At 38.4% G+C, this 265,445-nt stretch overlaps 2 protein-coding genes and 1 long non-coding RNA gene across 9 annotated transcripts; 2 read left to right on the forward strand and 1 right to left on the reverse strand.

Annotated features, from left to right (window-relative positions):
- Window positions 1–209: 209 nt before the first annotated feature.
- Window positions 210–139,033, reverse strand: SIPA1L2 (signal induced proliferation associated 1 like 2). 6 transcript variants are annotated; one of them, XM_054061470.1, is made up of 24 exons: window positions 138,779–139,033; window positions 106,759–106,830; window positions 83,371–85,073; window positions 77,755–77,888; window positions 76,221–76,409; window positions 71,847–72,021; window positions 67,579–67,682; window positions 64,548–64,625; window positions 60,727–60,884; window positions 58,662–59,238; window positions 54,184–54,458; window positions 39,148–39,405; window positions 35,841–35,924; window positions 34,270–34,373; window positions 33,755–33,858; window positions 30,802–31,190; window positions 27,082–27,306; window positions 24,416–24,569; window positions 21,435–21,654; window positions 14,857–14,988; window positions 8,384–8,437; window positions 7,323–7,446; window positions 5,651–5,732; window positions 211–4,773 (listed from the first exon to the last, which is right to left on the reverse strand). In XM_054061470.1, exons 3-24 carry the CDS (start codon window positions 84,833–84,835, stop codon window positions 4,627–4,629), a joined length of 5,232 nt encoding a protein of 1,743 aa, XP_053917445.1. In that variant the 5' UTR covers window positions 84,836–85,073; window positions 106,759–106,830; window positions 138,779–139,033; the 3' UTR covers window positions 211–4,626. The 6 variants fall into 6 exon arrangements, with proteins under 6 accessions (XP_053917450.1, XP_053917445.1, XP_053917446.1 ...); XM_054061471.1 differs by lacking the exons at window positions 106,759–106,830; window positions 138,779–139,033 and adding an exon at window positions 102,369–102,385; XM_054061472.1 differs by lacking the exon at window positions 8,384–8,437 and having other exon boundaries at window positions 213–4,773.
- Window positions 139,034–139,681: 648 nt separating this feature from the next.
- LOC128851634 (uncharacterized) lies at window positions 139,682–161,069 on the forward strand. 2 transcript variants are annotated; one of them, XR_008448993.1, is made up of 5 exons: window positions 139,682–139,890; window positions 150,127–150,234; window positions 151,795–151,890; window positions 153,021–154,980; window positions 155,178–161,069. It is a non-coding gene; the product is annotated as an uncharacterized LOC128851634 (long non-coding RNA). The 2 variants fall into 2 exon arrangements; XR_008448992.1 differs by lacking the exon at window positions 139,682–139,890 and having other exon boundaries at window positions 148,657–150,234.
- Window positions 161,070–211,960: 50,891 nt separating this feature from the next.
- Window positions 211,961–219,745, forward strand: MAP10 (microtubule associated protein 10). Its single transcript, XM_054063872.1, has one exon. The coding sequence runs from the start codon at window positions 212,058–212,060 to the stop codon at window positions 214,488–214,490; it is 2,433 nt and encodes an 810-aa protein (XP_053919847.1). The 5' UTR covers window positions 211,961–212,057; the 3' UTR covers window positions 214,491–219,745.
- Window positions 219,746–265,445: the final 45,700 nt, after the last annotated feature.

The following is a 265,445-nucleotide window of genomic DNA, read 5'->3' on the forward strand; positions in this document are numbered from 1 at the left end:
AACAGACAAACACAGGGTCACGTGTATGTTTATTCTATTATTAACACCTCTAGTCATTCAAACAGTCATACACTTTCATCAGTTTTGAAATTGGAATCAAAAGATGAAAAGGAGTGAGCTTCTAACACTTTAAATCTGGGATCGGGATAACCAAGTCCCATCACTTAGACAGTAAGTTGTAACTATACTGCAGACCTTCTACGAGATTTCTGGGCAGCGGTAACTCCTGGCAAAGGTTTTTCCAGAAGTATTATCACAATTGCTTTCTGGGTCCCAAACAGTGGATTTACAGAATATAAAAAAGTTTCATGAAAAAAAATCTATTTTATTAAAGTTGTAGTCTTTGGACATACAGCAATTTGTCATAAATAAAAGCACAGCTCACACTGCTCATGATTACTACTGGTGCACTTCGCACATTCCACTTTCTGACATGGTACATTTCTGTCTCCTTACTTTCTGTCGTCTCCCCTCAGATTTATTTTAAACATCTCCAGCTAATATGTAGGCGCAAGGACACCTAAACTGGTGTGAACAGCATATTCAACAATTTTTTTTCTAATGACATTGCTGAGAAAATGCACATCTACTGTTTTTCAGCCTTTGGGATTTAATGATCTGCTATCGCATAGCAGGAACACAGGAAAACCTGAAATAGACTTCTAGCCTTTCTGAAAAACTCTCACATCTGTATTTTTCATCCATCAGCCCCAATTTGTTCCAATGAGGACAAGGTCAATACAACTACTACTTCGCTACAGCAAAGAAGCTTCTAAATATTAAGGGTTAGCAAAGGAAAAAAGCTCATCTTAAAAGAATGGAACAAACGACATAAAATAAGTTCCCTAGAAAAGTCCATAAAATTAGTAAGATTCAACACTGATATACATGAAACCTCCAAGTGATTTCTAAAATGGAAGGCCATAAGCTATTCAGCCTCTTCAATCCGTTCTCTGGACCTACCCCGTCCTCATAAGTTGGTGCAACAGACAGCAACATTGGTTGGTTATCTGAAAGGAGAGTCAAAATAAAACCGAAGAAAATGCCCTATCGCTAATCCTTCCCTGGTTTTGGAAATCTGGTAAATACATTTATTTTTGAAATACGCATTCTAGCTTGGTTGTGCTACTCATGACTCAAAAACTGATTCAGAAAGCTAGTACCATGGTAAGAGAGAGAGAGTGACTCAAAGTCTGTAAAAAAAGCAAAGATTTATATCGGCAAGTCTGGATGAAACTGTACCTGCCTCACTTTCTGTTCTGCAGGCACTGTGGAGAACAATGTAGGAACAAAAACTGCAAAATGTTTAGGTCCTGCCTCCCTATGGCTTTGTCTGAAGCACACAAACATCTCCTTGGCTGTCCAGACCAGGGATCTATTGCAGTTTTCCTTCTGGCTCACACGCCATTAGATTCGACTTGAGAGAAAAGCAAGGGAACATGGTGGGGGAGTCAAATAAAGGATGTGTGAAGAATCAAATGAAAATTACAACATGTGTGCATGGAGAAAGGAGCTGAAATTAATATTTATATTCCTGGCAAATTTATTTCCAGGATTGCTAAAATATACTTTCCCCTCTTAGTTTGCATAATCTGCTCCCAAAAATGAAGAAACAAGCTTTTGTTTGCTTTTGAGTTGAAAGACGTTCTTTTTCTTCCAGGCTTTGCTGTAAAAAAGAGCAGTTGAAGTGAAGAATAACTTGTTTTAGCAATAACTAATGGTCCTGATGATTTCAAATCATTTAACCTCTCTAGAGTGCCTTCTCAACCCTACCATTCTGTGAACACCAGTTCCTGAGTTTCACTGCATTTATTAGAACCAGTTGGCACAGAGAGCTCAAGAAAAGCTGCAACTTCAATATAACACACATAGCAACTCTCCTTTCCAGACTGAAAATTGCTCTTCTAAGTAACTGCCCTACAATAAGTTACTTTACATCACAAGTATTTTAAACATTTTTTTTACTTAAGGAAAAACCACCTGCCTCTGACACAACTGCTTTTGTGAGGAAGTAGTCAGCAAAACTGGACATCAGGAAAAAATTCCCTGGACATCAGGAAAAAAATTTTCATGGAAAGGGTCATTGGGCACTGGCAGAGGCTGCCCACGGAGGTGGTTGAGTCACCTTCCCTGGAAGTGTTTGAGAGACGGGTGGATGAGGTGCTGAGGGGCATGGTTTAGGGATTGATAGGAATGGTTGGACTCGATGATCCAGTAGGTCCTTTCCAGCCTAGTGATTCTATGAGAAGGAGAGAGAGGGTAGGCAAAGTTTTCCTGTCACTTGTGGAAACAAAGTATTTTCACGTTGATAGGAAAACAAGAAAAGTTTTCAGAATCCTTTTTGCACAGGTAGTTACAATAATGCTTGTTTTTAGTAAGTGAGAGATAAAGGCCTAGAAATTAATGTTGGATTATAAACTCTTATTAAACCTAACAGCATCCCTTCAGAACAAGCTTGTTCTCAAGTTCATTACAGTTAGTGCAGCTTTCCAAAGCGTACAAACCAACGCTCACAGGAACATGTTCACAGACAAATTGTGCAAGTTGTTCAACACTGTTACTTGGCAAGGTCTCCAGCCAGATGGGTTTGCTAATGACTCATGTAAGGTATTCAAATTGGAATCTAGTGTAACACATGACTGCCATGTTTAATTACTCCAAGTTAATACATCTTAATGGATATTGTTTGGTATGTAAGAGTCAGTTTTTAATGAAAAATACAAAAACATTCTATTTCATTTGAATAAGAGAATACCATAGCCTTGGTTGCCTGCCCATGTATAACCTTTCCCAAGAGCAGTCATTCAGAACAGTTATAGCAGAGGTAGACATTTGTTCAATATATGAAACATTTCTTAGCCAGTATGCACTAACAATGGATGCAGAATTTCACCTACATCTATTAAATACATATTGAATATATATTTTAACATTTCAACAATTTTCTGTAGGTCTGCCTGAACGCATTCAGCTACTGGAAGGAAACTGGGATACAACCATGATCTTGAATTATTTGCTTTTTCTCTCAGAAGGATCACACCAAATGTACTCATTAGCTTCATTTCATTTTGTAAAATTGTACTTTTTTTGAGCGGACTTTAAGCTCTGTACTATACACAAAACATCTCACATATGCTAACACTGCAATCAAATCCTCAATTGCAGACACGAGAAGATGGCAAGCTATTTGCTGCTACAACTAATATAAAGTAACATAAGAAAAACAGACACCTTTTGAATGCTTTTTGGGTAAAGCAGTTTTTTTCCTCTATGTCACTAATCAATGAGGGTCAACAGTCAAAACAGCTTTTGTTCCTTGATCTGTGAAGCCGTCTCCTCATTTATAGGATAGGACAGGATACACCAAAGAGATTAACTTTGATAATGTTGACAGTCCCTCATTGGTAACAAGGGATCATGAGAGCAAGGGGGAATTAGGCTGTGCCTGGATTGAGAATGTAGAGACTGGGCTGAAGAGAAACTTGAGCTATTACTGATCATGGTGGTTACAGATAATACAAGATAAAGTATTTTTTCAGGTTTAGATTTTTAACATTTATTAAAAAAGCAGGATGTATGTTCATTTCAAATTAAACAGTTAAAAATGTTAAAGCATACAAACAAATCCATTGTGTACTAGCAGCATCCAATTGTTAGAATTTTCTAGAACTCCTCAGTACAGTCTTGGCAAGCTAAAAATATTACAACTTGCAACCAACTGACCTCACCATAGTGCAGATAAAACAAACTTTATAAAAACAACAATTTAAGGTTAAATAAGCTTAAATAAAGGTGTTAAATACAAGACACTTGATCAAAGCTTCTGTACAAAGATAAACAAATTTGGCATTGTACAATTGATTGGCTGGCTCACACCATACATGATTTCAATAGTCAAGCAGTGTAACTGTTTAGCTGAACATTAACTATACAAAAGTAACTGAAGTCAGGAGTGGGCTAATCCAGTGAGCCATTTACAAGGCATGTGTATTTTTAGAAAATCAGAACACTGTTTATATTCAGGCACCGTTTGTTCCTGCAAATAAATAATCCCTAATGTATCTGCATCCAAACTAGTGTTAAACACATCAGTGCTAACATTTTATAAACACAGCTTTGATACTATTCACTATACCTCCATTCTTATTGCTATGACAATGTGGACTGTGGAAATAAAACTACTGTACATACAAAAAAATAGAGCACCTTTTAAACATTAAAGTATATGTCTGGTTATTCTTTTTATCTTACAATACTGAAGCCCAAGCTAATGTAAATTGCTTTAACATCTTCACCAGTGCAGCTGAAATGCAGGAACTAAAACCCCAAATATTCCTCTTCAGGCAAGCCCCAGCCAGAGCATCTTCTAAAAATGTCTAAAATGACACTAAGGATTTTTTACATTCATCTGCACACAAACAAATATCTGCTATTCTCTGCTTTCTTCATGTGAATTTAAAGACGGATTACCACAGTTCTCTCTCCTTTTCAAATGAATAAAGCTGGATAGAGAATGTAGCAGAAACACCTAAAATGGATTGTGAACACAGTGGAATTATTACCCCGCTAATCCAAAAAATACAGCTGTTACATTGTTCAAATACATATTTTAGAGTGGCCCAGCCATTAGGATTTTTTGTCTATTGTATTGAAAAACCATTCTGTAAATTTCCTTAGTTGAGCAGCTGCTGTTTGAGACTCCTCCTGAAGTCTCATGTTATCTTGTCTCAGATGCTGCACCTCTGCTTGGAGAACTGCCTTGTCCTGTTTTTCCTGGTTAACAAAGATACAAGTTGAATAAAGTCAGTGGTCGCAATGACAGCATTTATTTTTGTTGTTAATGTTTCTGTGCAAATCATACAACTATGTTTTGTTGAACTCCCTAATCCATTCTGACAACTACTAAGTTAATTCCTAAAATCTGTCCCATCTACCTCATTCACTCTGCAAAAATATGGAGCTGAAATCTAGATGCTACTTAAACACAAAAATTGTAGGCGTTTATTCCACTAACAAAAAAATTAAGAGTACTAATAAGGTAGGAAGCTTTCAGCTATTACAAATCACACGTGAGAGCCCAAATAATAAGGATGTCATTTCAAGCATACCTTAAGGAAAAAAAACATCTAATTTCAAAATTTTCCCTTACATGATTATTTTCTTAGCAAAAGCAGTCTTATTTCTACAAGTCCTGACATTGTCTCCAGCTCAGAAATTAGACAGCAAATGTGACACACACCAAGTCATTGGTACATGACCAAGATATCACAAGGCAACAAGGATGACAAAACTGGAGTGTTTACTTAGCAATATAGTGCCTGTGTCCATATCCCTACCCTTTGTTAAATACAAGGTAGCATAAATGGAGATAAAGTGCTTCATTTTTTTGGGGGTATGACTGTACATAGGAGAGTTATACTGGAGTAAAGACTGATAAACTAGTTAGCTTTGGGGCAGCTTGTTCACATGACCATTCCCACAGGACCTTCTGCATCTCGCTGTTCTGATCAACCAATGGGGTCTACCATTCATTAATCATCATTACTTTATCTACTCTAATTGATGTACGTTTTTCGAGACCTTGACAAACTCTGCCTAAAAGCATGTCTGTGAAAACTGGAGAGCAATAATATCACTAATGATCTCTCACCTTTCTCAGGTCAGTTTGTAGTTGCCGGAGGATGATTTCTAGCTGATTTACTTTTCCAGTCAGAGTACTTGGAGCATGTTCCCTGTAAAGTAAACCATGACTTTCACTTTGGGTTAGTTAAAAACATTTTCTCCCACAGCTTTTGCAAAGTAACATTTTCCGTGATAACAAGGGAAATAAATCAGTTCAGGCATAGCTAGGGAAACACAGCCCAAACCAGCATCAGCAAAAGACTACTAGTGGAATATAAACCCATTGTTGCAATATCAGAAATATGACACTGCCTCTTACGCAAATCATGCAGAAAAGACAATCCTTTTAAGAAGGAATGCTTTAGGTATTATTTGCATATACCTTCATAGTGCAAGTCAAACTTGCTGCCAAACAGTGTGCTGAGCACATTTGTTAGGAAGTCGCTTTCTGATAAGGACTGTACTAATCTGAAGCAAGCTGCAGCAGCAATTACTGTAAATGAAGATAACTGTTAAGAGTTCTTTTGTCTGTTCTGCATTTGTGTCATTTCCAGTAAAGGATAAACCTATGGCTTTATGGAGACAAACATTTTGTTTAAAGATTGAAATGTATGAAATATCATCACAGGTTAATCAAACGCATGACTGAAGGAAAATACTGAGAATAGTTTCAGTTTCCAGTGTGACCATGTGCACTGTAGGAGACAGTTTCATATATGTTACAGATGAAATTAGTCATAATGTGACTATTGTGTCCAGAATAGAGAAGTTGAAGAGAACCTTTATATATAAAGCTGAATTAAATGCTTCATGCAAATGCACAAATCTGATAGGTATGACAATCCTAAAAGTGTAACATCTTTAACAGTCTTTTGCAATCATTATGGATCACTAGGCTAGGGAAAGATGTGGGCATAGAGCTCATTACAACAAACACACTTTACCTTGTAAGTTAATTTGTGTAAAATTGGTTCAAATTAAAATGTAGTAGTCTAACAAGCAAGAAGACTTTTCCCTCCATTTCCTGATCTCCCTGCACCTGAAGAGCAAAACTAATCAAAGATGTGTTTTACTTTTTTCTTTTAAAGTGTGCTAGTGGGCAGAGTATAGAGCTAAAATCTGTTTTTAACAAGTATACTCCCCACATGAAGGAAGATGGGGAGAAGGAAAAAAAAAAATAAAGGAAAAAAAGAGAATAATCTCTTCCAGAGTACATAAAAATTTCTTGCAGTCCTCACCTACAGATTCTCTTTATTCATTTACCTCCGTATAAATAAAATGTTATAGATGTTATGTACAAAACAGATAGGTAGGAACATCTGCTCCAGATCAAGCTATTGCATACTACAGTTATCGGTTCTATTGAAAAGAAATAAACGTAACAAAAATTATCATTGAATAGGAGGAATAAGTGAAAAATTTGATTAGCTGAAACCCTGCATCTAACCGTACTCTGCATTAGAGACTTGTTGTAGTGAGAGAGCTTTATCTCGCTACTCTACAAATTTTCAAGACGGAATTCCTCAGAAGCCGACTCCTAGAAACAAAATTTTTCAGAATCAAAGACAAGACATGACCAGTCAAGGCAACAGTCCTGCCATCAAACAGCAATGAAATATGCAGAGAAGCAGCATTAAGACAAAAAAATCAGGTTTTTCTTCTATTTTTTTTTTAACAAATATGTTTTAGTTCTGACATACCCAGTAGCTTCAAGGAAATCTTTTCCATCTGTGGGACTCTCATCCAAAGGTAATTCTTGAGCTCCTTCCAAGCCTTCAGCTTGTTGAATATCATTCAAGGTGCAAAAAGATGCTACTCTCTGATCTGCAAAAAAGTAACAAGTTTATATTTAAAGCTGGACATATACAGAAAATGAGAGGCTATATTACAGCAATTATCCTGGTTAGAGAAATTGATGTAGGTTTCTACAGCACAACTTTGAATATAATTAGCAGATGTAAAACAAATTCCAACTAGTTGGCTTCCCCACATCTGCATCCAAAGGCAACCTCAAAGCAAGGTTTTGTATCTATCAGCAGAGTAAGACATATTTTTTTTGATCAGCAAATGCTGATGTGAACAGTAAATTAGTCTTGATGAAATCCACAGAAAACCATTTGAAAATTGAGGGCCACAACCAGTGACAATAATAACTGAGTGAAAAAGCTTGCATTTTCCATGGACTTAAAGCCATCAGATTACCCAGAAATCTGCACTGTTCATTTTGTACTGTTCTACTGTCTCAAGTATTTCAGAACCTAATGGTAATCTGCATACTTGAAAAACAACAAATTCACACTATCTTTATCAATTGAGATTTTGTTATATATATTACTAAGTCATGCTACCTACAATGGATTCCACCAGAACATAATCTAACAAGCACAGATATAATTACCTATGGATATACAGTGTGGTTGCCAAAATACATCAGTCACCACATAATAGTAGTATGCCATGCAGATCATCATTGCACAGAACAAGAGAAAACGATGCATCCATTAGCATTTAATATGTCTTCTTTTTAAAAAATCCAAACAACTCCATATTCTGTGGAGATTGATTTAATTTATATCTGTCAAATAAAATCCATGTCCATATGCTTGTATAAATTCTGGTGACAACATGCCTGCCTTGCCCTTTCTCCCCTTGCTCTACCACCCCACAAGCTCAAAGATTGCATTATCATGCAAACGTGCAAACATAGGAAATATTAAAGAAAGTTTACAAAAGGCAAAACTCATCAATCCCAAACCATCACCTAGAAACGGCGTGTGATGACAGAACGGCCCAAATTCTTCATCTGAGTCAAAACCTGGAATAAGATTTAGAATGTTCCTATAAACAAGACAGTCCCACCTCCACTGGAGATGTTGTGACCCTCATGTGCAGCTCACACAGTGGAAAACTCCCTGTCCAACTCATGCTGCCTCTCACTCTCAGCCTTGCAATGCCATTTTTACTCAACACCAACATCACAGTAAGGCAAGAGGTGTCATGCTCAGTGTCTCTAGCAGGGACACAGCATGACAGCTTGGAACGATACATAGAAAGACAGCTCTCCAAACTCTACGCACCCAGATAGTGAATATAATAGTTTTAATTAGGAAGTAAACTTTGGTTTAAAAGTTCTACGAAACAAAACCAGGAAATCACTAAAAAGCTTTTAAAACTATTCATTAAAAATATATTTTTAAGGAATTGCAAAGATTGATGATTCATTTTATAATATAATTAAGAAAAGCTGCGTGCCATTTTTCATCCAATTTTAAAGACCGCAGCTCATTTCCTTGCTTTTATCCTTGTTTTTGAATACTGACAGATCCCAGTAAATATAAACACAACTTTTTCATATATGCTGACAATAAGGTAAGCATATCATTTTTAAAACGTTAGTATTTTCAACTTATTAAGTTGCAAAGATTTAATTAGTACAGATAAACCAAAACTAGTTTCCCAGATCAAATGCTGTATGTAGGCCAGAAACAAGACTGCAAACATTTGGTTTGAAGTACATATCTAATTATTGATTTCACCTTTAAGCTCTTTACACTTTCATTACCACTTGAGAGAAGAAAACAAAGCCACTAACAAATGTTATGCTGTTGCTATTTTTTCTGTGGCCAACAATATGTAACAGTGTGTCTCAGGGGCAACTCTACTGTAATATAAAAAAATGTGCATTTTTCTCCCACTGCTGAGTAAGCTTAATTAAAGAGAATGGCCATTGTCAAGTTTATTTTGTCAGCTGAGAAAATGTTTTGTCAGTTTGATCTTCCTAGCAGTATTTGAAAGCATCTTTTTCTTGATAGAAAAGCAGGTGTGAAAACAGGTACTCACAGCTGTTAATGAATTCACATGATGCCATTTTTAAACACAGTATTTAAAAAAAATTTCATATTATTTCAACACACAACAAAAAAAATTTAAAAATGAGTGCTTGCAGTGAGGTATAAAGTGTGGATTAACTACTTCTCCCTTGTGCAATCCCTAATGAATTTCAACTTCACATAATTTTAAAATAATATTAACACTTAGTGTAGGAAGTTAATTGTTCAACCTTTTGTATTTTCCTAGTGTAACTTAAACATATTTTTCTGATATTGATATCTTTATAAAATATAAAACCATATTCTCATATTCACCAGGTAAGGAATAAAGTCACTTCATGGTCTCCAATCATACCACATACTATATAAACACCCATGTTGCTCTTCAAAGAGTAGTTCCTTAATTTTCAAAAGCCAGGTTAGTGTCAAAATCATTCTCTGAACAAGTTAGTAAACACAATAAGCCTTTGTGATAACTACGACATCAACAATATCCTAGACTTGCAAAATATTTTACTTTTGAATACTTTTCAAGACTCATTTTTATTTTCAGTAACTATATAAAACCTCACTGATCTCCATATAAGTACTCATGTGTACTGATAGTTTCACCAGTTTACTATTTAAATCAGAACTGGTTTTAAACATGAATTGTGGTGAAGGTTGAAATTGTGCTTCAATAAGCAAAATCTTCCGAGCGATTTTTGGTTTATTTGTTCTTAACAGAATTGCCTTGACTCTATATTCATGAAAAGAAAACCAAAGCTACCCTCACCAACAGCTCATTTTTCGAAAGAAAAAGCAAGTGTGTTTCTGACTACGATGCTGTAGACAAGTTCTGCTTCCTCCAGACTTCAGGGACACTTCCTATTCAAGTGATATGTGCATACTAAACAGAAGAAAATACATTTAAATATCAGAGCTCATGGTTTTATCTGGGACATTCTTGCCAAACCTCACAGAGGACCCATGCACAGAAAACTATTTGCAAAAAATATATTGGTGTATATATCAAAAGTTTAAGCAACAGTTGACTTAGCAGGACAAAATTCATTTCTCATTTTAAAGTAATAGATCTGTACAGTTGTAAATGCTAAGAACTTGAGTCTGGATTTCTACTGTTCCTGCTCACTAACAGAGGCCAGAAAAAAACTGCAGACAATTTTGATGTACTGGAGAGCAGAAAAGGCTAAAATGAGCATAGTGCATAAAGTCGTGCTCTCATTATTCCAGCAAAATCAACCCACAAACATACACTGACATAAGCACTGAAGCAAAAAGACAAATGCATGCACTAGAAATGACCAAATATTAATATTTTCATTTTTTCTTTTTCTAGCAGTTTAACATACTAATTTGTTTAAAATAATTATCTCTCATGCTGAATGCTTCGCTTCTTTCTCATTACGTTATGTGTAGCATTACTTGCATTACAGTATAAAGATTTAAAATGGAAGTATTAAAATAATATTTATTATAGTAGCACAGATGTTTCTGCAAAGATAAATTTGCATTAAGAAACACTGCATTCTGACTGGCACAGCTAGATGTTCATAAAAATAACCTGGAAAAAAATTAGAAGTTGAAACCACCTATTCTAATGAACTACAGGGACAGGGGGATTTTCTTAGGTTGTTAATTCCCACAGTATGACTTACCAAAAACTAAACAGGCTTTTTTTTTTAAGCACAATAAACCTAGTTTAAAGTACCACAAAGAGTAGAAAGATCTATTTATATTAATAATAATCCATATTTATGTTTGTGCCCATTCTCTTCTATAATGACTGTAACAAATATGGAAATCTGGAAAGGCTTCTCCTCTTGCTCTCCACGACATCAAAAACACACATTGAAAGCCAGTCCTTCTTCCTTAATTTGGAGATCTATTGTAAGGGTAACACAACAAGAATTAAAAAATACATTCCCTCCTTTTTCCTTATTCTTTTGTAAGCTTTCTTTGCTTTCCTTTTTCTAATTCAGCTTTCCAATTTATTCTTTAAACCCCTGTATCTCTATTTTTATTCAGTTTAATACGTTGCTTGCTTTCTTTTTGTTTCTTTAAATTCTCCTTTTTCACCCCAACTGCACTCCCTAAAACCCTACCTCTTTTGCTGTACAGCCACATCCAGTTCTATCATTCTTTTATTATTTGCATGAGGATACAAAAATACTATAACCTCTACCTCTAGCATCAACTGCTCCCTGGTTACTGTCTCTCTGCAGCTCCCATGAAAACAAAAGAAGGGAAAAGGAAGTAGCCTAAGCACGTGTGACAAATGGAAGGATACCCTTTGATGTTGACTGCATGCATGCGTGCTAAAGATTATCTCCAGATAAATATAAGAGTCAAATCCATGTCCTGCACAGAAAGGCAGTACAAAGACTTAAAATAATGTTGCGTTTATCTCCAGCTTATGAACATTGACTCTGAATAGACACAGCTCAAGCAAAATCTCTTATTGATGGAACTTGTGGAGTCTGTGGAGTTAACCTCCGCACAGCTCTCCATCACCCTGTGAAGATCTGTCTTACAAATAACAGGATGCAACTTCCCACAAAAGTTCTGGCTGCGGAAAACCAGGGCAAATTAAATCCTCACAAAGTGAAAAGCATGATCATGATATTTCTAATTACAAAAGAAGATCATGACTTACTCCACAATCATGGGCCACAGTTTAAAAACTACTGTTCTGTGAAAGACCAAGGCTTCAGTTAGATAAAAGCTAATATTAATTAACAAACAAGCCAGTCCATTGTTCATCTTTGGGGAAGAAGGGAAGCTAAAAATGAGACTGCTGTTCTTGTTACATGAGTAAACAGAATACAGATGATGGTATCTTGCAACTGTGTTTAATTCTTAATCCAATTAACGCCGACATTATAAGCCTCTAAAAAGTCCATTTTAACATTAATTGAGATACAATTGCATTTAAGATAGACAAGTGAAGGATTGTGAGGCCCACATTATGGATATTTAATTGATCAAAGTACGTAAGTTGTCAACATACAATCTAGAGAAATCACAGGGGAAAACCCCTGACCTTGCAATCAGATTGACAATTCTAATAAATCAATATTAAGAAGAAACATTGTACAAATAAAAAACCTAAAAGTAAGTCTCATATCTACATTCTAGAACAGAACATAACTTTGAAAAATCAGGCTGACAAAGCCAAACTAGAGAACTCTAATACTGATATCTTAAATCTGTTTCACTGCTCTTATCTGCTTTGTGATATTTCTCATCGAAGGCTGGGAGGGCAGTGTTGTTTGTTTGGGTTTTTTTGAGACAGTCCTATATAAAATGTGATCACACTATTACCTAGTTTATTAAAAAGATCAATGCAGTTTTATATTCAGAAGTGGAAAAGCTTTAGAATCATCCACTCTTTTTCACACTGATAAAAAGCAGAACAGTAGTTCCAAGCTATTTTTAAATAACAAGTTGAAGCAACTCCTATTAAAATACATAAGGAAACAGCATCTGCTAACTTGTATCCAACACATTCCCTTCGAGTGATATTTTTTTATGACATGATTATCAATCACTCTTTTTACAATGACTTTCAAATTGCAAGACATAGGATAGAGAAAGTAGAACAAGGTCTTAAAAATTCCATTAGTTGTAAAAAATTTTGAATTGCAGTACTATGAATTTAATCAAAACATTTTATAAACCATCTAACCTATACGAAGAGGTGTCTATTGCAGAGGAATAAACAGAAAAGAATTACATTTCTCCACTCAAAGCCAGATTATTATTTAGTACTCAAATTCTTAAAATAATTAAAAAAAAACACACTAAACCAGTTTCTGTCTTGCACTTCAGACCATCAGGTTCTTCAGCGTTATCTACAGACATAGCTAAGATTTTTGCAAGTAAATCCCAAAATGTGAAAACTTCTCCTCCCTAGGATAAAGCACACTGGATAGCTATGTTGATCTACCTCTCTCTCAAATTCAAATGTTAATTACACTCACATAAATTACCAAAATAAAATTTTTTTCATCACAATATTAAGTAGTAAAAATAATGAAAATCTATTGAAGTTTCCAAAGAAAGCTAAAAATACAGAAGCATAACTGGTTCAGAATGACCTTCTAGTCAGCTATACTAAAAAAATCTTACTTGGAGTTAAAGGCATTCTTCAAGTACAAAGTTACAGAGCTAGTAGTTTACTGATCCAAATTATTTTCTGCTGTTTGAGATGTCAATAACAAGCAGCAGGCTGTTCCCCGAGCAATCAAATATAGAAATGCTTGGGAACAGTTGTCAGATTCTCAGCATCACAACACTTCTGTCAGCTACAACAGGCATGTTTAAGTAGTATTGAATAGTAATGAATGCACATACAAGTTAATCAGGTTGAGAAACAATTCAGTACTTTACATTGCTAATCGTCACCGTTGGTTTGGGTTTTTAACAATGCCATTTAAATTAGAATAGTAAGCAGTTCTGAAGAGCTTTTGATCCAATTGAAATTTAGTAACTTCATACTTAGGAAAGGAATCACGTACAAGAAAACTGATTCTCATGGCTGCTTTTAGTTAAAAACACAGAGGAAATCTCATTGCTAACTTCATAATTAGTTCTCCTCAAAGTTAAGCCCTATGTCTTATATAATGACGACAGTAGTAATGCTATCCTTGCACAGAAACCTTTGAATTCCCATACATTCACTAATGAGATGAACATCAGTTAAAAAACGTTGGAAATTTTAGGACAGCACAGTGTCCCAACCAGAACATACCTCAGAAAGAAATAAACAACGAATATTCAACTGTGTATATTCACATATGCACTCAAGACAACACCCATTTTTCTGTGTTTATACATTATGTGTTGGTTTAGCTCTCAGTAAAGTGAATGAGGGCTTCTTCTTGGTTAACCTGGTCTTAAATTAATAATGCAAATCTGATCTATATTCTGCACCTCAAGTTTTGCTACTGGAAAATACAGCATACGTTTTAGCTGTTTTTCAAGGGTTTATTATGAAAACAGAAGGACTACAACATCATTTGGACTACACATACGAGTTTATAAACACAACACAAAAAATTCAGGGCAGTGTTAGTCCCAGTTTCACTTTAAACATCAAACTTAAATGTTTTGAAACTCTCCTTCAAAGCACCTGATTTTTCCAACTGATTTCAGAAAGAACTTAGGCCCCTAAGTGGATGAATTATATTTAAGATAGATTCGGAAAATATCATGAATACCCCCAAATTTTCCGTGACAATCTTTTGCGCTGAGAAGTGATATTGCCAAAAGAAATAAAGGACTACAGAGGCAAACACCGGATTTTTGTAATTCAAAATGTGGCTATACAATATATATTTTTAAAAACATGTGTGTTTAAAAAAGTTTGTGTACTCAACATTGATTTAAATTTTCCTGTTACCTTCAAACGCTCGTGCAGCATCTACCAGGTGGGACCAGTCTAGCCCTGTGGCAGTGTCTGGCAGGGGCATCAGGCCAGGGTCATTGAATTTGGCTTTATCAGATAAGGACCCATCTGAGAACCAGAATTCATCTAAACAATAAACACAATAATTAGTCTTCCTATAACAATGATGTACAATTAATTTTGAAGCTACTATAATAAACTGTAAAAAAAAGTAGAAGCAAAGAATGCTCATTGTAATTTGTCTTTTCTGTCTTTTCTTGTTCAATACTCAGTATGGGTGGGGCAATTTTTGAACTCTGGTGGAATAAGAAGGGTAATTTGTGCCACTTTACACGTGATGTGTTCTTTGCATTTTCATGTGAATGCTGTGCGACTAGGCAGCATCCATTCTTAAAGCATAGCATATTAAACCTGAGCACTGAGCAGAAAAGTTTGTAGATACACAAAGTTATATTTTTAACAACGCTGTGAAACAACACATGAGATATTTACACGGAGAGTTTTCTTTTGAAGCTTAAATACTTCTGTTCCAGAGGAATGTTTAAAATATCACCTGCTTTCCTTTTAACGCATTTGTAAATTCTAGCTTATACCCAAAATTCACTCACAGACTGAAAATACTATGCTGTTAGTTTAATATTTGTAGTTGTAGTTGTATATCCAAGGATGTAAGATTTGTGTGCTGATCTCTAAGCTCCAGAGTGAGCTGTAACACATAGTACACTTTAGATATAGAGTATACATTTCAATTAATATATAATTTGGTTGAAACACAGCTTTCAGTTATGCCATCTTTCAGAAAGGTACCGCGAACATACATCTTAGCAGAGAAGATGCTAATTTTCATAATCATCTTAAGTTCACATTTTTCTTGTCTATCCATAGCAATCTTCACTCTGATCAATGTGAACTTATTAAAATGAATACTGCTGAACAGGCATAGGTTTCTTAAAACTGAACATAAACCAAATACGTTATTTATAATAACATTCCATCTTAACCACAAAACTAGTGATATAATATTGTACTTCTATTATACAGTAGAACAGGAAAAAAAGAAATTTTGCTTCACGGGTACTATTTCTATTAAATAAAAAGGTGGAAGTAGTAATTTTTCCTCAAATATTTCAGAAAGAGATTTCCATCTACTTATTCCAGTGATTCAGACTATAGTATTTATGAGGAATATTTTTTCCAGGAAAACACCAAGCACAAAAATCAAAAAAGGAAAAAAGCAACACAAGTGGAAAATACATTATGGTTTAAGAAAATGGCACGTTTTTCACTGTCCTGATACCAATAAAAGAGAATACCAAAGTCCATTTGAATTAAAGATTTCTGACCTAAAAACCCAAGAGCTGTAGACTGTTACAGAGCATTCTACTACACAGAGAAATGATTAGAGCATATCAGAATCTTTGCAGAAAGCTTGTTTTAAAAAAAAAATCAGGAAGAGGAACAGGAAAGCAAAGGACGTTTGCAATCCTGTGTCAAAAATTAGGATTCCCACAAAGCAAAAACAATGCAAAAGAGGTATAAAACCTGTTTGCCGTGGAATTCATTTTATTCTACATCTTATATGAAAGATGCAGTATTTTTATATTACAATTGGAAATGGCTGACAAGCCTCTGTAGAAACTACTTTCTCAATACTGACTCAGTATACAGAAGTGGATGTTGCATGAAACGGAAAATGTACTATACAAATGTATTAAGATTTTATTTTACAGTTCCTTATAAACAGATAAAATCTTATCTAAGGTTACACTAGGGTACAAAGACATTGGAAGTTCAACATTAGAGCAGCGTCTGAACTCTTGTACATGACCCGAGAGTTATAAGAATCTTATTTACTCAAGTATGAATGTTTAATAGATGCCTGTTGTGGAAAATAGACAGAATGCCTTATTTGAAAGGCAGTTTTTTGTTCTAGACCAGCAGGCAGGCCCTAAGGGACAGTCCTTGCTTCTGTGTGATCAGTCTACAGAGGCTGATTGTGAAACCTGTCAGGAAGATGCCTGTTCCCAGTGTGATTCTGCTGGCTTTCCAAATTAAAGCGTAGGAGTGATATATTCACCAGTAGTCATCCTTCGTTATGCATTGTCTTTGTGAGAACCTCAGTTCACCTAGGGTAGTTCCTATACAGTCCTGCATAAGCTCTGACAGAGCAATTCAAATGCAGAAAGCCTGCCAGAGTAAAGATTTCAATATTGATAGATCTGAAAATGCAAGCGCTCGTGCTGATGGATGAAATTATAAGCAGAATAACTGAACAAGCATGAATATGCTACTACGGAATAATTCATTTTCAAGAATTAAATTATGTGTTCTCCTACAAGGCTGGTGTGGGGGGAGATGGAGGAAGGAGCTCTAATGATGTAGGCTTCTCTGTGCTTTTGAATTTCAGAGAATATTGTTTTATTTCAGGAATTCTCTGGGCAAGATAAATTATTTCTAGACTCCTGTATTTGCATTTCCTCCCTGCTCCTCTTACCTTGCTGTTGCCTCCATTTTTTCCTTATATAACTGCCACATCAGCAGCTGCAGGCTGCCTGTGTTCTTCCTTTTTGATTTGTGGAAAGCTTTTATTTGTGCTTGAGCACGTCCACCTCTGCACGTGCAGGACGATATGCCTAATAGGTCACTATCTTCATTGTCAACAAGATTGGGTTTTGAAGCAACACAGACTTATCTCTTATCTATTTTGAGGAAACAATCTAAGTGTTATTTTTCAGTTTTAAGTTTATTTTATTTGCTGTACTCCTTTTGGCACTAAATCACTGATCTTCTGGTCTCTAGTCTTCTCAGTTATGACACTCTCTTTCTACTCTTAGGAATTTTCTCTATTTTTATTATTGAAACATAAAAGTATAAACCATTTTGAAGAGTCCTTATTTTCACCAAAATTATCAGTTTCCAACATCATCTCAGTTTCCAACAGAGCTTCCAAAATTAACTGTCATTGGTCTCACATACCTCTGTATTCAAAGAATAACCAGTTAAAGAGAGAGTAAAGATTCACCTTACTTAACCTTTTCTACTTCTAAGAAAAGTATCCTGCTTCAGTTAGAGCTGCTACTTTGATGTAGATTGTAGATCATGAAAAAATTTCTGGTAAATACTCCTTATTTACTGTGCTCAAACCAGATATGTCATTTAACAAGTGGATATCTCAAAAGATGCTTCAGCTGAAGGAATGTATGAAGTCTTATGCAGACATAAATCCTAGAGTCTGCTTCCTATTCCTCTTTCCTGGATTCAGCAATTATACCTTGATGCTACTTTTAAACAGTTTTTTCTGCCCCAATCCTTCCTTTATTCAGTATTACTTAGGATTGCCCAAAATCCCCCTTCAAAGATGCCAGCCCGCTAGTAGGCTCTCTTATGGGCGTGTTCACATTACTGCAGACATGCTCCCAATAACTACTTTCTCCTTCACTTTTGTTATTGAAGATAGTCTCATGTTCTGCTATGGTGGATTATTCACTGCGTGAAAGTAACAGATAACAACTGATTTCCAAATTGTTTACGTTAAACATCATCAATACACAGTTATACATTTCCATTTTAATACTGTTTATTATCAATGAGGTTAGCTTTGGATTGAAGTTAACACTGGTAGTAAAACAGTTCTAAGACAGACTTTCATCTAATAACACAGTTGCAGATACATCAGCTGCACTTCCAACAGTCTTTTCCCTTTGGCATTCATAATCTGAGAATTTTCAGAATTTGTTAGTGTATCATCAGAAAATATTCCCTTCCCTATGGAAGGGATACTCTTCATTGCAAGTATCGTGCATCTTGCTCCTTTCCTCACAGCACTAGAATGTCATGCCAGTGTATCACTTACAGCACTTCTACTTTTCTTTCCCTTTTCTTAGTGTTTCATAATATGAGTGGACCACAGTGTCTGCAATGTCACTCAGACTGCCACTTGTGTTTCTGACTTGTGTTAGTACACTAGTTCCGTACTACTGCTCCTCATTGTTTTCATTTTTCCTCTGCTAGTTCAGCTGCCATGAATTTCCAAGACAGGCATAGATTTGTATCTGCAATGAAGTACAGCATGCTAGAATCACTCAACGTGAACAGCACTGTCTCAAGGAATCTTTAACGTCCCCAAGGTAAAATCCTAGAGTTCTCTGCTACATGAGTTCTGCTTTCTAGTTTAAGTTAGAAATAAGATAAAATTAAATAAATCTTTCTACGTTTGTGTAGTGCATGCAATCAGCAGCACTCAAATATCACAGCTTGCAGAACTTCTTTTTTACTTCACTTTCCCCAGTGATAAAATAATTTAGAAAAAATCTGTAGCTTCCTCATCTCCTTCTCACAGGCAACATCACACACAGTTGAAGTTCCTATATATGTATTTGCATGGTCATTCTGCCTGATAATTTTGATTTCCCAGTAAACTGAAACCCTTCAGTATGTCTATTACGCTTTGGTTTTGGTGCTGCCTTGCTTACCTATTAATCACACTCATTTCCTTGCTAGAGGGGTCTCACAAGACGTGGTGGTGCCACAATATTTCATGTACCATATGCTGGGTAATGACATGCAAAAAATATCTTTCTAAAATTAATTCCAGCCAAACCCACACTATTTTCATTTATTTCTGTAAACAAATATCTGTAAAATTGAAATGTTTGAAGATCAAAAACATATGTATTTTACGAAAGACATTACTATGACAGCTAAGAATCCTGGTATCTGAAACTACAAGCTCACACTAAAATTACAAATCAAAGAAATTTCTCACATCACCACTGCCACAGACTGTACAGGCCTGCTAAGCACCGATTACAAAAACCTCCCTAGCAAGATCCCAAATTAGTTTCTTAAGTGGAGATACTGAATAATGTAATTTTTGAAAGCAAAGATGGGCAAGTAATTATGTGTTTGTTTTCAGAGTGTAATTACAGATAACCAATCAAATCTTCTTCGAAAAAGCCATGCTGAAGGATTTTATACTGCTGGCATTGAAAGGCACTTTTATAATACAAAAATAAGCCAAAAAAGAAAGAAAATAGCATGAACTACCTTGGATATCAACAATCAGCTTAATTTTGACTGACAGAATACCAGTTTCATGTTTTTTCCCAGCTATGCGTACAAATAACTTTCTGTACCTAAGAAGCAGCAAGAATGGAGAATAAAGTGTCTAAGACATAACTAACACATAAAACTCTGAAATTCCACTACTGGAGGAGCAGTAGCTTTTTTCACTGAATCTATAGTAAAGAATTTCACTCTCACAGAAGAATATTTTTAGAATAGGAAAAGGTACATCAAGCACTGAAGCAGGAATTTAGCACTCATTTGTGATACCAGTTTAAAACTAACCAGTGGTTAGTGACTAAAACTCAGTCTCATAGCTGAGGCCACTGTAACCAGAAACGTGTTTTGTCATATAAAGCTTACTTCTGCAAGTACAGCAAGTAACTGCTTGCTCCTGAAGGACATGAAGAATGACAGAGCCATTTTTATTACTATTTCTTTTAAGTCATCTGCCTGCATTCTCACTGGACATGACCCTACAGAAGCCCTCAACAATTTCAAGAAATTCACCCACAGCTTTGTAACTATGGATTTTTAAGGCCACAATTGCTCCACTGTTTTTTAAAATTGCAGTTAGCTGTGATGCAATGCTAAAATATCTAACTAAAGTGATTTTTTTTTTTTCCTAATTCCCTTACAGGCCACTAAAATTACCGAGAAGTTTAGAGATCCAGCATTTTTGAAAAAACAATTCACTTTTATTAAGTATCTATATATGGGTATATAGCCTAAATATATGTATTTGGCTATGCAGATTTTAGCTACAGTATATAAGCATGTATGTTTTTTGCAATTTCCTTTTATAAAAATAATTTTCATTCCATTCTTTTAATAAACTTACTACAAACTTTATAGCTCATCACTCCATATTGGAATTATTGCAAGATAAGCATACAATAAAGATCTCCTTTATGAAGATCTCAGAAGCCAACGACATCTTCCTAAAATAGTTGTAGCTTATCATCCCAGAGTACTCTTTTTCTGCCATTAAAAATGAAGTGTTATTTGCAAAGGTTTTACTAACGTGCTGAAAAAGAGTATCAGAAAATTCAGTTTTGAAATTGAAGATGGCAACAGCCACTATCCCTTAAGAAGTTACCAAAAGCTTCATCTAAGTAGAAGCTGTTTCATTTAGCTGTTAGACTGCACTTAAAAATAAACAAATAAAAATATTAAAATAAATCCATCCAGTTTGGCTTAATTGGGTCACCACTGGAAAAGAAAATGATAACAAGAAATATCTTCAGCAAATATTTGTTGCCTATCACCAGTCTCATAAGAATGTTTTGGGGAGTGAAACAAACTCTGTCTCCAAACGTAAGTCTGAATTGATCACTAAGGCAACCATAAGCATGTACTGCTGACCAAGTATGCTTTTACTAGGATATGTAGAACACTGATTTGACATTTCATAACTTCACTTTAGAAGTATAATCTAACTTAACACTTTGTGGTTTGAGTTTATTACAAATATTCCAAACTCAGCAATGACAGCAACAATCACTTACTTCTCAGATTTCCCATTCCAGGAGTCAGGCTCATTCTGGGAGGCAATGTGCTGTGATACGGTGGAGTAGTGCTGAATAAGATATCATTTGGCAAGGCCTGGTCTAGCATTGAACTTCGAGAGCTAGCATATGAAGACCCTCTTCGATTGCTACATATACTTTCATCAGATAGGGTACGATAGAGGGTCCTCCGTGGAGAAAGGTTTCCATAAAATGAAAACTAAACGTAAAAATAGGAAGACAGAAGAACATATATTACTGGTTAAAATAATTCACACAATCATATCCCATCATCGGTTCTTGGGAGCATTTTTCTGGGCAGGCACTCTGGAATTCTTGAGCTAATACAGAATATCAGTTATTTGTTCTACCATATCAGATCTACTGGGGCCTCAAATGAGTTACCAAACTGGATTTTTATACTTCCTCTCAGTATTTTTTTTAATGAATTAATCAGATACTGTGTAGTTGTATTAACTCTGAAATGTTAAATGAAACCTCCACAGCCTTATGACAGCAATGTTTTCCAGAAATTTATCTATGAAACCTCCACAGCCTTATGACAGCAATGTTTCCCAGAAATTTATCTAGCATTACCAACTCCGGCAAAATTTATTCAAGACTACACATAGAACTGTTTGATTTTAATTTGGAATTACTATGCTTTAATATTAAAACATTCTAAACTGACACATGGTGCAATATAATTCACTTGACAATAAAAGTGCCTGGAGACACTGCATCTCTTCAGATTTCATGAAACAGGATTAGAAAAGAGGATAAGAGTTCAGTGAAAACTATTCACACATTTCAAATTTATTTATTATTGCATTCAACTTCGTAAGTCACTCTTCAGCACTGTAAATCCAGTTATTCTTTGCATCTACAAAGGCCAATTAAGTATTATAACTCGCTTGTCCTGCACATTTAATGTCCTGTCCTGTTTTCCTTCTAATTGTGAGTTGCACATTAATTATACAGAATGTATGGTTAAGAGTAGTAGTTTTTTAAAACAATGAATATAGCACAGGATTAAAGATATCTACATTGTTATAGCTCTGACAAAGTTTGCTCACTGATGAATACTTCTAAAAGGAATACACAGAAACAATCATGCCACAAGTCATAGTTTTTAGAAGAGACACTTCATACTGCTAATGCAGGAAAGCATCCATCTGGATAACGATACAGAACATACTCAATTGTTAGAATGCATCTCAGAGAAATCTGAGGGAGATATTCAGATTCTAATGTAGCAAAGCATCAAAATAATAGCGCAGTTCTAGAAATTTGCCTGAAACAGATCTGGGCCATGGGAATAAACATAATTCAGAATTTGATTTTAACACATATGTAAAACAATCACAACAACATGTGTAAGTACTATCCCTAAATGAATTGACAGAGGACAGATAGAGCACACTTAAATGAATGGATATATGGTATCCTTCTATAAGCAGCTGTTAAAGAGCATCAAAGACTGAGCCTGTTTAGGGACCACCTTGGGCAAAGGCTTAAAAGCCTTCACTCTTCAGAACTGAAGGGTCTCTGATCCTCTTTCCTGCACTGAAGATTCCCAGCAAGGATCCCGCTGCAATTCTTGGCTCCTATTCAGGTCTCCTCAATCTTAAACTGCATTTTCTATCTATACAGGTTGTCCACTAGCTATCCAAACATGCTGAATGTTAGTTATTGCAACTTAACAAAGTTTCCTTTCAGACTGTGACAAAAAATAAACATTATCTAAAGGTTCATTATTCCCTGATCAATGAAGAAGGTAAAACCAAACCAAAAATGTTATTTGATTTTGTGGAGTCTTATAAATTCAGAAAATGCCTTTGCTGTGAAGAACAACTGACTCGCCTATATCAAGGTTACCACCCTCTATAAAGGCATAATCAAAGACTGCATACTGCCGAGTCCAACAGCTAGGGAGAAGCCCTGTGGGTCAGGGCCTACAGTCTCTCCCACTTAGTGAGCTTTTGTTTTGGTGTCTTGGAAGGCGAAGGGGACATGAGCAATTTATTTCAGGGTGGCCACACCTCCTCATTCCTTGTTGTTACTTTTTTACATAGCCAGAAACATTGGCAGCTCTTGAAATCATCACTAAAAACCAATTATTGTATCAACTTTAAATCATAAAACCCTCTTGGACGTTATGCATAAGAATTCAAACATACAATGCATACTTAACATATTGCACGTTAAAAGATATATGATCTGAATTTTAAATTAAACTGTGCACTTAGAGGATTCCCATGTGTTACTTTTGTTCAGACACGATGATTATGCTATTTAGCATGCTGTATAAACATAGTAGGTTAAGAGAGCATTGAGTTAATATCAAAGTGTGACAGTTATCTCAAGTAACTTGATTGCTTTGTGCTTTTTTCCACATTAAGCATAGAATTCAGAATAATGTGTACTTCAGGGAGTAGTAAATTCTAAGTTCCTTATCCACTTTCTGTGAACTTTTAAATCATCTTCACACTATACAAACCAGATGTATGTGCTCTCCATTGGCAGTGACAATTATGCCTTTTGAGCAGCTGCCACTGATACCTATATGAAATTGTGATTCAGACGTGAGAAGTGTTTGCATTAAGTATCACAGGACAAGGGAAAGTGAGCTACTTTCATTCATGTGCCTTTGTATCACAAAGTGCATAAATTCAGGCATCTGATCTTCAAAATGTTACTATTAATCTTTCAAATTATAATTAGGAAGCCCAAACTGCACTGGTGTCTGCTCAAGCTAAGCAAAGACATACTCTATTTCATACACAACCATCACACTAGATATAATTTTTATATTGTGGGAAATGATATTTCGGGACTGACAGTCAGTATTCATAGCATCCCCACTGAATATGCTTAGCTTATACAAAATGATATTGCCTTCTCTACAGCACTTTTGGGAGTATCAGAAATCCATTTCTAAGATAACTGTGTCTAAAATAACCCCCCAAAAAGTAGCTAACCTTTCTTCTCCCCTCCTCCATAGAGAGGCTGTCTGGCAGCATCAACTTCAAAAAATCTTCTTTGGACAAAACTTGCTGGCTTTCAACAATGGCATTTCTCACAGAAGTTTGGAGCGGACTCGATGCAGACACAGCATCAATATCATCATACACTCTGTTGAGACAATTGGTGTTTTTTAGCAAAAGAAGCAATAGTGCTCTCGGATTTGAAAGACTGCATTCATTTTCTGTCACAAAGTAAAGGTTATTAGAATGATCTCCGGACATGGCACACTTACTTAGAACATTTTTCAATCTTTTTACATTTATGAAACTGTTTATGGGTCCAAAATGAAATTCTTAAACCACTGAAAAATCAATTTTAGGAATTCTGAAAACAATTTAAAAAGCTTAATGCTTGTTTCTCTTAGCTTTCCTTTTTTTCCCTTTTTTTCCCACACACCACACTTCTCTATTGTTAAAGTTGCTTTTCTATCAAGATTTCCAATAGCTCATTACAAAATAGTTTACTTTTACTTCCTTAGCAAATCAGAAAATTAATATTTTATAGTGTGATATTGTATCCAGCTTCACAACGTGGCAAAATTACTACGGTCATCAATGGCAATGTTTGAAGTAGGTTTGTTATCAATTGTGCCATGTGCCAAGTGTGTTTTATTATCAACAATTTCATAAAGCTCTTTAGATAAATAAAACAGCTGTCTTCCTTAATTATCAGCATATAAAAATGCATTTACAGTCAACAAAAGACTGTCAAGCTGAATTATTATCTTTCAGCTTCCTTTCAGTGAGAAAGGAGAGAGAGAATTTCAAAAGGTTTACTCTGGAAATGGAATTGAAGAAACCAGAGATACCCAATCACACAGAACATATATTTGAAGCCATTACTTACTGCCAAATGCAGCATAATCAGCGACTCTGTCTTCAGCAGAGAGGAAACAAGCTTTGCTACAGTAAAGTGTAATTCCCAGTGAATTATATCCTAGAGTGGCACAACATTCAGCAATTGACCTGATTTTCACCATCATTGCTAATTAGAGATGTTATTTTATTTCTGCATAATTATCTTCTGAGAGATATTTCCTCTCCGTGATGTATAGAAAGCTTTCCTAGAAACAAAGAGGTGAAGAAATGCACTACGCTATGAAAAAATCTGAAAATATTTTCTGATATATGAAGTGCTGCAATATTCAATTAATATTTCTTATATAGAAATAAGTCTTGAAGATAGTTTTCGAAATTGCAGTGGTTTCGGTCTAAATCACCAGACTTATTATGCAATTTTGTTTTAAAGGTTCCATTCAAAATAAAGAGAAATTATTTCAGGAGCACATCAACCTGAAAATGCAAAAATCTTTGGGAATCAATGAAGTTACCACTTTTTAAGTGCAACTACTACCATGACTGAACAATGTAAGCAATTAAAGCTAACCAGGATAGGAAGGTAGTAACATGATTTTCAGGATCATATTTCATAGTACATATGTTTTAGCTTATATTTTAAAAGATGAATCTTGCCATAAATATGCACAGATATGCAATATGAGATATTAGATGCAAAGAACCCATTTCCAATAAATAAAAAGAAATTCCATATTAGATATTTGAAAATCAAGTACTGCATTTCATCTTCCCTATTTATAGAGGTAGAGAGGGCTGCGCGATTTATTGAGATGGAACTGAATAGCTTATGCACAAAAGAAAGCAAGGAGGTTATCTGAGAAGATTATTTTGAAGATGACAGGAATGTAAAAGTTAGTTTTAAAAAGCAGATTCAAACATTACTTATTAATGCTGCAGCACTGGGAAATTATCATCTCTTTCTATATTTGAGATAATGTATCTTTTCCTTTGAGTGGAAGACTTTCTTCCACCCAAGAACACATTTCTCATGAGTTATTCCTGTGTTAAGCTGCACATATAGCTAGCTGTTCATCAGATCTGCTCTGAATATTTTTGGCTAAATAGCACTTGATAGAAAAGTACATAGTTTAATTGAAGCCTGCACATTTTCTAGAGTCTCGTGAAGAGAGGGTCAGATATATCCACACTTTTTCTTGTGGGGTTCTAACCATCAGCTTGTACCTTTCCATTAAAAGAAAAGTCAGAAAAAGATACTAAAGAATCACTAAACCCCAACTGACACTTTTTTATTAAATATATTACCTACCATAGATCACTGACACATATATGGTCCTCTCTCTCATCTGTAATGTATTATCTGATGTAATAGGCAACAAGGTAGTGAGGTTTAATACAAAAACATCAGAAAGTAAGCTTAGTTCAACTAACTAAAATTCATGAAGTCTTGTAGAACAGGCCTTTAAGACTTCAATAAAATTGTACCTTTCCAATTCTTTACTAGAGATTCAAATTTGAAATTTAGAATGTATGACACAGCCATGCATTTTTCCCAATATGCTTTCAGAAATTTCTGTCAGCTTGTTGTATTTGACATATGGGGAAGATGAAGCTGGATAGAACAGAGGAGAAAACAGTATCCCATGCTGTTATTGCCTTTTTTCCTTTCTTTGATACACAAAGGCACAGAAAAAACCAAACATTTCAAATCAAAACAGAATTTGCAATTTTTCATTTTTCTATCCCATTTTAAAATGTATTTTCATTAATCTTCTTCCCCCAATAAAATTAAACAAAGTTCTTACTCATGGCATTCAGCAACTTCAGATTCTTCAGGTGTAGGACTTCCTTCCGACTTTTTCCACCCGATGACATATTTACTCACTGCTCCTTGCCTGCGGTATGGTTTTGAAACTGACCCAGAAATCTGTTGACTACTGTTCTGTGACACTATATAGACTTTGGAGGTATCTAGTGAGCCACTCTTTTTAGAGCAATGTGTTGATGGACTTCCTGAATGATGTGACCCACTGAAAAAATAAAGAAAACACAGAAAAGCAAAAAATGAAATCTACTATAAAACAACAAATCAGAAATGCTTTGCCTGGCACACAGCTATAATGCTTAAGGTCAAGTTTTTCTCAAGGTTAAAATCACGATAACAACATTGGTACACTAATTTTCTATGTACCAGCAGTGTATACATTAAAGTTCTTCAAGAACAGAATTGTGATAAGTTTCTAAAACAGGTAACATATATAATTCAACTTGCTGAAACGTAAATGCAAACTGATATGAACTGAAATTAAAAGACTATGTTCAAGACATATATACAGAATTTGTGCATACATTTTTAAGTAATACATATACACATTTTGTTAATTATATAATTCAATTTCATCAAGAACTACATGGGGAATCGCAAATATGTCTCTAATTATAAAACCTATGTGCTTTTCCACTTCATGTTAATTTTGCCAGTTCACGCCAGTTTAAGATGTGTCTTTCATTCAGCACTGTTAAGAATTTGGTATTAAGAGAAGTAAATTTCAATTCAACAAAACCAGTCCTCTGGATAATTTTAAGACCCTCTTTTATTAAGATTAATAGTGTTAGTAAGGACTAATGAGACCTTTTATTAAAGGCTCTCAAAATTATTTAAAATTAACCAAAGCAAACGCTTCCTTGAAGAAAATTTCTTATTTTCATTATGGAAGTGAAGCAAGCAATGCATTCAGAAACCAAATGCCTTGCTTAAAATCAGGCTGGAACCTGACACAGCAGCTCCTAACTTCCATTGTTGGTTTATGAATCCAAACACAGTGCTATCCTCTGTTCCCAAGAGCATTGGATTAATTTACAGAAGACCAGGTGTTGCTGAAAGTGTAACAGACATAGCTCCTTTGCTGACCACACAGCATCAAATACAAGTAATACACATGTACAGAAGTCATGAAAGTAAATTAAAATGCCTACCACAGAAGAAAGCTGAATCATTAACGAAATGGATTCATAGTTTTGAAAACAGTTAGTAAGTGCATCTAATCTTAAAACTTGTTTATTCACTCTCTTCTCTTCCATCTTTCTCTCCCAAAAGCAGAAACGAGATTATGAGTTTTTCAGGGAAGAAAATAACATGGGTGATGTCAAAGGTTTTTTGCTTGCTATCCTTGCAAATACGGAAAGAATTTACATAAAGATGTGGTGAAGGAGATAATGCAGTTATGAAAACTCAAAATCTAAAGATGAAGCAAATATTGAAGCACTATGTAAAATACCATGTAAAATAAATTTAATAAAATTGAGCATCCAACATAATTCTGTAGGTTTTAAATAAGGCAATATTTTTTGAAGTAAAGAATTAAAGTTCCTATAAAAGCATGGTTTTAGATAAGAGTTCAGTGCAATGGTTGGAACATACAGTATATATTTTTAAGATCCAAAGGATGGTCTATGTAAGAGACAAAGCAAAAACTGAAGGCAGTGAAGTTAAGCTGTTTCAGCTATAGTAACACGAAGGTATTTGATAATTCTCATTCAACATAAACATTAACAACAGAACCATGAGACAATGCTGTTCATAGTTCAAGTCAGTCTTGTAGTTTGAGATACTATTTCACACGCTAAGTTTAAATCTAAATCTTATTCAGACACTACAGTATTAGGGTTTTTTCAGGGGCTTCTTCATCTGCCGATATTAGAGAATCAGGCCAGTATCTTTCAACCAGCATCTTTCCTGTGGATTGCAATATCTATTCAGTAAACAGAATTCAATTTTAATAAAGAAATTTTGCATTTAGACTTTCAACCAGTCTGTTGGCTTGTTTCTTTAAGTTTCATGCTGCTTTGCTACTTCAGAACAAGTTTACTATTTAACATTCATAAAATAATTGTGAATGAATGCTTCAATAATGTTAGAATTTCATTGTCATAGATTATGAAGAAATACAAACTCAATGCCTAACTAGTTGGAAAATATATATATAGGATTCAGCGGTAGATATCGCATGCTTATGTGTTAACTTTTATTTGAGCGTGTCAGTGTTGCAGCATCAGAGTTACGAAATAAGATATTTTTTAATAATGTACGCCTGTGGGTGCTGTATAGATGATGTCAGCTTTTAAACCCAACTGCAAAATTATTTCTCTCTCCAACATAATTTGAAGAACATGTAAGCAAAGTTTAAATAAAGCAGTTGTAAAATGTAACAATTTTATCATTTTCTTATAGCAAAAGGATTTGGCACACAGATTAGCAGGTGATCTTTGAAAACATTTATATTATTGAAGTGCAACTGGGCAATCCTAATGTGAGTCATTATCTCAACAATAATTACTACTTTGGAAAAGTCTGAGTAAATCACTTAAAATCCAAATGCTTTTTTAAAAAAAATTAATTATTCCATAAAATGTTTATAGTGTAGAAGTGAGCAGCACATTAGTTAATGGCTGCCTGGCACTTTAGGTATGACAGGTGCTGAAAATACTTATTCTAGCCATTAGAAATCTATTTTAGTTCATAATGACGAAGTCTTAGAAACGCAGAGCTTATTTCTAGCACTTTAGAAGACTCGATATATAAAATTACATCTCAAGGCATACAAAGCAGAGTAAATTTGGAGCTACATTATCAAAAGGGTAGTGAAAACTTCATGTGAAAGCATTTACCTTGTTTTCACAGTATTCTATACAATAGTCTATACTATCTTCTATATCCTGTGAAGAAAAATCTGCAAGTCAGAGTAAGGATACAAGACATTTACTCATGTCAAGCACATAAAGAAATAAGGATACAGGGTATTATTTGGTTATTTTCCTGTACTGATTGACAGTGAAAACAGAAAAATCAGAGGAGACGAAGAACAATTTCTTTCCATCCTTTGCAGAGTAAAAGCCTTAACACATAGACTAAAGCTTCCACTTCAAAGCCACCATAAAATGGGAACTGGGAGATAAAGGCAAGCAGCTGTAAAACTGTACTTTCAGACTTTCAGACTTTCCTTTACAATAGATGTACCATACACACATTCCATTGGTAACAGTTCAAACAAAATGGTAAAGCACACATCGCTATAATGTAAATTAGGGGGGATGGTATGCACTGGTGTTTCACTATATGTAAACATTGTTCATCCCAACTTCTCTAGTTTCGCTCAGCCTAAACAGGTAATTTGTTGCAGTGTACTGAAAAGAAGTATGTGAAATAAGGTTTCGTTGCAAACTTCACTTATACTCAAGGATGTTTCCCAATTTTAAAAAGCTAAGCAATGTGCACAAGATCACATGTAAAGTCTCCATCAGACCCAGAAGCACGGCTAGCTACGCTTTTTGGGCAGACTCATCAAGAATTGCCTGAACAATGCTACAGTATCTTACGTAGGCATTTAAATATAACAACACCAAAAAAAAATCAGAATCATTTAAGTGCACTTCCAAAGAAAGGTAAACAGAACAATAACAATGAAAAAGAGTTCTCTGCATGTTAATCTATAATCTATAATCCCTAATTTGTAAGAAACACATACCTGGAATGAGAGGAGATTTCACTTAGGTCTCCCATGCTGCCTTCAGCTGTATGACTGGTAGAAATAGCAGAGGCATAGCTATGAACCCCGTAGATTTTAGCTGGATCATCGTCTGGCCCAGGAGTTTCAGAAGGCTCAGTCCACTGCTCAGTGTGACAATGTACTCCAGACCTGCTGCCAGCAAGGTGCAAAGGAGCCAGAAGAGGAGCAGGCATGCAGGGAGCTGTATCAATTCCACTGTCAGTAGAAGCACCCTTTATATATGTCAATCCAAGCAGCTCAGGATCCATCAGATCTCCAGAACCAAAATGTTTTTCATCACTGTTGCTGGATGTATTACTGGACAGGGTGTTGCTGCTTGAGTGGCTTGAACAGCTTTTGTCTCCGATCTTAACAGCAGAAAAACAAACAGAAAAAACCCTCAAGTTAAATAGTAAATTATTTATTTTCATATAAATTACTGAATTTTTGCCATTCAAAGACCATTTTATTATTTTTTTACAGTATAATAAAACCGCAAAGTATGAAAAGAGCTAATTATACCACCAGTTTCTACGAAATTAATTGCACAACTGCCTAGACACATTAAAGGATATCACTACATACAGAAACCTCTAGTTCCATATCTTCTATGGCAAATCTTAAGATCACATTTGAATTTTCAGATTATAGGACCTGCTTAACATCCATAAAATTGCCTTTCTGAACAGCTGAAACAAGCATCTGTTAAAGTTAGATGTACTGGTAATTATTTGTTTAAACAGGTTCCACTGCAAATCTGAAGAACATCGAAGACTAAAGTATCATCCTTAGCTGGTTCTCAGTGTGGGTGCAGCTTATTGGATCAAATCCAATTGGCTGTGTGGCTGGCTAAATTGAAGCCAAATGTGATATATGTGGACCAGATGAAAGTAACTTAAATCACAGGGCTGTAAGCTAAACAATAGCTATTGTAGTGGAATAATTATGTCAGGCATTTGTGTCAATGAAGGTGGAGTTGTTTGTTTGTTTGTTTTTAAAGAGATTAGAGAGTTGGAATAATTTATCTATGTGATAGAATAGCCAGAATAATGGCAGATAGGCTTCTATTAGGGCAGATGGACTTACATTAGGTAGAATATAAGTAGGAAGGGTGACTAACTTTTTTACAACATCCCTCTCCTAGTAGACGCATATAAATGCAGCTGTTCCTCACACATTAAAGGTAGTTAGAGAAGGCAGCCTTTCCAGAAATGATATTTCTATTCCATATGGAAATTAACAGGCCTCAAAATTTGAGATAATTATTTTAGGAAAAAAGGAAGGATTACATTTGCATTCATTGTAACATTTATAAGATGTGTCACCTTAAAAACAATGGAACAATTGATAAAAGAACAATGAGCAGTTTTTCCAACAAGAGGGACTTGGAGAAAGGTGTCTGGAGAAAAGGCATGTCACTTCTTACTGTAAAATGGAACCAAAATGGAATAGAAAAAGGTTGGGGATGGGAAAGCTCATAAGCATACATTTAGGCTCAGAAGACATATTGCATGTACAATACAGACTTGAACTGCTTGAAGTTCAGTATGGCCATAGCACAGGATCATCTTATGCATTTCATGTGCTAAAAAAATTACTGTATGAAAGCTCAGCATAACCCTAATTGTTACACATTGTTAAAGATTGTGTCATGGGGCAAGATTTAAGAATAAAAAAAAAAAAAAAAAAAAAGGAAAAAAAATCAGCACAAATATATTTATTCCATGTTATTCCATGAGAACAAACAGAGCCGGGAGACAGCTAGTGAAATTCCGCACACACACACACCCCTCCACCCATTTCCTAAAGTTCACGCTAATAAAAAGACCTCTTTTTTTAAAGGTTAGATATTTTATATTGTTCTTGTACATTTGCTGTAGCCCTCAGCATGAATTTCATTGGCTGGAAGAGTCATACGGGCAAACTGACCTGAACAAAAAATTATGCACAAGAGAGCATTACAAGGTCCTTTACGAGGAGATGACCATTTTTTCCTGTTTTACAGCATCCAAGAACAAAACAGCTTCATTTTATGAGTATTGCCTTTATAATACTGCTGGTTCTTACTCTGTATAATGAAGTTTTGCGTAATAATTTAACTTTGGTATCAGTGCTCTGTTTAATACTGATTGTTAAGTATACTGATTCTAGCTTCCTGTCAACTTCAGCTTAAGGTAAAAGAAATTATTTTTGTCTTCATGTACATAATTCTAGAGTGTGATTCTATTTATGATAGTACTTTTTTTTTTTTTTGAGAAGTATCAAGCTAGATTCTCATAAGGTACCACTATTCATAAGATGAGAAACTGTTCTCATATTCTTACCATAAAAGTCTACAAATAGATTTTGTAGTACAGATTTGTACTACAGATAGCAGGTTTTTCCACGTAACACACGCAAAATGTGTATATCATTACTGTACTTTCTATCTCTAAGTCATTGAGGATTTTGTCATTACTGAAGACACTAAACTAGGTAAACTATAAATCTGTTCAGCATTCCCAACATACAAACTACATTTTTGTAGTGCTGATTGATAACTATACAACATAGTATCTCACATAACATGACAAGTGGTACGGTGAATATAATTTTTTTTAAAAGGATACGAAATACTTCACAGATTAAGCAAGCCAGTATAAATCAAGCTGTAAATACACAGCTGAGCGCTGACTATACAACTTTTATCCCTTCAATACCCCAGCCACATGCCCTCATAAACACAGATTAAGCATACATAATTGACCCCACATCTAGGTGCACATACTCTTTGCCTCTTAAAACAGGGACGTGGTCTTCATAAATCACTAAAACGAAATACATCTTAAAAGTATGTTAAGTCCCAGTATGGTTGGTTTTTTTATTTTTGTGATGGTGGTGGGTTGTTTTTAAATTTTTAGAGTTCTGAATGACATCTAAGTAAAAGACTTACATGTGAAAGTTTGTTTGGCGACTCCTTGCCACTGCCTTCTTTTTGTAGAGCCCGGTCTTTGTAGGAGCTCAGGACTTTGGTCGAAGGTGCATGCCACTTGGTTTCTGCCATAAATAATTGTGTTTTAATTTCTGAATGCTAAAAAGATGAGTATACTGTACAAAGAAAAAAGGCACATGGCTTAGCATCAGGTTTCAAACCTGCAAACTCTTTGGATTCACAGACGTGTATCATTGCAGAATTTCCCGAGATCTAGTTTTTCAATGATAATTAAATGAAATCCAACCTGCATTTCATAATTCATAAGGCTTTCTAAAGTTCAGTAGTAGTTTGTTCCAAGTAGTATTTAAATACCCCACTCCATGTTCTGTTGGACTGTTTGTAACAGTCCCTCCTTTCACTGTCATTTAAAGTGCTCTCTGGGTACTGAAGTTCTGCACCAGAAGATGGTCGCACTTCAACAGACACTGCACTGCAAAGAACATGTATTTTTAAGATATGGTGCTTTTCATTACCAGAATGTCTAGTTCCTTCCAAAGTGTCCTCTCGTTCTCTGCCTCCTTCACAGTCCAATGACCCTGAACCTTGGTGGTGTTCGTGAAGCAAAGGGGACTGGCACCTTTAAACGTAAGCAGAAACATAATCTGCTTGGGTTTTTTCCTAGAAAACTTGTTACATGATGAATAACACTTTCTACTCTTCAAAGCAAATATTTTTAAGTGATTTGTTTAAACAATCATCATGCACACTCACATTCCCTACCCCATCATGATATAGTAACATTTCCAAACACAGCATGGAAATACTTACATGTAATTTTTTTTCAACAGCAAACTGTTATACCTAAGTGTGAACCGGCCAAGGAACTGAACTTCAGGAAATGCATTCTTGGGGCTATATACCCAATGTTTTTTCAATGGAGAACTACGGTTAATGCATGCTTAACTGCTCTAGGAACTAAATGCCACAGAATGTAACTCTATATTTTTGGAGGTTTTCAAATCAGAACACACAAGCCAGTACCAGATCTATCGCTTTGTATTGTATTGCAGAAGTTAGATTATTTCACAAAGCAAAACACTAAAGCCAAGTTTGCTATTAGAAATAATTGTGCTGGAAAAATGACACAAAATGCATTTTTATGTACCTATTGTCAAAAAAATTGCTATAGTTTTATTTGAATTATTAGCATCTATTTAGCTGCCAGAGATTTCAGTGAGCATACTGAAATCCTTGAAGGAGCCTCCAAGATATTGCATATACATCTGCTACATGGAATATCTTATCCACAAACAAGTCATGCCAAAGTAGTATTAAGCTTACAGACAAGAAGTCAAGCTGACATTTTCAATATTCACAATTTTTTTCTGAAAAGTAGCATCTGAAAGCCAAGTGGCAAGTCTGGAATGCTTTTATATTATGCTATACAGACACTGATATAGCTTAAAATTTTTATAACAGAAGTCTTTTCCGCAGCTATATTTATACAAGAAAGTGATAAATTTCAAGTAATTTAGAACAGATGTCTCAACTAATATTCCTATAACATAGACAGGATATCAGTCTTTTATACATAGACAGCTAACTTTCAAAGTTTCAGCATCAAAGGATTAACAGGGATGTGAAAGAAACATCTATATATCTCAATGGCCTTTTAGGGAGAAGAGACCTGTGAAAAGCCTTTTTTGAGGAGAGATGCTGGGGAATGGATGCCACTGGAATAAGCACAGAAGGAATTAAAACCTTTGAAAACTGTAAGGACAATTTTTAAATCAAATGCTCTTCAACTGAAGGAAAAGGAGAAGAAATTTTATTCCAATTCTGAGTTACTAGCTGATTTCTGCTCTGTTTCTGGGAAAGCAATCATAAGAACTGTTTGTTACTTAATTGAATTGCAAAGTAACAATTTGTTCTTAAAGAGTTAAAGCAGAATGACTTTAAAATTTTGCTGGCATACATCTTAAAATATGCTAACAGATTCTGCAAATATATCTATGATACAGAACATCCATGTAAATTTTGCTTCAGAAAGAAGATGCACAAGTTACACCAAGATTTATGAAAAAAATAAAAAAATCAGCAGTACCCTTCATATCCCACTTGCTGTCTCCATTGGCTGCTCCCACTGGGTCCTGGGTCACTGGAGGAAGACTGGTTGCTCGGAGAACTTCTGTAATGTTGACCAGAGTCATTAACAGTGCACCGAGATACTTGTGGGGCTTCAGATTTAGCCTGGGTTGTGCTTCTTTTATACAAATACATTCATTGTTACAGCTAATGTAGATGCAGTATGAACACTTAGTTATATTCATTTGGGAAATTACTGTTACTAAAAACCTTAGTAAATATTTTAAAAGTATATTTTTTCACCACTAATAAAATATTTCCAACTGAAAACACAAAAACCAAGAAGAGAAAGATTAACTGCAAACCCTATTCTCCTTACATCTAGTTTTACTTCTGAATAAGTAGGTTTATTCAGGAATCAGAACAGCTGGATTAGGACTCTAAATTTGTGCGGGGGAAGTTCTCATGATGGATGAGAAACGACTGTTAGTCACTCCACACATATTCCAATTTTCAACAAAGTGGTTTAGAAGTCGTAATACCAACACTTTTTCATTTTATTAATTATTTGACATAGAAGAGCAATAAGAAAACGTTTTTTATTTTTATTTTGATATTTAAACTTTTGAGCCTCATGTATTAATAATGCCTTTATGTACTATTCTTGGATTTCCAGACAGTTGAAATACAATGTTCAAAATTGGTTTTGATCATCCTCCTATCCATCACTTCTGTACATATCAATCCATAACTACAGTACAATTTCCTTCTGTGACATTACCTTGAATTACTCATATGTCCCTTGTTTTTTGCACACATACATTAAGTAGATAACGTAGTGCCTAATTTGTTAGCGTATATCTCTCTGGTAAGTATTGATGGGACTGAGTCACTCTTGACCAAGCGAATTAGTTTACAGGCTACAATTGAATTCAGCTGCATGTTCTTGCTTTTTACCATCAAGAACTTTACATTTCTTGCACAACTTAAGTAAAACAGCATTAAAGAATGGGTAAGTCATGATCCCATGTGTTTCCAGCCTCCAGACTGATGCTTAGGACATTGTCCTCAAAACTAGTACGTTAGTTCACACTATCCCAGGCTAAGGTATGTCTAGACCTCAAGCCTCCCATCTGCCAGCCAAGTGTCTCACCACTAGGCTACTAAACAAAAGGTGGCTACAAAAGAATCACCGTAGAAATCCAGTTGGTGAATACTTCACAAAGTTCCCTTACAGAACAGTTGCAGCTGCCTGCTTTCAGAACGGATTCCAGACTCCAGGTGAAAGGATGCACCTGCCCACAAATATGACTCAAGGATTAAAGTGCATGGAGACTTTTTGGAAAAAAAAAAACCCTGGGAGAGCTGGTCTGATTGAAGCTTCACTCTTAGGCACTTGCTATGAGCAGCTGTCACAGAATTAGGCATTTTGTAGAAAGAGGAGTAGAGCTCAAGGATATCCTTATAGTGACTAATTAGAGGAAACTCCTTGATCAACACCAAAACACTTGGATGACCTTCTCAAAGCACTGAGCTCTCTTCAGGAACTGTACTAGGAGCAGAGGTGTTCAGCTCCCAGCCTTTAATTTCACTCCAGGGACTGGGAACCTAACTGTTACATGTCACAGTACATGAACTGTTGCTGTTTAAGCGTTTCACTATAGCTAGCCCACACTGCAGTTGTTTCTTCCTTTTTTTTATTTCTAAACCGAATGATTTCATCACTGACTTCAATGTTAGCTCCTTTTCAGATCAATCACTATAACTTCTCCATTTTATCAACCTGCTTTTCCCTGTCTGGACTCTTCAATTTGTCTAAAATGACACTGGGTCTCTGATCCTCTAAATCTCGCGATCATTTTCCTAGCCTGAGTATACATTTTCCTCCTTGAAAGACTACCCATAGGTACTAATCAATTTTACTTCAAACTCTTGTTTTAAGCATCTCTCTGCCAAGCCATCAAGTATGCCTCTTCCCATGTGGAAAGATCTTGCCAATTAGTTACTTCTCTTTTCATGTTTCCAGACTCACATGTCACAGTTCATTCTTTTCCTCTCCATTCATTATTTATACTCTGTAACATGTCTTCCCCAGAACAGCACTTCTGGCATTGTACTTGTTTTATTTAAGTGATACAGGAATTGCTTCATGTTAACTTTTTTTGCCACTGTTAACTTTTTATCCAAATGCTTCACAGAGTGTAAGAATAAGTGCAATTTATATTTGTGAAGTTTTTGGAAATGAGTAGCATGTCAGAAAGCTTTCATAATCTGTATAAGCATACGTATGCTTAATCAAGCTCCATAAATCCCAAAGTATTTCAAGACATTTGATACACTGTCTCCTTATGCTAGATTTTACCAAGAATTTCAATAACAAGACATTAGGAAAAGTTTGAGTCCTACAATGGTATACACACGCTTACAGAAATGCACCTCTCCTTTTCTCAGGAGGTGAGAACAGGGGTAGGGGAGAGAGAGAATACAAATGGTCATAACTGGGAGCCTGCCTTCTGCAGACCATGATTTAGACATATTTTCAAATATGTACTAGTATTACCTGTATATATATCAAACAATGTAAAAAGTCACTAGATCACCCCATGGAAAAAAAGGCATAAGCAGAAATAATTGCAAACAATAAAGGACAGAGTTCTGCTCAAAACGTATGGTTTTCCCAAATAATTCTAAAGGTTAAATACATTTGAAAATTTTTAACTTTAAAAATAAGTTCTTATCTTATGACAAATTATGATTAAATCAGAACAGAGTCAACATTTAAGGATAACATCGCACCATCTATGAGGTGTTACATGTTCAAATCACCGGCTCTGCTTTGTTTAATTAAAAGCAAAGCAAAGCGTAAAGACTAGTAATGAGTTACAGAACCCTTTGAAACCATGCCAATAGCTTGGTAATGAGATTAAATAATTCATTATTAAAGGGATGAGTTCTTTTTATTTACGCTCATTGTTTGTTTAAATAGGCTCCCCAAAAGGTGGGGAACAGGACATTGTTTATTTGATCAAAAAGTCACAAGGCAGTTTCTTACTTTATCAATTTGGCACTAAAGAGAAAGGTCAGCTGTTCCCATAGTAGCATCTTCAGTACAGTCCATTCTCATCACAAACAATAAAAGTCACTTGTTTCAAGTAAAGGGAACTCTGCTGAGTGAGTGCTCTTTAACGCAACCTCAGAATTAAAATTACTGTCAAAACTCAACAAAATCAGGTTTAAAAATAAGTATATCCAAGTTCTAGAAAGCACAGATATCGAAAGTAAAGCATAATAGAAAAATGACAGGCATTAAGCGGAAAGTATATTACCTTGCACCATCTGGCAATTTTCTATCAAAGGAAGTGCTGCGAGGAATGGCTGTCTGAGCCTGCTGGAGAAGCTGCTGGCACTGCAGTCTGTCAGATGTTCCTAGGATTGGAGAGGCACGAGAGAGAGGCTGCCCAGCGGGAGTCGGCACCCGATGCCAAGTGGTATTCCTTCTGAAAGGGGTTTTATACTCACATGGGGTGCCTTCACTGTCAAGTTTGTATTCCACCATGGGTATACGACAAAGTTCTGAACAACCCCTACGGGACAAATAAAAGTGCTGATCAGTCTCACTGGAAGGAACAAAAAAAGAAATCTTATATTCTACAGACAGAAATATATGCATATTTTTTCCTTCTGGGTGCCTAAAGTTGTTCATATAGCATTGCACAGCCCTTTGAATGCTTCAAAACTATTACGCCAATGTAGGAAGCACTCCAAAATAAAAGATTTGCTCTCATGTGCTCAAAAGTTTTTGAACTCTCTCCTTGTCCTTCAAAAAGAATACAATACTAAGCTTTTATTAATTCATCTGCAGCTTTAACTTTACATGATAAAAATGAGCAGAAGCAAAGCATTCAAATGTCATCAAGTTTTTTAAAATTTCTTAAATACAAATGATTTCTTAATGTAAAAATTTACATATCCAAAATTACAAAACACGTTTGCTGCTTTGCAGAACACTAAATGTGTCTTAACGGTACTGAGAACATTCCTTCGGAATCCCGCCTTGTCCCCACCAAATAACAGAGGATAGACACCAAGATGCAAATGATTAGGTGGCAACTCATTATTTTTCTGTTTTTTTTCAAGCTGACCTTTCTAATATCTCTCTTCCTGGGGGTCTCTATGCCACTAAGAGAAATGAGGAGGTGGAAGGAAGAGAGAAATCAGAAACATTTTGGCTTGCAACCCCTACTTGAAGCTTATAGTGTGGTTAAATACTAACAGCATTCCCAGAAATTGTAAACTCTGGCAAAAACTGTGACAGTGTTCCCCCCCAAAATTAGTCTGCCTGTAGGATATTTGCTGTAGACTCAGGCTGGACTTAAATTAAGGTTTACTATCACAGAAATCAGTTAATAGAAGCGTCATGCCCACTTCAACCCAGCACTGATTATCATTGCAGATATTTTGTTTTCACGCACCATCTCCATTACTCGTCTGAGAAGCAGTACATACTGAACTAACATATATACAGAAAATACACTAAGTAATTCTAATGCAATGAATAAAGTTTAAGTAAGAAATAGTGAAAATTTGCTTCTCTGTCTCAACTATAATTCTGCTCCATCCCTTGAGCCGAGTCCTGATCAAGTTTTGTTTTTATTGAAAACTCAACACTCACCATTTCCAAATAAATAAAAATTAACTAGGGAAAGTGTAGTATCGTGTGTAAAGCATCTACAGTCTTAGTCTGGGAAATGTTGTAGCACCAATGACTTAGCACAAATGTGCAGCTCAAATCAACTGTATAGATTCTCATACATTAAATGAATGTGTCCCAAAGTTTCTGAACCAAATACCAAAAGAATAGTTTCATTGGCAGTGTTCTGGTTAGCAGATTAAAAAAACATATTATAAAAATGTTAATTATGTTATTCGAGGATATTGAAGACAAGGTGCATGTGCAACTGCAGCAGTTACATAGTAGATAATCTGTGTATGCCCAGTCTGATCCAGTCAAATGCTCCAGACTACTGAATTTTGCCGTATTAAACAGGCAAACTGCTTATCTTGTAGCATTAAATCTCAGTCCCTGTTGGCATTCACATATGAAAAAGGTAGATGAAGAAATATAAAATATATAGGATAAAGCAATGAAAGCCAAGATAACTAGTAAATGCAGGGTGGCAGATACCATGGCGAATACGAGCAGAAGAGGGGTCACTAGAATACTCCAAAGCAGAACATCTGTTTTTTCAAGGTTATTTGTAACTGGAAATATCAGTATTAAACTCATTAGTAAAACTTTACATGAGTAAACTCTGCTGACCAAATATAGTTAGGCACGTTGGAATTTCTTATATTTGTTTATTTATTTTTAAATCTAAAAGATCGTGCTAAAACACTACATCAAAAGAATGCTAAAGTTCCAAGCTTAAGAACTCTGAGGGTGAGAACTTTCAAAACTACTTTTGTTGCACACATAATTTTTAATCTGTCATCTTTCTGTGAGGATAAAATAATACCCTCTCTCTTCTGCTTTTAGCAAAGAGCTCTTTACCTCATTCCATGCATATGTAAAATATATTCATTGAAGAGATACTACTCAACATGTAACTATTGTTATGTTTTAATATGTCAGATATTCAGCTGCATTTCTCTGCATAGATTCCTGTTAAGAAATTATTTGATGGCTACCTACTTTCACTGGGTACAAAACTAATTTCTTTGCAGCTCCTCTTATTTCACAGCATAAGGGAATTTCACAAGAATGATTTTCTGCTTGTGGCTTCCCTATGGAGGAAAGAAGACCCTAACAGTTTCCTCCCAAAGACAAGGGATGAAACTACAGAGAAATCAAGGTTATGAAACTATCAATTGATTTCATAAGGTCAATTTGACATCTATAGCCTTTCCCCTGCCCCCAAAATATCGCATTTTTTCAGACCACCACTTCACACTACTTCAGTTAATTTTTGTTCATATTGTTTCACGCTGCTGAAAACCAAAATATGTGTGTTGGGCTCCTAGAATGATGAAAACAGTGGAAAAGCTGAGTTAAGCAAATTGCAAAGGATCATACAAACATATCTATTACAGAAGCCTACTAAGAATGCGTTTCTCAATATTCAACTGCTTATATCCCAAGATAATTTTTCTCTTCTTAAAGTTCTCTACCCTATTCACTGCCTGCAATTAGTGACATCAAGGTATAAGAGACAGTAGCCTCTAGCAATCTAACCTTGATTCATTTCATGAGCAGGTCCATTCTAGTGAATGTAGAAAGTTCTTAAAGGAAAAAATAGCCCAAGATTGATTATTCAATTATAAAGCATTACATACAAAACAAACAGAACAAAGAAAGCCCAGATGACATAGCAAGGTTAACAGTTTAGTGCAGTGCATAATTTTTCATGTGGCCATATATGCACAGTTTGTCATTATTCGACTAGGAAGTTGAACGATTACGTTGGCTAGAATTTCAATCATCCTTCTGCTGATTTCTTAGTATTGTTTCTTCAGTCCTATAGACCTTAAGTGTTAAGAAACTATCTCCTTCCCAATTTTAATTATTAGGATATTGATTTCACAGTTCGTCTTGGTAATTGAGAAACTTATAGCATGCAATTATCATTGTATCCCTTATTAGATACTCCCTGTAAAGTACTGCAGAAATAGCCATGGGTTTTGAAGGCAAAATAAATTGTTTGTTCTATTTAGTTTGACTCAGGTTGCTAACAGAGTAACTCAAGCATGATATAAAAATAGCAAACAACAATCTTCCCACGAATAATAAGCATTTAAAGTTTTGTAAAATTTTGTGTTTGTTTACATCACTAAAATGTATTCCTCTGATAAATGAAAAAAAAAAATCAGGGCACTGTTCCTGAAAAAAAGGCTTTCAAAACAACTCTATTCAAATCACTAAAAATCTAACAGTTATTTGCAAATTCAAAATGGAGCCCCAACATGACTGTTGTGACTGCTCCACCCCAACTTCCACATTTAAAATGGAACTCTTTATATGTCTTCCTTTAAATTAAAATTAAAAAGTCTATGTAACAGAAGCGTCAAACCAATCAGTTCAACCTTTATATGAAAAAATCGCTGCTTCACAAGCATTGCCTTAAGAACAAACACTGCAGTATATTGAGATATGTAAAGCCATAATTGCAGATACTTCCAATATCAGAAACAAAGAGAATCAATTAATTCATGTCTGCAATCCAATAACTGTTTCTACCTGCTGTCATGGATCAAACTGCAAGTTATCTTGCATTAAAAAAAAAAAACAAATTAAATGCAATTTCCTCTTAAGTATTTAATCAGAACATTATCTAGCTTCTATATATAATCTTGTTACTTATTCCACTGAATAAAGAATATACATTAACATCTGTATTGAAAGATAGCTTTTATTTAACCTTTTAATTTTAAATTTTTGGTTTTAAAAAACGTTCACTTTGAAGAATATGTAAAGACAGACCTAAATTCTATGGTCTTAAAAAGTTATTTAAATTTATGTTAGACAAATCTAGGATATCAAAACTTTACAAATTATATTCCATACAACATTTTGCAAAATGGATGCGCATTATTTATCAAGCAAGTGTGACCAAGTGTTAACCAAACATCAGAAATGATAGCACTTCCTGTACTTCACTATAGTTTGTCATTAATTAAATCAATCCTTCAGCACAAAGTACAGAATTCCACTAATATCTTTGGTTTGAGCCATATTATCCTACGAAAAAATGCGGTTAATAAAACCTACTCTGCAATTACAGAGCTTGACTCTATGATACAGTTCACAGGTCATGACTGCATATTAAAATTTAAGACCCCAACTATAAAAATGTGTAATATTTAAATGCTACTGCAAAAAGTATTATGTTCTGAAACAAATATCAAGTAGTCCATTAAATTTTTAAATTTATTTTAACCAAACCTTTCAATATTAATTTAAGACTCAATATAAAAGTTGTGTAAAAGGCTCTGTGCCTACAATTAGGCAAGGACGCTAGTTCAAAAAGGTAAATGTTTAAACTCCATAGAAAAGTTAGACGTTTTCATATACTATGATTGGCAGTTTGCCACCTTAATGACTATACAAAAGCCGCCTTTTCAGTTATATCCTATCACTATTAGCTATGTGGTATGACTCAAGTATTTGGAACCCAACTATCTACAGATTCCATGCAAAATGAATGATTTGTTACAGTAATAACAAAAATAGAATGACTGCTTACAATTTAGTTTTATTTCAAGCTATCAGAGATCTGAACCACTAAGAGGGATGTAGGGACAGAGAAGCAAGCATTGGTCTTTACCATTTGTATTACACTGATAAATTACCCCTTACTATCACCATTTCAATTCAAAATATTTAATCTGGCTCACTTAAGAGTCTTTATATCTAGCAGTGCAATAAATAATTGCATTCTTCTAACTCAAACTTCGTGTTTGAAAGTGATCACTTCTACTACAGCGTGCATCTTCATTCCTACACTTACAGCAGTTCCCACAAGGTGTTACAATGACACTGAGGACCCATCATGCAGTCTGTTAAATCCATCCACATAACAAAACAGAATAATTTCACATAATTCTAGGGATTTAACTGAAAAGCAGAATCTAGTAGCTAAGTTTTGCTTAAACTTATCATGTAGTTCAGTAATATGTACATACATTTCCCATTCTCTGACCCTCTGAAATGCCTCCTGGAGGTAACTCCAGACTCCAGTGACTTCCTGTATCAACTACAGGGTAAGTCTAAGAAAATGGATAAGATTCAAAAGGTCTAAGAGAACACTGGTCAAAAATTCCAAGTTCTGACATGTCAGGAACCTATTAGCCGTAGTCACTCTGCCTCAAAAAAGAAAGAAATGCCATTTGAAAAAATAGAAAATAAATTCTACTTTAAAATAATTTCATAGCACAATGTGTGCGATAGCTTACAGCAATCTCAGATAAGGCTGACGTCCTCTTTATCACTCTTGGTTGAAGGTAAGTGATAACTGCCTGGCAGTCCCTTCATAAAGTTGAAGCTGACAATTGCTCCTTTATAAGGACACACTCATTGTCCTTCTGATTTTTGTAACTATCCAGTTTTAAACAGAATCTTTGTGTTGGTGAGCTGACAAACAATTTAGAGATCTCTCAAGAGCCTCTATGCCTGTATTGTATGAAAAAGACAAGAGATACACAGACAGGATGTTGAATGAAAGGAGCTAGTCAGGAAATATAAGAGGAGAAAAAACCAAACCAAACCGACCAAGGTGTTTGGCTTATTTGTATGATCAGTAAGGCAGTAACAACCTCTGCAGTCTCTGCTGATGGAAACTAGGACATAAGCAGAGCAAGTCACATTTCCAAATCCCAGAGAACAAGAAAACAGCTACATCAAAAGACAATGATTATGGAGAATAAAGACTTGAGAAGCTATTGGCAAGAAGGAAGAATCATTGGGAAAAATAAGAAATATTTTTGTAACATTAAAGAGAAAGCCTTCAGAATTCACAGTAAGATTGTAAGATGAAAAAGAGCTGGAAAACCAATGGCTGGCATGTAAAAGCTATATACGCTACAACTTAAGAAATGGAAATAATAAGAAACAGAGGACAACTGAATTAAGGAACAGTGCCAAACGAAGATCTAAGTCTTTGAGTTCTGAAAAGACTGATTTCAGAATGAATCCTGACTTTGAAGTAGTCTTTAAGATACTGAAGAGACAAGATAAGGAATAAGACTGTATATGAAAAGAGACAAGAAACAGTAAGTAAAGGTATGTTATATCACTCAGTCACTTGAATCTAAAATACAACATATAAAGTTTGGCTGCATAGATACACAATTTAATGACTTACAAATGTATCTTCTTTAATAAATAGAAAAAGAATCTTATTTGTTTCAACAAAAAAGCTAAATACAACAATTTTATACACTGAAATATGTTTCTAGGTCAGAAGCAGCATCTCTGAAACCTCAGAAGTCTTTAAACATGGAAGAAAGAATAGGAGATTTAACTTATTACTGCAAAGCACATCCACAGATTTTTTATTTACCCTCCGCCAGTCAGATTCAAGGGCAGCTAGGTCTTTCAAACTTTAGATTTCCATGATATCAAGAGCCCTTTGAAACATTTTGTTCTTTACTTTAGTGGGAGGAATTATGATATTCTTCAAAGCAACATCCCATAGCAGCAAAAACACATTCAATTAGCATTTCCTGCCATCATTACTTCAGACAGCATAAAGACATCAAGCTACAGATGATTATGAATATATCAAGAAATTTCAGCAGTTGCACAGAGCACACTAATAACCTAGGCTGATAGAATACCAACCTTAAGATCAATATAGTGGAAAGTATTTCTAGAGGTGCATTTTAAACGCTATGTGGAACTTTCATCCACTTATCTTTTACAAAAGAGAACAACAGCCTGATTATCCTTCTAAAAAAATTCTTTGAGCATAGTCTAAGTGGTTACATCTATATTTTACTTCAACTGATGGATCAAATAAACAATTTGAAGTTCAGGAGCTTTCGACACCTGACATTTAGTATCCAAAGTGTAATAACAAATAGAGTAAACCCAACTGTTAAGTCTCTGTACAGCTCTTGTAAGTCACACTCTAAATATCCTCCATTGACATGAACACTCCAAACACACTCCAAGGTTTACATTGCAGTGCCTGTCAGCTTTTTCACCTGTTAGATTGAGCCACAAATGCAGCTAAATGAGGTGAATGGGACAAAAGTTGTCCATAAGTCTTTTCTCTGCAGACTACAACTGTAGTTGCCAAATTAAAGAAGTTTTAAATGCCTTTCTCCACTCAAGCAGGACATGCACATGCTGCATAGTAAAAATCTTCTCAGTGCTGCCCAGAATTCTTGACAACTGCCAGAATGTTTTGCTTGTTGGTTTCAGTAGGGCAATTTTAGTACTGCTGTGAGGATGAGACACATCTTCAAACAGAACAGGCAAAAGATTTCAAAGAATGTTGTATAAGTTCTCTTATGCACAGAATCTATTTCTTTGATCTACACTATACCTTTATGTCAGCTAAAGATGGAAGAATTAAAAAGAGAAAAGGAATCAGTCATCAGATTCTTGAGCATGGTAGCACTGTACGGACTACAGCAGCACTGCAATGAAATAAGGGAAGACCAGAAGTTGCTCCAATTTGGCAAATGATCTGTCAATAGAGATAAAGTTCCCTGCTAGATGTAGTGATATTATTTCCAAATGAGAAAGCTTTAAACCAATTGAGAAAGAGTATAATACAAATCAGCAGTGGGAAACAGTTTTAATTGGAGCTACTAATGGGGTTTTAGCAAATTAAGGAGGAGATAATGCTTAGTTTATCTTACAAATTAGCCAGTAAAACTGCCCAATTACAGACTTGCTTATTGTAGAATACTATTCTAATATTGTATTGATTAATATGCGTACATACATAGACATTCCTGGTCTGTTCCTTTTTGTTAAATGGACAAAATTAGAAATATATTAAATATTTTTTATGACCCTCATAAAAGAAAACCAAGTAAAAAGTGTTTCCCACAGAGAGGTTATGCAGTTTCCATCCCTGCAGTTTTTGAATCCCTGACTGGATAAAGCCCTGAATGGGCTTCACCTGGCTCCACCTCACAGATTACTCTGTTCTGAGTGGGAGGTTAAGCCAGATAAACCCCCTTCAGTCCCTTCCAACCTGAATTATCCTATGATTCCATGAACCCAGAAAGTTTTCAACAAGGTAATGATCAAATCACTTGCAATTTCTGCAGAGATGTTGCTCATTCCGACAGACACAACAAAAACGGATCCTAAAAAAGTTTTCCGTAACAGTAGGTGTATATATACCCCTACTGAAAAACTTCTCCATTGACCCACAATTGAGTAGGCAATATATTGAGCTTCAGAATGCCAAAACTATGTGGTTCTCTTGAGCTTTTTTTTTTTTTACCAATCATGTTGAATAACAGGGAGAAGGAAAAATAAAAAAAAAGGAGAAAAAGAGTCTGAAACTCGTATTTACACCTTTCTATAGAGACAAACAGAGCTTTGCCTGGCATTTTAGGGGTTTTTTCTGCTTGACTGTAACAACGGTACACAAACTTTAACAATTATAGCTAACTCCTCCCACAAGTTCACTCATAACAAAATTTAAGAAAAACTCAGACTTTTTACTTGGATAAGAAACATGACAAGCATCAGGGAATTTTCAACTTTGTACCTTTTCAGTTTACAGTTCTTTTGTCAAACTATTTCTTGGTAGAGACCATATGTTACATACATCGGCTAAGTTTTCTTCTGTTTTGATGCAGATCAAAATAGAAAAAAATGCTTGTAAAATAAAGTTTCAGTTTTCCAAGGATTATAGCAACAGTACATACTTAGCCTTACTCTCTTAACTACAATGAATTTAGGAAGAGATATAAAAATGCAAATTGTATATACTGACAAAAGCAAAGTTTATACCTCCTTTTCTTTGTAAACCATATTGGGAAAATTGAAGTTTGAAAGAATTCACAAAAAGCAACAGAAAATATTTTTTTTTAAACAATAAAAAAGTCTTTTAGGCAGAAGAAAACCATATTTTTTGTTACTTAGAGAACAGACAAATCACATAGTGCATGTCATATTAAAGATGAGGGAAACGGCAGCCCTTATCTTATGCCTAAGATCTGTTCTTTGCTGGTACTGCCATCCTTCCAGAGTCATGACAAGTGGCACAGGATTCACAGTGAGGGGGAGGGATAAAATGTCCTACTGTGATGTTGACCTTCTAGTAGGACTTGTACTTAAAATGTAACAGCCTAGACTAAAATTTCTGGTGTTAACCAGAGTTCTGAGAGAGTTCGTTTTCGCCCAGTGTCTCCATCAGGGTAAATCACAGTGCCTATACGTCTCATTCCCTGAACCTACTGATGTTATATGTACAGTAATTCTGACTGTAAAGAACATTAAGCATTTTCTATAATTTTACTTTTTGTAGGATACAGAGGATTAACTTTGGCAAGTGATACAGCTTTCAACTAATAACATATTTTCTTATGCTAGTTTTTTCAGTTACATCTAAAAACCACTATAACCTACAGCTTCCAAGTATTTGCAGCCTTGTTAGGTTAGTTGCAGGGATGATAATTACAAGCTCTGGTACAGCCAAACTCTACTTTCACAGCCAAAAGTTCCATTATAAGTTTTTCTGCTTTAACCTGCTTCAAGTGTTGTTAGTTTGGCAATGCTAGATCTCAATTCTTTCTACCTCAGAAGGCTTACACAAACAAGCAATAATCTGAAAATCCTATGAACTATCCCACTAGCCCATGGCAAATATCTTTGAGAGAAGAATTGAACTCCTCCAGACAGTAAACTGTTCAACTTCCTAAAAACATTTTCCCCAACATTCTATACTCTGCTGGTTACCCGTTACACAAAAAAAACCAAAACGTAGAAATACAATTGTCTCATAAGATCGCAGTTGTTTAAGAGGAACAAGCATCAGGACTGGAAAATACAGAAAGTCATTATATCTATTTTTCTTACAACAAAGAGTTTGCAAAGTTCAAAAGCAAGCTCAAAAGAAATACAGCAATACTTAACAATGGCCCACAGGCAATTTCAGTCATAGTTACTAAAATACTTCCATTTTCAAGATTACCTACACAGCAGGAAAAAAAGTCTGTTAGCAGTTCTAATCAATATGTGGAAACTACCTCTGCTTACATCTCTTACAGTGGTTGTACTTGAGCTTGTTTCTCACCCATATGTGGATATTTTGCTTAAAGTTTCCATTTGTTTTCTAAAGTTTCTAGAGACTGTTTCTTAAGCAGCTCTTATGCACTCTCCTTTTATATATAATGTAGTTGAACTAAGAGGGACACATAACTTTCGATGTAGTAAGACTCTAGCAGAATTAACATTTTAAGATGGATTTAGAAGTACTTGAGTTCCTCGATTGGATTTCACTGGCGAAGGATATAACGTCCTTGAGTATTACTGTGACACCACCAGTGAAAGCAAATTACAATGAACATCATTATTCTGCTAAAATGTGTGTAATTCTAGCTACTGCTCTGCATTAATAGGTAATATTTACAATGACAACAGAAGTACAAATCAACAGTTCTGAAGGAAAGGACATAGTATAGAAAATATGACACAAGGATATTCATTCAAATCTGAATAGACTGATCAGCACGTTTGTTCTACTACTGCTTTGTAATTTAAAGAATTTGTTTTAAACAGCAATTTCTTCTTTCTGCCTAAATATCAACCTAGTGCTGTGCAAATAATTATGATTTCTCAATTTGTGCATGATTATTTAATTGCTGAAGCAATGAAAACAGCAGGAGCTGTGTCTTAAGTTCATTAATTTTACAGGATAGTAAATTAAAGGCCTTATTCCATGACTGCTTTTGCATATACTGCTATCAAAACTACAGGTAAAAGGATCTACATGAAGTAATGGAACACATTTATTGAGCAGAGTCTTCCTCTGTAATTTCCTAATCACCCTGTAACATTCCTTTGTAAGCACCTTCAACACTACAAATAATTTATTTTCATGCTGAAATAAATTCATACAAGACAGTTTGCAGAAAAAAAAAAAATCACTGTTAATAGTTTATAGCTAATATTCTCAGTGTATACGCACACCTCGTTAGTTTTCTTTTAATATATAAAGGGCGGATGAATCGAGGATGATTTGTGGGTAAGCTAACAGAGGGAAAAAAAAATCAAGTTAGGAACTTGGTTAAAGATCTCTGCTTCAGCTGTTACTTTTCCAAGGGATCTAGGACTGCTTTGGAAACAGCCTTAAACACTTGAAACTCATTTTCACTTGAGGGGTATAATTCCCAAGGCACTCCATGGCACTCATGTCCAGTCTGTGCAACCTCACATCAGAATTTGAACCCAGCAAGGGACCAGTGCTAACAAGGAACCTAGAGAGAAAGTCCTCATTGCTTCATATTCCTAAGACCCAGCACACAGAGCTAAGCAGAAGCTACTCTTTCAAGCAGTAGAAATCAGCTGATTATCTCAGTAAATGAAAGACAGGCATTAATAAAATGATACATGGGGATTTTTCATGAAATCGGGGGGGGGGGGTGTTGTTAAATTATATGCTTGTAAATGTATAACAATCTTTAATGCAACTGATTCTCGTAGAAACAAAGATGAATGTATTTTTATATCTATGCACTGTGGCCAAAAATTTAGTGGCTGAATTTGAAACCTTAGATTATGGCATCTCAAGCAAAAATTTTTAGTATGTATCCTGAGAAAAAGGCTTAAATACAAAAGACAAACCCCCAATCTGTCAGAAGATCATATACTCTGTAGAATGAGTCAAAAGTTTAAGGTACTTATTTCAGCCTTCAAATAAATCTACTGTTCTACATATGTCAGATAGACTGAAGTATTATTTCTCAGTAAAAAATCTCTAAAAACAGCTGTGAATGAAAGCAATAATTAATGGAGCATACACGCAAAGCTTTGTTTTGCTTTTGAATCATCATTCTTCTAGACACATGCAGCATGTGGATAAAGAAATGATGGACCCCCAGCTTCGAAGGAAGTTATCTGTTATGTCTGTACTATTAAGTGTTACTTGATAAGTATATAGAGTTCTCTCCTGATAAGCTGGCACACCTGCCTTAACTTTTGCTTACTGAACATGTTGGGAATTACTCAGAAACCTAATTCTATCCTATAGAGCCACATATGGATTCTCAAAGGACATTGATATTTCTTGTTAAATGAAAGTGAAATGGATTCTAGACCTCCAGGTACTCCTGTTCTACATCCAAAACTACTGCCTGTAAATTTCTGGGTAAATCTGATACCAGGGTACAAGAGAGGCATGAACACACTACAACAGTCCAGCAAAGATGATTAAGGGGTCAGAGCATCTGCAACACAAGAAAAGGCTGAGTGCTGGGATCGTTCAGCCTGAAAAACAGGTGCTCAGGAGGGATCTCACCAATGTATATAAAAACCTGATGTGTTGATGGTGTGAAAAGATGAGAGTAAGATTCTTCAGAGTATCCAGTGAAAGCACAAGAAAGCAAGGTGCACAAACTGAAATAAATTCCACCTAAGCACAAATAAAGACAATTTGTTACTGTAAGGATGATCAAACACACTGGAAACAAAGTTGTAGAGTCTCCACCCTTGGGGATATTCAAAACACAGTGAACATGTCCCTGAGCAATATGCTCTAGCTGACCTACCTCTGGGCAGTATGGTTGTACTCAGTCTTCAGAGATCCCTTCCAAACTCAACTATTCTCTGTTTGTACAATTCAGCAAAGTAAGACATGGCAGACAGCTAAGACAAGCAGTTGAATAGGAGAATGGAAGATGGATCTGCACCCCTTTTAACTAGTAGGCAGCTTTCTCCAAGCCTCTGATAATTTTTGTCTTTCTCCTTTCTCCTCATTCCCCCGCATATTAACATATTTTACAAACAACAGCACAGATCACATTCGTCAATTCAAACTCTTGGTTTTGTGACCTGATATCTATATTGCTTTCTGTCTGCTCTCTTTCTTTTACAAACACTGAGATAAGGCAAACTCAAGAATCTCTGCATATTGGATCCTTTTCAACTTGGGCAATCAAAATCACTAACCATATTTTGGGGATACAAAGGGGAAAATGAGGAGCATTCTGTTTCAATAAAAAGTTGGTATTTGAGCAAAAGAGGCATTAATGAAGATTTCTTTTTTCATTAGAGAGATGAAGCTGAAAAGAACTTAAAAATAAATGCTTTGGTGTTTTTCATATTTTAGAATAGAAACATATTTTAAGAAAAAAATAATTTTCCTTACTAATTAGTCACACAGTTTTAACTACAAAAATGTATAAACAAGAACAGCTTTTGCAGATTTTTCCCAGTTTGGTGGCACTCAGTTAAAATTCCTCCTCCACATAGGCTGAGTGCCATGTATCACACTGATTTGGGATTTTAACATTTTATTTCTGAAAACGCATCAAAGAAGATACAAACAGTTCATGCAGTATGTATTTTTCCATCAGGGCCTACAAATACACGTTTTTACCTTCAATATAATAGCATCGGCTCATTAAGCTCATATTCTGTAAACAGCTTGGAAATGTATACCAAACAAGTCAATGAAAATTCATATCCAGAAGCAGATGGTGAGAATAGCAAAGCTAAGCAAAGAGAGGCTTAATTGCAAAATCTATCCAACTAAGCAAAACGATGGTATTCTACATTCACAGGCATTTACTTCAGAAAGGAACTCGACACACAGAGACAAGAAGGTTGAGGCAGGGGAGGGCACTTCTGTGTCATTCATCAGTCCACTGACTCCTTGGAGAATTGCCACCAATTAAACAGTATTCGTGTACAGTTGGCACCAACTCCATAGTGCTGCATGCTATGTAAAATTTTATGGCTTGTTGTCTTGCCAAAAGCAACACATCTAATGTTTTTTCTGTTAAATTAAAAATCAACAAGAGATTTAAAGCTGGCCTTCTACAAAAAGACAAGTAATTCAATTTATTCTGGTACAGTTCTCATTTAGAATGAGCCAAATTAATAGTGACTAGACAAGGTATGTGAGAAATAAAGTCACATTATTATAAACCCTACTTCTTATTTAGCTCACAATATTAAAAAATGGAGAGAAGAGCAAAAATGTTCATCACCAAGAAAAAACCTGATAAAAGAAAATTGTGTTTCATTCCTGAAAAAAATGATACCGTCGCTATAATAATCTTTATGACAGTCTTCTTCTAAGCGTGTTAGCATTTATATCAAGTTGCAGCAAGATTCCTTTGCTTTGACTGATGATTTCATTGACATAATTCACTATTTAACATGACTAAATTAGATATTTGTAGAAAGTGAGGAGGATTCTAGGTCTTGGTACCATATACGTTCAGAACTCAGTATTTCACTCATTATGTTAGAATTTAAATACAAGATAAAAAATAAAACAAATCTTTTTCAATAGTCAGGAGTCAGAGAAATGTCAGAGACAAGGTAGAGTTTTCAGAGGAAGATTTCCAACATTCAGATTTAATATTAAAATATAAAATTCTACTGTGGAAGAAAAGAAGTCACATTGGTTCTCATAACACCTCAGTCATGATGCAGTAAAGTTTACTTCTCACTTGTTCAAAGCCATATAAAAGTAAATTTCATATTAAAGTTCTTACAGGATTCCATTTTATCTTCTATTACAATCTAACAGGGTGTTTGGGGAAGAGATTGCTTTAAGACCCTCAATAATATCCATTTCCTGAGGGCCTCCAATAAAAGAGCCACAGTTTAAGTAGCAGCAGAGAAAAACACAGATACAAATGTCACACTGAGTACTGTTGCTCCTTACCTTCTAGGTGCTCCATCCTCGTGTGGTTGAATAATCACCACTTTTACTGTGACCGACGTACGTAAAAGATCAATCATTTGTTCATGAGTCAAAGTTGCCACAGCTACTTTACAGATCTCAACCAGGCGGCTCCCTTGTCGTAGGCCTGCCTTCCATGCAAAACCAAATGGTTCCACATCTGCCACTATCCCTTCAAAGTTCACATGGAATCCAAGTTGGCCCAACCCATTCCTCCGAAGGGTCATTTCTGTGGTTTCACATCCTCTGGTCACTATCTAAAGAAATATCAGATTGTTACACTATCGTCAGGGCACTCACTTCTTTGACATACAAATAAATCTGTTTTCAAACACTATAAAGCCACATATGGCTTGACATGAAATATCTTAATAAGCTAATACTAACAGTTATTTTGACATTTGTGATTGAAGAAGGTCTTGTCATAAAACAAAATGAACAGAACATTTCACAATGATAAAAATCTTAGATACTCAAAGCAATACTGGTGTGCTTCCCAGAGAAGCACTACTCAGTGCATTTCAGGGCTGCATCGAGAGAGAGTAGGACTGTATAGCTAGTGAAATGTTGGTGCTGTGACCAGGTGAAGCTGTCAAAATCCCTCCCTTTTCTCTACCAGAGTCAGACAGGGTTGACTAGGTGCAGTCTCATGGGAGGTTTAAACTGTTTTGAGATCCTATTGCCACTACACTGCCCCCCGTATCGCATTAGCATCCGTGCAGCCATGCATATAGATATATGACACAGCTGAAAAGCAGGGTGCCTTTTAAAATAGCGTTCCGTAGCTTCATAGGGGTGGGCAGGCAGGGAGTGGGTGGTACTGTCTCCTTCACTGGCAACTATTATTAAAGAATGTCTCCATCATCAACAAAGGAACTTAACACACAGTAAATATTAAGCTGTAAGTTACTCTCATAGCTTCCTTTTTACACTTCCTGTTTAGCCAAATCTTTTGTCCACCTCTGTTATAGTCAAGGATGAGAGGCTCAACTTCTACTCCCTTCCTACTGCAAAGGCTGACTAGAAAAACCTTGGACTGTTTGCGTAACATATGCCTGCAGCTTGCTGAGTGACCGAAAGACACATTTTTTGGTACCTTAACAAATTCTAAAGCACTATCACTTTACAGAATTATTTTTCTATATGGGTATCTGTCACAGTGGAAAAAAAAGACTAGAACTTGCACACATAAGAACAAAGTATCATGAAACCATGAGTTACTTAAGCTTACTGATCTGAGGGGGCTGGTCCATGCTCATGCTTTTAACCTGCAATGAACTCAAGGTAATAAAATACAGTTAGCCCTCATCCATTAAAGGCTAATATTCATTTCGCTGCGAAACACCAGAAAAAGGTCTTGCAAGGATCTGATACTTTGAGCGTCACTGCCTAGCAAATTCAGCCTACTGAAACTGTAGTGCTTTGACTTCAGAAAACTTCCAGTTATTTCTGAAGATGTAGGCTTCAAACTTAAAAAATGTGAAAGTCATTCTAGAGAAGTCTAAAATGTACTCTGGAAGTTTGTTTACAAAATCATGTTCTGTATCTTCGTATCAAAAAAGAATCAATTTCCTTTGTCATTATTCAGCTCAGCCTTTGGTATCTTTTGGAAGCTTTCCATTTTAAACAGAATTTTCTGTTGTGTTTATAACTGTGCATATAGTATTAGAGTTAAACAACATGCTGAAAGCACTAAGCTTTAACTTCTTTTTCCCCCCACTCTGAGGTTCAAGCTACATAAGTGAAAACTAAGTTTTCAGCTCTTCATTAGATTCCCTGCACTTCTGTCACAAGTTTTTACAATATATGCAATATTTAGTCATACAGTGAAAAGAAGATCATGCTATTACAGTCAGAAGCCCAGCAGGGAGATGGAATTTAATCCTTATGAAATGACACCATATTCTTTTGGAGAGGGCAGTTACTTCTTTATCATTATGTCACAGTTAGAGAATACTGCAGAATAAATGCACTAGCCAAAGTATATGGATTTCTCCAACTCGAACCACTCAAAGGAAAAGACTTAATAAGATAGTCTTCCACAAGTATATCCTCTAAAATGTAACACTGCATGTTACATAGTAATGTCACAAGGCTGCTCCACTTCAAAATAGGTCATTCTGTGTATCTGGTTGCCATTCATTGAACACATGGCTGTGCGTGAACTATGAGTTGGCTTCTCTGAATGAACAGATAAAAGTGAAAGACAGAAATCTTCTAAGTCCCATGAAGAAGGTGAATATTTTTTTCAGTATACAGATTTCTGAGGAAATTTTTCCTACGAAGAGTCTCATCTAATGATTCATTCAAGGTTTTAATTTAATCTTTTATCACTCTGCCATTCGCTGTTGTTCTAGAGCTCAGAACCTCTGCTTTTTCTGTCTTCAAACGCAGACCACCAAGTTAATCTATCGTTTGCTTTTGCTGCTCTTTCAACTTTATATTGCCAGACATTCTCCTCCACAAATACAGACCTGACTCTAGATTAACAAACTCCAGCTCTTTTTTTAGCCCTGAACTGATTCTTTTAGTGCAAACCAAAATCACAGTCCCAACTTTTCTCATCTTCACCTAATCTCGATATTCAGGTAGCTTTCCTAGTAATCTGAATTATTTAAACCCAGGCAAAAAAAAAAAAAAAAAGGGTAGGTATTTCTTTGACAATCTTATTTAGCAACTGCAACAATTTACTCACTGGTTGTAAAAAAATACTTTTCCTAGTGACTGCAAAGGGTTAATCATCACTCAAGTTTGATATTACATCACAGTTTGAGCTTTCATCTTTAGCATCTGCTAAGCATGTGGTTGCTGACCTTAGCTGTGTTCTCAATCACTTAAAAGCTTTTTATCATACGCATATGAAGCATGAATTGAAAGGTTTAAATACTTTTTAGCGGTTGTAATGGTCACCTCCGAGCTTCTATATCAAAACATATACAAGAACTGTTTAGAAAGCATTCACCATCATAAAGCAAGTAGGGAATAACATATGCAGCTTTCAAAAGAGGAAAACAAAGGAAAAGAAGAAAAATTAGGAAAGAAATAGGGATGAAAAAATTTTTAAAACAAGTAATGACAGCTAATTCTTTTAAACTGGATAGGTGGCAGTGAAAGAGAGAAGGCTGCCAGAAGTTCTCTGGAATACATACTTGAAGTTAATATTCAGGTTAACTGGGCAGTAACTGATGCTAAATTTTTGAGGCTTAAAGCCAATTTGTCATTATTTAACCCAAAACCTAACCATAAAAATAACAAGAAGATTCAAGTAAACACAGAAACCATTTAATTTTGTCTTTTTATTTACTGAATTTTAAAGATCGATCCTCAGCAACAGGAAGATTTCCACATCCTGTAAAACTGAAGTTGTCACTGATGACAGTACAAGTTTTCACTAGAACTTTGAATCTTATTTGTGTTAAGAATTGTTCAGTCAGCAATACTTAATGTGAGTGAACTACAGGAATGCTGTTTTTCGGAAGGGAAATATGTGTATAAGGAAAGTTAACCTGAAGACCTCAATGAAAACGGTAACATAACAGTGGCAAGAAGAGTTTAAAGACATTATTCTGTTTAAAGATTAATTGTACTTTGGAAGAAAAAAATGTATTATTTAGAGTATGATACTGAGCAATGCTAAATGTGACTGCAGAATGACAGAGGCCCTTAAAATATCAGCTGCAATCCAGCTCTTCCAGTGTGAAAATGCTAAGCATAATGATTTCTTTATACTATGAGGCTTTCTAATATAAACAAAACCGATATCATCTAGATCACTTAAATCAAGATCAAAGGGTGAAACGTAACCACATGCATCAGCACTTTTACCTTTGAGTTCCTGTCAGTTCATTTGTACTGACAGAAATAGTTACAGTACAATAGTGCTAACAGGGTCATCAAGCATCTGAAAAGCTTTATCTAGTCAGCTGTAAAAACTGGCCTTATTTGGTCTAGTTTTTTTGCCTCTTGCAGCTGCTCAGTATAGAAGAACAAATCAGCAGAATCACTTATATAATTTTTTTCTGCCAATATTCACATGGGATTTTATTAAAAGTCAAAGGGAGTATATTTTAATATAAGAATTAATTCAGAACATAATTCATTAAGACTTTGCATATTTTTAAATTCAAGTTATTTCTGCCTCTAAAGGTATGCTTTGAGAACAGGATACAGTAAGAGAAGACAAGAGTTTAGCCTTTCAATCTTGATTTCAACACAGAAACCATCCATGGCCTCAGGCAAATCTATCAGAGTACTGTTATCAGATTCCTCATCCCTGAAAATGGGTTGATAACACTTATCTTCTATGCTGTTGGGGATTATTGTTTGTAATGCTCTCTGAAGACTGAAAACAATCCTGATGTATAAACACAGGACGTTTTTAATTACACCTCAAAGGAAATGCAGATAATTAGCTCTTCGTAAAAAAAATCCCTGCATTCCGGTTTAGAAACTGTACTTACTTCAAGTCTTTGAACAATTTCTCTGATGTCTTCAGTACAATTATCTGCTGCGGACAGAAGAATACATTCTCCTCTTTCATAAAATATTTTGATGCTCATTAATCCAGACGTCCATCCAATAACATCTCTGCAGGAGCAGTTAAACACAACGTTTTTCGATTCCTTTTCAATCAACATGATAAACTCATTGGAGATTCCGAGGAGACATTCAATGTCAGCAGACTGGCCAAAATCACGTGCAATCACATTCCACATAATCGCTCCAATGCTGAAAAGATGTGCATCTTTCCTTGGTTTCACTTTTTCCTTTTTTTTCGCCCCTAAAGTAATAAAGCTAAACTTTGCTGAAGTATCCACTGTAGCTGTGGTAACAAAGTTTTCTGCCAGATCTTTCAAGTATTCTTGACGTGTCCTCGTGGCCATGGCTCGAAATTTTTCTGACTTATGTGCCGCGTTTTCCGCATTAATAACTTTGGCTAAAAGAAAGTCCCTAAAGACTGCTGATTTGGGGAAAGTTACTCCTTTGGGAATGGGTGGACCAAATGGAGGTACATCTTTTGATCGTGAAACACCAACACTGGAAGTAGAAAAAAAAACCCACAGTGGTTAATTCCTAAGAAAAGATCAGCTGAGCAGAACCGTGATCTGTGCAGCCCATTTACACAGTTGGGTTTAGCTTTGATATGTCAATTTTCAGACATTTTAGACACATTTAAGAAGAAGAAAACTGACTGGGTTGTCTGTCTTAAAAGGGATTTTTTTTCTTTTAAATATGATGGATGTATCTTACTAACACAAAAAAATATCAAGACAGACTTCTTAAGGTGTCATTGTCTCCTTTCTTTAATGGAATAAATACTAAAATTATTTATGAGACATAAATGACATGTATTTTTAATTGTTTTTATACAAGTCTGACTATCATTTTCAGCTATCACTCTTGCATGATCTTAAAACTAAGAAATACATATAAATAGAAACAGAATTTAGTTTAATCTTAAGACATTTTGCTACAATGAAATGTGAAGACAAAGAAAAATGTCAAATGTGCCTATAATGAGAGCACACTGCATCTGTTTAAGCTGCCTACTCTATGTTCATAAAGTTTCAAACATCTGCAATCCTGCCAATGTTGAAACAGCAAGACATAAAAGAAATAGGAATATTTTCTCATTGATACAATTATACATACAATTAATAACTACATAATGTATTCCAACTGAGAAAGGATTTCAAAATAGTGTGCAAGCTATGTACAACTGCTACTATTTGAAATGCAGTCACATTTGGGATGACAGACAGACATCATTCAGTAGTAAGAAAAGTGTAACTTACGAAGTGTCAGGTATTAAACATAAATGAGCTCCTAAAACAAAATCAAGTTCTAAAAGACAGCTAAAAGACAGTAATACGACCCAATCTCATTATTTATCATTAATTTCATTCTACACAATTAATAAATAACATACACATGCTAAATCTGCACCCTTATGTTTCAAGTCCTTATTATTTTCACAATTCCCAACCAGTTCAGAACTATACTTCCATCCTGGTTATCTTGCTAGAATTCATGATGCAGTAAGTTAAATGCGAAAGTTAAGGTAATCTGAAATTTGAGATGTTTTTATACTCCACCAAAGTCCTCATTCAGGTACTTAAAGGCCATGACTCATCCCAGTGTTACAGTGTTATACTCAGGGATTTATACAGATTAATAGCCTAAAATACTCTATTACACTTTGAGTAAGGAAATGTGCAATACAAATTCTAAATTAATTTCTATTGCCGTGTCTGCAAATCTTATTTTCACTAATTTGTTTTATCCCCATTTTTTGCCCATAAATCAGCAACACAGAGTTCTGCATATATGTATTTAAGTCTACATACTGTGCCCCACAACTCTAGATGTGTGCAAGGGAGACACCGAGGTTTCAAACTCAAAAAATGTAGCAGCAGATTTTAAAACTGTATACATAATATCTCTAGGAAATACAAACTGTTGAAAGAGGCAGTTCCATTGTAGTCTCATTACTTAAATAGTTATAAGTTATAAGGCTCTACTCACCTATAGCACACATTTTCAGTGCAAGGATTATGCACTTTGACTATGACAAATACATGTTGAAAGTGGGAACGAATATTTTTTGGAGTAAAAGGAAGTGCTCCTGGCTCTTGGAAGACAATGGTAACTATGTCATTTCCTATATGCCTTTTCCTTAGCAGCTAGACAAGAAACATGCATTGAAAAATTAGTTATAAAAATAATCACAATTTCTTCATTTTAGCAAAAAAAAAAAACCCAAACCAAAATAAACGAAGCTTATTTTTTTTTCAGAAATAACTTCTAATTAATCATCCTGGATTGCTACAGATAAAGGAAACTGGACTAAACTACAAAAAGATAGGGAAAGGAAATAGGACTAAGTTCACAAAAATACTACTGAGTTCTCTCACATCCCCACATGCATTCTGCAAAGTTTCTGCTCATTTCTCTTTTATTCTATGGGAAAAAATATATTTCTCTTATGTTAGTGTATCACTTAAGTAATAAAGTTTCACAATGCTTGACATTTCTCACTATCCTGAGAACTGTACACCAGTTCCCTCCTTACAGTGTAATATTTGCTTCCATAGGAAAAATATAATATTGCTTTTCTTTCCCAATAAACCTTCATTTTCCATGTTGTATTTTTATTAAATAGTGTCCTTAATTCTATGAGCTATCTTTTTTTTAAACAGATTATCATGAATGCTCACACATTCTAACAACTGCAGAGCTGAGACACAAAATACTTATGGAGAAACAATAGCTATTAGAAACTCATTAATTAAAAATTTATTCTTGTAATTGGTAGCTCTCATCATCAGAATATATAAAAAGACTAATTTAGAATACTAAATCATTGTTACAGGTTAAAATTTAATAAAAACTACAAAAATTGTCCAGTAATAAGGGACCACTTCTCTCTCAGAAAATGCCAAACGAAAAAGCCCCACAGTAAAATGACGTTCATTTTCCTCACAGAATTATATTAAGCCTCTCGAATTTTTCACACTTTTTCTTAAATATCTTTTCTTATAAAACATCTATGTGTATTACCAGATAGAAAAAAGTAGTCTAGCACGTGCTACATTTTAAATATCCACCCAAAGTCTGTCAAAGACTTTGCATAGTCAACTAATAGCATAGACACTTAAAGCTTTAATTTAGCTCATGCGTAACTAAAAATTATGAGAATAAAATATTTGAAAATTATGACAGAATAAGTAAAAATTCCTCTATCAAGCTGATCATACAGAACATAATCATTCTAATAAAACAGTACTTGCTTGTATTTCCTCAGTTCCATTAAAAGTTTGTATTTCAGCTACCAATAAAGCAAAGTTGCACGTGCTAAAGCATAAGACCCATGAGGATGTTTCATTATACCTCCTAAAACAACACAAAAGCCGGTATTCTAAGGCAGTAAGAAGGGCTCAAGACACAATTTTAAAGCACTCAGTATACTCACATTATTTTTAACATAAACAAAATACTAAATGCAGATTGAAGATATAAGACTTCTGATGAAACTTTAAAACAGACATAGTAACAGAAAATAGTATTTGTATATATACATGGTTCAGTCAAGTTCTCATATTTTTAAGACTAAAATCAAAATAATTTGCTATATGAACAATTTAAGATATCTGTCTGCTGCATACAAATTACAGAAGCAGCACACCACGTGGAACTGATCACAGAACTTAAGTGTGTCAGGTATGCTTTAATTTGCTGAGCTAGTGAAGCATACAATTAGATCATCTTCATGAAGCACAAGTTCATGTTTAGAGGTTATTATTATCTCACAAGTTAGAATTTAAACCACAGTTAAACTTGTAACAAACCTTCCAATTATGAGGTACAAGGCGATACATTTCTGTCTTTGTTATACAATTAACTGCCCAATTACTGCTTCTTGTTCATGTCTACACCTATACATCTCCATAGAGCAAAGCCACAAAAATTAGAAAGGAACATCCAGTTTAAGGTTGTATTTATTTCTCAAGACAATCATTGTTTTCAAGACTATCTTCTGCTTTTGTAGACCTCTTTAGGAGGTTCTGCTTGCCATTATAGGTTGCTTAAGCAAGAATAGCAGTCACCTAATAAGTTTCAGAACTGTTTGAAATTTTAGTAGCAAAAACAGTCTTTTCAAAATTACAGCCGTTCTCATATACTATCCTTAAACTACTTTCCAATAGCTTAAACCTCTAAGAGGCACAAAATTAGAAAACATGAAGTCAGGTCATCAGTTTAAAGAACCTTACCAAGCCTGCAGAGATCTTAGTGACTTCTTCAAAATTTTAAAATAAAATCAGTGTAACACTGTTATTTATAACTGTCATGCAGAAGTGGTCAGCAAACTTCAACACAATGCAAAGGCAAAGCACAGTCATGTCTGTGCACGGAGTATCATAATGCAAAGAACTTGGAAAGGGGAGAGAAGTAAACGGGGGTGATTTGGAAAATGGGAAGACGTGCTCTGGATAAGATAAAGGAATAGGAAAAGAATAAAGTATTGAATGGAGCAAAAGGAAGGAACACTTGCTTCCAGGGAAGTGTGAGATAAGGATAGCATACTGAAAATGAAAAAGGAATTGAAGGAAACTGGAACTAAGCAAAAAGATTTATAAGAAACCCTCTTCTAGTTTCCATTCTATAATCTACATTTTCTTCCCAACTTTTACCTCCTATGCTTTTTTCCCAGGTTCTCAGTTTCCCCTTCCTCTCCCATTTTGAGGTCTGCTCAGGTTTGGGGGGGCTTGCTGTATTTTGGGTTTTTTTAATCTGCCTTTCTAACATACTCTAAAGAGTCTCATGCCAGTGCAGAGCACAATAGGAACTCTCAACAGAGTGTACAGATTATGAGGATTACTTACAGTAAGGAGACACACAAGCTTTGACTTCATTCTAGTATCAGTCTAAACTGACATGGGAGAATTTGAAAATTATCCAGATCAAGTACGATAGGCAGACAAAAGGAAATCAGTGAAGTTTTACGTAAGAACACAAGACACGCAAAGGGGAGTCTGGTAAGGAAAATATGTTAGAAAAGCAGAATCCATTAGATTTACAACAAATAATTGTTGCTATATTAATTTTGAGATTTTAAGTACTCAATTCTTAATTTTCAGATATGCACCTCTCAAGAAAAGTACTATCTTAAAACTTATCATATTTAAAGGTTATGCCTAGCCATAAAAACTACCCACTTCTGTGGAATTTTAATTGTCTAGTCAACTGCAAAACAACAAAGAATTCTTGTTGAAATAGCAGTGAAATAAATTCTTTATTCAATTAAGTGATGAAACGTTAAGAGTCAAGAAAATTTTTACATTTATCTTAGTATATTTCTAAGATAAGTAGTTTCAAAATTTTATTTTCAATTTCTGCTCTTAACCATTACCAAAGCCAGAAACAAACACGAAAAGATATTTCATCAGATCTGGTTAAATCACGTTTGGTATAACCATGTTATCCCAACCATATGAATAGTAGCTTAAATTCAAGTTTATTTGATTATTGCATATCTGTTTCATTTTTAAGTTTTCATTAAACTAGTTGAAAACTGATTATTTCAACAGATTTGGATTAATCAGCTCTGACCATGTGTACACAAGCAGACTGCAAACGTGTGAATGGGAAACTTGCAAGGGAACAATTTGAAAAGGGACATTGCAAAGGCAAAGTGTAAAGGGAAAAGCCTTGAACTATGCTTGGTAGAAAAAGCCAGTAAAGGAAAAGCAACTGGCCACACCAGGGCTGGTAGTCTTTTCTGTCCTAGGGAAGGAACAGCCGACTTCAAAGTTCCCAGCCTATATTGCAGCCAAAATGAAAGTTACCTTGCTCTTTGGATCTCCTGCTGCCTCTAAAACTAGAGGGATGTCCTGATCAGGGACCAAGCAGGGCGTAGTTATGTCCTGGAAGAAGCAACAAACAGTTCTGGTGTGGCCTGGTTTTGGCTCACAGGTATTCGGAATATAAGCAATGCTCAGTGCTTGCTCATTGAAGGTCAGAGTCCTAGATGATGAAGAGCAACTCAATACCTTGCCCAGTCATTACCAAACAAGGGACATAGGGATAGGATACAATAACCTCATTGCCAGTACCAACACAGCATGCTAGCAGAAATACCCTATTGAATGGGAGGGGTCTTCATTGCTAACATGACCTAATTAGAAAATGACCATGGTCCCTAACTTCCCCTTACTTGGGCATGTAGAGTTAGTGAGTCAAATTCTGAAGAGACAAACAATATTCATATTCCACAGCACCCATAAGTGTCTCTATCTTGAGCACAACTGATTCAATTGCTTCTGTGGTCTTCAGCATCTAAAACGTCTCAAGAAAAAAGACCTAAATGAATTTTATCCTAGCTTGTAAGAAATAAAGTTGTTGATGCATTTCATGCTTCAGCATGTATTTTGGAACTAAATAGTAAAAGAAGAAAATTAAACAATGATTATAGATCCCCTTTGCACACTAATGCTGGCTAAATTCTAGTCATCTAGGTGAGCTTGTCACATTTCATTAAGATAGTGTTCATGCTGTGCAAATAGTACTAGATTCCAGCATCTAAAAAAAAACCCAAACCACTGTGGTGGGTCTTCAGATAGGCATACTACTTGAATTTGGAAAACTGCCACACTATTTTGATCCCAAGAAAGCCATGTAAACCAACATGGTGCTTCTACTACATTTTGAACCTGTTTAAAGTGACAATGATGAGAGCTTGTTAAAACACTGTGGAAAGGAGTGCTTGTTGCTGAGGAAAATCATGGAGTTAAAACTGGAAGATTTTGCTATACACAAGAACTGGCACCTGCCTATAAAGAAAGACACATAAGGAAATTATGAGAATGTGAGGAAGATACAGGAAGAAGTGAAAGGACAGTGATAAGAGGTGGCCAAACAACACAGCAGCAAAGCTGACAAAGAGCAAACAATTATGAAAAATAGTGGATCGTGGCAAGAGGATATCCTGTTCTCACAAACAAGGGAAAGTCATGAAAGACAACAAAAGTAATAAACTCCAAGTAAGGTCATATTACTGTCACTGCCTGTGATTAGCTAGGAAAATATTATTTTTTTCCTTTTAAAGCAAGCTCATTCAGTGTATTATATCTTCTTAAGAATGTACAGATTTCCCTATTTACATCTGCTTTCCAGTCAAAGATTGTTATGACTGATTACAGACAGACCAAGTGGAGCAACCTCAAATCAGTGATGATGATCCGATACCTTGATTACTATTTAATGGCACAGTTGAGTATAGAATCATAGAATCACCAGGTTGGAAGGGACCCACTGGGCCATCGAGTCCAACCATTCCTAACAGTCCCTAAACCATGTCCCTCAGCACCTCATCCACCCGTCCCTTAAACACCTCCAGGGAAGGTGACTCAACCCCCTCCCTGGGCAGCCTCTGCCAGTGTCCAATGACCCTTTCTGTGAAAAATTTTTTCCTAATGTCCAGCCTGTATCTCCCCTGGTGGAGCATGAGGCCATTCCCCCTTGTCCTGTCTGCTGGGGTAAAAGGCCAGCTCCCTCCTCTCCACAACCTAGTACGTGATATAGCTGAACATTCTGTCTTCTGAAAGCCACACACTAAGATTTGAGTCATCTAAACGTTTGTATTATTTACATGGTGAAGAGTTTCTCCTGATGGTTTTTTTTTATTTAAACTATATCTAAATCCTAAGCGTAACAGAGTAAAATTTGCAGTTGTCCTAACTGTTCACTTGAAACAGTTCTCCAAATAGAATATTATGCACTGACTACTTGGAAGATTATATAGATTATCTACTTTCTTCCATTTTGATTTTCATTTGTTTTTTCTCAAGAATTTTAATAGTTTTCCTTTATCTTTTTCTTGCTGCCTTGACACATCTCTCTCTTCCCACAAGGACTATTGATAAGGTAGACATGAATGAGGCAACTCACACATGGTTTAACAATCAGTAAGCATCTTTTTTTTATGCTGTTCAAAAAGAAAGCGAGATAACATCATTCATTTCATCACAATCCTCCAAAATGACTGAAATCATTATGTCTTGCATGGCAATGAGAGAATATTCTAAAACTCACTAAATAAATCCAACACTTATTTCTGCAGATCGAGCAAAATGCAGAGTCGTAGCACAGAACACTATGATCTACCATCAGTCTGACCTATGAGCAATTCCACTGCCTTTTTTTTTTTTTTTAAAAAAAAAAAGTTAGCATTGATATATTATACTAAATGCGCTTGTACTTTTTAATTTGGTTGCAAGAAATATCTGAAACAGGCAAGACAGAGTAACCTTACTGGTGCACTGCACACTTTGGATACTGTGCTGTTTTTTAGCCATCCTTAATGCTTTAAAGATATTCTGAATTGCTATATAAACAGAAATAAACACATTGCAGTCTTCTTTCTTCACAAGCGGACACCTTGAAGGATACAGTTAAGCATTTATTACTAAGCTGACACATTAAAAAAAATCTTGAGATCTGTAACATAAGGATTAAGTGGAATAATTTTAAAAATCTTATTACATGCATATTTAAATCATGACTATTTTCAAGCTTCATTCATTCAATATTTAAAACATACATAAGATGCAAATCTAGTCCAAACTGGAAATAACTCACTCACTACAGGTAATATTACTTTTTAATAACATCATGAATTGGGGAAGAATTGGGAAGATGAATTATATAGTACAAAAATCCATTTCTAATGGCTTGTAGTATTTCAAGGAAAAATATACAATCATGTCATACTTCGTATAGAACAATTCAGTATTAAATAAGTATTACTTAAAAAAAACCCTAATCCTCAATGTCAAACATTTTTAATGTAAAATTATAATGAAAAGCTAAAAAACTTACCTGTTGCCTGTTACTGGGCATGTATGGAAGCATTGTTGATACGTGAAACATTAACTCATAGTCTTTATATGTAGTATAGAGGGAATGAGTTCCTGTTGAATCAGCTGAAAAGAAATTTAATCACAAGAAGGTCAACAAAATAGAACATTCTTACTACTTTTTAGGACAATACTCTTTGCATGCTGTGATTTAAATGTATTAACGCAACTTAATGCTTTTTTCAATAGAAAGAAACAGTTTGCATGAGCTGAAGATCTACTCTTTAGTTTCATATTATGACATTGAAGAGTCCTGCAGGAAGTCACGCTAAGAGTTTGCTGTCTATGAGGCCTAAATGATGTAATTTTGACTGTATTGGCATATGTATTATTATTATTTATTTAATATAGATTTTCATTATTTAAAATGTTAAATAAGGGCAATTGACTAATCCCATACATAGCCAAAAATACACTGACAATGCTACTTCAGATCTGACATTAACACACATACTGCGGATGAGACATTTTTAAAACATAAAATATGAACATAATACATTGTAGTACAATGTCAAATAATTTTATTGGGAATTTTCAAACCTTTTAAAAACTGTAAAATGTATTTCATACATGACATAATATGACTTAATAGCTTTGTTTCTTTTATTTAGGAGGTTTTTTTAATAGAATTAGCACTTCAGAACATTTACAACAAATCAGAGGAGTTACTCTGTAGTTATAAGTTAATTCTTTTCATTGGCCTTCTTTAATACGTATGGATTATTTAAGTAAATACAATTAATTTTAAAGCAGGAGTTTAGGAACACCCTATTGAGACAGGCAAATTATCCATTTTTCTTCTCTTTTTCCATGTTCACTCATTTTTTAATTTAATTTTATATTATCTACACAACAAACATTCTCACATTCGTATTACAGCTGTTTTTATCGGTTATGTTTGTGCAATAATAAAATTAACAACATTTATTAATATTGGTGTAATATTGATGTAGTATTGATTTCCACAGAAACTTACTTAAATGTTGCTAAAAAGATCGAACAGTACTGCATTCCATTTTAAAATCTTTGATGAAGATATACTTTCATTACAACCTTCCCATGGCATTTTAAAAAGATAATTTTGAAGAGATAGAAGGACATAAATTATACTGTGAAATGTAAATATCTGCCTAAACTACACTGACCCCAGCAACCCTACTCCCTGACTCCTTTTGCAATTAGATATTAAAGTAAAATTATCTTGAACAGATATTGTACGAAGCAGTCCATTTAAATACCTATTACAGAAAGGCAGATTCCTTACCCTTAAATCAATGCTTTCCTAATACAACATCCTACTTAGTTGAATACTTTTGATTTAGCAAGTTGCCTTCGCAAAAGAGCTAGAATTTTTTCTTCTGAAATTTATTGCCTTACACTAAAAGCAAGCTTAAATCTTCTAACTCAACAGATGCTTTACTGAACACCTACTAAGGCTCACTGTGATTAAATACACGACAGTTGCTACTACAAACATTGCTGACAGTTTCAGTGAAAAAAAAAACTATACCAGGTCTGACAATTTGTATCTCATTCCTTTCAGAGCATTAGTTCTATTTGACAAAGTTTGAGACACAGTGGATAAACCTTTTTTCAGTCATGAAGCATCCCTGCTTTTTTTTGCAGAGCAAAAGAACTTTTACCAGATTCTTTCACTACTATTGTTTCACCTTGCTTTCTCTATTACAGGTAGAAGGAAATTAGACGCAAACATAATCCAATTTATCCATAATATAATCCCTAATTTAAGTCTGAACAGTACAAACAGGAATATACTAAACAAATTGTAGAGTGTTGAATTGGTAGTTTAATTTCTTATTTCTTTATTTAATGATTTAGAACTGCATGCCATTAAAAGTGCACTAAAGAAGGGCAGAAGAGAGTTTGTAGCTAATACATTCTACATTTTCTTCACATTTCTACTGGGTCTGGTTTGGATGGAGTTAATTTGCTTCATATCAACCAACATGGTACTGTGTTCTCTATATGTGATCAAAACCATTGGTAACACACCAATGTTTTAGCTGTTGCTGAACAGTGCTCGCATAGCATCAGGAGTTTCTGTTTCTCACAGTGCCGCCCACGCCACTCCAAGGAGCATGCTAGAGGTGGGCAGGAGTCTGGGAGGTGACACAGCCAGGACAGCTGATTTGAAGCGACTAAAGACATATTCCATAGCATTTAACATCATGCACTGCAGTAGAATTGGAGCAGGGAGAGTTTACCCATGGTAGCTGTTGCTCAGAGACTGGCTGGGCATCAGTCCGCTGATGGGAGGTGGCAAGAGATTGGCTTTGCGTCACTGTTTTCTGTGGGGTTTTTTGGTTGGTTGGTTGATTGTTGTGATGGTGAGTTGGGTTTTTTTGGTGGGGCTTTTTGGTGGGGTGGGGGAATTCTGTTGGTGGTTATTTTTTTCCCTTTTCTTTCCTTCACTCACTGACCTGTCTTAACCTGAACTCATGAGCTTTTCTTGGTTTTTGCCTTTCCGATTTTCTCCCCCCATCTTGTTGAAGGGTGAGTAAGCAAGTAAATGAGTGGAAGCTTATGCGCCAGACAGGTCAACCCATCACAATATTCTATGTTCCATATTTCATAAGAAATGAACCAATAAATTACTTACCAAAATATAAAATAAATTGATCAATTTTTAAAAAATTAGCTTTTTAAAGAAATATCCCACAGCTAGTCAAACACTACAAAGATAAAAACTTAACGCGAACCTCACAAAAACTGAGCAAGAAATATTACCGAAACATTACACCTATCAAAACTGTAGCTACTAGAGATGAAATTAGTACACTACTCCGAACCTACAGGCAAACTGGATTAATGTAAAATCAAATTATACACAAGATACGCAGTAATAGTTGTTGTGCCACTATATTAAAAAAACAAGTGCAACACAAAAAAATCTTAAGTCAGTATTTTACATTTAATATAAAACTGAAGACTATCTTTGTGAACTCTTAATTCCATTCTCTTGTTGCTAACTACTAGAACAAATTATGAAGGGCCAATACCATTAACAGCCTTTATTTTAACAGACTTAGTAAAACATTAAAATTACGTTACTGAATGATATTTACTCAATGCCAATCAGCAATGTACATTCATACTGAAGCACAGCAAATATAGAAACTGAATTTGCTTGACAGACCAGCATATGTTTTCATTCGTAAAAATTAGTAGGTGATATTTGGTCATGCTGTAATTGGGGAATAAAAAAGCAAAACAAAACCACCCCTCACTACTTTGCATTTTCCATCTCTATGTATCAATTCATGCCATAAGTCTGACAGCCACAGCATGTTAATAAATATTTGTACACACTAGTTTGAAAAATGAGTTATTATTCTGTACTGAAATAGGATGCAATAGTCTCTATCAAGCCTGAATTATTAAACAAGCCTGGGTTTAAGCAAAGAGGCAATAGTGTTAAAAAAGATGTGCTTACACAGGCTGACAGAGCTATGGAATTGCAGCTTTCCTACCTTGCAAGTCATAAATTAGAATCTGTTATAGGATTCAGCTCACTTTTTTCACCATTTGCCATCACTAGAGATGGACAATATGAAAGATTTCTGGAGTTGCAAAGCTGGTCTCCCTTAATTGCAAAAGTATGAGTTTTTATTATCAATTTTGCATTTTTAATTTCCCGCTGGATATTGGCTTATGGACAGGTTATCTGCACTGGATACCAACCACAATGTACATGCAACAGACGTTTCCAAAAATTTCTAATACAAATCATTACATTTCTCTCATAATTCTGTACAGGACATGACAGTCCATTAGGGCTTTAACAGTCTGATAATGCAAGAGAAATCTTTTCACGACTATTGACACTGTCCAGTGTTTAAAAGTACCATCTAAAAGCAAACAATCAAAATAAAAGAAGTATTCCAGTTAAATGAAAAATAATGCTGAAAAAGCAAAAACATACTAGAGATTCCTAAAAATAGATAAAGTGTGTAAGTGGCAGGAGGAACAAATAGCCAAATAAGAGGACTTATTGACACTTTATTAAATCTTTGTGACTTTTTCAAAGGCAAAATATCCCTTGCAAGAAAAGGACTTCCCTTAATTTCCTTTAAGTACTTTTCATCTTCTTCATTTACCATATACTCTTACTAATCAGAACTCTAAATCAAGAGCATGAAAAGACAAAACAGAATTTGCAGATCAACTGAATAATTATAGTTCCTACCATAGGTCAGAAATGTAACTTACTTTTATTATCTAGCTGAGCCCTGTATTTGCTAAATCCTTTCAGTCGTACTCTCTGGCCCAGCAGATCAAGGAACTCTTCAAAAGCTGGTCCTGCCATCTCATTGTTATACATTTCTTCCTCTGTGCTTTGGCCTGCTTTGCAGTAAAGGATACCAATCTTGTGTTGAAAACTCAGCTGAAATTAAAAAAAAAAAAAAAAGGAAAGGAAAAAATTACAGAAAAAAAGGACAGTCTATGCTAGAACAACTATTAACAAAATAATAACACTGTATAAGCCTAAGCAGAAGTAATCTGAAAGTGAAAATTTGTGTTCTGATTTAGGAAACTAAGTCACCATGGAAAGAAAAAAAAACCAAAAAACCCACAAAAAACCTCAACAACTATCCTGAAAGAAAACCGGATTAACACTATCCAAACACAGATAACAGCAGTACACAAAGACTTTTGACTCAGTCATTCATAAAAGACACATTCTACTGCATGATATGATATGAGAATTTTTATTGACAATTTTTGTATAACTGTCTCCGTTCTCAGATTCAAATCTAGGCGAACTTATTTTGCCTTTTTTCTACCCTTCAAAGTTCAGTGTAATTCAGTTAAAACAAGCCCTCTGAACAGTTATTTCTGTTATATGTAATTGTTTGCCCTCCTCATAAAATCATCCATTGTTAAAAATTATTCCCCATTTTCAAAAGTATACTTCAAGCTAGAAATCAGATTGCAGTCAGGTTGTTAATAAGAGTCTCAATTCTAGAGCATTAAAGAGAGACACATTATTTCTGTTAAAAAATATGAAAAATGTAAAAAGTTAAGTATAAGAAGAGATGATTACTTCTTCAACAGAGTATTATCTTGTTTTCTTGAAGGTTGGACTACCTGACCTTCATAGTCCCTTCCAACCCAAACCGTTCCGATTCTATGATTCTCAGCTTTTATGCACACTTAAGAAAACAAACAGGAAACCTCAATATGGATAGAATAGTCCTATTATTATTAACTGACAACTTTTAAAACATCACAAACTGACACAGACCACCAGTCACACCAGATTGCTTTAGACATTTGTCTATATTTGTGATTCAAATCAACTCTCCAGCTGTAGATTTCTCTTAATGAAACAGAATCAGTGTCTAAAATGCGTGTTATGCAAAGACTCTGCATAGTTCTGTTGGAGTAAAGCTGATAATAATGTGCTTCACCTTAATCATATTAAACACGTGATCTGCCATGTTAAGTACATTGTAAAAGTCAAGTAGGCAAGTCCGTAGGCATACTACTGTATTGATGTTTTACCATAGCAATTTTGAGGAAAAGTTACAACATCAGAATAGTAAAAGGATGAAATAAATTAATAAAAACATACATACGTGAGAAAGTGTCAAAAATATCATTCCATACTTCAAATAATCCTTAGCCTTCACCCTTCAATAAATTCAATTCTCCATTTTATGTGACTGTTGCCAATAGCCAATTAAAAACAAACAAATCGAAAAACAAAAGCACTACCCAAATCCTCATCACTGTTTGAGAATTATAAGTCTCGCTATGCTTTTACTAACCTAGTTTTTTGTGTTTTCATGATGCTACTGCTTTTTTAAGCCAGTATTCTTTCTTTGTCTGCTGTGCAGTTCAAGATTCAGCTTGGCAGCATTCTTGTTTTAACTACATTCATTTAAAACTACCACAAAAAAAAAAAAATCCCCAAGAATGTCCAAGTTGATGAAGACTTTTGACAGATGAAGACAGACAGCACTGTTGACACCAGTAATCTCATACCCCAAAGGTAAGTGTATTAAAAGGAAATAACAGGGAAACTCTAGACTTTTTAAGTCAATAGAATAACATTAAGAACAACTTAATAATGGGACATAAGACAATAATTTCTCAATCCATATAGTAACTTCGGTACATGATAATAATACATTAATGGTACATAGCAGTCTCTCCCGACTCAAAATTACTGTTTTCTAGTCAGAATCAATCACTACTAAATGCTGGAATCTTGTCGTCTTCTTGTATAGCATAGATTCTTTATCATGTAACAACAACTTTGTTGACTTTCTTCATGTGAAGATTTTAGAGCTTTTGCAGCAAGGAACCTCAGGAGGTTAGACACTCAATAGCCACTAAATATCACTGCAATCAAAGCTCTTAATTTCTTTGGGCTTTTTGCAAACTTCAGCCTTTGGCCTAGAGAGAAGTGAACATTCCCATAGAAAGGAATGTGAGAGGAACCAGAAAGCATATACAGAATAAAGAATTATTAGCAGAAATAGGGAGGTAAAACTGAGGACCTGGGGGGGGAAGATTAGAGAGAGGTAAAAAGAGTAAAATAAACTCCTGTCCAGTTTATAGATAAATAATGGACTTTTTTTTTTGTAAATTAATCCAAATTTAATGCTTATCATCATATTCTTGAATAAAATAGGAAAATTAAGATGATTTATGTATTCAAATCAGGTCAGCCATGCAACTTGCATGTACTTTCTACCGTCATTTTAGGGACAAAAGTTTTGCCACGCTTCCTCCATAATCCATAGTATATTTCACTGCAAATAAAAAATGAAATCAAAACACTAAATGACTCTTCAGTCTGCTGAGGAACTATATAACTATTTAACACACTACTACACAAAACTACTATTATTCTAATACTATTAATCCTCTAGATGATGATTCATGTTTTAAATTCATGACACTTCAGTCAGTCATCACCTTCAGTTGCCAAACATAACTCTTTTTATATTTGCTTAATTAATAAACTGAAAGCATGAAGTACATAAGAGGATTAAAAGCATAAACAGACCTCATGGCAGCTCTATGCACAGCTTTCTGCCTACGTTCAAGTAATCATCTCATAACAAGCTGCATGTAAGATAAATTAATATTACATTTTGCCTGCTGACAGTCCATTTCTCAAAAGGATGGATTATCAGAACTGATCACTCAAAATAAAAGATAGCACTATGTACTGCTGTTTCTCAAAATTAGGAGTTGATGACCAAATGATTACTTTGGTCAGTTCAATGGAAAAATCTCCATTTCCAATTTTTTGGGAAATACTTATGGTGAGTTTGGAAAATATTCCAGACTGCTCAAATAAAGTAGTACTTCTACACTGCCTAGAAAATACTGCCTATCTGAGCAGTGAAAATCACTTAGTAGGCTAACCTAAACTCACTCGGGAACTAAAACAAGAAAGACAGAGCAACAGTACATCAGGAACTCCTAGATTCACAAGTGACTACCTCTGATCTCCCTTTATTGTCTTACCAGAAGAACTTACCAAAATAGGAAAACATAAGAACATTTAGCAAAATTAACTGTCGATTACAAGTCCTCCTCAAAGACTATAAGGCAACAAAAGTAGTAAAGCATACATAAACTAGCTTAACAATCCACCAAGAAAAGTAGTACTTCTGTCTACATTTACCTGGTTTTGAGCAATTGCTAGAACCACAAGAGAAGACAGAAGAATTCTGGTAGACACCACCGATGTTAGATACAATCACTACATTCAAAACTGAATTAGCGTTAAAAAAATCACTTATATCACTACCATAACCAAGTGGATCCATCAGCTGATTCAAGTTCAACAGACAGATACTGACTCTTGCCTAGAAAGTGCAAACTTCACTTTAAGTGAACATTTTTTAAAACATCATTTTAAAAATTGATTTTAAAGTCTTCACAAGTCTATCCTTCATAAATATTGAGAAGCTACAAATTTAATCTCTAGCTCTGAATGAAGCACATCCATTTTAGTTAACCCAATAAGCCTCACCATCACCTCTGCAAATTCAAGCCGTACAAATGTTTCATTGCCATGCAGTTAATTCATTACTAGTGACCGCAATTTCAGCTGTTTGAACCCAGAAGCATTCTATCCTGCTAAAACTAGTGCAAGTTAATTAGAAAATGGTATTGTAATAAACAGCTCAAAATTTTAGATGTAGAGATTTAATACAATACATCCTTTTGCCTCCTTACCTATACACAACATCAATAAATGTTAGATGTATTTTCATTTGCATTCAGCATTTGTACACATTGAAGTGCAAGTACAGATTGTGAGATTGTGAAAATCACTAAATCACTTCTTATTACCATTAAAAGCTTAGTTACTACCTTTCTCTCACTTACTCATCTAAAGAGAATCTTCATAGACCAATAATTTTTCCTAAGCTCCAATGTATTTTAAAAATAATTTGGTTAGAAAAGCAAACCTCATTGTGTCTATGAAAATACATAAGTTTGCATTACAGATACATGTTTATTAAAATTGCCTGTAAAAGATAACGGTTTTTCAAGAAAGTTCTTTTTTTAAAAAAATAAAGTATAGTCTCTAAAGAAAAGTCATGTGCAACATACCCCTTGTTCATCCAGTTTAAGTAGCTGTTCAGGTACTTTGGGTGAGTTGGAAGCCTGTCTCAGGCACTGTATGCTCAGCTCTGGTATTACATACTCTAATACCTCTTTGAGAGGCAGACCTCTTGCTGTGCCATGCCGAGCAGTGGATGGTATAGCATCTTCTAAAATTGCTCCTCTAAGTGTAGTGAGCTGCAGTAAAGGTAAAACACACAAAATATTTTTAGTTCTAATATTACAATAAACTTTCAAGTTATAAACTTCAGGTTTTAGCAAAAGCATAGAAGAAAGAATGGGAAGAAAAAGATGCCTATTTTTAACTTAACCAGTAAAAAGATCACTAAGTAACTTCTAAAGAGGAGACCGGCTTTTATTGTCTCAGTGACAAATATATTTGTTTAAAGAAATTCACTGATGATCTTATTAACTTATTCCAATTCCCAAAATATGCTTTTTTTTGTTTTGAAATAAAAACAAAACACATCAGAGAAACTAAAAAAAAAAAAAAAAAAAAGGTAATTTTAATGTAATACTACCCCAGCAGACACAGTAGTTGAATGTGAGATTGGACAGGTGAGGTAAGTCACAGCTAACGGCACTTTGATTTAAACTGACCACCTATTTTTTAAACCATGCTGCTTTACCTTCACTGGATTTGGCAAGAGAGAGTCATTTCTCAGAAGTGAGTGAGGTTACTCACCTCTCCAGAAACAGAAACACCTCTTTTTTTGCAATAAAAGAAAAAACTAGCCTAAAAAATAAATTTATATATATATATATGTTTGAAAAAGTCTAAAGATATCAGGAGGTCTAGGTAACACTTCTCTATGTCCTAATCACAATAAAAAGCAATAGTCCTAAGGATTTTGAAAATTTATAGTTGCTTGTAACAATAATAATATTGTGTATTTTCATAAAAATCTAAGCTAGTTGCTGTGATCAAGAATAGTTTGCAAGAGATACAAATTTGCTTGAAATAGAAGTTGAAACATGCTCTTCTACAACAATCAGAAGTGAGCTATTCTTCCAACTAATGATTTTTATCAACATATTAATATTCTTTCCACAAATCATGTATGTAGAAGCGTATAAAAACATTTCACAGAAAAAAAACTTCGAAGTATCTATTTTGAAGCAAAACACAAAAAACCAAGTGAGTCATAGTATTAGCCCTTACATTTGCCCCCCTCTCCTTTTCCCTACATCTCTTAATCCTTTATTTCTATCATTAGAAGCTGCTTAATCCAAACTTCTCTTAAGATTTGTTCTTATCTATTCCATTGCTTGCGCTTTGCAGTGCCCTTTCAGCCAACCTACTACCTCCTTTAGGGTGCCCACTCAAAAAGAGAACAATTTTATGCGGTACAGAAGAGGAAGGCTGCTGCAGGAGAAACTACATTTACTGACAGTACAAGAAACATCCCTTTCCTATTAACAGACTTACTTTCAAAGTTAGCAACATATCCACAAACAATTAGTACTCTAAACTCCAAGTTAACTTTTGTATTCCTTTGCCAAATTACTGAAAGAACATTACCTCACTTGTCCTGAAAACTATACGATAGTTATACTGAGATCCTTCTTTCTCCTTGGCATCTTCAACCTTCTCCCTCCGGATACTGACTGCTACAGGTCCGAGATTTTCATCTGTGCCAAAGTAGTTCTGATGCTCTTTTGCACAAGAGTGAATGAAGAGAGAAGAGAATAATAAAGTATGGGTTTCCTAGAAAATGTTCATCAAATCTCATTAAAAACTTATGCAGCAAGTAAGAAAAGAATTTTAATTGGGCTATAAGACCTGTAAATACACTGGCTTGTAATCTTCTGAACTGCACAATAAGTACATAAATCACAAAATGCTATTTTTGATGAGCAGAATTATCACTCATATCAAATAACTCAAATTACTGCAATTGCTGCTACTATGAAATAATTTTTCTTGCATTTTGAGGGATAATATGAAATTAATAATTTTGTTTGATGCTGAAATAAACTACTTCAGAGAAACTTTATCTACATAGCTAATAGTTTTCAAACAAGTGAGGTGCTATGTAGCTTCCTTTATTTCTTTCAATCTAATCTTATTTAAAACTTTACATTTAAAGTGGTAACTCAGTTTTAACAAGCAAAACTGGAGGCTAGTTACTCTTCAGTCTTCAACAAATAGTTACATGAACTCTTGAGCCAATTAGCCCAGTCCGGGAGACAGAAGAGGATGATCAATTTAAGAGACCATTTAAGCAGACTAGACACTCAAGCCTGTGGCACCAAACAGGATACATGTTGAAGAACCAGCCAGTGTCACTGTAAGGCCACGCTATCACCTTTGAATGGTAGTAGAGAGTGGTTACATTCGTCTTTAAAAAGGGTTTGATATTTTTAAAAATTGTCTAGATGATAGAATGGAATGAACCCTCAACAAGTCCATGTACAACCAAGCTCAAGGAGGACAGTTCACATATTGGAGGTTAGGCTTCTAGTTGAGTGCCACAGATAAAAAGGAATAACTGGCAGGCATTTAACAAATGTATTATATATGCATAAGGTAGGTACTGATATGCATAAATCTTGCAGTATTTTACAGAAGTGGGCAAAGGAAAATAACATATCCACACAGGTAGAACCCCACAAGGGACCCTTGCAGGGTCTCTGTGCTTCTCTGCCCACTCCCACCTTCCCCTGGAGTCTACTGTGGCAGATGGGATACACGACCCGCATGTGAAACAACTCCTAAACCCATGAGGTTTTCAACCTTTTAAATCAAACTCTCCCTTTGACAGTCTAAAAAACATGGACCAACAAAAATCTCACTGAAGACCCATATTTAGAGCAGAACATGCTCATCCAACAGCACAGGCTGGGGACTAACTGCCTCAGGAGCAGCTCTATGGAAAAGGACTGGGGACCCTGGTGAGCAACAGGCCGCACAGCAGTCAGCACAAACCCCTGCAGAGGTGAAGATTAACCACACTCTAGGCTACGCTAGCAAGTCAAGAGAAGAGATTATTCATTTTTCTTTGGCACTTGCAAGGCCATATAAAGAGTAGTGTCCTGTTTTGGACAGAGTGGGACAAGTCCAGCAGACAACTACCAGGACAATTAGGGGGCTGGAGAATATAACAGATGAGCATAGTGTGAAGGTACAGCCTGGAGAAGAACAGGTTCAGGGAGGAAATAACTACAGAATCCCACTAGCTGATGGGGAGTTATAGAGAAGGGAGAGCCAGATTCTTCTCCAAGGTACAGAGAGAAAGGGCAAGGTGCAGCCCCTCATTCAGGGGAATCAAATAGGATGCTAGGAAAACTTGTGAAATCACCATCACTAGAGATGGTCAAAAACTCAAGGAACACCTAAATAGGCAAAGGTTCTGAGCAACCCACTCAGATCTTACTTTTAAAGGCAACTATAAAGAGGGACTTAGACTGGATGACCTCCGTAAGTGTATTCCAATGCAATTTATGCTATAATTCCTTATCTCAAATAACAATGAAGTAATGGACTAATTTCTTCTTTTAAGATTGTCTGAATGAAAAAACACTTTGATACTATATTTTTTAATAATGTATTTCTATAAATGTGTAAGGAAGTTTTAGCAAAATGCCTTTCCCTAAGAAGTCATGCATACTCTCTGAACAGATACAAAAAGATAAAGTTGTCCAATCCATTTTAAATTGTTACCAGTAGCCTTTCAAAAATCTATCTACAAAGTATGTCAGTGGTTACAATCCATCCCCCAATGGCAAGAACATAAGTAGCAGCACATTACAACTAGCGTTTGATTTTTGGAAAGAACATGTGGGATCAAAGGGGCACAGGCATTACAGTATTTGCTCATGCTCGCCAACTACATTCCTTACCCAACCTGAACATTCCACTTGCACAGACAAATTACATCTCAAGGATTTCCCAGTATTAAATTAAAACTTTGAGTCCTAATGGGCAAATTTATCAAATGGAACAGGATTTTACAGACCAGAAAGAGATACTCAGAAGCCAAACACTTTCAACAACATAAAAACTCCCCACAGCTGCATTTTCAGGCTTTGACAAAAGGTAAACCTCTCAGTTAGGGTTTCTATAGCCTTTCATTTTGATGTTAATGTAGAAAAGGGTATTACACAGCTACTAGATTTCTTGGTTGCAGCATTACTGAGCAGAAAAATGCAAGCTTGGCAGATATCTACTTATTTCTTGTACAGTATTAAAGACAAAAATGAAGACATTAAAAATAAAGAGATAAAACTTTTTCAATAATGGGAATTAAAGAAGCTGAAGTAAATTAAAGAATAGCGAGGCTACCAATATTCTGGGATTTGGGGAAAACATTTTTAATTCAAGGCACTATTCTTTTTTAATCTCATAAAGTACAAACTCATTAAGCTCATTTAAATGTATTTATGTTGATTTAAAAGTATCAACTGGAGAGAAGAAAGTAAGTGCTGTTCACTAGCTGCTTAAAGAGAAATGGTAAAATAGTCCTCATTTTTTATTTATTTTAATTTTGAGGAATAAATGTCAACTCTTCTCTTAATATAGAAGTCTTACTTGTACATAACTGAGTTAATACCAAAAGCTTGCTAAGCCTGTACCTATGTTCTAGGACATTTTTTCAATATATTATCAGCAGATAAATACAATAACATATTAAGAAATGATTGCAAGCATCCCTCAAATAAAAAGCATGTTAGTAACAGTCAACTCTCAAGGTATTATGAGTATAATTTCACAAGGCAAAATACAACAACTCGATGATAATAAAAGCATATTTAAATTACCCTTTTTAAAAATCAACATAGCTTTCTTCCCTTCTCATTCCCCTTTATCCCACAAAAAATATAGTTCAATAAAGGACATCATTAATAAATCAAAACCATGAGATAAAATAAAATATTCTAGCTTTTACAAACCTTAACTGAAAACTGAGAAGGTATTTTCCATAAACATTAACACATCTTATACCAGTTGTGTCGGATTTTATTTTAACCATAGTTACAAAGCTTATAAATATGCAGCATAAAAGTATAGCTCATTTCAGAAGACACTGAATTCCAAACCTCTCATTTCTTGAAAGGGAAGAGAATAATTAGTGTTGCACTTGCCAGGGTGTTTCTTCCGTGCATCTTAAAACAGAAATACAACTTGTATGCTGACAAGTGCCAATTATAAAACAGTGACCTACATCAAATATTCAGAAAGTTATTTCTTTATCATAGATATTTTGTTAAAGGCAAAGAAAATTGGTGGTATTACATTGTTTCTACATTATAAAGTGACTTCCATTTGCTAAATTTTTATTTCTTCCTTCTACAATTATTTTGCTAAATTCAACTGTGCTATTAAATCTACAATTCAATGAACAATCAGCTAGGAGAGCTCACTGTCATGGAAGAGCATTGAGTAACTTGGTATGCATATAAATGTCTCTTTTTCTTATATGGAAGATCTGCACAGCAGCAAGACATTTTTGTGCCAAAGGCAAAACGGCTGTGTAACTTCTTCTATCCACAATAAACTTTGCTTAGGTGAGAACTGTGTTCAGCTGGCAGTAATCTGGACATTCCTTACATGCTTGCTTCTTTGAGATAGATATTGAACATTAGCATGTTCCATCAACATGTTTGCCCTGACTTGCTATGTCTCTCATAAGAGCCACCCGATACAGATTCCTCTTATATAGCTTCTCTTTCAACACTATAGAAAGATAATGTAGAACAAGACATAGCTTATATAATCATTGTAAATGTGAGGCATTAACAATTTGTTACTGGATATTGAGTAGTCTTTTTTTGTTTTTATTCTGACAAGAATTTTCCTCACAAAAAATGCTCAGCCCTTCAGAACCTGTAACACATCCATGATACATGCATTTCACAAACAAGTCCTCTTTTGTTTGGCTTCAGTCTTGTCTTCTCTCCTTGTCCACTGACAATCTTCCTTCCTTTTCTGTCCATGACAATCTTTTCTTCTCTGTGTTCCTCAAGAAATACGCCACCTTTTTGTTACAGGTTTCCCTTCATTCTCTTCCACTGTGACTCCCTCAACACTTTGGGAACTTTTACAACCTGCCTAGCTTAAAAGCCATTTTGAATATCTGAACTTACTGCCCATTCCTTGCTTAGTTCTGGGTCTTTTTATTCCTCTCACCTAGCAGATCCAGATTCTTTTCTTCCTTATCTTTTAAATGCAGTGTTTTTACAGCCCATATGTTCTAGGTGCCTAACGTATTGTGAAAACCGTACTGGATCCTCTTTCAAGTTCCTTGTAAAAGGTTACAGGAGGAAGAAGTACAGTACAGGGCTTATTTCCTGCTGTCTAAACATAGCTAGAAAGCAGAGGAAGTACGATTTCAGGAAGACTTGGGCAGTAACAAAGAGTCTTTTAGGGACAGAAGCAGATTTTTTTTTTTTTCTAACAGCAAAAAGACTATGTTGTAATTCATAGTACAGAAAGGACAGAGATGGGTATTTTGAAGTTCTTCCCACAAAGACAGATTTCACACACATTGCACAACGCAGCACTGCATACAGACAACCAAATTAGATCACAAAGTGGGAACAGCTTAGCTGAGTAACAATTAAATTACTCTGCTTAGAAGAGTAGCCTGGCGGTAAAAGGCTAGGAGAAAGGCATAAAACACCTTCTACGCTGAAAAACGAAGTATCATCACAAGCTGTCTGTTTTGGAGAATGTATATGTGCATGCAGTATGAAAGGCCCCAAGAGACATTTGAAGACTGCAGAATCTAGGAGAGAGGAGTCAGAAGCCTCAATAATAAAACCTGCTCTTTTGGAACCACTTTTTAGGGAAACATTGATTTCCACTCTGGGTATCAATATTTCTAATGTGTTTACTGGATCTAAATGCCTTCTTTCCTCCTGTCCACCAAGAAAGTTTTCTTCACAGAAGTTTGTTTATGTACTAATTTAAATGACCCCACCCTCAGTGAAGGTTCAAGTATTGCATAACTTTATACGTAACATATTGGTTGTTGTATATCCCTCTGGGATAACAGACTTAATTTTAGTAGAGACTTTCAAGGTCCCCTATAATACTTAGGTCTCTATACAGAGAAGGAGGAAAAAAATAATCTTTACTAAGCAACTTAAATCTAACACATAAATATCTCAGAAGAGTTGCATTAGAAAAATTTACCTTTTCCATAGAAGAACTTGCGGTAATAATACGCTCCAAGATCAATGTGTTCTATGATGTAACGTTTCACTTTCTCTCTGTGAATGGACTGGTTTTCTCTTGGTACTTCCAGTACTGAAACACCAGCATTTGTGCAATGGGAACTCAGAGAGGATTCAAAAGAACAACTTTCACCTGAAGAAAAGGATGCTGAATTTGCCCTAGAAAGTGCAATCCGTCTATCTCCTTCCCCACCAGTTTCATTCCTGAAGTAAGGGCAACTCAAGACTAAATCATTGCTTTTCCCATCACCTTCATCAGCATCTAAATTCTCTTTTGAATTGAGGTCCTCTTTGCTTCCCAAAGGAGATTCACAGTTTCCCGTTTGGCCTGCTGGCATCTGAGTTTGTGATGCAGCTGAAGCCCCAGTGGTTATATTTTTTCTTTTTCCTACATTTACTCTGGTAGCCATTGCTTCATTTATGTTAAACAAAACGCTCTGAACATCATAATGTGCAAAACATTTCTGACAGTTCCAAGAACGAGCACTCCTGTCAAGTCTATCATCCAAATCAGACGAAAACTTAAATGTTTCGTGCTCGCTTTTAACTGTTCGCAATTTTCTAAATAGTGATGTTTCTACTGCTTCTGATTTTAGCCTCCTCTTGAAAGATTTCTCCCTGTCTCGACCAATAAGTAGGGCACTATCCATATAATCCAAGCCAGAAATTCTGACAAATTCTCCCCTGGAGATCTGTGCAGCAGCATGTAGACTTGGAGAAACCATAGGATCACAGTGGAAAAAATCAGAAAATCCAAACGGAGCAAGGGTTTTATGTTCAAAATTTTCCACTCGATATCCTCTTAGCATTGCAAAAAAATTTTCTCCAGACAAGCCTTGTCTATCAATTGAAGAGGTACTGCCATATTCTCTATGAAGAGCTGCTCCAGTATTTGGGTTAACAGCATTCTGGTCCAACACATCTTCAGCATCAATATCGCTTATTGTCACATCACTGTTGCTTCTTTGCCTTATGGGATGAAGTCCCCTTTGAGGGGAATGAACAAAAAGATCTCCAATCGAGTATTTTCCTTCTGTAAACTCCAATTCTAGCTCTTCTCGCTGTCCATCACTTTGGTCATTTTGTCCATTTGGAAGTACTGAGCCAACACTTTCATAACCAGCCGGAGGTCTGTTTTCCCAAGCAGCTTTGCTCAGCTCTTTAGAGCAGTCCTTTTTAGGAGGCCATTCAGACACCCTTGCTCGAACACCCATTTTAGGCACAGCTGGTGTACCATTTGTTTGATTATTTTCAGGTTTGCTAGATGCATTTGAAGACACAGGAGGACCCATGCTACCATTCAAAGCTTTAAGTTTTCTAGCAAAATAATCATCAGATTGCATGCTTCTTGAAGACTCCCTGAACTTTGAAGAAGTTCTGCTAACTTTGTGCTTATCTTCTTGCAATGACCTTTGATCACTCATGTCCAGTCAGCGGGAGGGGAACTGCTACTACTGCATAAGTTTACTCTTACTTTTATTATTACATTGTCTTTTATGAGCCAATAAACTGCAGTATAAAAATATAGTTACAGTCTTCCCAGAAGTGCAAGCAGAAACCTCAGTGTATCATTTTTGTACAACTTCTGTCAGGAGAGCAATCTTAAAACATTTCCTTCAGCTCAGATGCATTCGGTTCAGTATTAATCCAAACTTCTTTTATCTGTTCATTAAAAAAAAAAATAAAGAGCATTAAAATGTTTATAGTCTATAACAGTAGCTTCCAATGTTGCTTGTATATACACAACACCCCATGAAACTGGAACTAACGAGACTTGCTTTGTACAGTTTTCTATCTTCTGCCTCCTCAAAACCCAACAAACACAATGATCCCAGTTTCCCATATGATCTCCACAGGAACTGAGTGGTTTAAACCTGCATCTCTCTCATGGGCCAACCAGTACATACACAATGAATAGCAGATGAGGTTCTGCCAAGCAGAATAGCCACATACAATTCTCTCTGCATTTCTCTCAGTGCTGACAGCAGTTTAGATGTGTCTTCTCTGCCTAATCATGTTTTTTGCTTTTTCATGTTATTTACATGACATGTTATTTACATACCATGAAAGAACACAGCCACATCTAAGATACCTTTTTCAAGTTTGCTTGAAACCAGCTAATACACACAGGAGTCACATTTTCTACCAGTCTTGCCCCAGTAAGTAAAATCTACGAAACAGTTACGATCTTAAGACAAAAGTGGTTTTGTTCCATTTAAAAGAACAATTTAAAGATAAGTAATTTGTCCACTGTGATCGATTCTGTGAATAAATATATTTTGCTTTTCTGTTTTTTTTCTCTCTCTCAAAGGGAGATTTACTTACATTCCTTTATTTGGATTGTAAACTTTTAATTAGCTGTGTAAAATAGTTACAGTTGTTTGTTACCTTAAATTACTATTACCTTATATTACTGTTACCTTATACTACTATTACTTCCACAAAGAACGCCATCAATATAATCATGAATATCCTTCTCTTCAGACCTGTATGGTCCTTTTGGTCAAGTTCTTCACTTCTTTTTGTCTTATTCTAGCATTCCAGAAAGGAATCACTGACCGATATGGTCAGAAAAGAAAAGCTGGATGACTACCCTGCTGTTGTGTTCCTGCCAACCGTTCCCACTAAGGCTGCTGGATTTATGCAAATAACTTAAGTTCCTTCCACATAGCTACAAAGACTTCCTTCTGAGCAAAATACAGCAGCTGGTTTGTTAGCCACAGTTACAGTTCTTTAACATGGAATGATTCCAAGTTTCCTGGGGACCTGGATACATGCCCGCAAATGTTCCTGTGCCAGTTGCAGAGCAATGAATAAGAACTGTACTATTGGGCTATCCTGTCAAAAGGAGGCTGTTTGGTAATGCTGCCTCATGTCAGCCTTGATGGAAATGAATTATTTAAGAAGTCTTTCTGTGATCATTTTGTTGATCAAGACTTTGGAAATCTGCCCCTATTATTATGTAATGTTATCATCCTAAAAAGAACGCATAACGTGGATGAAAGCATTAATCTCTATTATTTATCAAGATGACAATTCTATAAGCCATGACTCTCAAGCTCTACTAATCTTAAAAAATGGGAAGTGCAATTTGATAAAATAGGAGTATAGGCAGGAAAAATATGCAAAAAGCTGAAGATCAGGCATTTAATTTGCATTCAATTGATTCTACAAAGCATTTTCTGTGTGCTGACACCCTGGTTAGTTTCCAGTTTGCAAAGAAATACATAGTAGGGTAGCAGTCTTATGTATTTTCCTAGTACAGTAGAGCAGCAGCTACACAGTGGCTACTTTATGGGAATACAAAGTTTGCAAGAAAATTCTGCCTTCAGGCCCATACTTTTAAGTGTAATGAAAAGGAACAGAGCAAAGGAGAAATGAACATGATTTGTAAGCTGCCTGTATTTTCACAAGTTACAGACCAGATAACTCAATGAAAAATTCTGTCACAAGGTTTCTTTTCCTAAAACTATGGTTACCACTAGTAAAAAGTAAGCCATTTTTGGAAAAAAAAATCATACAAAAATGGTTTTTAATGCAAGTTCAAACCTATTTCCATTTGCTTATTTCTAAAACCAGGTTACATTAGCAGATCTTATTTTACATATTTTCAAAATAGGTATTAACAGTATTTAATTCTTAATAATTCCTCAATCAGAACTATCCAGTCTCTAGAAACAAAATGACAGCTATGCCTGTCTTCCATGTCATGCTACTTATTTCTGTGTCCAATCCGCAAAATTCTGGTCATAGTGCACTGTGATATCATATCATGTGACAGTTGATTATGATGTCATGGGAGAGAATTATTACTGCAGACAGGGGAATGAAAGAAGAAAATCAGTTCTTCATGCATTTGTTTTCATGCAAATGTCTTTAGAAAACCGTGACATTTAAGCATGATTGTCTTTAAATAGAATATTTCTTTCAAAGTTTTCCATGAGGCAGAGCGAATATTGAAGGATAATACTAACTATAATTGCACCACTTATTCACATTGCAGCTGTGGAAAATGGATTGGAAATAATACAAAGAACAAATTATGAGCACAGCTCACAAAAAAAATTGTTCAAATAATTATACATCAGATTTACAATTAAAGCTATAACTACTACAGTATAAATGGTTACTTCTCATCTACATATTTTAGATATTTGATTAATTTGTAGGCAAGAGGCAGAAGGAGGATGGGAAGCCCCTCATTTAACTAATGGAAACACATACGAGCTTCTGTGTAGTGAAATTTATTGTACACTTACTCAGTTGTGCTGTATTTCTTCACATTTACAGCTTTAGCCTGCAAGAAAAATGCTGGAGTGGAAACTGCAAAGAACTCCTTGTTGAAATGACATAATTACAGAAATGTATCTACACAACAATCTACAAACAAACATACCCAGAGGTCAGCTGATTTAGTGGTGGGGGGGAAGGAGCTATAGCCAAGAGTGACAACAGCTTACATGCTTCTTATTAGGACAGTGGAACTGCACTAGTTTGGGATTGGTATAAGATTTGGGATAAAAAACCACATGTAATTAACATGTAATTTTGAAGCAACGGACCTTGAGAACAGAACTTTGAATTTCACAGCTGTTTGGTACTGTTCAACGAAAAGTGTTTTGTTTTTAAGGAAAAAGAGAAATCCAATTACAACTGCTCTTCCTTCAGTGACAGGCTGAGAAAAATCTCACAATTATCTACAGGAATGATTGTATAAGATTTAACAGTAAAACATAGATCCCTCAAAAATCGAAAGGTTGCATTTGTCTTACAGTCGAGATGCCCCAGCTGCCATCTTGGCTTTTTCAGAGAATATAAATTATTAAATCACACCTTCCAATTACTAAACATTATTATGAGCTTGTTGATTGGTTGTTTTTTTTGAAATATACTACTGCCATTTAGTAAAAGAAAAAAACTAAGAAAGCAATTATAAAATACTTATTTTCTTTGTTGTAACTCATTATTATTATATTATTATACCAAAAAAATACCTATCACATAGTTCCAGGAGCTTCTCTTTAGCATACCCTTCTGTTTCCCTGAATATTTGCTCTTACACATTGTTCTCCATTCCTGCTGCTTCATAAAAAATCACTGCTCAAATTTTACATCAAGCAACCTAGGTTAACCCTCAAATAATACTAATGTTTTATATAAAGCTATTATTGACTATAGTGTTAGTGTTACTGATTTTAAAATTTGTTAGAAATCCTATTCTGTTACTAAAAATGCATTTAGAGAAATTTGTGACTAGAGCATTTTAGCACTGTATTTTCTTAGAATATTAATACCAATATTTATTGTTCCATTAGCACAAGTTTCGACTCTAAGATACATTAAGGCTAATTTGATTTCCAGAAAAAACAGGATATCTTATTCTTACAGTTTTATTATAAACAGTCCAATTTTGCAGCCTATGCAGAGTTTAACTATGAAATTGAAGTTGTTTCTTGTTCAGTAGCAGAGTGAAATCACAATTATGTTGAAATCAATAGCAAAATTGCCACCAACATACACTAAGAATCTTTCATTTGCTCTCTTTCAATTCAGCTCAGCTATTTTTAACTGAAATTCTGGAAGCTAACAAAATACATTAAAGCCTACAACATAATGCAATTAATGAGGTAAAACCAAAAGTTCTTAACATTAAATGCTTAGACCAAGGAAATTTTTCCAGGAAAGGAGAGAAAAAACATCTGGAAGCATTGACCACTTATTATCCCATGACAAAAGACTAAAAAAAAAAAACAAAGCACCAAATCTCTTGGATTATTGTCAACCAATGCCATTTTTCAACAGTCTGATTCTTTACTAATTGCAATAGAAGCTATACACCTGTCAGTCAAGTTCTTATATCAGTGAAAATTTTAAATAGATAGAATCCAAATGTCTTTGCTTTCTTTCATTCTTTCAATTCATGAATGTAGGTATCAAGGACATAATAACAAAAAAGAACTCTACCTATTAGGCACTAAATCTCTTTTGTACAGGAAGGCTAAAGTGACATTCAGAACATGCCTTGACAACAGAAAGTAGTATGGCAGAATTAATGACTCGGACATCTCCCTACTTTAAAGTATTTGGATGTGCTTATCACTGTGCCTACGTCATTTAAGAGTCATTACAATTTCCTTGTAAATATACTTATCCTTAAAACACTTATAACACAGAATTATCATTCCAGTTTCACCTTAGAGAATGAAGTCTTCAACACAGTTATATAGATGTGTCATGCACAAGATGATAGAAAGAAATATCAGCCAGCAGGTAAACACAAGTAAATTTTGTACAATGCTTTATGTGTTCAGTGTAGTGCAAGAGCTTACAAAGTAGGGAACAAAAAGCTGTTAGCATGATACATGTACTTTTCTTCAGAACCTATTCAGTATGAGTTTAGATTCGACAGAGCACGAATGAATCATCTCTACTCTTTCAGAATAACTTTCAGATACAATACTGAGATACTGCATTGAAGCAACTCAAAACCAACAACAACGAAAAAAAAAGTAGTTTTCAATGGTCTTGTCCAACTTGCTTGAGAACTGCTGAATTCTCAGTAAAAATAGATTTATCTACAAGCTCAGCAACTGTCATGTGTCCACCAGCCCTTGAGTTGTCCCGTGCTTGAAGGCACGCATTGCAATCTAAATTTTATAATCCCCAAGGCAGGAATTATTTCTTTGCCCTGTCCCAAGAGGATCTTCATATGATGACCCCACTGTACAGGATGCTAAATACTATGATAATCAGTTTGTAATCAAGTGTACCAACTAACTTTCAGAGGCAAAACTTAAAAAGACAAAGGCAGGACTTGTGCACCACATTCACATCATTCAAACACAAGAAAAAGGACTACCGTGTAAGGATTCTTAGCAATCATTTCCATAATCTAAAAGCAAAGTCAGTAATTTCTGAATAACCTGTCACACAAAAATGAGCTTTTGAATGCCAATTGTATGCACTGGAACAACACTCAGAAATTCAGCATCTGTAAACCAAAGAACAGAACATTACAAAGAGAGGAAGAAATTAATCTTATATATTGACAAAGGAATATATTACACCTTTCATTTCATTTTATCTTCAAGTTACTAAAAAAATTTAACAAATACTAAGAATGCTAAAAATTTTTAATGTAACAATTGCAAAATATAGGCAGGAAAGAACAACTCAGCTATTTAAAAGAAACAATAGAAGCATATTATATTATTTTAAAACAATGAAATGAACATTTATACCTTCTCCCAGAATTGGTCATATCAGAAATTGTCTTTTTTGTTATAATTCTACCTCTATACACAAAATGGTTATTAAAATTCCAACAGAAAAGCACTCTGACATGTTCACTTTGGAGAGGTCAGACTATTTAAATTGTCCTAAGTGTGCAATTGGATGTTGTCCTAAGTGTGCATGGTTTGAGCTCAAACCCACACACTGGGTATCTCCACAGATCACCAAATTCCTCCAAACAGCGAAACACTCATTACTAGAAGAATATTAATGCTACTTCCACCAGAAATACTTTCTCCAACATATCACAAGACATACTGCATATAACTTTTAAGGGCATCTTAATTTTTTTTTTTAAGTAGAAAGAGCCTACTTAAAAGACACACCCAGTACATGCATTGGTGGAACACACAACAAAAGAGGGTTCTTTAATCACAGGGACATAACAGCTTGAGTCTCAAGAATAAATTCCCAGTTGCATTCCACAAATTTTCTGGTTTGACAAATTATCATCAATAAGACTCTTAGTGCCCAAGAGAAACAGACGTTCCAGGATGGCTTCAACGGTATATGTATAAACAGTCTCCATATACTTAAAACAGACCTTGCTGATACAAGTTAATCAGATTTTTGCATTTAAGGTATATGTACAAGAACATATTTTATAGATATTTTTTCAAAGGTCCATCAGCTGTATAAAAGTTTGCATAGCACAGAACACGTGCATATGACATTAACACATTGTGTCTACAATGATACTGATCTGTTACACATATTACTTTATCCTAGTTCCTGTTGCAGTATTTGAGAGAAAATGGCAATAACTAAAATTAGACTGGAGAAACCTTATTAAATATAGATTTTGTTTAGAATTATCCTCATATTTTGCTCCAATAATATAAGTATCAAAGACATGGTCATGGTCTTTGCTTGAGAGCTTGCAGGGCTCACTGAGAAGGCTTTAAACTAGATGTAAAGAGGGAGGGGGATAATACCAGGCTTGCTTGCGACAAGCTTTGGGAGGACATGCTATATGGTTGGAGGGATGGAGTGCTGGTGTGGGCCCTCCACCTGTTGCCTCAAGGCATGCTGGGGATACTGCAGCACAGATGAGGTCTTGTGGAGATGGACTGGGGGCTCCTGAGGTAGAAGGAACCAGCAAGGAAACTTCCACAGAACACCTTAAGGGACATATGGGGTGTTCTGCTAGGAAGGTGATGCGGCCAGCAGGCCAGCTGAAGTGCCTCTATACAAACACATGCAGCTTGGGCAACAAACAGGAGGAGTTGGAAGCTACCATACTTCTGGAAAGCTATGATCTGATTGCCATTACTGAAACTTGGTGGGACGAATCCCATGACTGGAGTGTGGCTATCAATGGCTAGAGGCTGTTCAGAAGGGACACAATGGGAAGGGATGGAGGGGTTGCCCTCTATATGAGGAAACAGATAGAGTATGAAGAGCTGTCTTTGAAGAGTAGCAACAAACAGGTTGAAAGCTTGCGGGTCAGAAAAAAAGACCAAGGTAACAAAAGGAACCTTGTGGCTGGTGTGTACTAAAGGCCACCTGATCAAGCAGAGTTTACTGATGAAGCCTTCTTCCTCCAGCCACAGGATGCTTCATGCTTCCAAGCTCTCATCCTACTGGGGGACTTCAACCACCCTGACATATGCTGGAAAAGTAACACAGCAAGTTGTAGGCAATCCAGGAGACTCTTGGAGAGTAGAGAAGATAATTTCTTAACCCAAGTAATAGATACCCCTACCCAAGGGGATGCAATACTGGACCTGACGATCACGAGTACATGTGAGCTCGTAAGTGACATCAGGATCAGAGGCAGCCTGGGCTGCAGTGATCACGTATTGGCAGAGTTCAAGGTCCTGAGGTATATGGGACAGGCGGGGAGTATAGTCAGGACCCTAAATTTCAGGAAAGCAAACTTCCAGCTTTTCAAGGAGTTAGTCAGCAAGACCCCCTGGGACACAGTCCTCAGGGACAAGGGAACAGAACAGAGATGGCAAATATTTAAGGATGCTTTCCATAAAGTGCAAAAACGCTCAGTCCCCAGATCTAGGAAATCAGGCAGGGAAATGAAGAGAACAGCATGGCTAAGTCAAGACCTGCTGACCAAACTGAAATGCAAGAGGGAACTGCACATGCAGTACAGGCAGGGACAGGGAACCTGGGAAGAGCAGAGGGACGCTGCCCGGTGGTGTAGGAATGGGGTCAGGAAGGCCAAGGCGCAGCTAGAGCTGCACTTGGCAAGGGAAGTGAAGCCTTACAAGAAGGGCTTCTACAGGTACATCCATCAGAAGAGGAAGGTTAAAGGATGCACCTCCACTAACTAAAGAATGAAAATTGTGACCTTGCATCAACAGACAAGAAGAAGAAGGTCAAGGTACACAACAACTTTTTTGCCTCCGTATTCACTAACAACTGCTCTCCTCATCCCTCCTGCATCAATGACAACAAGAAGGGGACCAGGGAGGAATAGCCCCAACCACCGTAGGGGAGGATCAGGTCCATGACCACTTGAGGTACCTGAACATATATAAGTCTATAGGGCCGGACGAGATGCATTTCAGAGTCTTGAAGGCTGATACAGCGGCAAAGCCACTCTCTATGATATTTGAAAAGTCATGGCAGTCAGCAGAAGTCCCTGGTGACTGGAAGAAGGGTAATGTTGCACCGATTTTTAAAAAGGGTAGAAAAGACAACCTTGGGAACTACCAACCTGTCAGCCTCACCTCTGTGCCTGGGAAGATCATGGAACAGATCCTCCCAGATGCTACGCTGTAACACATGGAGGTGATTAATGGCAGCCAGCATGGCTTCACCAAGGGCAAGTCCTGCCTGACCAACCTAGTAGCTTTCTACCATGGAGTAACCACAGCAGTGGACACGAGAAAACCAACAAATGTAATCTATCTGGGCTTCTGTAAACCCTTTGACACAGTCCCCCACATCCTTTTCTCTAAACGGAGAGAGATGGATTTGATGAGTGGACTGTTCAGTAGATAAGGAATTGGTTGGATGGTTGTATTCAGAGAGTCAATGGCTTGATATTCAGATGGAGATCCATGACAAGTGGCGTCCCTCAGGGATCCATACTGGGACCAGTGCTATTTTAATATCATCATCAATTACATAGATGGCAAGATTGAGTGCACCCTCAGCAAGTTTGCAGATGACACTAAGCTGAGTGGTGCAGTTGCCACACCAGAAGGACAGGATGTCATCCAGAGGGACTGGGACAGGCTGGAGAAGTGGGCCTGTGCGAACCTCATGAGCTTCAACAAGGCCAAGTGCAAGGTCCTACACCCGGCTCTGACCAATCTGTGGTTTCAATACAGGGATGACACGATTGAGAGCAGCCCTGCAGAGAAGGACTTGGGGGTCCTGGTTTATGAGAAGCTTGACATGAGCCAGTAATGTGCGCTCACAGCCAAGAAGGCCAACTGTATCCTGGGCTGCATCAAAAGAAGTGTGGCTAGCAGGTCGAGGGAAGTCATTCTCTACTCTGCTCTTATGAGACCCTACCTGGACTAGGTCCAGTTCTGGAATTGTCACAATAAGAAGGGTATGGAGCTGCTGGAACAGGTCCAGAGGAAGGCCATGAAGATGAACAGAGGTCTGAAGCACCTCTGCTATGAGGACAGACTGAAAGTTGAGGCTCTTCAATCTGGAGAAGAGAAGGCTCCAGGGAGACCTTACAGCAACCTTCCAGTACCTGAAGGCAGCCTACAAGAAAGCTGGAGAGGGACTTTTTACAAGGGCGTGTAATGACAGGACAAGGGGCAATGGCTATCAATTTAAGAGGGGAAGATTTAGATTAGACATCAGGACGAAAATCTTCACAATGAGGCACTGTATCAGGTTGCCCAGGGAAGCTGTGGATGCCCCCTCGCTGGAAGTGTTCAAGGGCAGGTTTGATAGGGCCTTGAGCAGCCTGGTCTAGTGGGAGGTGTCCCTGCTCATGTCACAAGGCTTGGAACTAGATGATCTTTTTTTCTAAGACCTTCCCCTCCAGGCAAGGAGGGAATCAAAGTGAAGTTCAAGTTAGTCCATTTTTAGAGGGGGGAGAAAAAAAGCTTAAATCTCCTTCATTGTTAAAGCAAAGAAGACTTCGAATAATCTCACTATCATAAAAGCACATAATAATGAAAAAGCCTAAAAGAACATGTTCTTCTACTAATTAATAAAGAAACACTGAGCACTGTCTATGACAACAGATGGAGTGTTGAAAACCTCAAAACGTTCTAGTGTGGAAGAGATTTGAAATTTATATTTAATAAGAGACTACAGACTGCTTGTAAAGAGTCACGTTTTATGGAAAAAGAAATAGAAATAGTAGCTTTGCTTCCATTTCTTACGTTTTCAAGAAATTAAAACAGAAAATAAACATTAGCCTTTATCTTCATTGTTTTTTTTATGGAAACTGCTTTAGTTTGACCTTGGTTCTTTATTAAGCAGTATGAATTGTGAGGTAGCATAAACTGAAATACTACTGGACAGCTTGAATCTTTCAGACTGACAGGGGTTCTGCAGTTTCAGGTGTTAGAAAGTAACTTCTCATGTATTTTTGCAATGCTTTAGAACTCTAAATATTATTTCATACCAGTGCATATCAAGATCTTTAAAAGAAGCTATTTATTGAGAACTTTGCTTTATGATAAAGGGTCAAAAGGAAAAACTCTTTAAAAAGACATATTACTTTAAGGTGACTTACTGAAACACTCAGGAACTGGATAATCAGAAATTTATCTTTAAATAGCCCTCTGAACATACCAATTAGAAGTAACACTACTAGGAACTATGACAAATAAAACCATGGTCCACTACTCATGGGCATGGGAAATTCTAATAATAAATTCACATTCATCTTGGTTGGTTTGGTGTTACAAGGCAAATGTTGTTTTTAACTTTTGCTCTTAAAATTCTGATTACACAGCACTGCATTCAATAATTCAGACACTCAATTTTATATTTGATTTATCAGCTTCTGCTCCTCATGTAAGTAGAAGTGTTCAACTGGAAGGGTTTAATTAACCAATCCAAAGTGTTCACACAGAGGCATAGTAACGCAGTGCAGGCATCGTAAAAAAGTCTGCCTCTGAATTTCACTATTGGCCTTGATTTAGCACAAGGTTGCTGGTCAGCCAATAAGCTGTATATCACTCATACGAGCTGCACATTTCTGGAACTGTGTTTATACTTGGTGTCAGTGTATATCTCCCTCTTTTTTCGCAGTATATTTGCACCACACAAACTGCCAATTTATTTGAAAATCCAAATTTAGGAAGGAATAATCACATTTTCTAAGGTTCTGGCTCCAAGAAAGCTCATATTAGATTATAAGAGAAACTACACATTTGACATATAACCGCACTCTTTCTCCTTCCTGATGCATACTCACCTCCTTTATCAGTAAACTTCGCTGATTATTTTTCACGAAAATTCAGGACATTTATCAAATAAATCCCATTTTCTTTATAACAGAGAACTGGTTTTTCTCTAAATTCAACTCTGACTGCATACATGGCAATAAATTATAAATTGCCTACAGAAGGTCATAGCTATTCATGTCAACATCATGCTTGACTAAGAGAAGTATCCTTATCTAGGGCAACTCATACTGGAAGTCACGTTAAAGGATTTTCTACAGAATCTGCTCAGCTAGCTTTTCTGCGCTTTTAAATAAATGTACATGAGAATAAAAAACAAACAAGGTAATTAAAGATGAACTGAAATATCCATGCAGTAAGTGAACACAATTTTCTACCGTCTTGAATAAACATGATCAGTAGTCTTTTGTAATGCAAAAGGGCAATAAAATCAAATTAGTTAGAGACATGCTAGCCATCAGTTGTAATTAATTATTTTTCAAGTAAAATAAAATAACAGTAAACCCACCTGAAAGATATCCAGAATTTTAATAAATACTTCTATTTCTACAGAATTTTATAGTTCAGTACCATTGTTCCAGTTTGAACTTCTTCCAGCCGAACTGCATGGGAACTAATTTTCTGTGTACATTCAAGGTTACATTCCTCTATAAGGACAGTCACACAAAACAGTGTGTGCATACGTGCATAAGGTAAGCAAAGATATTTTTGCATAGAAATTAACAATGATTTTGCAAAAAAAAAAAAGCATACATAAATTTTAGTACCGTCTTTAAAGTTAAATATAATACCAAATTCTCTCTCATCTTGTTCATTAATTACTCTAAAAACCATTTTATAAGCTTAAATTAAACTAAGCAGAGGTTTTATAGACTCTAGAATATTTTTAAGACTATAATATCTAGGAGGAAAAACACCTCTTTGTCCTAGAGAATAAACAGCTTTTTAACAGTGCAGACTAAATTTCTGGTCAATAGTCTCTATTTTATATGAAGATTTTATATGAAGCTATGTTAAAATAAAAACCTTAGGCAGCAATCTGAGCCAAAACAGATATGCGAGCTGTAATCATCTAAAGCCCTATTTATAAAAATTAAAAGGCTACTTGCACTTCAGAAGCCTTGACTATGCGAGGCCTGTACTGCCAGTGACACAAATTCATATTGGTACACAACAACAGACTGCTTCTCAGAATGGAAATGTGAGGGATACTCAATAAAACTATGTTTTAAGGAACCATGTAATTCTGCTTAAAAGAAGTTCGCACAGTTTCAGTCTTATTTTTCCCCACTAGTCTTATTCAAGAACCTGCTCATATTTTCTATTCAAAATGCTAAGTCTTGAGGGAGAAAACAGTGCCAAAGACTCATGGATTGCTGTTTCAGCATATATAGCAGCCTTTCATCACATAATTAACTAGGATGTCGACATTTCAGTAGGCAGATGTCATTATGCAAATTTATATTTACAAAACAAATAGCATACATAGAGTTTTCTTTCCATTCTAAGACTATATTAACTTCCCATAAAAGTGTGCACTTTCATCTGCATGCCATGTTTGCGGCATACACCAGGAATTTTGCCTCTCATGATGTAGCTCCCATCTATATTTATTCCAACGCTGTTCTTCTAATGCAGGAGTCTGTCTCATTTTGATCTCATACGTTGAAGATGCTGTGTGCTTCTCCGCTGCTTCCCACGTACTAGGAATCCTGTATTCACCAAATCATACCTAATTTAAGTAACTTTTTCCTTCTCAATCCAAACATATCATCCTTTCAAGGAGCACAAGCCAGTGTGCTAGGACCATGACCTTTGGTCTGGAATGAGTGCGTTCACAGATAAGGTTTTCAGGCATAGCTGTTCAGAATGTAAAATGGTCACGAAGGTAAATTAAGATGCCAGAGAAATTTAGCATGGAAAGTTAGACACGGCAAAAGCTCGTAGATGTGCCAAAAGCTCCCACATGTCCACACTACCTTCTTTCTGGTTTTCACGCACAACAATTGGTTTCTGCTCACTGATGCCTAACACCATCATGGAAAACTTAGAATCAATCTAATTCAAACTAGAGGTATTTTTTTAGAATTCTATTTCAGTCTTCAGCTATGACTTTTAGAGGAACATAACAAACATTAAGCCTTTGCTTTTAAAAATAATAATTAAATACTTCAGAAACTGATTAAAGCTACTTGAAAGTGTCCAATTTATTTTTGAGTTTAATCACTGAGATTACTATGTAAAAACCTCAAAGATGCATATGAAAGCCACAAAATAATTAGAACAAATGGAACATGTATGAACAACAACAAATGCAAACACCTGTATCAAACAAATAACTGAAATAACTGTCCTTGATCCAAGTACTTTATGAATGCAAGAACTCATCTTGAAGATTAAATGGGAATGCTATATTATGTTGACACACCTTCCTGGGAAACTGTGTTTCATAAAAGGAGTAATGCATTAACTGGAATTATTTTTTTCTTGCTAAGATACTTCAAAAGTACCTTTTGATAATAAAGACTAGACTTAGTGTTCCAGTGAAAACAACTCTTCCACTGATCAAATAGAAGTAGCATGCCCTGTGTTCTTATTAATACAACTCCTCGTGAAAGAAATAAAGGCCTATCAACTTATGAGTCAAACAGTTCTTCAATTCTAATAATCAATGTGGAAATCAAAATATTTTAAACTAAGCCAAATATTCCTTGCCAACAAATGCCAGTTGCATAGAACTAACAGAATTAGTCATGGCAAGAGGTAGCAGACGAATTTGTTAGTCATCACAGAAAATTAAAATCAAATCTATAGTCACATTTCTTGGGTAAAACACTGACCCTTCCACATTTGCCTAGTTTGACACCACCACCACTCGTCCCAGAGTTTCAGATGAAAGTGTCTCTCCTATTTGAATGGACTCAGACTAGTCCCAATTGCACAGAAGAAGCAACCCTGCTGTATGCAGGAACCACTGAAGAGAGAATTTTAGAAGAGAATAGCTCTTTAGTGTTGCGTTTTCTCCAGTAAGATTATGACTGCCATCCTTAAGGCCACACACTTCGTTGGGCGTATCTGTCAACTCATCTGGAGCGATGAGTCTATTTAATTCCCTTCCAATATTTAAGAAACTAGAATAAGATAGTTAACTTTTAAAAAATTAATCAGTAGATTTAATGTTGTCTTAAAGCATTTTGAGAACTAACTTTCTAGTTACACAAAAGCAATTAAAAGCTGTAAGAAAAAAAAATCATCTTAAAACAACAGTTTTTTATTTTTTGAGTTTTAGTGCTCAATCAATGTATAACTTGAACAAGTATTTATTGAATCCCTTTTACTTTTTAATTAATTTCAATGATCTTTCTTTTTAAAGCAGGCATCAGCAACATTTGTATCTTAAACTAGAAAAATGCACATTATTAAACAAACACAAAAATTGAATGATATACAACTACTTGTTCCTATACACACAGCGACCTACATCAGAATGAGATAGAATTCAATACACCATGCAAACTGCTTTGCACGTTATAAAAAAGTCGAGTCAAACTACTATAGTAGCATATTGTGCTTATGCTAAACAAGACAGGCATTATTTCCATTGAACTCTATAGAACCCGAGTGACAGTGTGAAGTGACTGTGGAAAGAGTACGCATTAACATAAAAATCCTGAGTCTACTGGAGAAAAGCAGCTTCGTGGAAAACTGCAGAACTGTAGTACAAATACAAAAAAAATTATCCAGAGCAGCCATATAGTACAGCACAGTAAATATCATTTTACCCTGAAATACTCTGAGAAGGAAGTGAGTTTGAGTTTGGTTTTTGTTGAAGGATTTTGTGTTGGGGTTTGAGTCTTTTATTTGTTTGGGGTTTTTGTTGAGGGCTGTTGTTAGAAAAAAAAGTTATTTTATTAATTAAAAAAAAAAAAGTACAGTCTGTCCAATATACAGGTTGTTCTCTAAGCAACATTTATAACTATGTATTCCTGTTGTGTTGCAATACCACTCCAATTCCAGTAAGAAATAAGTTCTCCTTTCTCTAATACTGGGAAGTAAACTAAATCTTATTGTGATAAGTTTACAAAAATGGAACCTCAACCAACACCACAGTGAAATACTAAAACTACTGAGCAACTGGTTACCCTGAAGTGGGGAGGCATCTAGAGGAAAGTTTGCAGACCTCCACTTCATCCTCACCTAATCAGAAACATTTAAACCAAAATATTCATGTAACAAAAATTTCTTCCCAGTTCTAGTCATCATCAGCATACCATAATTCTAGACAATACAAAGGAAGTAGCTCCTGAGTCTGGGCAATGGACACGTAAGCAGTACTTCTTGGAAAATGTTTGCTTCCAGAAAAGGAATGAATACCACTTGACAGACCACATACGTGGTCGACTGAAAGATTTTTCAAACATTAATCAGTACCAAAGCCAAATATCTTCTGATTCAATTACTAAGTGGATTTCATAACAGTTGAAAAAGGAAGGTAGCAAGTATGTTACAGAAGAAATTAAGCGCGAATGATATGCCACAAAGACCCATCCACAGAATCCATACAGACACTTCTATCCCGCCTTTGTAAGAGTATTTTTTAATGAGCAAAAATGAGCAAGATTGGACTGCTTCATCCCTCAGGTTAGGAAGCATATGAACACATATGTCTAAAAAACACACCAGATATGAATTTATACACCAGTAGGGGTAGAGGTTTCCACATGTCAAATGAGCTTAGTTCCATTCTCTTTAGCAACTGCATGGATCAGATACACATAACCTTGTGGCTTCGCTGAAGCAAAAGCGAAAAAAAAAAAACTGTTGGACAATTATTTTAGGGAATAGATAAAAGCAGAGGAAAGTATAGCATTAGTGGATCAAACAAAGAAAAGAAAGAGTATGAGAAATCTCTAGAAAAGGGAGCATGTGGACAATGAGCAGAGCGCAACAGAATGCATGTTCCAGTAGAATGCACTTGTCAACAGCCCCTCACCACCTATCCACTGATCTTATGGTCAACACTGGAGTTAGTACGAGAAATTTATTTTTCTGGCAAAAAGAAATAAAAATAAATTCAGCTTAGTTAAGATTCATTCATATTTCACTCAGCACCCTAGTCATAGATTTAAAAAAAAACCAAACTAATTTCAATCTACCAGGTAAGTGAAGTACATCATAGTACATCATCCACTTTAGTTTAATATTCACAAAGAAGAGAGGTATGACATTATGCAGTTTTTACCAGGATAGAACTCATTTTATCACAATATGTCAACATACCATTATTTCTGATAAGAGTTCTACACAAAGGTCCATACCTCATGTGATCCTGAACAAAGCAACTTATCTCCATCCAGAATACTTGTTTATGTTTCTACATGATCCTCCTAAAATAGTTACTCTTATTCATTCTTATACTAAAACTAACTTAAGTTTTAATCTCTTCCAACTAAACAGATTAAATTTTCTAGATGATGACTTCAACAAACTGCATCTCTAAAAAATGTTACCGCACCAAAATGCTTGTATGCATATATACACATACACAAAGTAAAAAGTTTTCAATTTTTCCTTCAAAAGTACTTCACTAGACCCTATACTTTCTGTAGGCTTGCAGCTGTTCCACTGGTAACTGTCATGAACATATCTGGTTTCATATTGCGCTTTAGTTCACTTTTGTCAAACCAGGAAACCTGAAGATTCCAACAATAAAATAATTACTTCAGTATATAGTACTAGGAGCCATGTACACAACACCTCATAATAAGCCACACACCTAACACAATGGAGAATTCTATTCTAGTTTCCTGTGCAAGCTTAATAATAGAAAAAATACAAGGACAACAGGAATATAAACAGGGAGGTTCAAAGCAAAAATAATCTTACTTCATAATACACAGTTATTAATTAGAACATAATTTCCATATGCAGTCTGTCAATTTTTATGTTTTCACAGTTCCTTCTTTAAAGGAGAATCCTTTCTGCTAATCCTCCAAACAAGAAAAAAGAAAGCTTAAACTAAAAAATAGTCTTCATTTTAACTTTTTAGCTACATCACTTCATTACTTTGACAAAAAACTTCAATCCCAACTACTCATTATAGTAGTAATAATGCTAAGACAGAACAAGTTTCCTTTCTTTTCTACTTCATCCAGTAACACCACACTTTCAGTAACTTAAAATCTATCGTGGTTGTATACAGTAACTGCTTGAGAGAAAAAAAAAAGTATTCCAAAAACTTATTTCCATTGTGTAGTTCAAGAAGACTATTGCAAAGTCAAATTACACCAAATGCAAAGTACGAAAGACCCAGGATTACCTTGATAGATCTGAAAGTACTGTAAGTGCTGGCTGCCCTGGAGATCAAGTTAGCTGGAATGCATACAGTTGTCATACAATCCACACTCTTCCTCCTCCTCCTCAGACAGAGCTACCTGCTGCTAAATGTAATCTAATAATTAGCACATATAAAGCAAAAAGGCTAGATTATGAGTTTATCTGCTCTTTAGAAAATACTTTTGAATGAAGCCTGCAGTCCACTTTGACTTTCAGAGTTCTAAAAAAACGTTGCCAAAGAGAACAGCACAAGAAAAGCAAAGAAATATTTACAGGTGTATTCTAAACTTTAAAATCAGCACGAATATATTTCTAAATGCTCCCCTCTTAATAATAGCAGTAGTAGTAATAATAACATATTTCTAGTTTAGAGCAAGAGGAAAACAATCAGCATCAAAAATAAAAGTTACATTCTTTGTATTTGGCTTCTAAACTGGATACAACAGGAACATCCATCACTAAGCAAGAAAAATGAAGCAAATGTCTGTGAATGGTGCTTCGGACCAAGATATTTGGTAGGCAAAGTAGAAATAGTCTCTCTCGTGTGTCAGTCACCAAAACACTGGGTTGTTACCATCATTAACAATAACAAAGATCACTTTTCTACAACGTCCAAGGGACAAATGACAACAGGAAGGATGTCACATACTGAAACAGCTAAACTCTTCCCTTCTGCTAAGAAGACAGTCAGTATATGATTAACAAAGAACATGATAACGGAAGCAAGAGTTCCTGCCTCTCTTAGAAAGAACCACTTCAAAAATGTTTACAAATATAGTTTATATTTTTTAAGAAAACTTTCTTGCTGCAATGGACTTTGATCCTCAGCATTTGATGGCATGTAGCTCTGTCCTTCTTGAAGCTGTCCAGAGCTGTAATTTCACTGGTCTTAAAGACAACAGAGAAATGTTAAGAAATTTAAAGAAGAAAGTCTTCCTGGTTTGTTATTTCGGTTTGGTTTGGTTTTAAATTATAATTCCTTTCCATTCATATCCCTTTCTCCCATTTGCAATAAGACAAAACAAACAACTGTATACAAGCAACACTAGATGAAATGGAGGATCTGGGAAAATTTTTTATTCCTTCTTTCCCCCAAACCCAGGCTGCCACGCATGACCAAATACACACTCCATTCATAAGGAGGAATTTGATGAGGCAGCAAATCAGGTTAGTAGCCTAAGTGACAAGAGTGAGACAGTAAAACAAAAAGCTGCAAAAAGTCTAACAGGTAAGAATAAAAGTATTGTTCATAGCAAAGTAGTACCTTTTTAGAGGATTAACAGAGACAGAATATTGGGAGATTTCTGCTATTGAAACTAGATGCTTCCTTGCCTCCTGGCCTCTTCTCTCCACCTCCACCTTTGCAAATAGACAGGGCTTGGAGCGTGCTGGGTTAATAACCAGACAAGGTCAGCCTGTAAGAGATTATTTTAAGCTGTCTGCATTTTTTAGATAAGAATGGATGTGACAGGCTACCCAAGAGAAAACCAAATATAACGAGATCATCTGTATCATATTATGGGTATTTTTAAGACTAAAATTTCCTGAAAATAAACTTAGACATTACATATATAGAGGAAAAATATTACAAGCATAGCTTCTTTTAGGTAGCTCTTTTTGACAATCCATTTAGACCCTCAAAGATAGCTCTAAAACCTCATTAAGTCTTTTCCCTCAAGTGAGCTGAGCCTGAAAAAATATCTGATGTCTATTACCCTGCTACCTAAGCTCACAAACCAAGGAATAATTGACCTGTGCATTTTCCTTACAACTTGGTTAGTAAAGAGTTACAAGTGACCTCGACTTAATCTTTTTAATTCATGGAATTTATCATTATGTTCTAGCTTTTTTCTCCTTGGAAAATACACACTTATCTCCCTTCTCTTCCTATAAATTTCCTCAGAATCACACAGAATCACTGAACAGTTGAGGTTGGATGGGACCACTGGAGATTACCACGTCAAATTCCCCTGCTCAAGCTGGGTCCAACAGATCAGCTGCTCACAGCCATATCCAGTCAGATTTTAAATATCCTCAAGGATGGAGAATCCACAACCTCTCCTGGAAGCCTGTTCCAGTGCCTGACCACCCTCACAGCAGAAGCCTCTTCATATGGAGTTTCATGTATTCCAATTTATGTCCATAGCCTCTCGTCCTGTCACCAGGCACCACTCAAGAGAGACAGGTTGGATGGCGTCTTGAGCAGCCTGATCCAGCGGGAGGTGTCCCTGCCCATAGCAGGGGAGGCTGGAACTAGATGACCTTTAGGGTCCTTTCCAATCCAAACCATTCTATGATTCTGTGATCTTTTTATATATTCTATGTGGATGTACAGCCTCTAGTTTTATTATTATCTGTTCCTCCGCCTTAGCACTATATCTAAAAATACATGCCTGTGCAGTTGCAAGAGCTAAATAGCCTAATATAGGTAATTTTTAAATTACCTATAAATAGTATCCTCTTTAAATAGTTGAAATCGGTAACACTAAAAAGTAAATATTTGAAATGTGTTTGAATTCTTTAATAAACAGTTAACTACTTAACTTTCTTCAGACACAAAATCTATATCAGTTTTCTACAATGAGAATAATTTCCTTGCTATCTTCTTATGTCTGTACTTGCAATAGAAAAAGAATGAATATGTTTTTATAGTCTACAAAATACTCTAGGCTTACATATTTGAAAATCAGGATTACCAAAACAGCTAATCTGTACCAGTGTTATCATAAATGTAAGCTATACCCAAAGAATTATTTTAATATGAGTGTTTTAGCCGAACACATAGAACAAAAAAAACAAACAAAAGTCAATGTGTATTTAGTTAATGGATGAGCAAACCACATGTTTCTTCTCTCAGCTGTAAACAGTCGTATTCCTTACGTTACATATCTTGCACATTGTGAAAGGGAAACAATGCACCTCATTAATATACCAGCACATGTGAGATTAGACATCTCTAATCCTTTTTGCAGCATTATTATATTATAGCTACTATTTCTTTGAACCACAGAAAGAAAGCAAACAAGAATTACAAGCTATATGTTTCAGCGTCTTCTAGACTTCTTTAAAAATCTACTATGCTTTGGCTAACTATGCAGTAAAAAAGATAAAGCAAATGCAACACTAGAAGTAGTTATCATACAATACTAGACTAGATTTACCAGTGTTAAATTCTTATTTACTACATAATTAACATTTTTCAAATGCAGATATTCTTGACAACAAATAATACACAACACATTACAATATTATTGTTCCAGCCTGACTATTTCTGAAGCAAAACATACTGTTCATATGAAAAGTAGTAGGTAAGATTTTCAGAGGTATATTCTATACCACCATTAATACAGCAGAGCTTCTCAGTCTCAATAACACAGGAGTCTGGTAATCTCACATTACAGAACAGACCATTTATTGAAAAAAATGGTGTCTTAGATGAGAAGGAGAAAGAAACTATTAAGTTAATGTGAGCAAAGGAAGCCATAAACAATAACATGTAGCTATTGAGCATCCACCCAGTCTAGCTGCTCTAAATCACAGAGGGCAGTGGGGTTCAGGTGGCTGGACATAAAGTTCAATTTTGTTTCTTGTATCAAAGCATAAGCCAATTATTCCAAACCAGTGGCAAGGAAGGTGAATTATGCAGACTTTCCTAAATCTATGATTCTTCGAATCGATTGAAAACTTGTCTAGAATCCAAAAGCAGTTCTCTTGCTTCATACAAATCTCTGAATGTATAATAAATTTAGAGTAAAATTTTAAAATAATAAATTCTTCTCCACTACTTCAAGGAGTTTCCAGAATTAGGAGATATATGAGGACAACGACACCTCTAAACTCCTGTTGCAGAAAATATCAAGGTGTCATGATTTTTCACAATTGTAGGCTCAAGATTTTCTGCAAGCAGCTTCATTAGCCTTTACAAAGGACAGATCTTCAGCTTATTATGCTAGAGTCTATTTCTGGTCATATTAGCTCTTATCCAGAGGAAGACCAAGCTAAGAATTTCCAAATCACCAAAATTATGATTTAATTCTGGCTTATCCAATGCATTAAGGAGTGCAATCATCCTTCTGTATAATAACAGCTAAGCACTGCCTCAGCGTGATTGTACCACACGCTTCAATATTAATGAGAGGCATTCTGCCAAGTTACAGATTTCAAAAAAGACCGAACTTCACTCGTATGCTGAGCCATATAAATGATTGTCTTATGAGTTTGTTAAGATGCTTTAGATATCCAAAGAAATTCAGTTTGTGAGATGTCAAACCTCAAGACAGATAGTAGCGTAACTGTCATTTTATTTAATGGTAGGGTAATACTACAAATATATAATAAAAATGTTTTTGTCACTGGTTAGAAATGATGCTTACCTTTGTCTGGAAGGATTCCCAAAAGATACCAACTTGAGTCACTCTTTTCTGATATCAGTACAATGGCGACACCTGCAAGTCAAATGAGAAAGGTTTGCACTTTTTTTTTTTTTTATTTTTAGGTCAACGTGTCCACTTAAGATAAAGGCAGAAGATTAAAACCAGTAATCTTAAGAGAACAGCTCTGCAAAATGAGAATCTACTAATTTATATGTGAAAATGAAATACAAAGAATAACTCCGTATAGTGTAACGTATACCATGCATATGTGTTGCAACAGAGACTTACAGCTATTACCTATGTAAGTTTCTGGCAATAACTAGAAAGAAAGCTTTGCCTGCCTCTGCTTCAAAGATCATCATAAAGGGTTAATAGCTATTCCTAGAACTGCATTATAAAATGCAAGTATCTTAATATTTTCAATTACAAGTATGAGAAAAAAAAAATCACAAAGTTGCTTAAAAGGTTTTGAGGGAAGACAGTAGTTGGTTCATCTAAACGGTTTAGAAGCATCCTATGAGAATCTGTGGGATGACTCACAGCCGATAAAATATCTAAAACTGCAAACTTTGTATTTGACGAAAAAGACAAAAGTTGTTGAAACATTAACAAAAGGTAACTAAACTTCAGAAAAACGCAACCTTCCAAACAGGCAAATGTTACTACTTCTGAATGAAGAAAATAAAAGTATAAATAAAACGTTAGACAGGTCTGTGTGATCAACACAGAGATAGAGAACATCAAACTATCATGTACCAATAGGGTGATCTGACTTTCTATCTGTGCTAACAGTTTCAAAGGCAGTCCATTTTAGCATGACCTCAGACAGCAAAATCTAGCTTGAAAATACACCATATTACATTCATACTGAAAGAAACGAAAAAGAAAACACACAGCAGGAACAGATGTTATTTCCTGTACTGAATCACCACCACAGAGATAAAAATATTTCTAGTAGGTATTTTACAGAATAGTGCACTTAATAGAAAATAACATAAAGCCCCAAAATCCTAGGTCAACTGCAAATGTAGGTATTATAGACATCAGTAACAAACAACAACAACAACAACAAAAAACCAACCCTATGCAGGCGGAATGCAGAACATTTTACTATTCTCATTTTAGGCCTAGCAAAAACTGGGCAGCCACTTTAGTCTACTTTTACCAGTATGCTCAGAGTGGCAAAAAATTCCTGATGTAGTTATAACCTAGAACTTGAGGAAATACTTTTGTCAGTGCAGCTTTTCTGGGAGAGCTAAAACTATACCAGCAGTGTTGGTCATTATCTTCGGATAACTAATCTGTCTGCCATCACAAGCCATAATTAGAAAAACAGAATATTAGAAAGAAAGATCTCATTCCTAACCTAAAAATTACATCTGATTAAGCCAAATTTCAAGCATAAACCTCACTCAAGTAAAAGCTGAAACTAAAGCTAGAGACAAGCATTTTAACTTGTTTTTATTCACAAATCCTGGAAAAAAAAACAAACTTGAAAACACAGTAATAACATCTAAAACTCATAATAAATAAGAGTAGTGAAATTCTAAAACTCCTTGCTTATGATAAAGCAAAGAGCTGAAGAATTAAAGGAAGTCCAACAGGACAGATTTGTTTTCCCACCTAAGTTATTGCTGGGAGAAAAACTAGATATTCTTGTACAAACTGTAGAATGGCATATATTTTAGTCTAACATGATAAACTGGAGACAACAGTTTTAAACAAGGATTATCAAAATAAAACATATATACACTTCTTTATAAGTCCGTACTGTAGACTCATAGTGTCAGTGTGAGACAGACATTTGTTCCAACATAAAACAAACTGAATCACAAAAGAAATTGAACATATGTACACATATATAAATACACAAAATATTGAATAAGCCTCCCCAGAGATAAGAATAACCAAGATCCACCCTTATTTTCCAGGAGTCGTCTCTGGATTCAAAAATGATATTATTTGCATAAAAGGAAACATCAGCCATCAGTCAGCACAGAGGGAGAACCAGAAGAGTAAATATATGAGAAGAAAACTATTGCGAAAGCAAAATATTTTTTTCATAATGGCTATGGAAATTGGTGAACTTTCCAAAAGCAACTGGTTTCAATTTTCTGTAAAAAAAACATGAAAATACTATCATTATTAATTTTGTCTTTCTCACAAAAAATTAAGATGTCTTTATACACCGCAAATCACTAGAAGAGCAGCTTCAAAGATAGTTTCCAGATTGCCTGTTTACAGAAGTAGAAATTTATATCAATTGATCCACAGAGTAAAGTAGGATTTACAGGATTATGAAGTTCTTTTGTGAGGCAGCCAAATGGGAAAACAGTAGGCTTTGCCCAAATATTATTTTTTTAAGCCAAAGTTCTTATACAGAACACTGCATCAGAAAAAATATTTAACAGGAAAAAAATATTGAAAATAATTTACTATTTCACTAGCATTCTAAGAGCTTTCTTCATAGCACCTTGCTGCTACTTTTCTTAGATGTACTTTAAAATTTATTTCTAGCATTAGACATCATAAAACTCCTGTGTTATACATCTGTTTTTCCTGGACATCTCATCTTTTACTATTCCCAGAGTCCCACCTGGGTTGTCTTACTCTCCAGGAAGTAATACATGTATTTCATTTGCTGGTTTATTAGTCTTTTTTTCTAAATGTCTTCTGGAATTGAAAACTACAGCCTTGCTTCTACAGGGGATATCACTGAGGAAACCAACTTGGCCAATGATAAGGCAAAGAAGAATTCACATAAAAAGATACATGAAACAGATAAAACCAATTCCTAAACAGATTACAAAGGCCAATCCTTTTTAGTACTGCTTCGCAAAAGGGCAGATGTAACTGTTGCCTACCATACACTGCACCTCATTTTCAACTACAAAAGCATGAATTTTCTGTAGAAATCTTAGGTATTACTCACATCCAAGCTATTAATATTTTTAATCCTATTTTGTTATCACAGAAAAAGCAGAAAGAGATAATATCAGTACCAGGTATCCAGTTTTCTCTCAGCAAGTTTTCTTTCTCTACCCAAGATGTTTTGGCTATGCAGAAGAAACTAATTTCAAAAAGAATGGGCAGAAGGGAAGTATTCTAGTCAGGAGAGTCTAATTCCAAGCAGGCTTCCTAGTGCTCTGAAACACTGTACAGATGGTCACCGCAGAGATAAGCTCCACAGCAAGTTAAGCATGCCTGGAGTATCAACTTGTCTCAGTCAATCTACACAGTCAAGTATGATGTACCCTGCTTGACTCGTAGTATATGAGCCGTATTTCTGCTGGGATATCTGAGGGAAAACAGAACTTTCATTGGAGTGCAGCAGTGACTCTCTGAAAGACAAACGCAGCAAAGCTACTAGTTTGATTCAAACTGCCAAATACAGAAAAAGAAGCTGAATTTATTACATTTGAAACATGTATATGGAAACCATTTCTTACATGAGAAAAATAAACCTAAAGGTTTCCTCAGTAAAGAATATTCGTGACCAGAATGTAATTACATTTGAAATCTCATTTGCTTTCAACAAACACTATGTTCAAAATTCTGTCCAGGAAAATAAATTCCACATAGCACCACAAAGACTAGCTCATGCCTTGAGTCATTTGGTCTAAACTGTTGGAATCTCATCAATGACTGCAGTAGCTGTTTTGGTAACACTCTACCTAGAATGAAGAAAGAATTAAAAATACAGAGAGAAAGCGAACAAGCAGACAGACACTTCTGGCCCAGAACACAAAAACAAATACAGGCACTAAAGGAATCATTCTATTTCTTCTGTAAGGACAAAGACAGGGAACATAGTCCATTCACTGCGACATGCCAGGCTTACAATTGCCTTTTCTCAGTATTTAACTACTTTTAATATATGGAGTAAAAGAGGTGACAAAACCTACTACAATAAACTTCCATTTTAAAGTGTAACTACAGTAAAAGAACTGCAGATAAAATAGACACAGCTATACAAGTAATATTACAATGCATATTTTCCTCTACGTTACTCAGTTTTATTGGCAAAGCTATTGTCTGTCCTAACAGTTTACATATAGACCTAAGGTTTCAAGAAAGCCAGAATATTCTATAACCCTTAAGCACAATTTAGAGTTAAATATATAATCCACAAACTCTCACTGATGAGAAATGGTTCTCACTGGTGCTACGGAAGGTAAATGAAAATTAAATAGCCATTCACAGAAAATTAATGTTATAGCACAGGCAAGAATAAGATATCCTGAGTCACACCAGAATTATAGTTATTATAATTCACAGGTGAAGCAGAATTTCCAGAATATGTGCACTCTACATATAGTTTTGAAACCATTACTTTAACAAAAATTACACTTATGAAACTTCTCTAGCAAAGATAACTTTATTTCAAAGACAGACAGTTCACAGACAGTGGTTCAAGTTGCTTTCGCACATCTAATTAAAGAGTACAAATATCAAAAGTACTTGTTTTAGAATAAAAGCCCATTCGATAAGTTCTTAGCTTCTATTTTGAAGTGTAGCATATATCCAATTAAGTTCTTAACAATGAACACGTTAGACATTGGATTTGAGACCCAATGAAAGTACTCCATGTCCTAACTCCTGCTTTGATTTCAGCACCTAATGGGGGCATCTAGCCGTTCTCAGGGTCAAGACTGAAGTGACTACATGTATTTTGCTGTTTATTTCCCCTCCAAACGCTGAACTCTATTTAACTCCATATAACTTCCAATATTCCCAACACAATAGGCTGGTTTCTATAAAGGCACTTTTCCTTCCTTTCATACAGAAAATATCCTGTAAACAGCCTATTTCCCACTAAGTGACTCCTTTTGTTTACAGGAAGGAAAGGCAACAGAAATCTTGCTGTAAAACAGTGAGAGCGAAGAATTTTTGTTTCACTTCCTACTTTGCAGGTGTTTCATACATGAGCTCTATTGTAATTCTCATTTCAGAGAGAAAGCATGAAGCTTCTTTTTGAAATACAGACGGAGAAATAGAAAACAATAAGGTTAAGGAAGTAGCAGCATGCTTTACTACTAAATAAAACAAAGATACACAGTAAACAAGCCATAAACAAGATCTACAATGTATCTCACCCTTAGCTCTGTATAATTAGACACAGAAAAACAAAAGGAACCAAGATGAAGAAAGTGAAATGTAATAAAAGCATGGACCTGAGAAAACAGATACCCCCCCAACCAGGTCTTTGCTTGGTTTGTATTGCATTCCACTTCTCCCAAAATTCCACCCTCTGTCTTCCCTTTTCCCCCACGTAGCTCATGCTATAAACATATTAAGTGTTTTTAAAAGGCCCTAAAAGCAAGATGTACATGGCAGTATCTTCGCTTTAAAACATGTAAAAGCTCTTGGTTGGGACACCACAATTCTTTAATACGTTAACTTGTGAACTGGGTTCCATAAATTTTCTTAATTTTATGCTGCCCAGATAAATGTGTACAAATAAACATTCCAGCCATGTCTGACTACAAAAAAAAAAACTATATCCTCCCTTATTTGACAAGGGGTTTTGTTGTTGTTGTTGTTGCTGGGGGAGTGGGGAGGCTTGGGTTGTTTGTTCGTTTTAATACAAATGCTGGCTGCAATGTTACAATCTTTAAACCTCGAACTGGAATTCACCATTTACAGATTGTTATTGGGCTTCATATTCTGAACTGCTGTGCCAAAGTCATAAGCACAGTGAAAATAACTTGTTTTGGTTAAGGGTGCTTGGCACCAGCAGTTTGTACACTTGTTTGTGAGTTTCAAGAATACCAACATCCATCATAGCAAGAATTACATTCACCACTCTAAGATCTATACTCTCACCCAGGGCTGTGCAGAAAATTCAGATTCTAAAAGAAATCACACAGATGAGGGCAGTGATCATGTAGCAGGCAACATATACCATAATTTCATTTTAACTGAGAATTTTACCACTCTCATATACTAACACTTTACATTTATCACAAAGCAAAACTATGTAAAATACAAAAGTCATATATATATATTAAATTGTTTCGCCTGGAGAAGAGGTCAGGTGAGATGTTAAAACTCCCTACAACTACCTGAAAGGAGGTTGTAATGAGATGGTCATTGCTCTCTTCTCCCAAGTAAGAAATGATGGGATGAAAGGAAATGGCCTCAGGTTGTGCCAGGAGAGGTTTAGATTACATATTAAGAAAAAATTCTTTACCAAAAGACTGGTGGAGCATTGGAACACACTGAAATGACGGAGTCACCATCCCTGGAGGTGTTCGAAAAGTGTGTAAACACAGTACACCGTTTAGTAGGCACAGTGGTGCTGGGCCGATGGTTGGACTTGATGATCTTAGAGGCCTTTTCCAAGCTTAATGATTCTACGATTCTATCAAAGTTAAATTTGCCTCTGTGGAAGGGATACTTTATTTGATCCAGAGTGGCCTAACCTCACCAGCTACAAGTGAGTTTGGAAATATTTCACCATCACAGTTAACACTGTTTCTGGTTCTGCATATCATTCCCTACGCATGCAGCAAGGGAGAGATGCCTCCCCAGTGCATGTTCCAAACCAAGCATCTGGCTGAGTGCAGCACAGGGAACAGCACGCTGCCTGAACATCCATCTCATACCTTAAACCAAGAGTAAGGCAGCTGGAAGGACTGAGGGTCATCAGATTAACCATCACTGTTGCAATCAAAACACTTTCAATGAAACATTAAATTATTTGGAGTTCTTTAAAAGCAGCTTTCCATACCAAGCTGAACTGTCTTTTCCAACCTAAATAATTCCATAATTCTGTCTTACGTGATCAGGTATCTAGGAAAACAAATTACATCACTACGGCCTGAATTCTTAAAGAAAGATTTGCCAATTAAGGGCAATTAATTACACAGCAGTACTAATTTGAAGAGCAATTCAGCTTTTGTCTGCTTAAGTTTCAGATTGACTGCTGAGAAGTATTGTCTACGGAACCCTGCTGAGCAGCCTGTATCTTTGGATGATCCTTTCTCTGAGACAGATCAAGGGCACTTGCTAAGATACTGATATAAAGTGGACAGTGCAATACACACTGTTGATTCACTCTAATATTAAAGTGGCAGTGTAAATAGGTCTATCCTTGGGCCACTGTAATTTTCTTCTACACGCTCAAATATAACTATACCTTTACACTGTATATGAAAAAAAACTCATCTAGCGTAGCTCTGACCTGGAAAATTCTCTCACATTCAGAATATTATCCAAAGTAAAGAATATTCTTGATTACAAAAACAAAAAATGCAAGCTAGAGATGCTCTACCTTTTGAACTTCCTTTTCAATTGGGAAAGAGTTTGTCTATTATTATACCAAAATTATTTTGTCAGAAATGCACACTCCATATTGCCCATCATTTCAGTACGTGTCTTTTAACCTACAATAAATTGGCAATTACTATGGAGTGTAATTATTTTTAATTAAAGGTATAATTTACATCTTCAATGTGCCACTTCACACACTGTCATTCATGTACATATATGACCAACATCTTCATTCCAATCTCTGTTTTTCTTCTATGAAGCTATGTTCAGCTTCAGGCATTTTTTTCTCCCTTTGCAACACTCTAACCACACAGCAAAAGCATGCAATAATCAAGAGCACAAAGACAGCATGAGCCAGTATAAATTCTGGCACTACAAAATATCACACTTGGGCCACAAATTACAGAAAATATAATAGATAAAATAGCCACTTTCAAATCTATTCTTTGTCCACTGCTTTTCTGTCCTTTGCCAGGAATAGCTCAGCATTTAGTCCTCACATTCATATTTTTACTTTGTACTACCCCAGATCTCATCACAGAAATGAAGATGTAAACAGCTTAAACTTGAGTGCCTTGGGGGGTCTTCCCTTGATTTTCAGAGGACAGCAATAAGACATTTGCAGTGCTTTTGATAGCCCCTAAATGCAAAAAAGGAAACCTCATGGAAGTGTAATTGCTGGAAATATTCACGATACATGGAACTGAAGTTACTAAACAAGACAGAAATAATTGATGGTACCCAGAGAGAAACAGGTTTATAAAAAGAAAAAAAAAAAAACGACAAAAACGAAAGCACTACAGGAGATAAGAGGAGTGCAGCAACTGATTTAAGGCAACTATTTAAAAACAGCAAAGATACAAAAATTATTCACAGGTCATAAAACACGTGTGAAAGAAACTTCATTAATTTAGAGTGTTCTAAACGCTCTTCACAGAAATAACATGATTTTTTTTTATATTGTTCCCATAGGTCTACTTAATATTTTACCTTTCATTAATTCCTCTCTGGGGTAAAAAAATTCTTTGTTATATTTTTTTTTCGAGTGGAAAGCAAAATTAAGTTCTATGGAGAAAACCCAGAACATTTCTCTTTCAGCTCCTTTTTTTTCAAGGGTGAAAAGTAGGATGGCCACTGAGAAAAATTCGGCTCTATCATTTTTTTAACTACACTTTCAGCAGCTCAGGGATACTCTTAGGTCACCCAAAAGTTGCTTCTTTGTCAGAGCAAACAATCCTAGCTCTGTCAGCCTCTCCTGGCAGATCATGTGCTCTAAGCAGTGGGCCTTCTACTCATCTTATTGGTACTCCTCAGTTCCTCAACATCCTTTCAATAGTGGGGAACAAAACTAGATATTTAACATAAATCAAGATCTTCAACATACCATCCAGCTCCTCTACTGAAATACCCAGTAATTTAAAGAAACTAGTTTGCCAAATTTAGAAATTAATTGGATAATTTCTTCATTCAATGCAATTATAACCCCATAGTGGTTTAATACACACTGAACACATTTGATTGAAAATCCTATTTGAAATTCTGTACAGTCCTCTTTCAACCTTAACTTGGATGCAACACTGAAAAGACTTACAACGCCCAGAATTGCATTTCAATGTCTCCCGTTTCCCTTTGAACATCAGAGACGAAAATAGCATAACTGGTCATCAAATTAATTCCAAGAATTTGAGTCTCAGTTTACTACTGTTGCTTTTTATAGTCACTCAATTTGATGCTGTAGAGTGGAATAAACCAGATTAAGCACAGACAATGCAAAACAAAGAGGCGTATATAGGGTAAATACAGAATGGAAAATAAAGAATTCATGATGAACGTTTTGAGGAATAGAGAGATCTGAACTATCACCTGAGCTGAAAAGTACACTACAACACATCATCAAGAACACCATCTCTTTCAGGTCCAGAGGGACTAACTTGGAATAATCCCAGAAAACTTTCAATATCTCAAATCACTAATCCGTAACAAACATTAATCCCTATTAATAGGATTTGGTGACAGATTTAGGGTACATATTGACTCTAGTGCCACTGAAGTCAAAGAAAGTTTGTCAAAGACAAAAATAATTATAATTTCACCCACTAAGGGAACCAGGGGAAATAATACTTATGAAGGTTGTGACACTGGATGATTTAGGATGCGGTAGATGTCTTGGATCAAAAAAAAATTCCGAAGAAAAAGCTTTTTGAGGCTAGAATGAGATAATAGATTTTTATATACTTTACTAAACTATAAGCTAATTCTTCTTCAATTACTTTGACTAAGGAAACATTTTAACTACATTTTGGATTCCTATTGCAACTAAAGCCTAATATTTACATACTTGCACTACAGTCTAGGATATATTCTGTTTGCCTGACTTAACACTCATCCAGTGTTTCTGCGAACTGTTACTAAACAAGCAATTGATATCACCTGTTTGGGTGGGGTAAGATGCTTGTTTTCATTGGGTTTGGGGGTGTTTTGATTTTCTTTTTTTTGTTCCTCCACCTCCACTCATCTCCCTGATATAGCTGCAGAGATGGCTCCTTCACAAGCGTTTTTAATAAGGGCAATTACAGTGACTACCTTTACTGCTATTACCCAGCCCCCCCCCTTTTTTTTTTTTTTTTTTTTTAACACGGAATGACAAAAGAAGAATAGCCAGTGAAGAAACTTGGAAAACTAAAATATGGATTCTGGTAAAGATTGCTTCATTTTCTTTCTTTTTCCATCTACGTTTGACAGATATTTTCTCTCTTATATTTTTGTTTTTTAAGAGACAGAATTTTGATTAAAAAAAAAATTCCGGTTTAAATTCTTGCAGATGAGACGTCTACTTCAAACACAGCATAGTTTGTGTGGTTCTGAATTAAAAACACACAGTCTGTATTTCAGACATGCCTAAATATGCTAGCCTGCCAATCAAACTACAAACATCCCAAAGGCTCTACTGCACAAGAGGAAAGATGAGGAGAGACAGAGACAATAGCCTGCCTTCTGTAAAACAAAAAAAAAAAGATATTAAGAAAAAGGTGTGGGTTTTGTACCAGACAGACATGAAAGCAGTGTTTGTCATGGACTTTTATAGCCCTTACTGTCTGGGGAAAAGAAATAAAATCTAAATTACTGAATAATTAGCAGTTTCGCTTCACCATATGCCCTATACAGTAATTTTCTTTCCATCCTCAATAAGATAGCCCCTGGGTTTGTGTATTTAAAGAGGTCATCTGCTACTGAACTTACATAAATACCCTTAACTCTGGAGCAGTTATAGCTTTCAGTATTTGCGAAACGGGAGTAACAGCCACCTGTAAAATGCAGGGGGGGAAATGTTGGCCAAGAGACAAATCCACTCCCCATACTTTTGCACACAGACAGTTTAGAAGCCAGCATGCATCACAGAAACAGAAAGTGTTAAAAAATGTGTTTCCAATTCCAATTTAACACTCCACCAGTTAAAATTCAACAGATTTCAACATGATTCAGATATGACCTAACCTAGTTCTAAATAAAACAATAGTAAGCAGGTTTTGGACATACTTAAGAGCTTCTAAATAAATGTAAATATAAGTTAGTAGACTACATTAGAATAATATAGTTTAATTTATTCAAATAAAGTTTCTGTGAAACAAAATGCAAATTGCTACATTTATATAATAGAAAGAGCACAATTCATTCTCTCAACGTGTGTTTTCCAAGGCATGAGTTGTACTTTTTCCCAAATATCAGTTATAATAGCACTGATTTAAGGTTAATGCTCCTAGTCCACACATGGGGGAGAATGCAAACTAATGAGTGGTCTGTATCTAAAATTGGGACTTAAAATGACAAAGTTTCTTGCTATCTGCTTTTATATTCAAACATTTTATAGATAGATCTTATTTGAGAAAGACAGCAAGACTCTGCATCCTTGTGCATTCTGCTAGCTAGTATAAGTTGAATAGAGCTCAAGAGCTTTGACATCATGCCATGCCAAATCTTCTACCTTCAAAGTCAATCTCTTTCACTCATTCAGTACCTTGATCTCCAGTGTTGTTGTGAACACAGCTTTTTGCTCTTGTTAAAAACATTAAGTAAGAGGAATTTAACCTGACCTGAAACAAACTTTCAAGCTTGCCAAAACTCTAGAAACACATCCTTTATCTCAACGATCAAATCAAAACTGAACCAAGACACACTGCTCTACTGTGAGGCTTCAGTTGCTACTAGGAAGAAGGCTGGAGTTAAATGCTAACTGATTTACAAGGCATTTTGAAACTATGTGCACTACTATACAGTTTTATCTCAATAATGCACGTGTGCTACAATTTATACCCATTAAGGATGCTACCTTACATTCCATTCTAATCATTGCAACAGGATGAAAGCGTAATGAGACTAGTAGTTCAATAGTCTTCCAATTGCCACCAGGAGTAGATATCAAGTAGTGAAAAAAAAATTCTAAATTGTAAACATGAGCTGGCCTAAAAGAAGGTAATACAAATTTTGTGATAGTTCCATTATGACACAGTCTTGAGACTTACTGGCAAGTGAAAAAACAACAAACCAAAACAAAAAACACGAACAGAAGCATACATTAAAGTGAACTCTCAAATCACTGATAAACTGTCTCTTTCTGCTGACTTATAAAACAAAGATCTTTGAAAGAACCAAAAAACAAACAGTGCTGCAATTTAGATCTGAGAGTTTCGCTTCTTTTGTACTTGGTGGAACAGACAATGAAACAGTCACTCAAAGTTATGTTTCATTTCTCTTTCTTACATACCAGATGTGTGCACAGGCATGCACACATACACACCCATTCATTCACCTCTCTCCAGTCTGGCAAAGGTTTGCCCCTTCCCCAACCCAAGTATTACTGTTGTTTCATTTTTATTTCTTTTTAGTGAAAGGCTCTACCCAAGGAATTCCTACCACTAGGAATCCCTAGCCTGAATGCTGGGAATGGCTTGACAAGAAAATAGAATGCTAAGGCTAAGCAGTACTGAAAAAAATGCTTGGGACAACTCTATAGGTGCAATATACCCATTTCGCAGCTACCACAAACATCCCAAATATCCCAGGCCCCTCCTTTCCCCTTCCCACAAAGGGATCAGTATTTCCTGTTTCCGTCATGATTATCAGCTATAGGATTTTTAAGCAGCTCATACTTTTAAGAGCAAAATAGCCACATAGGTGCAATACAAGTATTTTCAAGTTAACATACTTTTAAGATGCTTGGAACAAAAAAAAAAAAAAAAAAAAGAAAAAAAGAAAATAAAAGACCATCTAATATATTCCGGTGTATGAAGAGGGCAGAATATTTCTACCTGACAATTTTTTATCTCCCACAACAGGAGAAATAGTATCAACACAGTGTTGATTATTGAAACAAAGATACTTTAAAAAATAACAATGGACTTAAAAAACACAGAAAACTCAAAATTTTAGACCTTGGCTCTCTGTCGGGACAAACGGTAGATAATCTTGCAGGCATCAGACCTGGCTTTAGGGAGATAAAAATCAGACTAGGCTAGTGCAATTAAATCCATGCACAGACTTCAGCTTTATAGTGAAAGTGCCAGTCGAAGAGAGACTGTAACAGCTAAGCAGAGTAGTTACAGTTCTGTACAAAAAGAAGGTCTCTTTGCAAAGTTTTCGTTTTTCTCATATATCGCTCAAACGCAAAAGACAGCATTAAGTTTCAGGCAGACCTTTTTTGTTCTCTTAAGGATATAAGGTAGGGCCATTCAGGCTAGTTATTCGCTTGAGCTCATACACAAATAGGTGTTTGTCTTGTTATGAACTGCTCTCAACAGGAAGTAATCTAACGAAAATCATGGAAAGACATAGAAACAAGCTTGAGGTTTGCTTAATATAGTCCAAATTCTCAAATATTCTATTCAAAATACCAAGGATCACCAAATATAGATCTGCACTTCGATCTGTACTGGTCAAAGAACAGCCAGGGAAGAGATGAAGAAAGAAAAAAAAAAAAACCATGGCCTAAATTAATTTGATTAGTGCTAAGACCCAAAAAATGAAACTTGTAGTTTCTTTCAGATGAACAATCCTTCTAAATACTTTCATATTCCACATGCTTGGATTTTGAAGGCAAGAAATATCCACTTTTTACACAATATATATAAATATGGAGAGGAAAAGATTGAGGATCTATTCTAGATCCCATCAGTTTATGGGGAGAAACTGCATTAATACATTAACTTCCTAGAAAACATAATCTTACAGCCTGTTACCTCTTAAACACAAAGAGAATCATAGAATCATTTAAGGCGAAAGAGACCTTTCAGATCAAGTCCAATTGTAAACACTTCCAAGTCCAGCACTAAGCCATGTCCCTAAGCACCCCATCTCCACATCTTTTAAACATCTCCAAGGATGGTGACTCAACCACCTCCCTTGACAGCCTGCGCCAATGCCTGACAATCCTTTCAGTGAAGTAATATTTCCTAATATCTAGCCTAAACCTCCCTTGGCAAAGCTTGAGGCCATCTCTTCTTCCAAATAACAAGTAACAGGATGGGAAAACACCAGCACTCACCTCACCACAACCTCCTTGCAGGCAGTCGTAGAGAACAATAAGGTGTCCTCTCAGTCTCCTGTTCTTCAGACTAAACAGCCCCAGTTCCCTCAGCCACTCCTCACAAGACTTGTTCTCTAATAGTGTCAACTTGTCTAATAACACAATGGCACCATTACTAACATTCTCCACGTGCTAGTCACTTTAAGTTTTACAAACTGATCATCTTTGACTACAAAAAAATTATTAAAACATACTAGTGGCTATGGTAGTTCACACAGGAGAGGGGAAAACACAAAAGTAAAGGAACAAAGAATGTCAGGCAAGGGCACTAGTGTTAAACTTATAACCTCCAGAGTGTATACATACTAGATGTATGTACCAGGCAAGACGTTAAAATGAGAAAAAAAGAAAATAAGCCCCTGATTCTACAGGAGACAGACCCTTTTGTCATGACACACACAGATCAAAAGGCTTTCGTGATCATCATAACTGAATGCCAGACTATTTTAATATTTCATCCATATGATAAGTGGTGCTAATCCTATAGGTAGAGGTTTAGGCATTTCAATTCCATTGAATTAGGAATTAAAAAAAAAAAAAAGACCAAAAAAAACCCCATCCTCTTTGTGGACCACAGATGGACTTACGGATCTTTGGAACCTCCTTCAATGTTTTTATTTCCTTTAACTAAAGAGACACAAAATCAAGTCTAAGTAGCTTGAAAGGACAGACCACTCTCCATAAATTTAGAAAAAAACATACTACTTTCTATTCCTTTATTGAAAGGACATGCTATCAGAGGAAAAAAATTTAAAACAGAACAGAAAATAAAAAACTTCACTCTGAGAGACGTTGCATTACCTACTGTACAAGTCCCATAACAGATGCAGCTGGAAAGAAATTTCACCAGTTTGCCAGTGGTCAAGGGGCAACCTGTCATGTTGGCCTGCTCAGTGCCTGAGCCCATGTCCTCTTGGCAGCAGTAAATGTGAAACCTTGCAGGCAGGAAGCAAATCTGAGCACACATTTCCCAGCCAGAAGGTACACGCGAGTGGACAGTCAGCTGTCTTTCACCAGGAGGTCTACGCTTGCCTCCAGCCTAAGGAGAGAAAAAACATACTGTGCCCTTCTGAGTGCAGTAAAACACCCAGGACTTGAGTGAGTTATGCTGTTATAACACGAGCCTATACTTTTTAAACAAAGAGAAGGGATTTTTTTTGTTCCACAAGTGGGTAATAGCAAGACAGTAGAGGGGTGTTTCAGACACAACAGAGGATTCGTGGAAAGTTTTATTGTAAAATGGAAGACTATGTGGAAGGAGGAAAGTATTAGAGTAGAAATTATGTTATTACAGTTTAAGAAAAAATTGCATTCTAAACAGATTTTATTATTATTATTATTTATTGGCAATAAGATTGAAGGCCATAAACATTTTATTAGAAGCTCAGGTTTTAGGTTTCATAACATCTCATAACTGCAAGGTTCTACTGTGGTCAGCTCAAGTATGATTTTTTTTATATTACTGCTATAAATCAGCTGGGCTACTGGCAATTAGTTGCAATTTTGTTGTAATGTATCCTTAACTCCAAGATCCTCTCTCCAAAAGGCTCAGAACAGTAGTTTCTATCAGTTTATTCCCAAGTACATAACCCCATTAGGATCTGAATAGACCTTAAATTATCAGCTTTTTGGGGTGAGAAGAGAAGCAAACGAAAAGCCAGAGCTTTATGGGCAAGTAAAACACATTGAAAGCAAAATAAAGCACCTGGGTGCCAAAATCCCCACTTCAGAGAAGAGGTGAAGAAAAGAGCTTCCTGGGGAATGAATGGGGAGTGTAGCTCTGACTGACAGCTATTTCCTTAAAAGTCATCAATGGCTGAACAGAGGAACACACTTCAGCTCCACAACTTGTGCTCAAGTGTTCTCCACCTTTCCTCATTCTTCACCTTGTCTCTGCCTCTCTACGTCCTCCAGCAGTCTGAGCAAAGAAAAAAAAATAATCTTCCAATTTGAAGATATTTCATTAATTATTACTGTAACAATAATAGCAGCAGTTAGTGAGGATAGTCTCCCACTCGGACTTCCTTCTGGTCTGTGAATCTTAAAATACCTAAAGAAATCATCTTAACAGCCCTCCCTTTAGTCTGCTTTTAATTTGTGCTGTTCTTTTTTCAATGACATGAAGAAGAAAACTACGATGTAAGGAAAAGTAAGTTTAACTTAAAAGATTCTTCCTGTTCTTAAAAAAAACCCAAACATGTTAATCCTCTTTACTTCATACTGTGGGAGTTTCAATGCATTGTGGAAACAGTACTTTGAAATAGAATTTTATCACAGCATATAAACTGTTTGATGATTACTTGTTTCCTCATTGTTCACACACAAAAAAAATATCCACAGACCAACCCCAAACAAAACATTTCATTAAACTATTCTACCTTCTCTATTATCACTTCTTTTTTCACAGGTATTTTTCTCCAAATTGCTTAACGTACCCTAATCTCCTTCATAAGTGCAAGAATTCAGGTGTACAAGCAGAAAAAGCGAGCAACACAAAAAGACACTGTTGGAAGTAACAGCAGTTAATGGTTAAAGCAAAATACACCTTATGTAAGAAAAGAAGATTACAAACATGCTAACCACTAACAAGGTTACTGGAACTGCATCAGGGATTGAGTACACTATTTTTCTCCTATATATGGCACATCTTACCATTTAGTTCCATTTAAAACAGAACACATAAGATATTTTGGTTTATTTAAGTTGTCACAGGCTTTTTATGTTAAGAAAATTTACATCAAAGGAAACATTTAACACTGAAAGAGACATTTACATACATATTTTTCCTGTTGCATTACAAATATAGAATTTGCCATACCAGACCATTAGTCTACAAAATTCACCAATTTGTTTCAAAGAGGTCTCACAGCCAAGGAGCCGGGTGTCACAAACCACACTTTTAACAGAGTATTGAATGATGACCAGCTGGGCCAACAACTGGGACAGGAGTTTTTTACTCACACCAGCAGACATTTCAGAGCATGAATGAAAAACAACATCTGAATCACGTTACTATCTATGACTACATAACTATGTTGATGGAACTAAAAAAGCACCATCTTCAGTCAAATCTCAAGTATTTTTTTTTATTCTCCTGGAGCAACAAACTTATCTGACTGACCACCACAAATATCGAGGCTTTTACTGCCACTTTGGTCATTAGTCCTTGGGCAATACAGTGTCATCCTACTTATGTTTCAATAACAGAATACGCATTGCTTTGAGATACCAAGCAATTAGCATGAAAGCCTCCCTAGGCACAACCTATATTTCCAAAGGGCTCAACTTCTTGGCTTCTCAGTTTGAATCTACCATGTTATTTTTCCCTACCATGTTTATAGAGAAAAAAAAAATTATATGTGAAGACTAAGAAAACCAATACAAGAAAACAGAATAGTTTGTCTCTATAAAGCTTATTCAAATGTTAACAAGAAACATTAATGGGTTAACATATTTGTCTCATTTTGTCACATCTCAGTCTGTGTAGCAGATGAGGCATCATACAGCCCAAACTATAGCTCCTGACAGCCTCCACATGAGTTTGGCTTTGTGTTATCAGTGAAGCCTCTACAAAAAGTATTTTTATAGTGCTTAACAGAATTTTTCCCTTAAGGCTGTGTCCTTTTCTATAGTAGCAAACACAAGAGATCTCAAAACTACAAGTTCATGGAAGTTAGAAAGGATTATTTAACTTCCACTATCCCTTCAGGCCAGTTTACAGAGAGGCTCTCGATAACAGCAAAGTTAGCCAAGAGTGCGAAACTTTAGAAGTATGTAACTTAAAAAACAAACAACAAAACTTGTAATTGTTATTTGTGCCTTTATGTTTCTAACTACACTTAAAATAGTCATCTTTGCAATTTCACCACATGATTAAATTTATGTAGATGATAATTATTTTTTTTCCACACCATTCCAGTCAATTTCACTGTATTCATTTCAGTGGAACTGAACATAAAATCTAATCTAAATGAACAAAAAAAAAGTAAAGAGTAAACAGTACAGCAACTATAGAAAGCTGCCAAAGCTATAAAAATGAAACACTGAAAATCATAACCATTCCAAGATAGTAAATTGTGGTTTTTTATTAAGAATTTAAATTACAGCCAAAGAGATACGTATTTTTTCCACCTCAAACTGAACCTTAAAAAAAAGCCAAAAAACCTAAAGAGTAAAGTGGGAGCTGCCAATGTAATGCTTTTACACTTCCAGTACAACAGTTCTCAATCACGTTTCCTCAGTAGTGGGTGGGTTTTGGTGGGTTTTGTTTTGTTCAGTTTGTTTAAGTATCTTTCCCACTGAGTAACCAGATCTCATTACTCAGTTTTAGTGAGCTGATCAAAATAATGACAATACTTTTTATAATTCTGTTCAAGTCATAACAAGTTCGAGAAAAAAATTACTTCCTGAATACTTAGCAAAAGGAAACAAAGTTTACAGATTAAGTGCCTATTCCTATTTGCTTTCTTCACATACATTCATCTTAAATTTTTGTAAAGCCTGTCATCTTTAGCCATGCTGCTTTTAACTTCCATTTCTCAGGCACTCAGCACACTGTACAGCCTTCAGAATTAGAAATGCAGTTTATGCTAAAGTCAACATTTTATTTGTGTTAGTTTCATTACAAAGGAATATAACTGACATTTGCTGAAACCACTCCAACTGTGCAAACAAAACATTGGGAAGTGGGAAGATCAAGAGATTAATTGCAAAAGCTTATTCTTGCTTTGAAAATGAAAGGCCAACGAACAGACATTTTAAACACACTAATGAATGGGAGTTAGAGGTAAACTGTCTTAAGAGTGTCAAAAGCCTTAGAAGAAAAATAAAACTCGTTGCTTGTAATATAGTTTTCAGCATAATTAACTTTTATCCACATGTCTATAGAGTTTTATTGACTTCTTTGGAACAGCTTAGTTCTGAAGGTTCTATTAAACACATTTACTTTCAAAAAGCAGCAACTGTGTCATTTATGAGCTGGTCAGGTGCAGAACCCTGTTTGACATTAGGTTTCAAGAATGTCTGCTTTGTCCTGTATATTTCATTAGCAATTGTGCCAGCTCTGATAAAATCAACAGATTAGTTGGACTGCATGAAAATACACAGTGGAAGGAAGCTCATGTGTCACAGCTATGGCCATTCTGGACAGACTGTTTACATTTTCAGGTGAGAAACTTTTGGACTAAACCTAGCACCCATCAAAAACTGGGCAGATTAAGTGGAAATACATATTTTACCTTCTGGCTTTCTAGTTTGACATTATCACTTTATATCCTTTACCAAGTACCATTTACTGGGTTTAATTTTCATTGCAAAGTGAGTAAGTACTTGTAGAGCTCTCGAGTTTCGGGGTTTTGGGGTTTTGGTTTTTCTTTAGTTTTTAGGTAAAAGTTTGACAGCATACATCAGAGAGATCAACACTTATTGACTCTGATATCAGTAGCTATGATTAGGTTCTGTAAAGGTGAAGCAAATGACTAGTTTGCAAAATATCACAAACCATCAGAATTCAATACTACCATTTTTGTTTGCACAATGGAATAGTTTCAGCTAATGTCAATTATATTCCTTTGCTATGAATCTGACATATAAAACATTGACCTTAGCATAAACTGTATTTCTAATTCTGAAGGCAATACAGTGTGCTGAGTGGTTGAGAAATGGAAGTTAAAACAGCATAGCCGAAGAAGACATGCTTTACAAAAATTTAAGACAAGCATGTGCAAAAAAGGTTCAATGTCAGACAATATAAATGAACTGAGACCAATAATACTGGAAGCTACCCTGCATGCAAGAACCTCATTCTTCAACTAACCGAGGTCACACATTAGGACATTATTTTGCATGTAAGGTACTATTCGAAAAAATCATAATAGCAGGGCATTAATTTGTAACATACATATATATTCATGTCAAAGCTGAAGTAAAGTTTTAAGTTAACAATAACTGGTCAGATATAATCTTTTTAAAGACATAAAAATTCCACATTGATTTTGGAAGCTTGTTTTTCATAGATTACTTTCCACAGCTATTGTTGAGATGAGGCTACCACTTTATCTTAAATTACTATACTGTCATTGGTCAGTACATAAGCCATACTCAACCAATTTAGGAACTCAGCAAGAACCACTGCTTCGGCTGGGTTCCCACAAGCATCAAGGAGTGGCTGGCTCAGAAGCTGTAGCTCTACACAGTATAAAGATTCCCTACCTAAATCAGCTCATCCAAAAAAAAAAAAAATCCAAATTCCAGCTTGTACAAAGAGCAAAGTATCTGATACTGTACCACACTGAACACAGACCAAGCAAAGAGACAATGGACTCTACTGAAAAAAGGACTAAACCAGTTGACTAGATGAGGCATAAGGCCAATCATGGATCAGTCCTATATCATATTTTCAATAACGACCTTGACACAAAGCAGAAGTTAGTAATGAGAACTGAATGCACCACAAAGTTAAGAAGCACTGGCACTGCAAAGGAACCTAAAAATACAATCGAGATACAGAGTAAGTTTTGAAGAACAACTTCACCGTGCTTTTATTTTACATTTGCAGTCACTCCCTCAAGAACTACAGAATAAAATGTTGATTGATCAGGTAGTTCATGAGCAGAAAACACCAGAAAGAATAACCATGACATTATACTTAACATCAAAACACATCTACACACTATTTCCATCAGAGACAAAGCTTTAGTGCCATTTTATCTGCCACAGACAAGACCGCAGAATGCTGTGTAAATTATTAGCCATAGGAAAAACACACAAACAGAACAAGTGTAGAGAAGGGCCTTCTGTTCCCCAGTCACTGTACTGTACAAGAGGAAGCTAATTATCTTGTTTAAAGGCTGACTAAAAGTTTGGCTAGATTAACCACAGGAAAATGAGGCCTGACAGAGCAAGCTGTCTACAAGTATTAGGTAGAAAGAAAAAGCATTTAGGTTAAACAAAGATATTTGTAAAATCAAACGCATGGGCTGCAGTCTCAGCATGTGCTCCACATATAGGTTAGCAGAAAATTCTAGTCCTCAGCCAACTGACACTCTGAACAGCCTTCCACTACAAGCATGAGATGGGAGAAAAAAAACCTAAACAAAAAACAACAACAACCCATCAGTAAATAAAAATCAAGCATACCTCATTTATGAAAAAGATCAATTACGGAGTTGTTTTCTTCTACAGCAACTGGATTAGAAAAGGATTAAGTAGTTCAGTAGGACTGTTGAACTGTACCTTAATGCAACGATTTTGGAGATCCATCAGTTTAATAAAATTAATTTTTTAGCTCCTTCTGTTGAAAATCGCACTCAAAAGGGCATCAGCCTGAGCTTCTCCATGTCTTCTCACCATTAGCAAAAAACCTTCAGAAGCCAATTCATAACATTCTCTGCCAACTGACAAGTGCTATTTTAACCTAAAGGAAATTCTTTCCAATGCCTTTCCTGTTTGTTATGCTTAACTCAGCATGCATTTACAACGTCTTTCATACTGAAGCTCAATGTTACACAAAACCCTGAATTTTTAAACACTTAATAAAGTGGATCATAAAAACCAAAACAGGGATCTGAAGGTCTGGTTCATGTTTTGGTAAACACAGAAATACTTAAAATGAGTATTTACTGTAAAGTTGGATGAGCAACAACAGCCATCATCTCAACCTTCTGAAGTTCTGCTGGCTCTTGTTTATAATGGTAACAAAGCTAAGAGGTTAAAGACTGAACATAAAAAGGTGAAAACAGTTGCTGTTTTCAGTCCCGAGCCTCTTAAATTTGGATTTTTAAATATTCTGACAAATCACTATTTTTTTCTGGCCACATGGGTAACACCAGTGTAGATCATCCAAAGTTCCACCGTACTAAAATTAGTAGCCAGAGCAAAAGTACTAAATACAAATGTAGGTTTGACTGGCATAGAGCAACTTTCAAGCTCACATGACCTGCTCTTTAGCAGTAAAACAATATTTTGGTAGACATCCAACAGAGTTGCTCAGTAGAAGTTCATGCATTCAAATTCTAGTATTGCTAATCATGTTTTAGAATTCAATGACAAGGTGAGCAAAGTATATCTGAAGCTAAACCTGAAAGGATGGTATTTTATTTAAGTGTTTATTGTTCTGTGAAGTACTACAGTTATAAAATATTTAACTGCCAATAATTTATTTGGGGATTCTTGTCAACTGTTTTAAACAAAAAATATGAGTATATAATACTCTATTCCTTAGAAATGTAAAAAAATCTTTCCAACATCTTAATACAGAAATATTCTGTACAGATATTCTTTACTATAACGTGAAAACACAGTATGCTGGAATATCAACTAAAATTCTCAATTATCAGACCAGCTATTATAAAGTTGTGATATTTCATAGAATATTTTACACTGGAAGGCATCACAGAAAGTCTAGCCCAGTCTGCTGCTCAAAGCATAGAATTCAGACCAACTTGCTTAGGGCTTTGGCCATTCTGGTCTAAAAACTGGAAAGGATGTAGATTTCGCAACCTGCCAGTGCTACCCGTACCAGTCCTCCGTGTCCTCAGGGTGATTTTTGTTTCATACCACCAAATCAGAATCTCACCTGTTTCAGATTATGACCAGTGTCTCATTCCCTTCTGCCATCTATGTCTGTAAAGGGCCTGGCTCTGTCTTCTTAATAACCTCTTAGGTAACACCTTATGAGGCAACTATGAAGTATTCCCTGAGCTTTCCCTCATCCAGGCTATGCAAAAGCAGTTATGTCAGCCTCTGCTGATGTGCTCCAAGCCCCTCATTTTGGCTGGCTCTCCATTCTCCATTGAACTAGCTTCAGTTTAGTCAATGCTTCTCACGTACGGGCGAATGAAAATGGATGAGGTATATCCAATGCCTAAGGACAGGTCTAAGGAATGCTGAATAGCAGCAATCCACTGGCTATGCTCCTGTTCATAACGACTACTATGCTACTAGCATTTTTCACTGTCAGAGTGGAGACTGACAACTGACACGCCGATTCACGCCTGTCAGAATGTGCAGGTCCCTTTCAGCAGAGCTACTTCGCAGGCAGTCGCCACCCTATACTGTTAGAAGGTGCAAGAATGAACATTTAGCCTTGCTGAATGCTACAAGGTTCACGATGGTCTATTCCACTTGTCACTCTATGCCACAGAGTAGGAACCTTGAACGCATCAACTATGCCCCCACTTGATGTCACATGCAAATTTGATGAGGATATGCTTAATTTTTTCCACTAGGTCATTGATCCTGGTACTAAACAGGATGGGTCCCAGTACAGTACTCCACTTTTAACTGGTCTCCAGGTGGAATACAAACCATTAATTGCCACATTTTGAGCCTGACAATCCAGCCAGTCCTCCCATTCGAATCATACTGCAACTTCATTATACAAATGCTGTGAAAACCATGTTAAAAGCCAGGATAACATCAACATAGATCGGCAAACTGCCATAAGCAATTTTAAACCTAATCTGATGACATTTACAGTTCCAGCAGAATACAGAAATAGTCCCAGGACTATTGATAAGCATATAAAAGACATTTAGGAACTTCTCAGAAGGTCATTTTAATGACTGCTTAGGGAAAAAAAAAAAAATCAAAACCAAACAAAATACCCCACAACAGTTCCTATTTAGGGAAGAAAACACAGAAAAATGTGCATAAAGCAAAGGTTTTAGGTTTCAGAATCTGTGGATGTAGTCCATCAAAACAGAAACTAATTTCACCACCCAACCAGGGAAACCCTAAGTCATTAGTCCCTTTATACATGAACCATGAAGTAGGTAAGATTTCATGCTACGACAAACAAAGCAATATGAAGAATTACTTAAAGAGAAGTTTAAATTATTTATCAATTTAATTGATTAGTATTTCATATAAAATTACAATAGATATGTTGACTTCAACTTAGTAGATTTCTAGTTAAACAGATTTTCACACAGTGACCCAGAAAGGAACAGGCGCATGGACAACACTTGTTGAGAATCTCTGAAGAATAGCTTGTCTGGTAGAGTTGTTTTTTCAAGCTTATAAGCTGTTCTTAAGTCACAAAGAGAACTACGTAACATAATTTAGATGTCTATTATTATTACTTTTCCCCACAGTGATTCCTGAAGCTGCCACAAAGAATTCATACAATTGTATTGAGAGAAGTGCTTGAGACACCTGATATGGAAAGAGTGGTTTGTGACAATACCTAACTTTAAACTTTAAGACACCTCTGATCGACAGGCATACTGAAAGTTGTAAAGTAACTCAACAGGAATATTGACACTGTTGAGCACAGTCTACATAACAAAGAAAAACACTACCATTAAGCATGTATTTTCCCGGAAGAAATCGTTATTAGGTAGATACGAAAATATTCTATTTTAACACTCAACCACAGTATTTTCATAGGCACAAAGCAAGGCAGATACTCAATTAAATACTTGTCACTACAAAGATATAATTTGTGCGCACATTACTAAGCACAAAGGTACACTATATATTGATAGCACTAAAATAATCTTAACACTTTAAAATGCAGAAGTAAAATTAAAAGTAAAGCCAAAATTCTTTAGAAAATGCAATATTCATTTGTTGCAGGTCAGCATGACGGAAAGAACGGTCAGCTATTTTTTAAGAGTTTTCTAATGAAACAAGCCTTATGCAATCACAGTGTAGCACCTCCCTCCACCTCAAGATTTTTTGAGCCTGTTGTTTGACTCAGTAAAACCTAATATAACAGAGTTTCAAAGGTAGCTACGCTCACAGAAACTTCACTTTAAAACTTACAGAACCACAGAGAAAAACCACAAAGCATCCGAAGTGTAAGAGAAATGCTGATATTGCCAAATTATCAAATCCGAGAATCTCGCAGACTAATGAAGTACTGCTTGCCTTCCACTCAAATCTCCACCAAAAATAATGATTTTCAATGGTCCAGGATAAGAGACCAAATCTCAGAATCCCAGAAACTCCCTCTGCTCTAACAGCTAAAAACCTCATCTCATGTAGGTCCACTGCAGGAGATCAACTTAAAATTAGACAGCTTGGCAGGTTTCAGTGTAGCATTCCAAGCAACCACCTATTCAGATCTTGAACAGTTGAGATAACCTCATCTATCCTGTTTCTTTCCTGTGGCAAAGTGGTCAGATGTTACATTTGAAGAGAAGTGGAAATACGCAAACCTGTCCTTACACTGTTATGGATCACACTGACCACATATTAAAATTATTTCCTATTAAAACAAGGCTGTGTTATTCAGTGAGATTCTAAGGAAGTTGGGAGCTGGGGGGGGGGGGGAGCAGGCAAGTTGCAGAGAATTTGAGAGGGTGAAGACAACCTCCTGCAGTACCTGCTTGATCTCAAAAAATTGAGACACAGATAAAGGGGAAAAACATGTTGAGCATTGACGGGTTTATCCCAATAGCTTCTAATTCCGTCAGCCAGCTTCCACAGGTGAATGGAGACGCCTATATATCCCTGTCAAATTACTCTGTGAATAGGCAGTTATCTGAAAAGGAAATTTGAAATAGAATACTATTTTGATAAAGGATTTTATCTACCTGGATGTCACTTACTTGACTACTACTGCTCAACTCAGACCAAAGTATTTGAAGATCAAACTAAGGATCTTTATCTCAACAATCTAAAGGAAGCAATGAAAGTGCTGAAGTCAGTCCCATGTGTTAGCAAATTTTATGAAAGAGAAAAAAAAATCCTCAAAGCTATTTGAAAGCTTTCTTCATATAATTTTCCTTGTTCAACTTCCCAAGAAGTCTTCCACATCCCTGAACACACCAACATCTACAAGCTATTTCAGTTGAAACTATTGCATCTCTGGCATACAATGACCACATGCAAACATGGCCCTTTTTATTCATTTAGCTTGCTGTATGTAATAACAGGCCTTCTTTTTCTCATTTATCATGTAACAATAAAAGCAATTCTTCAAAAAGACAACACTAGAACATTTATTGTATAGCTTACCATCGAACAATAACTTCAAACAATGTTTTTGTTAAGGACACGACAAACTAAACCCAACAGAAATCCCTAGTGGTTTCACTTGTTAGCTCCAGCATTAGACTGGAAGACACTGATATAAAGTAGCCTTAAACTCATTCCTACCTTGCTTGAACTTGTATTATAGGTTCCATACTGTCAAACATAAAACATTTTTCTGAGCCTCAGATGGAAGAGAATAGAGGAGTAATGACAATACTGCTGAGAAAATAGGCCATGGGTTTGTAAATACAATGGGTTGTTTTGCATTAGTCCAATGAACAAAATTATTCTCACACTCGGTTTGCATTCATCATCAATTAGAATTTTTACATGACAAACACAGAGCATCCTGCTGAACCCAAATCACAGCTGGCAATCCTGCAGCCCAATGTGGGGCTCTCTCTTTGAAACAGCTCCCTCATTGCTATAGAGAAAAACCACTAGGCACAATAATAATAAGCTGTTGTCCTGACAACCTTACAAAGCAAACCCAAGACTTTACTACAGCAGAACAGCAAGGATAACCTGATCACCATAAACGGCTCCTAATTCTTCAAGAGCAGCTGGAGCTTAGGAGTGCTCTTTTCCTTGAATGTACTTTGGATACCTAAAAGTAGGAAATAATTAGTTTTGAACCGAAAGTCACAAATGAAAACAGTCAGAGAAGGAATGTGATTAAATAACTTTAACTCACAGATGAAAAATAAATGAATATGAAAAACAAAACCAAACCCAGACTGAAGTTTTGTATCTTTCACAAATGCCTTCTCCGTGAAATACAGGAGACAGACAGTGACAGTTTTGCTAACTATGCATTAATTGCATGATTCCTTTTTACTCCCTCATGTGAAAGGAAAAAAACGCAGCAAGTATTTTAACAGCATGTGCATTTATAACATCTACAGAAAAGCTTTATTCTGCCTTTATTCTCCTTAATTGCCATTTCATTTCACATCATTTCACAATTTACCCTATTTGACTGAAGTGAACATAAAAATCCAACATTAAATACAAGGTGGCTCAGAACATCCTTTCCCTCTCACATATATAGAGGAAACAAATGGAAAGGGTGCAATACAGGACAACAAGATTGACAACAAAAAAAAAACCACCACCAAAAAAATTTTATGAAGGTGTTAAAGAGCATATACTAGGTTTTAAAACAAATATTTCATTTCATTTGAATTAACCTTCCATAGCAAATCTAGTGTTCAAGACTACCTTTCCTTATAGATACATTTTATTAAGTGCTGCAATCTGCTGTTTATGTACTCTGTAAAATAGTTCTCTAATTTCATCATAGATTGTATCAGGTTTAAAATAAAAGTTGGCAAACCAGAAAGAAAATGAAAGGGCAAATTGTTGAGTTGTATGAGAGCTATGGTCTATCACCATTATGTCCTCTTAACATAAATCTCAAATAATTTTCATGTAACTTAGGTCTGAAAAGTCATATTGTGAAATACCTCTGACTTGAAAGCCTATCTAAAAGATGCAGTAGCAGGCAGGCATTATCACAATTCACAGCCACTGTGCCAGTGAGAATTCAGGCACTGAAAGGAAAGGGGGAAGAAGGAAGGAACAGCAAACAATATAGGAGGATTATACAAATATCTGCAGAGCTGGAAATGTCACTGTGCAGGATCCAGGACAACAAATGAAGGCATTATATAAGAAAAGATTCAAAGTCAATGGCAAAACTCCAAATCCTGTGCTCAGAATTTCATTTGAGCTGCTGAGGGGGAGAGGAAATCATGACAACTTCAGCTACTGCCACCTTCCAGCCTCCCAGCTAATACAGGACAATTTACTACCTTTCCTCCAGCTGCCTCCCAGATTCCTTTACTTCCAAAACAGCTATGGCATCTTTCTACATTATATCTCTCAGCTTTTCCTAAAGGAAACAAAAGTGGCAACAGTCATTCTCCTAAGGAACACAGAATCCCCACTTAACAGCAACTAAAACAAATGCCTACTTCATTTCAAACAACCACTATTCTTAAAATGTTTTACAAGCATCAGATTCAATAAAGCTTGCAGATCATAGAATCTTAGAATAGTTTGGGTTGGAAGGGACCTTGAAATAGTTCCAACCCCCCTGCCATGGGCAGGGACACCTCCCAAGAGACCAGGCTGCCCAAGGCCCCATCCAACCTGGCCTTGAACGCTTCCAGGGATGAGGCATCCACAGCTTCCCTGGGCAACCTGTGCCAGTGTCTCACCACTCTCATGAAGAATTCTTCCTTACGTGTAGTCTAAATCTGCCCCTCCCCAGTTTATACTCACCGCTCCTCATCCCATCACTAGAAGCCCTTGTGAACAGCTCCTCCCCAGCTTTCTCATAGCCCCTTCAGGTCACTACAAGGTCTCCTTGGAGCCTTCTCTTCTCCAGGCTGAACACCCCAACTCTCTCAGTTTGTCCACATATGGGATCTACAAAGGTCGGACAGCAGCTGCTTATTTTTACTATGTTCTCAGAATATTCTCTGTAAAGATTGAACACTTCTTTTTTTTTAAACAAAGCCTTTAATTATGTATGAACTGATCACTGTTTTAAGAAATTCCAGAAAACCAGAAGAAGCCACTTATAAATCATGAGTGGCTAACTGCTGATGTAATTACACTTTCATGATCCAAACAAGAGTCTACATATCTTTTAGTAAGAGCTATGGTGCAAAATAATCACAATGACATTTCTGCCTACTGCTGTCCTGTCTCTAGCTAAAAACAAGGGTATCACCAATTACAATAATCCTTCTCAATCTTCAGTTCATTCAGTTATGCCTGAAAATGGCTTTAAACCTGGGGTCAGTGCTTTACTACAAAGGAAGGCAGGGTCTATGTCATTACTTCTGTCAGGATAAATCAGATCTTTAACATTAAGTTCGCTCTTTCACAATAACCTAAAAAGAACCAAGACAGTTATTCATGTGAAGTCCTCGCAATTCTTAAAAATCTAAATCAGTTGTACACATCATCACTGAATGTCATAAGGAATTAATGTTATTCTTAATGCAACTTATGTGCAAAACCTAGGTTTTTTTAAAATAAAAAAAGAAAGAAAAGCATGAAACATACTTTTCAAGCTACTAAATATGAATTCTATAGTCAGAGTTATACACTATAACAGTCTTCATGAATTACTGGATTCTCAGACTTGGTAGACAGTCTTCACAGTACTTCCCCAAAATCATTCGGGTAGAAAGAACAGGGTAGAAAGATTGTGAGGGGTAGCCCTACCCTAAACTTTCTGAACTACTGAGATTTATAAGAGGATAAAAATTCCCTTCAAAATAAAGAGAGAAAGTGAAGTTTGTCTTAACTTTGCAAGAGGTAATGTTTTAAAGAATCCAATATAAATTATGCTACCTAACACATAAATAAATTCCATTAAGCACAATGCTGCAACACATAAGATAAACAGCCATCTTCTTTTTACTTCACTGATTCATAATTCAGCTTGCCCAAGCATTTCAAAATTGCTGAGCAAAATTTGCACAGAAAACTAAAAGAGCATTCCTCAAATCATGATTTCATTACAAGCTGTCAATATAGCTACGGTTGGCAATCTCAGATGACTAACATGAGAAACTAGATAGGCCAGCGCCCCACCCTCTTTCCACAATCCATAACTTATCTTATATTTTCATAATAACATAGCATTTCTCACTCAATATTATCAAACTAAATCACTCATCAGTAGAAGGTACAAACCCATGGAAAATATCTTAACATGCAACCATCTAAATACAATCTTAATTCCAGCCAAGGCAAAGAGAAAATACTTTCTCCTGCAGTTTGAACTGCTGATCTGCTCATGCAAAGCTTCAGTGCAATGCCTGTCTACTATGTCCAATATAAAGCTGAAAGTAAAAAAATAAACTGCCTTGGTTCACTTATAAAGGACAAATAGCAAAAGAAATGGACAATGTTGCTTGTCTGCTTTCCTTAGTTCCTCATTTGAATCTCTTAATTTGCATATTTCACAATGTACTTGAATAATAGTATGTCAGTAACATCTACAAAAAGAAAACCATATTAACTTTCAGAAAAACAGAACAGAAACCTTTAAAAATACCGATTTGCACCATGAGTAAATATCAGCTACAAAGAACTGAGGTTTAGTTCTAGATTTCACACTATACCCTTGGCATATATGAATTACATGATCTGTAATTGACTTAACAGGATTAGTGAAACAGTCTGGCATCCTTACAAGTAAGTATTCCTTCTTATTACATTTGAGTGCTGCATGGGCCTGGTAAGGTAACCCCACTGGTCATACAAAATCAAGCCAATACATTGAGACCTCTATGAAATCCATCCTTATATGAATGCTACATAAATTATAAATCAGCTGTTGTAGACCCTAAGTGATGTTTAAATATCCATAATGCATTATAGCTCTTAAAGATTTAAACATCTTTGCATTAATAATAAAAGACATTTCAATCATCAAATTTAAGACTGAAGTATTTCATAAGTATTACCAAAGCAGCAAATGGGGGGCAAATATACCACTGACAAGAGGCACAGTTCTGGAAAAACACAAGAAATAGATTTATAAGGCATCAGGCCTGGGCATTCCTATATCCAGCAGGCCATGATGCATTATGTTTCCAAATCCAACTCCAAAATTCCTCAGTCTAAGGCAGTGAGCTACAGAATGGGGGGGAAAAATAGCTGAACAAACAATATTAGTGTACTATGGTCCTTTTTAAATCAGGTCCACCAAACTAAGTAGTAATTAAGACTGAACTATTGTGGGGTTTTTTTCTCCCCATTTTCAAACATGCCTCCTTACCCAGATGCCTTCCTTTAAAGCAACCTAAATATTTTGCAGAGCTATCTCCCGACTAAACAAACTTCCTTTAGATATCTGTAGTATGTATACAAAAAAATGGCTTTATGCAGCAAGATGAGCTGATCAAAACAATAAACTGAGTCAGCTAGTAAGCAAACTTCAACTCCTCCGCCGGTCTAATCAGTGCAAAACCGATCAAGAAGGCAGTTTACTATTCATGCGAAGGAAAAAAAATAGACAAATACAGAAACAGGAGGCAGCAGAGACAGATTACACGCTTTCCTTCTCTGTTGGATATCTGATATAAGAAAGCCATCTAGCGTTAACTTTTAGAAGTGAAAACTGCGCACAAAAGAGCTGGGGAGAATTTACATGCGCAATTCTCTAACTTTGCATGTCTTCTGCATCATAAAAAAAAATAAAATAAAACTCGTTTCCTGTAGAAAACCCGAGCCGAAAGCAAAGACCCGAACTACCAATGTGTTTAAACGATCCCGCATCAAGTACTAAGCCGGTTTGTGGACCTGCTTCGTGAACCTTAATAGCCACCTCTGAAATTTGTCAACTTCAGAGCTGTCTTTGTCAAGACCGGGTAGCGCTGCTCCCACCTTCCCACGGACGCGCACCACCGCCTCGGGAAAACGCTGCGGAGCCCCTCAGGAGCGGCACAGAGCCCAGAAAAGAAAAGCTACGGCAAAGCCGATCCCGGCTGACTCTCATTTAACTAATCCCGGAGAACGGACGACCCAACACGTATCGAAGTATTATTACAAAAGATAACAAGGAGCGAAAAAAATAAATAAATAAAATAAAGATACAGGTTGCGCCTCGACTACTCTCACTACATAAATAGCGTCAAAATCGCCTAAAGGAAACTGCACGGGCTAAAGAATCTTCCCCTCCGCCACCCTAAATGCCCGGTGGTCCCCACCGCACCGGCTCTGCTCCGGGAACCAGCGACACCCGAGAGGCGTCCGACCCAGGCAAACTTGCTCCGCGATTGCAGCCGTTCTCTATAGGGCAGCCGGGGGGGCAGAGCGCTCTAATAGGGGGCCGGGGGGCAGAGCCGCCCCGCAGGTGCCCACCGACCCCATTCGCACCCCCGCGGAGAAAGGGGAGGCAGCCCCGGCGCGGCGGGGGGTGATGGGGAGCCCCGAGGCTCCTCGCCTCCTCCCGGCAGCGCTCCGTCCTTCCGCGCAGCCCGGAGAAGCCGAGATTTCCTTCCCCTATCGGAGCAAAAAGGGGCTCTCGAGAGCACCTGATGGGGGGACGAGGAGAAGCGTTTCTCCCGACGGCCCCCCCGCCGCACCGAGCCGCTCCCGGGAGGGACAGCCCCGGCTGCCCCGGGGCACGGGGGCGGTGGCAGCCCCGCTCCTCACCTGGTGCCGTGTCCGCTGCCCGCGCTCCGGCTGCTGCCGCCGCGGGACCCCCATGGCCCGCCCGGCGCACACGGGCTGCGCCCCCCGCGCTCCTCCCCGCTCCCGCGGGACGCGCCGGTAAATGGAACCGGGAAAGAAGAGAGGGTGAGGGCGCCTTTTGGGGGGGGGTTTCCCGGCTGCTCGTCTCTCGCCACCCCCTTATCCTCGCCCGCCGCCGCTCGCTCTGCCCGGCGCCGGGTCTCGAGTGCGGCTGAGCCTCCGGACAGGGAGGAGAAGCGGCGGGAGGGGCGGAGGCAGCACCGACACCCGCCCGCTCCCGCACACCCACAGTACCGCCCCCCCCCCCGCCGGCCCAGCCTCCCATTGGATGCACCGGCTGGACCCCGGGAAACGCCAACTCCTCACTGGCCACTCGCGCTGTCGCGCAGCCAAAAGGGGTCCCGCCCCGCGGCGTGGACACCGCCTCCCCCCCATCTCCCATTCACCCACCGGGGCGGGGGTCGCGGCAGGGGATGCTTGGGGACGGGATAAGAGTTCGGGAACGGTAGCGAGCAACAGGCTGTGGGGGTGGGACAGGGCACGGGGTCCTGGGAAGGGCCGCCGCTCCCCCCAGCCCCCCAGCCTTGCCCAAGCCAAACCCCAGCGGAGCGGGGCGGCACAGCCTCTGCTCCGCACGGACCAGCGTTCCCGCTTTTAAGACCCTCAAACAACGCGGCCTGTCCCAGTGCCCCCGCCGTGCCCCGCTGCCCCCACCGCGAGCTCCTGCGCCTCCTTGGCTCCCTCGGGAGCCCCCGGGGCGCCCTGCCATCCTGCTGGGCTCGGTGTTATCTCAGCGAGATCCCGCCCGACAGCCTCTGGCCTTGTGGCTTTGTTCCCATCCCGCAGCGCCTGTTCTTACCTAGAGCGTCGCACCTATAGCGGAGAGACTCAGGGCAGAGGAGTCCTCGAGTCTCCTCCGAGCTCTGGCTCCTGCGTGCCGCTCTGGAACTGCAGATGGCCGGGAGCAGCGGTGCTGCGCCTCTGTGTTGTACAGCCCTCAACAGATTTAGTTTGCCTGACAAATAAGCCATGGTGAGGTATCCGCGTTTCCTCCACCTCCTTCATGCATTCTGGTAAGTAATCCAAACTCGGGGTTTGGAATTTGGATTTCCCTATTTCTACTCTGCGGGCCAGTTTTGCAAGAGCCCCTTGTCTGCAAACACAGGGCCCACTTCTACACAGAGGTTGCAAAATAGAAGATGTTATCAAAACCTATGTGGCTGCTCCCATCTGTTACCCCAAATTACGAGGTTTATAACATCATCAGATTTAATTCTACTCCTGCAGAACCCTACAGAAACATCCCAGGATTCTTTTTCTTTTTTTTTTTTTTTTTTTTTTTTTCCAGTCTTGTCTTGCTTCCTTACCCTTCCACCCGCACCCACCTCTCATGGGTACGGAACTTTCTGGTTGTACCAGTTCACTCAGCTCAGCCTGCACGTTGACATTTACAAGTATTCCGCTGCCTTGTAAACTTCTCCTCACTGCCTGCCCTTTGCTGGAAACAGAGCAGAAGGCTTTAGCGGAAAGAAACTGCCACGTGTATGCCAAAGATCCAAACCACCCAAGGCAGGCCAAATTCTAGGTTATTGTGTTTAACTGTTCCTTTAATATACATTTAAATCAAGAAATACAGTCCACAACCATAAATTTAAGTATAGGTTCATGCAGGCTTATTAGAACAAACTTTAAGCTGTCAACATTTACTCTAAAAGTACTGGTAAATGTTACATTCGCTAGTTAGCGTTTGGATGATTGCTCGAGCAATTATTGTTTTGGTAGAAATGACATTTTTGAATGTTATCATTTCTACCCAAAATCACTGGCCCATTTAGGCAGCAGGCTGCCTCTGTACTGAAGCAAGACCACAGGAATAATATTATTATTGCCTTGACAAGTAGCCTTAGAAAAAAGAAAAAACCAAAACAACAAACAAACCACTGCAAGTGAAAGGAACCGTATATTTTTCCACTTTAATTGTGTTCTAGACAGTGTTCTTCCTGGAAAGTTCATTCCTTTAAAAACTAGCCCAGGAAATGTCAATGGAAAGACAGGGAATTAGCAGAGTGCTAAGCATGCACAGAGTACGGTAGGCACTATTTGTCTCTGATTTCTGTGCTGGCCAAGCTCTCTCATTACTGGAGTGCTCTGGTTGCTTATTTCAATGACTCCCTTTCGCTCCATGGACGAGCTGCCCTTCTGGAGTTCAGACCGTTTGCAGAAATTGCTGTTTTTTCTCTCCTTACTGTCATTCATGTTGCACTCTCTGCCTCTTGTTTTGAAGGAAAACTGGATGACCAGATCAACTGCTCTCCAAACTCTCTCAGGATCTTCTTTAGCAAGAGTCCTCACCAGTCCTTCCTGACTTTGCTTCTCTTTTTTCGACCTCCTGGGCTAACCCTCACTCCCTCTACATCATGCTATGTGTTTTCATAGAATAGTTTGGGTTGGAAGGGACCTTAAATATCATCCAGTTCCAACCCCCCTGCCGTGAGCAGGGACACCTCCCACTAGATCAGGCTGCCCAAGGCCCCATCCAACCTGGCCTTGAATACCTCCAGGGATGGGGTATCCACAGCTTCCCCGGGCAACCTGTGCCAGCGCCTCATCACCCTCACGGTGAAGGAATTCTTCCTTATGTATAGTCTAAACCTGTCCCTCTCCAGTTTATACCCATTGCCCCCCATCCTATCACTACAAGCCTTTGTGAACAGTCTCTCCCCAGCTTTCTTATAGCCCATTTCATGTACTGGAAGGTCGCTACAAGGTCTCCTCAGAGCCTTCTCTTCTCCAGGCTGAACACCCCAACTCTCTCATCCTGTCCTCGTATGGGAGGTGCTCCAGCCCTCTGATCATCTTTGTAGCCCTCCTCTGGACCCGTTCCAACAGCTCCATATGCTTCTTGTGTTGAAGATTCCAGCGCTGGACACAATACTCCAGATGAGGTCTCACAGGAGAGGAACAGAGACATTTTGGTCCTTCTGCTCAGGTCTGCAAGTGCCTCCCTGCACCCTGTCATTAATACCCCTCCCCTGACCGGTGCGCGTTAATAACCGAACAATTAACGCTCCTAACGCAACGCTGTTTCCCTCGGCCGCCCCAGCAGCACCTGACCCGCCCCCCCTTTCCCGCTGCTGCGCTCCCCCGCAGGGCTCCCCGCGGCGCTGCTCCTGCCGCTAGGCGTCCTCGGGCCGTGCGCGGGGGGAGCCGGCTGCTGCCCGCAGCCTCGGCGCAGCCCAGCCAGGCTTCTAAAAGCCGGGCGGCCTTTCCCGTGAAAACTTAGGACGGTGGCTGGCTGTGCTCACAGGTAACAGAGATGTAATATTTTGTACGCCAAGAACAATATTTGCATTTGCTCACTGGGTTTTCTTTTAAAGCCTCGTTTTATAAAGCACTTTGGATGCAAATCAGCTCTCTCCAACAAGATTTTACTGTTTCGCCTGCTATCCCAAAGAACACTATGCTAAAAAAACCTGCCAGAAGTTATCTGTAAATCATAGCATTTCCTTATCCTCTGAAAAACCTCTAGCGCATCCCTAGCAGACTGCAGTGGTGAGATTAACTCCTTCCTGCACACGGGGTGAATTCAGCTCTCTGCGTACTCTGCCTACAGCCTGTGTAGAAGGTCTTAATTTAGACATGAGAAATGCTTAGGCATTCTGCTCTGTAAGTCCTGCATTGCATGTGAATAAAAAGATATTTCTCGGCTGACAGACTGTACTTCATGGTGGAACCGTGCTACCTTAACAGGCCTAAATGGTTACGGCCAACAAGTTAAATGTGTTTAGGTTGCATTCCCAAAATTATACATTATCTGCACCTTGACAAGATCCAGCACACTGATATGTGTGAGGGTTTTGCCGTTAGGAGGGTCTGGAGGCTTGCTGTGATCACTACTTTTTTTTCATTGTTACTTTTTTTTCTCCCTCATTCTCTCACTCCTCCAGTATCATTCCTTTTGGCTTCCAGGCTACCATCTGTGTACCCCCAGGGAGTCAACAAGAGAATAACAAGGGCCAGAAACCAGAACACAGGTGAAAAGAGGTAAATAGGAGCTTCTTGCAACAATAAAGGGCTGTTCAGGGCTCAGGAGCATGAGGGCAACTGGGGTAAGAGGAATCCCCTGCCCAAACTAAAAACTGATAAACATAAAAATGTAATTGAAAGGGTGGGGAGAAAGGAGGAGACTGCTTTTCTCTTCACTTTCTAATTCTTCCAGGATGTCCGCGTTTTTCTTGACTTGTCTAGTAAACGACACTTACTTGCCCCAGATTTGGGATAAGTGACTTACAGCAGGACAGCCCCGACTTTGACAATATGGACCCAGTTCAGCTGTGGGCCAGATAACATACAAGCAGAAGCCAGACAGAAGACACCCCACAGGCCACAGCTTGGAAGGCTCTGATTAAGAGGGAGTGCCAACTTTTTCCTGCAGTATCTTTTCTTCACTCCTCCTCATCATGTTTAATTTCAAAGTACCCAGCTCAGCCACATTTGAAGCCAGTCTTTAGGCACTATTAATATGCACGGAGTTGTTCCAACATCTCCTACAGACTGTTTGTTTCCAGTGATGCAAAGACAACTCTAACAACAAAAATGGACTTTTCTATTTGTTGTTGGGGAAGTGGGTTAGAGTGGGATCCTTGGAAGTGGTGCTGGAGGTGGAGCAATAGTCCAGTAGCCACATGAGGAGGCACGTTTTGCTGACACAAGGCACTCATGAATAGGCAAGTTGAAGAAAGTTTAGGTTTGTTTCCTCAGTCTTGGGTACAAGCCTAGAATTCCAGGTGAAGTAAGAGCTGAGCACAAGATCTCACCAATGCATAAAGATGTCATCTCACACACAAATCTTTTCGCTGACATTGCTCAGTATTTCCTGATGTAGTTAATGAGGTGAGGCATCCTGCAGGGGAATTCTGGCTATGTCTCTGGAGCAATCTCAAGTCACACTGGTCACACCAGAGGAAAGATGTGAGCAGTAGCAGGGAGGCAGCCGCTGGCTTCACACGCTGCCTGTGAATAACCATGCCATCCATGAGCTGCTGCAAAGCTCAGCACTGCAGGCAGATCCCCAGAGTTCATGCTTCTGTAGATCCAGCAGCCCTGGAGCCAGACACACTCACACACACACAGAGCCTGGGGACACAAGAGCTCTTATTACAGTAACCACAACTGTTCAGCAGTTTCTTGTACCTCAGAGTAGGCTAAGGGTGGATTTTGCTCTTCTAACCCCAAGTTGCCCTTTAATTTGGACATCAGGTGTGTGAAACCATGTATTCACAATCTACGAAGTGCCTGTTTCACATCTTGCTCATAAAGTGCAAGCACAATTTATTGCAATACTAATATTTCATCCCAGTGGCTTCGCTAAACTATGAGCAATTCAGTGAAACAAAACATCCTCTGTATCTTCTGCAACTGGTTTTGAAAGCCCAGATGGGGGGAAATACTATTGGTTTTAATTGCCAATATCCTTCACATTAATCCCCTGTTAACCAAAGGAGCATACAGTATTTCATCTCACTTCCTCTAGTTTACTTACTACTGCCTCTCTTCTCTGTGGTTTAGCAGCAGGAAACCACTAGAGGAGACATATCCAGATAAGATTAAACAACATAATATTATCATCTTTACTATAACCAGGCTGAATGTTTTTGTGCTAGATGCTGAAATGAGATTCACAGCTGTTTTGGCTTCCATTTACTGTGGAAAGAAGCCATTCTTTTATTTCCACGCTGTTTCACTAATTCCCCAACAATTTCACTTGTGACAGAGCATTCTTTTTTTTCCTTCACTGTAATGTGCATCAGATAATAAGCTAGGTGCACCCTAGTTGAATGTAACAGGAAGCAGAACCTGGGTGACCTGGCAGTGGACATATCTCCAAGGGTAAGACGATGGTCAAGCAAGGCATCTGTAGCCTCTCCTCTGCCAAGGAGCTCCTGGAAAGCCACCAAGTGTCTTTCTTCTGGTGATGGCAAGACAAAAGCGCACCTGACTCAATACAGTTCTACTACAGCTTCCACCTGAGGGTCTTTCAATGGACACAAAGTCTTTAAAATACATATGTGAAAGAAAAGAGGCACACAGAAGCAGGAAAAAGGTGATTTTTTTTTCTTGCACTTTCATTTTGCACTGTGCTCATCAAACTATACCGTGGACATTTCGAGTCTGAATCCTCTATGTCTTGCCATGCTGGGTAACATATAACCAATCTGCAGCAGTGTGGGTTGACTTGGATAAAGCCAGTGAAATTTGTACGCGTCACATATATATCTTTTTACTGGGACTGGGGCAGTAATATTTAACACAAATATTCAGTTTCTACTTGCAAAAACATCTCCCACAGTTTTTTTTTTACGGGATCAGCACTCTTACCCACTTCCAGCGGAGTTCTGCTGTACTCTTTATCAGAAACCTTCAATGACTTGAAAAGACATCTCTAATCCCTTAGCTGTTTCACAGATACTGAGACTGCATTCATTCCTGAGGAATTTCTCCTGCCAGGTAACAGAAAGTTCACCCAGTAAGGGAATCTCCTCACTGTAAATAATTTGCAACATCTGACTCTGCTGGGGAGGGAGGTAAAAGGACTGAAGTAAATTGGCATGATGAGGCATGTGAATGAAGTCAGCCATGGAGGAAAGAGGAAAGGCAGCCGAGGCATCAAGAGACAGGCTGCTTCAGAACATCTCCTGGGCAACATCGGCTGGCAGATCTCTTAATGTCTGCATCTTAGGTTAGGCAAACTGATAATACGCACCAAAATTCCATTATAATTATCACAGAGTTCAGTTTTTATTATAACCAATCCTCTTTCTTCTTGTTGCTATTAATTCAACCAGCACGTTTTCTGGGACTGACATTTTCCAGACTTGATTTTACCACATGACAAGTTTGAAGTATTTGAAAGATAAAAGAAAATCAGTGGAGCTGTGTAAAGATAATTTTCCACATGGTCCAACTAGAACTTTTGCACTTGACTATCTCAGAAAAAATCTGAAATCGGAAACTATAAACATAATTATTTTGTAAAAATCCTCAGCTCTTGATAGATAAGTGTACAGAGATAATTTTTTAAAAAGTTTTATAGTTTTGGCATTTCTTATTTGGCAGTTTTACTGTGTTCATTAAGATTTTCATTTTAAGGTGTTTTAATAAGATATAATTGGATGCATTGTTTCTCAAATGAAATAGGAGATTGTATACATTTAGAATAGATAACTCTTTCAATATCCGAGGCGGGCCGAAAAGGAGAAGACGCTATGAAATCTCTATTGATCTCACTACACTAATCTAATTTATTTGGGAAAGACTTAAGATGGTGGTGGAAAGTATGGAAAATCCATTGATAGAGATTGATCTTTGTTAAGGACATTCTACTGGAAGAAAATTTGCTAATATTTTTTTCAATCTCCCATAAAGTCTTAGACTTTAGCGCTCTAAAGGCTCATTTGTGATAATCTAGTCTGACCTCCTGTATGTGACATGCCATTGAACTTCTGTGAATTAATTTATGTTTCAACTAGGTGTCTTCTAGAAAAATTTCCAGTCCTTCTATATGTGTTCTCATTGATGGGAAATTCAGTGTCCTTGGTAAATTGTTTCAATTGCTTTTGCTACGTTGTTCCTAGTTTGAACTGTCTGCCTTTCAGTTAATGCATCTTATTATACCTTTGTCCACTATACCGAAAAGTTGATTCCTGCCGCGTGCTCAGTGCTGGCATGTATATGCAGTTTGTACATACAGTCTGTAACGGAGTTACTCCTCAGTCAGTTCTATTATAAAGGAAACAGCACACTCAGCATTTTTCACTATGATCTGTTTTTCGTTTCTCATAATAATTCCCCTGGCTTTTCTCAGAATCATTTTCCCTTTGAGGTTGTTCTAAATTCCTTCCTGAAATACGGGAGAATGTAGATGCCATACTGTCAAGGACCCCAGGGAGATGCCTCCCTCAAGCATGGTTCTTTGTTAAGTTGCTATTGACCTCCTTATTTACTTTTCAAATTGTGCCAATAGAATTTAAGCTCCCATTCTACGTCACATCTCCAAATTCTCATTTTTAAGGTATTCAGTTTGAAACAGCAGAATGATAGGAAAAAATCATGGCTTATTCTGTAGGCCTATTGCATATAATTGCCCTTCTGACCAATATTTGGAGTTGAAATGCAGAACATTTTAATTCACAGAAGGATTCCTAGGTCTTACAGAAGTCATTTGTTTTAGTTCACTGAACTATATCTAGTGTAATCAAAATACAAATTCACTTATTTTGATAATTCTCACATGGCCCGAAGCTGTACTTAATGCTTTATCTTTAGGGTTATGTGATGGATGATGAGGCCTCACCTAGATCACATACACGTGAAATTAATTTCACCGGTAAGTCTGGCTCACATGAGAGCAGCAAAGGTGAGTAATCTTGAAACTGGGCTCCATAATAACCTCTGAACTTCTGCTCTTGTTCTGTGCTGTGACATCCCGCTGGTAGCACTATTTTTTTTCTGCACTTTCCCAGCAGAAAACACTTTTCCCCTTAGAATTCACAAAGGATGCAAACTGGAGATCACTAGACCCTAAATGTTTGCCTTTCATTTGGTGCCAGATGCAATATGTATCTGATCCATCTGCTAGTGGTCTTTGGAGAAGGTATTTGCTTCTGCTCATTGAAAACTGTTGGAAAGAATGATAACTTGGATTTTAACTGCTCAAATGCTTGAAGAACCTGGACACACCCTTTGCCCACATAGTATGTCTCATGGTATTTTGTAATTGCTGTATCTTGTCTTTCATCTACCTCACAAGCTGTGGGCATTTTTCACAAATTATCTCTTCTTTGTCATCCACAGCTCCATTTTCTCGTTTTGCAGCCTGCTAAATTGGTAACAGTGTAGCAGGAAACAAAGAGTTTCTGACTCATCTATCAGGAGACATGTAACAGTTCAGCGAGGTTTGTTTTTCTACTATGACTCTTCACCAGGCACTTGAAGTAGTGTGAGGACGTCACCTTTATGCTTCTGATGCTGCATTAAAACTCCTGAATTCACCCAGCATTCTGCCTCAAAAATGAGCAAGCCACAGAAGAAACATTGCAAATACCCCTCAGGCTTCTGTGTTCTTAAGTTTTAGGTGATTCCAGCCAAATTCTGGTGCTCTTTGACCTGATTTTGCTCAGCACCAACTTGTTATTTACTTGATTTTGGCAGGGAGCCTTGGTACCCCAGGAGAGCCAACATGCTAGCAGCTTCACTCGGCTGCCTGCCTGCTCTGGGGTACTTTCTGCATAGGGGCAACAACAGGTTTGAGCAGTAAAAGTTTGAGTTAGTCAAGCCAAGAGAGGACATTACGGCAAAGGCTTTATTGCTCAGCCAGCTGGTGTCAACCTGAGCAGCTCTGCTACCCACAGCTACTTAGGTGGCCAGTTTGCACAATGATTCAGCCACTAGTAGACATGTTTACCTTGCCAGGCCTGGAAAAAAAAAGGCTATCATCTCAGGTTCTCTGGTCTGGCTACTGGCATTGGTGGGGCATCATGGGAGGGTTACAACAGACACACATGGCATTAGCTGAGACCCGCTATTTTCGGTTGCAGCTAATTTGATCTTTAATTGCTTGTATATTTGAGAAACTTAAGAACACATCAGCTTCTCTTTCTTTCTTTTCTTTCTTTTTCTTTTTCTTCTCAGTTTTATCACTTCCATTTGTTACTGTTGCTTTCCTCATTTTATGCTAGAAGGTTATTTCAAGTGAGTGACTGGATTTGACAGCCTGCCACTGTGGACACAGGAGAACTGGAGCAGCCAGGTGACCACATAATCTTGCTCTTTTGGCCTGATTGAAATCTTATGGATGTTGTAGGTGTGTTTTAGTTTTCTTCATTGGAGTCTTACAGCAAGCATCTGGTAGACAGAGAAGGAGAAAGAAGTATGGTACACACCTTTCAAACGCCAGACGACATTGGTCTTTTCCCTCTCTTCTCCTCCCTGCTTGACAAACCGCTGGTTCAGAATTTGGGTACATTTACAAATCACCGTGGAGTTGGTCTAAACTTGGCGAGGTTGCCCTAAAGCCAGAGCAGGAGGTGTGCCAGCCAGGCGGGGCAGTGCAGTACCCAGAATAGTAAGCTGAGCTGAGGGAGCAGGTCTGTGGAATCTGGTAGTGTAACAGCCACAGGGCTGTACTGCTTTCAAGACACTTAGGTCCACAGAGTACTAAATTTAGTCACACAGATTTATTGCTGCAAACTTGGTCAAAAGTAGGTCTTTGTACGATGCTTCACAGAACAAGGCAAACATTCCCATCCCTTTTTTTTTTTCCATGGTTTTATTACTGTTATTCTATTTTGCCTTCTCTCTAAATCAGATGCAGATTGAAATGAAAAGATCATTCATCCATTAAATAGATCAGTGGAACAGTAGCATTCACCATGGGTTTTTACCTGGTTTACTGGTTGGTTGATAATGTAATTACTCTCTGCATAGTGGCCAAAAACGAGCAGGCATGTGGATCAAGTTTCCAAAGAGTTTTCCATAGATTCAGTAAATGAGGCAGTAACACATGGGTAATCTCCTAATTCTCATTGCTTTTGAAAGGCTAGTTCTTCTGTTGATACCATCTTCTAAGTTTTGAGCAAGCATAACTGTACTAAGAGAAAATTATTTCTTTCTCTGGCCTACTTTGCTTTTCACACACAGTACAAAGGGAGATTCTGGCTACTCATAAATATCTTGCTGAGTGCAGTGAGGTATACTGCCTGTCAAAGCAGTGTCACTCCATGGTGAGTTACAAAAAAGTGATAAATTGGCTTTTGTTCTTGCAATATGCCTTTTACCTTTCCCCAAACAGGAACTCCCACCTCATTTTGCATATGTTTTTACTGTGGATGGAGCCAAGCCCAGATACTCACTGCAGAAGTGATCATGAGTTCTTTATTTCAGGTTGCTTTAAACTTGAGAAAGGTTGAGAAAATAGTTCCAAAAGACCATGCAACTCCACTCAGTAAAGGAGCAAAGACAACTCAAAATAAAGGAAAGGAAAATACATTTAGTCTGATTATTTGTTTTGGTAGTTGAAAGTTAATTGTAATTATGCCTAATGCCTTATGAAAATATTGCCCTACAGCCGGTTGAAGTAGGCCACTCTTGAAATAATGAAGACATAGTAACATGAGATAATGCTGCTATGCATACTCCTAAATCTGTCCTGAGCAGTGAGGAAGATCCATCTTTCCTTGTGCAAACAGTGGCTTGCTCTGGTTAAGTGCTAAATATAGTAACACAGCTTCAGCTCTGCTGTCTCCATCTAGGTCTTTGAGGACAGTTGCCTTTACTGCATGCAATGTGGCAACCCAGGTGCTGACCTGCTTTGCACAATGGTGAAGAAAAGATGGGAGCCAGTGCCCTTTTTTGCACAGGTCAGTCCTGAGGAAGTCAAAAACAGTTGATGGTCTTGCTCACAAAGGTAGCACAAGGCATCCCACTTGGGGCAGGGCTGTGCAAGTACCTCATAAGCTGCAAGCGTCTCCCCAGGGTTTCCAGAGACAGGATTCCTGTCCTATGTGTGCTGGGAAGCTTCTTGGTAAACAGTCTAATACTGGGTTCAGGAGCATTCAGGCAAGCGTCATGTTTAAGGCATGGAGCACCCTGCCCGCTATTCATCAGCAAGCTGCCACAGCTCTGGCACTGTCTTTTGACAGCCTTGTAGTGTGAGGATGAAGCAGCAGCACAGTAGCAGTGTCACAAGGCACTACGTACTGCGGTGTTGCTGCAAGCAGGATGTGTGCTGAAGAAGAGTGGTGCATGGGGCGGGGGGGGGGGAAGAGTAAATCTAGGATTCCAGCACAGATAGTGGCCCTGAGGCAGGTTCCCAGGAGACTAGCAGAGATCCTTTCAGAAGGGGTGCAGAGAAAGACGAAAGCACTCTTAGGAGAATGAAGCCTTCTTGCAGAATGGCTTGTCAAACCTCAAGATGTGAGAATGATCAACTTCTGCAGTCTGCCCCTGGCTGTGTGAACTAGTCAGAGTCTTGTGTTTCCAGACAGAAAGGTATAAGACATGCTTGCTTTCCCTAGTGCTCTGGAAGTGATTACCTAGCTCGCATTTCTTCTGTTTAAGTATAACTGCTAACTTTCTCACCCCAGCCCAGCTCCCTGTGAAATGAGCAGTAAAACTCCCACCACCTCCAGCTGGAATAGGATCAAGCGCAGGACAGAGATAGCCTTTTGAATATCTGGTGACATGAAAATACAACTTTTTGTTTACATAGCATGTCTTTTTTAAAATGGTGACACACATGCATTGTCTGAAGTCAGCCCCCCTCCCCCCCCCCCCCCCCCGAGTTCCGCGACCAAGAGGCATTACCCATGAGCTGGTGGTGCTCCACTGTTGGATTCCAATGCATTAGCAGGGGAGGAGAGCTCTCTTTATGAAACGAATTAGGAAACCAGGAGCACCTCCAGAAAAGTAAAGAATACTATAAAAAGAACAAGCTTTGTCCTTCTGTAGAAACAGGAACTTCTGTTCCACTCTATTCGTGAATTGTATTACCGGCATTATTACTTATTATAATAGCATTCAAATGTTTTCTTGGATTTCCCTTCACAATTATTCTATGAGAAGTTGGAACATGTTTTCCCTACTTTACAGATGGAAATAGTAACAGAAGATAATAAGGGATATATTCAAGGTGACAGGAAACCTTTGACACAGCCAAGAACTGAATGCAGGTCTCCAGTGTCTTGCTCTGCTTTCCCCCTCACATAGGTTGTAGGGTCAGGGTCTGGCAGGGGCTCTGCCCAGGGCAGTGCTGCATAGAGAAAGCTACACCGGCACAGGGAGCCACGGTGCTCTTCCCAGCTCAGTTTCCTATGGGTCTCAGCAACAGACCAGCTCAGTGCTGCTTTTTTTTTTTTTTTTTTTCTTTTTTAATGTTGGTTTCGGTACCTAAAATAGTTTCTTGGGTATTTCTATCGTAGTACGGTTGCATAAGCCAACTTCCTGCAACTCTCTGCCAGCTTCACATCTGGATGCTCTGGACACCGGAGGAGCAGCCAGCACTGAGGAGCCTCAAGGTGATGTAAAACCAGTATTTGTTGCTTTTCTGACAGTGCCTAAATGTTACACTTGACTGACAGCAGTTTTTATTACTGTAAGATCCCACCTGGAATAATTTAGAAAGTCAAAGAGCAGTAACAGAAAGTTGTTCTAGAGGACAGGATCTGTTGTTTAAACAACTGATAAGGCTATAAGAAAATCAAAGGGGGAAGAGAGAAATAAGAATGGGCAAAGAAAAGAATAAAGTGTACCGGGTAGGCTTGAAACAAGTTTACATAAGGCTTGATGGTGATGCTCTTACTCATAATTAATGGTATGTTTACGAATGTGGGGTGAACTATTACTGACTTTAGGGCATCAAAATCAGATCCATCAGGCTCTAGAAAAGAAAGCTACTTTCTAGAAACATCCTTTAAAATTAACAGGTCAGTGAAACTGTTTTAGCCCTGGAAAACAGGTCAATCTACTCTGAATTTTTTAAGCAGGTGATGCTTTGAAATGGCCACATCTGATGCTTTTAAGAGTGATTCACAGTGATGCTTGAATTGAGAAAGAAAAGGAATGGCACACTAAATATATATGAAAAGAGAGAGCACACCCAAATTTAGCTCCAGTTTTTCTTTTGCAGTGATCTGGCAGCAATGGGAAGCTATGGTGGGTACAATCATCTTATCTAGCTTAAGCTGTCAAAAAAAAAAGAAAAAGAAAAGTTGAGGAAAAAGCTAGGCACTGTGTTTTGTCTCTAAAATATTCTGAGGCAAGGCAGCAGATGACACTGATATCTGGACAACTGCTATGTGTCACCTGATGGTTCCTTCAGGTAAAAAAAAAAAAAAAAGAGTTCAATGAACTCTTGAAAAAGTTGAGCCAAAACCTTTAGCAACTCCAGCTGAATTTTCCAAGACGAACAGAGTGTTTTGCCAGGAGGCTGCAAGGAGTGGAGAGAAAGGTGTGTATATTACATTTGCTTAAATAAACCACACAACTGGCACTGTGGAAAGAGTAAGACATTAAAAAAAAATTGTGAATGCAAGCTTATCAAAGCTTCTCATTTCAGCATCTCTCAGCATGAAGGACTGTATCTTCCTGCAAAATAGATTTATAGTAGGACTACTAATTTATCCTCTTTTTATACTGCCTTATGTAGGTTCATAAACTGCAACTGGTGAAACTGGAATTCAGAAGGACAACTGAGATGAGAGGACATTAAGAGACTTTCACTGAAGCATGTGTCACAGCAGAGAAGTGAGCACAAGGCCTCCTCTTCCACATCACTGTTAAGTCATCATCTATCTATTCACCCTGACTACACATGAGGGACACTGCCAACCCAGCAAAATGCACTGGCAATTTTCTGCTCCTCAAAAAAAGCCACAAAAGCAATGTTGAGACCAGTGGTTGGCACCAGGAGAAAATCAAACAGCCTCAGTCTGCCAGACGAGATAACAACACACGGGGAAGGTGTGGAAAGCATTGTTAAAATGGCTGGGAATGTTCAAAGTGAAGAAACTGGATAATTATCAACATAAGACCTGATTGTCCTGTTGTACTGGTTTTATGATAGCATAACTGCTGACTGTGAAAGAGTTGCTTCTGATTCAGACTGAAGTAAGCACTTCGTGAACATCGTGATGAGAACCATCAGAAGGTCTGAGCTTGCTCTTGATCCTGGTACACCTCTGTGTATCTGAGTCATGAACTGTCATGAGAGTCAAGACTTGAGAATCCTTGAATCTTTGTCACCCACTCTTCTGACTAGACAAACCAAACCTGTGCTCCAGTTGCTTCCTGCAGGGGCACTACTTAAGCTTTTTCTGAGAATACTTGTGACTGAAGTACACTTTCTTTATTCCTTTGCAATGCAGAACATAGCCATGGCCAGTGAGTTACTTCATCTGGCTCCTTGCTCTTAGTGCCGCTCTTGTACCAACACCAGTGCTGAGCAAGCACATTCAAGTGACGCAGCAGATCATACTTTCAGGTGAGGTGCTTCATAATTCCATCTGTTATCATATCAATGTCCATGTCACCCCAGAAGAGGCAGCAGCAGGCACAAGTGTGTGTCAGATGAAAGTAGTATACTTAGTAAAATGCAGACTTTTATTTGTTTTTATCTTTCATCAGCTTTTGAGAGAAGTTCTGTGGCTACAGTTATACCAGCACCCTAGAAAGACATAAATATTCTGCCCTGTTTAGAAGTCTTACAGTAAGGGCCTTCTGCTTGCCTCCAGGACAGCTGCTTGTGTTGAGCAGCAGTAATAGCTACGCCTACAGATAGCCCTGCCATTTTAGTGGTGAAAGCGCTGATGGATGTCATGACAGTCTTTCAACTTCTCCCTCTTGGTTCTGTCTGATGGACCATAAATTAAAAGAACTAGTCATCCATAAAGTGCCATTGTCAAATTCTACACCTACTGCAACAATCTGAACTGGTTCTTGTATTTTAAGGAGAAATTTCCTCCAATAATTTAATATGAACTATTCTAGTCCTTTGTGCCTCGCTAGCAACACATTAAATAACACCTATAACAAATGCAGCTTCAACTGAAAATCAGCACACATTGAATGTGTCATAAAGACAACTAAGATTTTCATTTCCGCTTTAAAAAGCCAGAAATCCTATGGTTTGTGTATTTTTGAGTTGCAGGCACATCCCGAGGCAAATAACTCAACCAAAGGATTTCCAAGAGCCAGCTCTTATCTAGAGGGCATGAAATGGAAGTGTTAATAGCACCAATATATAGGTGTCAGTGTCACTGCAATAATTGCACTACAAGTCAGAGGCTGACACCTTCATAAAAGAAAGTGTCAAAACAGTAGAAATCAAGGCTATGAGATTTTCTTCACTTACGAAAACAGGCCTTGAACATTGAAATGTTCAACTGAAATTTGCTTCTATATTTAAGATGAAAATTAAAACTGACCTATTTTCACTAAGAAAAATGCATGGAATTGTCATGTCAGCATCATCAGGACAGACATTAAGAGAGTAAGTGCAGTAGGCTTATCTATCCCAGGTGACAAGCACTCATGGTCTGCGAGCCACCTAGTCCCACGGAGTTAAGGCTCTGTCTTACTATGGAACAAAGACATTTGCAATGTTTCAGGTAAGGTTACCTGCATTTTTTTGTAAAAAAAAAAAAAGACCAGCTGTTGCAAAAGCAGAAGCATTTGCAAATCTATGTGAAATGCAATCTAATCAAAATGGGATTCCTAACTCTAAAGAGGGATTCTTTGGTTGCTCTCCTTTATTTTCCTTTTTTTTTTTTTTTTAATCTGTATTGTTCTTATTTCCTCTGACCAGAATTGACCACAATGCTTTGGACTTCAAGAATGATAGTCTGAAGATCTGATAATAAGTGAGTGCAACTAAAAGAAGAACCCAAATCAGAATTTCTTTGAAATGTTTTGATTTTTATAAAGCAGCAAAAGTCAACAGGTTTAGGACTGATATCTGCCTTCAGTAAATCTTTCACTTACTTCACTTCACTAAAATTTGTAGTTTATTTTGTGTCACAACAAAGAAATTAATCACTCTCAAATAGTATAAGTAAGTGGAAATTAGGATCTTAGCCCAATCTGAAGTCAAATCACTCTTGTTAGCAATATGACTAAGTATGTGTGATTTTCTGATCTTCTCAAAGCAAAATGAATATGAAGGACAGAGACAGATTATTTGTCTGATCATTTCACCTGATCTTTGATGCAAGCATTGATTTCTGTATGGCAGTCCTTGGCATTCAGTTCTTTGGTCTCTGCAAATCAGAATTCATAAACAATGGTAATTTCCTCCAATGTAGGGAAATAAATCATGGGACAGATGGGATGATCAGTCGTGATCAAGAGATAAAAGTAGAAAAAACCTGGATAAGTTTTCACTCTCAGCAAACACAGCCGCTGAGAGAAGGGAGCATGTTCTAGTTCCCTGCTTAACTCCACTTCCTTGGGTGGCAAGCTGCAATGGCATCACAACAGCCAAAGGCACGGAGTACAAATACAGGGAGCACTCTCTAAGGCCAAGTCTTGTGTCTATGATCTGGTAACTGTACTGTTCCCACAAAGTTGCCAATAGAAGCAAGCAGCTTTTTTAGCGGTTGACAATATAGGCAGAAGGAGGAAGAAGAGGAGGTAAGCAGCTTGTGAGAGAAAGTATAAAGAAGGAGGGGAAAAAGAGGGAAATAAGCAGGAAGGTGGAAGAGAAGGGTTGAAGGTTTGCTGCTCAGCATGCTGGAGCATAATGAAATCAACAAGTCCTGGGCATCGCTTCCAACACCCACATGGGCATGCTCCAGGCCTGTCTTCTTTACTTCCCCCTGGCTGGCTGCTGAGTTAATAAGAGATCTTTTCTTCATTGCCTTTTATTTCACTCTTGGTTCCTGGAGTTGCAACAGCTGAAGACGGGTAACAGTTACAAACACAAGTCCATCTCTAGTGTAAAAGAACTGACTTGAGATATGCTAGCATTAAGCTTTTCTTGCTTTCAGAGCAATTTTGAAAAGGTCTTCACAGGCAGACATCCATCTGCAGAACATGTTTGTGTCACAACAAAGAAATTCGTTAAGTGAGTTAAGTCACTGATGCATGTGTTTAGTGTGCTAGTCTATGTACACCATCTCCCAGAAACACCAGCAAAAGTATAAACTAAGTTTATGAGGGGGCTTGCTTCCCTGGTCGGTTAGCTGATGACTTTTTCATGTATGTCCCTGCTCAGAAAAATGCAGACACTCCTCACCCCATTACTGTGCACTGTACTTGATGAGTGCTGATGAAAAGATGACTCTTTTATTTAAGACTCTAGAGGATGTTGAGCTGTTTCAAAAATTGAGGGAATTCTGTTGAAGGCTAATTCAGTCAGATTGGAACCCATGAGATGTCAATTTTCATTCAAGTCTCACCCATGCAATTCAAGAAACCATTGCCAAGAACATTGATTAGCGCAGAAATGGGGGAGCAGCAGAAGTGTAGTACATTTTGCATGTACGAAAGGCAATTCTGGCCTCTGCAATGTGGAGCAGATTGATGCTTTGTGTGAAGGTGACACCATCGAAAGCGGCAAATGGAGAACTGCAGGTGTAACTCCTCACTCCCCAAACCCTGCTCTGTTACAGCACTAGTGAAGTACAATTTACTTCTGGATGTATTTCTGAAATGAGAAGTTGCTCTTACATTTGAATATGTGTTAGAAAAGAAAGCTGTAAATGGAAAAAACTCCCTAATGTGCCTCTATGCTGCAAATGGCCATCACATTAGCTTCCAAGGATGTAATTAAGTTTCGGCTCAGTCTGTCTTATAGCCAAAAATTCAATGCTGAGGTTTATTTTAATTTAACCTTTTTCCCCAGCTCTGAATATTGCATTGTTTAGTTCTGCAGATGAAAAAAATGCTGTAAGTACCTAGGTACAGTTTAAAAAAAAAAATTTCCACAGATTTTCACAGAAGTGCAAGTGGATATTCTGTTAGTTGGTGTATTTACATTTGGGATTTTGTCTGGCTTTCACATATCTCAGCACCTCATAAGGATTACTCAATTTATCTTTACAAAACCAAGTGATGCAGCCTGGTTGCCTTGGGCCTCTGTGTTCAGCCTATCCTTTATAGTAACTTCTGCCTTTCTTGTCATTTGTTGCCTTCTGCACCTTAGCCAATGCACAATTTTAGCAGGATTTATTCACTACAAACAAATTAAGCCTCTGTCAACATTCCTGTAAGACAGGGGAGAGCTCTCACTCCTAACAGTCAGAGACACTGAACAATTTCTCCAAGATCAGAAAGAACATCCATGGTCAAGGGAAGAGTTATCTTATCTCTCCTGGATCTCAGTCCAGTGTTTTAACCACAGAACTTTGTTACCCCAGTAAATAATCAGTAAGCCAACAAAGCATGAAGGGAAGATATTGTAAGTCACCTTCCCCAGCGTTGACTGTACCGGTACCTCTTAGGCAAAGGAGAACATTACGGATGACCATGTGGGCTACACATTCTTTTAAATGGTGTCACACCTTCAGAACAGTTAACTGAATGTATATTTACTGCCACATGCCTATATGAAGTTCTGCCCTAAATAAACTAGTAGCATCAATCCAATACAAAGTAGATAAGTGATCAAGATGCAGAAGTTACCATCGGAGCTGGTGCATGTTGGCACTGGTCACTAAAGAGGCTGGGATGTGTGTATTACGCAAAGTGGTAATCACAAACAACATGCCAGGGCAGAGTGCAGAAGGCTGCACCTATGTGGCCAGCGTCACAGCTTTCAATGCATAAGTAGAAGATTACAGTTTCATGGACCAGGAAGTAGTAGCATAAATTTCAGTCCAGTAGAAAAAGGAGAAGAATTAAAGAAACAAACCAAACAGGGCAAATCAAAACTAGGGAGTGACAAAGGTAGTGAGTTTCCCAGAACTGCATACAATGATAGTTAGGCACTAGCAATGTAAAAAAAGCATTCATTTCTTGAAAATAATTTGAAAGCAAACAAATGTTCTTTGACCCATAGAGTGCTGCTGCCAAGATCCGTATACAAAATATTCAATTGATTTGCACAACGGTGAACAGTTGGCATTTTGTTTTCCTCTAATTAGACTGTTCCAAACCTGAATACAAATCTTGAGTCCTCCAGCTTCAATATGTTTTCCCTCTGCATGCTTTAGTTTCTCATGCCCGTGTTATTTAATGGTCTCTGCCCTTGCTTCCTTCTAAACTTTGGTCTTTTTCAAATCATGTAGAAGATGCATCATCTCCAGTAGAAAAATCTTTAGCCATCTCATTCATTCCAAACAATTACTATCCGAACAGATAGTAGTAGTTAAATCAGTATGAGATCCACTGACCTCAAAAAAAATATAGAACTCTTATACCAGCTGAAATGCAATCCTATGTTTTGAGACAGTATCAAATAATATTTCCTAATCAACATGGCATTTAGCATTTCCAGCCTTGGTTCAAGTATTTGACCTATTCTTTTGTGGCTTGAAGGGTTGCAGAAGTTCAACATTTATTGTGATTTTGATGTAGCAATACCCAAAGGCCTCTACTAGAATCAGGATCCTGTTCTTTTTGGTGCTTTTAAATGTGCAAGAAAAGGAAATGGGTCAGTAAAAACCTTACAATCAAATGAGTAGGCAAAGCTACCAGGCTTGTTCTAATGAGGGAACTGGGAAGTGTACCAACAGTGCATTTTCCATTCCATTTCGTAAAATGGAAAGGAGTAGCAAAATCTGCAGCTCTTTTAAGTAATTATGTATGTGTACCCCAAAAACAGAGCTTTTTACTACAACTCAGCAGACTGAGTAGAAAACATCTATGTAAAAAATACAAATTAAAATCCTTGCTCTCTCTGGAATTGTCCATTCAGATTCTTATAAAGAATGCTGTAGCAAAATAATTGTAGCTGCAAACAGAAAATCTTGTCAGTGTAAAATACAAGGAAAAGGTCTGTATTTAGATGAGAGAGAGACACAGTTATGAAGGAACTTCGTCTGAGATCTGTCAGGTGCCCCTGGCATTGCCAAGGTACCCACTGATCTGCAGGCCAGTACAACAGCAACAAGATCACCCTCTCAGTCTTTTTAGAGATGTAGGCTAGAAGGAGCAGACAGCATCAAGAAAATTTTACACAGACAGGCAACTCTTTTTCAGGTGTTTTTACCTGGATGCTAGTAGCATCAAATACATCTGTAGCCCATCCCCATCATACAATAAAACAAGCAGCTGATTTTCCTTTTTGTAATTTTGCATGTCAGTGTAGCTTGATTTATATACAGGAAAACAAGAAGACCATTAAGGATGAAAATAATTGAACATAAGGGCAATGAGGAAGACTGATGTAAACTCATCTCATAAAATGATTTTTCTCTTCTTACAATCCTTACTACTTGTTTGAGATTTATGAGCTCGAAGAAATCATAAAACTATGGGTGTAAAGAGACAGGCTATTGGAAAGAAGAGGAAGAAGACTTAGATCTTTATTTTAGCCTTTGCACCCAAAGGGCACAGAAACAATGATCCTCTGTGTTATTTTTCATTTTCAAAGGGATTTGCATTATTGCCTAATTCATCCTCATTACCACCCTCAGAGAAAATAATAATGTTGTAATGTGGTTACAACAAAGGCTTTGGACAATTTGTTCCAACAGTTTCACTATAACAGTAAATAAAACTACAATCTACTTATTGCCTGTAATAATCTAAATCACTCTACCTACAATACCATATTTTATACAAATGAGGGTTTGATAGGTTTGGGTTCTGAGCATTTTGTCCTACGGCCTACTAAAATGTGAACAAGTCATGTCTAAATCAATGAGATATCAGTTCATCAGGTAATTTAAGTATATGCTTGGCTTCAAGTCATGTACTTGATTTAAACTGTAGCCTCTTGAAAGCATTTTTCCACGTCATCTGAAGGACAGAGAAAATTCAGCAGAAAGATTAGGAAAATTGTATGGAAGTATTTCATAGCAGATGAACATTGCTACCTGACTCAGTTGCAGGGATAGAGAGAGGCCCTGGGACAAAAGGTGCAGGGGTAACATGCACCTCTCTTAGCTGTAAATGATTACAGCGTAGACATGCACTTCAAAACTACTCTTTAGGGTCTCTCTGTAGTGAACAGAGAAAGAAACTTCTCTAAGTGCAGCTGTGATCAATCTCATCCTAAGGTAGATAGCAGGACAGAAAAAAAATCAATCATGACCTTTAGTCACCTCTTTCTCTCCACCTTTTATGAAGGAAGTTATCCCAAAGGCAGGCACTTAACACTGCAGTCCTCTAACATTAGGTGAGATTAGATCCCTTTCATTGTCCCCAGGAGGAAGCTCTTCTGCAAAGACATGGAATCATATTTGTATTTTTTCTTGAAATAGTCTCAGATTCTACTTTTGCCTCTAGTCATCCATCCTACTTAGGACCCATCCTCTCAATTCTCTGCCTTCAAAGATCCTCAAATGTGAGCCTGACATTGGCGATGTGTACTTGCCCATTCTTTCTTTTGTGACAGTGGTGCTACTGTAACAACTGCAGCAGCTGAATACCAGATGTGTCCTCAGTGTTCAGCCAGGAATTCTGCGGCTGCAAGAAAATGTAGTAAAATATTCAGAAGCAAAACGATCACCAAAGCCAATGAGGTGCAGCACGACTTGTATGGATCTATAGTCTTCAGTATCAAAAAATACAATTCTGTCAATAAATAAATGAACAAATATACGACTAATTGATTCCTATGTGTGACTTATTCCTACTTAGTTCAAAGCATTTTGAAGTGTCTGTTGTATCTTGAGTACTTTTAATCCTGGAAATTCAAATTGCTCAATTCAGTCAAACACCTTTATTCTGAGATATGATTCATTCCCAGGTGAAGTAACAGTCTAGAGCTGAACAGAAACTAGAACCCAGCCCTTGGGGGGTCTAGTGCTATATTTAAAATGCACTTTTCTCAACCTAGAAGCCCACACTCCAGCTGTTCAAAGACTTCTACAGGTTCTTTACTGTATGCTAGGCCTCTGCTTCCAGAGATGTCAAGAAGATTGTGCACAGTGTTTGATGTTAATTGTGGCTATGAATCTCGTCAGACTGGCTCTTAGATACTCAGCCCCACAAGGTTCTCGGCATTCTGGCCCCAATCTATCAATCAGAACAATTATTCATGTCGTCTACTCTTTTGACTGAAGTGATAAATATCTGGTAACAAAAAAATCTGATTCGTTGTATAGTATGATTTTCTGTGTCGTCAAAGAGCGGCTTAGAGCTCATCCTTTATATGGTAAGATTTTCCTTCTGCAGAATTAAACTGAAGTGCATGAAACTCAGGTGGATAAAAGAGATGAGTTGATGGCAAAGTGGACCGTGTATGGCAATGTTTATTTCCTAGAAGAAAGTACTTAGCAAGGGAATTGCATCAAGAGTGTGTATTTCAAAAAACACACTCTCATATTCTTTCTGTATGCACTGAAATGACTATTTTATTCAGTACTCTGATGAACATTTTGTCCCATAGCTAAACCAAGTTTGTTAATGTTAAGGCGTGTATTTTACAGACAGCTTAATTTTACTCCTACCTTGGCAAGTATTTCAACTTGCATCTTGCCAATTTTAACATAACTCAGCAGCTTCATCGTGTGCAAAGTACAGAATAGCACATAGGTGCAAAACTACACGGATGCTGATTGTGTTTTAAAAAACAGGAAGGTCAAATGTGGTCATGGGAATTTCCTTCAAACCTATATAAGGCATCAGCCATATGCAGCCTTCTGTGACAATTTTATGCGGTATCAGATTTTTTCCCATGTCTAAATAAGTCCACGGTGAATGGGAAACATCATGTTCTTTTTATGATGAGTGTGATGTTACTAGTAATTTGTTGCATTAAGGCTGGTTTGTCAGTTGTCTCTAATTTGAACAGCTACTCACTTGTTCTAAATCTGGGGTTGGCACCTTCAGCAAACTGTATGAATTTGCATCCTTAGAGCTATCAAGAGTGGGATTCACCAGGCCTTAAGGCATCTGTCAACATACATTTGCAGCTGAGCTAGGCTAAGCTAGGTCCTTTTATAGGCTTTGGAGAGAAATCAATAATTTTAGGGAATGAGTCATCTAATCAGTTTTGGATACGTGAAAGGAAAACACCACTTCTTTTGACTTTAAAGAGAAGTTAATGTTACTAACTCAGAGATATCTACTCAGAGTAGCTCTTTCATAGCTTCATTTATGAGCAACTTCTATTGATGTGTTATGTCCCAGCACAAGTTGAGATAGACTGATTCCCTGGAAGATAGAGTTTACTTTCCCACAGACACATGTAGAGTAATGTAGAGCATCCAGTTTACACGACCAATAGCAAGCAAGGCTATATTCAACTAAGATAACTAAAAACAGGCTGAAAAAGAAGGTCATAACACTCTTTAGTTTTGGTGCCTTCTATTTCTTCCACTCCTATTTTCAAGATCCCTAAACAGGACTTTCAGGCCCTGCTCCTTTATTTTCTGAGAAAGCTGAAGGCTGCATAAGGTTCAAACGTACATTTGCCGAATAATCCTCATCCTCAGTAAGAAATTACAGAAAATGGCACTGAGCTTGCAGAGCACAGAAATATTCAAGTGACATCAGAGATCAAAGGGAGCACAGAAAAGCAATGATGTCTTTGCCTCCAATATTAAGAGCAAAGCAAAATTATCTCCCCATGTGCATAGCTGACCTGCATTTAACAACTGTATGCCTGAATGAAAGTGAGTTTCCAAACTGAGTGTTCTTCTAGGATTTCGTCATCAGTTATTTCACTTTTTAATTTCTCCTTTTTAAAGACGAGGATCTCAGAAATTTTATGCATAAGAACATTCTGGAAGAAATACCCAAAGGCAACAAAAGGTTTTCTCCAAGATCCCAATGCTGGCTGTGGAACTAAAGAAGTAAACATCAATTTCTTATATAAATATCCAATGATGCAACCATCCTACTAGGTCAAGGACCATTCAGAATCAATGCCAAAGGCAATCAGGCCAAATACACTTTAAACATATGTCACAGAAAGGAGAAGAGGAAAGTCTTGAAAACGGTTAACCAAACAGTCCAGCTGCTGTGTAATGCAGACTGACCTCAGAAGATACTTGCTTCTCAAGGCAAGGGGAGATTTGACAGGTAATGAGAAAAACAAGGACCATTAAGCAAAAAAACCAGTTACTACATATTTGATGTTTCATCTAAAATACCTTCCAGAAATGACCTCTTTCCCCTTTCAATGAAGAAATCCGTGGAAACATCAGTAGAGTACCGGCCCCAAAGAGCCAGCTGCTCTGCAAAAAATTCCAGTTTCCTCTTCCCAAAGATAGAGATGCACTTCCTACTTGCATTTGAATTAATTTCCCTGCGTATTTACAGATGAAACAACAGGTGCAGCAACTATTTTTACGATTTTTGTTTCCTAAGGTTATTCTTTAAAAGCCATCTTTCTTTTCCTCTACATTTATCATTGTTTGCCTGTGGGGATCTGAAAGCAAGGCATGTACATCTGTATATACTGTAAGTGTGGCCAGCCCTTTTGCTGTAGTGAGTGAGCAATAAGGAAGAGAAAATAAATACATAAAAAAACCCTGAAAAACATCCAACTTATCAAGTCAGCAATGACTTTCAGACAGGAATCAACACACTTCTTGTTGTTTGCACAAATACATACCTGAAGGACTGGTGCCAGTGTATTGAGGCTTTATTTCAGGCTTACATCACCGTAAGGAGAGTGAATTGTGGTGCCCAAAAAAATGTTGAACAGAAGTGAAGTAAGCCTGAGGCTCATGTAATGTGCTGCATTGATAGAGTACTGCATCTCAGAGGCATTGTACCAAAGCATACCAATAATAATCAGCCATCAAAGGGGAATATTCATCAAATTAAAGATTTTAAGTCCTTGAACTGGATGGCTCACTGGTGTATGTTGTCACAGTTCCATTTAGTTCAGTGAAATTGTACTTGAGACACCTTGCAGGTCCAGCCTCTTTTCTTTTTTCCATTACTGCTGATTCTTAAATCAAGGTAGTGAAATCACCCAACTTAGGAAGGGCAAGCAGGTTCAGTATTTGTCACAAGTTCCTAGTTACAGTTTGCAATAGCTTTTTCAAACTTTCTAGCAGCTTGGTTGGCCAGAATCAGTGCGCCAGACTCCTGACAACAAGCTTGCTCTAGACATTATGGTAATTTCCATTACCTATTAGCTCCTGATGTAAAGACGTGACCCTTTATTACGCCCCAGAGGTGGCAAATGTGCACCGGTACCAGCACTCAGTCTCTAAGACACTACCTGTTGAGGCCTTTGGACATAGACCACTTACTGTCACTCACAGCTCAGACACCACAGCACACTAAACTATGCTGAGTCTTGCTTTTATAGGACAAATTATGCCCTCCTGTCTTCCACAGAGACTAAACAGAATAAAATTAGAAAGGTAGGCATCCCTTCGAGTCACCCCTCAGACAAGCATCTTTACTCTCATTTCAGCTCAATTCACAGCCTTCTCAAGTACAAAAGGTACCTGAAAATTAACAACAGCCAAAACCCTGCTCATTGAAAGTCAGGAGAAAGTAAAGAGCTAAAGATATCCCTCAATACACACTAAAGCAGGCATTACTGCTACAGGATTATTTAAGCAACAAATCTCCCTCCTCTCCCCAAATTCTACAGAAAGAGAAGCTCACAAGCTACTAGAAGCCATGAGGGATTTGAATGAGGCCCAGAAACAGGGTTTTGAGTTGTGCCTGTCAATAAGAGACTCATATGGCTGATGATGGGTCTGCAGGTAAATCCTTCAGGGTTGTATCAGGACTCAATAGAAGCCCCAGGGCAAGGTAAGGGATATCTGGATGTCCCACTGCCGGGACTGTCACCTTCAGTACAACACTTGCTTATGTGACCAAATGTAAATGTACAGCTTTCAAGATTAATTTTGTAGCATGGCACTCAGCTTGCTATTTCACCGATGAGGTGGCTCTGTATGAACATAGCTTTGGAAGCCCCTACCCTGGAATTGTCTCCACCAGGATAATGTGTTAGAGCAGTTATTCGGAGTCCACAGGAGTCACACTAGTCCTGCTTTGACATCAGCAGCCTGGTACTTTCATCATAAGCGAAAATGTCAGGCAGGCTAAGGCAGCCTAATGACAGTCATACCAATGCCGACTCAAGAGCAACCTCAGGATTCCAGTTTCTGAGTCAGTGGTGACTGGAGACATTACACTGGTAATGGGTTTCTTATCTGAGGATGAGGTACTATCTTATTGCAGCAGCCCAGTGACTCATCCTGAGAGTATCTGCACTACTATTTGTCTAGCAGAGAACGGTGATAGTTAGTGGGGGGAAAATGGCCCTGTTTCAAAGAAGTGAAGTAGTTGTATGATAGCAGTAATAATTTACTTCTGCAAAGTGCCTCTTATTATGAAGAATCACTCATCAGATTATATATGTGTCTACATAGGGATCAATCAGTTCCCTCTTCAGGGGACATGGCAACTGTTCTGCATCAGCAGAGCTGCACAGAAACGTTTTAGAAGACAAGTAAAGAAAGAGCTTCTCCAATTTAGCACACAGAAAGAGGATATTGAGCAGGGAAAAGCATCCAAGGCATAATTACAAAAATTTGTCTCTTCAAACAGGAGGCTCTCATATCTTCTGCTTTCCTAGTGCCAGGGCAAGGCTTTGTGATATCTTTGAAAACTACTTAGGCCAAGAGAAAAATCCAAGGCACAAAGGGAAACAATAAAACATACATGTTAGAGAGCTGGAAGCCCAGCAGCCTACCCACCCCATTACAGTCAGTCACCCCCACAGCCCCCCTATTCTCTGCACCCACAGAGCCCACCACAAAGCCTTGCCTTGACAAAGCATGAAGTTATCACAGTTTCCCCCCTGCTCAGAGGGCTCAGTTAGACAAGAACATCGAACAAATCAGGAATCCGATGCAGCCATCACTGTTTCCTCCAGGCTTCCCCCTGCTGCTCAGCAGTGCTGGGTTTCACACAGCCGTAAAGAGGCATACTCCTCTGAACATCATGATTTTGCCCCAAATTAGGCCAGCTGAGGATATAATTTCTCAGCTCTCAGCCACCACTAAGGAAGAAACCCAGGCAGGCAAGAGCCTCTTCATCCCAAGCAGCAGCTGCACAGCCTCTGCCCTGCCCAGTGCCCAAGCAGTGCTCTTCAGCTGGGGCCGCTCCACCAGGAGCAGGGTTCTCCTGCATGCTCGCGTAAGACACCCAGACTCTTACACCTTTGCTGAACCACACCTCAGCTTTAGTGCTGCTGTGAAAAGGGGTGAGACTACCCTCTCTCTTTCCTACCTCACCGCACACCCCACTGCCTTCTCCACTCTGCCTCTAGTGATCATCTGGCTGTAGGGTGATCAAGGGTACAGGCAAATTCAGCTCAGCATAAAGAAGGGGAGGGGAGAGGAGGGAAAATTAAAAGTTGCCAACTCTTTCAGTTCCCTGACCCGACTCATGGTGCAGGAGTACTTACACTGACATAGCACAGCCACTGGCACCTGCCCTAGTCCACACCCTCTGCTTTGCAGCAGATGAGTGAATCCACAACCCCTGGTCCAATTCTTACACACATCTAAGACACCTGTGAGGATACCATAATTGGGTGCAAGTCATCACTAGATAGTGACAGAGTGCCTCAAAGAAGGGTCATTTCATATCTTCACAGCAAACTGCTATTATATGTATTCTTTTCACTGTAATCTTACGGAAAAGTGCAGTAAAGATCAAATAACTGTGCAAGGTGTTACATGAATAGTTTGCAGTATTAGCGGTCTTTGGAACTACAGTAGGGCCAGGAAACAAGTTGCATATAATTTAAAAGAAAGTTGGCCTATTCCCGTCCGTTACAAGTAGGCTCTGATATAAGAATTACTGCAGTTTCTGTATGCATGCAACCCAGGACAAAGGAAAAAAAGCTAGCAGGTTTTTCAAAACAGGGCCAGTCAAGCAAATAATAGACATACCTGGTGTGGTAATTCAAAGACAACCAACACTGATCTAACTGTTCTCCCATCACAGTCGACAGGGGTTTGCTATTGATTTCCAATATAGCTACCGTTTGCATAGGCTGGAATTTAACAGCCTTCTATACCGTCTGCTTTACAGACTGCCTCTTCCTGTTCATAACTGCAGAGTCCATTTTACATGTCAGCTCCAGAACTTTTTACTTAGAAAAGTCATAAATATTCAAACTTATTGAATTTTCTTAGTGTTTTTTGAAAGCTGGAAGTAAGGCAGGAAAACCAGTATCATAGACTCAGAAAAAAATTGGCAGACATTGCAGAGTCCCTCTGATACACGTTTTTTTTCAGAGTGTTGCAAGAAATTTTCATCTGGGAATATATGGAATGGATTCAAGGAGTGTCTGACTCACTGGGCAGAAACAGTAGGTAAGAATCTAGACCGTGATGCTACTGTAGTCTGGGAACTATTGCTACCAAAATCCTATCAGATTACTGGTGTAACTTAGTTGAGTGCTCAGGCGTACGCACACACTGGCATTTATGTATATGGGGAATCACACCTCTAAACCTCCTGTGAAAGCATATTAGATATTTGTATTGCAGTAATGGCTAAACTCTGTCAGCAGTGGCAGTTTTTATCAGTTCCCTGCCATTAGGAATGCCGTGCTAGATGGCATGTGAAACAATTCCCTTTACTGCAACATAGAGCAAGCACAAGACACCTTAGAAGGACAAGATGAGAAAATAAACAACGCGTGGGTATTGTATTTTGCCACCCCTCTGTGTTCACAGTGGAGCTCACCATCTGCCCAGCAGATATTTTTCATATGTTAGCTATTTAGAATACGTCAACAAATGCATACTTATGTATAAATGTTAATTATGCCAATGTAAAGGAAACAAAGATGATAGTAATGATCCTCTCTGAACTCTGCTTTGATTTTGTTTTCATTTGATTCATTGAATTGGCCTCAATTAGTTGCAGGGTGAGTGGGGTTTAAAAGTACCTGTGATGGATCTCTCAGGCTGAACTATCTGGCAGCCTTTGTAGCTAAGGTCACATCTTAAACCATTCCCTTGCTCATAATCATGTCAGACTCAATAAACATTTATATCTGAATACCAAATGTAGCAGTGTTGGTGGTTGAGATTTAGGAGGAAGGAACATGGGTCAGGCAAAGAGACCGCTCTATTGGTTTTCTCTGACACAGTATCTTTGATCAATACAACTAGCATCTTTCACCACCTGTCTCACCAACTGATAATATCTTACCTACCTTGGAGAATAACCTGCCTGCAGTGTCTTTTAAAAATACGATTATCCTCCAGGTATTTTTCAGAACCTCAAAATGTGATCTGTTCTGGTCTTTCTTCAAGGTGAGCTCTGATCTTTTCAGCCATGAATTTGCAAAGTTAACAAAACAATTCAGACATGTTCATGAGGGTATTTCCAATGTCATCAGGACAGATCATAAATTTTGCTGCTTCTGCCAAAACCAGGAGATAAGCTCTAGGCTAAATGGCAAAATCAGCTTAGTCAGCTTAAGGTTAAGCCCGAATGCTTCTGACCGCCCACCCCCTCCCCCCCCAATATGTTGAAGTACTTCTAGTTAGCCTCTGGCTTTCAAAATTGGCATTTAAGTAGGTAGAGTTTGTGCTCCTCTGGGTCTCAAATATGTATTACTAAGTGGAAAATAAAGTATGGAAATTGTTAGTCCCAAGATTTGGGTAATTAGAGGGTTAGTCCATTTATATCAGTGATTGCAACAACAAACAGAATGCTACCGTATGCCTTCTGCATCTCACTGGACCAACTGGCACTTAACGACAGTGAAATTCAAGGTATGCTGCTGACAAGCCAGCCCTTCCAACTGACCGCTGGAGCTTGTGATCCACCTTCTATCATTTTTCTGCCAATACTATGTGCAAGTTGCTTGAAATTTCATGTTTCTGGGAAACTGTGGAAAATGAGAGACTCATGACTGACTGAGCATTCACAAACTTAGTGTTGGCTGAAGCAGTGGTTCGTTTTAAGTGGTTTCAAATCATCCATTCAGAGCAATTACCGGAGGGACAGGTTCACTGTGGCAAAACAGTAACAATTTAGGACATGTTTTCAGCAAATTTCAGTAAATTTGGAATACTCTTCTGTGTGCCTTTCCTTTGAGCAACTGGCAATCTTGACAGTTTTAGAAGACAAAAGCGGAGAAAGAAGAATAAGCTGAGTTTAAAATCCAAAACAAGGTGGCATCTCTGTGTGAGCTGGATGCACCAGAACTAAATGAAATGCAGTGGTGATATAGCCAAATTCTTCACTGTTGTGGACCTTACTGGGATTTTGACACCAAGGAAAACTTGTAAAAATTACCCTCTCACTTTATAACATCATGCAGGATCCTTTCTCTGCTGGTGGAAATGACAATGTAAAATGCAGAGCAGTAGCACTCTAGACCAGTAGCAATGATGGACATTCCCTCAAACTCCCAATATAGCTCACCTTGACCACACATATCTCTGCTATTTACTGACATAACAGTCCATTCAACTTGAAGCTTGCGAAGCCGTGGAAACACGGACCAGTTCTCACTCCCCCATGATGGCAAAGACACCAATGACAGCTGAAGGCAGGTCTTCACCTGCCTTGGGATTTCATACGTCCTGAGGATTTGCACCCATCCTGTGATTCGTGTTTTTTGATTTGTTATGCTCTTCAGAAAGTTCTACCCACCACCACCATGCAGTTTGGTCAAGTGATTCTACCTCATGAAGCAGGTAATATGAATGCCACTGAAGTCTGACTTTTTTCTGACACGTAAATTAGTAAACAGTTACATTTAGAGTAAAAAGAGAAAGAAAGAGAAAGAGGTAAATTAGAACTCCTTAATTGATTCACAAACCAAAAGGATCAAGAACACTTTGGATTATTTATTCGCAGCTAACAATTTATCCAGCCCTAATTACAACCGCTAGAACATTTTCTTAGCTGCAATATTAATTATACTTCTTTCATGGCTGTTATTCATATGAGCAAAAGATGAAATATGCAATTAGGTGATCAGACGCTACAGCAGTATCACCGATAATTTTTTTCACAATAGATGTCATTATCCTCTTAAAATGGTGCTAAAGGTTGGGCATAATTGCTGCCCATCATTTACCACAGAGTACAGAGAGTTCCATGAGAGCCCTCATGGAGTTGGTCCAAGGCATCTCCTGCTCCACAAGCAAGCCTATGTCACCCAAAACAAAGGCATGTGTGTGCAGAAAGGTTTCTCTATTTGCAAAAGCTCGAGTATCAATTACAAACACAAAAAGAAACAGAAAAGCTAAGAGAGAAGGCTGCCAAGAAACACCAGATCAGACTCAGGACAACACTAGGCACATAGTCCTGAGACGAGTGAAAACAAAGAGGCTTCTGCACCTACATGCTGAGCGGAAAGGGGCTCAGGTCTGTGGCCAAGGACACTGACCAGCTGGAATCCTCGTGCCGTTAGAAAAACGAGACTCTGGCTTGACAAAGAAGAAGAAATTCAAAGAAACCCTTGATTCCATAGTCATTTTCTCCAGCTATGGAAACAATCTATCATGACACTTTATATTTAGCTGAACACTTGCGTCAAGAAGGATAAAAACAGGAAGAGTGCTAATATCTTGATTTTTATACTGCTCCTTGTTTTTCATAGGAGGTAACGTTATTTCCATTTCACAGGTAATAAGGCTGAAGTGAATGAGAGATTAAAAATATGTTACAGCATTACTGTACAACAACAGAAAAAATAATATTTCCATTACAGAAGTTCCTATAAGATGTATTAAAGTAATAATTTCTTAAAATTACTTTTTATGGCATGTTAAAAAAAAAAGGAAAGGAAAAGGGCAGATACAGCAAACTTAATTCTATAGGCTCTTGGAGTAAATTACCCCTATGAAAAGATTCATATTAAAATCTGACAGAAATATACTGGCTTTATCTCTGCTTATTTTGCATCTTTTATGCTTTGTTCCCACAAAGACCTTTTTCCCTGGAAATGAACAAGGGAGACCTGTTCCAGGGCTTCAAGTTTCCTTACCTGCAAGTTTGAGCAAGATGGGTTTGCAAACTATCTTTTTCTCTGTTCTTTCAGCAAAATTCTATTTCGGTCAGTATTGTGAACCTCGCTTCTGAGATTAGTTGACTGTTTGTCCTTTCTGTGTGGAAAATGAGAGCACTAAAACAGACTGAAGGATTTGCTTTTAGAAAAAGAAGTATAAATACAAGAGGATTATCGCATTTACTATTTAAAATCCCAGCAATATGTGGGATTAATTTTTATGAGTCCTGTTAATTGTCATAGTTATAGGAGACAGCAAACCGTAACTAACAGAAAGGAAGCTGTTAGAACAAGGCCAAGCCAGACTGTTAGTTATTGCAAGTGTGTGTAATTTTGAAGGCCCAAAAACATGGCATATGTTTGCAGAAAGTAAAACAATTTGGTCTGTGATTTACTGCTCTGGAGGGGCAGCCACGAAGGTGAATCTCAAATGACCAAGAAGGCACCCAACACTTGCCATTTGCGAGGAACATTATTTCAGAGTAAACAGAGCAGCCAGATTGCTGGTACAAATATCCCAAGCCTCCCATGCTCTGGCAGGATGCAATTATTGCCTAAGTCTTGGTTAAAAAATATTTGGTGGCCAAACATTTCTTTATAGCTTGTCCAGAAGTGAAACTTTTCAGAGCAATACATTGATCTGGACCAAGTCACAAATAAAGAAAAGCTTAAATAAATAATTTCCACAGCTCTACATTTATATCAGCTGATCCTTTCTGTTAAGGACAAATTGTTTTTGTGAGGACAGTTTACATTTAACTTGATTATTTTGCCTTTCTATTTAAAATATGAAGACACTACATTTAATAATTGATATTAAGTGATTGCAGTGTAACCAGAAGGAAAAAAATTAAATGTTTTCATATTAATTGTAAGCCGGAGTTTCCCCTTTTAACACTTTTCAAACTTTGATTTCTATTCAAAATAGCAATTTTCAAATACTATCATTTCCATATTCTAACCATTTTTTGTCAGTCAAAGTGCCTCGTGGTTTCATAGTACGACATAATTTTCACCGTTTCTTCGTCCATTTAATAAATAATATCTCTCCCTACAGCTCATTCAGAGTTCATTGCTGGAAGTATATTTCTGCAGGGAGTTCTTTTTTTATAGCCACGACACATTTCCTTCCAAACTTTAACTTACTGAGTTCCTTTGATTTCCTTAGCTGACCTGGGCTTGCCAGGAAGAAATATGTAGCTTAATATATTTGAGGCAATAAGAGCCCTCACACAGCTGATGAAGCAGCAGCACTGGCTAAGGTTAATGGGGAGAAACAATCCCCTTAGAACACGCTCGGTGTGGTAGCATGGAAATCAGAACAATTTTGCTTAGTGAAGCTGACATTTTTCCTTGAACGTTGCCTCCTTTAAAGCAAACTAAACTCCAGTCCCACTCCTCAGACCGGTGCACTACTTTTTAAGCCTGAGACACATGATGGATGGCCCACATTGTTTGAAGACAAAGCTGTTTATAAATATCTCAGCCTATGACAAAGGGCCTGATCTCACTTATACAGATTTTAGCCTAACTTTACGTCAACTTATGTAAAAGAAGATTCGTAACATATAAACTCTGAAAAGTAAAGTTTCTTCCAGGAATGTGATCTGCCTCCTGTATTTAAAAGATATTTATGCTCCCCCCATGGCAGGCTAGAGTGTGCAGGGATATTTTTTTTTCCCCCCGGAAAGATTGATTTATGATGCTCTGTTCATGTTGCTATGTAGTCAGTCGCCTCTGCTTTTAGAAGCTCTTTTCCTTTTTACCTTTACCAGCAGGACTTATCAGCAAATGCATACAGAAAAAGGGGATCACCAGATGAGGCTGTCACCCGATGAAATCTGGCAGACATAATGTCATGCTAATTTCTGTATCTTGTAACACAGGCTGTGAACAATATCGCTCAAAAGATCAGGTATGTAGATAAAATACCTCCTACTCTCACTTTAATGGATGTAGGTAATTGAGATATGTTCCCTATTCCTCCTTCCACACCCTTGCAGCCCATTGTCTGCTTGCCCTCCTTTTCAGGTTTGCTGAGAAATATCTATAGTTTCTCAAACACATACCACTTACGCTGATGGACTCATGTCTGAAAACTAGACATGAAGGCAAGCTGGAAGATTAAAGAAATGCCGCAGTAGGTCATCCAGAAGAATCAGCTCTGGAGGGGAAAGCAGAGTCCATTAATAACAGACTTGTTTCTTTCCAATTCAGAGCTCTCAAGGTGCAAAGCTTCAGATGTGCAAGACTTGACAAGCCTGTAGCACTTACAATTAGAGTGTGTAGATGAGCATTTGGCACCAATGAGATGGTTTGTGGAGAAAATGTACCGTTTCAGTCATCTGAAAATGGAAGCGTTAGACACTTGTCACAGGCAGAAATTAGAGGGAGATGGCAGCTGAAAGGGGGCCAGGACACTTGTATCGGGGACAATGAGAAGCCCAGAGTTTAGGTAGTGGGAGAGGAGTGCCTTGGTGATGAAACACCAGAGAAGAAATGCAGCTGTAAGAAACATCCTAGAGAAGTGGTGGTTCAGTTGAAAGAGGAGTCAGTATCTCTGAGCTGAAATATAAAACTCTTCAGGACCCAGAAGAGTCAGTGAAACCGAAGCTGAAAATCAGCAAGCCCCCCTGCACCAAGATTTACAAAAGTAGAGAAACATGGTGAATTTCAAGCTGAAGCAAGGGCTCATCCCCCCTACAAGTGGGTCTGCTTATGAGATTTGATTGGCTCACGCCTGGCTCAGCTGTTTCACCTACTCCCAGGGAGGGAGCTCTGGGGCTCCACAAGAAGAAAGTGAGAAGGGGCAAAGCCTGATTAGCATGGGAATGACGATTCTGGTTTCTCCAGTCTGAAACTCACTCTTTGATTAAAAAAAAAGGCAGAAAGTTCACACCTCAGCCATAAGCAATATAATATTAATCATCTTCTCATCTGGAATACGTTGTAGGATGCTTAGAAAAAACTCACCAAAACAATCTCTATAATTAAAAACAAATGAGACTGCTCATTCAAAACAAATAAACTCCTCGAAACTGAAATTGCTTTCTTAATTGAGAATTATTTTTGCCTTCAGCTCATGTTCTTTTGAATTCCTTCTTTCAGTGTGACAAGAACTTGAATGTTAGTGGGAATTCTTTTTTTACTGTTATAGTCTCTCCAGGGCTAGACTTCTATACTAACTTCCACACTAAAGCTCTGTTGACTTTCTTGGTCTACAAGAAGTAGTAAAGTTTGCTTTACAAGGGAAATTTAGCTTGATCCTAGTGTTTGCTTCATTAATCTTAGCAAAAGATGGCTTCATCTAAGTAAACTGTCTAAAACTAGGGAAAAAGAGTTTGTGGGGGAGGAAGGGCAAATAAAATCTCTGTATTTCTAGCACTGTTTGTCCTACAAACCCTGTAGAGACTGAATAGATATTTTCTTGATCATTTCAACTTTTGCAAAAAGTTCCTAGCCACACTCCTAAAGCCTACCATTATGTCTGCTTTTTTTTTTTTTTTCCTACAAACTACACCATATCAAGTTTTAAAACCTACTTTTTGAATTAGTTTGGAGCGTAGACTTGACTTGTCATATCTACTCGAGAACGCTTACTTTAACACATCTTGTACATGCCGGTAGAAATACATCCTGTGTCAGGGAAAACAGCTGCAAATGCCTCAGCTGTTGATTTTATCCACGCCATGAGTTAACATAACATGCATGATAACTGCATATAAAAAGGAATGCCTACAGAAATGCAGATTTATTTTACTACAGGAGGAAAATAAGCGAGCATGTTAGAGCAGTGAATGTGATCAACACAGATTAACAGTGCGCTTGGCACTTAAGTCACACTGGTGTAAAGCTGATTCACTTCTGATTTACATTCGTTCGAAAAAAATGGCTCTGATTTTTTATTAATGTGATAGTAGAGCTCACTAGTCACTGATCTGAGATGTTTCCCTCAGGGCAACTTGACGGAGTGATGACTTCAAGAAGGCTGTTATCATTATGGCTGTGTCACTTACTGACCGTAGAGCAAAATAAGCTTCAGAAACCTGGAGTATTTATTAAATCAGCTCAACATGGAACTGGAAAAAAACTCTGTTGTGTGGAGACAATAACGAAGAATAAAAGGCCTTGCATCTATATAACTCTTTTTTTCTTTAAATGATGCAGGCATAAGAGAGCATAAAACCAGACTTCTCCATTAGTCTATTTAAATGACAGTTTTCTAAATTGTCTTTATACCTGTTTCTCACTAGTGAATCACTTCCTGTGTTCTTGCTACATACTCTTCGGTAACAATGATGTAAACTACTGCTGAAAATGCCAGAAGGAATATCTCCTTTCTTTTAACAGAGAAATTGAAGTCCTCATGGAAAAGGAAGAGCTCTGACTATTCGGCACTGGCAGCTATGGCAACCTGCCAGCATGATCATCTAATAAAGTACAGAACAGTGGTAAACCTCTATTGCAGTCTTCCCAAATCTAATAGATTTTCAGCATAGAACAACACGTACCGAAAACTCTGCAAAGTGAGGTGATTTTGCAGTGACGAGCAAAATCAGGGCAATATGGCACAAGCAATCACATGTCCTTGCCAGGCTTCCAGAAGACAAGTGATCAGACTGATCACTTTATTCCAGGAATGTACCACCACACCTGCTCCGATACATGTCCTACAAAACCTCCCTTTACTGTGACAGTATGTTTTGTTAAAATCAAACTCTATGTGTCTATACTAACAACCAAGGAGGTGATTATTTAAATCCATTAAAAATACTTGAGTTACCCAAATATTTCATTTCTTACAACCGTTTTCCACATAGCTGACATTAAGCGCACCCTGAATGACTTCAATCACAAACTGAGCTGGGAGGCAGCTAGAAGTGACTCTTGCCTTTGTCTGCTTCACTCTCCATTCAGCAAGCAACAGAGCACCCTGGTCTGCAAGCACCACCCAAGTGCACGTCAGGGTGCAGCACGGTGCTAAACTGGAATTCTCTCCCAGCAGCTTATTGCATCAATACACGCTGAGTGCTTTTAGAGATATCCTCACTTATCACCTCCACTCCTCACAGCTACTTTTACAGGAAACCAAATACAAGATGTTCACTGGGAAAAGAAGAACATTTCCTTAGATTCTAAGTTTATTTGCGTGTTCAAAGACCTGGAAGCCCCTCAGTCAGTTTAGCTCTGAGCTGTCATTGAGGGTTTCACCTTCAGAAGCAAATTAAAAATTATAGCAATCTCACGTAGGTAACTAGTTACTATTATTTCTTCTCAGATTTATGAATACATGTTCAAGAGCTTTGATGGGTCTTGGATACCTCTGTGTAAAACAGGCCAGTCCATTTGGAAATCAGACTTTTGCCAAAACTACTTATGGGTGCCACAGGGTGGTAGCCTCATATATCCAGTCAGTTTTACTACAAAAAGCAAAACTGTGTTGAAGCTGAAGACAAATGTTTCATGTTCATAAGGTGATGGTTCCTGGGTCTGAGACTCACTTATTCAAAGCTATTAGTATTTTTCAGGCTAAGAGTACGTCATTAAGAGTGTAAAAATGTCAACATAACAACGCATAACAAGTAACAAACCAATTTCAGTGAAGCATTTATAATGACAGAGTGTTAGCAATTTTAAAATACTTGTCATACTTCCTTATGTCTGGAATTAGGAGATATCTTCACAGGCTCCTTGACTGATTTAACAAAACGCAGACCTCTAGCCCTGCAATAGCTGCCTTGAGTCTCTGCACAGGCAGCGGAGAGAACAAACACTTGTGGGGCATGATGCTCATGTCCTGATATGGGTGCCTGGAAAGGGCAAATGAACTCAACCATAAAAGGGCCTATTTCTTCTCTTAATGATAACAGGCAAGCAGGGTGATCGGCTCAGCTTGCGGACACTGGACACTTTCATGTTCAGCAAGAAGGGTCCTACTGGGAGTGCCTGCTGCCTTCATTTTTTTGGTAATGACCCCAGGCACTGCAACAGATGGAAAGGGGAGATATGCAAGCAGAAGGCCAAGGGCTTGGCCTAGATTACCTAAGACATGTTAAAGAAGCACATTCCACTCTTCACATTTTCTTCTAAAAAATCATGATCGTTATGATGATTATTTAATATGGGCCCTTTTCCATTACCCTCAACCAGACTGAGAAGAACAGCTGAAGGTGAGCGTTTACACTGAAACAGAGGAGGAGGTGTTTTGCTTTCTCTATCTAGCAGGCAAGGCTAGGATGTTTGTAAACAGGAAAACAAGTTTGATTCATGCTGTTCAGAAAAAAATGTCTTTATCACTGGAAATGCAGCTCTTCCGAAAGTAAAAAGTAATTTTTCACTTTTTCATTAGAACACAGAAATGAAATGCCTTTGAATCACATCAGCCTGAATAGAAACGTGTCAGATGAAATTGTGGTGTGTCAGATCTGTGCTAAGGTGCATCCACTTGAGTTGCTGTGGTGCTACCTACGCATGAGACCTCAGCACAACATCATCTTTCCTAAGAGGACAGTATCTCGGGCTGTCCCCTTGGCTGAAACATTACACTTAGGTGGGCAGTGCATCACTGTGGTGCGGCCCAACAGGTTCAGTCCAATTAAGACACTCAGCCTGGGGAGAAAAAATAAAATCAGAGGAGCTGGAAACAAAAGTCCGACAAGACTGAGATTCCCCGTTTTTCATACACATGCAAGTTAAAAACAAAAATTAGAGAGAGGAAAAAAAAAATAAAAAGATTAAAAGAAGGATTTAATTTCAGTTAAAAAAAGCACTATAAGTAAACATGAGACTGGAAAGCTTGAGACTTCCCCAAACTATCTCAACTTTTCCTTCCAAGTCAGGAGGAAGAAAAATGAGAAGTATCAGAGTTTTCCACAGGTGGAAAACCCTTGTCTTATGCCCACCTACAAGGCTGACCTCAGGTTTTCTGCGTTTAAGATGGATGTGGACAGGAAGTGAAAAAATGAAAGTTTTCTTTCTCAGGTTAATATTTCAATCTATCAACGATTCACGAAGAACTGAATATACCAGTCTACTGATATACATTCAAAGGCAGCTTTTTCAAAATAAAAAGATGTAGCTTTTCTTTTTTAGATGAAAAAATATATTTAGCAGAAAATAAAATATATAGATCACAGAGCGTATATTTCTAGGAGCTATAATTATAGGTTATCTTTTTTCAAGATAAATTAAATCCATGATTAAGAATGCTTTTACTAAGGATCAAAACAGTATTTAGACCATCCTATGCCCAAACCTCTTTATTTTGATAAATTTCTAGATATGAGATTCTTCGACACGGAAGGATTCCCTGAGGACAGGTGTTTATAACAGAAGTGACAATGAAAAGCTGGTGATTTTCATGTTAATTTAACAAATAATGTGAAATCATTTAACAATAACTCTCCTTAATTATAAAACAAGAACGTATTTTTCTTCTGACTTTTGAAACAGCACAAGCAGAACTATTGCTTTAAATTAACGCTTTAGGCAATCTCACAGATTCCCTGATCAGGTCACCTTAACATTTTATATATGAGTGGTATGTGCATTTACTTGCACTATATGCCCAAGGGCCAAAGTATGGTGTAGCCTGCACAATTAGGGTTATCAAATATTTATGCAAATGTATAACTCTGCTGGATATGCTTTAAGTGCAGCAATGCAAAAACCAAAACATGTGCATGGAGGAAAACAATACAAAGGCTATCCACCCATAGTAGTTGCAAGGAACATTGTACAAATAATACTACCCAACCTCTGCTTTTTTTATCCTAGGCTGTCCAAAAAAAGTTGTTACTTAAAAAAATGAAAGTAGCAGATCCTAGATTTTTGCCTCATTTTATGCACTCCTTTCTAAACATCTATATTCTTAATGGCAATACTTTTCTTCTACCTCCTACTGTTGTAACTTGATACAGCAATTGCACATACGGAGACAAAGAATTTGAGATTGTGCTGCCTTGATCATATGTAACTTTATACGTCTTGCCAAAAGGCAATACATTTCCCCCTCTGGGATGCAGAGTCAGCCATAACTGTTTCCAGATAATTTATGAAACGATTTTATAGTCTCAGGATCCCAAATTAAGGTGTAATGATCTGGAGGAGATCTATGTGCTACCATGCATCTCACGTTAAGTAACCTTGAAAGGACTGTTAGATTAAATGGTCAGATGTGTACTTCACCTGCATCTATTCTGGGATCTTTCCCCAGCTCTGCATGTCCAGAAAAAAGCAGTAGGAGAATTAATTAAAATGGGGGAGTTTTCTGCTCAGTGACTAAAGACTCCAGCTACTCCCAGAAGCCTGGAAGTAGTTATTCAATGGCTGAAGTTGCTGGCTAAGGGACTTGCAAGAGGCATCTCACCATGTAGCGGCTTTCAGCCTGGGAACTGTAGACCCAAGGTATGCAAAGTGTCTTCCTAAGGTGACCATAAGGAAAGACGAAAGGAAACAAGACTATCAGTTTAAGAGGCTTACGTACCTTAGGATCTCTACTGGAAGATGTGTCTGGCCCATCAAAGAAAAATGAAAAGCCCTCCATCTACTCTGTGTATGGAAGAGCTCCATCTCATACAGAAAAGTAGAAGGAGTGCCTCCAACAGAATTAGGAAAAACTGGCATTGGTAACAGTTGTTTCTAACATATTCTCTGGAGTAACACAGAATTCATCTTTTAGACTGCATACCATTTGTTGTCCTCTCATGCTGCTGTTTTCATTTCAGAATTAACTGTGCAGTTCAATTCTTTGTCACAAGAAGCATTGGACATTTCATTTTCGTGTCTGGCTGGGAAAAGCTCACATTTTTTCTTGTGAGATTCCTAGATCCATCTGACTTTGCATGGCTTAGTTTCTGATCAGTAGGCAGACTTCTTCATGGCTACAGTGTTTGCCATCATCTTGAGTACCATGCATACCCACTCTATTTTTTAAAATTCACAGTGACTAAGCACTGAACTGTCTTTGAAAAACCCCAAGACCCCCATCAACTGAATACATTTTCTGGGCTCTGCATAGCAACCATACTCCCCTCGAATTTTCACTGACCTGTTTCCAGGGTCAAGGCCCACCTAGCTGTCTGGAAGAAAAATGGACGTGCCAGGAAGCACAAACAAAAGTCTAAGGAGACAGTTGCCATGGTAATTACCAGTCCTGAGGAGCTGTGCTTGAGAGGGGCTTTAGTACCCTGCTACAGGAAGGTAGTTGGTGTGACGAGGTGAAGCGAGCAAAGTTCCGCTTGGGACTTCTCATGGCCACAGTTGGATGGAGAAGGGGACCACTAAGGCATGGAAACCTTCTTCCACATCACATCTATTCCCCTTCTCTCTCACACAGAGCAGAATGGGATGACTTGTCTCTGATAATTGACAAAACCAAGGGACCAAGTACCATGACCAGCTTTGGCATAACCCAATTGTAATCACTTCTGCTTGGGCTTGCGCTGAAACTGGCTCTCATGTATCTCGATAGGACCAGTGCCTGAGAGGCAGAACTTAAAGTGCTGCACATATCTTTTGGAAGAATTAACACTTGACAGAGTATCCTGAAATGTGTTTCTCTGCCAGAAGATACACAGCACTGGGTTGAACCAAAAATTCCCTGTTGCTATGGTTGCCACTTGCTCTATATCTCTTTACTACTCCTTGTTGAAGAGCAGCAAAGGAGAATAAAAACATATACAACACTTCTAATTGCCTAGTGCATATTTTAACATTTCTCTTTGGTGGCTGTTTTAAATTATGCAGTAATATTGCTGGCATGTTTCTCCAGTCCCTGTTCCCTGAGAGAATACATTTTACAGTGCTGAAATTGGACACTGGGTGTAAGAATCACACATTTGAATATCTTTTTTTCAGCAGCAGATGTGTCACATGCAATGTATTACAACTCAAGCGGTAAAAATTAAGTGGCATTTGCATTCATTAAGAATACATGAAATCTAATTCCATTAGGTCCAGCAGCATTAAGGTCTGTCTGTTGCTGCTGATGTTACAGCTTAAGGACATTATATCTTCTGGCTAGATTCTGTTTCATAACCTAATAAAGCCAGGAATTAGACACTGGCTTGATGCCTTTACAAATCCAGCTCAGCCAACATACAACATGAAAGCTGTAGATGTAAATTATTTATATTCATCATTGTCCAAAATATTAATTTACCAAAAAAGGTTTAACAGATTAAGTAAACTATGGGCACCATGCCCATAGCAGAACTAATTTAAAAGACAACAATATGATTTACTGAAGCCAAACCTCACTTCTAATCTTCCTGCTTTGCTACAGATACAATACAGAAGAACGGTTAACATTTCTTCAAGCCTATTTAAAGAATCAAAAGCTTATAGTTACATTTCAGTCAACCTCCCAGAAACCTTGATCTCCACAATCCTCAGCAAAATCAAGGATACTTTACTCTTTAGATTTTGATGGGTTTAGCTGATGTAGAAATTAGATAAAGAAAATGAAGGCAAAATGTAAAACAATTTGATTTGCAGCTTTTATGATTTATTCTCTCAAAGGATAGTTCGGGTGCGCAAACCTGAACTCAGCAAAGAAACCAAAGTGGACAGATCACTCTGGTCTGCATGAAGACATGACTGAGAAGACAAGGCTGCTCTCCTTACTACTCCAAACTCAAATTTACCAATTAAAAAGCATGATCCAATGTTTACTGGTATTTTCTGTGACATGAATCCAGGTGCCAGTGTAAGTTTTCATTCACAGTCCTTAATTTCAAACTATCAATCAAATGAGCAACGGTTCATTAAATCTTTGATTTCTTCTCTGATTCTTAATGGCGTTGTTAAGCTAGTCCTTCTGTTGGAAGTACAAGCAAAATGTTTATTTCTAATGAGCTGAATAACAGATCTATTTCCATAGAGATACAAGAAACATAAGTTTTTACTTAATCCTGTCCAATTGATACCTTTTTTTCCTATAAGTAACTTCCCAGTGGTCTAAGAGTTTATTTTTCAGAAATCAAAGTTCATGGCTGTATCGATGACATAATTTCAATGGCATGAGTGTCCACCACAGACAAGACATGATTCTTTTTGCCTCTTCAAGAACTCTTCATGGACAACCTTATTTTTGTTTCACTGTGAAACATGCTAAGTGTAAACAATTTATATATATAAATGAAATATAAATCAAAATATAAAATGAAACTAAACTCGTGGCAGCTTTACTCCCATCACCAAGCCATGCTGTCATCTGTTAAAAAAAATCCCTCAAACTACCAAGATAGCCTTTGAAATTCTTAGGATTTAATCTACATCACTCATATCTTTCTCCATAGTCAATGGAGAGAGACGGGAACCCTCAGAAAAAAAAATCTAATTAATCTAATTAATCTAATTAATAAGCTGCTTAGACAAAAGAGCTGAGCCATTTTGGAGGTCAGCGTCCCCGTAGGAGAACATGCACTGGACAGCTTAGATCACTAACTCTTAGAAAGCTCAACGTAGCCGAGATTTCACTTGGTACCTACTTCAACTGGAATCTGCTTTGAGAACACAGTCTCAGCAGTATGTTTCCTATTAATTTACTGCAGCATTGTGGTAAGAAGCTGTACATCTCTTTATTTATGAGTCAACATAAACTATTGCATTGATAACAAAAAACATGCAAGGCATGATTCAGCTACAAATATTCCAGTCTGCCTTGTATCCAACTTAGAGAAAAAGCCATAATGTAAACTCACGGCCATATTTAGGAAGAAATGAAATAATTTTTTTAGTAATATTGGAAAAAAAGTGGTATTTAATTTTCTGTTTCTAGTTGTCATGCTTTCACATTGATGTCTGTCTGGAACTTGACAGACCACAAAATATGAACGTATCTCTATGACACCTGGCCTCTTTGCACGGTAGTAGTAATCCAAAACGTGCAAAAAAGGCCCTTCAGGGGAAGCTGAGTTTACTCCTCTCTACAGGTTCTGCGCAGTGTTTGGTCTTCAATCAGCTGAACTCAGACTTTCCACCACAATACTAGGTGTCAGACCTGTGTAAAAACATTTGCCTCGATGTGCAAAGGACTCCGAGCTGGGAAATGTTTTGGGATAGGCTTGTGGTCCTGGGAGAGCAGGAGGAAGGGAGATTCTTCACGGTTACCCCTGGCTAAACATAAGAAACTGCCCGTCATTTATAGAGTGCACTTACCTTCCTTCTCCTTCTCTGTCTGACCCAGCACAGAGCTCCCATCTGTAATGAGAGAAGTGTGTTCTATGTAAATCACTTCCCAGTGGAGTCACTCATTATTAATGCAGACAGCTCTAAAGGCAGAAACCCATGGCATTTAGCAGCAAGAACTGTTAATGAAAATGCCATTAAAGGAGTCAATCTGCAAACCATGAAACGGCCTCTCTGCTTTTCTTTTTTTTTCCCCTCTTTCATGCACCTCTGCCTCTGGTACATATCCCACAACCCAATCTTTTTTGGCACCAAGTCACCGCTTTCCCTGGGGGGAGGCGTCACTTCCTGTCAAACTGGTCATATTTGAGAGGACACTCTCTTTATACATCTAAAAATGTGTCAAAAATACATTAGGCAGGTATGGGACTAAATGAAAAGGCTGAGGAAAAGGAGCCTCAAATGACTAGCTGTAGGTTTAGTAATTTTCAGCAGCACTGAGCTCGAAGTTTCAATGTAGCCCCTGCTTTCCTACATATTCAGTAGCATCCCATTTGCTTGGATCTTGCAAGTTCATGCTTGCAACTCATATTGTTCATCTTTCTGGCACATCTGTGTTGTGGGGATCTTCTTAGCTGATTCAAAAAGCCTAATCCAACAATTCTGCTAAAAATGTCTCTACTGCTTCAAACCATTTATATCTTAACATAATGTACTATATTAACTGGAAGGAACTGTCTGGTAAGCTGACTCAAACTGGCAATAAACATCCCATTTTTTCTCATTTCCTGAGGACTTTCCATTTCCACATCTGAATATTCAGGGCTTTCATTTGGAAAAAGCTGTCGGTATCAGAGAGAGGTCACCTTGGTCTGGGTGCACACACTGTTCATGGCTCATCTTCCTGAGTTGTAAGGGAATTACACAGCTTTCTCCCTAATTCTGAGAGCTATCAGGATCTGTATTGTATGCATACCTTTATATTAACTCCTCCAAAAAACGGTGGATAATGTCAGCATCTTTTATTAAAGCCACTACCATTATGAAACATATATCATAAAATACATATATAATCTATAGTAATATATAAAATATATTTCTGGTCTATTAAAAATTACTACAACTCTACTTACGAACCTTATTTCCCTTATGACCTCACAGAACAACAGATATAACAGCATAAATTCTATAATCATGGAATCATAGAAGATAAAGGTTGAAAGGGACCTCTAGAGGTCATCTTGTCCAGCCCTCCTGCTGAGGCAGGGCTACCTAGAAAGGGTTGCCCAGGACCATGTCCAGATAGCTTTTGAATATTTCCAAGTATGGACGCTCTACAACTCCCTGGGCAACCTGTACCAGTGCTCACTCACCCTCACAGTTTAGAAGTGTTTTCTAATATTCAGACAAAACCTCCTGTTTAAATATGCTGTCTAAACTGTACATTGACCCTTATTTGCACTCAGAAACCTCATCCTGGCTTGCTAGTACATTCCTTCTCCCATCAGCTCGGAAACAGCTTCAGGGTTTGCACTGCAGTATCACAGCCCACCAGTGGCAGAAGGGAGCATTACGATGAGTCTATTTTTTCTCAGCATAGAATGGCAATTCAGCATGATGTGGCAAAAGATTGCAAAAAACAGGAAGCATCATTTCCCCATTCTGCAAAGAAGGGGACGTACAGAGAGATTGCCACCCAGCCTAAGTCTGTTCCCCCTTTCCCTGTTACTGTACTTGGCAAGAAGAAGGGAAGAGTACTGAAAATGTTCACCCCAGGCAATAACAGCCAGCCAGCAATGGGCGGGGAAAAGCAAAGCAAAGCTGTTTCTTGCTGAACTGTTAAGAAATAAATGAAAGTCCACTAGAAAGACAAAATGTAACCAGCACTTCAGAACATTGTTCCTTTTGCTATTGAAACTTGCATCCCAGTTTGGCAGCTGGGACTCAGGGAGGCCACTAACACATGCTGTCTGCCATGGGATGCTCGTGGGACAGTCGGCAGTGCTGTGTGATAGCCCACAGTGATTTGCCATGGATCAGCCCTGTAGTCAACTGCTATTTATTGTGCAGGACACATCTAGCGTTATGCCTTGGTGGATGTACTTCACTGTCATGCCTGATCAAAAGTGTTGCCTTAGAGCAATCTTAGCTTGAGAGAACCTCAAGTAGTTTTATAAGTAAGAAGTCACCCCAAGGTGACACTTGAGAGGAATGACATTAAAGTGTACTCATCTCTCTTGTGTCCCTGGCTACTTCAGAAGCTCATAAACAAAGCCTAGCTCTGCTAGCTGGTACTCCGAGACTAAAAGGACCTTTATGCCCTTGTTCATGTTTTATCAGTGCTTCCTAAGTAGAAGTGCTTCCTAACTAAAAATGCTGACTCTAGACAGGAACAGTGGAGTTTCAAATAAAGATTGTTAAGTAAAAGATTTATTTTAAGGATATTTAACTAAAGATAAAAATATGTAAGCTAGTGAGCTCACTCTTTCTTAAATCCAGGGAGAAACCAATGGCACAGAAATGACATTCCAGGCCTGATCTCAAGGCTCAAAACAGATTAGTTACACACAGAATGCTCATAAACCTCTGTACACATGCAGACAATCCCCCTGAGAAATGCAAATTGCAGGCCCCCAAGGGTTTCCCTTTCACTTCAAGGAAATGCCTCCATCATGCATGGAGACGTGAAGCAGAGATGCCTGGGCTAGCTCCAGAGCCAGCAAAAGCACAGTCAGTACAGGGCAACACAGCATGTATGATAAAATGCCTGGCTGACAGAAGCCAAGTTCATGTCTTCCATATACAGGGCCAAGGTACCATGCCTTACTGCCAAGTCTATACTTTCTTGCTCCTTGATTCAGTCTGCCTACAACATCCTCACTATTCTACCTAAATGGATTTTCTCCCCATGGGTACAGTACCCACAAGCAGAAAAATAAACTGCCTTAATACTTTTTCTCTTCTTCTTGATAGGTTTATATAGCTTATAAAAGTAAGGCTCAAGCACTGTCTTATAGCCCTCAGTCTGCTTGTCCATCTGCTGAAATTAGGAACATGAATCCTAGATGATGGGCTGCAGCCAGCAGCCAGGAATGGGTTAAGTGACTCTCTTGGGCAAAATAAAAAATGCCATTTCTCTGTTAGTAGCTGAGATAGGACTTGTCTTGGAAAAAAAACACTTGGGATCGAACTGTCAGTGTTATTTATCTGCTCAGTCTGACAAAGAGTTGAAGGGAAGGATTTGTTAAAGATTCATCAACCTTTCTCATTTGTTTGAGAGCTGAGAAATCCCACGCAAGGGCCCCTCTGTGAGCAAACCTCTAGAGAAGGCGAGGGAGAGTCCTTGGGTGAGACAACAAGAAGGGCATCTTGCTTAGGAGCAAGAAGAGCTGCACATTACAGACGGTATCCATCAGAAAGAAGCAAAGCAGGCTACCTTCTTCTTTCCCAACCAGGTCAGCGCTACACTGGAGACAGTGGAATGGCCTCTGCTTTTACAGTGGAAGCAATTTTTAGTTTCCCTACATGGATCCCAGTAAAACCACCAAATTTATCCTTTGTCATCAGCCAGCCCCAAAACCTTCTGTGGCATTAAGTACTCACAGATTTCTCTTAAACTTGCTCCATTAAAAATGCTAGAAAATAGATATTTTGTCTTGTTTTTCATGCATATGGAAGAGTACATTTTTCATGCTTTCGAAATTCTCTTTCTTTTTACTAAACAGTGCACCAGAATCTTGTGTCCCAAAGTCCTCTGAAGAGCTAAGATATCAAAGATGCATATCAGATACTACCAAGCCCCCAAAAATGGACCACCCTGGAAAAAAAGATCTTTGGAAACATACCAAAAGACTTTGCAATCCAAAATACAGGTTTTTTTTTTTTTTTTTTCTGAGGTCTTTGGAAGATCCAATGCAGTCAAACACTTAGAGATAGTTCATAAAGTTCTTCAAGGAAATGAGGTTTTTTATCAGAAAGTAGCAAGTGACTGAAACAAGTGTTTTGCAGGGAAACATAGCGATATTGCCAGAACTTTTGTCAGGACAGATTTTTCATCTCTAGGGTGTGATTTATGGTCAAAACCTGAAAGAGGCTTAGAATTGACAATAGCCTAAAGTCCTGTGCTCTCACAAGACTGAACTTAGGGGCCCTGTGTACTAGGCAGGTACTGTGAATCACCAAGCTATAACTACCTAACAAAGTCAGCCTCTCACTTTTACAGGTTGGCTCTGCTCCAATTTGCATGAAAAATGGAAGACTGCAAAGGAGATCTCTGATATTTCTGTGGTCGGAACACTCTTCTGGAATGTGGGAGGCTGGCAATGTGGAATCTTTTTCACCTGATGTGAGTTGATTAATGAACTATTGGCTATGCTAAGTGAGAATCTTTCTTTCTTTCACATTTTTTCCCCCATAAAATTAGAAGGAACTTGGTTTCAGCCCTATATGGAACCCGAAAGGGTTTGAGGGGGTTAAAGCTCTAAGTTGTGTGCAACTAGAAAGTCATCTCTTACCCAGATGTTAGAGATGACTCATCCGTGTAAGATGGTTGTAGTTTCCTTTTAGAACACTCTATAGCTTCCAGGTGAGCACATGATGAGCATGTCCTGAAATGCTGGGGTTTCTAAAGCAAGCCCAGATTAAATGCTTGTTGGAGTTTGGGAGCAGAGATCCAGGTTTAGCACAAACTTACAGGGAAAGAGCTGCAGGAGCTGAGAAGCTATATGGTTTATACTTTGCCTGTCCTTTTATCGGGGCTCTACCGCTTCATGTTCAGGGTGAATCAAGACTGAGGAATGAGATTATTTTTTAAGCAGCCTGCTTCAGATATGGGCAACGAAATGAAACATTTGTTGCAGAGAGACCACACAGTTTCACAGTTTGAGTGGATCTAGGTCCTATTTTAGCCTTATATCAACCTTGGGATACAGCACTTCATTCTAGTCTAGTGCCCCTGCTTTCACCTTACCATAAGTTAAGAAGGGGTCATCATACAACCAGTTATTGTTTTGTGTAACTAGCAATAAAAGTACCTGTCTGGATCACTGCACGCTTATATATCAGCAATAGACATGATTTAGGTCCTGCTGTTTCAGATGTGAAACTGCAACGATGTGTAGCCACCACACCAAAAGCCAGTCTTGGGGCTGAGGTTTGAGCAAAGTGGAATGTACTCAGGAGATTTCAGCTTCATCTACACAAAATAGCTGTTTCTGAGTTGTGCCACTACAAATACAGTGTGCACATATATGTATTCACATCCCAGATAAGTGAGGTAGGAACAACTGCCTGCAGCTTGGAATTTTTACCTTTGAGCATCCCAGGATGGCTCAAAGGATGGGCAAAAGAAGTAGGCTACTTCCTGGAGCCTGTGGGCAACAGGGTAGTTGCATAGTCTGATTTGCTATGTTTTCCCATATGAGCAGAGCTGTGTGGTTTCTCATAGCTCTTCCCAGGGTACCTGAAATTTCCCCCTTCTCCTCAAGACCAGGCAAATTTTCCTTCTCAGGCTCTGAGCACGGTACCTCTGAAATGGTCAGGTCTCATGTCCTGCCAGCTTCAGGAGGGAAACATGTCATTTCCATTGCAACCACTCAGCAGGCACAAGAGCATATCATGCCTGGATGTATATTGTCACTCTTGTCCCTGCACTCTTTCACCTCCAATTCCTCAAGCAGTCACATCAAAAAAAAAGACAAGAAACCAGTAACTTTATCAAAACTATCTGCTTTACCTGTAGCAGGAGTATATTCTACTGTATTCCTTTTGTAGATTAAAAGCCAGCTGCACAATTTTTTTGGGACAGAATAAAACTTAGTCCCCTCCAAGAAAAACATCCCTGAGTGTCTAGGGATCTTCTGAAAATATCCACTTCATCAAAGCACTGAAATAGGAAGAGATCTGGGAGAACACATGAAGAAAGTAGATGCTGATCTATATTTTCCAGTCAGTCCCCTCCTACATCAGTCCCAAGGAAGAACACGGAGCTGCCCTATCATTTCTCTAGCAATTACTTATTCTTTTCTTGGAGACTTCAGGTGGCTGAAGGCCCACCGTTCCTTTGAAAAGTCAGTGACAGATGTTCTTCCCCTTTCACTCCTTTGAAATAGCAAGATTAGACTAGCTCTTATAAACATGAAATACCATTTTTCTCTTCAAAACTTCCTGTGAACACACAATAACTCTCAAGACCTGGGAGCTGGGCAGAAATCCTCTGGGATGTAAATGGTGCTGCCTTCATTTCAGGTGTGCTGGCTGACAGCTGACAAACTGAAAGCAAACACGAAATAACAAAACCAGGTATATCTACACGAAATAACAAAACCAGGTATATCTACATGAACTGTTTATCTTGTGGCCATCACCACAGGAGGTAAAGCTCTCATGTCCCATTTCAAGAGCGATATAAACAGATTAATGTTAAAACAAGAAGACGAAGCACCTATAGTATTTCCTGTGCGGCAGACTGCGTGTGCTTATACATATCTGTATGAGAGACAGTGCTGGAATATTTTAAACACTAAAACGCTTCATCCAGAGATTGGTAAATTAAATAATCATTCATTAGTTACCATAGCGATGCGGGTGCAATCACAGCAAACAAAGAGGGAATGGGGGGGCGGGGAACGGACACACAACACACGTGTGTAGAAAACAGAACAAATGCTGACAGGAGCAAGGCCTTGCATTGATTTTTGTTAATATATTTTTATTATTAAAATCCACTGACTGCAAGCTCTTGTTCCATATTCATCAGTGTTTCACCTCCCTGTAAAGGGAAATGGCAGATACTCTGATGCAGCCTGAAAGATCCAGATCCTGAGCTGGAGCAAATTGGTATAGCTCTATTGACTTTGGCAGAGAGCAGCCAGTTTATGGCAGCTGGGGATCTGGCAAAAAAAAGAGCATCTAATTCTTTGTAGCTTCTACAGCAACTGAATGCTACTGCATTTTCTGCTACTCTATAACGTCTTACAGCTTTGCTCTCCAGTACACAAGCACAGACTGGGAGAAGCTGGCTTTCTAAAGCCAGCTGGTGGGTTTAGCTGTATAACTGTCATTAATTTCAATGAGAGCTATATAGCTCAGTCTTCTAGTCAGCCTTGAGAATCTCATCAATAACCCCTTTGCTGCAGATAAGAGGAGCAGCATGGGGTTAAGAGCAGTGCTCATCAGGCAGGGTTTAAGCAAAGGGGGATGTGACCCTCGCCCAGGCTCTTTGGTTCTCCTGCTTACAGGTAGTGCTGCACCCAGCTGCATCGCCTGGATCTGCACAGCATCCAGGCACAAAAGCAGCAGCACCTATCTGGAGGAGGCTAAATGAGAGAGAGAAAGAGAGAGGGAGAGGAATGTGTCCTCCTTTGGGTCAGTGGCAAACGTGCCCATGGTTCACTGCCTGATGATAACACTAAGAAACTGGCCCACTGAAGGGCCAATTAAAATATCTTAATGTATTTCTGCACATACATTTAGATAGAAGAGAGTGTGCTGGTAGATAGAAACTGTGCTGAGACAAGGTCTAGGCTAGAGGATTGGGTTCTTCACCAAACCACAGCAAACTGCCTCAGTCCTGTCCTCTGCCATGAGTCTCCTCACCCCAGCCAGTCACAGTGGCCAGATGAGCACCTGGCCAGCTACCCCGCACAGTAAACCAGCAGCAAAGGGCAATTTGCATTGAAGCACCAACACTGGTACCTGGCATGGTTGCAGATTTATTATTTTTATTATTATGACAAAGCGTGGGGCAGACAGCTGGGAGAGTAACCACTCAGATGCAGCAAACACAGGAAAGACATTGGAGTGCATGTGTCAGACCTGAATGACCTCAGAACAAATTCTTGCCACAGCCTGAGTTTCTTGCTCTTGGGGCTTCTGACACTTGTCAAAAGCCAGCATAAATCTCCTGAAAGCTGTGACTAGAGTCAACTTTTGGCTGGTGATATTCAACAAAGTACATGTAGAATGGATGACCTATTGTGACCCTTTTTAGGAAGGTAAATAATTGCGACCCTTTTTAGGAAGGTAAATACATCTCCCGTATATCAGAAATATTATGTAGATGTTCCAAGAAAAATCATTGATATCTTAGAGGCAGATGTGAAAGTAGGAAGCTTGGCAGCATTGTGCCTAGAGGTCTACCTACAGTTCATCCTCACAATACCTGAATGTTTGTGTTCAAAATTACCATTTATGACTACTACAGGAGTTACCACTGACCATTAAGGCCAACATAGTACATTGTGTGAATGAAGCTTTATGTTGCATGGTAAGGATACCCATTGTGGGAAGAGGCAATCTCCAAAATTTAGGAAGCAGAAAGCTATGCTGAGATCCCTTCTCCCAGCTCTAGATTGGTGCTGTAAAAAGAAGGCAGCTACCCCTACAGCAAATGGTGTAAGATGCAGCTGTGAGTACCCGAGTCATCTCCCAGCGGGCACTTGGAGACAAGCTCCAAGCTGGAGGTTCAATGTGACACTCTGCGCAGTTCAACAGAGGCTGCCAGACTACTGCTGATGGAAGAACTCTATTTTCTGCGTAGTAGGTTAGGTGCTGGGAGCAAAATAGTCTTGCTGCACTTCAGATACAAAACTAGTCCCTTTTCTTACAATATTAGCCAAAGGCATCTGCATAGCAGCATCTTAAATCTCTCAGCACCACATAGTCCTTGTTTAAAGGGACAGTGTTCTCTGGCTCTTTACATAACTAGATGCCATTAAATCTACTTAGAAATCTTGAATACAGTAAGCAATAGCCATCTTTACATAGAAATCTTCTTGATCTTAATTTCCACTAGAAATGACCAACCCCATCCTGTCAGGAGGTAATAGAATATTGAGAGTTTTCCTACGTCAGTGGAAAAAAAGTAAACACCCTCCTTACTGCTGCATTGTGAGTGGTGAGAGGAAAAAAGTTTGTTTGCAAATCACATTTTGTGTTACATTTTAGCTGATTGTAGAGGCTCTCTATATACAGTCCAATTCCTGTAAGCACACCTCTGGGCAAAAGGGAACAGTCTAAGGTTGCTGGCCTGCACTTCTTTTTTTATTTCTACTATATGCGTAAGTGGCTAACAGACTAAAAACAATTGCTTCACATTCACAGCGATCTTAAGAGTACAAAATTTGAAAATATGGTTTGCCTGCTCTCTCACTTTCAGAGGTACTAATTGGGAGTAGTGCTGCAGAATACACAGGAGGAAAGAGGCATCTCCTGCATGCTCCTGCAGCTACTCTGCCTGCCCATCGCAGAGGGGTGGAACTAGATGATCTTTAAGGTCCCTTTCGACCTGAACTATTCTATGATTCTATACCACTCCGCAGACACCACCACTTCTCAGCGATGTGGCGTTTTACCAGTAGGACTCACACCTCTGGCAGAAAATCCTCCTCCCCCTGCTGCAGCTGGGCAGTGACAGATTAAGTGGTTCCACATTTCCCTTTGCAATGAAACAAGTGCTTCTCTGCAGTCAGCCTCTGTCCATCAGACTTGCTGTTCTCCTCAAGCATCAGTAAAGCCTTGGATTATAAGCAGTCTCTCTCAGATGACACGTATCCCGCACTCTTACCCTGTGAAGTCATATAATGGAACTGCATACGGGAAGCATGTTGATATTGTAAAGGTTAATGATATAACAACAGAAAACACATTTACAGGCAAACAGATTATAATAATTGCTTGAGTGAACAATACGAGCAACATATTGCAAATTGGCCTTTAGTGTGCTATAGCAGCATTGTCGTCATCATCCCATTTTCAAAGTGGATAGTACACTGTCTCTGATCCAGAGGGATGTGATACTTTCCACAGAGACTCTCTGTACGTAACTGTTAATGACCTGTAAGATAAACATGCACCCTAGAGCTGCTCACCGTCTACCCTATGGCACCATTGGGTGACCCTCCTGCAGATTTGCAGCATTCAGAGAAGGGTGTGATGAGGTTTCAGCATTGCATTTGTCTTGCCTTTGACTTCTCAGCCAAATGATCAGCTACTGATTGCAGGTGTTTGGCAGCAAGAGGTCTTCAGTGTGAAGACAGTGAGGCATTAACCGCTTTAGCACCATGCTCTGGGGAGTGTGCAGAAAATAAAGTGACTAAGTCAAGAGATTCCCCTCCCCACCTCAAACCCAAGGGGGAGGTGCTTCTTGATTTCTTTACTTGTTATTCCTGTTTCTGGATATTTTCAGTAGAGGTCATGACTTTTTTATGGTTTTGTGTGATGAAAGCCCTTGACAAGAATATGTGTCACAGAAAGAGCAGTGGTGAGCCATGGCTTTCATATATATATGTTAACCAACATTTATAGTATTATGATGCCTGGGTGACACAAGAGTAATTCAGTTAAGTTGCAGCAAAGGACACAGTTTCTGTATTATACATCAGAAAACAGAGGAGTGTGGGACTGAAAGGCAAGCAGACAGCTCCATGACATCCCCACAGCACATGGTTAATATGGAAATGCTGCTGTGCGAAACACGTGGGACACACTCTGCTGGGGACAGTACTGCTGGGACTGCAGCATCAGGAAAGCATGCTGTGAAGAAAAGCCTTTCAAGCCAGACAAGTATTTATGCACAACTTAATGCTGAAGCGAGAATTCGGGAAAGCTTGAAGCACTGAAGAATATCACATTTCTGCTGCAGATAGCCAGATTTGCCCACAAGCAAAATTCACTCAGAGGCAAAAGTGAGTTTGCTTTTCCCTCTGATAAAGTCCCTTCCACCCAAACAAGAGGAATCTCTGGCTAGTGTAAATCTGTCTTTGAATGTGACTCATGCCTCTAAACTCCTTAGGAGCTTTTTGGAATAGCTGACTTAAAAATTCCTGACTTCCACCATGATAACAGTTATCTTATTTAGTAAATGACAGTAGACTCAGCATCTGTCCACATTGGAAGTCTCTAAGGAGAGCTACTGAATAAATGCAAGCATTCTGCTTTGTTGTTTTAATTTAGTATTTTCTACAGAGGCTTAAAAAGTATCATCTACTATAACACAGAATCTTGAGATGAGCAGAACAGAATAATATGAAATCAAACATTTCTGAGGTTAACTTAGAGCCATTTATTAGATTTCTATTTCTAGGCTTCAATTAGAGTAACATAATTTGTAAAAAGCTGAACAGGTAATCAAATTGCAATCAGCAAATCTTCTTAAAAAAAAGAGACAGAGAGAAAAGATTTAAACAACAAGATTTGCAGGTAGGAGAATAAAAGTAAATCCATTTCTATAGCCTCATGGGAAAATCTAGATGTAATCAATTCAGGCTAAAATTTAATTAAAAGGCACAGCAATGGGATGGGGGACAAAATTCAGGTATATAGGAAATCTTTGAGAAACACTCCTGTGAGGACACAGTAAGATCATTGGTATTCTGCTCATATAGTTGAGTCATATCAGTAAGCATTCCATACACATGCATCATCCAACTTACGGGGATAAAAAGTAGACTCATTTTCTCCCCTTACCCTAGGAACTCCCAGCTTAGCAGAGTTAAAAGATTGTAGCAGCTGCTTCATAGCATTTCAGATATTTCTGTGCCTATCCCCAAAACAGTAACTGGTTTATCAGTTTATCAGTTCTGCTTTATCTAAATCTTAACTCCCCAGATTTAAAATGACTTTGAAATTAAGCACAGTAATAACTACAAAAGGGAGAGAGAAAGATGAGGGACAATCAAGGGTTTTTTTAACTTAAAACCCTTTTTGAGCTCCCAGAGAAGGAAAGGCTATCCAGCAAGACCCATAATTCATTACTAAAGACAATCTTGTAACTCATAAGGAATATTAAGTCAATGTACACCACAAATAGCAAATCAAGTAAAACTGCATCAACTATTATATACCTATTATATAGTTAGAAAACACTTGGTAAATGCTAGGCACTGAAAGACAATGTGAAGAAAAGATGTGAAACATCACCAAACTGGAAAAGAGTTTGATGTAGCTCTGAAAATGTTACATTTGACTTGAAAAGCATGCAAAAATCAAGCATAAAATGCCAAGAGATAAATTAATTAAATCATTCATTGCAAACTGCAGATTATATATGGCATTTCATTTACTAGACTTTTTTTCTGCCAGGACACTGCAGTGTGGGCCAGATCCTCAGTCAGTGACCGTTGTTACCATCTCAGCTCAGGCACTAGCACTGCCCAGGGGAATGCTGAGGGTGGACCAAACAACAACAGGTAAACAACTTGACACCAAGGGCATGCAAACAGAAAAATAAGACACCTGGCAGGTGGGTCAGATACCTCTACTGATCTGAAAACAACACACAATACGATCACTGCCATGCTACAAGTGCAGACGAAGGCCAAGCGAAAAAATTTAGTGCTTCAAACTTCCACCTGAGCAGAGAACATTTTGTCAGGATAGTAAATATACATTTTGGCACTCACAGTAGTGAGAACATGCAGGAAGATTTTTTTTTTCCCACAAGGCTGGTTGGTTCTGCCAACTGTGTGAGGCTACTCATGGTGTGCTATTCCCTGCGGACTCTTCCAAGGCAGAAACCGGTACAGCCAGTTGTCCCAGGCTTCTCTGTGGTGGACTTTTGTGGTCGCTGCCCAAAATATAAATAGCTCCTATCCATCACTACCACTCCCTGTCAGCAACTTGCTCTGCAATGCACAAATTCCCTGCTCTTTCCCTGGCACATTGGTGCCTTTACAGAGGCCTCTAGGTCATGCTGTAGCATGCAGATGCAAGAGGAGGGAATTTGTGGGTGACAACTACCCCCATCCACATCAGACCTATTTTCCATACAAATACATGGTTGTATAAAAGTAACCGACAAGATTTTCGTTTCAAACCCAAACTCCAACCCTGACTTCAAAATAGCTTTACTGCTGTACACCTGTGACTCCTGCACACGTACCAGAGTTCTGCACCTCTATGTTTAAAACTGACCTGTGCCCTCACTGTGCAAGGACGGGAAGTTCGGTGATGGGCTGTAGGGAAGACTTCAGGCTTGGCAGTGAGAAAAACACAGTCAGAAGGAAGAGGGAAAAGTGAAAACCAAGGAGAAATATTATTTATCTCCCTAAATTCTTTGTAAGTTTCATGCTATCCCCATAACACCAGGAGGTAAAACATTTCAGGCAGAAATGTAGCTGTCTAAGTTGACAGCATTCTTTCAAAACTCTGTGTTATAATGATAATGAAGAGTCTCCTGTTTGTGTTTTCTTGGCAGAGGTTTCCAACTTTCAGAAAAAAAAATATGAGAATTTGCAGGAGAGACATGAAAAAGTCTCTCTAATATATGCAAGACGTTTAGTTTTGTTTAAATGGTCTTTGTGAAATGCTCGTTGCCTATCAAATGATGTACTAATTATTGATAGGCGAAAACCAGCAGGCAGAGCTGTACTCAATTTGACTGGAAGTGGAGAAATGTGCTGCCTTATACCACCAAATGCAGAAAGTGTCCAGTCCATGGGAAGCTGTCACAAATGCAAAATTGTTTTTAAGCAGAAATCTCCTCAGGAAGGATGAAGTTGGTAAGAATAAATCCTGTTCTTGTCTCAGCCCGACTTTCTCTGGGTAAATGCACATGCTAAAGGGCTTTCACTTTAGCTGAAAAGTGTATCACATTAACATGCTTTTTAACAGCTAGAAAAACAAAATTTAAAAACAACTTTAAAACACTCAAAAAGCAATGAACAGCCAAACCCCCAATGGCCAACAGAAGTTCTAATACAAAGCAGAAGAAATGCATACATAATGTAGATGTATCCAATATTTGCTGGAAGCTAGCTGGAACTATGGATATGCTGGAAGAGCTATGGCCAGATTTTGCTTAAAATCAGATTACAGTTTAGTGTGTCAGGAGTTAAACTGAAAGTTGCAGAAACCTCCTAGGATTTTAGACCTAAATAGAAAAAAACCTCATGATGCTAGCTATTTGTAAGAAATTTTGCCAGCACGACAAAAAGTTCAGCTGAATAAAAAGTTGAGATGAATACTGTGTGTGTGGTAGATAAGCAGTGCGTATTTGCCCAAATTGAGATGTGTTTCAAAAGTTCGCTCCCAAAGACAACATTGGGGATGGTGTTTTTCCAGCCTAAAAAATCCTTCTATTGATTTTTTTTCCCTTTAAAGAAATCACATGCCTACCACATTTCAAAGGAAACCATCCATCCTGCAAAAGCTCTTGTTTTTCTGCTGTTGCTTTTCCCTGGGTCTCAGTAGGGGTGCAGCTAAACACTTGGAATGTGTGTACAGCAGGCCAGCACATTGCTCACCCACTGTATAGCTAAAATCCCTGCAGGCAAGCAAGCTGCCTTACTGCTAACAGCAATTGCAGAAAAAGGTTCAGAAGCACTAATGAAAGCCCTGCTGAAGACATTCAAGAATTTTTCAGATACTATAAAAAAGCAGTCTGCAAGCAGGTGTATAATTACACATCATGGTTCACGCACAAAACCCCACCTAAACTTCTGGCCTTCTTCTCCCTCTCTTCACCCCAAAATTTCCCATTTTTGCTTTCCTGTTTTTCATTTTTTCTTCTTCTTCTTCTATGAAAACTGTGCTTTTGGCCCTTTGAGTAGATTTACAAGATCTTCTCCTGACCTACTTTTCTTTTGTTGCTCTTGCAGCTCTCATCAAGTAACTTGGCAGAACCAAAAGGCAGCGATGTCCTCTAATGAGCTACATCAGTGAGTAAAACTTCCCCAGTCTCACTCTGCCCTTGTTTCAGTTTCTTTGTCATTCAGGTCAGGAGCAAGCTCTCAAAGGAAGAAGCCTGATCTCCCTCATGGAGCAAAGACTACGAAACCAAGCTCTTGAATTTAACCAGAATAGCAGCCCACAGAGCAAGCAAGGACATTCGGAACTTTTAGGGAAGAAACCAACTCACTCATCCTACTTGGAGACTTACAACTTTGAGCAGAAACCTCCCATTTGGCAACCAACTCTTGGAAGATGATGAAATGAGAAAACCTAACAATAAATGCAAACATACAAAAGCAGGCAAGATCAAGAATAAAAGGAAGGTGTGTTTGACTTGAATAACACACTTGTTCAAAAAGTAAGAAAAAGGTGACAATGACAGTTAATAGGTTTTTGTTTCCTTCTGCTCATTTACTTTGTGCATCTGGCATAACTTTTTCGCTTTTTACTCTTTCATCTCTCAGCTGTTCTCCATTCCTGCTAGATAACCCATACATCAGGTGTCCATGTGTACACACAGGTCCCCTAGGGCTCTTCCAGGCGTGTACACTAGCACAGAGAGGCACCACATCAACCAGCAGGCAGGATCTGCAGTGTGATTTAATACATTTCACCCTTGCTGAAAAGATCCTTTACAAAGCTCCACCGACCTCCACCACTCCTAACTAATAAAGGGGAAAAAAACCTAAGAAACTGGAAGGAATTTTAATAAGAGAGGTCAGTGCATGCTCTTTTTTTACAGGGTGTTATACTAGAAATGGAAATCTTTTGCAACTCAAAAAGCAGCTAGCTATGGAGCATAACCAACAGCAATACTTCTCATGCTGGGGAAGCTTCAATTCCAGATCTGGAGATTTACACTATCTCTAGCCTTCACCCACTCCATTACAGCATCAAGGCTCCAGAAGGTGCAACCACTGGCATAATATAAAGGAAAATTTTTGGTTGTCTGGGCAAAGTTGATGTTTCCAGCTTCCCTAGTATTCTTGCTAGGTTATGACTGTAAATGCTTTTCAAGAAGAGAAGCCCGTTATTATGTACAGCACAGCATAGTTTATTTTCTTCAAGCAAGCAGAGGATATGTATGCGAAAGTGGCAAGAATTACTGCTTTAAAAGCTAAAGTACATTTCTTTCCGCAACATAAGTAGGCCCACTGACACTATGAGCTGCACTTGGTCCCTAAATTGTACTAATACACATCTCTACCCTGATGCAAAAGGAGTACCTCTCAGTGGCACGCAGAATGTTTGGCCAGAAGGGCTTATTATGATAATTTAGCTTGGTCTCCTGAATTGTGCTGGCAATGTCCATTCACTTAGTAGCTCCTTTCAAGAGTACCAGCAGAGGAACCAATTAATTCTGGTTTTGATGGCGGTGATCATTTGCAGAACACCATCTCTCCACTACTAATGACTTCAGAATGGCAGCTTCTTTCTCTGGGGCCAAGAACAGCCTTTGTATACCAGCAATGGAGTTACAGAGCCACACGGAAATCTGTGAATGACAGCTGAAACTCTTTGTACATAGTTACTGATTCCCTGTGCAATCCAATATGTTAGAGAGAGAAAATCACAATCAGCATGTTTTCTCTTATTTGACTGTAAGTACCTGCAAACTATGATAACCTACTCTGGAAAAAAACCCACTTATTCATGGAACTGTTAAGCTGATAGCCTCACTTAAGCTAATGTTGTCTTCTTTTTGCCTGTGTTATTTCAGAGGACTTTCCAACACACTTCACCACATCTATGCAAATATCCTGCCACAAATTATATTGATGATACATCCTTCAGCTTGCAGAGCAGATAAGATCACAGCACATTGTTTAAAGATCTGCCTCTTATACAATCAGAGACTGTGCCAAACAGCAGTACATTACAAAGCAGAGCCCTTTGTTTATAAAAGCAAAAAATACACCACCACCCCCACCGGAGATCTTGTGCACATAGGAAATTATAGGAGTAAAATTAGACGAGTATAGTTTAAGGTTATACTCCCAGGGCTGACATTTTTCTTGAATGATACACGTTTCCCTGACCCCCTTAATCTTTTTTTTACAGGGATTGAAGATAGTCAGTTAAGGGTGTAAAAATGGTCACTGAGAGACGCAGGGTTCATTGGTGCTCCTTGAGGTATCAGCATCTGTCAGGTCACTGCACTTGTTCACATGCTTGGGGTTGAGCTAATCACCAGATTTGGAATCAGAAGCAATCCTCTTCCAGATTAACACATCAGAGACTGCTGGTTTTTTTCTTCCTCTGCAGCACAGCTCATGGTCTGGAAGCATCTGCAAATGTCACCTAGCAAATCTCCTGCTAGAAAGGAGGACTTAGAAGTACCCATGATGTCTCCAGCTCTCCTCCTGTGGCACAATTACTGCGGCATTTTGCCTTCTAGCACAGACTTAGACACTGTTGTGAGAAGCCTGGAAATGTATAACCTCCCAGGGTGAGATGAGCTACAGCACACAGAAGTGCACATCCGCAGCATGCCTTTCTGTGATTTGAGAGGCACCGACTCGATGATTCAGGTGGTGCCCTTCAGTCCTATATCTTTAGCTCACCTGTATGGCTGATCCCTTGCTCTGGAATGACTGCCACAGAGGGAGTTCTACAGGTATTGTGGATGCAATTTACCTACATATCTCTAGATGTACATGACTAACTCTGAGCTCTAGGTTAATTTCTAGTGTGGCAAGTGAAAGGGAGTCTTTCGCCTTGCATCTCTATTCATCTCTATGTTCAGTCTGCATTTGGTCAGACGAGTTCCACCTGCAATATTGATACCATTGCAAGCTCCAGTTTTAACTCCCAGTGTCAATGTAAGCAACATGCTGGGCTTTGCTTTATGCTCTGATTAAGACTCTTAAAATGTAGTGTAAGAAAAATAAAGCAACTGACCGCTCTGTTTGCCTGCCAACCTTACCAAAGACTGAAGTGTAGAGACCAATGCCACAAGACCAATTGTTGGCATTCAACCGAACCAACTAAACAAGCCTTGGTTCCTGGGCAAACAACAGACAAAAAGAGGCTCCTTAGAGAGGAAGGCAGGTGATCTGACAGACCTGAAAGAGCCTCTCTCCCTCCCTGCAGCTGAGGCAAAATGTGACTAGCTTGCCTTCACTAAGTGGGATGAATGCAGGCCTTAGAGTGGAAATGAACAAACTGGAGACACATACATATGAGAGGAACAGAGAGTGAAATGAAAGCTGCTGCAAAGTTGACATCTGTTTTGTGCAGCATGTGTTCCTCACATACAGATTTGAGGTGCAGGGTTTGCACTTTGCTCACCTCTTGCTGAGAACTGCACACAGCTACCGCCCCTCATACGGGCTATCCCACCTCAGCCAGATACTCCCATGCTGTTCTAGGTCGCAGCACAATGTTCTCCATGTACATGGGAGAATAAGCCTTTTTTTTTCTGTTTAAGACCAGCCGACAAAAGCACAGCTGAGTTTTCCGGAAGTATTTTACCCCCTGCCTGCTCACAATGATAGAGATAGCTTTCAACAGAAGTCAGAAAGCATTGGGAGGAAGAAATCCTCCTCTGAGAATTTCCAGTGTTAAGGCCTTCGTGAAAGACGTCATTATAAAGAAATGAATGAATGCATTTGTCAGCCTCTAGGAGGTTTTAGAGCAGCTTCTATTTTTATCTCTTTTTATCCCTTGAAGGAACTGAGAACTAATATTTGTGATGCCTGACTGAGGATATTAATGTTTTCAAAAAGCTGCCATTCCTTCCAGAGCAGGAAATATAGACTAACCTGTTTGGTTTTTTTCACTGGTTTGTCTCTTGAAATGAAATTTCTGCAACTGTGTTTCCAGTAAGATTTGCCTGCAGGACCATCCAAACCTTCCATTCCTATCTATTTAGCCAGTATTGAACCTTAACGAATCTGAATTATGTGTGACCAGCTAATACATATCCAAAATACGCCTCTTTTTCTTTTCTTGTAGTATTTTTGCTATGCTATGCACTATTGTTTAGTTTGGACTTACAGACAACCCAGAGGCCACAGGTCCATATAAAATCATGGTATGTGTTTACTGAAGATAAAATGCTGAGAGGAGAAAAAATAAAAGAAAAAAATGGATGTTTTCAGAACAGAATAATCTAATGGCTAACTCTTCTATCCGTACCAAACTCTCTCAATGTAATGATTTGCCTGCCTGGAGCAGAATTATTTCTATTTATAGTTAGCAGGGTGGTAAATCATTAGTCCAGTTACCAGTATGTTCATGCCTCATACAAGCATCTGCAAATATGAGAAGGCATTTTGAAAAATCATCACCTCCTACTGCAAGACTAGATGAGACTCGTCTAAAAGACTTTTGATGTTGCATTTGATGAAGCAGACAGGTCACTGCTGAGCACACACTATTACCTTGCCAGAGGCGAGGTCTACTGTTAAAGCAACACTTCTGGCCCCCAATGGCCCAATCAGCAAATGATCAGCAGTGGAAATTGAGACTAGAGATACCATCAAAAGGAGATCGCAAAGAGCTCACTACGTAAGGTTATATTAAGGACCCTTCCTTTATAGAACAAAGATTCCATATATATTTTCATTCATTACATTTCAAATTTCACTCTTCTGGACATAAACCCATTACCAGCCTAGTCACAGGCTCGCTGTCTCAGGACTTAGCATGGGGAAAAGGACAAGACAGTGCAACCTCTGAGTGCCCTCTGACAGAAACAGAGTAGGCTTGCATTTTCCAGAACTTTTTCTTCTTGATTATTTCCTCTACAAAATTAAAATAAGCAATTTAAAGGCAAATTTGAATTAGCATATTGAGGACAGTTTATTATTTATGAGATGGAAATCAGGATCTTGGATGACTGAACTCATTAAAGACCATTTGGAATAGTTTCCTTCTATTTCTTCCACGGTATCCACACAACAAATAATTCACACAGTAATTAATGCCACGTCTTCCCAAACAATACATGCTTCTGACAGGAACTGCTCAAATAGGAAATGCACGAAACTGCACTGAAATAGCAATAAGCTTAAAATACATACCAGCAAACCCAGGAAACTTTGCGTTAGGGCAATCACAGTTGCTTTAGAGGGACTTACTGGGCCAAAGACATCTCTGAATTAGCTCAGAGGTCAGTGGTGTTAGACAAGGGTGAAGTTTGGCCAACTAGGTCTCTGCACCGGCACAGCTCTCATCTGACCTTGTCTCAGGGGTTTACAAAGAGCATTCTGTCTTTCTGCCCATGCAGACTACACAGTGTATCACAAGCCTATCTTCCTCCCTAGCCATAGCCCACGGGGCTATTTGCATAGTAGTGAATTAAATACTTTTCCAGAGTTGCATGTACCTGTGAAAAATTTCTGCAGGCATAGCTGTGCTCTGCAATGCAGCACAGCCCTGGGATCCCCCAGACAGGGCCAGACAAGGAACCAGCAGTAGAACAGCTGTGTCAGCACAGGGCCATGTCTGGACTAGCCCTCTCAAAAGCTGGGGAGATAATTAGCTCAGGCAGACTGCCACATTTTCAGTGCCTAAGAGCCCTGCATATGGCAAGGAGGTAAACTATGCAGACGCACCAGCCTCTCAGAACACATCCCCTTGTTCTGCGGTGCCCACCCCTAAAATGCAGGAAGGAGCTGATTGGGTCTTGCAATAAGGAATTGCTCACTTCCAGCCACTCTTCACTGCTTGTAAAGGGCTTCTGGCTTCACCATTGGGCTGTGGTACTGTATTTCAGGGGCAAGCAAAACAATTCCGATGACAGCCACTTGCCATCACTCCCCAGGGCAGGAACCTGCAGGGCTGGCAGGGATGCTGTGCGCTCTGTGCATCCCGGAGACTGGTTCCCTCCACAGAGTGCTTAGAGCATCTCTGTGAAATACTGGTCATGTCTTTTGAGAGAAACTCAGGCAGAGAGATATTAGATCTTCCTGAGGAAATGGATGGCAAAAGAAGGAGTTAAAGCTAGATCTCCAGATTCCCACATTCATCATCCTAAAATAAGTTTTGGGTTTTTCCTTCTAATCAACAAAGCAACATAACAGGCCATGATTTTTCTCTTGCGCTGATTTGGGCTTGGATAGAGTTAAGGGAGGCTCTGCAAAGGGTTCTGAACAGGCTGGATCAATGGCCTGAGACCAACAGGATGAGGTTTAACAAGACCAGGTGCCAAGTCCTGCACTTGGGACACAACAACCCTGTGCAGAGCTACAGGCTTGGGGAAGAGTGGCGGGAAAGCTGCCTGGCGGAGAAAGACCTGAGGGTGTTGGTCAACAGCCGGATGAATACGAGTCAGCGGTAGGTGGCCAAGAAGGCCAATGGCATCTTCACTTGTATCAGGAACAGTGTGGCCAGCAGGACCAAGGAAGTAATTGTGCCCCTGTACTCGGCACTGGTGAGGCCACACCTCAAATACCCTGTTCAGTTTTTGGACTCTCATTATAAGAAGGACATTAAGGTCCTGGAGCGTGTCCAGAGAATCACTAGAAGTTGGTGAAGGGGCTGGAAAACAAGGAGGAGTAGCTGAGGAAACTAGGGTTGTTTAGCCTGGAGAAGAGGAGGCTGAGGGGAGACCTTATCACTGTCTACAACTACCTGAAAGGAGGCTGTAGAGAGGTGGGTGTTGGTCTCTTCCCCCAAGTGACAGGTGATAGGACAAGACGGAATGGCCTCAAGCTATGCCAGGTGAGGTTCAGATTGGACATTAGGAAAAACTTCTTCATGGATGCCCCACCCCTGGAAGTGTTCAAGGCCAGCTTGGATGGGGCCTTGAGCAGTCTGATTTAATGAGATGTCCCTGCCTGTGGCAGAGGGGTTGGAACTAGATGATCTTTAAGGTCCCTTCCAACCCTAACTATTCTATGATTCTACGATTCTATGAAAGGGTTATCGGGCACAAGCAGAGGCTGCCCAGGGAGGGGGTAGAGTCACCATCCTTGGAGGTATTTAAAAGAAGGGTAGATTAAGTGCTCAGGGATATGATTTAGTAGTGGACAGGAATGTTTAGGCTTGGTGATCTCAAAGGTATTTTCCAACCTAGTGATTCTATGAATCTTTCTTCATATCAGCTAGTATGGAGCTGTGTTTTGGATTTGTGCTGAAAAAGTGTTGATAATACACAGATGTTTTAGTTATTGCTAAAGGAAGCTGGGGTGGGGGGGCTTGAATTCAGAGTGATGGCATTTTGTCTTCCCAAGTAATAGTTATGCATGACAGTCCTCTGCTTTCCTGGGAATGGCTGAACACCTGCCTGTGGATGGGAAGTAATAAATGAATTCCTTATTTTGCTTTGCCTGTAAGTGGCTTTTGCTTTACCTATTAAACTGACTTTATCTCAACCCACAAATTTTCCTCACTTCTACTCTTCTGGTTGTCTCCTCCATTCCACCAGCTGGGAGTGAGTCAGTGGCTGTGTAGGGCTTAGTTGCCAGCTAGGGCTAGACCACAACACCTGTCCATACATTTAAGTTTCACATCACAGCCATCACCACGGTAAGTAAGAGTCAGTAAGTTACAGATATTAGCAGGACATCAGTGGGAAGTACTCCGTACTTGCTGCCTGTCAGACTATGAGTAAGGACAGAAGCTTGAAGGGAGGGACATGCTGTTGAGATCCCTGGAACAAAGTTATTAGCCAAGAAGAGGACCTCATCTTTAGAGCACAAGTCACACTGATAGGCAAGTCAGGGACAAACATTCCTTAGAAAACCCTTTATCTCAGACTCCACTTTACTGAACTATGGGACTGCCATCATATGTCCTCAGAAAACAAGAAGGGATGTGAAAAGTGCAGGGCTAATTTGTTCCTCTTTTTGTGACCTCCACAAGCAGCTCCTGTTTACTAAGTGGGATGGAATACTTCTGCCCCCTTCGTCTAGGCACAGTCACTTGCATATCACTCAACCTTATGCACAACCACTGAGGAGTATCTGTTCCAGCTCTGCATAACAACATTCCCGGCTCTTTTTGGTTTGCTTTTCTTAAGGAGAGCTTTGAAAGCAGTCAAATTGATTTTAATTTGTTTTTAAAGGGAAAAAGAGAAACATCTCAGAGATCGAAAAGGTTTAGTGAACAAAACAGCTGTACCATAAACCTCTGAAAAAATCCGAAACTTTACAATGGTAATTATGACAGATTAAACAATGTCTGTCATCAGTGTGGTGGTACAATGCACACAATACTAACTGTTTCCTACTCAAATATTTGCAGACATCTCCAATTTTTTATTTTAATGAAATTCCATCTAACTATTGAATTAATTTCAAGGACCATCCTGAGACTTGCAAGAGCTTTCACTGTCAGAAGCTCTGTCAGACATTTGAACTGCAATTTGCCCCCAGTGGTTCCCAGCTTGAGCTAGAACAATGCTGTAAACGTAGCTTTTAAGGAGGTGGCGAGTCTGAAAAATCACTGCCTACAGAAAGAATGCTAAACCTTGAGAGGAGCTAAGGACCTATCCTGCTCTATAGTTACAAGGACCCCCACACCTTGAATAAAACTTTTGGTACAGATTTTCTCTGTTCCTCAAACAAATGCATGCAGCTGTGCTGATTTGCAATTAAGCTGTCCTCTTCAGATGGCTAAACACCTGGAATCTTCATCATTCTGTACATGCGTGCATGACAAGTATAGACTGCAAACAGGAAGCCAAAGAAAATAAATCGATCTCATTGAGAACCTCCTGAGATCTTCCCAGCTCTTGGATGAGAAGCAACACAATTTAAACAATGATACGTTATTAATACTAAATGACAGCATGCGAACCCATGGGGTATCCATTAATGCCAAATGAGTTCATGATGGTTTATATCAAATAAAAAGAAAGACTGACAGTAAACCCTCCATGTGCTAATAACAACCAGTTATTTAAGGAAATAGACTTTGCGTGTTACTGGGCATTACACAAAGAATATTAAGTGGGTTGAATGCTGAGGTTGACCCTTCACTATTGTTTCATTTTAAGCAAAAATGTCTATTGGCTTTAACAAGACCTATTTTAAAATAAAGGAAATCACCTCAGATGTGACCCTTATGGATATGTCTGGTTGTCACGTTCAATATAGTTGTCTACGCTCCCATATTTGTGACATCCTGCTTCCTGTTGGCTCACACAGTGTCATTCTCTGTCAAGTATTTGCCAGATTTTTTTATCTTTCCTTTAAGTGTCTGCTTGGACTGAGTTTCCCCAGATCTGAGCAAGATGATGAGGACTGCTCAGCACAGAAGGCAAAGCTGTGTTTTGCCGCAGTCCCATTAATCCTTGAAGAAATTTGGAACCAGAAGGCAAGCTGGCAAGGGTTGTATTTCAAAGCTGGCTGTGAAAGCCACAGATTCACACATATCTTAAAGGCCAAACATTCCCCCCACCCCGAGGTAATGAGAAAACAATCCTCCGTGCCACCCCTGCTGACTTTGCAGAAGTGATTCTACCATAAGCCTTAACTCTCACCACTCTGAGAAAGAAAACTACTAAGGAAAACAATGAAATCATTAAAAAGACAAGAAACAAGATGTTTGCCAAATGGAGAAGGGCTACATGACTAGGCAAATATGTTATTTTAACACTCCCAAACTCTGCTAAAGATAGTAGAGAATGAAAATAAATACAAGAACTATCATACTGAAGTAAGAGGAGTTAACAAACATCTTTAAGGTAGGAACGCAAGGGAGGTAGTTTGGGGCTGCATGTCTGAATAGGTTCTGTACCAGCTGTTCTGACCACCCAACTGATGGGGCACTTTGTGGACAGGAGGGTACACCCTGAGACGTGGGGAGAAACAACCGTATCCTTCATTTTGATAGATATGGCATCAAAATGCCTCCAACGATAATACTGTTGCAACTGTTCCTGGATTGCTCCATACATCACTAGATATGGGTCAGCATGAAACTTGGAATCATGAATTAGATTTTGGACAAAGGAAACAGCAAAGCTCCTTGCAAAACTTTGCACAATATACAGAAACACAAGCAGTAGTTTCCAAATAGATTTAACATTCTCATTTGACTTTATTCCTTTCTGAAATCTTTTCTAGATTTTTCAAGAGAGAAACCTAGATTACTGCAAAACCCTCACATGCTTTGCTAATCCATTTTATTATTTTTCATTTTTTTCTGAACTGAAGAAGACAGTTCATTAAAACTGAGTTATCAAAGGCTGCCATTCTTATTCCTGAATTTCTTCCAGTTTATTCCTCTTTCACAAGTGGCTGACTCAACAGACAACTGAGAAAAGACTAAATAAGTCTTCTCTGTGTGGCATTTTAAGCTGGAGTATTTTAAGAACTGCTATTATGTTGCAGCTGAATGTTCCAGCAGACTGTCTGACCCCTTTCTGAATCAGAGTGCCATCAGGCTAAATATTTGCACAAATTCCAGTCATCTCCCTGCAGATGCTGCACAGAGAATAGCCATTTTATATCCAGGTGAACAATAGCTCTTTACTCCAGCATCTGATCTGTGAAAAATGCAGTCTTTCGAATGATGCCAGAAAAATTACATTTAATTGTAGATCTAGCAAAATTCTTGTTTCCTTGAGATCTTTTTTTAATAGTCATACTTCTCCATCCCTAAACAGGTATACAACTGCATAGAGAGATCTCTTTGTGTAGAGAGATCAATAAATTTGGAAATTTACAGAAATGAAGGGCAAAAGAAGTCATTTCAGAGCCTTCAAAAGACAAATGTGAATCAAAGTTGCTGTGTTGCTGCTAATGATACCAACTGTCTGGGGTGGATTTTTTTTTTGAGACAAAATGTTAGTATTTCAAACATAGAAATAAAGTCAATGAAAGACTACTGAATCAGCAGAATTCCTCAGTCCTCCAGTCTTTCAGGAAAGAAAACCACAGAAGGATTGAAGTCGAGTTCTAAGAAAGGAGGACTGAAGAGATTGCACAGAGAAGCAGTTTAAAAAGATTACTAAATGTAACTAATATAGATTCCAATACATACCTGCTGGCTTTTTTGGGGCAGTAGCAGGTAGTGAAATGTGGCTCCACAACCCTGCCTCTCTGAGGCATGTCTATTTTCTAAACCGCTCTTTTGTGACATCTAACCTAAAGAAGTGTTATCACAAGTGTCCTTAAAATGGTGTGGTTAGTAGAAACTGGGACTATTGCAAAGAAACAGGTCTTTTTTCCTAACTTGCAACTCAGCAACAAAACGTTGTTTTCTGTTTATTTTGAGGAGAAATACGCTCTCATGACCAGAGGATTGGCTTATTCTAACCAATAAGAATAAACTTAAAAATCAATACGCCTTTCTCTTTAAATAATTGTTTTATCATTATTATCATTAGCTGACTGATCTTATGCAGCTTATTAACACTTATATTTTTCACAAGCATTGAGTAATTTTTATTTATGTTGTCTGTGCAGAGTGAAATACAGGCACAAGGTTGATTTTCAGGGACATAAACCCAAAAATTTCAGTTTCACAAGAAACTGCTGGGAGTTCAGAGGCTCTGCATCTTAAAACAAGGCTTTGGTTCCTCCATAATTTGCTCCTTAACTCCAGTTGCAGTTACCACAAGGAAAGATGAGTCTTTGCCTACATGTGTTGGAAGTTTCAAAATTAAGAGGTTAGAAGCCTTGGACTAAATGTCATAACCACAGTATGCCCACGCTCATCTGAAAAATGGGGAAAATGCCCACCCATTGTTTTCGGGGGAGGGGACAGGGCCTTGAAAGTGACTATTTGACCATTGTTGAATATGTCTGTCACTTTCAATGAGTCTTTCGTCATTCTTCCTTTACAGAGACTGATAACTAAACTGTCAGGCCCTCCTGAGCTGGGAACAGGCTGGAGGAAAAGGAAACACAAGGAAAGCAGATGACTGATGGCAGGAAATGAAAGTGGCAGCAAGATGGACTGGCCAATTGTTTTGTCTGCCACAATGCCAATACAATGGCAACACCCGAACATTAGCAGCCTTGACAGCTGAGGACTTCTAGTTCTTAGACTCATGTGCTTAGAATAGAGGCAAGGAGGAACAGAGAAGGACTTAATTATTTACTTCTTAAGCCCTGATCACAATTCAGAGGTCAAACTCCTTAACTGTCTTCTCAGCTATAACAGCTAATAAAAGGTGTCCTTGAAATGATAACGATGAAAGCACATGACCAACAGTGAAGGGTTGGATTCTTTAACCATTTCCCTCTGCTTTCTGCTTTTCTAAAAAGTGAGTGTGATATGGCAGAGGAAACAAAGTGGGGAAAAACAGGGAATAAAAAGAAAGGGAGAGGGAACCCGTCTTTCTTTTAGTTACCTCCCTTGTGTTAAATAGGAGGGTGTATTGTAACTTTAACCAAACACCATCAGTTTAGGATGCATAGTTTAAGACTCAGTTTAGTAGCTGAACAAAACAATTTTCTTCTTGGCAAGTATTTGCTGTGCCTGTTAATCTGGAGACTCTGGTGTAATAGAAGCACAGTCAGAGAAGGAAGGGTGTTCTCTTTGCCAGGCAGGAGGCAAGGAGTGGAATTCTCCACAAGTGTGTCCACCGCAACTCCCACTTTACATGCAGACAGGAGAGAAAACAGGAATTCAGCAATGCATGCCCAAGACACTTAGATGGAGATACTAAAGATGAAGAGGTGACATTTACCACTGATTGGAGAACCTAATAAATATTGAACCACACTTTTTTAAAATCTCAGGTATGTAAGGGCTCTCAGCTGTGGAGAGATTCTTCAGCACACCACCCTTGCCACAGACCTCGATGTTTCTCTTGGGTGGGAAGAAGAAGAAAACCATTTCACATCCCTCCCTGCCGCCACAAGCACTCCTTATGGAGTGCAGAGCACCATCCCGCCCCTGCTCCTGGGGCTGTTACTCCTGCTCCACAGCGGGGAAAACACAACCAGGACTTAGACACTGCTTTCAGAGCTTCGACCAGGGGCAGGATGGCAGCTGCTGTGCTACACAGGGTGCTTGTGAGCGGGTACCTGCGAGCATGTGGTTTCTGCCGGCTTTGTCCACTGCACCCCCCAGCCCATCGCTGCAGCCCCCCACCAGGGCTGGCCGCGACTCCTGCACACAGAGGAGTCCTCGGAGCACAGCTCATCTCCCCTCACATGAGAACAGGAAGCTCAGCAGCCCCTCAGGATACCGAAAATGTCGGCAAATAAAAACTCTACGGGACTTGTTTTGGAGTTTTAGAAATCAAGCACTCTTTATCAGGGCTGGGCAACACGAGGAAGTGATCTCCATCAGTCGTGTGCAGCCAGACAACAGCTGGGACGGGATGGATTTCAAACTTACATGCATATGGATAAATTTTCCCAGAAATCTTATGCACATTCCAGGACTTCCTAAGGTCTAATTTTAACATTATGAAACTTTGCAACGGTCAAAACTCCTGCTAATTTGGAGCTGGCTCCAGCTCTCTGCTTGACCTTGGATTTGAGATTAGTAAGAACTCCACACAGAAGTGGTTACCAAAGAAGAGACATCTGTTTAGCACAAATCGTTCCTCACACAAAATGTTATCATTTTCCAAGAAAGGATGGTGTCTGAAAAACACCGTTTTAAGGAAAACATGCTATCAGAGAAAGAAAACATGCCACCAGGGGAACATTCTATCTTTCAAACCACGACTGCTTAGACAAAAGTTTACTGCACTTTAGCTTCAATCAACATATTCCACTTCGAAACATTCCACATATGGCACCACCGGGAGTCCCTGGGGCGGCGGGTAGCGGCTTCCCCACCCGCTCATGGCCATGGACTACAACTCCCAGCGTGCTTTGCGCGGCGCCGCTCTCGCGAGAGCCTGCGGACGCCCGCCCGGCGCTCCTGACGAGAGCGGGGACGGCCAAGATGGCGGCGGGGGGAATGGAGGGTCTTTTCGCGCTGGAGATGGTGGTGGAGGCTGTGCGGGTGTCGGCGGCGCCGGACCCCGCGCTGCTCCCGGCCGTGGCGCTGCGCCTCTTGGATTTCCCCGCCCTGTTGCTGCGCCCCGCCGCCGCGCCGCCCCTTCGGCCCGGGCAGCCGTTCCCCTTCGGCCGCGGCAAGCGCTGCCTGTTCCGATGGCGCCGGGGCTCCCTGTGCGCCGCGCTCCGCCGGCGGCCGCTCCGCGCCCTACTCCTGGCGCTGCCCGCCGGCCCGGGCCGGCCCCGCCTCCTCGGCAGCTGCAGCATCTCGTTGGCTCCCGCCGCTGCCGAGCTGCTGCAGGGGCCCGGGCCGCCCGACTCCCGCGGCCGCCGCGGGTGCTTCGCGCTGCGGGACCCCGCGGGCCACCCCGTCGGGGAGCTGGTCCTGGGCTACCGCCTCAGCAGCTTGGAGCCCGGCGGACAGCCGCCCCCGCCTAGCCCCGCCGGGCCCCGCGGGCTCACGCCGCCCGCTGCCTCCCCCGAGCCGGAGGAGGTGGCCGACGAGGAGGAGAAGGAGGAGGAGGGCGAGGAGGTGGAGGGCAACGTCTTTTGCCCTCCCGTTCTCTATTACAGCCGAGAACCAGCCGAGCCTCATCCGCAGTCAGAAGCGAAAGTTGGCGGGAGATGGGAGCGTGTCGAGGCCGGGACACCCGAGGAGCCAGAAAAGGGCCCAATCCCCCCACGTCCCAGTGCTGGGCCCTCTTTGCTGCACCCCACTAGCTCTTGGCAACTCCATAGCACCCTGGGGCAGCTGCCGCTACTCAGTGCCTTGCTGGCAGAGCTCTCTGTGCTCGCCCGTGGTGCTCCAGCTGCTGCTGCCCATCCCCGTCAGGCCTGGCTCTACCAGGCCCCGGGGAGCGGTGGTGTGGCCTCCCACTCTCCCAGCCCCAGCCGCTCCTCTGCTCCCAAGCCTGCAGAGATACCTGCGGGGCCAGGTGGGAGCACTGGAGCTGCCAGCCCTCAATTCAAAAAAGGCCAGCAAGAGACCACCTCACTAGGATCTTCCTGGGCTGGGAAAGGACCTAAGAAAGCTGTGCCCCAGGGAGAGACAGGCTCTGAAAGGCACTGCACAACTAAGGAAAACAGACCTCCCAGAAGGAAATTGTTGTATGGACTAACAAATACACTGAGGCTACGACTGCAGCAGAACAACCCTGATAAGCTGATAATCCATGAAAGGAGAGAGCAGTACAGAAAAAAGCAAATGGAGATGCTGAAGCGGAGAAGCCCTTTATCCAAAAATATGCCACTCAGAAATGCTGGAGAACAGGATGCGGTTTCTTGCAGGCATTGTAGCAAGGGAGACCCTTCAAAGCAGAATAATCGGTTTGATAAAAATGTTGAGACTTCATTACAAAACAGTGTTCTCACTGAGTATGTTTCCATGATGGAAGATATGTCCCCTAATGTGAAGAAACCGGCTATTGAAAGCCTGTTGAAGAATGATGGCATTGTAAACAAAGAACATCTATGCAAGGTGACTGCAGCCCCCTTAGTGGATGAACCTGTATTAAAATCCACAAACAAGGAAAATTATGCGAAAACCCAATTTCCAGCAGCTTTCTCAGGAGATGCTAATGTGAAGGGGAGTAATGAAGAAGTGAGAGACTTAATCCATCATAAAACCACAGACCATGATGATGTGTCTGTTTCAAATGATCATAAACCAAGCCCCAGCAGGAGTGTTGAAAACAACTCTGAATTCATATACTCAGATGACTTTGTTGCTAGTCCTGGGAACACAAATTATTCAGAAGATTTTACCAGTTTTGAGTGTACGGGCAGAGACTTGGAAGCTCTTGAGAGCAGTCCTGAGCCTCCATGGCCTGAAAGCCCAAAGCAAAGTTGCTCAGATGCAGAGTCGGAATCCAGCAGGTCCAGAATTTCAAAGACAAGTCAAAGACGTGAAAGTACTTCAGATCTTCTGCCAATTCCCTCAGTTTCATCTCCAGTCCAGTCTTTGAAGAGAAACCATGACTTGAAAAACAGCATGCGAAGCAGTGTTGAATCTGTTGATTCTCGTAATGATGCCTTCATTCAACCAAGGTTTTTAGATGAAGAGCAGGAAGCCCAACAGAGCAGTAAGGAGGAGAACAGGGGTGATGGGCATGTTAAACAAGTATCTATGCTGAGAAGCAAACAAGCTAATTCTGACACTGATGTGAATATAAGAAAGGGTCAGACCTCTGCAGGAAAAAGCCAGTCAGTAACTCAAGTGAGCTCTTACTTGTCGTCTAACATGTCTGATATTGAAGTTAGCGTCCTGGAAAACAGTATGCCAGACAAAGAGGATGATTTTCTGGGAAAACTCTCTCTTCCTAGTCAATACAAAGACATTAGTGAACTTGTAATAAACAAACTTCCAGGATACACAATGTAATTGCAAGTTTTCACTGCCTGGATTAAGAGATTATATTTGAACTTTATAAGGCCTGTTAGATTTAGCTGCATTATTTAAGTCTTTATCATGCATATTTAATACGTAGGTGAATTTACTTAAAAGGTTTTTAAAATAAACTACTATTTGAATCTCTAACAAATAGCTCCTAAATGGTACGTACCGCATAATCTCCACAAACGTAATCCAAACAGCACAAGAAACATAATTTACTGTCAAAAGCAGAAATGAAGACAGAAGCAGCAAATGCAGTCACTACCCACAAGACCTGTCCAGGGTAGAAGGACTTCTGTATTACAGAAACAGACAAGTACAAAGCAGCATTTGTAACTGAACATTGTTTAACCCCTCATGAAAATATTTTTCCACCAATATTTTTATCTAAAAATAAGTAGATGAAATTATCCATATATTAAAGGAATCTCTGGCCAGAGTAATTTGTACATTTTCTCTGTTTCATCAGCTCCAATACCAAAATTCTTTTTTCTTGTAATGCTGTGGACTTCTTTGATACTCATGGGTTCAGACTGTCATTCATACATCGCAGTAATTCTGATTTTATTGATGGAACTTGCAGTTCTCATTGGCAAAACTGTTATTAAAATACAGTGCTGCCCAACCATTTTTTCCGTGCAGCTATTTAAATGAGTTGCTAACACTAAGAGTTCGCAATTTAAAGATCATTACTTAAGTAAAGTTTATTTTAAAAATAAAGTGTCCTTTCAACCCCATATGGGCTGAAACTCAAGTGCAAATTCCCAGTCCGTTTTTTATCCCCTATCCGATCTTCACTTTTCTGTTTCCAGAGGCAAATATGGTAGGAACAATATTTCTTTTGTTTAAATAATGAAACTAATCTCTTTTAAAATAAATTTATTTAAAATAAATTTATTTTATTTAATAACATTTATAATGTTTCTGTGTAATAGTATTTATAATTTTATCAGGAAAACGATGAAAATGACAGAAAATGCATACTAGGAAGACAATAGGAGACATTACACAAAACCAGCGTATCAGCCTCATGCTAACACGCTTTAGTTTCCTTTTGTCATTTCAAATATAAAGGCAGGGTAGTTATTGCATGGAGAGGTTAACATAGTCTTTTCAGATATTGTCTATGTTGTGAGGGTAAATGAAATTTTATTTAATATTCAAACAGCAACTCAGTCAACAAAAATGTGAAAGAACTTTGTGTCACGGATTTATCATCGAAAACTCACAAACCAATATATTGGCAAGAAGTACTGGCTAATGACAAGGATAGTCTAAATGTCAACACAACAGAGGAAAACAGATATTTACTATCAGTATAAACTACAAAAAAAAGCCATCAAATTCCCCTTTGCACAAATCCTGTAACAGTCTACACTCAACTCATTATACTAGCCAGCCAATTTTGTCATTATGGCTTACATCCTTTACCCCTGTGATCCAGTTGTTAACGTCAGAGGTTTAATAAGAGATTTCTCTACTTTAATGGAAGTATTACTCCAATTTTTCATAGACGTAATTTCTAAATTGTAAGAGCTAAATTGCATGACTTGTGTTTGTGCTGGGGACATGGCAATATGCTGGAAAAAACAAATAATAGTAGCATATTCTCTGCAGTTCTTGCACAGCCTTCCCAGAAGTAGCATAGATACTTCAGATTATGTGCCTGTTTCTTGCATACTCCATAGCATCTCAGGAAGCAGAACCACAATGGTAGAGTTGGGGTCTTAAAGGGAAGTATCAGGAGAAGTGTCAGTACTCTCTCTCTGGTAGCTCTGCACTGCTATTCTGATTCAGTCCCGAGAAAGCCAATGGATTGGAAAACCACTTTACCAGAAAACAACTCAAGTAAAACGGTTCCCTAAGAGCTGCTTCACAGACTAAAGAAAGAGCATACAGATGAAAAGTCAACCCCTGTCCCCCTATACATGAAAAGCTTTATTTGAAAACTCAGCTTTTTGAGGAATAATATCTAACTTCCAAATGCATTCAATCCGTGGTTCTTTGTCAGAGTTCCTGGCAACATTATTAATTAGTAGTCGTTACAGAGGGCTCTTATCCACTGTGAGACTGATGTAAAACCAGAATGGTTTCTTGCAGTCCCCCAGCCTTCTGCTTGTCAGAGCTTTCAGTTGTCACTGAAGGTTGAGCGATCCCCATGAACTGGTGCTCTCTGTTACAGATTTGTTACGTTTGATAGAGCCAATGGCTAGCCATAACGCAGTGGCACAAACCCAAAATTTCTACTAAAAGCTCCCTGTTTCCTAATTTCCCATAGCCCTCAGAGATTTCAGATAAATTTTGACTGAATTTGCTGTGGTTTTTGTTTTGGTCTCATTGACCCATTAACTCTAAAATATTTCCTGTTTCACACTATTAAGCAGTAAACTACAGTTACTTAAAGTTTTGCATTGTTTTTGGTTACACTTTAAACTTCACTACAGTGAAATTAAAATGTGAGAAGTAATTACCTGAGTTTATTGTAGAATCTCACCAAACAAAGCCATCTAGCTTCTTACTTTTGACTTGTTACTTTTGCTACTGATCTTTGCTTTAAATCTGTACAATATTCTAGAAATAAGGTGGGTGAGTTTTCAAAACCATAGTTTTATTGCTTAAGATAAAGCTGGTTAAATCAGCTGAAATAAAATTGAAATTAATATTTCATCACAAACCCCCAAACAATAAATAAATTCTTAGATACATTAATTCTCAGAATTTATGGCCCTAAACCAAGTTTTCTCTGATTGTCTTTTAAAGTGTTATTTCAACATACTATCTATTAAAATAAAGTTAGGTAGCCAGTACTGTATAACTGGTGGTGTGATGGGAAAAGCAGGATACCAAAGACTGACAATTTGGGTCACTTTACCTCTTCTAACGTAAAGTTTTCCTGCTGCAAGGTAATGGCTAGGAAGATTTCTAAGAAGTCCCAACCAGGCATGTTTTTCCCACTTCATTTTTTATTCCTCTGCTCTCAGCACTCTCATTAGACGATATAGTTTCTTTTCTGTTTGTGATTTCTCTGATTATAGTTCCTGCAACCTATTTTACAATTTGTAATCCTGTCATCATTTTGGAAGCCCTTTTCCTCAGTTTTCTGAAATTATATCCAGCTTTGGTAACTGTGTAATTGAATTTTTTGGCAGAGTTACTCATCCTTGCTATTTTCATTTTTCCTAAATCCCAGTATTTTTTGATGCCTGCTATTGTAATAATTCTGTTTCTCTTCATATAAGTGCTGCTCAAAGTTAAATGCTAGTTATTTAGAAATCTTTGGGACTTTGCTTTCCTTTTCTCACCATTTGTCACCAGCATCTACTTTACTGCTTGCTCAGCTTTGATTGTCTAGAAAGAAGTCAAATAATTCAATCTTACATTCATATACTTAAAAGGTTTAGTTGACTTCTACATGCAGGATCTTCACCAGCTCCTGTGAAATGCGTATTCAGAGCTGCAGAGTGACCATCCAGGACTGTGAACATTTGCCTATGGTTATCAGACATCAGGTTTCTCTACCTCTCCCAAACCCTGCCTTTAGAATCACAGAATGGTTGGGGTTGGAAGGGATTTATGGAGATCTGCTAATCCAAATCCCGGCTAAAGTAGGCTCACCTAGTGCAGGCTGCACAGGAACACGCCCAGGCAGGTTTTGAATATCTCCAGGAAGATATTCAATAGCAGAAAGAAAACCCTTTTCTAAAGTTTTGATTTCCAAACTAACCTTTTTTTTCTAAGATGTCTGAGGCCATTTCTGTGAGAACAGATGCTGGCTTTAATTTAATATTCATTTAGAGCTAATGGCAATCACATCTGCTATAGCTAATGTCTGCTACCAGCTATCTGCTTGGGTTTTCCATCCTCCCTTTTAGTCAGTGTACTGTTTGGTTTTAATTTCAGTTTTGGTCATATTCAGATTCTTTCATTGTTTTAAATTCCCTGTGTGTACGCAGTTCTATTATGTAGAGTCACCAGGATGAGCTGCAGCTTCACTGACATTTTTGTGCTTGGCATTGACATTCACCTGTTTGAACGATTTTTGATTTTTTCTGGCTTTTATGGTTTCACTTGTCTGAATTTTGTATGACAGTTGTAATGTAAATTTCCCCTGACTTTACAGATTTGCTTGTATATTCCCAGGAAGTGAGTCAATGTTCTCTATTGGTTTCTAGAGGATGAATATGAATGTCTCATTCTAGAGAAAACAGTATTAATCTTCAGTTCTGCAGAGACCTCTGCAAGTGATTCATTTACCAATTGTTTAAAATAATATAGCTTGGTAGAGGAAATGTTTGAATAACATCTGAGATACACAGTACACCTAACTGAATTAACATTGCAAGACTGATTCAGGTACAGTTAATAAAAATAAACCAACAAACACTCAAGTGTTAAGTAAAAAACCTTCAGATTATATGCATTTATTCTAATCATAAACTTTTTTCAAACATTTTGGGTGAAAGTCTAATAATTTCCTTCATATATTCCAGTATCTGAGCTAGTTCAGGTAAGAATTTGGTTCTCCACATATCCATTAACAGAAGGTAGCCGGTTTTCAAAGGGAAGCAAAAGTATTTACATGGTCAAATCCCCTGAAATTCTATGGGAATTAGTCACCTCAAAAAAAAAAGGTCACAGAATGGAAACCTGTGTGGAGGGTTTTAACTGTATTATCTCTTGGCATGCAAAAATGTTTTTGAAAGAAGATAAGTCATACTTCAATAAATATTTGCAGAGCCATTTGGAAAGTTTAGTGATGTCATGATTGAAAGAAACTCCCTTGGTGTCAAGGAAATTCCAGCTCCATTCCTCTTGTCTTTAACTGTCACTAGATTTAGTATTTTTCCTGTCCCTTATCCTTGTACTAAGAGTACATAACGTTTGACTCTCCCCTAAATTTCAGTGCCACCATGCAGTCCTTCTTGTTATTCCTCACAGTATCTCCAGAACCTTATTTCAGGGACTGCCTGTCCTGCCCCTTCCAAATCACTGCTGTTCCTGTCACCTTGATGCTTTGACTATTCCAGCTTCTCCTGATCACATATTTCATGCCATTTCTAGAAGTCAGCTTACCCATACTGATCATCTGAAAAAAATCCCTGAACACTTCTCAGACACCTTTACTGGCTTATTCTCATCTTTGATATCAAACTGAAGATCTGCCCATTGTCTGCTGGGTTCTGAATGATTTATCTCTTTCCTGCTTCCATGCACCTTAGTTTCCTACTCTGTGCCCATTTTAATGTAACTCCAACTTTTTGCATTCTCAAAATAAAAATAAAAAAAATTGGAAATTGCTTTACACCTGCGTTTCCTTCCTTCATCTCAGTCCTGCTTTTTCTGCCAGTTGCATTGCTTAGAGTCCTTGTCCACAGGATCATGCTAAACATGAAGCCACCAGATCATGTTCTGACCTTCTCTACTTTGCAGCTCTTAACATTTCATCTGCTTACTCCCAACTGCTGGTGTCAATATTGGGATATGACTGTACTAATGATAATGTTGATCAAAATTTTATGGCATCTGTGGTGAAGGAAGCTTTTCAGGAAACATGGTCAAACCTTGCTAACCTAGAACTTCGTATAAGGGAAGCTCTGATACCATGGGATGCAGTTTTAATTTTCTTATCCATAACTCTAAGACTGAGCAACAGAATTATTCTATGTAAGAAAATCTGATTTTCTGATTCATAACCATAATTCATAGTCATTGTTGTACTCTTCTAAAACACAATTAACAGCCTTTTGGTTTTTGCAGGTCTCTCGTCTCCTACTGTTCCTGTAATCCTACTTTACAGCCCTCTGAGCACTGAGCAGTCTTTTTTGTAAAGTGGATTAGATGCGTAGGGTGTCTTCAAAACAAATATCTAACCAGTTGTTCAGGGTCCTTCAACAGAAAGGCAAGAACCTGAAAGCACGGTACTTAAGTACATTTTCTATATACTCATTTTTAATAACAAAATATTGGAGCAGTTTCACTATTACCTTCTATCAACAGCTTCTATCAACAAGATTTCTAACAAATCAAAGGGAAGACAAAAGCTAATTTTCTATAAAGTATCCCTGTCTTCTTAAACATGCACCAAATCGGAGCACAGGAAAGCTATTCAAGGAATGTTTACAGAAACGTTTGAGAACTATTTCTAAGCTCTTTCCCATTCCACTTCACATCCCAAATAATTTGAGAACAGCTTCCTTCACTGTACTTCCTTCGCTTATGCTTCTGATCTCAATAGGAAGAATTGCAAAGATAGGCATTTTGTTTTGGTTTGAGAATAGCAATAGTGTAGATCCCAGCAGTCCTGCTTTTACTGGAGCCATTTTACAAAGGTCTGCCAACAGTTCTGTAACTGGAGTAAATACCAAAGTTATGGATCAGATGTACAACATAAAGCAGAATAAAGCTGTACTGATGCCATACTAACAACAGGAGTTTGCTCTCTGCACTCCAGGTCAAAGAAAATATGTCTTTCTGAGATAGCTCCGCAGGTCTTGCATTTTTGACCTGCAGGACATTAAAATAAAGTCAGACAAGAACAGGAAGGAGGGTGTAAGTTTTAGGGACAAGTCCTTCTTGGAGGGACGCTGCTTTCATCTGCTTATCTCCTGGTTGACTTCAGCATCTCAGCTGCTCTCTCCATTACCTTCCTGGTTACACAAGAAAGATTGTCTTTCAAGACACTGGATTAAAATTACTTATATATCAGAAATGACATCTTGGCTTTGACTCTTAAAATGAGTAATAACTCATCCCTACACAAAACCACCACAGCTTTCTGATCTTTACTCTTTCTTTTCACTCTAGGAGTTGTTCTGGACAGAGTTAAAAATAAGCAGTACACACAGAAACATATGCACCACCAAACACCCTTTGCCACCCCAATTAAAGACTACAGAGTAAAGAAAAAACAACAGAAGTAAAGAGGAAAGCCCTTCCACTTGAAGTTTAAAGCCACCAATGGTGACAGGGATTACTTGTTCTCTCTGTTTCATCCTCTTCCTGACAGCTGTTGGGCAACATCAAAAAGATTTCTATGTACATCTGGAGGGTAAGTGCAAAAATGTCTCTTGATGCAAATGAATTGCTCAAATGCATCGGCTAGGAAACCTCCTGTCCCCAGTGCTGCAAGTGGTCAGGAAGTCCTTCAGGCACCATATTATCTATTATTACACTCTATTTTCCAAAAGCTATTTTTGTGATTGACCTCAGTTCCTATGTCTAAGTAGGCAGCTGGTTCTGTCATTCAGTCTCATACTTGTTACTCCTAAAGAGAACTAAATAGTTATGTTCATATCTGCACGAAAGCTCCCTTTCACCATTTACTCAGAGCAGGCCAGATTCCTGCTCTTACAAGAATACTCTGCAGCAGCTTTCTCTACTACTGCTTCATTATCCTACATGCAGTCACAGAACCAGCTACAAGGAAAACACCAAGCTTCTGCTTCTTCATGTGCAGGAAAAAAAAAAGCCTCCAAGAACACAGGCAGGCAGGGAAGCAGGGTCCAAACTATGTCTGCAGCTTTAATGGCTTCCACGTTCATCGTCCTTTTCTGTCATGAGTAGGTCTGCTCCGTTGCAAGGAGCAAGCCCTTAACACATACATTTTCTATGCATGGCATGGCGAGTATATTTCCCATCCCAAAAGGTCCTAAACATGAGTTTGAGAAGTAAAATGTATGTGTTTATGTGTTTATGCACATCCTCACAGTACACATCCTTTCTTGCTTTTCATAAACCTGCTACAGTAGGCAGATTTTCTCCATTTGTTTGTCATGTTAACATCTCCCACTCTAACCTCCCAATCTGAGTATCCCATCCTGCATCCCGATAAGCATTTGCCTGAAGGTGTTACCAAAGTTGCCCATACCAATATGATGAGATATAGTGTGGTTTGAATTATCTCTCTAATTGGATCACAGCTTTTAGAATCTCAAAATTTCTGTTTTTTAAATAGGAACCCACTAGTTTGTTGTGGTTTAAAAGCTGTTAGTGTCTTATAGATTATTTAGAAAACAAAACAACAACAACAACAAAAATCCCAACTTTAAGAGTTCCCTGTGGAAGTGTATTACTTCACACTGTTTTATAAATACAGACACAATTATTTTTACATTATTTAAACAATAAGATATGTATATTAAAAATTTGCAAAGTGACACTTGGCCCAGTAACATTAGCACAAACAACGTCTGCTGCAATCCAGCACGAAATATGTGGACATAACAATTAGAAACCATCTGGTGACCTGGAACTTGCTGGTACAGGAATGAAATTTCAATTAAGGTTTATTACCAGACAGTCTAAGTGACAGCTCCCACTTGAAAACCCAGAGCCAGTAAACTGTCCAAATAAAGAGAAGGATGTCACCCAGTTAATGGGTTGGATCACACTACTTAATTATATACCTTGTAAGTAATGTGCTCCCTTCCCATATTCTTGTGCACAAATTACTTATGCAGTTGGATTTTTAGCAAGAATTGGCCATATGGCAGATAAATTTGGAATTACACTGCAGTTTACTGAGAACAGGGCAATATGATAGATAAGTCAATCATTTCCCACGTTTGACAAGACAGGATTGCATGTTTTGCAGGACAAAAAGAAAAGCCCAACTGGAAAATGTTATTCTAACCATAAGGTTATGTCAGTTAGCACTGCAGCTAGGTTAGGGCTTACCTGGAGCTGTGAACAAAACTCAGCAGTGGGAGAAAACTTCTCTCCTACCCCAACTCTCATCTTACTATCTGACAGCAATTTAGGTGGTTGTCTTCAGGGTTCCAGAAGAAAAGTTTCAGCCCATCATAAAGCTTCAAAAGAAAGAGGTTAGTAACAGGGTGGCAAGGGAGACTCACGATCTTTTAGCTGTAAAATATGCTCCCAGATGAAAAAGCCCTAGATTTCCTGTCCTCTCTCAGCCATTGATAACTATTATTGCTATAATTGTTTTATTTAATATTTAGAGTATAATACTAAGGTTGTGTCAAAAAAAAAATCAGTCACCTCATTCAAAAATGCTTCATCTTTTCTACATTACAGTTGAATTATAGTTTTCGTTCCATTAAAGAAGCTGGCTCTGCAGCTACTGACCCATGAAAGTTATTACAGATCTCAATTTTGTAGGCAAGGAAGCAATTTGCGCTACAGTTACAACACCAAGAGAAGTTCTATTCTGCTTCAACCAATCTCCATTTGTCTAAAACAGAATGAAAATTTACAAATAAGAAAACAAAATCCAGATTGTGACTCACTGCATTTTGAGTTCATTCGAGAACTATTCCGCAGATCCACACTGCTGAAGAGAATTTCTTCAGTGCACATTCACAAATATGCAGATCCACTTGACTTTGCAACATTAACCATTAACCTCAGAGTATCCATCATCTTAAGAAGGACAGTAGAGCATTTCTATACATTCATTTTAAAGGTTCAGCAATTTTCCTATTTTAGCAAAGGTGACTGTGCAGACAGAAATCACTGCCATCCTCCACAAAACACAGATTAAGCTTCATTGCACAAGTATAACATTGTTTATTGTTTATAGTTATGCTTTTTTTGGCACTTGCACTCAATAATGTATTTTTCACTCATAAAATCAATTCATACAGGCCCCACGTTTGGTAAGGCAGCAAGCTTTGTACAAACAGAAACTATTCTCACTGTTGAATTCTAACATTAATTGACTCTACACCCAAAACCAAGCAGACATCAGTAGTATAATTCTGTTCTCAGAGTAAGCTCTGCTTGGAAACTAAATGGCCAAAGTGCTCCCAAGGGCAGCAATTAGTATTTGAGCCAGTGGAATCATTTAGGGAGACTCTTGTAAATTTAATGAATTCCCCAGTAGTCGATTCATCGTAGTCACTAATAAGCTGGTGGTACTGCTACTGATAATGTTGCCAATATATTATAAGCCCTCATTTATTGCCTTAAATTATAATTCAGTGAATTCTGCATGTGAAATCTTCTCAGATGGTGATACTTTGGGCTAATGCAATCATATCTGGGCCATTTGGGAGCATAATGAGACTGAACTTGGAACACTTGGCAGTACGTCACTGGGAAGGCAAGACATTTCTTACCCAAGCTTGAGTACTTTAGCTCTTGCCTCCCTAATACTTGTGCCTCTAAACTACAACATAGTTAGATCTATCCCTTCTGGGATGCATTTTATGGATTAGAGAAAAGCACAGAGGAGAGGTCTGAGTGAAAACTCATGCTTCCTATGTATTCAGTCATCTTTTAGACATGGATATGGAAGTCCTGGATTCAGAAGTGACATACAGAACTACAGACAATAGCGTTTGAAGGACTCAAGACTTCATCTAACCCATCCTCTTGCCCTTAGGAAAAAAGCAACTTGTAACTACATCATTCCTGACAGATTTTTGCCTATGTCATTTTTAAAAACCCCAGTGAGAGAGACTGTGCATCTTCCTGAGGCAATATGTTCCAGTGCTTAATTATCCCCAATGTCAGAAGTTTTTCCCAGTGTCAAACCTTGACGTCCCCTGATATAATTTAAGTCCATTATTTCTTATATTCTACAGACAAAGAGAACAAAGTATTCCTTTCCTCTTTAAGGCAGCTTTCTCTACACTTAAGATTTGCCTTTTCTCTTCATTTTTCTCTGGACTAAGCAGTCACAGCTCTTTCAGCCTTCCCTCACAAGGCTACTGGTCATCTTGTAGCTTTCCAATTACAACCATACACATCTTCTTTGCAATACAGTGCCCTGAGCTATACACAGTCACTCCAGTGGAAGTTTCCCTAGGACCTAGTAGATAGGAAGGACTACCTCACATACCTTTCAGTCTCTCCCTGTTTACTATTATTTGCAAGTATAATACACATCCAGGACTCGTGTCATCTATTGATTCTCCCCTATCCACACAGCCTGTTACATGGTCATAGCAAAATATAGATTAGTCTGATATAATATGTTTTTGATAAATTCATGCTGGCTATTACTCATTTCCTTGTTAACTTTGAAGCACTTACAGGATGTTTATGTGATTATTTGTAACAGCATTTTTCCTCTTGGACTTCAAAAGGAAAACGGTCAGGCAACGTGCAGGTAATCAGTAGTAAGAACAGTCTGTCCAGAAAAAACAAATGATGAGGAAGGGAACAAAACATAGCTCAGTAGTTTATGTCTATAAGCAACCAAAACTCTAATAGATCCAAGTGCAGTTGAATAGCAAAATTTAAAAAAAAAAAAAGTTCAAGATGCCTTAAAGAGAAGTAAGCATTTACATGAGTCAGAATAGAAGTTGCATTTCCACTAAGTGGAAATTGCATTTCTATGTAGTCTGGAAATGGGTTATAGTACAGATTTCTCACCATCAGTGCTTAGGGAAAAGTTCCCTTTCAGGCGGAATCAGGAAGAGGATTATCCTCATCTGCAAAGCATCAGGCACTAGCTCTTGCTGGCAATAGGAGAACCCAAATTGGAAAGAAATCCAAATGTTTATGAGGGCGTAATACTGGGGCTACGTCAAAAACAATAAACTAACTATGCTGTGTAACAGCCTGTACAGCTGGGCTTTAGTTGCATCCAGCAGCCCTGTCCCATGTGTGCAGGCTTGGTTTAGGGGACAGAAGGAGGAAACAGACAAGATAAGATCAATCCTGTAGAGAAGAAAAAGGATGTGATTATATTGAAATGGTCTCGACTCTGCCACTTGATGATGGGCTGGAAGATATATCTTAGCCTGCTATATTTCCTGTTATACATGTAGCTTTGGAGACCAGGCTGGAACCAAAGGTTTCACAGACTCACAGGAAAACAGACGGGTAGGGTTGGAAGGGACCTCTGGAGAACATCTAGTCCAAACTCCCTGCTAAACAAGGTTCACCTAGACCAGGTTGTTTCCCAGAGTTGTGTAAAGAACCCTACCGAGAATCTGTGACAAGCTCAGAGCATGCCTCTATCTAGTCCCTCAGTGCCTTCTCAATGTTGTAATTTTGGCTTAACCTGGAAGGAGTTTGCTCTCTGGCTCACCATATCAAGAGGCCAGCATCTGATGGTTCATATGCCTCGACATCCCACTCTTTAACTCCTTCCTCAGATCTGAGACCTCCAAAACTTCTCTTCACTCAATCCAATAGAACCAATTTACTTAAAAATTGCTTTAAACCTCCCTCCACTATTTCCTCCTACTTGTGTATCCCTTCATTACTTTTCATGTTCCTACCAACATTTAAGCATTCTCTTTTTAAATTTGTACAAGTTCTTTGCAGCTGGACTCAGATTATCATGCCCCCAAATAAAAAGCTGCAGCATGTTTTCCTGCCTTCATTTTCAATACTGTTTAGATTCAAGCCTGCACTGAGTCACACGCTTCATGCAAAAGACAGAAGCTATGAAAAAATGTTGATTTTTCTATTCATTCAGCACTTTCATCCCAAATCTTTTTTGAAAGAAAACATATTTTCATTTTATTGTTATCTGACAAACTACCATGTATTGGGCACCAGAACGAATAAAGCTGAGTGACAGACAACTTGATCAAAGGCAAAAGTTAAGCTTTATGTCTCAGCAAACACTGGTGGACTCTATAAAATCTAAAAGAAGATTCTTTGGAGTGCAAGGAAAGAGTATTTCAAGAATTATTTTTTTTTTAAGTAATCCCAGATTTAAACAATAATATTGTTAAGAAAAGCATATGGCATATCACAGATGGACAAACATTTGCATGAGATAGATCAGTAAAGGAAGAGAGAAACATTACTGGAGAATAGCTGTAAAAGTCATGAACATTAAAACCAGCAGCAGAATTTGCAAAGCCACAACAGAGCTACAACATGCCTTCCTTCATTGCTTATGCATGATTCCAGCTTTAGTGTGCTTAATAAATCATTCTGATCCTTGTTTCCATACTGGATTTTTAAAAAGATCTATCAAACAGATAGTTCTTTAACTTCTGTATTAAGAATTAATTTTGCTTTAACCAACCAGAATATATCCTTTAAATACACAATTAAGCATGTAACTATAAGAGTAGAAACTGCTATTTTTAATTGTAAATTTGCCCCACAACTATATTAGTTCATTCATATTTCACAAGGGAAAAAGACAGTACTCACTAATGTACTTTGCATTTTCAGATTCAGTTTGATTTCACTGTTCATAGATAATCATTAGATGTTGTGTAAGAGTTTAATGTTTTTTCTAAACACTTTCCCTATAGAAAGCTATTTCGCAGCAACTGAGGTAACACATAATGTGTTTGTCTGTTATGCTCTTTTTTGCATAGTCCATGATTAGGAGTTAAGTTTTGACTCTAAACTTGGTTTCGTTTTCAGAGATAAAGCACAAAGAACCAAATCTGAAGTGGATTTTTTTGGGTGGTTTGGGATTTTAGCAACAATTGCTTTTGTACGGATATGGAGCTTCTAATACAGTTCCTATTACATTATTAAAGCTTGATTCTATTATCAAAAAAGTAAATTCATAACTTGTAAACAAAAGAGAAAAAATGTATTTACTAAGTCAGATTCACCAAGGGCTTGGACTGGAAGCTTCTTGTCAACAGTAAGAGCTTTGCGTTATGTGTTACCCTCCCTTAGGCAAAGGAGATGAGTTGCGTGCCTTTACAGCATGGAGGTATATGCATTTGATGTAAGTTTTTATGCTAAACCCATCAAATTTAACAATGGAGGCAATTTTGAATTCCAGGAGTAAATCCTTAGTGCAAGCAAGGAGTGAGGGAGGTACAGACCTTACTATTAAACACTGCCAAGAACACAGATAATCTATCATTTTTACTAAATATATTTAATAAGCATATTTTTTGAGTTAGCTATTCTTAGACTAATTTTCTCTGGATGCAGTGCATTTAAAGGTGTTAGTGCTCAGAACATAAAAATTCAAGAACAGGAAGTTGTAAATTATGGAACAGATCTCCCTTCAACAGAGGGCAAACAGGAGAATTTATCACAGACCCAGAGCACAATAAAGCCCCGTCTTTCAAAGATAAGCTGGAAAGACCTTTCCATTTGGGAACTAACCACTTAGTTAAATAATGAGATGCCAGGCTTTAAAAGCTGTTTTATCTAGGACTTTACAGAGTGATTGTACTGAGTATAACTAAAGGTCCAGTAAAACGTATAAGAAAAGGGCACATGTACAGTAGCCCTTCCTCACTATGGTCCCAGCCTTTGTTGGATGCATTGTCCCAACGACGCATCCTTGACAACATGCTGATGATCCCTGCAGTGCTAAAGTAATCATTTCATCCAGCTGCATCCCAGACACCCTTGCTCCATCCTTTTATCCTGTGGGAAAGCACACATGGGACTCTCTCAGATCCTTCTGACTTCTATTATATTCCAAGGGCCTGTAGTGGAAACATAGCCCTTCTTCCAGAGGAGAAATGGAAAAAGCAAAGGATGATTCACCACACAGACCTTTGTTGTAATTTTAGAAAAGAAATCAGATCAGGCTAACTAGATTTGTAGCATTGGAGATACTTTCAGGCCGATGTGATGGACAAGATGCCCCAGATCCACTAAGAAGGATTATAAATTTAGGTTAGGTTCTTTTAAATAATAGTTACTGTTCTCAGCAATCTACACATACTGTTAGTCAGACTTTATTTTCAGTCCCACAGTGGACTTTGGAGCTAGGGATCACCATATGGATCAATGCTGGATGAACACAGAGATCCGTTGGGAGCCTGTAAGTACCATCTCTTTCTGCAGTCGTGGGTGATAAAGAATGACAGCCTGCCCATCTCTGGGGTGCCAAAAGCATTGGGCACAGAGTTAATATTGTTTTTCTAAAAGACTGATTCTTTTCTAAGGTACGTACACTGACGTTGACAGTGACGTACAAGGCTAAAAGGACATTTGCTTCTCCAGAAGCTCCACTGAACATGCTCTCTTGAAAGCAAGAGGAGCTTATTTATATGGATAAGCCAAGCAAATGAAGACCCAGAGTTACGGACAGCATGCTGGAAGAGCTCTGGTTTTAGAACGGCTGCTAGTGACACGAAGGTTCAGTGATGTATCCCTGTTCCTAGGTTCCCACAATGCCCCAACCTACTGTGAAGTTGTAGAAGGCTGTGAAATATTGCAAGACTAACTGAAGGGAAAAAAAGATCCCTGGGCCTTTAAAAAGTCTTCACTTTTCTCTATTGTTTAGCACTGGTTCTACAAATAGGCAGAATTTATAGTTTTACCAGGCTCTTTTAGCCCCGTGAGAGTTCCTCAGGCATAAAAAGGAAGATATCTCTTTTTCCCTCAGATGCCTCAGAGTTCAGAAACAATACAGGTTATTAATCAGTGTCAAGTTTTGAGCTTCTTTCCCTTTACAATAGATTTTCAAATAATGAATATTCATTAATTGACCTAGAAAATCTGACTCTGCATGCTTTGTCACTCATGGCAACAAAATTAATACTGCATTTTCATCTGGATATTCTCCACCTGCAAATACCCATCCTCCTTTAAAAGTGCTAACAATAATGGTAATACAAAAGTAGTCCCCAAAATAATCCAAACCCTTGTGTAACCTGCAATAAATCAAAGCAGAAGGGTTATTCTGGGAAAGGAATTAAACCATGAGGGACTAAGAACAGGGTGATGAGATAAATTTCCCTTGGGCAAATACCCCACATGGTTACTGAGTCACAAGGGTTTCATACTTATTCATAAATTATATCTGGAAAACCACAAAGCTTCACACACAACACAGTCATGCAGGTAAGCAGAGCAGACAGAAACAAGACACTTCAATAACTTCTTTCAAACCCAACCCAGCAGAGTTGTAGTGAGAGATCAGCTCCAGTCTGAGTCCCTCAAGTCTCCTCCAGTTCCCTCAGGACATGGAAATAAATAGCCTAAGACCTACAGAGACATCCACTAACCCTGCACTCCAGTGGCCCATAGCCTAAAGGAAAGATGGGGAGGATCTCTTTGTTAGGGATTGCAGTGATAGGACGAGGGGGAATGGTTTTAAGCTGAAATAGGGTAGATTTAGATTAGATATTAGGAAGAAATTCTTTACTGTGAGGGTGGTGAGGCACTCAACAGATAGCCCAGAGAAGTTGTGGAAGGTGTTCATGGCTGAAGGTGTTCAAGGCCACGATGGATGAGGCATTGAGCAACCTGATCTATTGGAAGGTGTCCCTGCCCATGGCAGGGGGGTTGGAACTGGTTAATCTTTAAGCTCTCTTCTAACCCAAACCATTCTACGATTCTCTGATGTCTTTGTTTTCACTCAAAGCAGTGACTTCTTCCCTGGGCTTTGAATGTCACCACAGGGACAAGCCAGGGCATGGGCCCAGCTCAATAGGGCCATACAGAGCTGGAGACCAGTACTGCTGCTATATCACTACAGCAGGGACTGATGGCCCCAAGGGTTGAAATGAGGCCCTCGGTCATGGGCAGTGTGGTCCCAGGTAAGGCTTATCAGGGCCATTAAGGCCTGGGGGTATATCCAGGGCCATGACACTCTTCCAGATACCTTTATCAAGAACAACCTACATCTCAGGGCTGTATGCCCATCCATACAGCTCTCCCTAGAATGAGATGCCCTCAGCCACTTGGAGAGGAGCAGCTGCCAATCCTTCTTCCTCATCCAAATCCACCTGTGGCTGCATTTGTTCCTGGCCTTTCCTTGCTTGCTGTGGAGAATGGAGCCAGCACACAGTGCCCCTTCACTTCTGCCCTCTAGCCCAGGCTGGAGTTCGATGTTCACAGGCACTGCTCAGAAACACATTTGCAATGTAAACAGTGCTGACCCTTGTAATACCTGTCTGCAGATTAACCCTCTGCTCTATCACCACAGCATTTGGCATAATTCATTAAGCACTTGTTTTTTCTATAGCTTCCTGCAAACCCAAGTGGGGGAACAACAGTGACAGTAGCCATTTGCCATCTAATGGCATGGGAGGAGGTCCTGCAAATAGTTTACCTAAATGCCATCTGCTTTCCCACAGTCAGGACTGTTTATCTTGCATAAGGAGTAATCCTGAACTGACGTAAGCCTCTGAGACATGTTAAGCCCAAAGCCTGTTTACTAGATGATGTATCAGTTAGACAATCAGGGTCTAAAATTATGTGTTCTGAATTCTACTTGTGGCTAATTACCAGAAAAAGAAAAAGGAGTAAAATTTTTTTTTCTTTTCTCCTGCCTTTGCCTCTGTCTGAACTCCCCCAGTTTGTTTTTGCTAGTTCTCTTGTTTATAGCTAATGTGAGTCTCACACTTGGTTGTCTCAAGATGCATTAATAATTTCAAAGCATTCTGTTGTTCTGAGTATTCCTCACCTTTGCTAGAAGAGCATTATTAATCACCTAATAGTTCCATATATCTCCAAACTTGAGGAGCCTGTCATTTCCTCCTGAAGCATCTTCCCAAAACCTCACAGGTAAGCCTGCCTGTTCTCTGTGCGCCTTCCTCTGCTAACCCCAGAGTGTGTACAAATTGTGCTGACTTTTTAAAAGAAATGACTGCAGGTGCCTAGCTCTTTGTTTATTCTGGCAAGGCTGAAAATAGCAACTGCTAACAAATATTTTGCCCTTCACAAGGCTTCTCACAGAGATGCAGCTGTTATCTCATCTAGTAAAAGTGTCAGCCCTAAGGGGAAAACAGACACTTAATTAGGTTAGGATAAGCTTCAAAAAGGTGAGTATCTAAATTTAATACCCATAATGCTGTGTGGGCTCAGATACTTAAACTGAATCCTCACTTATGCGGTGGGGAACAATTATTTCAAGCTTTTTGTTTCCCGTACTTGTATCTCATGGATTGATGGCTCTGTTTAATCATCAAAAGCAGCGTGTAAGAGTCGAAAGCATGAGTCTGTCAAGGTGGACTGACCCCCAGGCATAACATTAAGGTTCTGGGAAGCTTAATGTCACCGTCTAGATTCCTGAATTCACAAACTTGCCAAGGCAAAGTGCATCCACAGAGAGTCTACTGCAGGTTTTACAGTGAGACCAATGTGTTATGCAGAAGTTTGGGATTTTTGCTTGCACCCTATGAAAATCCACACAACAAATGGTGGAAGCCGAGGCACCTTTTCCCCAATAAACTTTAGCACCCTAACACGAGAAGCTTCCTGTAATTAGAGACACAGGAATTAGGGCCAAATTTGCAAGGAAATAATCCAGGTCAGATTCAGCTATTAATACACATTCCGAAACGTATGGGGTTTTGAACAGAGAGTCTCCAAAGTGAGGCAAGAAATTTTATATTCTAAGCCTCTACCATCCACACCAAACAGAAAAGTTGCTGAAGCACATTGCCGTTTTCATGGAAGAGCAATTAAAATAATACTAATACAGAATACATTTTTGAGGGGAAATTGAGTGTCATGAGAAACTCTCCAAGGAATTTGTCTCGCAATCCACTACAACAGTGACTACAGGAAAAGCTTCAACAGAAATACTAAGCAAAAGATCATACCAGAGCATTTATAATGGCTTAGTCTGAAGGATCACAAAGCTCCAGCTACAATCCATTAATCCATTTTTGCAATATCCCATCATGCTGTTTTATAGATATTCAAGAAGAGAACATAAATCGTGGGTCTTCTGACTTCTTTTTTACCTTATGTCTGCTCTGAAGGCTTGAAAGTTTGCCTCAAAAGTCTATGAGTACAACCAGGACAATCTGTCAAGACTGTTTTCTTGCTCATGTATATGAAACTATTTTTAAAATTATGGGGTACTACAGTCTGGTTAAGAGGCAAAAGGGATTAAGCCTGATTTAAAACACTTGCGGCTAAACAATGTTTGATATTTAAACAGAAATACCTTCCTGGGATTTCGTATGGGACACGTCAGTTATATCTGTAGTTTCACATAGACATACACTCAATAACTTAACTGCTACTAAAAATAAATATGCTGAGTCCTTGTGTTAATCCTTGAAAAAACAGACATAAAAGGTACTACAACAAGAAGTCCTGGGTTGTTAAGATATTATTTTTAACATATTTTCTTATTAATGTATGGGTAACAAAAAGGTTGGAAAGCCAAGAACCTGCATCAAATAAGAAAAGACACTTCAAGATTCATCTCTCAGTTTTGACTGTCATCCTGGTTTTCTTCCAACTTGCAGACTTCTGTGCCCTATTGTTACTCAGGCAAATTCTTCTTGTAATAAAGACGGAAACATTCCCTTGCCACTTCCCCACACAGTGGAACGAAATACAAAAAAAATCACCTTTTCTCTGGATAGATTCCAGCCTCAGTACATTTTGATAGTTAAAACAACATAAACATTCAAATCCATCAATAATATTAATAATGAAAATCCCACAGTTTCTCCTCTCTCAACAGGGGAAGAAAAACAGTCTGAAAACAGGCATTGTCATGCAAAATCCTGGAGTAAGTATAGCAGATTCTTATCCAGAGAATTTTTTGTATATGCCATGGGCCATGGCATGGGGACAAGTCAGGGTCTAGGGCCATATATTAGAGAACGGTAATGTGCATCACAGCTATCTCTTTTGTGATACTACAGCACAGTCATCAGCAAGGAGAACTGGAAGAAGCTGTGGCTTAGATCTCCCACAGGCCAAAAAGCAACACCTGTGGATTGCCCTACCAACTTAGCTTATGCTGGATGATAGCTCACGGGTAGGAGCTGTCTAGCCCAGTTTCTATTACTATTGCAGATGGCAACCCACAAGTGTTTCAGTTGTTCCAGCTTATTCTCTTTATTTCATTTCAAAATGCTGCGATTCATGAATGGATGGTATCCAGAGTTCCCACTTGTAAAACAGTATGAAAGAATGATCAAGGACTGTTTCTCTGTTTCTGGGTCCCAACTGTACTGGCTGCCACATTGAGTCCACCCTAACAGTTCCATGCAAAACCAACAACAAAGCTCCAATCATGGTCCATGGTGAACACACCAGGGGAAATAACCCCACTGCTTCATGAAGCTCATACAGCTGCAAAGGCTTATGTGCCCATGGAAAGACAGGTACGGATGTTATGGCTTCTCAGAGAGCTAGGCAGGACACATCTGCTTCAGTTTTCAAGGATATACCTTGAAGAATTCACCATGTAATGGAATTTGAGAAATTGAATAGCACATATTAAGTCAAAAGCCCTTACATTTACTTCTGCCAAGGGAATGGGGTGGAAAATAAGTAAAGGGAGAGCCTTAAAATGTTATGCAAAAAAGTAGTCATTGCTAGATCTTGTTTGTAAAATATACATTGCTGAGGTCAATTGACAACTTCACTCACAAATTTTACCAAGCGTTTTCCCAAAAGCATATCAAGTTTCAGACTTCACACTGAAACCAGCTGAACTTTGCCTGATTTCTAATTTTTTGGCACAATTATTGAACAGCTTTAGTTATCAAATGCCAAATGATTATTCTTTCAAGATAAAAGGTAACAAGGTCATAATCATTCATGTTGCAAAAGTACAGAAGTGTCTGGAGTTACACTGGGGAGCAGTCTGACCCACCATCTTCCAGCCTTAAATTAATTACATGAGGAAATTTACCATTTTTATATTTTACTTTTACAGGTCATTAAATACCAATGTAATTGCTGTGCTGTTTAATTTCTAGAACATGAATTCTAATTAATAGCATTGCAGTAAGTTAATTTAATATGGTAATAGCTTCAGAATAGCTTAACTGTTGCCATTATAGAGCAACCTGCAGATGTTCAGCCATTCAGCTCATTCATTATCTGACCATTCTTAAGTATCCATACGTAGAGAAAACTTTGCCTGTAGGAAGAGTAATGAAATGTTTCCAGCATTACTACTGGAAACAGCTTTGCCTTTTCTAAGGGTGAAAGGTCTAAGGGGAAGGAGGTGGTTCTAGCCATATAGGAGAATTTTTTTTGACATCACTGACATTTTAGAAAATGAAACTATCTCTCAATGTCAGTAACCAGAACATGCTGTCCTACACTGCCTTCCACCTGCACAGCTATTCTAATTGTTTAATTCAGCCTCATGTTACAAATGCCCACAAGCTCTGTATAAGTCAATACTGGGCAATTTCTTCATGATTTCAAGCAAATTCTCATGTGGAAATGATTGGGAATAACCAGATGGCACTGTTCTTGCTCCACTTAATAAAGCTTATCTAGATGAAAAAAACATGTTATTTCTGGAGACATAGAAGAAGGGGGGAAATTGACAGATATGTTTATATTTTCAACCCGTCTCATCAAGAAACCCTTTTTTTAAGGTATCACAGCAGTGTCAGAATATTTGAACTACTCATCTGCAATTTTATCAGTCTTTGTTTTCCTAAAACCTGACATTTTATTTATGACTTGTATACCTCCAAGTGCACCCTTGGAATCAAAAATGACAATAAGAATGAAGGGCATAAGCTTCATGGGAGTAAAATACTCTTTCCAATATGAAGGTAAAGATACAGATGCAAACAGACTTAAGTGACTTTCCATAGTTGCCTCAGATAAAAAATAATGTATGTAATAACCTGGAATCATAGAAAAATTGAGGTGATCTGGAGCTTGTCTCATCCAACACCCCACTCCCTGCAAGGACATGTTCAAAGTGACAGCAGGTTACTTAGGGCCTTGTCCAGTCAAACTTTGTCTGTCTCCAAGGATGGAGGTGCTCCACCTTCCCTAGGCAATGTGTTTCTGTGCTGCATCACTCTGGCTGTGACATTTTTGTCCCTGTACTGAGCTGGTGTTTGTCTCACTGCAGTGTGTGACTGATGCCACTGCATGCCTCTCACCATGTGCCTCTAGAACAACCTAGCTTCAGCTCTTCAACCCTTCTAGCTGCAGGCAAGAATCAGATACCCTGAATTTTCTCCATACTGAACAGACCAGGTCCCTCTATCTCACCATGTGCTGTAATTGTTTCTATTCAGAAGTGAGTTTTCTTTTATTCTTGGCTGGAACTATACAGATTTGCCTGTCCTTGTTTTCACGTCAGGGTTGGTAGCTTTTCAAGACTGACACACAAGACTGTACTTTGCTTTCCTAAATTAGAGGCTCTGCATGCTGGTAGAAAGCCAGCAGGAGATGCTTCCTCTTCAGCAGGTAAGACAGTGCCAATCATCCTACAAGCAGTACTAGGCTTCTGTGTGAATGAGCAGCTCCTGGCAAGAGTAAGTTCTAGGGCTCCTCTCATTCCCAAATGCTGTCTTTCCCAAAACGTTACAGGCCCCAAGACTTTTCTGTGATTGGAAATGTGCCTGCAGTTAGTGCTGCCTGAGCTGTCTCAGTCATAACGACTCAAATATTATAGACGTAACCTTGTTTCCAAGCACACTGCAGTATGTAAAGCATGAAAAGACTGTTCATCCCCTTATGAAAGGCAGTGGGAGTTCATTACAATTTATTCAGGTTCTTACTCTGCAAGTTAAAACTTATAACACTAGTAGAGTCTCTACCCTGACGGCCTTTAAAAAAAAAGAGGATGGATGACCTTTGCGGCATGTGCGGTAAGTTTCTGTAGCACAAGAAATAGCATTATTTTTAGGAGAGAAGAGACAAATTTCTGGTGAAGGAGAAAGACTGAGTAAAAAAAGATGAATTTGCTTTGCAACCTCTTTCCTCAATAGCAGAGATCTGATTTTGCTTTTGGATTTGTTCAAATACAGTAAAGTTACAAGAGAATTCAGCAAAGGATAGACTCTTATTTCACAGCTAGGTAAACGTGCCCTTTATGCTGCTTCATTACAGGTCATGGTTATATATATATTTGACATTAAGGTTCACCAAGACCAGGGACCATTGTGAACTCTAAAGGACATTCATTCTGATTTAATTTTGTAATGAATCTGAGGTCCTTGAATCTAATTCAAGGCCATCACAGTCCCTAAGCTTTTAGAAGAGTTGTTCCTATTTTATACCAGCATGTGTTAAAGAAAATATTGGCCTCTTTTCCTGGAGCTGGACTTGCGCAATGCATACATGTAAAAATAATCCCACTGAGACCCCACATAGCTGCTTTGATTGCAAAATGCCAAATGTTCCTATCTAAAACACAGCAAGGAAAGGAGCAAAGGGCTCTACAAACTGGAAGAAAGGGCAAGACAAAAGTACAGATGGGGTGGGAGAGAGCTTTGTCCCATATTCCTGGTGAGTTTGCAGAACCTCTTCCATATTAACATTGCAAAGTATTATATCTGCAAGGTTCAGAGAAGCCAGCAAGCAGTCCCTGGGAAAGGGGCCCCTTAACAACCAGTACATTTGTTAGTCAAAATTAATACTGCTTGCAGCAATGTCAGCAGCACCTCAGTGCACTGCAGCACAGAGCAGCAGTGGTGCAGCTCTGGCAGGAGGGGCTCTTAAGGGCAGTGCTACCACTTCTTGGGATAGTGAACAACAGCGAAGGAGTGCTGCTGCTATGATGAAAATACTGCCCCAGTGAGTCTGGTTGGAACAAGGCCCTCAAGCCAAGGAGAGCCTGTGCCAGGCTACATGGGTGTGAGGAGGTAATACAGAAGTCTCCTGAGCTGCAGTGCACACCCCACAGCCTTTCATTTCTTGCTGCAGGAAAGTCTCAGATTTACAGTGTGTACAGGGTGCTTGTGGAAGGCTCTCCATCTCTGTCACACTCTCACAAACCTTTTCCCTCTCCAGGAAGGTTCTTTGGGTTTATGTCAGTTTGAAAAGCATTTCAGACAGTTTATCCTTACTCCTGTTAGAAAGGTGGGAGGCATTTCACCTAGATGAGCAGGAACTAGCACAGAAGCAGAGAAAGTACTCTTCACAGTTTCATGGGTGCTAAAGTCTGACCAGCTTTTGGCAGAAAACTTGGGAAAAAAATGAAAGAGAACATGTGTGCCTTCTTTTCCTTCATTTGTTCTAGGAAAGATCTTGAAAGATGTAACTTCAATGAGACTGGGAAACTGAAGAAAAGAGATAAGGGAGGTAGGAAAAAGATGACCTTGAACTGACTGTTCACTCTCTCCTCCGTGATTAACTCCAATTCACCCATCTGAATTCACCCTTCCAGAAAGGGGAGGGAAAATCCCTTTACGGGACATTTTTCTCTGAATAGAGAATGCTCAGTCATCTACAGTCTCTTCCCAAAGTGCGTGAGAGATTGCAATCCAGAAAGGTAAGAGGAGGTCTGTCGAGGCAAGGATGGTGAACAGGGTAAGTTGTCTGCTACTGAAACAAATGGCACCTCAAAATGTTGGAAAAAAGTGAAAAGTGCAAAGACGGAAAAGAAAAAAAGAGATAATCTGCCAGATCGGACATGAACATAAGAGCCATTGTTTCTCTGAGAAAAGTTATCTGTGTCCTGCTATCCCAGTAATGTCTTTCTCAAAGGGAAAGTACTATCTCAAAGGGCAAGGAGTGTTAGCATAGAAACAAGACAAGGAGTAAGAACAAAATGGTGAAGCTTTGTGCAAGAGAAGTCAGAAACTCAGAGACTTTTGTGCCAACACACTGTAGTGACAGTCCTTTGCAACTGCCCCTTTTGACATCAGTCCCTAGGAGTGGTCTGTGTGTTTGCCACTAGCTGGCTGGCATGAAAGGTGTCAGGCCATCAGCCAGACAGACGTACCTCCACTGTAGCCAGTGACCTTTGGGGAGGTGGCTGGAGCTGGGAGGAAGTGCATAGAAGTGGAACTACTTCTCCTTTTATTTCATAAAAAAACACACAAAAGGCAATGTTTGCCTTCCTCTCCCTTTCCTGGATCTGGGAAAACAGAAAGGTGAAATAAGAGGATAACAAATTTTCAGCTCCAGTGAATAAGCACTATCATAAATGTCATTATTTTTACCCAATGATGCATCTCAAAGAAACTGCTAAGTGTGCACATTAGTTTCTGTTAGCACACATTAGTGCTCATTCGAAAGAAGAGAACAATCTACCCACTATTCCTTAAATGTAAGTTTTGTCTTTAGAAAACCTCACAACACTCTAAGCTTATACATGCAAGCTATGACATTTATTGTACCATACTGTATTTCACTCCGCCTTAGCACAACAGTCAGCAAAGAATCTATTCTAAGATCTTCCCAGTTACAAATTTTCCAAAGGAAATTAATTTTCCAGGATTGTTGTAAAGATATATTATATTCCAAGCTTTTAGAGGACCCTTTTTCATTGAACCAATTTCACCCTTTGTTCTCCAGCAGGCAGCCTGCTTTCAAAGAGTATTTCCATGACTTGCTATTCACCTGAGAGATCCCAGTAACACTGCAGAACCCACCACTGAATATGCGTGATATGCAGTCAGTTCCCAGCAGGCTGACCATAAAAGTGCTGTTAAAAGCTAACAGTTTCCATCCCCTGTCTAGCAATCTGCACATAGAGGGAACATTAATCTTGAAGGCTCTTCGTTTTATTCTATGGGTATATTTGAGCTATTCCAATTTGCAGCAACATCTAAGTGACCGTGGAGAGATGTGAAAGCAGTTTTCTCTTGGGATTTACAATTATACCACATGCTGCAGGTTCAGCTAAAAATGCCTTAGCTGTTGGACTACAGTGTCGTAAAAAGCACATGCCAATTCCCTGAACCACTGCTCAACCCTTGGACAGGCCATTTCTTTTTCTGACCACTATAAATGGCTGTGGGTAGTGAGTGATTCAAATGGAGAGTAGCAAACACTGTGTCATGGCAGCGAGAAAAGCTAAATCTGTTCATCCCATGGATGAATTTGTCCTTTTCTGCTATCAGCCAAGTAGGACAGATGAAACATTGTGTTAACCTCATATAATTAAAAGACAGACCTGGGGGGAGATAGTACAAGCAACAGCTGTCAAAACATGGTGCAAGCACAATATTTAAGCATTTCTTATCAGTGTTTATTCATTCAAAGGCTGTACTAATAGAAAAGAGCTGTGTACAGCTGCACATGCATGTCTGTACTTGGGAAGACAAGCAGCCTTCACAGGCTTCTCACGGAGCTGTGCAACACTTTGCTGCTGTTTTTTAACACACCATCTTATTACTGTGTACCTAAGCCTACCTCTAGACAGTGGTTATGCACCACAGAAGTGGAGGACAGATTCCTTGATTGGCAGTCCTGTTTCTCCATCCCAGTAATACCCATTGGGCTTAACTCATCAGAAATTGTCCCTTTGGATACCTTCAGCTTAGGTGATTTCTCACTTGACAGTGCTGCCTTTGTAGTTAAATATGAGTGCTACAAATTAAGAATGTTAAGCTAGATTTTACTGTCTGTAGCGGGGTTGGTCAGGGAAAACACTGCCCTGTCTTACAGTGGTGGCTTGGCTGATTCTTTGGCAGCCTTCAATTGGCAGAATTCACCCCAGTTTCTTCAAGCACAGTTTCTTAAGTAGTACCACAGGGTTCAATCCAAATTGAAAACAAGACTTCCACACTTCAGTCTGAAGAGACAAACTACTGCCAAAGCCATTTGTCCTGCTCTAGTAACAGGGAATACTTCCAGGTACCCAGATCAGTACCAGGAAGCTACATGTGATCCATTTGCAAACTGCAGCTGGCTCAATAGTCACAGGTTTGTCATTCCTGTTAAAGAATTACTCTGTCACAAAAAAAGCCAAAGGTCATCCTTAGATGGATGAAGCTATCATACGAAGGTACATAAATAGGCTAAAAGAAATTTGTAAAAGTTCTGCTCCATGAAGTGCTGGTAAGGCACGGTCTGGATTACTGTGTCCAATTTTGGCAGCCCACTTCAAGGAAGAGATATAGAGAAAGTGTGCAGCAGGGTATGATCAAAGAGATGGGAGAGATTTAATCTGGAAAAAAGAAGGCAGAGGGGAAACTGTCAGCTTCATGTACACAAAATGCTACTGCGAAGCAGAGAACTGACTCTCCCTACTGCCTGTTGCAACAGAACAGAATTAATGGCTTCAATTGCACAAGGGAGATGCAAATTTGACATTAGGAAAGCTTTCTAGTGGGAAGGCTAGTTTAGCACTGCCTGGGGAGGTTGTGGAGTCTCCATCAGCAGAGAGTTTTAAGAAGAGATGAGACAACTATCTGGTCAGAACAGTTATGGGGATTGGATTCAAGGAGCTCTCATAGCCTCTTCCTATCCTATTTTTACAGTGCTGGAAAAGATTTTTGGGGTCTAGTTTAGCTGCAACTCTCTGTTTCAGACTCTTGCTGGTGTGTATGGTGTTCAAACATTCCAAAATGAGTGTTTCTACATTTGCTTTGCATAGTACTATGATCACTGACACTCCTCAATCTTTAATGTGTTAATGAAACAAAACAATGTTGGGTTGTTTTTTTCCCCAAAACTGGTGAGACTGTAGCAGAAGAAGGGATGGATGTTAGGCATAACAGAACCTTAGTCTTATAAGCTCCTGAGTGGTCTCCCTTTGATTTTGTAGTCACTATAAGGTTTAAACACATATAAGGAATTAACAATACGTTTGTATAACATGAGAAGTTCATTTGAGAACACAACATCCATGGATGTCCTCACAAAGATCTCGGTTCTGTGTCACTTGTGCAGGTAATCCCCTTAAAGTCAAAGTTACAGAACTGACAAGGGAAACGGCACAGCTCTTCAAAATTGAACTCAGGGCTATGAGATTTGTGAGGCCAAGGCTCCAATTCATACCAGTAAACTACTACTCTTACATGATATCCTTGTAGCTACTGGCAGCTAGAAAAAGGAAGATGTTATCTGGAATGAAAAGCAGAGATTAGGCAAAATTTATTTTCCTGCTGCCAATGAAAACACCAACACTGGAGGCCAGATTTAAAAAAAAAGAACATGTGTCAATATGCAGATATGCATGTGTTATCTTTTAACACTGGGTGTTCCCTGCTGCTGCATCTAATTTAAAGTTCTGTTGTCATCAATAACTTATGTATCCACTCTTGCTTGCACTCCATTGTTACATTTTACTGTTCCTATTTTCAAGTACAATTTAACATTTTTATACTTATTTTTTAAGTAAAGCCCCTGCTGTACTTTTTCTCTAGTGTTTTATTTTCTCCTAAGCATTTGACCTAACTATAAACAGTTTTTAGATTACCATATTTAATGCATATATCGAGGCAAAGTCTCACCTAAACCTTCCACATCATTCCTTTCCCACATCTCTCTCCCTAGGCTTGACCTTAGATTCGAAGATTTAAATTTTTGTACATGATAAAGCAAAGTGAATCCCTCTTTGGAAACTCTTCCTGCAGTGGTGTAGGAGTTTTAGTGGCAGTGTGGTATCCCTCCACAAAGCAAAGACTAGAGGAATCTTCATTCTACGATTCCTGTTTGCTCATGCAGCATGCATTTCAGTACACATTGCATGCTAAGCAAGGGATCCTCTGGTCTTAAAGTATAATTCCCACTTAGAGCTGTGGGCATTAAATGAAATTAGCAGGTGGCAAGTTCAAAGCAAACAAGAGATTCTTGATGAAACAATATGTGGTTAGGCTGCAAAACATCTTAGCATAGGAATACATGTAAAAATTTATGCACGTTCAAAAGAACGGCAAACTCGCAATGAAAAATCTTTAAGGACTTTTGAATACAAAGATAACGCCACTGTCTTAGGAAGCCTGAGACAAAAGTCCCTGGATCTTAGGAGAGTATTCTGTGGAGGCATCATTACAGGCTTGCTCTGTTCTTACATTCATCTCCAGGCTTCCCCATTTGGCTGTCACTGGCAACAGGATAGCAGTTAAGTAAACCTTTGTTCTGAGCCTGGGAAGCTTTTTCATTTTCTTACACAGAATTGCCTGTAGATGATATGGCATGGACTCTGCCCCAAACTTTCTAGTTTCACACTGGCAGACGACTCTCAGATACAAAGTTGAACATATAATGCAGACATCGGTAAGCCTCAGAACTGAGCACAGGACCTACTCTTTGCTGAGAGCACAGCCTCTCATGTGCTTGCAGCACAGAGCCACATCACGCTCAGAGACCCCCATAATGCAACCAAACAGCTTCAAAGGCAACGACGGTGCTGAGTGGCCCCATCTAGGGGGAGCGGGGGCCTTGAGCAGCAGGGGCACCAGGATGCTGCTTTGCAGGTTGGGAGGTATCTTGGCACAAGACACTGCTCAGGAAAGGCGTACGGCAGTCAAAGGTATGGTCCCAGTTTCAGCATAGCACATGTCCTCACTTTATAGTATAAACCAGTGTGATAATTCAAGGACCCCTGAGGCCCCGAATTTATGCCTCAGTTTCTCCTGAAGGTAATGTAGACACCAATAATTAGTGATATGACCTGTTCAGCTAGATACACTTTCAAAGACACTCAGAAAACACACAAAAAACCCTTTCATAACAATTACCCTTTTGCTAACCCAAAGCTGAGGCTGTTGAAATCTGTGGTCCTCAGTATTTTGCCCTGGTTCTAGAAATGCTGTCATTCTTACTGATACCAACTACATCCCTTTGTTCAACATCATCCACAGACCAAGCATGGTGGGTAGAAAGAACCAAGAGAAAAAAGTTTGCACTGAGGAAACAAGCAAACAATTCCTTCAGCAAGCTGCAGCGCGTCTGCTTCACACAGTGTAGCTGAAAACAGACCTGTTTAAAACACACTGCAGGGAAAATTTTAGTCCTCTCTATTAGACAGCTGCCTACCCTGCTGGTGGCTTTATTTTCTCTCCTGCCTTCTCCTCTTTTCCACAATAATCACTGTGAAACAAAAAGTGGAGCCAAAGCAAACATAAACTTAGACCAAAAATATGACATAGAGGAGTTGAAAGTGAGGCTCCTAAATTCACAAGCAAACATTTTCAAAATCACTGTTGGGATGACTGCTTCCTCAGCCTATAAACAAGGAGAAACCATACACCACAGAGTTACAAGCACAGCACTGAGATGAGGAACCCAATCCCCATCGTGGGGACTATGCTGCGTCACCTCCTTGGGAGCTCAGCAATGGGCACCCATATTATGAATACCTGGTGGTTCTTGCTAAAGAATATATACGAGTCCCAGATTATTAACTCCAGAGATGAAAGTCAGTGAGAATGGTTAACATAAGCCTCTGTTCCAAAGTCCATGACATAAGTTGCCTTTATCGTGTCGGGGGAATACATTAGTCATTACATTATTTTGGGGATACTGTGTCAGATTGTGCTCAGCCTCAGAGCCCTGAGCCTGAGTCAAAGTATACTATTTGCGAAAGACTATTTCAAACCATTTCCTAAAGAACAAACTTCTAATTGTGCATATTTTCCCAGTCTTAAAATGAATTCCCAAGTCTTTGCAGGCTTCACACAATTCATCAATTTCTCATGATCAGTCTGGGGAGGCGCAGAGGAAAGGCTCATGGAACTTTCATGTTTTCTCATTAAAAAACACCCATTGTTACATTAATAAGACAAGAGCATCTCAGCAGGACTTATAGATATGTGACATTTCAAGGCTTTTGAAGAAAATGCACAGAAAGGAAGTGAACCCCAGCAGCTCCAGCCAGGAAGAAAACAAGTAAATGAGCTTTTGGTGTGGAGAACAAAGAGGCAGGGAGTCAGGAATGGATAAAGAAAGTGGATATATGGCAGAAAAGGGGAGATCATTCTGCCTGGGAGTCTCATTAGTATCAACAGACTTGAAAGAATGAAAGACTTCAGAAGTCGAACTGTTCTGATGTGTCCACCTCACTTAGACTAGGATAAAAGACACCAAAAAAACACTGTCCTGATCCTTCCAGTGTATCGCACCCTGTACTGAGCCCCATTCTGAAAGGGCCAAACAAACCAGCTACAGGTATTGGGTGTATGTATTAAACCCTCTTTATTTTTTTAGTTTTTCCTTCAGAGCAACCCTGCAGAGTAAAACAGGAAACCATCTCTCATGATAGAACCCGAGGAACTAATACTCCTAAATTTAGTAAAGCCAACATATTTCAATTTTTTTTTTTCCAGACATGCCTCTCTCTTTGAGACCATTCATCTTCATATGGTTACCCTTCCCTTCTTTCAAATAAATTTCATCTGAGACCACACAAACCATGTCTTCAGGGCTATCAGTGGTAAATCCCCTTCCTTTGATGCTACTGCCATGCTGATCAGCATTTCTTCACTGGGAGCAGCAGTTAAGCCCCACCAGACTGAGAGAGTGAAAAGCATGTGCAAGTACTGGCTACAAATCTAAACACTGATTCCCCTTCTCTGGAGCATAAGCAGCTGCTGGCAGTAAAAGCAAATAAATGCATGCTTTATAGAAATATTTACTAAAGTACTGAAAAACTGTTTTGAAAAAAGAAGTGTTTTTCCCTAACTATTCAAGATTGCATTTCCATGAGCCCCATTGTTTGAGAGATAAAACTTCAGTGTCTACCTGGCCTGGTGCATTCCTCCCCACGCTGAACATGCTTCACCTGTATTAGAAGGGTACCTTCCTTTAGTGAGAGGAAAGCATAAGCCTTCTGTGTACTCACTTTGATAGTTTTCACTTATTTGTGTGAGCTTGACAGCCAGCCTTCCAAGTAGGCTCCATCCTTTGTTAACATACTGAGTACATAAACACGATTTTACAGCTTGCTAAACACTCTCTATCCCTTTACTTCTACCAAGCAATTAAATTTTTATAGTCAAAGGTAGAGAAAAACTTAAACGTCTTATATTTTCCATCATATGTCCTCAAGCCTTTTAGATATATTGGCATATTTTTTGGCGTGTAACTTTTTGGGGGAGTTCCTATAAAACACACCATATTCTTGCTTTTTAAAAACCTTGGGGTTTGTATTTTTCAAACAGAAGGAATAAAATGCTCTCACAGAGATGACACATAGCATAACTAAATCTTCCAATTTATTGTACTGTTTTGGAAATTTTCATCAGCAAATTGTACAGTGTCTGTTTTAGCTGACTTGGAAATATTGAAGTTTATACATTTCCAAAACATTTTCCTCCTGCTCTAAAAATATCTATGTTTAGTCTCTGACAAGGGACGGGGTCTTTTTACTTGCAAGACGTGGTCAAATTGCCTTCAGTTTTTTAAAATCATTGAAAAAAATTGCTTTAATTAATGTTAAAATGTTAAAATAAGTGCTATAAACTTATAAAACATACCTCAATAAAGAAAAAACCTTCAAGATATGTGGATAGGGCTTCTTTACATGGAGTAAATCAGAACCTGATGTTCCTTGAACCCACAATAAAACAAAAAAAAAATTAAAGAAACTGCATTGGTAAAGGTAAAACCACAGAACTTTTAATTAAAAGATCTGTTTTTCCCCTTTTAAAAAAATGCCTACATAATTTTGGGACTTGTGACCTTTTAGGGTTGTTTGATTTTCATAAAAATAGAGCATTTTCATTTATCAAAATCTTTTCATGATGAAAACAAGCTATTCCCTGACCAGTTCTTCGAAGCATCATTGATTACTTATCCATATTTGTCACATAAAAGGAAAGAATAAAACATGCCACAGGTGGCATCTTCCAAACTAACTCTAATATTAGTAGGCAGATGCAAATAATTAATTTATGATCTGATATTTATTGTCATTTCAAGGTAAATTGGAATGTGCCTGTGAAGTAGTGGAACTGACTAGCGTCACGGAACTGTTTGGCACACCCAGGACAAAGCTCAGCACTCACTCAAGAAGCCCTGAAGACAAGTAGCAGAGACAACGACCACAAACAGAAGGCATTCTGAAATAGTATTTGTATACTAAAATTAAGTTGGAGGAACATAAATACTGGCCTTTATTCCTGTATGATGTTAAGAAGCAAAGGGGACTCTAAATACTAAAAGCTTCAAATTGACCGTTTGGTATTAAACTGCATATAACTTTCAGTAAGAATTCCCACAGATCTAATATTGTATTTGCAACAGCACTGCTGATAGTCATCAGAGCAACAGTTTAAAGTACATTAGGCTGGTAGATCGGAACTACAGAAAATAAAGTAAGCAGATTTCCACCACAAGTATAATCTATAACCAAAATTGTTTAGGTGATATCTAAGCTTGTTTTCTTCCAATGTACAATCAGAGAGTACTACTTCCTGAGCCAGCTCTTAGAGAAAAACTACCCACGTTTATTCTCCTCAAAGGTATGCTAATAAGGGGATGTTACTATTAATAACATTCTTCTTAATTCTTATTAATAAGATTCTGATTTGCTGGTTTGTCACCAGAAACCGTCCGTAAATACCAAACCTACTGGTTTTGATGAGTAATCAAACAAATAAGTTCACTGCACTATTTTATTTCCATTTAAAAATAAGTCAATTTTGTGGTAGTTTAAGGGTGCTGACAGTCTGTTCTTACTCAACAGATAAAATATGAGCAGTGTCCACACCTCTGGTTAATGGCGATAACCCTGAAGGTGCTTCTATTCCTAAGAAGAAAGAGTGAAAAGTAATCTATAAGAGTGGCAGGCTGTGAAGAAACTTTTAGTACTCTGGACATTTGAGCCAGAACTTGCAAATTGTTTCCCAAATAGCACTAAGTGGAATTATCTGGATAATAAATTGGAATCCAAACCACGCCTATCATCCTTCCAGTAGTTTGAGCCTTTTTACTATTCCCCTTCAGATACTGACAGCAGCACTCTCTTCCCATGAGAAGCCACACCAAATACCCCTTATTCAAATACACTTGATTTAGACTTGTGGCAATTTGAAACAGTTGCAGAAAAACTCCAGAGCAGAGACATAATGAAGTTAGGTAAAAAAAAGGAAGGCAAACACTGCACAATACCACATAACCTGCTAAAGAGAGAAGCGCCTCTGGGAGGAGCTTCATTATGTCAATGCTACAACCCAAAATAGGAGTACAGTGCTGTCCCAGAGACATAATACATCAAATGGTAAGAAGAAAAATTGGGCACGAAAAACGGTCTCAATCATTGCGTGCTGAGAGAACTGCCCCCCACTAACCTACAGTCTTCTGAAGAAATGTTTTATGGTTATTTCTCTCTCAGCTTTATTTTTTTTAACCGTTGACACATAGGAAGTCTGCACTATTCACTACCAGTTTCAAGAGCCATCTAATTTACATTTTGAGTCAGGCTTTCCATGTGCCTGTCCTCCTTGTCAATGCCTTGCACAGTTCAAACAAAAGTTGACAGAGATGCTGATAAACAAAGCAAAACAGGCCACTGCATAAGGGAAGACCATCAAGAGTGTAGTGAGTGAGGAAAAGGAGGTTGGGCAACCTCACATGTTAACAGATGCCAATTAAGGCACGCAGGAAAGTGAAACAACCTTAGTGCTCCAACCACGGGAAAGCCTTAACTGCTGCAGTTGCAGTTCAATCACAAGAAACAAATCCAAGGAGCTTATTTTTGAACTAGACCTCAGTTTATGGTTGCTGGGCCATCACCACGCCACTGAGGACACATAGCAGGACATCCACATAAACACACTTGCTTGGTCTCCTGATCTCTGCTTGAAGGCTGGAGACAGCCTGCGGGCAGGACCATCACAAAGGGAAGGCATGTGGTTATGCTATTATCCCAGCTTGCCCTGCCTGTGCTCTGCCCCTCCTTCTGCCTCCTGCCTTCTCCTTGGAGTCTCTGGGAGGGTCTGTGCTGCTCAAATTTTAAACCATACAAAGTTTCTCTTTCTCCCAGGTGCATTGTTTCACAAGAGCACTAACCCTTTACCTAAAAGGACTTATAATACTTTTAAAGTCAATATTTACATCAATAGTCAATATTTACATCAATATTCAATATTAAATAGGCAGGCAGGCAAAAATTTTAGTACATAGTATTTACGGTGTTGCTTCCCAGTTCTCTGCTGTGATGTTGAGCTCACAGACTGTCAAGGTGGCAAATCCCTGCTAATGAAGAGACCTAAAATGGAAAATTGCATGGTCCCATCAGAGGAACAGAGGAGCACCTCCACATCTTCTGTGTATATGAGATGAAAAATCAAAACATCAGATGTGACCTATAGCCTTAAAATGAAAAAATGCTTTTCTTCTCAGAGCCTCTGTTAAAGGAAATTACTGCAATTGCCTCAATATACACAAGCAGTTCCATGGGCAGCAAAGCTGATAAAACCTATTTTTCTATGAACTGTGTTTTTGTGGTTGGATTTGCTGACATTTAATAGGATGACAGAGCTGCTTATTTAATCTTTTGCCATTAGAGCATTATTCTGTTTTCCTCCTATGTGTGCTTTCTGGTGTCTAAAACAGCACAAATTTGTACTGCACTTTTTTCTTGTGGAGGCACTAACAAGGGCTTTCTCTTCTCCCCTCCTTGCCTTCCTTCTGAAGCTTGTAGGGCTATGATACTTCTGAGATCAATGCCCTCCCACCAATCTGCCTGAACTAGTTGATTCGTCTCAAAAGTTGTTCATGAGGTAGGTGGGCATGATCCCCAAAGCCTTCTTGACTTAAGAAAACACTGTAAGACAGGACAGTTGTGCTCATTTTTACAGCTTCATTGAGAGGCAGAAAATGCCCTTGCACACCTTCACACTGCACTGAGAAAGATGTAAAAAATTTCTACAGATTTCCCTTCACTGAAATTTCTCCAGAATGAAAAGGAAAGGAAGAAGTATATGATAAAGGTATGCAGCACCAAAAACATTTTCAAAACTCATTCTGAGAAAACAGCATGACGCAACACTGTGTTCCCAAATGAGAAAACTCAATGTAGTTTTTATTACAGCTACAATGGGATTTGTGGTTGTGTTTTGTGGCTGCTGAGATAGCAAGGAGCTAGAACTGGCAAACCAGCTCATGGAGTCAAGAACCAAAACACTCTCCCCCACAATCCAACCCCTTGAAACCACTAGACTTTTACAGTGGGATTGAATAGTTATTTCTCAATTAACTCAACAGTACTCGCTATTTCTTTCTGGCTGACTTTTTCCTTGCAATCTACAGGTGTCTGTCTATGCTTTCACTTACACAGTCCCTTCCCTGGCTGAAGGGGCAGGAACAATTTCTCTGTAGTCTACATGTTCCTGTTCTTCAAATGCTTGCTAGTATAATAAAAATTGAACCATAAATAGCCCGTATTGAATGGATTGGCAGAAGCTCTCTGTGGTACAATAAAGTAAATCAGTACTTACTGTGTCACAGATGCCCCAAAATTGTGGAAAACTCGAGAAGTATTGTATGAACATTCTGACAGCTCTATGTATAGCTAGGGACTTTTTATCAACAGAACTATAAAAGCAAGATAAAAATCTACTTCCTTCACAGAATTAAGACAGTGAGAACCAGTTAATGTAAATTCTCTGTACTGAAACAGGGAAGATAATAAGTCTTTTGAAGGTCCACATCCTCACCTCATAAGAAAAGGCGTGAAATATTTTTACTAGATTCACAGGCCTCCGTCTATAACACCTACTGGTTTGAGGACAGTCAGGCTCTGTTAAAAGAAATGAACTCATAACCAAGTGGATCCAGCTTTGCACAGTGCTCTGTGGTGTTGGCCTTTGAACAGCCCTGGTGAAAGGCAGGGGACTAACTGTTGAAATATGGATGCTTAGAAGAACGAAGAGTTACTCCTAAATGTTTTTGTTCTGAAGACCTAATGATTTGGTTTCTGAGTCTGACAGGTCATGAGCAATACTGTTTCTTTAACTTGTGGTTTCTATGACAAAATCAGACCTCTCAAAGTAGTCAGGGCACATGCCCACAAGACATGCTGGGAGCAGAGGGCAGAGATTCGAGAAAGAGAGCAGAGACCTCAAATGTTCTGTATCCATATGCAATACGAGTATGTTAGCACCGCAAGGTATCTTTCTGCAACTGAGAGCCTTATTTCAATACAAAGATTGTGCCGCTTTTCTCTTCCAGAACTATAATCTGCACATGGACAAGCACAGAGCAAATAAGACCAACTCAGGTCATTCATAGCTTTGGCATCTCCAAGCCATACTTCCTTGCAACTGTAAAGAAGCATCCTCTGAGAACTGCAGAAAAGTTCTGCCTGGGATCGTACAGCAGGGATAGAAGAGCAGGACTATCCAGCAAGGAAGACGTCATCCTCAGGGTACAGATTGCACCACTGGGAAGTGAAAGATGGCGATAACTTAGGAACTACAATATATATCACTACACCCATGAAGGTGAATGGATGATTTCCTCCTCTCCTGTGTGGTTGCTTTAGTCTTGAAACATGATTAAAATGTGACCTGAACACAACACTAAACAGGATTGAATTAAGAAGAAAGGCAAGAGTCTCTTTAAGACTCTTTCTCTTAACCCACTCATTCAAAACCTTCAAAGGTAAAAGGTAACTTCTATGGTGTTTTCCCGTTTAACTGCACCACTCTCTCATATGATTCTGTGCAGCCTGAGGAAGGTGCCTGACACAGCTTTGAGAACTAATGCATTTCCCTGTATTGGGGACTTTTCCACAATGTCCTCCAAACCAAATTGACTGAAAAAACACTAGTTTTATAACACCCAAACTTTTGCTGTTATGAACCACCAGCAAGTTAGTTTAAAACCCACGATATTGAAAGATTTGTGCTACTATAGTCACTCATAAAAGTAGGAGAGATTACTCTGACAGCGAGTAAAGCAGTTAGCTAAAATTACAGGTAATAAAATCATTCCCTTCACAGGTATTTTTATGCGTGATGGAACAGATGTAACTAAACCTGCTACAATAAGCAATTCTTTGATATCATTAGATTACCAGGTCAGCCAAGGTCAGGTTCAGACTGCTTCTGGATCCCACTAGAACTTTCTCTGTTTCCACTAAACTGATGGGGGTTGATAGCACCTCTTCAACACAGCAGGCAGGACTTAAGCAGATGTGCAGAGTACAAGTAAAATAAGGTGTGGGAGGAGTGTTTAAAACTGTAGGTGCTGTGAGACACGTTCCTCTTGCAAAATTAAACAGGATTTTTAACAAGATCCCTCTTGGACTGTTTAGATGTGAGACAGAGACAGCTCCCTCCTATTAGGCACAAGTTTACCTACTGGAAGAAGACCACAGGAAATATCGTACTCTTGCACCAGCACAACTCCATGCAAGTAACAAAGAAATCATAGAGTAGAATGTATCTCACAGACACCCATCTCATTTGGGATGAAATGTAATTTCATTATTTTCCCTCACCACTGCAAATTATAAGTGCTGAAGTAACCACAGCACCTACCTTCAGATTGTTATAGCCAGCTTCTAAAGAAATACACTTTTGCACTGAACAGAAGTGCATTCTGCCTGGCGAAGTGGCTGAGTCACCATCTCTCGAGGCGTTTAAAAGACATGTAGAAGTGGCACTAAGGGACATGGTTTAGTGGTCGACTTAGCAGTGATTATGGTTAGGCTTGATGATCTTAAAGGTTTTTTCTAACCTAAATGATTCAGTCATTCTGTAAAAGTTACAGTTACAGAAGATGGAGTTGAACAATCTCTCCTGAACAGGCAGCATCTATTCCTTCCACAGCTGTATATACAGTTTTAGAGGCTTGGATTCTATTTCCCATTCATTCACACCAAAAGTACCATCGCAGCATTCAGTGGAATTCACAGAACCCTCTACTAGTCGTAAGTGGTGTAACAGTGCGGGAATCAGTCCCATATGGTCAAGTGCTGCTAACAAATAGTAGCAAGAGCATAGAGATCTTCCAGGTCCCACTGGAAATCCAGTGATGACACAGGTGACCAGAATAAGTAGAGACCACCCTGAAAAAAAACTAGTACTGCCTGAGAAAAAAAATCATAATGAGGGAAAGCATTTCCATTCCTGCCAACACAGGTCCTAGTGATCTGCAGTTTTAAAGGTAGTTTTTACTCTCCGGAAAAATTGAACCTTGGAACTTTCTGCACACCAGGACTGTACATCAACTACAAGTAAGTTTAAAACAGAAATCACTCACCATGCCAGAGCAGACACCTTCACCCAACAATTCCCAAATCACTTTTGTAAGCTGCAGCCAAAGCTAGTTGTATGAAGAGCTCAATCACATTGAAGATCTTGGAAGTGATGGAAAATCCATCAAGAATACTATGTCCCAGGAGCTAATTACCATCCCATCAAAAAATCTGGCACTCTATTTCTGGTATAAATTGCTCCAATTCCCCTACTAGACCTCATTAAAATTGCCCTACTGCAAATCTTCCTGTATATATTAGAGTGATTAAGTCAACTCAAGTCACCTGAATGGGTGAATTTGAGACCTCGCTTTTAATTCTGGGAGACTTAATTTTTTTTTTTACTCACCTCTCCCTTCCTAAGAGTATTAACATCAGCACAGGACAAAGAAGTCCAGTAACAGCTGCTGTAATGTTGCATAATGGCAGAACGTGCTTCTCCACCTATGCTGTGGATCCCCTCTGCTACACTGCCAAGGACTGTGCTAGTGTCACGGTTTAGCTCAAACCACAACAGCTAGCTGCTCAGCCTTAGTGTAAAACCTGATGTACATGTTCAATCAATTACCTCTCAATGCCTGGCCCTTCCCTGACCTCTCTGAAGCTTTCTTTCTCAAAACACAGCCCCCACTGTGTAAGTGGGATTTACTTTTTCACTTCCAAAATGTGCAGCCTCTCATTCGGCACACACAAAGGCACCTTAGTTCATAAGGCAATACAGGCTGCTCTTCTTAAATAACCTACCTTATTCACTTTTATCATTCCACCAGATTTTATCATCTGAAACTTCCATGCAACATCCTGTATTTTCTTCATGCTACAGTAAAAACCTAATTGTCTAGATAAGGCATTAGGACATCAGGATGTGCTTAGCCTCAAAAGACTGCAAGCAAGACTTGTACCTTTCCTGTGCAGAAGGTGGCCATCAGCTCAAAGGAAATCAGTGTTTCTGTTGACACAGACATGCCACAATTCCAAAGATATAAAGCAGGGTAGAAAAAGTTATTCCTTTCTTCACCCTCATAGCTCATTTGAATTTATGTATTTTTTAAAGAAACAACTGTACCCTCATAGTTTTTCCCTTTGACTGAGGGCACTACCAAAAATGATTTTTTGTGGCTACAACCTGCAAAAAGCATACAAAATTCATATCTGATTTTCATTATAAAGAGTTTAAATTTTGGAGCTATGCATTCTCTGACATTTACTAGGACTATAAGCTATCTAAAAGGAGATAAGGGGAGAAAATTTACTATGATCCTTATTCTGGACTATGCCATGAAATAGCTTTTCTGTAAGTACAGACTTTTCAAAATCACATGAGCTTAGAAAAAAAGAGGATTGTTACTATTTCTGATGTGGGTTTGTTGTTGTTGGGGTTTGAGCTTTTGTTTGTTTGTTTTAATTAATCTCCACTTAGCAAATCCTTTTGGCAAAAAGTCAAAGCTGTTCTTCTACAATCTGTATTTTTATGATAGGAGAATAAACACAGACATCTAGAATACATTGTCTCTCTGCCATTATTTTAAGTGTATTCTCTTTTGCAAACTGTGTTCCATGACACATGAAGAAGACTGGAGGAATAGATTGAAATATACTGATTAATCTTAACAAAAAAGCTTCACTGATCTGCATTCTTGCAGTCTTGCATTTCCCTCTCTATTTGAATGTTTCAAGCAGATTGTTTTTCTGAAGTCTGGCTTTCTCCAGATAGCTATTTGCCTTACCTGCCTCCTAAATAATTTTTCTCTAGTGTCAAGAACATCACTCTCTTTTCTAGACAGTTCTAGACATTCGTTTGGCAACTTAGCCGCTCTGTTCTCAGGTTGCTTCAGAATCAGTGCAATACGATTCTGGTTCCTGGTGAGTCATTGCTTTCCAGTGTTCCTGTGCACTCCAGTGTGTATCCTTGTTCAACAGATTCATACACTGGCACAGCTTCAGTGTTGAGCAGGAGGCAGCACAACAGTTCAGATATCCCCTAGTGCATGACCCTAAGTGCTCATTGTGTGAGATAGTAATGGCAAAAAGAGACAGAAGTTGGGATATGATTTTGTAAGTCCTCTGTTTGCCTATATCTGTCTGTCCATCTCAGAGTACAATGTATACAGAAGAGAGATTCTTCCAATTCTACATGAATAAAAGGCAGGGAATAGAAGAGGATGTTCTGTCATCCTGTGAGAACACAGTGAGCCAAACATTCCACTCAGTTTCACTCCAGAGGCCACATTCGGCCTCTCGGTTTTGGCTTTAGTGAGGCTGTAAAGTGCATAGGCCATTACCAGGCATAAGAGAAGGAAGCAATTTTTAACCTGACACTGTGTGAAAGGACAAAAAATTACATGAACACAAGTGTTTAAGTGTTTTTATAGACCAAAACCTCTGAAGACCTACCCCAGCGCAAAATTAAGGAGCAGAAACAAGACTGAAAAGGAAATCTGACAGCAAAACTAATTTGCATGGTTGTTTTCATTTCAGACTGCATCACCGAAAATACGGAGAGAAGTCAAAGAAACCAACCTTTCACTCACCACAATTCTTCCAGGATTCCGGTGCACCATGAACTGTAATTGTGGAATAAATGATAATTCATTGCTTTGTTCATTTCTGAACATAGGAAGTTCTCTCCTCTTGTACCCTCTCCCTTGCCTTTCTCCTGCTGTTGGCTGGGAGATACAGTGGACAAGAAATTGAACATAAGAAGCATCAAAGGAATAAGAAGTCAGACTTCAGTAGCTCCTAGAAGATAATCAGTGCATCACACTTGCTAGAGAATAAGATCAGAGGATAAAAAATACCCAAACCATAGTTTTCATCTGGTAAGTAGTTCAGGAAAAGCTGTTTTGTGGAGACTGAAATCTATTTTGAAAAAGTTCCTCCCATTGGTTTTATTGCATGTGTCAGGAGCTCATTGAGAATCCTTTATGATAAGATAATACATTCAGCGGACAGTAAGATGCATGCAAAACTTCAGCTACAAAATTAAATATTACACTTTCCAGTAAGGAAAACACAGCCATCTAATAGGTTTTTACAATGCAAGGGGTGAAGACTTTTTGCATCAAGGCATCGAGCTTGTGCACTATTCTTAACCTCTTTAATTGTTTATGCATGTGCAATACGGAGGGATTATGCTGACAAAACAGCAAAAGCCTCAATAACATCTACAGATTCCTTTTTAATTCTTCTTGATGTCCATAAATCTAAATGGAATAATGAGTAATGACCACTCGTTTATTTGTGCTGGAGTCAGTCCAATCTATATATCATTCTGCATTACTGACTCATTGTAATGCTAATTTTCTGTAGATGTTAAAGATAAAACACAGCATACAATTTGCTGACTCATTCTCAAAAATCAATTAATCTTCTTAAATGCTGCCTGCTTTGGAGAAAAAGTGACAGAGGAAAGAGAACATATGTCATGATGAGGTTATTCAAGTATTAATGCTGCCATTATGAAAAAAAGTGTGGTCAAAATGTGTTGACTAATGCACACATCTGCAGGAAAGTGGACATGCAGCTATGAAACTTAAGGGCCTAGAGACCCAGTCAAGATGTTAAAAAATCCTGTAAATTCAGGAAAATCACCTAGAATCTGCATTGCTGGCTCACTCCTGACCTGCAGACCACAGACTCTGCACACTGCAAGTCTTGACTGAAAAAATAAAACTCTGCACTAGAAAATGAACTGTCCTAATACTGACCTGAGTAATCATGAAAGGTTTAGGGGAATTTCTTATCCCAAGAAGAAGAGGTAACTGAATTTAATGCCCCTTCCATGAGAAGATACAAATGGAAGAGTGGCCTATGGACAGGCCTGTGAGCCTTCTGTGCAGTTCGTTCATTGTTTTGAGGATCAGCACGTACATCGTTAACACCGGGAAGTGGCATAGATGTAAGAGGATGCAAGATCTGCAGTCAGAGGATTGCTAAGAATGTGATGTCTGGACTGGAGAGCACTGAAGTTGTTTCCATTTTATTTCACTTGATTCAATGATATGACTATTTGTGTTCTTTCCCTTAAGCACTCATTTTCCACTTCAGCAAAACCCTCAAGCATTCTGAACTGTAATAGTCCTAAGTAGATGACTATACTCAGCAAATTATGAAAGTTTCCTCCTACTGAAAGATAATCCTTATCAAATCAAATTGTCTTTATGGATTCCACAAACCAACTTTGATGTTACATTTAAGTCAGATTTCTTAAGCGGAACAGAAAACTTTCAGTCTACCAGCATTTCCATTATGCATCATCATAGCAAAGCAATTAGAGCCACACACTGCAAACAACAGTTAAATTAATTTAGGAATTTACTGAAACTGGTATAGAATGTATTTTTAACTGTAAACAGACATCTGTTTTGATACTGACAACCATTCATTAGCCTTGGTGTTTGCCAACATAGCGCAGCAGATGTTATTTTCTTGTTGTATGTTTTCATAAGATGCGGTCATTGTTTAAGCTACATTCTAACAAGGACTCAGAATTAAATGGAACTAGTTAAATAAAAATGGAATGTTATTCTCTAATGTGAATTAATTACAATGACACATTGAAGTGAGAAGAAATAATTCGTGCTCTGCTAATAGCTGCAAAATGTGATGCTAACATTTAGCTGATCTTTATGCACAGGAGGAAACAAGGCTATATTGGAAATGCTTGTTGTGTCTGAGCATTCTTTTATAACATAGATGTGTGTATAAATAACGCGTATTTGAGAGAAGGACATATATACATGCACGTATAAACACAGTCAGGTATTTAAATTCTGGATTTTTGTCCAAGCCAATGTATTTAGTGGGAAAGAACAAAATAACTTGAATAAACAGGAAATTGCTATCTTCACTCAGTCTCCCCCTAAACTGAAATGCAACTCAGTGTATTAAAGAAGCCTCTCCTGATACAAAAAATGGTGAGCTATAACAAAGTTGCCCTCACACTATTTCAGTTAAACAGGAAAGGATAATAAACCTGTGTAAGGTATCTCTCTAGATTGGAGCTGTTCATATATGTATCTGATAACAATCTGAAGTGTTGGATGTTCATTAGGACAGAATTTTAAACCTCTGAATGTTCATCTGTCACCAGCTTACAGTCTGCAGGAACAAGAACACTATTTTATATTTGGTTTTCTTGTCTTTCCTTTTTTTCTGATTTCACTACTTGTGAAAGGTCCAAAATTACTGTAACTGGAGACTAGATTGGATAAAAAGATGCTGTCTTTACCACCAGGAAAACTGCCCTACCTTGTCCTCTCAACAAAACTAAAGTCTGAAACTTAAAACCAGCTGCCATGTTCTGACTACTGACATGTCTTTCATCATTGTGCATTGAATAAAAATGTTATGGTCTAGTTTGGAACTCCCTGTTTAGCATTCAAGGAACATAGAATATGTGAAGAATTCTACAGCTAAGGACAAGATGAAGCCTGTAGGTCAACTTAACTACTTTTATTAGACCAACAGGTATAGATTTTTGAAAAACTTGAATAAGCTTTTGAACTTGCAATTCCTTCTTGGGGTATGAAACACAATAGAAGCAGCCTACTTAACCACCTAACAACAGAGAAAACTGAGAACTGTGACAATTATAACAAAACACCACAAGACTATTGAAGACACTAATTTTTCCTACTTGAACTTGAAACTACACAAGATAAAAGTGGCTGCCAAATTAAACATGACATCTCTTTCCTAAGAGATCATAGAGACACTGCTATTAGCCCTACAGTTAAAAGCACATTACTAAAAGCCAGTTCACGTCCCAGGCTGTGGGACTATGTGATTCTGTTACTATCAGTAAAACTGTAGTATCAACTTTCTACCTATTCCATCAGAGCAACCTCACACCAATTACATTAATCTGTGCAAATCACATGTAGAACTTCAAAGGAAAGAACTGTGAAGTACAAAGGATTGTATAACGAATAACACTTGAAAGAAAGGCAAAAAGAACATGCAGTGTTAAGCTCAAAATATCCACAATTATCTGACCGTCAGGTTTTGCCTCCAGCTAGAGTTCTGAACAAAACTTTGGAAGAAAACAGTGGAAACAGAAATCACAGGTGACATAACAGGAATGGCTCTGATGACCATTTTATTTATTGAGATCAGTGCGTCTTGCTGAAAATACAAGATCTGAGCCAGTGCAAGTGAGAAGGGGAGAGAGCAGACTTGGAAGATCCCCTTCCCTTCCAATATCAGCAAGTGTATTAGGCTGTTTGGAGGAGGCCATGGACTCAGACTTGCAAGAACAGGGGCAGCAGCAAGCTTGTTGTCTCCCACACTGACAGGATCTAGCTGCAATCACCCAGAGTTTCCAGCCCTTGAGGCAGACAGTTTGAGCCTGAAGTGAAGCCCATCTCTTGTTTTGATTCCAGTTGCCAGGAAGGAATAAGTTTCCAGCAGCTTTAGTCATGAAGCAGCAGAAAAACCCCAGCAATAAACATCTAAAAAAAAAATGCAGAGGAGGGCAAACAGGACACAAGAGACAACATAAAAAGTTAGTAGAAGGACAACATGTAGGATATACTTATCTGTGTGTGTGTGCCTGTGCCAGTGCAGTACCACTGCTTTCCACAAGGCTTAGATACGTGCCAGAACTTGAGTTACTGTTGATCATCACAATTTGAGACTAGCCTTCTCAGAGGACATTAAGTATCACTGTACTCTAGGCCTAAATACCACTCGGTCCCTTGTGGAATTATGTACTAGTCTTAAGAAGTAAAGTACTTCAAATAATGTTACGTTCTTCGCATGCAGCTTTGATTGATACAGGTTTTATATCAGCCTTGGGACAAGCTTGTCCTGAATAATGGTTAGCTGCAGGAGCCAGGATTCTCAGCTTGCTGTCTTTAAATAAAACCCCGAAACATTGTGATTCAAGAAGAGCAGGAAAAGCACTGAAGAACTAGCCCTACCAAAAAGAAAAGTGTGTCAGAAGTATATTTAAGACTCTCCAAGTAGCATTCAGGTTTTTATAACAGTCTTGATAATGATCTTACACTTACAGAGCATCTTTCATCCAGAAGGATTCATTTATGGGCTATATGCATACCACGGGAATAACTGTCCTATGTTCTGCCAACTTACACAGTGAAATGTTGTTTACAACTCTGAGGGAAAACGTTGTGCTATGTAAATTGCTACATCACAAGCAAAATGGATTAGGACAGGCAGTGCCAAGTGCTGTAACAGTCAAATAAAAACCATAGCAGGGAATTTGAAGGAAACAGAACATAACTAATCAAAATCACATTCTGGTGCAGACACTGATATTAACAGAGAAACTTCCAAAATATATCATAGTATTAGTCATCAAACTTCTGCTTTTAAATCTTCATTGGATCTTTTGGCTCTCATATAGATTCTCTCAATAAATACTTACATAGACTGCTCTCTAAAACACCAGCAACCAGACAGCTGAGCCTGACAGAACTGCTTCCAAAACTTTAGTTATGTTACATTTAATATATATATATGGTTGTTATTTGCATTTTTAATTGTACCCAATATAAAAAAGAAGAATTTTAAATCAAATAAAATGAAGAAAAAGTATTTGCAAAATAACATTTTTATTTTAAACACATTAGAATAATTCTCACTGGGTCCAAATACCCTCCTTAATTCACTTGTTTCTGATTTGGGTCCATCAACTGAAGACCAAAAGGGAACTGCACAGGCAGTACAGCTGGGACAGGGAACCTGGGAAGAGCACAGGGACATTGCCCAGTTGCGCAGGGATGGGCAAGGCATAGCTGGAGCTGAGCTTGGCAAGGGAAGTGAAAACTAACAAGAAGGGCGTCTACAGGTATGTCAATCAGAAAACGAAGGTTAAAGAGAACATACCCCCACTGATGAAAATGGTGTCCTCGTATCAACAGATGAGGAGAAGGCTGAGGTATTCAACAAATTTTTTGCCTCAGCCTTCACCAACAACTGCTCTCCTCACCCCTTCTGGGTCAGTGGACAACAAGAAGGACCAGGGAGCTATAGTCCCAACCGCTGTAGGGGAGGATCAGGTTCATCACCACCTGAGGAACCTGAACATATGTAAGTCTGTGGGACATGACAAGATGCATTACCAAGTCCTGAGGGAATTGGCTGACGTGGTGGCCAAGCCATTCTCTCTATTGAAAAGTCATGGCAATCAGGAGAAGTCCCTGGTGACTGGCAGAAGGGTATCATTGCCCCATTTTTAAAGAGTGGAAAAGGTGACTGTTGGAACTACTGACCTGTCAGCCTCACCTCTGTGCCTGGGAAGATCATGGAACAGATCCTCCTAGAAGCTGTGCTAAAGCATACAGATGACGGATGTGATTAGAAGCAGCCAGCATGGCTTCACCAAGGGCAAGTCCTGCCTGACCAACCCAGTGGCTTTCTATGACAGGGTATCCACAGCAGTGGGCATGGGAAAACCAATGGATGTGTTCTATCTGGACTACTCTAAAGCCTTTGACATGGTTTCCCACATCATCCTTCTGTCTATATTGGAGAGGTATGGATTTGATGGATGGACTGTTCAGTGGATAAGAAATTGGTTGGATGATTGTACTGAGAGAGTAGTGGTCAATAGCTTGGTGTCCAGATGGATATCCGTGACAAGTGGTGTCCCTCAGGGGCCCATACTGGGACCAGTTCTGTTTCATATCTATATCAATGACAATAGACAATGACATTGAGTGCACCCTCAGCCAGTTTGCAGTTGACACTAAGCTGAGTGGTGCAGGTGTCACACTGGAAGGACGGGATGTCATCCAGAGGGACCTAGACAGGTTGGAGAAGTGGGCCTTTGTGAATCTCATGAGGTTCAACAAGGTCAAGTTCAAGGTCCTACACTTGGGTCAGGGCAATCTGTGGTTTCAATACAGGATAGGGGATGACGTGATTGAGAGCAGCCCTGCAGAGAAGGACTTCGGGTTGCTGGTCGATGAGAAGCCCAACATGAGCCAGCAATGTGCGCTCACAGCCCAGAAGGCCAACTGTATCCTGGGCTGCATCAAAAGCAGTGTGGCCAGCAGGTTGAGGGAGGGGATTCTGCCCCTTTATTCCTCTCTTGTGAGACCTCATCTGGAGCACTGTGTCCAGTTCTGGAATCGTCAATATAAGAAGTTTATGGAGGTATTGGAATGGGTCCAGAGGAGGGCTACAAGGATGATCAGAGGGCGGAGCACCTCTGCCATGAGAGAGGTTGGAGTTGGCTGAGAGAGTTGGAGTTGTTCTGCCTGGAGAAGAGAAGGCTCCAGGGAGACTTTTTAGTGGCCTTCCAGTACCTGAAGGGGGCCTGCAAGAAAGCTGGGGAGGGATTTTTTAAAAAGGCATGTAGTGATAGGATGAGGGGCGGTAGGTGTAAACTGGAGAGCGGGGAAGATTTGGACTAGACATTGGGAAGATATTCCTAATGTGGTGAGATACTGGCACAGGTTGCCCAGGGAAGCTGTGGATGCCCCATCCCTGGAGGTGTTCAAGGCCAGGTTGGATGAGGCCTTGAGCAGCCAGATCTAGTGGGAGGTGTCCCTGCGCATGGCAGGGGGGTTGGAACTAGATGATCTTTAAAGTCTTTTCCAACTCAGACCACTCTATGATTCTATGATCCTTACTTACATAAGTTGTTTTTTCCCATAAAGGTGGAAAAGAACAGGACTGCCAGGTACCAGGACCAAACTTAATTCACCTGCAACATAAGAAAGAGGACATGAAAATGGCATTGACTGCAACATTTTAATTAAGTGCAGTAAGGCTTTGTGGGAATGAATGCAGGCTGAGGCCAAGGCCCTGACAGTGCATAAAGCAGAGACTGAACTCACTTTGTCATAGGGCAACCGACTTTATTGTAGAATAAGGAGCAGGCAGAAAGTACAAACCCAGACTGAGCTCCTTTAACTCCATTTCCAAGAGGGGAAAATGTTACACTTTTACTCAACAAGGCAGAATCACAGCCACAACAAAGCTTTTCTGGCCTTGGGTCAAAGTAACCAACGACTATATTCAACCAACTAACCAACCTATCTACCTATAGAGGGCCTGCCCTCGGATGAGGACCACAGGATGGATGTGTTCATTTAATGGTGTGTGTCAGGAGACTTACAACTGCAGGAGAAGGGAGCAGCTTCCTGAGCCTTAACTTCTTCTCCTTCCCCTATGTTTTCTTCCTTTTACGGGACTTTTATCACATCATCTCCCATTAGCTTGACAAGTCAAAGCAATCAGGTCTCCTTCTGACACCAGACTGCTCAGGTGATCTTCAGATCTTACTTTGCAAAATGTACTTTCTAACAATTAAACTTAACTCCAGATTAACATAGATTTAGAATTTTTTCCCTCTATGGAATAGGAGTAATACTAAATGGGAAAAAAAGGTTTTCTATTGCAAAATTAGGTATTTCAAATTAAATTGGAAGGAAGGAGCCTTCCACTACCCCTAGTAACAAGCCGTGGTATTGCTGGTCCATGGACCTACTACGACAACTAACAGTGTCAATACTGAATACAGATCCAAGTGATTGCAGGATGATAGGCAGTCTTAAGACATAAGGTCATAAGGCAGGGATCCATCCTTTATTAAATTTTACATATTAAATGTATTGCCATGCTATGATATTTCTACCCACTCAGTGTTGATCCACTTGCTTCACTCACAAAGGATTTCTGCTTGAAAAACACCTAAACTGAAAATGGATCCAAATATCAGTCACGCAGACAAAGCATGTATGATTAACAAGTAAATAACAAGCTTTTCTTCTGGGAAGAAAACAAATACTCAGTTCCTGGCAAGGAGGCAAACCACTGTTCCTAGCAACCAAGACTTCTGAACAACAATCTAAACTGATGAATCAGAATTTGTAATGACAGAAACAGAATTATACACAGCCCTCTACAAGGGTTCATAGGAGAAATGAAACATAACTACATTACCAGTAACATGACAAAGGCAGCTAAGCTAGAAAACACATGACAAAAAATAGTCACTAAAGCAAATGTTAACTATGAAGATGGTTTCATCATTTAAAAAAATGAATTTTGTCCATCTGATTGCACAAATTCCTTTTTTCCCCAGTAATATTGAGCCGAATTGTCTGTTCAGCAATTTCAATACCATTAACTGCTAATGCTGAAATACAGGGTTGTTTTTTGTATCAGGCAAGAAATGATTGACAGCCATGCCAATGTTTGTATAGATTTTAGCACAGGAGAGACTGTTTGTTTACTCTCTGTGACTTTCCTCATTCTGGCTGAGCAAAACCACAGGTGGCACTAAGAGGAATTTATTTAGTAGGCAGAATTTCTTTCCTTTGTTCTTTTTCTAGCAGAAAAAGAAGGAATAGAAAAGTAACTACCACTGATTGGATCTTTTTGAGAAAACGTGTTTGTTCTTATAACAAGAGTAGAGGCACAGAATCTCCCTTAATTTAACAAATAGGGTAAGGGGGAAGATGCAACAAGAGAAACATACAGACATTCCTTTCTTTGATATTGACATAAATGTAAGCACACATAGTATCAGATTAGTAGAACAGCATCCAATTTCTTTAATTAAACAGATAAAGACAAAACAAGTTTCACTGGTTTAAAACCGAAGCTAGAAAAAAACTAGCAAAAATTAAGAAAAAATTCAATTTTTAAATTAAGGTTGGATCCTTCTGCCCATTTATGAAAGATTGAAGTCATTTCACCCAACAAGAAGTGGGATAGACTGCATCACCTCCTGAAATGATTTGTGAGGGCAGAAATATAAGTTTATCTGCTCACCCCACTCATCCAATTGTGATTAAAGACTTGTCTTCACACACACAAAGGAGCATAGAGGCACAGTGACAGGCAGGGGAACCCCAATAACTGCATCAGAAGTACCTGCCTCAGCTTCTCCAGTCGTTACAGAAGGGGGATCAGCCCATAGCCAGGGTTTGGAGCACATCAGGATGAGTCTAGGGAAAAATTCTTCAGAAAACCTTACAGACTCAAGGAAGTTACTGTTAACAGAGGTGCAGGACTCACTATGGGATATAAGGGAAGAGTGTTTTGAGATTGTACCGTATTTACGGGGTCTTTGGGAAAGGCACCAAAGATGAGGAAAAGGAGGAATCAGGGTGATATGGTGAGCAACAAGCATGGAAAAATAGAGGGCTAAAAGGGGTCAGTCGGGTGTAAACAGTTTGCTGCTCCACTCTCATCTGTCCACGCCCTGCACCTGATCAGTGCAGTCTGTCTCATCTTCTCACTAAGCTCTGTTTTAAAGTATTTTCCTGGGTGAGGGCACCCTCTAGTCTGTGTGCCATTGTGTGTCCAAGGTCTAAGCA

This window comes from Cuculus canorus, chromosome 3 (genome assembly GCF_017976375.1).
Source record: "Cuculus canorus isolate bCucCan1 chromosome 3, bCucCan1.pri, whole genome shotgun sequence".
Classification (NCBI taxonomy): domain Eukaryota; kingdom Metazoa; phylum Chordata; class Aves; order Cuculiformes; family Cuculidae; genus Cuculus; species Cuculus canorus.

Excerpts from the sequence above, each read along its gene's own strand:
- SIPA1L2 (XM_054061470.1), bottom strand. The coding sequence starts at position 84,835 with ATGAGTGATCAAAGGTCATTGCAAGAAGATAAGCACAAAGTTAGCAGA. Across the intron at positions 35,925-39,147 it reads AAATTGCCAGATGGTGCAAG|AAGTTCTCCGAGCAACCAGT; the intron begins GTAATATACTTT and ends TCAACATTACAG. Across the intron at positions 7,447-8,383 it reads TCATCACACGCCGTTTCTAG|ATCAGAGAGTAGCATCTTTT; the intron begins GTGATGGTTTGG and ends ACTTTTTTGCAG.
- MAP10 (XM_054063872.1), top strand. The coding sequence starts at position 212,058 with ATGGCGGCGGGGGGAATGGAGGGTCTTTTCGCGCTGGAGATGGTGGTG.